General features: G+C 40.3%; 4 protein-coding genes across 16 annotated transcripts; 3 read left to right on the top strand and 1 right to left on the bottom strand.

Annotated features, from left to right (window-relative positions):
• Nucleotides 1-7,719: 7,719 nt before the first annotated feature.
• Nucleotides 7,720-18,139, top strand: OPN4 (opsin 4; the record flags this gene model as incomplete). Its single annotated transcript, XM_079136201.1, has 10 exons — nt 7,720-7,782; nt 8,812-8,957; nt 10,256-10,389; nt 10,732-10,935; nt 11,556-11,727; nt 12,275-12,430; nt 13,602-13,709; nt 14,595-14,775; nt 15,874-16,017; nt 17,907-18,139. The coding sequence occupies 10 exons, from the start codon at nt 7,720-7,722 to the stop codon at nt 17,943-17,945; spliced, it is 1,347 nt and encodes a 448-aa protein (XP_078992327.1). The 3' UTR covers nt 17,946-18,139.
• A 2,717-nt stretch (nt 18,140-20,856) lies between these two features.
• On the top strand, nt 20,857-83,292 carry LDB3 (LIM domain binding 3). Of its 11 annotated transcripts, XM_079138220.1 has the most exons (15): nt 20,857-21,015; nt 29,837-29,988; nt 30,482-30,557; nt 35,722-35,744; nt 36,863-37,066; nt 39,023-39,037; nt 41,525-41,694; nt 42,192-42,228; nt 55,479-55,661; nt 59,136-59,281; nt 65,344-65,788; nt 67,253-67,433; nt 68,029-68,149; nt 74,609-74,724; nt 80,143-83,292. In XM_079138220.1, the coding sequence occupies exons 1-15, from the start codon at nt 20,923-20,925 to the stop codon at nt 80,230-80,232; spliced, it is 2,052 nt and encodes a 683-aa protein (XP_078994346.1). In that variant the 5' UTR covers nt 20,857-20,922; the 3' UTR covers nt 80,233-83,292. The 11 variants fall into 11 exon arrangements, with proteins under 11 accessions (XP_078994346.1, XP_078994347.1, XP_078994349.1 ...); XM_079138221.1 differs by lacking the exon at nt 39,023-39,037; XM_079138223.1 differs by lacking the exon at nt 55,479-55,661.
• Nucleotides 83,293-83,535: 243 nt separating this feature from the next.
• Nucleotides 83,536-86,552, bottom strand: LOC306660112 (vasculin-like protein 1). The gene has a single exon (XM_079138255.1). It carries the CDS (start codon nt 85,497-85,499, stop codon nt 84,075-84,077), a length of 1,425 nt encoding a protein of 474 aa, XP_078994381.1. The 5' UTR covers nt 85,500-86,552; the 3' UTR covers nt 83,536-84,074.
• Nucleotides 86,553-154,133: 67,581 nt separating this feature from the next.
• On the top strand, nt 154,134-287,898 carry BMPR1A (bone morphogenetic protein receptor type 1A). 3 transcript variants are annotated; one of them, XM_079138244.1, is made up of 14 exons: nt 154,971-155,173; nt 158,178-158,242; nt 223,474-223,586; nt 247,476-247,693; nt 256,114-256,276; nt 257,979-258,081; nt 264,254-264,350; nt 264,517-264,616; nt 275,474-275,618; nt 278,465-278,657; nt 280,250-280,547; nt 282,373-282,548; nt 283,570-283,700; nt 283,787-287,898. In XM_079138244.1, the coding sequence occupies exons 4-14, from the start codon at nt 247,627-247,629 to the stop codon at nt 283,910-283,912; spliced, it is 1,599 nt and encodes a 532-aa protein (XP_078994370.1). In that variant the 5' UTR covers nt 154,971-155,173; nt 158,178-158,242; nt 223,474-223,586; nt 247,476-247,626; the 3' UTR covers nt 283,913-287,898. The 3 variants fall into 3 exon arrangements, with proteins under 3 accessions (XP_078994371.1, XP_078994370.1, XP_078994369.1); XM_079138245.1 differs by lacking the exons at nt 154,971-155,173; nt 158,178-158,242 and adding an exon at nt 154,134-154,263; XM_079138243.1 differs by lacking the exon at nt 158,178-158,242.
• Nucleotides 287,899-288,358: the final 460 nt, after the last annotated feature.

Raw genomic sequence — 288,358 nt, 5'->3', positions numbered from 1 at the left:
TATGTGAGAGGGCAGGGTGAGAATCAGCTGTGAGTGTAGGTGTGTGGGTGGCACAGCGGCACAGTGGCACAGAGATGCGATTCAGATGCAAATTACCTTGTGTTAAGCAGCATCTAAAAAAATTCCACTGCCTAGGTCATACCTAGGCCAACTAACTCAGTCTCCAAGAGTAGATTCCAGGTGCCACCATTTTAAAAACTGTGTTGTAATCACCTGGAGGTGCTGTACAAACAATGCAGCCCCAGGCGTTATGGTGGTTTGGAGCTGGAATGTTCCCCCAAAGCTCATGTGTTGAAAGCAATGTCCCCCAATGCAGAGAGTCAGTAATGGGCAATGATTGTATCATCAGGGCTCTGACCGCATCAGCGGGTTAATCTATTTGATGGACTGATCCATTGAAAACTGAACAGATTACTAGGAAGTGGGAACTAGTTAGAGGAAATAGTTCACTGGAGCATGCACTGGAAGGGTTTCTCTTCTCTCCTCTCTCTCTCTCTCTCTCTCTCTCTCTCTCTCTCTCTCTCTCTCTCTCTCTCTCTCTCTCTCTTCTGTTTCTTGGCTGCATGAGCTGCACAGCCTTCCCCCACCAGGATCTTCTCTCCTGATGTTTCTGCCTTGAAGCCAGTTGACCATGAATTTAATCCTCTGAAACCATGAGTCAAAATAAAATTTTTCCTCCTCTCAGTCGTTCTTGTCAGGTGTTTTGGTCACAGCTATGACTTATACCAGGGGAGACCAGGATGTTGCCTCCTGCTTCAGCAGCCCCTATAAGCTTGATGTTTGACTCTGAGTCAGACATCAGGAGAGTACTCACATACTTTCCCACAAAGGCACTTGGAAGCCCTGGGGGGCTTAGTGACAGGGATATGTTTTGAGAAGTGTGTCATTGAGCGATATCATCATTGTGCTAACACCACACTGTGTATTTACACCAATTAGGAAGGCTCCAATGTCATCAGATGATATAATTTTATGGAACACCATCTCCTATGCACTCCCCTGTTGACCAAAATGTCATGTTGCACTGTACGTGCAGTATTTTCATTCTGTGGCGGAGGAAACTGACTCTCAGAGATGTGAGTTTCCTCATTACTTCCCAAATCCTCGAAGCAGATAGGCAAAAGTGGAAAGCTGGCTGAGGTCAACCTGACCTGGCCAGGCACAATGGAAGATTGAGTTTATACTGTTTACAGCTTTGGGATTTTGCCTCAAACTGACATGCTACAGTCGCATCAAAAGATAAAACCACCCCAGCACCGCAAAAAAAATAAAAAATAAAGCCAAAACTGGGTTTGGTTAAGCAAGTCTGTATCCCAGTGACTCCAGAGGCTGAAGCAGGTGATCGCGAGTTGTTCTCTGCAATTTAATAATATCCTGTCTCAAAATAAAAAAAATAAAAAAGGCTGGGGATGTAGTTCAGTGATAAAGCACTCCTAAGTTCAATTGCCAGTACCACACACAAAAAAGATGATGATGATGATAATAATAATAATAATAATATTAATAATAATAATACAAAAAGATCTGGAGATGTAGTTCAGTGATAGAGGGCCTCCAGTTTCAATCACCAGTACAAGAGAAAGAAAGAAAGAAAGAAAGAGAGAGAGAGAGAGAGAGAGAGAGAGAGAAAGAAAGAAAGAAAGAAAGAAAGAAAGAAAGAAAGAAAGAAAGAAAGAAAGAAAGAAAGAAAGAAAGAAAGAAAGAAAGAAAGAAAGCCAACTCTACTGCAATTTCCACTCAAGTCTTCTGGTACTACTCACGCCAGGTTAAGATAAATGAGAACTTGTGGGGTGGCCATAGACCCTGGCACACATTTCAATGCCAGAATTGCTCTTCACCGAGAACATCTCTGGGGCTCTCTGTAGATTTCCATCCTGCTCCATTCATTTTGATACCCCTCTTAGCCATCAAAATTGCTGTGGGATGTCATAACTCAAAATGGGTGACTTCCTTCCTCTCTCCTCTCCTTGGACAAATGCCCCACTTTGTAGGAAATGATTTGGACCCTTGGTTATGATGACCTAAGGCATATTGAAAAAGAAAATTGCTTTTCCCAAAGTTCCAGTATGTTACTAACAGGTCAAAAAAGTAGATAAGCCCTGGTTGTAGAAGACTGTGCTAGGTATGCCAGAGTGCTCGGTGTATAAACAAGGAAATGTCAGAGGCCCTAAGGAATGAGTTTCATTCTTTAAATCCAGTAGCAAGCAGATTGCTTTCACTGGGTGCTGGGTGTGCCCAAGGTATGTGAAATACAGGACCACCCACGTGGTGGGTTTTTCCACATGCTTCTCTTGGGTGTGTGGTCAATTTTCAAGTTAAAAGTTTGTTCCCAGGGCCTTACTCATGTTTTCCCTTGACTTTTTGTGTTCTAATTCCTTTGCCTTGCCTCTCTTTCACCTGAACCCTCACAGAAGCCTCTGGCTAAGGGAAAAAATGGCTGCTTTCTGAAGCATGACCTCATCACCCCTCCTGATTATACATGGAGCTCGCCCAGGGCAGCCACTGTGTCTGACGCCAGCCCAGGGTGTGGCATCTGCTGTAGGTGTTTAATGGACGTGTGGTACTCACAGGGGATGACGTTGGAATCCCCCCAGAGTGGACTTGCTGAGACAACACACACGGACTGGTCAGGACCACCATTGGGGGACAGGCCTGAATGCTCAGGGACAGTGCCCCAGACCAGGAAGATGGGCACCCTCAGGAGGTGCTAAGGTGCTCTGTGGGAATAAGAAGCAGTCCCACAGGCTGTGAGGACTCTCACATTCTCCTCCCCTCCTGGAGGCTGCAGCTTTCCCGTACCTTCCCCGCTTGGTTATCACAGGTCACCCAGAAGGGGACTCAGTGGGAGCACCATGGAGTGGGGAGTAAGGAGAGGCAGAGATACAGAGGGGAGGAGAGGGAAGAGGAGGGCCATAGGGACCAAAGGGATTTCGGATGCCTTGAGGCATTAGCAGGACCCCTGGGTCACTTGACTGGTTCCCATGGGCAGGCTGACCCTGGGGTGGGGTTGGGGGAATGGTATCCCCAGGTCCAGGGCAGTGCAAAGGGCAGAGCCTCAGCCATTCTATGGCATAAGGCAGCACACAGCTAAGGATTTTCTGAGCCTCTGCATTTCTAGCCCCTCTCCCCAGGTCACTGGGGGGAGGGTTCCATTCTGATGGAATTTGCCAGATTTCAGGTAAGGTTGGGTCCCAGGTGAGTGGCTGGCCAGGTGCCTTCAGGACTATGCCTATTAAGACATTCAATATTCCCCTGGCAATAGCTCCTGGGAAACCCCAGGAGCCTCTGGGTAACTAGATAGCTTCTGCCAGCCCCAGGATGAGGAAGCCAACGCCCAGAAGAGGACAGGATGGCGTGGAATTGACATTAAAGCTAGGCTGGACCAGAAGACAGGGAGACTTGCCTCCTTGAATGCTGGGTGCTGTGGCCAGAAATCCACAGGGTCCAGTGACCTCCCAATCTCCTGGCTTTTCTATCAGCTTTTTTTGTGAGAGCTTTTGGGACTTTAATACAAAGAATAGGAATTCTGGGGCTCAGAAAGCCTACAAGTAAGGTCAGCAATAGGCCCTATAAATAGTGTTCATGATGACTGGCTGATTCCATTTCCCCAAAGTGCAGGTTGCATATCTGCTGAGGGCCCACTGTTGAGCTGTTTCTAATTTCTGTCTGGTCTAACATTAAATAATGCCCTCTCTGTCCCCACTGCCTGCCCCCTGCCCGGCCTCCAATAGCAGCTCTTAGGACTTCTGCTTCCTATACCCCCGAGGATGAGGGACCTGAAAAGCTTTTCCCACCTCCAGCGGCACCATCAAAGTGTGAAGAGCAGACATCAGTCATTGCAGAGCTGTGGCGAGGGACCTGGGTACCATAGTGCACATCCAGCCCCTGATCTCCCTGGCATAGTGGGTGGCGGTAGGAGTGAGAGGACAAGTGTGATTGCCCATAGACATCTAGGCCAGATGGAGCAGGAGGACAGGGACACCACAGAGTCTGGGGAGGCAGGGAACCAGTCCCACCATCCCTTCAGGGCTCAGGTTCCATTCCAAGAGGAGTCCCTGGACTACCGTGGGAAAGTCAAGGAGCAATAGCATCCACAGGTGAACTGCAGATCGTGGGAAGGAGGATCACACTTTCTACTGGCTACAGAGGCAGGTGTTTGCTGTTTGGAGGGAATGATATATGCCGGAGAGGGGAAGCAACTGCCCATTTGCTCCATCGCCCTTCTCCAGTTCTGCTCTCTGTCACAGGGAACCTCGTCTCTCAAGTCTCTAAGGCTTCCAGGTGGGTTTGGCACCTGCAAATATAGGAAACCAGAGAAAAGAACAGTGAGGAATCCATATTCCACTCACCGTGGCACCGCTTCAGCAGCTGAGTCCCAACTTGTGAGTGCCCTCTTTCTGTGGCGCTTTGCCAGGAGTCCCAGCCTCTGGAATCTGGGGAAACCCTTTCCTTCTGTAGTTCTCCTTGCCTGGGGCAAGGCAGTGCATCCTATTATCACTAGTCTCTAGGTGGTTTCAGTGTGCCCTCACATCAGCAATTCCACCACCTGTCATCACCCTAAAGTCCTCTCAAGAGTCTAGACCAGCATCTTCCCCCATGTAATGTGGGGATTAGATCACCTGAATCAGTAGATCTGGGGAGTCTGCTTTTCTAACAAGCTCCAGGTGACCCTGTAGTGAGTGGTCCTTGGATAAAACTTTGAGAAGCAAGGAACAAGGAGGTTTTGCTTTTCCTGATACAATGTGCCAGTCACTCTGCTAGGCTGAGGGTCACAAAAGTGAACACAATAGACCTGTCTGCAGTTCAAGAAGAGAGACTGACATAATCACATGACATTACTGTAAATGATCCGGTTGATGAGTGCTCTAACCTGCAGGGAGGAGGATGTGAATAGCCTGGGTCCTCAGGGGAGCTTCCTTGAGGACCTTGATGAAGCATGTTTGAGATGAGACCTAGAACCCAGGATGGGTGGTTTAGTCAGCTTTTTTGCGGCTGCAACTACAAGACCTGACAAGAGCAATTTCAGAGGAAGAAAAGTTTATTTGGGGCTCACAGTTTCATAGGTCTCAGTCTGCAGACAGCTGGCTCCACTGATTACTTTGGGTCCAAGATGAGGCAGAACATCATGGCAAGAGAGTGTGGCGGAGGAAAGCAACTGTGGACATCACACCAGAAAGCAGAGAGAGTTCCCCTCAACAAGGACAAAATAAGCCCCAAAGCAACCCACCTCCAGCCACACCCTACCTGCCTATGGCCATCACCCAGATAATCCATTCAAGCAGATGAATGCACTGATTATTTAAGGTTCTCCTAACCCAATCATTTCACCTCTAAATTTTCTTACGCTGTCAAACACATGAGCTTTTAGGGGACACCTCACATCTAAACCATAACAGTAAGATTTTGAGAGCAGCATGTGAGCAGAGGCTAGGTGACCAAAGGGACAGTTTGTTTTACTTGGCCAAGAGGAGGCCAGCCTGGTTTCCAGGCACCAAGCTATGCCGGTTCAATGGCTGCCCCTGACCTGCACTCCCCATGTGTTCAGGCCTCCCCTTCTCCCACAGCTTGCGTCCATCTTCCAGTAATGTCCCCAGGTACTGGCAGCTAGTGCTCTCAGAACACAGGTGGGTTCCTGGGAGAGTAGGAACTGCCCACTCCAAGGAGGGCTATAGAAGGCCAGTGGTCCCCCTACCCCAGGCTTTGGTTTATAGTCAGGACATCCTGGGCAATAGTGGCCATGGAGGACTACTAAAGGTCAAGACTGCTTTCCTGACTGAGTTAGACAGCAGGCTCTGGGTAGGGGTTCTGCTGGGAGGGCGTGGGATGCAGAGGGTCATGGTGGGGTACTTTCCCTAAGGGATAGGAGTGTGAGGGGACCTCAGTGTTGCCTGTGAGTGCTACTGTGCATCAGTTATGGAGAAAGGACACTGTCTAAGGAACTATGTGCTTCTGAAGGCCCAGGTGCGGGGCATTCAATTCCTTGGCCCTTTCTTGAAGTATCGCTTTGAGGCCTCTGTTGCCCTGGGTGTGTGGACTCCCTCCTCACCCATCCACCTGACAAACATATTTTCCCTGCTCCACCCTCAACCCCCTGTGCCAGCTATATCATCCACATTCTTTCTTAATTTGCAGTCTGTAAGCAGGAATTTGTGTCAACTCAGAATTGCTCCCAGCTGCAATGAGTTGATAAATCCACATTCAAAAGCATGGCATGTCCACTTGGAGCTTAAAGACAGAAAGCAAAGCCAGTCCTCCAGCCTCACCCACCACCCAGGATGAGCTTCTGTGAGCATGAAACGGAAGGGCCTGAGGAGCAAATTCATCTGAGCTGCTGGTTAGGGAGTTGAGTGAGGGTGTTCCACCCTCCAGCCCAAATTTTGGGCTCTAGAACAACATGGGGGCCTCCACAAATCTTCACAAACCCTCACTGTACCTCAGGACATAGTCCCCAAGTAGAACATACCTGGAAGCCCAGCAGACTATGCCCGGTCAGCCTCTCTGGAACAAGGACTGAGCAGCCTGCCCAGGAGACAGTGTACTCAGATTACAGGAGAGGAACCCATCACTCCCAGCCCACAGCTCTGAAGACCATCACTTCCAGCTCCTAACACCTCCTTTAAGGGGGCAAGGAGTAGGCTGGGTTACCCATCACCATCTCTGACAGGCAGAGGACCAGACTTGCAGGCCTGGGTGAGTTCTCTGGTTTCTTTTATCTAATTTTGTGATTTTTTTTTTTTTTTTACTTTTATACCTCAATTAAAACATTTATTATTAAAAAAAAAAAACTACAAACATGAAATATCAGGCTGGGTTGTGGTTCAGTGGTAGTGCGCTTGCCTAGCATGCGTGAGACCCTGGGTTTGATCCTCAGCACCACATAAAAATAAAGATTTATTTATTTTACAATTAAAAAATATCTATTTAAAAAACCATGAAGTGTCTCATGATTTGCTCTCACCCTGACCATGCTAATCTCATCTCATCTTCTGTTTCTTTGTCTGTGGACAGGGTAAGCAGTCTTGGCTCTGTGCATGGTGGTTGTGAAGATGCTGTGGGCTTATGTGGCCAGACTTGAGGATAGGGCCACATCCAGGTTCAACATCCCACAGACAACCAGATTCCTGGGATAGCAGAGGCTGTTCTTGTTGAGCCCAGGGAAGAAAGAGAGCAGGACATGTTCAGAGGGGAGGACAAAGCCTTCTGCCAGTGTCCTAGAGCCGAGCTTGGCAATGTCCCCTGGAGCATGTACACAATCACACATACACTCTCTCTCAGGCATACACACATTTATGTCTGCCATCATCAGACCCTAGTGGACAGACTCCCAGGGACCTGCATCTGAAAGAGCCAGAGGCAAGGAGCAACTGAGCATGTGCAGCCCCCAGCACAGCTACTTAAAAGTGAGGAGGAACCCTGTGGCTGTAAGAGGCTGTATCTGTGATACTCATTTCTTTGCACTTCACTGGACATTGAGCAGCCCCTAAGCAGCTCCGGCTGGGCTTGCACTGAATGCGGGAACAGCTAGCAGGTGGACCTAGCAGCGGTGCCAAGGATGGAGGAAAGCTGGGAGACTGGGCACCACTAAAGTTCTAAGCTTCCCAAGCCCTTGACTTCTCTGTGAGATCGAACAAGGACCTCAGGATGAACCCTGCTTCGGGGACAGTCTCACCAGGCCTAGCCCTGGAGTCCAGTTTTATGGTCACCCCTGCCCCACCCAGCATGTGGGACAGCGCCCAGAGCAGTGTCTCCACCCTGGGCCAGCTTCTACCTGCCAGCCCTACGGTAAGCCTGGAGGAGCTTGTGCATGCATAGAGCCTTCCCTCCCCACTTCCTACAGCTCCTCAAATGTTTTGACAAGGAGATAGGAAAGGTCTGAGTCCTGCTGTGGGACTTTGGTCATGTCGCTGGACCTCTCTGAGCCTGTCCTACACAATTTGGCTGAGACAGAGGGAACAATGTTTTCTCCTGCAGAGAGCAATAAAGAAACAAAGGGGGCTAGTATGTGTGAGTTACTATGTGAGGGTTGGATTCTCAGCACTGCCTATAAGTAAATAAAATAAAGGTCAACAACTGGAGAGAGAGAGAGAGAGAGAGAGAGAGGCCAGCCTGCCCTGCCCTTGGCTTGCATCCACTTCTTCCAGAAGTTGGTCACATGTCCTGAGGAACCTTCTGGAGAGGAAGGCATACCCCTGGGCCTCAGTATTTGTTCAGACTACAGTTGGACGTTGGGCAGGAGAGAAAGCAGACCAACTCCCTTCCCTGAAAGGGAATAATTAGGAGAGGTCTTTAAATTCTTTGTACTAACTTTTAGGGTAATGACCTCCCTGCTGTGCTTGGGAGACCCACACTATCTTTGCACAGGAAATTCCTCTTCCCTCTCTCTCTCTTGCCAGGCATCAAGGTCAGCCCTACCCAGTTATGCTATGAGGGAATGTGACTTCTCCTTTGAACCTTGATAGCAGGTGTCCCCACATCTGGGAGGGACAACCTAGGAGAGGGTTCTGCCTTCTCAAGATCACCCAGTCACAGTCCTGGTTTTCAGGCACCTGTCTGTCTGACCAGTCTCCAACAAGTCACCTAAGCCCACACACCGAAGCTTTATGCCTATGTGGGCAGGGACTTGGGTTCAACTTTAGGAAGAACCACACTTCCCTTCCAGTTTGGTCACTAGCTGGATGTACGGACAAGTGGCTTTACCATTCTGTGCCTCAATTTTTCCACCTACCCTCTGGGAACCCTAACTCTTCCCTTACAGAGATGTTTGAATGTGATGGGCAATAGCGTGGCCCTCGTTTCTCTGTCTCTTCACAGGCAACCGGGGCTCAGGCTGCTGCACGGATCCCCTTCCCCACGGTTGATGTTCCGGACCACGCTCACTATACCCTGGGCACGGTGATCTTGCTGGTGGGGCTCACAGGGATGATGGGAAATCTGACAGTCATCTATACGTTCTGCAGGTACCTGATTGGTGGAACTGAATCCAGGACAAGGAGGATGACCAGAACACAGGGACAGACGTGGCCCACCTCTGCCCAGGGTGTTGTTGAGGCTAGCTGTAGGGCCACAGCCAAGCCTTCAATGGTCTCAGGTTCCAGGCTTCACTCTTTAAGCTCAGAAAAGGGGGGGAAATGGTCCAAGTAAACTCGAATGGCATATGTCAATTGGACCCCACGAATGTTATCTCTTACCCCTAGAATATTGGGTCTCTGACCACTCTGTCCTGCCCTCAGATCACCTCTGCCATCACGTGCCCCAGAGAACATCCTCAAGAGCAGCCTTGGGCAGGGGATCCTGGATCCTCAAGCCACTCAGCAACCACCCTAAGCTTCTATCTCCATCTGCCCTGCTGGCAGGCTGGTGGAGAAGTAAGCACAAATAGCGTCACACAGTCCCCTGACTCTACCACCAACTTATAAAAGGACAGAGCAAGCCATTTATCCCCTTTGGCCTCACTTTTTTTTTTTTTTAATCTGCAAAAACAGAGTTGTGACTTCCTTCATGGAGTTCAATGAAGATTAAGTAGGTTCATATTTGTGCATTGCCCTGAAAAGTAGTCTTTGAATCCTGACTGTGCACTTCCTGAATATCACGATTGGAAGCAAGTCACTTCATGAGTTAGGGCCTCAGTGCTGTCCTCTGGAGAATGGGAATTATGATGCCTCCCTCAGGAGCAGACACAAAGATAGATGGTGACAAGAGACAAGGTTTGGGATCACAGTCCTCCGCCCTTTGACATCCCAAGAGTGAGAGCAACAGAGACAACTGTGCCCAGCAGGGCCTGGGCCAGATAGGACATTGGAAAACGAAGGACAAAGAGGAAGCCTGAGGAGGAGGGAGCATGAGTTCATGGAAGGCATGGGAGGAGGAGCCTGGGGAGAAGCCATGGGGGAGACTGTGGCCTGAAGAGGGTTGTCTAAGGAGAAACTGTGAGTCACGCAGAGGGAATCCAGAGGGTGAGAAGAGGAAATGGATGTGACCTGAGAACTGGCCTCCCTGGGCGGTACAGCAGTTTTTGGAGAGACATTCTGAGGGAGCTGCCTTGGGGGTCCCCCTCAGCTGGGTCAGCTGCTCCTCAGAAGGTACCTGCTGGACAGAGGGATAGGAGTGTGGCCCAGCAGCTCAGTCTGTCTGCATGTACGTGTGTGCGCACGCAGGCAGCATGTGCTTGTATGCATGTATAATTGAGAGGTAAAGGAAGCTCCTCACAACTCTGGAGATATTAGGAAGCACCCCTAACTGCTTCCCACCTTCACAGGAGCAGAAGCCTCCGGACACCTGCCAACATGTTTATTATCAACCTCGCGGTCAGTGACTTCCTCATGTCCTTCACTCAGGCCCCTGTCTTCTTCGCCAGCAGCCTCTATAAGCAGTGGCTCTTTGGGGAGGCAGGTAGACACCTGGGGCTCCCTTTGGCTGGAGGGAGGAGGAGGGGTTTGGCATGGAGTTGCCTACAGTGGAGGGTGACCCAGAGGAGGTGATTCCACTCCTCCTGGGTAAAGAGTGAGCAGCTGCCCTCAATTCCCTGAGTCAGTGAGAAGGGAAGATCAGGTCCTGGTCCTGAGTCCTCTGCCAGCCTCAGCCAGATGTAGACAGGGTGGAGAGGGCTCAGGCCTGCTTTCCTAAGAGGTCAGGGAAGAAGCCAAGTTCAGTCCATCCCTAGTCCCTCCCTCCACTTAGGCACCTGATTGAATCCCTCCCCCAAAGACTTAGGGAAGAGGGTTGTGCCCACAGGTTGTGAGTTCTATGCCTTCTGTGGGGCTCTATTTGGCATCTCCTCTATGATAACCCTGACCGCCATCGCCTTGGACCGCTACCTGGTGATCACACGCCCACTGGCTACCATTGGGGTGGCATCCAAGAAGAGGGCAGCATTTTTCCTGCTGGGTGTCTGGCTCTATGCCCTGGCCTGGAGTTTGCCACCCTTCTTTGGCTGGAGTAAGTGTTCTGGTAGAATTTGGGGAGGGGCAGATAGGCTGGGGGAAGAGTTATAGGGTGGTGGGTGAACTTGGGTCAATCAACTGACAAGGGGTTACCCAGGGACCTCCTGGGCCTCAAGTCAGATGGGCATTTGTGGCATCAATCACTAGCAGCAGGGGAAACTGAGGGTACTCCATCAGGGGCCAGAGGATTACCTTGGCAGCCTGTTCCCAAATACAGGGGTTCTTGGTTGGAGTAAAGTGACAGGTATGTGTAATGATGAGTTTACAGCAAATCAGACTAGGCAGGGACTGGGGTGCAAGCCTCAGCAGGTAGGAGGATAAATAGCAGGACTCTAGCCCTTGTGGGACAGAAGCTCGGGGAACATGACCCTAGGGCTGGAGTGAGGTCTCTGCTGCAGTCCAGCAAAAATGAACAGCTGTCTTTGCCAGCTGTCTCCTGAGCTGGTGCCCCTGCCAGAATCACCTTGGAAAGGTCCCTCCACATCCCCCAGTTATCACAGGCTTCCTCATTGCACTGGGCAGGGTACAGGCCCAAATGTCACATAAAAAGCCCTTGCTGGACAAGGAGCCTAGGCAGTGCCATTGAGAAGGCTGAGCACCTGTCCCGGCTCACAGGCGCCTATGTGCCTGAGGGGCTGCTGACATCCTGCTCCTGGGACTACATGACCTTCACGCCCTCTGTGCGTGCCTACACCATGCTACTCTTCTGCTTCGTGTTCTTCCTACCCCTGTTTGTCATCATCTACTGCTACGTCTTCATCTTCAGAGCCATCCGGGAGACAGGCCGGTAAGCAACCTGCATTGAGGAGGGGCTGATGGAGACCCTGCCCCACCCTACAGAGTAGTCCCAGCTCCAGGTATGCTAAGATGTGCTTATTGGGTGGGGGTACCTAGCAAAACCTCCAGAGACAAGGTTTATGAGGAGGGAACTTTGAGGCATGGCTGGGCGGCAGAGAAGGCACCCCAGGTAGAACCACAAAAAGGCAGGTGAGAATCAGTGTAATGAGAGCTTTCTGGCCAGGCGCGGTGGCGCACACCTGCAATCTCAGCAGCTCAGGAGGCTAAGGCAGGAGGATCGTGAGTTCAAAGCCAGCCTCAGCAAAATTGAGGCACTAAGCAACTCAGTGAGACCCTGCCTCTGAGAATGTGGCTCAGTGGTCAAGGGCCCCTGAGTTCAACCCCTGGTAGCCCCCCAAGAAAAAGAACTTTCTGGAAGGGACAACCCTCTTCCAAGTGCCCCAGGGATGGTCCAGGGAAGCTCCTGATAGTAGTTATGATTCTGGTACTTACCACAACTGGAATGGGGTCAGTGCAAGATTATACACCTTTCCCAGGGCCTGTGAGGGCTGTGGCGAGTCCCCTCGACGGCGGCGGCAGTGGCAGAGGATGCAGAGTGAGTGGAAGATGGCCAAGATCGCGTTGCTAGTCATCCTTCTCTTCGTACTCTCCTGGGCCCCCTACTCCACTGTGGCCCTGGTGGCCTTTGCTGGGTGAGCAGAAGCTGAGGGGCTGGAGCAGGGGTTGAAGGTGTTGGGAATGGGAAGGGACCCCCAGATGGCCTCTCCCTCCAAGCCCAGCCTGAGTCAGCCATCCTCACATTCTAAGTTCAGCCCCCAAGTCTTACTCTCTTCCCAACCAAGGGGCCCTACTCAGTTCCTGGAGGCTCCAGGGCATATGCTGGGTTCACCCCAAGGTTCAGCCAGAGGACTTGCCAATCACCTTGGGGACATGCAGCTGTTCTTGAACTGCCAGTCTCCTCTGCCTCGGCTGGGCGTAATCAGTCAGGGTTACTGCCTACCCAGGAATGGGTCCCTAAGAGCTGCCCTTTAGTCCTTTTTAGTCGGAGTCTAGGACTTTGGCATCTATAGCAGCCTAAGTATAGGCTAGACTTCAGAAGCACTTTTGCAACATGGTGAGCTATGAAACCTTGGAAGTGTTCAACTATGGACCTTCTTATATGCAGATGGCCTGGTCCCTTCTAGGAGCCTGCTGTGAGTTTTCTCTAAAAAGACAGGAGAACCAGGCTCAGGGGTGCAAGCCTGTAACCCAGTGGCTCAGGAGGCTGAGCCAGGAGAATTACAAGTTCAAAGTCAGCCTTCGCAACTTAGCAAGGCCCTAAACACAACTTAGTGAGACCTTGTCTCAAACTAAAAAATATTAAAAAAAAAAAAGGGTGGGGGGTGCTGGGGATGTGGCTTAGTGGTTAAGTGCCCTTAAGTTCAATCCTCAGAATAACAACAAAAAAGAAAAAAAGAAGAAGAAGAAGAAGAAAGAAGGGAGGAAAGATAGGAAAGCAGTGGGCTTCAGGGGGAGATTGGGGTACTAGAAGAGCTGTGCAGATGGTCTGGGGCCAGGGTCAATGGGGAACACTAGAAGATATTGTCAGCAGCACAGGCTCTAAGATAGTGGGAACTAGCGAATCATCCCCGGCACAAGCCTGGCACGTCTTTCTCCCAGAGACCCATCCTCAACCACCCCCACTAGTTTCCCTCCTGTCCAACTTAGTCCAAAATTCTCCCTGATACAGGGCTCACCCAGCTGTGTTGGTTTGGGGCGGACTGGGGTTGGGGCCTTGGCAGGGTCTGACTCAGAGAAAGAAGATTGATGGGAGAAAACCAACTGGGGAGAAGGATGGAGGGCCTCACACCTTCTCTGTCCTAGGTATGCACACATCCTGACTCCCTACATGAGTTCAGTGCCGGCCGTCATCGCCAAGGCCTCTGCCATCCACAACCCCATCATTTATGCCATCATCCACCCCAAGTACAGGTGTGGCCCTTCTCCAGGCCTCCAGGGCCCCACCTGTGGGCATGGAGGGCCTGGGCCTACAGATGCAGCAGAGGCCTGTCATCTGTTTGGTCTCTTGTATGTACATTGGGTTGGGGCAATGAGCTGCCAGGAACGGGCAGTGACACTGGGTGAGGCCTAGGGTTGGTATGACCCTCCCCTATCTCAGTTTCCCAGAGGGCTATTTGGAGGAATATCAAGGCTTCTTGTGCAGTATCCAATCCTAATTATGGGTACTTTGGAACTGGGTCATAAGTCATCTAGGGTGGCAGCTCAGCCTTGCTGCCCCTGTAAAGACAAGACCCCAGACTCCCTTACCTGGAGAAAACTCACCAGGAAGCACTTGGCTTTACCTCAAGGACCCTGGCAGGGTCCTGGGGTGGTGGTAGCCAGTGCATGCTCTGCTGTTGAGAATAATAGTGAGGCAGCTTTCCTATGGGGTTCTCAATGTTTCATTTAGCCTGGATGTTTCTATCACACAGCACCCTCTAAAAAGTGAGCTGCAGGACCCAGCTGGTCCATCCCAGAGTGCTCAGGAGTGTCCTTGATCCCCACTTTTAGAGATGTGACTTGAACCAGTCACACATGGGCTGGAACCAGTATCCACCTGGCTGCACCTGCTACCCTAAGGCTCTCTCTCCATACCCACCACCCCAGGGTCTGTCTATCCATCCCAGCAGTTCTGTGAGCCCATTGGTCTCCTTCCCCCAGCCTGTCTGTCCATCTTCATTGCCTTCCATGACTCCCAGTGTCTGTCTGTCTGTTCCAATTACCCAGCATCTGTTTATCCACCCATCTTAGCCTTGTTTCAGTCTGTCTATCCCTCCTTCACCTCTTGTGTTCCTAACCAGATGTGTGATCCTGCAGAGTGGCCATCTCCCAGCACCTGCCCTGCCTGAAGAAGGTGCTAGGTGTGTCTAGTCAGCATGGCCGCCCCTCCCTCAGCTACCGCTCTACTCACCGCTCCACATTGAGCAGCCATGCCTCTGAAGTCAGCTGGATCTCTGGACGGAGACGCCAGGAGTCCCTGGGCTCTGAGAGTGAGGTGGTAAGGATGCTGGACCCTACCTGGCTGGCACCTTGCCTTCCCTTCCTCTACCAGCCCCAGGGCTCTGGGAGGGTCACAGGCCCCGTCAGGGCTGCTGCTGAGATTGAGGGACCTCCTGTGCATCATCTTCACTGATAGGCAGGGTCACTGGGGCCAGAGAAGGAATGGGCTGACCTGAGGTGGCCCAGTAGCAAGTCTAGTCTGAATGCTGGTCTTCCAAATCCAGGTAGTCTTTTTCCATTCTGCCACAGATTGAAAAGATTAGTATGTGGGGCCATAGCTGGGAATCTAGAGATAAAAGGGCCAGTTCAGGGCCCTCATTCCTCAGCATTCAGTACCCTCCTCCTGGACACCTTGAAAAGCCACAGGAAAGCGAAGGAGGAGAATTGGCCCTGGAGTCAGAAGACCTGGCCTGGAGATTCAGCTTACCTCACCCTCACCGTGTGAGCCTGGCCAATCACCCACTCCTCTGAGCCTCTGCATCCTCCTTGGAAGGGGAGAATAGTGGCTAGAAGATTGTGGTTCGCCCATTACTGTGTGCTGACTCCACAGTTAAAGGTGGTCTTGGGAGCCTCCAGCCCATCAGCCCTCCCCAGGGCCTAGAGCTGTAGTGGCCCTAAATGTCACTAAGAGAGCTCCCAGGGCTCTAGCCAGGTTCTTCCATCCTTCTGCCTCCAGGACCTTCTGTGGTTCTCACCAAGAACCACCATGGACAGACTAGATAGATAGTGAGCTCCCTTCACTGCCCCATCTTTGGGGGTCTCTGTTGAGGAGCTGAGGGAGGAGTTGTCAGGGTCCCTTCCCTGCACCACTATAGTGAAGAATGAGTAAATCTAATCTATTAACAGAAGCCTAGACCCTCATGAAGACCACCCATCCATCCAAAAATCTGAACACCCACAAACTTAGGAAGGTATGTGTGTAAGTGCATGCTTGCACATACACACTCACCCTGGCCCAGGCACAGTTTGCTATGTATATGTGTGGATATGTTTGAATATGTGTGGGGAGGCTGGAGAAGGACCTGAGAGGGGCAGGGGTAGGGGAATGATGCAGAGTGTCCCTCTCGCCTCACAGTTGCTCTCTCACTTTCCCCAGGGCTGGGCAGACACAGAGGCAGCAGCTGCATGGGGGACTTCCCAGCAAATGAATGGATGGTCTCTCTGTGATCAGGGCCTGGAGGATGAGGAAGCCAAGGCCCCTCCCGGTTTCCAGGGACAGGAAGCTGAGACTTCCAGGAAGGTGATTGGGTACAGTACCTGCCAATCTGTGAAGAAGTGGGAAGCAGGGGCAAGTAGCCCTGGGAATAGCCTGGATGGGAAACTTGTTCATGTGGGCAGGCACAATTCCCTATGGGAATCACCCCCACCCCATACTCCCCAGCTTTCTCCTTGCCTGCTTGGGGGTCTCTGTGACTCCAGGACTTTCTGAGCAGGGTCTGTATGGTCTGCGATTGTTCTTGGGAGTGTCTGAGTGACTCTCTATGTACATGTGTAACAGGTGGTGCTGTTGACTATGTAGTGCCATGACAGACATATGCATACATAAATGTACATATCTATGAAGGATGTGGTCTGCAGCCAGCAGAGCACAACTTGTGCATATGTGTGACCATGTGCCCAGCATATGCTGTCACTGTGACACCCCAGGACACCTGACTGTATGTCCCCATGTGTCTGCTCTGTGCTTATGTGTGACTGAGCATGGATGGTATACACCTTTCTGTGTGATTTCAAGGCTGGACATACCTGTGGGGAGGGGCTACAAGCTGTGTACGTACTCACCACAAACGCCCTGAGATCAGGATATCACCCAGAATACTTGTGGCTATTAAAAGAAGGCCAGCTGTCAGCCCAAGTGCCTATGGAACGGAATGTCGATGGCGATTAGAGAAGGCCGTATTCTGGAACGTTGGAAATTCCGTTTGCACAGGCGCCCTGGGCAGCCCCTCCTCCCTCCTCCCTCAGCTCCCGCCCTGCCCTCCTCTCACCCGCACACAACACCCACCAGTTGACTCCTGGACACTCTTGGGCTTCCCTTGTCAGTCCAAGACCTCAGATGCATTCCTGCCTGCCTTTCTTCATGTGGCTTTTCTGTGTGACCATGAGAGGGGTAGCCCGGGCTGCTCCCTGAAGTTGGGGAGCTCCTGTCTTTCCCAGCACTGCCCCCCAGGAGCACCACACACCCTGTCTTGAAGCTCAAGCACAGTGTATAACCATGGAGACCAGAGCAAAAGCCTGGCAGTGACCCCCAGGCTGGCCGGGCAGTGATGAAAGACACAGTGCCCATCCTGGAGAGAGACTGGGCTGGGCTCGGGTGCTGGGCACGGATAGCTGGTCATCAGCAGTCACCAAACACGCGTGATAAGTGCTGCCATTGAGTTACGAGCACGCAGTGTGCTGAGAGCAGAGGCAAGTGCCTGAGGCTCCCAGGGAAGGGAAAGTGGGCATCTCCAGCTGGAGGGCGGGGAGGGAGCTCTGAGCCATCCTGGTCAAGGAGGATGCTGGGAGGGATTCAGTGTGTCCTGGGAAAGGACATCTCTCTGTGACCCTAGGTGCAGCCAAAAGGACCCTGGGGATGGCAGCAGGGGTATATGAGAAGGGAAAACTTGTAGGAACAGAGATCTGACAGCCAGCCGGGGTGCTCCCAAGCTTTGCCCCTACGTGACACGGAACCTGGGAAGGGGTTTGGTCAGCTTTGAGGGGTAGCCAGGACCCTCCACAGAGTCCTGAGAGGGTGGAATTGAATGGAGTAAGCCTGCAGGGTGAAGCTTCCAGAGGGAGCTGGTGCCACAGAGCAGGCAAGCAGCACCTCTGAGCAGCAGGGTTGACAGGAGCTGCCAGCGCCCACACATGTGCAGGAGAAGCACACAGAGGGGATAAATTGAAGGGCTAGAGTGAGGAGGACCTCAGTCCAGATCCCAGGAGTCTGAGAGCCTGCAGGACGTCCCCTGCCTTAGATTTTCCACTCTTTCTCTGAGATGTCCTTGAGAAGGCCCATCCCCAAACTGGAATGCAACCTGGCCCCTCCACACAGTCTCCTTCACCTCTCCGCAACGCAGAGGATCACTGGGAGACTGCTCCCCTTGGGAGGCTTCGAAGGCTAAACAGATGTTTGCTGTTTGTTTTCAGACCAAGGGGCAGCTCCCCAGCCTGGACTCCAGGATGTAGGACGCCCATTGGTTCTCCCTTTCTTCTGGGACATGTCCAGCCCTGTCACCCCCCCTCACACACACAGACCCAGGATTACCCCTGAGCCTGCAGGCTTTCAGAGTGGCCCTGTCGCCTGTGCTGAACTGGACTCACAACCCATGTCCTCTCCCCACACCACAAAACTACTGCCTTGTAATGTGGTCTACACCCGCTTCTCAGCTCAGCAGCCATCCCAGGCTCAGCCTGAAGAATGTATACACAGGCCTTCTTGCTTCCAGCAGCCATCCTCCTCTCCTCAAATGCTGTGTGCTGTGATTGTCCAGGCCGTGACAATGGTGATGGCTCCGGGGAACACACCAGCTATTTATGAGTCAAGCATCTTGGCCAATCTGTGCGCCCAGGCGGGGGTATTTCACTGGCCTGGGAAGCCAGTGCATCTCCCAATGCCAGTGGCTGAAGCTAAACACAGATCATTTGTGCGGTGAAAATGCGTCCTCACCTCCCGCTTCTCCCTCCCCCGACACCACACGGCTCCCTGCGGCTCACCCCCCGCCCCCCCGCCCCAGGCACTGGTGGGCACCTCTCCCATAGGCACCTATTTGCATGCGCACCAAGCACATTTGTCCACGCCCTGACCCTGTGGTTTGTTTCATGTCAGTGGTCTAATTTCAGCCCAGGGCAAGTGTGATTCTGACAGGGTAAAGGAAAATAAAAAAGCAGAGAAGGTCTTGTCTGACAAACACGGTGTCTACCTATTGGTGCTGTGAGGGGAGAGAGGGCTGGGACCTGACCTTGAAGTGCCCAGCAGCTTCTTTCCTCCCCTCTCCCATCCCCCACTTCCACTCCTGAAGGTTCATCTCAAACTGCAAGGGGGGGTGGGGCAGAGTAGAGGAGGGACAAAGACCAGACATGGCCCATCCTCACTCCCCAATGAGCTACTGAGCTCCGCCTAGCCTGTGGGTACCAGCTGCTCTCCAGCTGGCTTTGGGTCTCCCAGGGGAGGCAGATGGAGGGAGGTTGGCCTTCCCCTTTAAGAGCATCCTCCCACTACCCTCCCTTTCCTCAGAGGCAGAGGCCAGCATCCGAGTCCAGAGAAAGAGCCGCAGCTCCAGGTACAGCCTTGTCCAACCCTGCACAAGGTTAGCTCTTTCCTTCCCCTACAAAGGGTTGTGCCCTGCTGCTAGGTCCTCTCCAGTCTGGTAGGATGGATACCCCTAAGAGAGGGACAAGGCTGGAGTTAGGGATGGATGGCATGGGGCCTGGGGAGCAGGCAATGATATGGAAGAAGGATTGGGGGCTGATCTTCCAGGCCAGGACAGGTGAGACTGCATGGTACAGGATAGAGAAGGTGGTAAAGGGGGCAGGTGAAGAATACAGGTCTCTTCCTAGCTTCTTCCATTTGCTATTTTTGTGACCTTGGGCAAATTGTCCCATATCATGGGCACTCCTCCCATGCACCTTGTGTGTGCCAGGCCTGGGACGTGAGGCTGAGGTGCTGGCAGCTGGGAAATTGCTCACACCCTGGCTGCAGAGTCCTCAGAGCCAGCCCAAGTTAGAGCTCTGAGAGGGCCAGCAACCAGCCAAACTGGCTATCATCCCTGAACCTCAGTTTCCCCAGTTGGGGAGCCAGAGGGAGACTTGATCTATCTCCAGACCTCAAGGGGCCTGAATTCTCTCTTGGGGCAGGGATTCTAGGAGTATCTTGACCCAAAGATCATACTGGCAGGAGTCCTGAAGGGCCAAGGCCCCCATCCAGAACACAGTGTCTCTGGGGTATGGGCGAACATGCCATACATGCTTCCCCTCCCTGTCCCTTCTGGCTCTGTGTCCTAGCAGCTGAGCAAATGGCATCTCTTTCCCTCCTCCCTGCCCCCTGCCATTCCTGCGTAAAGGGCACGGGGCCTGGCGTGCGATGCTGGCAGCTGGACCTTTCCATGCTACTGTCAAGTTTTCCAGGGCACAAATGAGACAGAAGAGCCAGGAATAACCAACTGAGCCCCCAGAGGGTCTGGAGCGGGTGGGCCTAACCCAGATCTACCTTCAGATCCTGAGCCAACATGGGGTGACCAGGGGCCCAGGTTCCTGGGCCAGGACTTTGGGGAGGTGCCTGCAGCCACTGGGAATTCATTATCTGGCACAAGTCCCATTGGAATTAGCCCAGGCTCCACTGTGGCCTGGGTCCACTCCCTGTGTGACCTTGGAGAAGTCATTTAACTTCTCTGAGCCTTGGCTCCTAAGGCCAACTTGGCAACCTCTTAAGACCCCAGGGAAAATAGTGTAAAGAGCTCCATGCTGAGGCTGGCCATGCCCAGAGGTTCTGCTATTACAAGATCATTTTTATGGCAGGCCAATCCCACAGCCAGTCACTGGTTTCCTGAGCTGAAACCTTTTCCAAACCCGCTGGAGAATGAGCTCAATCCTAGGCACACAGTACCCATACTGGATAAGGCACTATGTCAGGGTCCTTACCAGGGAGCACAGAGCAGCTCAACTCTTGCCTGAGGGAGCTCAGCTCAAGTATCCTGGGCCAGGGGTGGGTCCAGTGAGCAGAGGAGGGATCTGGGCTCTTCATAAGGCAGAGGGTAAGGGAGGCAAGAACATTGTCATCAACCTGACCAGTCCTCCCTTCCTGATCCCGGAGGGGGGTTCTGGGTGCTGGACACCCCTCCCCAGAGGCTATATTAGCTGCGTGAGTCACAGTGGACCTGGCTGGGAGGCCACAGGCGGGCGGGCACAGTGTAGGGTTACAGTCCATTTATGGGCGCAGCAAGGGCAGATATCAGTGTCGATGGCATTCACTCCCCGCTATTCTTAGGAGCCTCCCAGGAGCTCCGCACAGCCTGGCTAGGAAGCTAGGGACAGAGCAGGCAAGGCCAGGGGTTGGGGGGTCGGGCAGGGCAGAGGCAGAGGTGTGGGCTAGGGAGGCGGGGTGCGTGAGTCTCTCCTCACCTAATGCTTTCTACCCTTTGCAGGGGCAGCCACTAGCAGCACCAGCATGTCTTACAGTGTGACTCTGACTGGGCCCGGGCCCTGGGGCTTCCGACTGCAGGGGGGCAAGGACTTCAACATGCCCCTCACTATCTCCCGGGTGAGTGCACACTGCTCATGGCCTGGCACCCAAAGGGGCAGGGCCCACTCAGAAGAGGGCATGTATGTACATCTGTCTGTCTGTCTGTTCTCCCCAGGCTCTTGGAAAGCAGAACATACCCCATCCCCTGTCTGAGGGTTCCAAATGAACTGGTCTCCTAGTCTTGGCCACAGCTGGTGTTTGCCCACCTGAGCCTGTGCCCTGGAGTTTGCCAACTACAGTGTGACATCATGGGTGTGTGTTGGATGTTTTTGAGCAGAGAAGAAAATGCTGAGTTTGCAGGGTGGGCGGGCAGGGGGACAGAGAGTACAGCACCTTCTCTGGCAGGGCAGGCTCTGGGTGCCCCCAAGTCTGAAGACCCTCCCTAGAAGCACACAGCAGCTTTAGGAAAGAGCATGTAATGGGTGGGCCGATGGATGGATGGAGAGACAGCTGCCCCTGCTTCCCTGCTGTTGTGATGTGGAGTCAGGTTTGTTACTGAGCCCCAGCACCTAGTCCATCCCAACTCCTCTTCCGCTGCTGCCATGGGACAGTCAGGGACCCTGCACCAGGTGGCTTATGGCTCTGGGCCTTCTTCCCTCACCTGGCCCAGGGTTTGCCTGGTCCTCCTGCCTGTCTAGCATCTTTTCCCCCCATGATTACTTGGAGAGATGGCCCCTTGGTCCTGCAGTGTCTGGTAGGGAACAACGCTGCCTAGTGGGTATAGTACCGAACATTGTGGGTTGGGAGATTCACCACTGCCCCACTGGAGACACCGAAGAGAGGCTAAAACTAGACATATTCGAGAAGAAGGGAGGAGGAAGGATGTTGTTTTAACTGCTGCTATAGTCCCACACCTAGACCACTGTCTGGGACAGAATAGGTGCCCAGTCAGTCTTTGTCAGATAAAGGCACTCCCCAGCAAGTCCTGGAAGAGCCAGGGTTGTAAGCCCCAAGCTCAGGAGTAACAGTGAGGCATGTAAGGGGAAAGGACAACCTCTGCCTGGCACAAAGAAGCAGGCTGAGGCTCCCAGGCTGTCATGGGAGCATGGTAAGTGGCCAGATGTATCTGGATTGCTACCCACCTAGGATAAAAGTACACAGTCTCTTCCCCCAGAGCAGCAGACTTGTCTTGGGCCTAGGAACAGCACTGTAGTAGGTAGCAGGAAAGACCTGGAGGGTGCTTGGCAGAGGGGCAGAGGTACAGAGGTCAGTGGCCCCTGGAGAAGTAGTCTTGGTTTGAAAACATGGCATGGGCACTTGGGGGAGCCTACAAAGGAGAAGCTCCACTCGGGGTGCCTTGAGAGTCTTGGAAATCCCATGGATCTGTGCCCTCATGTGGGTGCTGGCCTTGCCCTCTACCCTTCAACTGCAGATCTGGGGTCTCTGCCCCTTTGCCTACTATCTTGAAGACCAGAGGGTCCCAGACTGAAAGGACACTCAGAGCCTTGCACACCTAACTGGATAATGTGATGTCTGAGCTACCCGGTCTCAGGCTCTGTACAGTTCACAAACCCCATGGCTGCCCATCTCCTCCCTGTGTAAGGTGGGCCCTTCCTCTCACTCTCATGGGCCCTCCAACCTCCCATGCCTAGGACTGAGCCCAAGTTTCCCCCAGTGCCATTACCTTCAAGGCTTGCTGCTGGTGCTCCCTACCCCATCCTGTGGGTGCACATTAGCCCCCAGGCTCAGTGGACCCAGGATAGCCAATGACCTCACATAGGACCTATGCACCACCTGGCCCCGGATGGCCAGGGGCTTAGATGGCAGTACAGAGACCTTAAGCTAGATAGTAAGAGGAATGTCCTCACTCGAGGAGGGAGTATGTTGGGATGTGCTGGAGCCAATGACTGGGGGGACTTATAAAAATAGAACTCATACAGGACATTGGGGGATAGGCATGACAGTTCCCTTCTGAGACACACCCCAAATCTCCTGAGCCATGGAGCAGGGTGGGCAGGACACTGGAGCCCTCCCCATGACTGGAAGTCCCTTGGAAAATGCCACTGATCTGCCAAGGATACCTTGTCCTCAGGTACCCCAGGCTCAGTGCTCCTGGCCAGATAGATTCTGTGGAGACCGGGGCTGCAAGATTGCCTTCTGGGGTTCACAAGGCCCTTCTGCATCAGGAGCATCTCCCTCAAAGAGAGGCAGGGTCAGAACTCTGGTGAAACCCCACTTCCACCCAGCCATGACCTGCTTCTCACAACTTGCCACAGGAAACTGCTCATAGTCCTGGTCTGAGCTTTGTCAACAGGGCACCACGGGCAGACCTGGGGTGGGGAGGACTGGCCAAGGCAGAGAATACTCATTCTCAGTAGGGATTTGCACCCTCAGGGCACATTCACTGCAGTCCTGAGGGGGCGTTCAGGCAGCCAGGGCTGGGATTACCTCACCTCCCAGCCATCAACCTGAGGCTCCCATTTATGCACAGAGGTGGTGGTGGGTAGAATTCCTGCCTTGGTGGTCCTAACTCCCATCCCTGCTCCCTCACCTCTGACTAGCGACTGTAGAAGCCCAACCCTTCCCGATTGCAGAAAGGCTTTGCAGCTCCTCCTGCGTGGATACCTGCCACCTGCAAGTTGAGTGGTAGCTCCATATCCAGCCCTGCCCTGTCCATGGACCCCAAGGCAGTAGCAGCCATGCAAGGCCTCCCTTCTGTAGGTCTCAGCCTGAGGACCCACAGAGAAGGGGGTTCAGGAGGGGACTGGAAGGGTGGAGGGGAAATGCCTTTTTTATCCTGGACAGGTGCGGCAGGGCCTGCAACATGAGCTGCCCTCTCACCCCACCCTCCCCCACCCTGCCAGTTCTCCAGGAAGTAAGGGAGGGGTGGGAGCAGCTCCAAAGGCCCAGCCCTGCTTCTCCCTAGCAGCTGGCCAGGGGCTGGGGCCAGGGTTAGGGCCTTACCCCTTCATGCCTGATATGTCCCTATCTTTATGGAAGGTGCTGTGCTTTTGTTCAGCTCTGCTACTCTCAGCTCTGTCATCATCTGCCCAGTCTTAGTCCTCTTACCTGTAAAATGGACCCTGCTGTATCAGGACTGTCCTCCTCAAACAGATGCAAGGCTGGAACTCTCTGGAGGAAGGGACAGTGCTTTCCACTATGTGTGAGAGTACAAATGTAAGAAAACTTCCCCCTTGGCTGGTAGCAAGGCTGGCAGAGTGGCAGGGTGAGCCTGGGTCCAGGCAAGGCCCGCCTCTGCTGGAAGGCCTCCAGCCCCGGGCCTCACCAACCTCACCTGGCAGACACCAGCCCAGTGGCCTCTGTCCTTCTACTGGTTTCGGTTTCAGTATTTATTGGATTCTCCCAGCTAAAGTGGGGACACTGAGAACAGAGGATCCCTGGGGAGAGAGATAGGGACAAGCCAAAACTATTCTGGGGTAGTTGTGCAGGCAATTCCTGGAATTTTGAGGTCGCTGGAGCACGTCTCACTGTTACTCGGGCAGCGCCTAGCAGTGCTGACAGGCCGTGCTGTTTATAGCTTCACTGAAGGTCAGGCAAGCCTCTGAGACCTCCAGCCATCTATCTATCAAACAGGAAAAGATAAGCGAAGACGGCAGACTCACAGCTGGGGAATGAATTCATACAGCCCCCCACACACACCAGGCCCTCCGTGCTGTCTCTGACCCCTTGAGACTCTGAAGGAAGTGGACACGAAGCTGGCTAAGCCCCAGAGAGGGGAACTTCAGAGGCCTCTGGACCAGAGCAAGGGCAACTGCATGGGCATTCCAGGAAGTCCTGGGCTAAAGGCATTGTGGGACAGCAGTGTGAGGAGGACAGAGCCCCAAGTGGACATCCCTGCAGCCTGGGGACCGTTCCCTGAGTTTCCTTTCCTTTCTGAATTGCCCCGTCTCATCCAGGGGCTGCCCCTGATTGCAGCTCCCCCCAGGGCCCCACCTCCAGTCCTCCCATTACCAAACACAGTTTCTCCACCCTGGGAACCATTCTAAGAGGCATGAAATTGGCTTTACTGGGCAACACTGAGAGCCAAGTGCACAGGAGAGCATTTTACTGGCCATACCCAGGACATAGACAGAACTGTGGGCCTGGACAAGAGGAGAGGAGAAGGACAGTGGCTGGGCTTTGAGAGGCAAGGGAGGGCGTGGTCAGCTGGAGAGGCAGTGACAACCCCACCCACCCGAGGCTTTGAACATAGGTAGGTTGTTGTTAGGTGTGACTGGATGGGAGCCAAAGCTGAACGACTGAGTGTGAAGGGGGTTAAGTCCCTCCTCTGGAAGTCTGAAGGTGACAAAGGGAGAGAAAGGAGACAGGAGTCGATTAGAACAAACAAAGGCAGGGCATAGACGAAATCTGGACTTATTAATTGGCCGAGGTGAGACTGGGGAGTAGGGGGGTGTGGAGAGACAGAAGTTTCAGTGAGGGATGAGGGCTGGGGCAGAGCCCCAGGAGAGGCCAGATGGGAAGAGAGCAAGCAGGGCACACTGGTAATTTAATCGCGTTAAAATGCACTCGGGGCTTCAGGGGAAATCCCCGATGGGTTGGGAGGAGGAGCTATGGAAGTTGTACTCTTCTTAGGCATCACTACCTGCCTCCGACCCCACCCTGCCACACCTGGCAAATCCAGAAGAGGAGCAAGGCAGGAGCCTGCCTACTTCTGAGTACTAAGAGTGATAGCTGGAAACTTCGGCAGAGTCCAGCTGCCAGCAGGAGGCTGCCAGCTGTTGTCCCTGCTGCCAGGGTGCTGGGGGATTAGGAAGCCACAGCCTGGGTGCGCTGGAGTCCCCACTGGCACCTTGTTTCCTTGGGACCTTGGACAGAATTCCCCTGACCCAGGCCCCTGCAAAGACAGCAGTTGGCTCAGTACTGGTCACTTGGGGCTGACCTCTTGCCTCCCACCCTCTGCCAGCTCTGGATCTTGTTTCCTGTGGAGCCTGGGGATAAGGCCCGCCAACTTCAGCCCTTCTGGCGCCTCCCAGGGGAGGGGGACAGGGTCAGCACTCACACTTCTTTGGTTTGGAGCTTCTCTGGAACTTTCTCAGCTCTCACCATCTTACATAATTTCCTGTTTAATAATGTAGTCCTTACAGTCACGCTCTCTTGATAGGACAATTGAGGGCAGCTCATTCCGCCTCCCTCGTAGGTACATCCAGATGGCCCTGGTACCAGCTATCCCTGTGCTACCCTCTGGGGGGCCCTAAGACCACAGCCCAGCAAGGTAGAACAGCTTCTGTAAGCCAGGTTGTTGAACTTGGCCTCCAAATATCCAAATACCCAGAGCTTGTCCTCAGTGCCCACTCCCTGGGGTCTCTCTGGAATCTGCTCAGGATTGGGGGTCCCTGTTGAAAGGTATTTGTCGACTGAAGGAAGCTGAAAAGCAAAGTGGGAATGAAACACTCATTCCAAAGAGGAATTTAAATGCCCAAAATGGGATAGAAAGATTTTTTAAAGGAAAAGAAAAAAGAAAAAAAAAAAAAAAAAAACCAAGAAGAATCCCCTCCAAGAATTTGGGAACTTTGAGTCTTTTTTGAGATAAAGACAATCGAGAAAAAAGGTTAGAGAGCCAGATAAGAGGCCCTAGACACATCACTCCTGGACTATACTTTTCATGAGCCCAGGGCTCTGGCTCTGCACAAGGGTCCGAGGATGCCATTTCTCTTCCCTAGCCAGGGTAGTCTGCTCCTGTGATTAGGGTAAAGGATCTGATGGCCCCTGGCTGCCTTTGGGTTCCTGCCTCCATCTTGCCTTTTCTAAGGGCAGTTGGGCAGTACAGAAGAGCACCTCCCTATAAGAGGATATCTGCACCCCACCCAACCCTGAGGGACATTTGACTCTGAGCCAAAGCCTAGGCCAGCTGTGCCCTGATGAACAGACACAGGTGCAGGAAGAGAGGGGCAGACCGGAGCCAGCTCACAGCTCCCCGCCAGGGTGTTTGGCTACTGACCAGGCTCCAGGGAGACTGAGTTCTCCTCAGGAACAAGGATCACCCCAGCTCACACCTGAGGATGAGGAGAAGCCAGGTGGGACCAGGCAAAGGGAAGGATTGGCATGAGCTGGCCTATGCCTGAGGGAGAAAGATGTCACCAAGGCCACTCTGAATGAAGGGTATTCTGGCTAGCCCGCAGCTGACCCTAGCTGATAGGGCCCAGCCTCCTTTGGATGTCATTCTGGTGCCCTTGCTCACACTCTTATGATCTTCTGGATGCTCCCATTCTGCCTGGCAGTGTCCCCCCTGTGGTTACAGGTCCTGTCATTTTGTGTGGGATTTGCAGCTGCTATTCCCCTTCCCCCAGCTTTCTGCTTCTGGGGACAACTCCTGCTCTGTAGATGGTAAAAAGTGTCTGGGTATATCATCCTATAGAGTTGTCCTGCTGTGGAGGGGACATGCTGGGAATTACCTACTATGGGTAGGTAATAAGCATATTGCTTATTGAGGTAATAAGCAATAGGTAGCAAGGATGGGGACAAGCATGGCAGGTGTCTTCCTGCTCGGGAGTGACCTGCTATCAGGGAGCCTTGTGAGCAGTCCACAAGGACAGCACAGGCATTGCAAAACTCACCTTGAATGAAAGCACACTAGTCTTTGCAACTTCCTTGAAATGCCTCTGAAATAAGGATTGGAGGATGGATAACAGGATAGACATGTGGTAAAGTAAGATGAATGAAATATTATCCCAGAACCATGGTGGTGGGTATTTGGGTGCTCAGAATTTTTTCAACTTTTTCCATGTTGGAAAAGGTCTATAACAAACAGTTGGGTCTAGCAGAGCCCTGCACAGGAAGCCAGAGGGCAAGTGGATTTTCTGCAGGACAGCCTGGCAGGATGAAGCAGTTCTGCTTATTCTTATAAGTCTAGGAAAATATTTTGTTTTCATTCATTACTGCTGTTTTTACGGTTTGTTTAACTGCTACTTTCAAGGTAGCAACACACTCCTGTCATTAGAAGGGGCTCCCTATGGCAACAAATTTAGGGAGAAGAGTGTATTTGGAAAAAACCCAGTAGTTCTATAGGACATCTGTAGGGTTCTATAGTCTGGAGAGTGAGCTGGGCTTTGCAAACCAGACATGGCTTTCTGGCAATCTAGGGATTTGTTTCTCTATTGTCCTTTTTTCACTTGCAGATTCAAGGGTTGAAGGAGGAGTATTCTGCATATAATATGACCAGTATTTAAGAAGACACACAGGGCTGCAAGGGTGGGTCAACTGCGGTTGGCCAAGGAGTGTCTTACTATTTTTGCTGTCGTCACTTGCATCCTATAGGCAGTGTTTCTGGGATCAATGATGTGGTTACACAGAAGTCATTCTGTTTCTGTAGAGCCCTGTAGAGCCCATCTGGGAGTGGCCTAGAGATGGCTGACTGCAGGGCACTCTAATTTGAATGAGATTCCCTATGAAAGGCCTGGCAGGAGGCCTCCATCATGTCTGTAAGACCAAGACCTAGCTGGAGGCCCATCCAGGCTTGGCACATGGGACACAGAACTGTCCCCAGGTCCTCTCTAGGCTCCTTCTAGGATGATCCACAGTCCTTGGCCAGAATCTGATTTTGCCAGCATTAGGAGCTGGCCTTGTCCTTGAATTATAGCCAAGAAGGTGACTGGGATGTGCCCAAAGAAGCCAAGAGTACTAGCTGGTGGGTGTGTACAGGAGGCAAAGCCAAGGGACACCCTTTAGCCATCGCCAGAGTGGGGGTGGGCAGGGAGAGCCTCCTATTTCCTGTGATGTCACTGGAGATAGGGTCTACCTGGTATTCCACAGATGTCATAAGTAGGGGCCTCTAGCATGATGTCATGGGGTCAAGTGCTAAAATCATTCTATGTGATATCAGCAGGCTCTGGGCATTCCATGGGATATCTCAGTAGGTGGAGCTAAAGTCTCCATGACATCCCATAAATTATCTTTGGGATGGGGTTGTCACTATGGACAGTTCATCATGCCATTTTAAGTGATGTCACCAGGTATCACTGTGGGTGAGGCCATCATGGCATGCAAAATTTAGCATTGGGTATTATGTCTTTGAGAGCACAGTCTGAGCCACTCTGGCACACCAAGTAATGTCCCACAGGGCTTGGCCTTCCTGACTTCCCATGGGGTGTTCCTGGGGTAGGAACATAGCATTCTCTGTGGTTACACTGGAGATGAGACCTCTAGACTCTGCCCCATTTCCCAGGTGACCTTGCTCACCTAGGCAGGACAAATGGCTTCCTCAGCCATCTACACACCTGCCAAGGTAGCATAAAGCCCCTGGCATTAGGATACTTTTCAGTAGATACATTTATCCTGCCCACTGGCCTGGCAGCGTCTCTGGGATGGGGAGTGCTGAGTCTCAACTCCTGGTTCTCCCTTCCCACCTGGGACCTGGAAAGTGCTGGGCTTTCATGGTGTAAGGGTAATAGTAGGCTAACTAGTGTAACAAATGACCCCCAAATCTCAATAGCTACGCACAGTGAAAGTTTTTTCTGCATTCACACAGTGTGTGATGAGGTGCTCCTTAATCATCTCTCCTCCCGCCAGGGGCTCCAGGATCCAGGGCCCTTCCAGTTAACATGCTGTTTGTGCTCTTCTCCATCCTTTGCACTTAGCCAACTGTGTGCAGGATCACAAGAACTGCTGTAGGGCAGATCTGGAAGTGGCATGTATTACTTACACCCTCATTCCACTGACCGGAGTTAGTTCCACTGCTATAATTGGATAAAAAGCACTAGGAAATATGGTAGCCATGTGCCAGGAAGAGGAACTAGGCTTGGTGATCAGTTGGCATGAACATAGTGAATGAAAGACAACGTGATGGGTCTCTACTGGATGGTCCATATGACTCTTTCTTAAGGACTGGCCCATCCTTAGGACCAGCCTCCTTATGCTCATCCCTCTTCTGCTGTCCAATCAGATCACACCAGGTAGCAAAGCGGCCCAGTCCCAACTCAGCCAGGGTGACCTTGTGGTGGCCATTGACGGCGTCAACACAGACACTATGACCCACCTAGAGGCCCAGAACAAGATCAAGTCTGCCACTTACAATCTGAGCCTCACCCTGCAGAAGTAAGTGGAATCTCTTCAGAGCATGGGCAGACGTTTGGGTGTGGGAATGGGGTAAGGGCAAAAGAGGGGTTGTCCCTAACAATTGCATGGTCCCAGCCCTGTATCATGAAACTGTGCAGGAAGGACTAGGTCCAAGTCACTGTCAAGATGTTACTGCCTCACTTTAAACATGAGGCTCAGAGATTGTGGCAACAGTGCTGCCAATATGGAACCTAGAAGCCAGGATCTTCCCTGCTTCTTTGTCAAGGCAGCCTCCCAAGGACATAACAGAGGCCCATGGTGCTGATCAAAGTGCCCAAGGTCCACAACTTCTCTATTCTGATCAGGTCCAGAACCTTCCTGGGAAGACCCAGCCATGGGTGGACAGTGAACCTCAGGCCCTCTAATCTGGCTGTCTAGCTGTCTCTCGATGTTCCTTGCAGCCCTGCCCAGGCAGGAGCTTTTGACCCCAGGGGCAACTGTCCTCACTTGGTCCCATTTCTGTTTTCTCCAGGTCAAAACGTCCTGTTGCTGTCTCCACAACAGCACCACCCATCCAGTCCCCTCTGCCAGTTATCCCTCACCAGAAGGTAGGTGCTGGTCACAGTGAGGTCCACTTTCAACTGCGGTTCCTGCCTGCCCCTGCCCTGCTATTGCTGACTCTTAAGAGAAGCATTCAGGCCCCCCATGAAGAACTGAGATATGGAGTACCACCTGGGGACTAGCCACCACCCCAGGTCCCATGACTGTGCTGATAGGAATCTAGCTTGGGCAACAGTGTTCTAGAAGAGAGATGGTCCTCCTGGCCACGCAGGAACAAGACAGTCAAGAACACTAAGGCTGGGGTAACCATGTCAATCAGCCCAGGAGGCACTCCCAGGCACAAAGGAGCCTACTGGCTCTCAGGGCTTCTTCTGCACACAGCTCTCTTCCTCCAGTTCCTACTTGCCGACCTGCCTGTTGGAAAAATTGGTTGTGGCCTTAGAGGCAGGCATATCAGATGATGGGGGATGGAAGAACCCTGACCCCAGACCTTACTACTATGCTCAGGCCCTTTCCAAAACTCCCTCTAAGCAGTTCAGCCCCGTGGGTCCAAGGGGCCTGACCGAAAGCTAGGGAGACCCACCCCACAGTTCCTGCATCTTGTTCCACTGGAGCAGACTGGGCAGTGGTAGAAGTGGGCAGGAAAGACAGAGGAAAAGAGGCATACAGGGGTTAAGAAGGATCACAGACTGGGCAAGTGGGAAAGAGCTGTTTGGGAGAAGTTGCAGAGGTGGACTTAAAAGATCAAATAGCCCATTTACTTCCTTAGCTGCCCTTTTGGCACCCCCACCTGGCCTGCCCTGAGGATCCCTTCTTCCTAGTCATGAGGGGGACAGGGTAGTTCTCAGTGTGAGGTAAGTATACCAGGTGGCTGGGCTGTGCCCACAATACCCATCTCAGGAGAAGAGGGAACAGACATGGAATGGAGGGGATCCCTCCTCTGGGCCCCATACCACTTCCTTGGGCCCTAGGGACAGGCTTGGCTTTCTGCACAGGGCTTTGCATTCTGTCCAGGTGGGTGCCAGTCTAGGCCAGGAGTTGTGGGCCTCCCCTACTCCTCTAGACAAAACCCTTCTGTGCCAGTGCCCTATCTGGGTGCTCCAGGCAGCGAGCTGCAGGTGGCAGGTGGCAGGCAGCAGGGTGCTCGCACTAACCCATACATTTCAAGTCTATGCAGAAGCACTGCACATGCGTGGCCTCTAACCACTCTCTTCTCTCTCCCCTGCATGGTGCTGCCCTGTGTCAGGACCCTGCTCTGGACACGAACAGCAGCCTGGCAGTACCAAGCCCCAACCCTGAGGCGAGGGCCAACTTGGGCACCCCAGGCACCCTGGAGCTCAGGGGCACTTTTAGCTCCTCCTTCTCTCAGACCTCCATCTGCTCCTCTCACACGGAGGCCTCGGACCTCGGCCCTCCACGGGACAGCCCAGGGGCCAAGGCCATCCCCGAGGGGACCCAGGACCCACTCAGCCTGAAAGTCCTGCCAGGCCCGAGCCAGCCAAGGCAGTATAACAACCCCATTGGCCTGTACTCAGCAGAGACCCTGAGGGAGATGGCTCAGATGTATCAGATGAGCCTCCGAGGGAAGGCCTCAGGTGCTGGACTCCTAGGAGGGTAGGTAATGAACACACAGCTCTCCACTGGTGGTCTGGGGCCACCTGGGTCACCTGGGTCCTCGGTGCTCGGCAGAGGCCTGACCAGGTGGTTGGTTCAATCCAGCCACCCTAAGCCCATGAGGCAGCACAGGAGAGCAATGCAAGCAAAGACCCTATTGATGTCTGCCGTGAGCTGGGTACATACATTCTTTATACAGCTACCCTGGAGAGACAGATCAGCTTTTTTCAGAAGAAACTGAGGCTCAGAGAAGGTTAAGTTGAGGTTTAGTAGTCTTGCTACTAAGTGACCAAGTCAGGCCTGCATACATGAGACTTCAACTTCCCAAATTTTCACAGCAGAACACACCCCTCCGTCACGGGACTGGACAGCCTGCTGCCTTCAGGAGCCACACACACTCCAGGAACCCTGAGGCAGGAACAAGGAAGAGTTGGAGCGGGGAGGGCCAGTTCTCTAGGGCTGGGAGTCTTCTGGGAAAGCTGCCTGGGGGAGCGAGCACAGGAGCTGACTGTGGAGGGACTGAGCAATGGGTGTAAAGGGAGGGGGATTGCAGGGACCCCCAACAGAGCACGCAGCAAAGAAGCTCAATCCCAAGGAGAAAGGGGCTGGCCCCCATGGTCTAGCTGGTGAGACTTCTGAGCACCGGAGTTAGAGGCACATGGAGCTGGGTCTCTATGGAGGGGGCTGAAGGAAGGGAGCCCTCGCAGCATGTCCCAGCATCCAGGTCCCTTGCACTGTTGTTTCACTGTAGCTTCCACCTCCACCCTATGCAATCCCTATGGTTATCTGTGGATGCAACAGGCAGGGCAGGCTGTGAAGGCAAGGTAGTCTGTAGGGGTTCCATGGGAGGAATCACCATCCATGTCTTGGGGTTTTGGAGAAGGCAAAGGGGACAAGTGTAAAGCACTGAGTTCTGTCCTGTTACACACTTAGCACACGGTGCCCATTGCCTGGAGTTACATGGTTGCTACCCAGGAGAGTTAAAACAGGGACCTGGTCAGTCTAACTCCAGCATTGCCCTTCATGTTGCCCTTGCTGGGCGCCATCAGCTCAGTGTTCCCCTGGACCTCCCAGCTTCCCAGCTCTTTCTAGACCCTGAGTGAATCTGGCTTCTGGCATGCCATGGCTTCCCTGAGTCAAAGTGGCAGAGCCACGTGCATTGGGGCCTCTCCCCCACCCCCAGTGGCTTCCCTAGTAAGGGACTTTTGCCAGAAAACTCTGGAAATGGCAGAACGGAGATGGTCACCTTGTCCTGCCTTTGATGGACTGGTAGGTCTTCCCAATCCTTTCTGGGACTTGTCTCAGGTAGGAAGGTTGGACTCTGGTAGTCTGGAATGCCTGGGAAGTTCACCTGCTGTAGTGATAATGTCTCCCCCTGACAAAGCTCTGACTCTGGGCTGCAGGCTGGCTTAATCTCTCAGTAACTTCAGAGGTGGGCATTGTTTCCCCTCATCTTACAGCTATGAAAACAGAGGCTCAGAGAGAGTGAATAGTTTGCCCAAGATCACACAGCTAGTAAGAGGCACACAGACTGGCAACTGGATCTGCCTGACTCCACCCTGCTTTGAGATAGGTTATCTACTGCCCTGAAAGTTGGAGGCCAGATCCAACCCCTACTACTTTTGACTCCCCAGGTGCCATCCTGTTGGTACAAGGGCTGCCCAGAAACTGGCAAAAGTATAAATTATTACTTGACAACTAGAGAGGCAGGATTCAACATGTTTCTCCAAGGGAAGATGAGTCAGGGGAGAGAGGGAGGTTGGTGCTTCACTTAGAGTAAAAACAAATGCTGCTGTTTCAGGAACGAGAGCAGGAAGGGCTGGAGCCACTGCCAGGCCGAGGCCACCACCTTTGATGAGTGCCTAACTGCTCACAAGCAAAAGGGTTAGTTAATGCTCATCTCTGTGTCCCTCCATTGCACACTTCGCCTAGGCTAAGGGTTTTAGACAGGATCCTCTTCACTTGGAATAGCCCCTCTGTGCAGTGGGCACCAACATCTCCATCTTATGAATGAGAAAACAGAGGCCGAGAGGCGTGGGTAACTTGCCTGGAGTCACAGTGCTAAGAGGTAGGTCAGGATTCAATCTCTGATCTGTCTGGCTCCAAAAGGAAGCCCCTCACCTGACTCTCTCCTCTGGGCAGCTTGTATCTCTTTGGAGGGGTAAGAGGAATGGATGCAATGCAAGGATAGACAGACCTGAGCATCCTGCGACCTGCCTCTCATTTTGTCTGGGGCTGACACTGAGGGACAGTGTTCCTCAAGCCACTCAGTGCCACACACCTTAGGCAGGTGTTGCATCTTGGCTCATCCCTCCCGAGACCTGGGCACTGTCTCCTCACCATGTCTACTGTAGGCATCCCAGTCTGGGGCCCTCAGGAGGGGGAGGAATCAATGTCATAGTAGGTGCTGATTGACATCCCGCCAGGCCAACACTGCCCTCTGCAAGGGACACTGGGCTGGTTAGGGCAAGGGCTGACCCTGCAGCTGTCAGCACTGGCCAAACATGGAGAAGGAATGGAAGTTCCATGCTGGCCCTTTCCTAATATAGATCTACTTGTGGTTATTTTGAACCTGGGAGGACGGAGGGAATTTTATCAGCTCTGAGACAGGGTGGGCCTAGAGCTGAGCAGAGCCACCACGAAGTTCCCTGGGGCGGGGTCCTGGCTGTAAGGTGACCAGGGCCAGGCCAGCTGGAGCCAAATTATCTCCAGTCAGAGTTCAACAGTGGACAGATCAGGCAGGTGGTAGCATTTGGAGACAGAGCCCACTGCCCTCCACTCTTTATATCAGGTTTCAGACAGGACTACTGGCCACAGGACTGCCACTGCAGGAAATTTGTATGTAAAGATTCATGATATAGACAGTGCTCCTCCAAAAAGATCAGACTTTAGGAAGCTGGCTCTCTGATCAGAGTGAGAGCAGGGTCCCTCTGTGGTGTCCAAGCTGGGCTACCCCAGCTGGGGCCTTTTCTGCGGCAAGCTTTGGACTCACAACTCCTCCTGGGCCCCCTCTCCCCTGCTTCATTGCTGTGGCATGTCCCTCTTCTGGGAAGAAGAAAATGTTCCAAGGGCCATAGGTATCCCCCCCGACCCCACACAGAGCCTCCAATGCAATTCCTGCTCAGAGTGGAACCCGTGAGTTGCCCCCAGGAAACAGGGCGAAGTCCAGAGACACTGTCTAGCCAGGCGGTGGGTGGGGATTTGGATTTTCTTCATGCAACCATATTGGTCCTTCCTCCATCCCCAGCTTACTCTCAGGGACCTACAACCAGGCTGTATGTGGGGGATTCATGTACGTGCTATGCGTGCCCACCATATGGACAAGAAAACTCTTCTCCTGGCAAAGCTGAGGGCACTGGGAACCCACTGTGGAGGGAACACTGCCGTGTTGACATCTCCAATCCAAACCGAGGGTCCTGGAGGCCGTGGTCCCTGATTCTGAGTGCTCTTTCTCCTTTTCATTCCTTACTCTCTTCACACAGTGCGGTTTGGGCTATCCACCACGGACAATTCTCAGATGGTCCTAGTGTTCTAGCTCCCCCTGCAGGAGCCTTATTCTGATTGCGCTGTCTTCTTTGCCCTTTCTCTCCTCCCCAGGTGGTAGCCAACTCTCCAGCAAAGTTAGTACCAAGGAAAGCATGTGTGTGCACTTGTGTGCCATCTCAGCATGGGTCTGCGTGTCTGTCGGGTGTGGATAGCGTGTGCCTATCCGCATGCGTACGCGTGTGCATGTGTGAGTAGGGGTGCTTTTGTGCCCCAGGTAAGCCTGCATGGGTGTGAAGCTGGAGTATGGAGTGAAGGTGTTGCAAGGGGGAGGGGCTCTCCATCTGATGGTTCCAGTTCCATTCCCAATTTCCTGCTCCAACTGCTTAAGCCCTGCAAGCTGGCTCTGGTAGGTGGGTGGGTAGGATGTTGCACTGTCTCCAGGGTCTGTGTGAGCCTGAAGATCTCTGTTCTGTTGGGACTCCTGAAAAGGACTACATCTGATCTTGTCTTTGCCTGTGGATGGACTGGTGGAGGCGCCTATCTGCTGGAGGGAAGAACCCAGATAGGTAGAAGCTGATGAGCCACACGGAGACCGGGACTGGAGGGCCCTCAGCAGCCTGAGCCCTGCTCCAAGGCAGACACAAATGGATGGAAGCATCTAGAAGAACACAGTCTCAGGCCACAGAGGGTTGTCAACAGAAGGAATCCCTTCTTGGCGAAACTTTGCTCAGATTCCCTGTGGGGACCCAGTGTGACTGCTTTTTGCCTTTGGGACGCTCTGGACTCAGCTTGCTCTACTGCTGCCTCTCTCATGTGACCTAGCTCCTGCCCCCTCTTCTGAACCCAATTCCTCTAAACCTTTTTTTTTTTTTTTTTTTTTTTTATCTTTGCTTCTCTGGCTGTGTGTGGTGGGAGATCTCTCCATGCCTAGATCCCCCTGCTGACTCTGGGGGGTAGTTCAGACTGAGCCACAGCCTCCTGGAAATCTGGGGGAGCTGAGATGGACAAGAAAAACCTTCTGCACAAGGTTTTGGGAGGTGCTGAGGATTTTCCTGACCAGACTCTGCCAGCCCACAGTGGGGGGTCTTGGGTAGCCTGCTTGGGGTCAGGCCTGGGCCTTGGGAGATCTCTCTCAACACTCACCACCACCAGGCCTGGCCTTGACTTCCAGTGTAACCTCTACCTGTTGCCTTTTTCTCCTTCCCCTTCCTTCCTGCACTCCCACCCTGTTCCTCATGTGCCTCTCCCCCAGCGCCGACTACCAGGAACGCTTCAACCCCAGTGCTCTGAAGGACTCAGCCCTGTCCACTCACAAGCCCATTGAGGTGAAGGGGCTGGGCGGCAAGGCCACCATCATCCATGCACAGTACAACACGCCCATCAGCATGTACTCCCAGGATGCCATCATGGACGCCATTGCTGGGCAGGCTCAAGCCCAGGGCAGTGACTTCAGTGGGTAAGAGCCTTCCCCACTCTGTTTGCCTGCAGAAGCCATCAGGCACCATCAGGACCAGCTTTCACACATCACCTTGGTTCTTCTGGGGCACAGGGCCTTGAAGGGAAGCCAGCCTTTGCCAGATCCTTCCAGAACATGGTTATGGTCTCTTCAGAACCTCTCTCTCCTGGTCAACTTTAGGAGAAGGGTGGAGAAATGCAGGATGTGGTGATTCCTTTGCATTTTTCAGGCTCCATGAGGAGGTTGGTTTAGAAAAAAACTTCTACAAATTTCTCAAAGCAGCACTCAAGACCCCCAAGCCTCCCAGGACTAAACCATTCTTGGGGAAGAGGGTGAGGTTGCTTTATTCTTCCAGCCATGAGAGTCAATTCAAATACAGGATGGGCTTTTCTTATTGGGAAGTAGCTTCCAACAACCATTCAAGGTGCAGTTGATAGTAGATCCCACTGATGGTCACCTTTCTCCTCTTTGACTTGGGGCAGTAGAATTTAAGACATTCTTCCACTTAGCTGTGATTAGGGAACTTGAAGATGGACTAGGGAGAGAGCTGGCTGAAACCCTTTTGTGTATAAAACTGCTCACAGTGCAAACATTAATAAAGTCTCTCTCTTTCTCTCTCTCTCCCCCCCTCCCCCCCTTTCTCTCTCTTTCATTTTCTGTCCCTGAGTATCTGAGTATCTTTCTTCTTGTCCTCCTCTGCTATATCTTTTCATCTGCCAGTGTGTTTCTTTCTCTCTCTCTCTCTCTCTCTCTCTCTCTCTCTCTCTCTCTCTCTCTCTCTCTCTCTCGTTTGTTTCTTACACACAAACACACGCACTTCCTTATTGTTTTCTACTTGGGAATGCCAAAGTGTTGACTTAGAGCACTGGCTGATTATGTCTTTAGGTAACATCTTATCCCTAGATCAGGGGTCCTGAGCAATTAAAGGCAAAAAGTCTTGAGATGATTGTTAAACATTCTTCCAAAGAAAGGAACCCAGATGCTATAAGAGAGGTTAAAAATTTCCAGAGAGCTCCTACAGGGCTAAGCCTTTCCAGAGCCCAGTCCTTGTTGTGCATGTAGTTTATAAGGGGTAAATCAGGACACCAGGGGATGAATGATAAGGTGTGGGGAATTCTGAATAATAAAGTCTGGTTCTTGCTTCCTGGGGAGCCTGGTGCTCTCTTGCAAACGCAGTAGTTACTTTCCACCACAAGGGGGCGGATGTTGCCTGCTCTGCAGCCACAGATCTCAAACCCACTAGACTCAGGGCTGACTCTGCAGAACTGGTGTTGATTTATTTTAATCCATCATTCAAAGCAGAAAATATGAGCCTGCAAGTTTAAAAACACAACCATTAGCTCATGCATACCCAGAAAAAACAGGCTGCCTGAATAAGTCCAAGAGCCACCAGGGATTTCCTGTTAACATTTGTTTGCCACATGGTCCTTGGTGTGCTCTTTTAAAGTGGTTTCAGTCACCAAAGACAAGTTTGATGGAAAATAGTGAAAGAAATGCTCTTCACTAACTTTATATTTTCTGCACCTTGGGAAGAATGTCGTCTTTTGGTTTCACAATGAGGTTATCCGTGTTTTTTGGAATACGATGCACTGCTGATTAATCTAGGCTTCTCTAAGGATCTACCCCATCTCCTGTCCCCTTTGCTCCCCTCCCTCTCCTTTTCCTTGTGTGCTGGGAAAGGATCATCCTCTCCCCTTTCTTTTAACTCAGCCACACTGGGTTAAGGCTGTTGTGATACCAGTGGATAACCCCCTGGCCAGAGCATACTCCCATTTTTGCTGTTAATTTCCATGGTTCCTTCCTCACTGACCGTTTTATTTTTCTCTCTTTCTCCCTCCTTTACCCATCCACTCCCCTAACTCATTTCTGATCCTAACCCCGCTCTCTGTGTGCGCTGCCCCTCTGCCATCCCATGATGGACGCACACTCACGGCTGGGTTTCCCTCTGCTTGGCAGGGCGTCGCCGCTGGCGTAAGTAGATCCCGCAGTGTTTGTCCCATCGTCCTGTCTGTCTGGTTGCAGGATGGTGTGTGGGTTTGGAGGGATGCATCTGAGGACCAGTGGTCAGTCCATATGTTCTGTCCACATTCTTCCTCACACCCACCTCGCAGCCAAACAACATCCCCTGCAGCCTATACCAGCAAATATTTGTTTTGGGGGGTTTGCCCCAAATAACATCAACGGTTACTGAAGTGGTTACTGAAATCCGAAATAATGACACTCATGCTGTGCCCACCCCCCAGCCTGAGGCTGCATCCCTTTGTTTTCCTGGTCATGCTTTGAAGAAGCTTTCCCTAGCCTTTTCTATGTGCACTTGTGACCATGTGTTCCCAGAGGTCTGAATCCATACTGGACCATTATTCAGGGACAGAAAATGGCAAAGAAGCCTCTTGAAGACCACTCCCCAGAACCCTAGTGAGAGATAGATCTATAGTGACAGGGATGCCGGGAGAGAGGTGAAAACTGAGTCAGATTTGGAAGCAGTGCACAGTGGAGTAAATACCAAAGGTGACTTTGACCTTGTGGTGACTGAAATCTTTTCTGTGGCAAGAAGCACAAGTTGGGAGTGACTCAGGATCTCTGGACTGCAGGGCCTTGTTCCATCCTCCCTCTGTGTGTCTTTCCTGAGCCTCAGTGTTCTGAAAAGTACATTGGACTCCTAATCTCTGTTACAGTGGGGACAAGAAGAATCCTGAGTCTTTGCATAGTTTGGTGGGAAAGGAAGCCAGCAAGGTAGAGATCCAAGGGACTTGTTCCCAGCAGCATTCTTAAGACCCTGAAGCCAGGGAAGGCACAGGGGATTTCCTCCTGGACACATTACAGGGACACAACAGCAAATACCTTCTACTAAGGGACCTGGTTGTGCCTTCCTATTATTCATCTCACTCAAAGACCTCAGGAACTCTTGGGATCCCTACTATGCTGGGTGGAAATGGCTTCCCCCGGCATGGATGAGATCCTGCACACTCTTCTTCTTCTTAGGTAGCCACAGGCTCCTCCCTGGCTGGATCTTTGAGAAATTTCCTTCCCATCCAATCTCAACCTTAGGATGAGAGCACTCATAACTCCACAGGCCAGGGCAGAGTCTTCAGGGAATGAGTGACAGCTCTACCTACTCTTGATCACCTACTCTTTTTCATCTCTGCTAGCCCACACTGAGCAAGACTCAAGAGATCAGTCCTGAGAGAGTGGGCCAATTCTCCATCCAGCTCCTTGCAGGGAGGGTAGAAATCATAAGCACTAAGGAGATCCTCTCCTAGACAGCTGGCCCCTGTGGGGCAGGCAGAGGCAGGAGGAGGGAGCTGGATAGGGCGAGTCTGGTCTGAACTGTGTCCCTTTTGGTAAAAGCATTGGTCGTTGTAGGCCCTGCTGGACAGATGTGGTCTTCCTGAGCTTTGGTGACTATGGAGGGCCTGCTAGAAAGGACACTGGGCTGGGAGCTGGGAGGCTTAAGTTCTAGTTCAATGGGGCCCCTATCTGCTACAATCTGGAGCTAGTAGTCTGACCTCTCTGGACCTCAGTTTCGGCCTCTATAAGAAGAAAGGACTGTCGGGTGCTCCTTGACCTCTGAGAAGATGGACTGGGCAGCGTGAATCCTTTGGGCCCCTGACTGTGGGCAGTGGGCACTACAAAGCTTTGCATCATTACCTGCCCCACAGTGGGATACAGGCCAGGACATTCCAGACATGAGAGGCTCTGGGATCCTTTCTGAGTCTAATCTAGGATGTGTTTACTCACCTGAGTTTTGAGCACCTACTGTAGGCGAGATCCCGGGAGTGTAAGGGAGGGTCACCAGTTCCCTCTGGAAAGGCTGGGCTGCCCTGGGGAAGAGGGCCCATGAGCCTTCCTGTAGCTCTACTCCCCATCTTCCTGGGGTCCCCAGCCATAAACCCTGTTGTCCTTTAGGACTATGCAGGCCTTGCTGCTTGGTGTTTCTCTACCTTCCAACTAGGCCTCCTAGTCATCTTCCAGGGCAGCCCAGCACTTGGCAGATCCCCATTGTATCTAAAGGTGTGAAAAGGGTGGAGGATGGACCCTGAAGAAACTTCTAATGCCCCAAAAGGTCTGTCCTAGCCCTGCCCCAAACTCCGGGCCTCCTCAGGGAGGTCACAATTACTTTAAGAAGCTCTCTTCTGCTTTTCCTTCCTCAAAAAGGATCCCGTCATGGGGGTGGGGGGCATCTTCTGCCCCTGGGGAGGGGCAGACAGGTGGGGTATGAGCCTCCTGACATCCCCCGCCCATGGGCAAGAGAAGTTACTGCCTCACTGGGACCTGCATGAGCACCGAGGACCAGGCCACATCCATGTCTCAGGTTCTCAGACAGCAGTGGGTAAAGGTGTGGTGGTCTACCAGTGGGCACCAAGGAGGGAGGGAGAGGACACGGGGGGCGGGGGACACCAGGTCGTGGGGGCCCCAGTGCTCGCCCAGCCCCCACCCACACCTCTCTCTGCACTGTAGGAGTCTGCCTGTGAAAGACCTTGCTGTGGACAGTGCCTCTCCCGTGTACCAGGCTGTGATTAAGAACCAGAACAAGCCAGAAGATGAGGCTGACGAGTGGGCCCGCCGTTCCTCCAACCTACAGTCTCGCTCCTTCCGCATCCTGGCGCAGATGACAGGGACGGAATACAGTGAGTGAGGGATGGCAGGGGTGGGCAAAGAAGGATGATGCTGAGGGGCCACAAGGGTGCTGTGTCCTACTCCACAATCTCAAGGTCCACAGAAACCAAGGAGTCAGGCCACCTGCCCTTGAAGATACCTGACACTGATGGACCATTGGCAGCTGGTGGAACTCCTTCTGGGCCCCTCTGGTGGGCTGTCCAATGATGGCCACTTTCTGTTCCAATCCCTAACTCCAACCACGGGCAGCAAACTTGTCATTCAGCTTTCAGGAGACTTGATTGCCCAGGACTGGGATAAGAGAACCCTGGAGGCCAGACTCTATTGCTCCCTCCCAACTGCATCATGCCTCTCAACTCCCTGGCCTGCTACACACTCTCCTTTCCACCGCTGACAAGCTGGAGGCAGGAAGTGTTCAGGGTCTGGCTTAATTCTGGGGACTCAGAACTCCATTGGCTTTTCCTCCTGTTCCCTGTGAGTCCCCTGACCAGTTCCTTTCTACCCACAGTGCAAGACCCTGATGAAGAAGCTCTGCGAAGGTCAAGGTAGGTGCCTGGACTCAGGCTCTGTGGCCTTGTCCTCTAACCCCATCCCTCCCCAAGTAGTCCCCAGGCCACATGACTCATGGAAGGAACCTCTCAAGTTCATGTATTTGGAAAGCCCAGCCTGCAAAGGGCTGCAGCAGATGGCTTGGGCAGCCATCCCAGGTCAGTGAGGTGCATGCCTGGAGCTGAGTCTCTATACCCCCAGGCCCAGGCTGCAGGAGTGAGGACTCTAGGCTCACCTGGCTCTGTCCATGGGCAGGGGCAGGGCTGCTTTGGCCTTCTCTGGGCTGTTGAGAATGAGGGCATCTCTCCCTGTGAGGGCAGTGGGCCAATGCCCTGCCTGTCCCCCTGAGTCTGAAGGCTGGGCACTGGGAGCAGGCACACAGAGGGCCATGCTGGGCATGAACTCCTGATCCTTGGACTCACTTGTCCATACCTACATTGAGGCACCAGATCTGTAAATTTCTCAAAGCACAGCAGCTGCACCAGGAAGGACAATCCCCCAGCATGAGGAGGGGTTTGTGCAGTGCTAGAGGTCTCAGGGCTGGTCTCCTCATCAGTGGCAGGTCTGAGGCCACAGCCACTCACCTACTGTCTGCAGCCTGTCAGGTGTTATAGCCCTGGGCATGAGAGGGCATGCTGCCCTGGTACCCTCTGGAACCCATGAGGGACTTCAATGGTGAGACATGGGGCCCAGTGTGATTATATGATTGTATGTTCACTTCCAGCTGCAAATATGTGATCTGCATGCTCTTCCTGGGACAGTTTGTCTTGGACCAGCACATCCTGTTTGGTCTCTCCATGAGGGGCTGGGGCTTAGAGCCACGCTCCCACTATGAGCCAAATGTCTGTACTTGCTGACCAACACTCAGTGACCACAGGACTTGCAGGGAGTAGGACTCTGGGACCAACTCAGATTTGATATGGATATTATTGTTCCGCCTGTGTTTTTGCCAACTGCAGTGGCTCCCTCTTTTTGGCTGGGCCAGACATGCTAAGGATGGCATGCAGTCCCAGAAAGTCGTTAACCCTTTAGCGCCTGCAATGCGTCTAAACAGTGCAAAGTGAGATGATGTTTGATTTAGCTCAAAAATTGAGAGCTAGCTTGGCTGAGCTTCCAACTCTCCCCTTCTCCTTTGTTCCGCTATTCCTATGTGCTATTTCCCTATTCCTGTGTTTGTTCTACCCTCCTCCTTAAAGTCACCCACATAAATGCTTTGGGGAGCAATGCAGATTTTCTCCAAGATTTGATAGAGGGGTCCTTACATCACACACCCCAAGCAAACAGCTTCAATATCCCCAGGAAGTCAGCAGGTGGCCTTTATTTTCCCTTCCATAACATACAGAGCCCTGCCATCCTGGCTCCTGCCTCCTCGCTCTGGTCACTTTATGTTCCTCTTCCATTCAACATGCATGGTGGATCATGTCAAGCTTGTGCCTTATTCACAGTCATCTTTATAAAGGGGAAGGGTACTGGTGACGAGTGATTTCAGCAAGCTTTTGTCTTTTCAATTTTCTTCTGAAATATTTGCAGTCTATTGAAAATTATTGAGGCAGTATTAAGGGTGGATCTCGGGCCCAGTCTTGGGTTTTGCCTCCCCTTGTTTCAGAAGTATCTTCTACCTTGTCTATTCCTTTTTCCAGGGGCCTGGCCCCTAGCAGAAGGTGGCAGGTCTTAGAACTCTGCTATAGCCTTCAGGGGCTGCCCCACTCCCCACCAATCTCCCCCAACCCTAGGGTTTCCTCAGAGGCAAATCTGGAAAGAGGGACCTAGAAGAGGCTCCAACCCAATTCTTCCCTCAGCCTCAGGCAGCTTCTGCCAGCCAGCTCCTCGCCTGGGATCTCAGGCCTTGCAGTGGAGACTCTAGGGCACCAGCAAGCTTCTGCCCATGACTGGAGGGGCACAAGCTCCCACTCCTGTCCCTTTTCCTGACTTTAGCTTCTAAAGGATTGTCATGGGCAGAGCCTTCCATGTTACTGAATTGCAAGCAACCCATGGGCCTGGGCTGGTGTGGGGTGCAGTGGACACAGGAGCTCCATTCTGTTTGTGATTAAAACTCCAAGTTATGTCAATGCCCATGGGTCTTGGCTGGTGACCCAGCTCGCCGGAGTAATCATCTGAGCAGAAGAGAGCACTTGTCCCTTTCCTGGGTAAAGGTTGGTCAGGGATCTTGCTCCTCAAGGTGCCAGTCATACTTTTAGCCATTCCTACTCCTGAGTTGCAAGCTGCATCCCTAGGCCCTGCTGGCCCGTCTTGTTGGCTGACAGCAGCCATCACTTCTCCTTCTCCTCCCAAATTACTCCCAGAGCAGATGCTAAGGGTATCTCCTGAAGGCTGAGTTTCCCCAGGGAGGCTTCGCTGCAAGCTGCTGTGAAGTATTTATTCCAGAAGAAGCTGAGTTTGCCAACCCTGTGCATGGTGACATCCTGTGCAGTCTTATAACACGCCAAGGTGCCACTGGTAGGAACACTGGTGTAAAATTGCATGGCAGGCAAACCCTGCAAACTCTCTCCTCACTCCCATGGCTGCTCCTGCTCCACCTCCATGGCCCGCCCACCCTCAGAGTCCTGGAGCAGACCACAGTCCTGCCCCACCTCTCCTCTCCACCTGGGTCCTGGCTCCCAGTGGTATCTCTGGCATCTGGTGGAACATAGTTTCCCTTTGAGGCTCTAGTGTCCACCTGCTGGCCAGCTCAAGTTAGAGTCTAATCTCCAAGGACCTATCTTCTTTACAGGTAAGGGAGGAAGGGCCATGAACAAGCCAGGCAACAAAGACCCTATACTTTCAGAGAATATCCAGGCTGGCTTGAACCTTAGCCTTCTGCATGCTTCCCGGTGGAAGCTACTCCAGTAGGTGTAGGTGACCCTGTGGTTCCACAGCTTCCATCTGAGGTAGCTGAGCACAAACAGAACTTGCATCTCTAAAGTGGAGCCCCTAATCTCAGAGACCACCGCAATTTCTTTGTGACTTCAGGAAGACATCCTGACACCCTGTGACCCAGAAGGTCAGGTCCATGATGGGTAGTTGTGATGGGAGTTGGGGTGGTAGTAAGCCTGGCTCCGTCCTAGACAAAGCTTGAATCTGTGAGGCATCTGGATCCTGCTGCATGGTTGTGACCATTCTGGAGACCCTGTGTGTGACCCAGGCATCCTTGCCCACATCTTGTGGTTTAACTGCCTATGAGTGCAGTGTCGGTACTGGCTCGATGCTCATCAGGTACAGAATTCAAGAGTTCTCCAATATCCCAAGCAATATAGAACAACGATGAGTTTAGTGACAAGTTCCTAGAGAAGTTGAAGGTGAGGGTCGCATCACATGTTTCCCTAAAACAACATAAAAATCCCTCCAAGCCCCTTCTCCATCCCACAGTCACTGGGGTTCCTCCCATGCCACTCACCCCCTTCATGCAGAGTGTCAGCTTTCTGGCTCTTCTTCCTCCCTCCTGCACCCCCTTGGGCTCTTTGATGTCCTCTCTGCTTCCCTGTGCAGTCAGTCATTCATCTCTGTCCCAGCTCCAGTCACCGAGCTGCCGTGGCAGGCTCTCATAATGCTAGCACTGCATGGGGCCCTCCATCCAAGGGACCCTCATAAGGAAGCAGTAAAAACAAACGAACAAGTGAAAAAAATCTTTCCTGCATTTTGTGCATTTTTAGCTTCTAACACTCTGCCACCCACAAGTTTGAAAGTCACAACTGGAGAGATTAGGACACCCCCAAGTGTTACAATCTGAGCAGTCCTGGTGGCTCCTTCTTTCTCTTGTTCTCTCTTTTTCCCCTCTCTCAAGTACCTTTGTCTCCTTGCTCCTTTCTTCAGCTAGATGAGAATTTCTAAACAACACCAAGCAGGGCAGGCTTACTAGACTCATAGATGCTCCAGGACTGTCCCTCTCCCTGTCATTGAACCTCGTCACTGATGGCAAACTGTCACCCAGTCTCAGCAGACCCATCTAGAAGTGACAGTTTACAGGCAACTGGCTGCATCTGATTTTGTACCCCTATGTCCTTGGTAGTTTCGATAGCATGATCATTTTTTATAGCACAGTCAACAGAGCTATATTATCCCTGCCACAGGGCCTTTGCTCATGCTATATTCACCTTTTCACCTTGATCTCAGAGAGGCAAGTATGAGGCAAGGGAAGAAGACATCCAGCATTTCATGGTTTTATTTTTGACTTTCTAAATGATGTTAGAGCATTCAGGTGGACATCTCTGGGCCTCAGTTTCCTCTTGGTATAAGGAAAGATTGGACTAGACCAGTGGTTTTCAAATATGTTAGCTGTGATCCCCTTTTGTCAAGCAGTTTTACACAAAGACCCAATAAAAAGGACTGAAGGAGTCCAACAAAAATTTGTCACATCAAGCAGACATAGGAAAATGGACATCTGTAAAAAATGGGGATGCAGGGACACAGGAACCAGTAGCTGATGACTGTTCCTCTGCAGAAATATAAGACCAACACTGCCACATCTTCTGATCTTTAAGTGCCTGAAGTTGACATTCCTCATTCTTTATGTGATAGAAAAGCATTTTTTTTAAAATTAAGCTTCTTAGTTTGAGAGAATTGCTGATTCACATGTAGGTTTAACAAATAACACAGCCATCCCAGGTACCCTTTATCCTGTTTCCTCCAGCAATCACATCTTGCAAAACTATACCAAAACATCAAGATAACAGTGACATTGCCACAGTCAGTACACAAAACATTATGTCACCATAAGGCCACTTCTTCGCAGAGCCATGTCCACCCATGCCCATTTCCTCTTAACCTCTGACAACCACTAATCTGTTCTCCATTCTCCATTCCATCATTTTGTCATTGTCAGGAACGTCATATAAATGAAATCATACAGGATGTGATCATTTTAGGGTAATTTTTCAAGCAGTATAATTCTCTGGGAATTTTCCAGACTGTTGAGTGTAGTAATACTGGTTTGAGCATCCCTAATTCAAAAATCCAAAATCTGAAATGCTCCAAAATCTAAAAGTTTTGAGCAACCAACACGATTCCGCAAGTGGAAAATGGCCCATCTGACCTCAGGTCTTAGGCTGCAGTCAAAACACAGTTCCACGACTCTGGAGATTGAGGCAAGCTGGAGGCCTGTGTTGGCAACTTAGTGAGACCCTGTCTCAAAATAAAATTTTAAAAAGGGTTGGGGATGGAGCTCAGTGGTAGAGCACTCACCCAACCTTCAACCTTCAGACCATGTTAGAAGGAATATATGAAAGAACTGAATTTTTTTATTCAGACTTGGGTCCCCAGGATATCTCGTGTCTAGGCAAATATTCCAAAATCCAAAATATATCTGAAATCTGAAACAATTCTGATCCAAAGCCTTTTAGCTAATGGTTATTCAACCTGTAGTTCATTTGTTCCTGAGTAGCATCCCATGGTATGGATAGCAAATAATTTTTAATTTTCTTTATTGATGTATGTTTTGCAGTGCTGGGGATGGAATTCAGAACCTTGCACATGCTAAGCAGTGGTACCACTGAGTTATGCCCCCAGCCATAGTTTTGTTTTGTTTTGTTTCAGTTGAGTTTCTGTACAGGTTGAACACTGTTTATGACTAGATGTGGCCCCTTGACCACAAGTTTGCACTCAGGTCTGGAGGATGTCAGAGACCTCTCCAGGTCTAGGATTCTGACATCTGTCATGCTGGTGTTTCCCTGGATTATTCTGTCCTATACTTCTACATTTCTGGCTGCCACTTACCTGCTCCATACTGCACCCTCAGCTGAGCTGACTGTGGGTTGAGCCCCAGAGATCCACTGGTAGGAAGTAGCAGGAAGTCTGATCCTCTGTATCTGTGACAGTGGCCTTGTGAGTATGTGTGTGTGCGTGTGCACTCGCGTGCTGGGGTTGCTCTCAGGCCTGGGATGATGATCTCAGGCACCAGATGATGTGGGACAGCTGCTCTCTAGGGATTCTGAAGGTGAGGCAAGGCCCAGGCAACATAGGGAGATGGCAAGTCTGCTCACCAGTCCTCAGCACAGAGGATAGGTGCCCCCCTTTTTGTGCCCAGCTAGGGGAAAGAGACCAAGGCCCACCTGCCTGTTTGGTTCACTCCCAAGAGCTCACGGCCAAAGCAGCCCTGCCCAGCCCTAACCACATGAACCAGGGAAACCCCCTTCCCCAACTTTGCCCTGTAGCCAGGTCCCTTCTAAACACCTCCCCTCCCTAACTCAAAAGAGGGACTTCAGTCCCTCTATCCTGTTCCCAGGACTTTGGTATTTCCCCATTGGATCCAGGCCTGACCACCTAGAGAGTACCCCACAGATGGCAAAGCTTCTCTAAGCCAACTCCCTTCATCCCATCCCTCTACCCCAGCTTCAGACAGGGGAATGGTGGACACATTCCCTAACCCCTCTCTTTCTTCCTCTCTTCTCTGTCTTTTCCTGTCTTCCTCCCTGTCTCTGTCTCTCTGTCTCTCTCTCTCTTTCTCTGTGCCACAGGGAAAGGTTTGAAACGGAACGTAACAGCCCACGTTTTGCCAAATTGCGCAACTGGCACCATGGCCTCTCGGCCCAAATCCTTAACGTTAAAAGCTAAAAGGCTGCCTGGAATGTCCTGACCCCTGACAGGCTGGACCCCCCTCCTCCCCTGCACAGATCTGGCATGTGAGCCCCACGGTGATGCTTGACGATGTGTAACTGTGCTGGGGGCACCTCTGGTGGCCAACCACAGCACTTCTGCTCTCTACCCACCCCAGAGTTGATGACTGGGGCCCAGTTCCACTCAGCTCTGCACCCACTCTCCATACCCAGGGCAGCCCTCACCACCCCCACATAGCCAGAGCTCTGCTCCCCCACATAGGCCCTTAGCTATATACCAGAGAGGACATGATGGGGTTTGTTGGCATAATACCCCAGAACAAGGAAAATGGATGTGCCATTCCTCATTTTCCCACACTCTCAATTCCTGGCCTTGTGCTGTCTCAAAACAAGCTGCCCGTAGATCAGGGTCCTAGGAAGAGGCCAGCTCCCTGTCCCTGCTGGCTACTCTGCTGCCCGCTGGAGCCCAGGGCAACCTGGACCAGGGCTCTTGACAGAGGATGTAGAAGTCCAGAATAGATGAAACAGAGACCCTTCTGGCTGTGGTGAGATCGGGGCGGGCACCCTCCTCCTGTACCGTGTGTGCTGGCTCCATAGTTCTTTCTCCTGTACATATAAGCATGCTTGTTCTGAAATAAAGAGGATTTGAAATTAACCAAACCAAGCCCCAGTCATGCTGTGCCTGTGTGCGTCCCCCTGAGAGGGGCTATGAGGGCAGGGAGAGGACAAGAACTGCCAGCAGAGGGGCAGGGGCCGTGCCTTCCAGGTGGGGCCCAGAACAGCTCTGCTCACACTGGCTTCCCACCTCAAGGACCCCACACCCAGGTTAGGGAACCCTGGGAGGAGAACATCGTAGGAATCCAAGCTGTGGCCCCATGGTCAGCCTTAGCCTCCCATGGGGCAGTGTTGGATGAGGGGATACCTCAGTGCCCCCTGCACCCAGCTCTCCTCCTGCACCCAGATCCAAACGGAAGGCATCCTCCCTCCCCATCAGAAAGCATGCTGCAAGCCCCTCTCACAGGCAGGCATTACTCATGCTCAGGCCAAGGAAGCAAGAGAAGGGCTCCTGGACTAAGGGGGCAGTTCATGGTAAACTTGGAGGACCAGGAAAGGGGCTCAGGGGAGAAGAGATGGAAAGAAGACTTGGCAGAGTCTTGGTGGTGGGAAAACAGGGAGGGCAACCAGCTGGATCTTGCTCCTAGCCCCCACCAATGTTCTAATGCTACCCAGAACATTTAGCAAGGGCTAGCCAGAGCAGCAACAGCTGGAAAGGTTCCAGCAGGCTCATGTCATGCCATCCCACCCACCTGGTCCCTGACTGCTGGGGATGACAGGCTGAGAACAGGAGGACAACTGCCCTTGGCAAATAAAGGCTGATGCCGAGGCCCTACCTTCAGGGCTCCCTGCCGCCTCTCAGGTTGGATGTCCTGAGTCCTTGTCCCACTCCTACCATCTGGACATGTCTTTTCTCTCTGCCTCTGGAGACCTTAGCAATCTCACCTGTAAGTGCTGGCTAGGGATGCTGCTCTGTCCTGCAGACCTCCCCTGAGATGCTCCCCAAAGTTCCCTGAAAGCTTTTCTTCCTCAGCCTCCCAGCTCTTCTTGCCTCTAGCAGTCTGACACTATGGCCACAGCAGGATCAGGGCAGGGCCAGGCAAATATCACTCTGGCTGAGGAATCCACCTTAGGGAGAAAACAGGGGATTCCTTTCCCTCTTTCCTCCTGGAAAACACCTTTATTTGACTGACATTTTACTGAAGACTTGCAAGGCCCAAGGGTAGCTTGTGGAGCAGGGATTGCCAGACAAAAAGAGGCCCCAGACAGTGGAGATCCTGAGGCTGGCGGAGGATCTGAGTCAATCACTCAGAGTTAGTGGGCTCTAGGACCCTTGTCCCTGGCTTCCAGCTTGTTGGAGTTACTCAGTTGAAGACCTGGAAGGTTCTCATTTGCTTTCCTGCCTGCCTTGTGACTTCTCAGCTACCCCAGGCCCCTGTGCACAGTGTCTTGTGTAACCCCAGGCCAGGGGTCTTTGTGAAGCCCTACGTATAAGCAGCAGAGATATTCCATTCAGTTTCTGTATCTGAGGGCATCTGTCAAGGTACTTAGCTGTGGTGGGTGCTAAAGGAATTAGAAAGGGACAATGGTGTCTGTGACTATAACACAAGGTTGATTGTGTGGAGTGAGGTTCAGAGAAGGCTTCCTGGAAGAAGAGGTCAGTATGTGTGGTCTTCAGTAATGGTTAGGATTGGAGTGTGTGTAAATAGGAAAGCCTGGACATGCAGTCCAGGCAACTCTAAGAAGAGCTGCTGATGAGAGGGAATTAATCACTTGAGCCAGAAAGGAGGGAATGCAGAGGAAGTCATGGTCAGTGAGGTCCAGCTCTACAATCTCAGGCTATGGAATTTTTAATGTATTCTGAGGGCAAAATGGAATGAGCAAAGGTTTCAGGGTACCATTCCCACTACAGTTGATGGGGAACCAGTCACATAGACCATAATGTCAACCTGGGCCCTGGCCATGCTGCAAAGCAACAGGGTCAGGACTCCCCTGAGCAGTAATCATCAGACTACAAAGATGGAATGCAGACCAGCTGGGTGACGGTGTAAACAATTTCACAACCAGTCACCTGACTGACATTCTGTCAATCATCCAATCAACGGAGATTTTCATACACCACTATCTTAGTTCACACAGTAGCATCAATATCCAATAATGGCAATTGCCCCCTTTCACTCCACCAACACCAATCACACTCCTACCATCACCAACAGTTCCAAACTGAGCCCAGTGACCATGAACCTCAAGACCCAGAACCACCACTAACATCATCCTTTTGTAGTATCACCATCATCAATAACAACATTAACTGGACCCCCACCAAGGACCACCACAACAGAGCAAGGGCAAAGGGTGCTTACACTCCACTTCAATGCTGCCCAGGTAGAAGGAAGAGTCAAACTGTGGAAAGAGCTCTACTCCCATGCAGTTGTAAACATTTGAGTCTATTTTAATTTAGTTTGATTTCTGCTTAGATATTTAGAGTGAGTCACAGAGCTGGAGGTATAGCTCTTTGGTCGAACATGCGCTTAGCATACACGAGGTTCTGGGTTCTATCCCCAACACCAAAAACTAACTAACTACATAAAGTGACTTATGACCAAGATAGACAGGAGGCAGCTATAGAATACTAGATCAGGTCGGGGTGTTCTCACAGGCAGTCTTTAGGACTAAAGCATGTAAGTTCTTGGCATTGCTTGCTCTCTGATGGCCCCTTTTCCCCAAAAGGGGAACTTCATTCAGGAACTGACAAGGAACAAGAACCCAAGATCCTTGAAGATGCTCTTTGATGCCTCCTCTCCCTTCCCTAGGCCCTGGCTGCTTGGGGTCTGGAAACAATGGTCCTAGATAGGATGCAACTCAGGAAGGACCCGCAAGCAGCAGCTCATGTTCATGCTCAGGTATCCCTGGTAGTGACCTTTGCCCTTTGCTCTGCAAATGGGAATGGTATTAGTGGTCATGTTGGGACTTGAGGTTCATGGTCCCTGGGCTCAGTTTGGAACTGTTGGTAATAGGGGGTATTGCGGTTGATATTGGTAGTACAAAATGAGGTGATCTCCATTATTGCTACACATGTAAACTAAGATAGCGGTTTAAGAAAATCTCTGTTAATTGGATGATGACAGAAGTCAGGTGACTGGTTGTGAAATTGTTTTCACCATCACCCAGCTGATCTGCATTTCATCTTAGTAGTCTGATGACTACTGCTCAGGGGAGTCCTGACCATGTCACTTTGCAGCATGGCCAGAGCCCAGGTTGACAGTGTGGTCTATGTGAATGGTGCCCCATTGTCTGATCAATGGTGAATTTTCCTAAGGTCCACATATGGTTCCTCTTTATCCCCTACAATCAGGGTTCATTTAGAGCTATGCTGGGGAGAGTTGCAGGTAAAGTGGTCTAACAGCATATTGGAACAAAGGGAACAGGTAAAGCCAGCTTTTTATTTTCCCAGGCTGGACATTTTCATTGCTCTTATCCTATGCAGTGTCCTTGGTTCCCAGAAGTCCAAGTCCATTGGAAAATCAAGGAGACCCAGGTCCTATGTCAGCACTGACCTTCTCAACCTGTTCATCCTGTAAGGTGGGCCTGAGCAACCAGCTCAGCAGTGTGATTTCAGAGCCTGCAGCTTCTTCTCTGAGGCAGTCACATCACATGAATGCTTCTAGAAGCAGGATTTTTCACAGAGGGTGGGCAAGTGGCCTCACGAAAGGGTCAGGTCCAGGCACTGCTGCAGGCCTATAAACTGGATGCCCAAAGCCTCCTCTCTGACCCCTACATTGGGGAAGGCCCCAGGCAAAAGAACATGACCAATGCCCTTGCCCATCCTGGATACTTTCCATGAAGCAGTTGAGAAAAATGGTTCCTTCCTATGGGGCAGTCAACCCACAACTTTGCTTCTTCTCCATTTCTATGCTTCCCTGATCCTCACTCTGTTTCAGACTTTTTCTTCCACATATCTCACCAGATGGAGTAGAGCAATTGAGTGATGCTTTGGTAAAGAGAATGGGCCCTCTTGCATTCCTATCTAGGGCAAACTTCTCTAGCACTTTGCTACTCGAAGTGTGGTCCACGGGCCAGTAACATCAACATTACTGGGGAGCTTGTTAGACATGTGGACTCAGTCCCATTCCAGACCTGCTCAACCAGAAGCTGCATTTTAACAAAATCCCCCAGGTGACTCATGTGCATTTGAAGTTTGAGAAGTGTAGTAATTAGGGCTCAAGACCTTCTCTGCCACTTGGCAGCTGTGATGTTTTACCAGAGATACAGTCCCTCCAGATTTCAATCTTCTTATCTGTAAATGACACCATATCTATCATCCATGGTGACTGAAAGGATAAAACAATGAATAATGGGATAAAGCTTATATTTTGGGAAGAACTCGGTAGAGGAAAGTACTCTTATTCCAATTATTGCCAATAATAATGGTGCCTTTTATTGGAGAAAGATTCTACTTGGCTGATTACAAGAAGAGTTTTCTTTTCTTTCTCCATGAGGTTCTGTGTAAGTTTTCAAATCAAAATGACCCTCAATTGTTTTGTCCCTATGGGTAAGTTCCAGAGCCCTGAGCAATTAAATTCTGTGTTTTCATTTCCTCATCTACTAAATAGAGTTGATAATACCCCCATCAGAGAGGTGTTGTGAGGAATTAAAGACATAATGCTTGGCACATAGTAGGTCAATCAATGAGTTACATGGGGGGTGGAGTTATTCCCACTTATAAGAGTTGCATTTATTTTTGTCACTGTCGTTAAAAATACAAATGCCAAAGAACAAAAAATGAGCTGGGTATGTTTGCAAAACCTATAGTCCCTGCTATCTGTGAGGTGGAGGCAGGAGAATCATTTAAGCCCAACAGTCCTAGACAGGTCTGGGCAACACATTGAGACCCTGTCTCAAAAAAAAAAAAACACATTGAGACCCTGTCTCAAAAAAAAAAAAAAACACATATATATATATATGTTATATATATATATAAAATAGATGTTGGTAGACCTTTAGTTTACTCATTTATTTACATGTGGTGCTGAAAAACGAACACAGTGTCTCACACAAGCTAGGCAAGCACTCTACCACTGAGCCACAGCCCCAGCCCTTAATTTTTATTCTTGTCCTCATTTCATAGGTAGCAGAAATCTAATTCCATTAGCCCAGTCTCAAACTGCTTTTCTCTTCCTAGAGTGGTTATGGGGAAGAGTTGTTTGCAGGATGCCCAAGTATTCAGATTTGGGGCATCTGGGCATCTTGTCTACATGTACTGGCATCTGCTGGATATTCTCATCCTATGTGGCCACACTGGTCCATACTGGAAGGGTGGTTACCTCTCTTGTTCCAAGTTATAAAGCCTTTCAGATCTGCTTTATACCTCAGGTGCTCAGGTCCAGGCCCACGTCTTTCTTGGATGTGTGGGACATTCTCTTTGGTATCTAGAGCTCTCAGTAGCATGAAGATCTTTGAGCTTTCTGGTGTCTACCTGAACCCTTACCACAAGTCCTGTCACTCCCCAGGGTTTACCCTAAAGGGCACAGATACCTCCATGTTTGAATCCACCATATGTTACCCACTTCTGGGCAGATAACCTTGATCTGCACTCCATGATACCTTTTATCCATTTTGCAAATGTATTGTCAGTACCCTGAATCCTTCAGAGCCTGAAGCCCAGGTTCTCACAACTCCAGAGCCTACGGCCTTGACACCCATATATCTTACCTCTGCTTTTTTTTTTTTTTGGTGTATCATCCCTCTTCAAGGGTAATACATGCCCCTAACTGAATGATGGACTAAAGGGAAAGGAAAACAAGGAGGGAGAAGAAACTGGTTGATAATTAAATCTACTTTTCCATTGCACTATGTTTTGCTGAGAAAGAAAAGTTAGGAAGCACAAAAACCTGGGGGAAATTTTTCCCGCCAGGATTGAGAATGTTTTTGATGTTACCAGGCCCTACCATGGTCTGAGCTTCCCCTCCCAGGATCCCAGAGGAGCTCTTTTCCTGCACCTGGAGGATGCACCCCCTGGAAGATCCTGCTCTGTTCACAGTAACCCACCTGTTGCGACTGCACCCACCTGCCCCCATGCAGAGGGCCCCCACAGGGTCTGGGGCCCCCTTGACTTGTTATCTTTTTTGGTCCCGCCTCATCAGCACCCCTATTGAGCATGCTCCAGTGTGTACCAGCCAGGCCTCCACCCCGCTGCTGCCCGCTTCTGCCCAGCCGCCTGCTGCTGCCTCTCCCAGTGCAGCCTCGCCACCCCTGGCCACAGCTGCTGCCCATGCTGCCACCGCCTCTGCTGCAGCCCCTACCTCGATCCCTGCGGACAGTCCAAGGTAACCAGCCCACAGGTGCTTCCCTTGACCAAGGGAAAGAGCAGTAGGAAAGGCCCCACCCTGAATACATCTGTGGGCAGCGGGGTTCAAGGTGGTTAGGGCCCAGGGGTTTCCCAAGAAAGCCAAAGCCAGCACTGCATGGTACAGAGTATGAAGGGGAAGCTGGGATGCTTTTCAGGGAACTGCTCCATCTGTGACTAAGAACAGAGGCAGGAACATTGCCCTGTCAGCCAGGGATACATCTCCAGTCACAGATGTAAAAGTTTCACACACAAACAAAAGTGTGCACACATGCAGATGACAAAGTGAACTGTATAAATAGTCCTTGGCGCTGGGCACAGTGGCACATGCCTGTAATCACAGTGACTCAGGAGGCTGAGGTAGGAGGATCACAAGTTCAAAGCCAACCTCAGTGATTTAGTGAGGCCCTAAGCAACTTAGTGAGACCCTGTCTCAAAATAAAAACAGAAAGGACTGGGGATATGGCTCAGAGGTTCAATCCCCAGTACAAAATATGTGTGTGTGTGTGTACACACACACACACACACACACACACACACACACACATATATATGGTACTTATTCATGGAACTCAGCAGCTAGGGGAGAATGAAAGTTGTTCCAAAAGGTTGGGGAAATTAAGGAAGGCTCCCTGGAGGAGGGAACATTGAGCTGGGTACAGAAAGCAGGTCAGATTTGAACAAATAGTTAAGCCATGACTTGCCCTTGCCCACTGCCTTCCCTCTCTTCTCTTGATGGAGAAGCATGTTAACACCAGAGACACCTGATGTATGTAGTAGTCCTTAAATTTCTGCTCCACTACCTCCGGTCTGTAACCTTGAGAAAGTGACAGAACTTCCCTGAACTTCATTATCCTCATCTGTTAAGATTTTTAAAACAAGCCTAGCATAATTGCGCACACCTATAATCCAAGTGACTGGGGACACTGAGGCAGAAGGATCATAAGTTTGAGGCCAGCCTCAGCATCTTAGTGAGATGCTCAGAAACTCAGCAAGAACCTTGTCTTTAAAAATTAGGAAAAAAGGGCTAGGGATGTGGCTCAGTGGGAAAATGCCTTCAATCCCCAATACAAAAAAAAAAAAAAAAGTTCAAAACAACACGTATTATTTATGGGGTTGTGATGGAAAAAGTGTACATAAAACACCAAGCACAAAAAAAGGATATAAGTACTTCAAGTTCCTCCACCCCAACCTGCCCCCCTGGATACCCAGTGAGGCAGAAAACAAAGCAAGGGGTTGCAGGGAGGCAGAAGAGGTGGGATGGACAAGTTACTCTGGAGTGAACGGTGAGTGCAACAGCAGGGGTTAGCCCAGCTCTTTCTGGACTTCCTGGAGTAGTCCAGTGGTGTTTGCAGTGAAGACCCCAGCTCCCCTAGTTCCCCAAGTGCCCCTGCCCCAGGATTTTGCTGAGGAGTACATGCCTTCCTGAGTCAGGGTGCATAACTCAATGGTTCAGCCTGAGGAGGTAAAGTGACCCATAGGCCTGTCTGCTGTCCCTACCCGGGGCTTCACAATGCCAAGCCCAGTCTTTTCCCAACCCATCTCAAGCCTTAGGGGTGAGCCTGGGCCTGGGCTTCTGGGCAGGTTTTATCTCAGTTTGCTGGGGGAGGGTTAGTAATCTGCTTCCCGTCTCCATGCCAGAATCTCTTTGCATAAGGGTCTTGCTACCTGCACAAAAATTTTGAGGGTAAGAAATATCCCTATTGCTGAGTGGGAATAAGCCTCCCAATTTGGATGGGGAACTAGATGCTGGAGCTATCCAGTCTCATACCCTGCCCCTGCCAAAGGGCAAACTCCAGCACCAGTTCCAGGCCTCTGTGTCCTGGGCTTGCCTACCACAGAGCATCTGAAACCCTTGGGACACCTGCAGCAGGGTGAGTCCTTCCTTCCTTTTGTCCTGCCAGGAGAGCTAGGACCTGGGTAGAACTTGAAGAGAGAACAGAGGGCTGCCCAGCAGAGCACTGGTCTAGGGCAGAAGAGGTCATGGGGTTGTATTCTGAGCCCAATTAACTTCCTTCCCTGCATATGGACTAGAAGAAGCTACAACTAGAAGGAGCCCCATTAGAGGAAAATGTACATAACCTGCCTTTCATCAGAACTTGGCTTTGGAGTTCTCATTGGATGTCTTCAGCTTGTTTGCTCTCCCCACCCTAGTCCCTTACATAGGACCTGTAGCTCCTGCGATGCTGGCAAAGTGTCCACCACCGTGGGAGAGTCTGGTTCACAACCACTGTGCCTTGTCCGACCACAGCGGAAGCTGAGAACTCCTTTAAAACCATCTCTTCCTCTTTCACTGAGGCCCCTACTTCACTGGTCTTGGCACAGAGATCTATCCACAGCAGGGGTGGCAGGCCCAGGGAAAGGAGACAATGGCCTCAATCTATCAGAAACTTGGCATGGTGACAGAGAAAGTGTGCACAGCCCCCAAGTCTGGGATGCTGGCTCTCTGAGGATCCTTTTACCTTTGCCTTGTCTGGGGCAACCCCACAAGTCCCCCTGGATCTACTCAAGAGCTTAGTAGCAGGTTCTTATCCTAGGACTCCCCCCATCTTACAGTTCTGTCAAGCAAGAATGAATGACCCCTGGGCCCAAGGGGAACAGGTGGAAGGAACGCAGGAAGCTATAAGCTGGGGTAAGGGACACACATCCATGGGGCTTTCTTCTCCAACACCCTCACCAAAGACCCATTTGCCGTGAGTGCAGTCACCTGTCCACTTTAGGATCTGAAAGATGCGTGAAGAAATCAAAGTGTTCATTAATTTTAAATGAAGAAAAAGTCCTCACAAACAAATGAGACTGGGAAACACTGGATTGAAGTTCAACAAGCGCTAAACTCAGGCAATTCTCAGAGCCTTCAGCTCCCCAAGAGGACAGGCCAAGAACAGCTGCTTCTGGGGGCAGTGAACTAAAACACTTTTCCCCCCATCTCTTTTGGTTCCAAAGTCCCTGGGCCACATGTAGGAAGAGGCTGCTCTAAGCCTCTCAACAGCTAACCCAGTGGGAGGAGGCAACAGGAACTGCAGGTGGAAATGGAGTATGTTTGCTTCAGGGAGCTGCTGGAGGCCTCCTACAGCACTTGCTGGACATTCTTGTTCAGAAACCTGAGATTTCTGCTCCCTCCAGCAAAAACAGAAAAAAAAAAAAAAAAAAAGAATACAAAGAGGAGACCAGGTGGTCAGAGGCCCCAGGAAAGTGCAGGTTTTCCAGGTGTCCTCTTGTCTATGTGGTGACATTCTCCCTCTCTCCAAAGACAATAGCACTAGCTACAGGGAGAAGCTTTCTCCCCTCTAAGATCCCCCTGGCTTTTCTTTCACAGCCTCTGGCAAACATCTCTATCACTTCTCCTCCTTATAGAGAATCCTAAAGATCAAGGAACCAACCTGCTATGGATGCAGGCCCCAGGGCCCACATGGGACTGTCCTTCTTGCTATAACTCTTCCCCTCTTGGTTCCAGACCCCAGGCCTCTACCTACAACCCTGCAGCAGCCACCTCTCCAGCACCAACTGCCCATACCAGCTACAGTGAGGGTCCAGCTGCCCCTGCACCCAAGCCCCGAGTTGTCACCACTGCCAGCATCCGGCCTTCTGTCTACCAACCAGGTGAGAGGTAGAATGGGAAGGAGGTTATCTAGGTTGGGCAAGAACTCAGGAATCATAAGTGCAAGAGCCCTTGCTCTTTCCATATACCTCCTGCCCCCACACATGCACAATGTCCCCCTTTATGGGGGTGAGTCTCTCCTACCTGACACATATACCATTTTTGCATAGGGCAAACTGATGAAGGGAAGAAGCTAAGAACTTGTTTTGGAAAGAATGAGTTAGGTCATTCTAAGGGAGAGGGAAGGAAGACAGAGAAAGTTTTCTGTGTGTCATAAAACAGTGTGAAATGACAGAGTGAATTGACAAAGCCATGAGGTAAAGAAGAGTGCACACAGTCTAGACTCAGAAGTACATCCGTTAAGGCACAGGAAACCCAACTCCCTCCACCTCACCCCACCCCCACCCCAGAGAGTTTTTCTCTTGAGGCTAGAGCGCAGAGGTGGTAAGGCTGGGAGGTAAGCAAGGTCTTGCTTGAAGTTGCTTGAACTTTGTGCGTGGGGCAGAGGCAGCAGGCTCAGCCTTCTGTTAAAAACAGAGATTCCTCAGACGGCCGTGTTGGGTATGGGCGCAGAAGCGCGTTAGCGTCCGACTCCGGGGCTGCTACAGCAAGCAAACTATCTCATCTCTCAGGCCTGAACTTTCTCAGTTGATAATTGGTGATGACACTACGTACACCCCGTGTTCTAGGAATGAAATGACGCTCCTAGCACGGTGCCTGGCTTACAGAGGTAGGCATAGAAAACACCTAAGTTAAAACATCACCGGATGAGGTGGCATTTCAGATGGGGCTGCAAAGGTGAAAAATCTCGGATGGAGGGGGCGGAAGTGGAACAACGGAAGGACCTTGGAAAGGATGGGAAACGGCGGGTGGAGGTGAGGCCCAGTGCGGGCGCGAGGAGGGCATTTCCGCCCCGCCCTGGGCAGGCCCTCCTGGCACCTTCCGGGGCGGCTCCGCGCTGTGGCGCCCCGGTGCCGGCCGCCGGCTGTCCCCCGCGGGCCCGCCAGGGGGCGGCACGGCTCCGGGAGCGTGCAGTGGCGGGCCCGCCCTGCGTCCTTTTGCTGCTCCTTCCCGGGCTGGGGCTCAGGCGGGCCAGACGTGCCGGAGCCGCGGGCCTTCGCGCCGTTTCCAGGCGGTGCAGACATTAACTCATTCCTGCCTGGAGGGGAGGAGGTGGCCTGCTTCCACCTCCCTCTCCCAGGGAGGCCCGGCCGCCGACAGGGTTCCGGGGGCGGCTGGCAGGCGGCCCAAGGCGAAGCCGGGAGTGGGCCCGCGCGGCCAAGTCCCGGCCATAGCTCCCCGCAGAGCCTCCTCCCGGCCGAGGGCGGCGTTCGCAGCCCGGATCTTATCGCTGGCGCGGAGGCTCGGCGTCCGCTCCCCAGAACACCTGGGGCCGGGGAGGGGCGGCGGCGGCGCGGAGGCCGGGCCGGCCTCGCCGTGGGCGAATGGGACCGCGGGCCAGGGGACGGCCACATCGGCCCGCGGGCCGGGCGGCAACCGGTGGCTCGCGGAGAGCCAGGCCCGGCCCGGCGTGAGTCAGAAAACACCTTGTTTAATTACATAGTCCCGAGGCCGCCGAGTGCGATAGGGGCCTTTTGAACTTGCCAATTAGAGATGAAATATCACCTTCTAATTTGGACGGGCTTAATTCCCTCACGCAAAAATAGCAACAGCCCCGGGGTTCCGAGATGGGATTTGGAGTCCCTCCTGGCACGTCGGGGATGGCGAGGCGAGGCAAGCCACGAGGAGCCCCACTTCCCGGAGAACAGGGGACCCGATGGGGGAGGGGAGCTGCTGAGCTGGGCCACCGCGGAGAGGAAGGCCCTTCTCTGGTTGAGTACAGCCCTGGGCAAGGAAGCAGGTCCAGAGCCTAGCTTGCCTCTACGACACTTCTGTGTTGTAGGGCCTTAGAAAGGAGGTTGAGCGGTGGGAAGTTCGGGGGCTCTGGAAAGCTTTCCCGTGGGAGGAAGTGAATGTCTCCGCCAGGCACAGGGAATAGGGTTAGAATTGCTAAAGGAAGGGCCGGTCTTACTTGGAAAGGGTGTGCAAAAGCATGTTTTGCCTTCTAGGGGGTGGTTAAGCAGGGATCTACCGCGGGGTAGGGCTGCCTGAGCTCCAGTTTCAGCTGGGCAGCTGGCTAGTTGGATGACCTCTAGGTCGTTACTTAAGCTCTCCAAGCCTCAATTCCTCATCTGTAAAATGGCCATTCTAATATATATCTGCCTCGTTGCATTGCATGAGGTATTACATGAAATAACACACACAAAGGGCCTGGCATGTGGACGCCATCAGTATTTGGTAGCCAGTATTTTGATTAGGACAGCACCATATAAGAGGAAGAAATTTGGGGGTAAGCATATGTATTTTCTTTTAAGAAAAAGAAAGCAGGCCAGAGGATATAGCTCAATGGTGGAGCCCTTGCCTAGTATGCTTGAATTCTCGGTTCAAGCCCCAGTACCCTACCCCTACACACACAAACACAAATTCTAGACAGTATCCTTGGGAGCTAAGTGCTTTGAATGTTCAAATCACATTAGTCAATGTAAAACTAGTGCCCTTGAGTATGAAAGACAGTACTGCAATGAGTTATAAAAAGTAAAAGAAAGCAGGTGAAATTACTTTAAATATGTTTTATTTCTCAATACATTCAGAATATCTGAGTTGGGCACATTGGTGGTGCTTGCCTGTAGTCAAGCTATTCTGGAGGCTAAGGCAGGAGGATCATTTGAGCCCAGGAATTCTAGGCCACGCTGGGCTGTTGCCTATACCAAGACCCTGGCTAAAAAACAAAACAGAACAAAATTTCAGCACATATTAAATATAAAATGATTATTAATGGGATACTTTATAAAGTATCTCTTTATTCTCTTACCAAGTCTCAAAATTTTACACTTACTGGCACTTCTCAATTTGGAATAACACCATTTCAGAGGCTCAGAGTCCACAAAGGGCTATGGGTTGGACAGCACAGGATTAGGGCTTTTGTTCATAATCCTTTTTAGCAGAGAGCAGCACTTCATCCAAAAGAGAGAGAGAGAGAGAGAGAGAGAGATTTCACACAGAATCCCATTATATAAAACAGGGCCAGATCATCTCTCTCCACTATCCTTCCCTGGTTTTATTTTTCAAGTCACCCTCACCCCTAGCAAGGGAGACCCTCTGCTCCAGGCACTAGGGAGCTATGCAAGGTTATTGGGGAAGGGGCCAATACCTTGAATTTGGGCTTTACAAAATGCATGGGGTTGTAAGCTCAGTGGTAGAGCACTTACCTAGGATATGTGAGGCACTGGGTTCAATTCTCAGTATCACATATAAATAAATGAATAAAATAAAGGTCTATCAACATCTTAAAAATATTTTTTAAAAAAATGTACTATGTCACTATCATAGGTTACTACCACACCCTGTGAGGCAGGCAGGGGTAACATACATTCCACCACCAGTGAATAAGCTAATTTCCAGGTTATGTGACTTCAGAGTGCCACATCTCCCTCCCCTCCCCCATTCTATAGTCTACCTGGGCTGGACTTTGCAGGTGACCACCAGTCCATGAAATGAGATGAGCTGGCAATACCTCCCAACCCTAGCACCCAGGGACGTCCACCTTACCATCCTCATGTTTAGTAACATATACACATACTGCCAGGGACCTGACTGGGCACTTTATGTTTCTTATATTCTCTTAAACTTCATAATAACCCTGTGAAGTACTAAAATCTATTACCTTTTTTTTTTTTTTTTTTTTGGTGGAATGGGGATTGAACCAGGGGCACTCTACCACTGAGCTACATCTCCAATTATTATTTTAAGAAATGGTCTCACTAAGTTGCCCAGGTTGGCCTGAACTTGTGATCCTCCTTCTCAGCCTCTCAGGTAGCTGGGATTATAGTCATACACCACTGCATCCAGCTATTATTACTGGGGTTTTTGTGGGGGCGCGTACTGGGGATTGAGCTGAGGGCACTCAACTACTGAGCCCCAGCCCCAGCCCTATTTTGTATTTTATTTAGAGACAATATCTCACTGAGTTGCTTAGCACCTCTCTTTTGCTGAGGCTGGCTTTGAACTGAAGATCCCCCTGTCTCAGCCTCCAGAGCTGCTGAGATTACAGGTGTGGACCACTGCGCCTGGCAATTATTACTGTTTTAGATGAGGAAACTGAGAAGACCCAGGGAAGTTGAAGAATTTGCACAAAGATGCACTGTCAGGAAATAGTAGAGCTGGGACATGAAGCCAGGCCCTTTTTTTTTTTTTTTTTTTCTTTTCTTTTCCCTTTTGGTGGTGCTGGGGATCACTCATGACTGGCAAGAGCTCTACCACTGAGCGACACCACCACTCAAGCCAGGATTCTTCATACTGTGCTACATGCCAGACAATGGGGTCTTCTCTATATTGGGAATGATTCCACAATAACATGGCACACTAAGATTTTCTGGAAATTGGACTTGTGTTCTTTACAGAGGCAGCTTAAGGCATAGAAAGGAAGATTTTAAAGTCACATGCTGCCACTCACTCTGCCTGAGCCCTACTGACTTTAAGTGTAAAAGGGGATAATGTGAGGATTGACTCACATGATGTGCTATGTGCCTAATCCAGCCCTTTAGTAAGTGAAAGGAAGATTCTGTATGGAGAAGCTTCTACCATTGGAAGCCCACATCACTCCCAGGCAGGGCTGTAAAGAGTTTTTATTCCTTCATACTCCATATTCACAGGCATGGTCCTTACCCACCCCCAGCAAGGATAGTGTTTGCATGTTCCAGGTTTTCCTAACTCTGAAGGGCCAGTCATCTGGGAATAGAAGGTGCAGAGTTAAAGCAACAAACCACAGGTCACCCAAGATAGCCCCAGAGCACCAGCTGGAAAAGACAGACCAGAGGTAGGAACAGGGTCTCAAGCCCAACTGGGGCCCAGTGGGTGCTTCTATCCTAAGCACAGTCCATCCCAATTCAGGTTCAGCTTAGGGATGTAGAGGGAGGTTGCCCTGACGTGTTTCCTGGGGTTGGGGGCATGAAGCTGCTTTCCAGAGGAACAGACTGGGCAAAAGTGAGATTTTGGGAACCTCCCTTGCTGGAAGAAGTGGCCAGCTGGACCATATGCACAGGACACGGCTAGGTCTACCCTGGCTGGTCCCACAGCAAAAGGCAGTGGAAAGTTGGGGTTTGAGAGCCCAAGGTGAGAGAGCTTTGGGTAAGCAGCTGCAGTACCCTGCAGTGTTTTTGCTCTCAGTGAGTGTCAGGAGAGAGTTCTGGAAGTGGGACAGCCCATTCTCTTCTCCATTCTCAAATTTCCTTGGTAACCATTAGGGTGTCACTCCAACACTCTCAGTTTGCACCAAAGTGATATGGGGAAGCCAGGACCAAGTGAGCAGCTAGACCTCAGCTGCATCACACCAAAACATCTGCCCAGGTTGGCTCTCAGTGACTCCTCCAAGACCCCCATCAAACCAAGATGGAATTTCCCCCAATCCAAATCAAGCCAGGCTGTTTTTCAAAGAAAGTGATTTTGTAGCTAAACCTGAAACCCGAACTTGAAAACCCAGCTGCTGGGTCATCTGCTTTGCTGGGAAGGCTGGACTCAATCCAGGTACACCAAATGCATGCTGGTTGAAACACATGCTGGAGTCAAATCACTGGTTTCAACTTAAAGCATCCCCCAGTCCAAGCTGAACTGACCCACTCCCACCCTTTTCCTGGCCCAGGCACCCCCTACCCCGACTCCCTACCTTCAGCAGGGCTCAGACAGCCAAGCCCTGGTGAGCCCCACCCTGCACAGCTGCAAATATTTATAGTTATATCCTTTTCCCAGCCCTGTCCAAGCTCCCCAGGGCTTTGCTGCATTTGCTCACTCTTTATTTCCCTGGGCTCCTTTGCTGAGAATTAAAATCTGGGGCATCAAGAAGTTCAGGAATGTGTTTTCCATAAAAATCAGAATTGTATTGTTCTAACATTAAAGTCACCTTTTGCAGTTCTCTGGCTGGGGGTGTGGGGAGAAGCAGGGAAAGAAACACCTGACAGATTTTTCTTTGGTTGTTTTTTTTTTTTTTTTTTTTTTTTTTGGCTTGCAGTGCCTGCATCTACCTACAGCCCATCCCCAGGGGCCAATTACAGTCCAACGCCCTACACCCCTTCACCTGCGCCAACCTACACCCCCTCACCTGCCCCTGCCTACACCCCCTCACCTGCTCCCACTTATTCCCCCTCCCCTGCTCCAGCCTATACCCCCTCACCTGCCCCAAACTATAACCCCACACCCTCGGCGGCCTACAGTGGGGGCCCAGCAGAATCTGCCAGCCGTCCCCCCTGGGTGACAGATGACAGCTTCTCTCAGAAGTTTGCCCCTGGCAAGAGCACCACCTCCATCAGCAAGCAGACCCTGCCCCGGGGTGCCCCAGCCTACACTCCGACAGGTCCCCAGATGACCCCCCTTGCCAGGGGTACCGTGCAGAGAGCTGAGCGCTTCCCAGCCAGCAGCCGGACTCCACTCTGCGGCCACTGCAACAACGTCATCCGGTATGGTCCACTGGGGGGCTGGAAGGGTGGGCTCATAGGTGCTTTCCACAATCTGAGCCGCGCAGTGAGGGGGATGGGAGGACAGGGTTAGAACAGACTAAAGCTAGCCACACTGCAGGGCAGCCTTCCAACCCTCTGGCCCACCAACTGGTCTAACTCTCTGAGCTGCAGCTTCCATACTTGTGTGACACCCACAACCCCGGGGAGTTGGGAGGATTCCATGAGGTAAGTGGGTGAAGCTCCCAACTTGGTGCCTGGTGCCTGGTGCCAGGAGCTTCCCCTTGGGCTAAGGCCGGGTCCTGGGAATCGCCAGTCTTGTTGTCAGTAGGTTTATTGGGCATGTTGCAAGCTGGCTGACAGTGCTGGTTTTGACCTAGCTTTTCTTTGGGGTTGTTTCTGGGTCTTGCCACAGACAGGCCTGTGTTGCTCAGGGAATCAGTGGGCACTTGACTGAAATGAAAACAAGTCACTTCAGGCCTAGAAGCCTGAGGTCACAGGTGGTGTTTATTTGAACGGTATATTTGTATGTTTGTGATGTGAGCTTACATATATGAAAAATATGCTATTTTATGGGTTTGTGTATAGTGTGTGTGTGTGTATAGAGTGTGTGTATGTGTGTGTGTGCGTGTGCGTGTGTGTGGGTTTGTGCTGGGGATTGAACCCAGGGCCTCATGCATGCAGGCAAGGGTTCTACCGTTAAATCATAAACTCAGCCTTCTTATTTAAAAATAAAGTAACACATACTTCTTAGAGAATAATTAGAAAATATGGAAAAGTAAAAATTAGAACATAAAAAATTTCCTTATAGTCCCAGTGTTCTGACTACTAATGTGGAACTAGACTATCACGTTTGTGTCCTGGGTCTACTACTTCCTGGCCCTACCGTTTTTAATTACTTAAATCTCTCTGTGCCTCAGTTTCCTTCCCCAAAATAGGCATCATAATAGTTACTACTTCACAAGATTAAAGATTAAATAAGGGACTGGGATTGTGGCTCAGTGGTGGAGCACTCCCCTGGTACATATGAGGCACTGGGTCCGATCCTCAGCACCCCATTGAAATAAATAAAGGTATTATGTCCATCTACAACTAAAAACTTTAAAAAAAAAAAAAGATTAAATAAGTTAATAAATGCAAAATTATTCTTGTATAGTGTCTGGCACAGAGTATTTAATAGATCACATCTATCAGCAGTAGCATCACTATTCTTCTTATAACTATCTGTGTTCAGCTGAATTCTGTCATGTCCTTACCCAGTTCCCTATGGTAGGTTCTCTTTATTGTAAGTGATGGGACAATGGACACCTTTCTGCATGGAGCTTTCTCTGAATTTTATATTATTTCATTTAGAACAGCCACAAAAGTGGGAGTTACTGGGTAAATGTATGAAGATTGTTGGGATTCTTAAGATACTCGTTCCAAGTTTTGGGGGTTCCTATTAGGTGCTGTTCTCTGCCTCCCCAGGGGTCCTTTTCTGGTAGCCATGGGCCGTTCCTGGCACCCAGAAGAGTTCAACTGTGCCTACTGCAAGACCTCCTTGGCAGATGTGTGCTTTGTGGAGGAGCAGAACAATGTTTACTGTGAGCGGTGCTATGAGCAGTTCTTTGCCCCGCTCTGTGCCAAATGCAACAACAAAATCATGGGGGTAAGTGGACAATATCCTTCTCCTCTGACCCTTGTCTTTTCCTCAGCCCTGATCAACCTCCTCTCCCTCCCCTAATATTATGAGGTCCCATTAGGAAGCCAAGAAATTGCTGATAACAGAGAGAAAATAACTCCATTTCTGTCCTCTAAGGGAGTTGGTTTGCCACCAGTGAACCAGGGAGCAAATGAATTTGGAACAAGAGATGATTATATGTCTGTGCAACACAGCTTGAAGTGATGGTGGAACTTTTGCCAAGCAAGTTGTTGCTTCTCAGCCTGGCCTTGCCTACTCATCTGCATGTGGCCTTGACCCTCGATGCCCTTTGGTAAAGTGGCAGTAATAAGCAGGACCTCCCTCCCAGGTTTATGGGAAGATTAGGCATCACAGCTTATATAACAGTGCGTAGAACCAGCAAGCACTGGACGCTGGGAACTCCCTCCTCTACTCTTGGTGTATCCAAGGTTTGCTTCTTGGGCTAACCTGCCCTGTTCCCTAGTGACTGCTCAGTCAGTGGCTGGGACCTGGTGAGAAAATTAAGCCTGATTCCTTTCTCCCCCGGAACTTTCCATCCTGAGTTCATACTTTTCCCTCCTAGGAAGTGATGCATGCCCTGAGACAGACGTGGCACACCACCTGCTTTGTCTGTGCAGCCTGCAAGAAGCCTTTTGGGAACAGCCTCTTCCATATGGAAGATGGAGAGCCCTACTGTGAGAAAGGTAGGAAACTGGGATGTAAAGCAAATGCAGAAAAAAATAAAAAAATTTAAAATAAATAAAATAAATAAAATAAAAAATAAAGCAAATGCAGAGCAATGCAGGCAGGCAGGAGCTGAGCGGGGCACTAACTCCTGCCTGTATCCCTTCATATCTGGCCATCCAGATGCTTTTAGTTTTTTAGAAAGGTTTTTGGTATTTTTAGTTTTTGCTGCGCTGGGAATCAAACCCAGGGCCTAGACAAGTCATCTACCAGTGAGCTACATCCCCAGCTCTTGTTTTTGGTTTTGTTCTTAATGTCAAAATCGTGCTAATATTATACAAAGAAAGTTAATTGAACTATTTCCTCTGTTCGTTTGATTGCAGCCTTCAAGGAAAGGGAGGCAGAGTCTATAGCTTATTTTACACATTCAGCGTCTGCTCTCTTCCCTGCTTCAAATGTATGAGTCACAAGTTGGCCTCATAACCACTTGGGAAACCTTTCAGGTTGTTTTGACTTGGAGACCCAGGTCTAGCCTGAAAAAGCCTACGTCTGGACTTCATCTCAGGTCCTATTCCTGATTCTGTCTCAGACTGGCTTTGAACCCTGAGTGAGTTACTAAAGCAGTTTGAGCTTCACTGTCCTCATCTGTAAATCCCTGACTTACAGAGCTGTGATGAGGATGAAACCAGAGAGTGTAAAGTGTGGAATATGGGAGTGTCCCCTTCCTCTGTGCATACCGTGTTTATCAGACTTTGATATTCTGTCAGGTTCCTGTAAGTTCGTTGTCTGAATTAGAGAATTTTTTTGTACCCCGATAGGTTCCATATGGTGTCTTGAAATGTGTAGCGAATTATTTTAGGTTGAGGAGACACCGCACTCTTTAAGATACTTGAGAGTCCTAGCTAGCTGGCCATTCACTCCCTCATTCTTTCATTCCTGCTTCTTTAGGGAGGAGCTTGGGGTGGGGGAATGTGGACATGAAAGTTAAGACAATAGCACTAGATTATCAGAAAAGGAGAAGGCAAGCACACTGATTATGAAGAATAACAGAACTGCAGTGGCAAAAAGAGAAACATGGTAAATTAGTTTACTTTCAAATCAGAAATGGGAAGTCATTCCAGTTACTCCAGGGAAAAAGCAAAACAAAATAAAACTTTTCCCTGTGACAGTAAATTATAAAACAAACAAACAAAAACACTTCTTGGGTTATAATGCTGGTGAATTCTCTTTTCTGCTCTGAAGTTAATTGAATGACTTTAAACCAACTTACTAAGTCACTCTGTGTCTCAATTTCCATATCTGTTAAAGGGCGCCGGTAACACTAGTCATTACCCCTCTTATATGGTGTTGATTGGTAATTAATGAAAGTGCTGTTATGTCTATGCAAATTGATACTATTCATCAACTAACAGCAATGTACTTTGGATAATTTGTGATAAGCCACAATTTATGTCTGAGACAATGAAAGAATGATAGATTTCTACTATCCCTGCTGGCGCTCTCTACAGCAACCTCCCAAAAATAGATTTTCAAAAATGATGTTTTGAGTAAACAGTCCAGCAATGCGATGGTCTAGTATTAAGGAAAGACAGCTAGGAAGCAGATTCCCTTCAGGTCTAGGTGCCCTGAGAGATGCACGTGGGCTCTTCAGGCTTGGTGTGAACATGAACAAAGGGCTTACCTTTTCTGAGTGTTTCCTTATCCAGACTGCCTGCTTCAGAGGCTGCTATAGGGTTGACTGAGATGATGCCTGCAAAACTCTTAGCAAAGCACTGACCCACAGTAAGTGGGCAACATGAGTGGCCCTTGAAATGGCTCGGAGACCCATAGCTCTCTGTGGAACACAATTTAAAATCCACTTCCTAGGTTGGGGATGTAGCTCAGTGGTAGAGCTCTTAGAATGCTTGAGGCCTTAAGTTCAATCTCCACCACCAAAAAAAGAAAAGAAAAGAAAAGAAAAGAAAAGAAGATCTACTTAATTTAAGCAATAAGCAAATGTTGAAGGCAAGGCAATGAGACTAATTTTTATTTTAGAAAAAGCACAAGAAAATGAGTATGCTTTTTGAATACAATGAATGATTGATATTCTTAGGAACAAGGTAAAGAAAGGAGAACTAGGTGATCCAACAGTTAGATAAAGCCAAGCCTGGTTGGTTAAACTGCCTCAGAATTGGGCCTCTCACATACTAGACAAGTACTCTATATCACTACAACCCCAACCCTCTTGTCATCTTTTTTTTTTTTTTTTTGTCAACAACTTGTAAGAAAACACAGTACCAAACTGTCAAATTTGCTGATTGAGCCAGAATGTCAGGGTCTAGACTCAGAAAGACTTCTGCTGGACTGCAAAGATTAACTGAATTTTTTAAATCTAAAATATAAGTAAGACAAGTTTGAAAGTCAACCCTCTCACATATGAACCTGTACCTGAGCGGTTGCAAGTCTGGCAAAGCTTCATAATCATCTAGGGAGCTTTGAAAGCCAGAAAAAAGGGCTGGGGATATAGCTCAATTGGTAGAGTGCTTACCTTAAAAGCACAAAGCCCTGGGTTCAATCCCTAGCACCACAAAAAAAAAAAAAAAAAAAACCACAACACTAAAGAAAAGATAAATTCCAGACCTACATAAGCAAAATCTTGCCCATTATTATTATTCTAAAATTTAGTTAGGTTTGGAATCAGAGCTGTTTCTTAAAGTGTGGTCCTAAGACCAGTGGCTTCAATATTGCCTGAGAACTTGCTAGAAATGGAAATCTTTGACCCCTACTCCAGACCTGTGAATCAGAAACTCAGGATGTACAGCTTAGTGATCTGTGTTTTACCAAATCCTCTTTGTGATTCTAATGTTTGAGGACCATTGCTAGAGAAAAGCACTAAGCCATTTTTAAACACAGAGCATCTGTAGTGTAATGGATGGAAATCCTTTTATAATAGAAATAAGATCCATTAAGGGCTGGGGAGATGGCTCAGTCGGTAGAGTGCTTGCCTTGCAAGCACAAGGCCCTGGGTTTGATCCCCAGCACCGCAAAAAAAAAAAAAAAAAAAAAAAAAAGATCCATTAAATGCAAAGGTAATAATTCAACTTGGGACATAAAATAATTAGTCAAAGAAAATTATGAAGTCTTAGAAGAGTAAATGAGGACCTAGATTATCTCCTGGGTAGAAAGACCCATGCATGTACAAATTTAATTCAGAACCAATGACAACCTCATTTTATAGAATAAATGAGGAAAAATATCAATAAAAATGTATTAGTATCAGATATGTGCTACCAAATTTTCAAACAAAGTGGCCATTCTCCACATCATTACAAAATCAAGTTTAAAATTTAAAAAAAAAAAATCAGTCAGTGGGTAATTCTAGGTATTTTGAAAATAGGTTCAAACTGTTTTAAAAGCTTAATCTGTGAAAAACCTGTAGGAGAGGGAGTCACTATTTAGTACATTTGCTTGAACCATGTTTTTGTTTTCTGTTCATCATTTATCGTCAAATGTGTATTAAACTTGTACTTTGAGCCAGTCCCCATTAAAGCTACTGTGCATAGTCAAGCGTGGCAGTTCCCTGCCCTCAAAAACCTCAAGCAAATGGAACATTATGGGATATGCTGCCATGTACATGGACATTCAAGAAAGATAGGTAGTTCTCTGGATGGATGAATGGATGGAGAGAAGGAAGGAGGGAAGGAAGGAAGGAAGGAAGGAAGGAAGGAAGGAAGGAAGGAAGGAAGGAAGGAAGGAAGGAAGGAAGGAAGGAAGGAAGGAAGGAAGGAAGGAAGGAAGGAAGGAAGGAAGGAAGGAAGGAAGGAAGGAAGGAAGGAAGGAAGGAAGGATCAATGATTGAAGGGTAGATGGATGAAAGGATAAAGAAGGGAAGTCCTCAGGAATGTCATCTAATCTCTCTTGATGGAGATGGGACATGAGAACTTCCCAGTATGAAGACTTAACCCAAAAGATTACAGAGATTCAGTAGTGAACATGGGGAGGGTTTCCAAACCTGGGTTGTGTTTAATGCAGAGACACAGTAGTGTAACAGACAGACCAGAGTACCTGAAGACTGACTGGGAGTAATGAGAAAGATGTCAGAAGGCAGGTACAGGACTTGGCTCAAGTGGAGATGGATTAGCCAACACCCCACACTAATAAGCTCCTATTGGGCATAGAGTAAAGCCTAAACCTGCGGCAACTTTCTAAAGGGAGTAGAACCATGTTTGCTTAGCTCTGGTGAGGTGATAAATTTCTGACTATTGAAGAGATTAAGTATTCTGTCAGAGACAAGACTGATGAATTGGGTTATACAAGAGCATTTGCATGATAAAGTGTAATTAAGCACAAAAGGAGAAGTCAGAGGTTGGAAAAATATGCAAGAGATAAGTAAAATGTATCAAAGCTCAATGGTAATTAGATAAGGAGTTGGAGACAGAATAAAGTCATGGAAGGAGGTTGAACTTTGGAGTCCACCAGGCCTGGTGCTGCTTGTTACAACTGGTATGATGGAATCCTTCCACTTGTTTCCTCATCCTTAAAACAGGAACATTACCTCTTCACAAAATGGCCATGAGAAGTAAATAAGAAATACAGTGGACACTCAAATAACTATGGTTCTCTTCCCTCCTTTCACTGTTTTTGAAGATTTCCAAGATAAAAGCCAGCATTTTTAATGTTTATGCCAAATACCTCACATACATTATTTTATTTAATCCATTCAAAAACCCTATGAGTTTGGTACTGTAATTATTTTCATATATAGATGAGAAAGTTGAGGTCTTGAGTAGGTGACTCGTCCCAATCTTAAATAATTCCTTAATAGAGCTGGGATTTGCTCTCTTCAAACTCCAGGTTTGTAACCCCTGTGACGCAGTGCCTCTCAGCTCATGGTCTAAGATAATGGACAGACATACTGTCCACAAGGAGATGAACAGAAAAATCACTGCAAGAAAAAGCCATCTGTGGCAGGGCTGTTCAGAGACAAGTAATACTTCTGGGTGGTAGAGGAGTTGAAGTCTCCAGAAAGGGAACTGAGCTTTTCTAGAAGAATGATAAAGAATTCTACAACTGGTGTGGTAGGACTGCTGCCCTTGTGGTCCAGGGAGGACAACTGCTGTGGGGGAGACACACAGGGCCTGATTGTGCCTTAGTCATGGGACTCCAGATGGACCCTTCATCTCTCTGAGGGGCTTTCACCTCATCCACAAAACAAAACTAACACAGTAACAGTTCAATCTCTGCCTCACTTTTTTTTGTACTGGGGATTGAACCCAGGGATGCTTTACCACTGGGTGACATCCCGTCTTTTTTTTTTTTTTTTTTTTTTTGAGACAAGGGCTTTCTAGGTTGCTGAGGGTCTTGCTAAATCACTGAAACTGGCCTCCAACTTGAGATCCTCCTGCCTTAGCCTTTCAAGTCACTGAGATTACAGGCATGTACCACTGTGCCTGGCCCAGAGACTCACTTCTATAAGAAACCCACCCCTGCCATAATGAACCTACTCCTTCGATAATGACATTAATCCATTCATGAAAGCAGAACCCTTATGACCTAAACACCTCCTACGTGGCCCCACCTCCCAAAGCTATTGCATTGGGGATTAAGTTTCCAACACATGAACTTTGGGGAATGCATTAAATCACATAACATCTATGTGAAAATGTCAAATAAGGTACAAAGCATTATGCAAATAATATTTAGTAGTATTATCTCATTTATTGAGGGGTGTGCAAAGGAGAGCATGTTTCCCTTCAATAATATAGCTCATTTTTTTTTTTTCTGTACTGGGGATTGAACCCAGGAGTACTCTACCACTCTACCACTGAGCTGCATCCCCAGCCCTTTTTGCTTCTTTTTTTTTTTTTTTTTTTTTTTTTTTTTTTTGAGACAGGATCTCACTAAGTTGCTTGGAGCCTTGCTACCAAGCTGCTGAGTCTGGCCTTGAATTTGCAATCCTCCTGTCTCGGCATCCCAAGCCACTTGAATTATAGGCATGCGCCACTGCACCTGGGTCAAATATTTTTGTAGTAGTAAAGATATGTTGTGAACACAATGCCCAATGATGGAAGGATGGTCAAGTAAAGAACATTCTATAACTCTTAAAAATCTTAACTTCATTCTTCCAAAATAAATAGCTGTTGGGAAATGTGGATTCGTTCTTCCCAGTATGGGGATTGATCTGTTTTGGCTATTAAGGGTGATAGAGGCAGAAGAGACACTCACCCAGCAAAAAGTTAATGATAACTCCCAAAAGTGTTTGCAGATCAAATCAGCACAAAATAGTGACTAAGCCTAAAGCTACACAACATCAGTACAAATTGTTGGAAAAAGAAATCCATCATGTAACTATTTTATGTAAGATGACAAGTTATCACTTAGGTTTCACCCACTCCCCACAGCCCACTGATGTGGGAGTTTTTCTCTCCTTTAGGAGATGTGTCCAGATTGCTCCTTCCTGCCTGCCTGGTGCCTGGTCCTCACTCTGCCTTTCATTTTAGACTATATCAACCTGTTCAGCACCAAGTGTCATGGCTGTGATTTCCCTGTGGAAGCTGGTGACAAGTTTATCGAAGCCCTGGGGCATACCTGGCATGACACCTGCTTCATTTGTGCGGTACGTATTTAGCCTGGGTTTCCAACACTCTGGGGTCCCAACTATTGGAAAGGAGTACATGAAGGCTAGATGACCGACCCTCAGAATCCCTTGCAACTCCAGCATTCTGATGTTTTGATTGTTTTTGAAAGTTGGCAAATACCGTGATGCTTTGATACACCACTGTTGAACAAAGTTTTATTACCATTGATTATTTACAAACCAATATGGCTTTGTTACTTTCCATTTCACGAAGGGCGACAGAGTGCCCTAGGATTTGGAAACCAGCAGCTTGTCCCACCAGCAATGCTCTTTCCATCAGTGAGTGGGGGTGGGGAGTAAGCAAATGAGGCTTGAACTTAAGGGGACAGATGGCTTCTTAAGCTTATATGTTGTTTCAGTTAGGATGAAGTGATTTGAGGGTTCCCCCTCAAATTTTCACCATGAACACCAGATTGGAACTTATTGACTAGTCCTATGAAAAACTGAGATAAGGTTTCTCTTGATAGAACCTTTGGAAAGCAGGACTGAGAATCATTTTATTTTCCTAAGTGGTCCTGTTCTTGATATACAGCTGCCAGTAGATAAGCCTTAGATTAACTATTAACTCTGCGATTTATTTCTGCTGAACAGAGCTGGGTCATTTTACTATGAAACTGACATTTTCCTTTAAAGGGCCTTGGGTTGAGGTAGGGACATGATGCTGAGCCTTACCAACATTTAGACTCTGAAGTTGGAGGTAGGAAATAATCACCCCTTAGAAAGCCCTGTAATGTCAATTTGTAATTGAACTAACTTTATTTGGGAAAAGAATGAGCTACTACAATAAAAAAAAAAAAAAAAAAAAAAAAGTTGTTTAAGGTAGATCTTGGCACTGTATGAAGGATCCTTGCAGTTTAGTCTCTTAGAACCTGTGATGCAGGACAATCCTAGTCATGAATTTTACTACCTTATCCTTCTATTCTTTACTTCGGGCCTCCGAGGCCTCCGCTATTTATAGGATGCATTGTATTCACCCTGTGTGTTAATTTGCTACAACTGCTATAATAAACTGATGACTTAAACAACAGAAATGTATTCTCTCAACAGTCCAGAAAGCCAGAAGTTCAAAATGAAAGTGCAGACAGGTGGCCATGCCTTCTCTCCTAGCTTCTGGTTGTTGCCACAATTATTGCATTTCTTGGTTTGCAGCTACCCTCTGCCCCCATGGCTATGTCTGAGTCTTTACATGTATATGTATCTGTCTCTGTGGGCTCTCCTCTTCTTATGAGAACACGGATCATGTTGGGTGATAGGCCCACCTACTCCAATATGACCTCAGTTTACATCTGAATTGCATCTGCAAAGGCTATTTCCAAATAAGGTTGCTGCTACATCCATGTGCTGAGAAGGCACATGTTTTGTTTTGTTCAAGACAATGTCTCCCTCTGTTACCCAGGCTGGCTTCCAGCTCATGGGTTTAGGAGATCCTCCTGCCTCAGCTTCCCAAGTAACTGACACTACAGGCATGTGCTACTCTGCCGAGCTTCAACATACAAATTCTGAGGGACACAATTCAACCCCTTAACACTCTGATTTTCCAGCTCTTTGAACAGATTTTTTAGTTGTCTTTTAGGATTCTTTAAGTACCTCAGGGCTTCCCTTTCAAAAAGGAACAATGGATTGTCTCCTGCAGAGCTGTGGTTCAGCCCAGACACAACATAGGACTCTCTGACCCTTACTTTCAAGCCATGACTTGTCTGATCCTGAGACACTGCTTGCAAGTCTGGTTACCCAACTTCTAGAAGGATCCAAAAGACTTGGAGAGAGTCCAGGAAGACAGTGGCACAGAAGGTCTCTTATCCAAAGACAGAATGATGAGAGAGAGGGTTGTGTTGCATGGAAAGGGAACTGTGGTAAAGGTGAGCAAGGGTCAGCTCCCTCAAGCCCACTTTGTTTGCCTGAGAACCACAATAGCACAGGTCCTAGACAGAAACCAGAAGAAGATACAAGACTCGAGGTGGTTCAGGCTAATATTATAAATGAGTTGTAGAGAATTAAGCCTAGTCAGATGTGGGAGATCTGTAATACTGACCAGTGGATTTGCCCAAAGAAATTGGGTAGATGCTGTCATTGGGAGAATAAGCATGGAGATTGTTAGGCCTTCCTCTAAGCCAGCCCTGTGTCTCACATACTGCCCCCTTGAGATACTGCGAAGTGGAACATGGTTTTGATCTTTGGAAAGAAATCTTTTGATTGGAAAACTTTCTGTTTTGTTCATTTGTTTGTTTGTTTTTCTGTGCTGGGGATCAAACAGAGGGCCTTGTACATGCTAGATAGGTGCTCTACCACTGAGCCAATCCTCAAACTGGATTAGGGTGGTGATCTTTCTATCACATTACATTCTCAAATGACTTAATGAGCATGTATTTTCCAATAGCATAAAAACAAACTAGTAAGAAAAAAGATCCAGACTAGTTCTGTCATTGATGTGCCGTTTTCTTAGATCTCAGGATGCCACATTCAGACAAATTCAGTTTACCAAATGTTCCTCAAGTTTGGAGAATACAAGAATATCCCAGAGCAAGTCTCTACCTTTTTAAAATCTAAAATCTTGAAAGGATGAATGAAGCTAACAGATGCAAACAATTAAAATACAGAATAAGACAATTATCTTTAAAGTCCAAAGCATAGGAAATGAAGTCTAGGAGCTAAAAAGGTGGATCAGGGTGTACAGATTCCAGTTCTTCACTCCAGCCTTAGCTTTGGCCCTTGAGTTCCAATGGAAGGGATTTAGTCCTACCTTAGTGAGGGAAAATTCTTACTGATTCCTCTTTTCCTCTAAGTCTAGCTGGTTTCTAGCCCTTCCCCACTGGTATGGATGTCAGGAGGATGTGGGAAGTGGTGCAACTTTTATAGGTAATCTTTGGGCTGCCACAGATGGTCTATTTTCATTGTCTTCACTCTGCTAGACTATGGTCAGTACAGTCCATGGCCACTGCTCCTCCACAGTGAGATCTGATGCCATATGGCTCTGAGCCTGGGGGTTGGACCCTCCTGCTGTCTCCCTGCTCTGGGCAGTCTGAAGACCTCCTCCACCATGATGGCACGAAGACACTGAGCACAACTCCCTCTTGGTGATCTTGCCCTCAGACCCATTTTATTCATGAGCCACCTATGAGGCTCTGTTTCTCTTTGTTCCTCAGTCTTCAGCCCCCAGCATACTCCTACCTGATTCATTCTCACAAACAACCAGCATGGAACCAGAATTGGGAGTTGCCAACTCACTTTAGAGCTGCCTTTCTGTCTTCCCTGAAACCAATTCTCCTGAGTTAGATCTTGTATGTTCACCTTCTTGAACTTGTCTTCAGGTTGTCATCAGCAACCTGAGGCATCCACAAGAACCCTGGTTTATTAGCCAGCTTTGCATTACTGTAACAAAATATCCAAGTCAGACCAACTTTATAAAGGATGGAGGTTTCTTTAACTAACAACTTTTGAGATTCAAGGGCAGAGGGTTGGCATTGGTTCAACTCTAGTGAGGGCTCTCTTGCAAAAACTAAGGTCCTAAGAGGAATACTTTACACCCTTTCAAGGGCAAGCTCCAAATCGACTTAAAAACCTTCTACGAGATTCTACCTCTTAAGGATCTTAAGAGGTAGGAGTAACATCTTCACACTGAAGGCCAGGCTTCCAACATATGAATATTTAGGGGAAAAACCACATCCAAACCATAGTACCTGGTTACACTCTTCAGTGCTGCAGCAACTAGTGATGTTTTCAGATTTTTTTTTAACTTATTGGTTTCCATAGCCCACTGGCAGCCATATGCAATCCCAAGTATTATCTCCAAAGTAGGGCTATCATTGTGCCCCTTTCCTCTCTAATTCTTCTGGAATGAAGAGATTTCACCAAGTCAAGCTCAGCTTAGGAAGACAACTTCTCTATCCTTACCTATGGGGTTTGTATGATTTCTCTATCCCTACCTGTATGCAGAGACTCCTGCAGTTCTGATGACAGAGTCCTAAATGTGGCCCTCAACTGTTCTCCCAAGTAGGGATGCTCAGTGTCTTCTCTAAGGCTGGAGCCCATCCTGGTCAATGTGACCTTCCAGTCAATGTGACATATTGCCCACCTGGGGGCCAGCCTACATATTGATAATCCAATAGACTCAGAGGGTTACCTCTGTGAAAATCTGCAAGCTCAAAACAATTTCAAGTAAACACAGCCTTTCTCTGCTGTTGAGGATGAGGAAAATTAGCAAGAAACCGAGTCCTTACAGTCTTGGGCATGATTCCCAGTTCTCCAGTTAACTAGGTCTCTGGCTTAAGCAAGATGTTTAGGCTCTCTGAGCCTATTTTTCAATTGTGAAATGGGGGAAAGGTATACCTACCCCATGAAGTTTTGGTGAAAATTAAATGAGATCATATATAGAGTGTCTAGCATCCTGCTTCACCCATGACAGCTTCAACAAAGATAAATTAATTCCCTTCCTTCTAGAATGTCTCCAGTCTCAAACTGGATTCATATATGGGAATACAATTTTGTCTGCTTTTTTCCTGATATTTTTCTCTGCATACAGCCTTTCATATTTGATTTATCTTTTTTCATCGTGGCATTCCATTGGAAATATGCACCATAAACATTTATTTAATCATCACCCTATTAAGAAAAAAATTTAGTAGTTTCAGGTTTCTAGTCAAGCATACACTGTTTTCTTATTCTGTGAAGTTATTTCTGCAATATTAAATTCTCTAGGGTGGCATAACTGGGTTATAGGGTAGGCACATCTTTATGGCTCTTGTTCAGTGTTGCTACACCCCTTGTAGAACATCAAGCTGATTCATGTGTCCCTGAGCAATCTTTAAGGAGGCCTAATTCCCTTTTGGTATTGCTGATTTTTCATTGATTACTCCTCCCATTCCACCCTACCCCCAACTTTTGGCTAATGTCATATAAGTTTAAAGATGAGAAGTCATGGAAGTTTTTTGTTTTACTTATTTTTCTACATTACTAGGTGTCCAGTGGTATCTCAGGGAGGTTATGATTTTTACTGAGGGTAATCTTTTCAGTTGGGTTTGTTAGTTTACTAATAGTATTTGCTTAGATGTTGATCCTCTCTGTGGTATCAACTTACGAACTTGTATTGGTTCTTTATACCCTTTGGATAGCATGAATTGGACATCTTTAATGTGTATGTTCTCTATTCCATTAAGTTTAATTTATCTAGTTTGAGTTTTATTCCATGTTCTTCTTTGGAAGTCTTCAATTTTATAAAGTTCACCCTGTCTACTCTGCTTCAGTAGTTAAGAATTCACAGTGGGGAGAAACAAGCAACAGCCTGTTCCCCCAGCTGCATATGACATTGTTTTTTCTTAAAGGGGTGACTGAAATCTCCTCCTGGCCCCTACCATGTGGGCTGCAAGGTCCCATCTCACACTGGTCTGTTCTCTGTCCCAGGTCTGCCATGTGAATCTGGAGGGGCAGCCGTTCTACTCCAAGAAGGACAAGCCCCTGTGCAAGAAGCACGCACATGCCATCAATGTGTAGGAAGCCACAGGCATCTGGTGCAGACGAGGCTCCAGGCTGCTCCTGCTGCTGGCAATGAAGGATTCGAGGAGGCTGATATTTCTTTTGGGGGGAGAAAGGGGAAGAGAGGAAGGGATTGAGCCCTTTTGAAGTATAATTTTAGTCTTTTCTTCTATACACATATTGTGTATTTGCATAGTTCAGACTAGAAGCCAAATGAAGATTCTAAACCAAGCTAGTAATTAATCCAAGACTGGAATTGCACTTCAAACGTTTAAGACAGGATTCCAAGAACTCAAAAGTGAAAAACGAAAAGCAGCTTTCCCAAAGTGATACACTTCCCTGCTGTCAACAGGGTAGGGACAGAGCTCAGAGCGGTCATGGAGAATCCGAAGCATTCTGTGTTCTGTAGAGCTCCTCTGGCAAACAAAATGAAGTGCCAAACAGTGCTTGTTGCAGGGTATTTTTAGAGCCATAACTGAGAGCTTGTTAGCTAAGACCGATCGGGCTTTCCTCGCCAAAAAAGGAAGTGTTATTCCATTACTAGCGTCATGGAGCTACCTCTGCACATCAGACTTCAGGCCGTGAACAAACTTGAAATGTCTAAAGGGAGCCCAGATGTCGGAAGAGGTGTCTTCTGGGAGCCACTGGGCAGTTGACAAGGCTCCAGGAAGGGCTCTGGTTCATGCTGCTAACAGCCAAGGAAGGACGGGCCCTTGAGCTTCCCTCTTTCAGTTTGAAACATCCCATGCCCCTGGAAGGCTTAGCTCCTTTTTAAGTTGTGATGGGAAAGTGGAATTGGGTTTTTCCAATTTAGCTTTGTAGTATATGAGAGGAGATTTAAAAAGATTCTGGGTTGCGTTTGGCCTTTGTTTTGCTTTAAGAGATTCCTGAGCATGAGTGTCTTCTGCATGTATTTCCCTCCCTACCTGCAACTGCTCACTTAAGATGTCTTCCTCAGCATCCCTGCCCCCAAAACAGGCTTGATGGTCTGTGGAAAGAAAAGACAGTGTCTGACACAGGACGGCAGAATAGGCTAACACACCCAAACTGTGGGTGGGGAAGAGGAACCTTACTTTCTGCCAACCTCAGTAAGAACACCTGAGCTGGCAGGATCTTCAGGTCTGCACCATCCTTTTCATACATACATACATATATACATCCTTTTCATTTCACACATAATATGCCTTTAAATGGAGCACACTGATTATGTGCAGTCATCTTGACAGCTGGAAGGAAAAGGTGGATGATTTGCCATTTTGGCCAATACTTTGAGAATGTATAAGCTATTCGGCAGTTATTTAAGTATTTGTTGGAATAGACTTGAGCCTTTAAACTTCTTTGCAACATAGGTGATAGTTGGAGTTAGGTAATAATGGTAAAGCTGTTTGGCAATAAAATGAGAAGGTTTGTTTCTGAGGTTAGAGACTGAATGCTCTCTTTCCTCTTTAGGAAGCACCGTTAAGGTGCTGATTGAATATGGCATTGAAGCAGGCAGTTTGCATGGATGTTTTGCACTGGAGCACAATATTTAGGCACTTTTCCTATTTTCTGCTGCTGTCTCCTCACTCTTGTGTTGAATTTTCTCTTTGCACGTTTGAATTGTTTTACAGGAATGCATTAGAACTCTTTTTCTGCTGAGAACTTACAGGGGACTGCCATTCTACCAGAGTGTGTCTCTTCTCCCTGAGGGACAATGAAGCAGCTGGTCATGCCCCTAGTGGAAGCCCATATTTTGTCCAAGTGTGAAGCTACCAGCCTCTCCTGGTAGCATCAGGGAGGAACATAAATGTGCTCCTACCAGAGGGCCCTTCTTTTCTTTTGATGCAGTGAAGAAAGTAAACACAAAGCACCAAGCAGAGAAAATTCTGCTGAAACAGCCTGGACATTTTTCAGGAGATACAAACAAGTACCTTGAAGCATTCTACTATTCTTGGAAAGTTCAAATATACAGGTACAAGGAGCTTGCTGACTATTGAAAGGCTCTAAGCAGAGTTTTTTCAAAAAATAGTCTATTAAATGATCAGCAACTTTTCTAGAGGGAAAAATTTTTTTTCTTAAAATTTCTCATAAAATCTCTTTTTAAAGGTTTTATGCATGTGTGCACACATGTGATCATTAAAAAAATGTGTGACCAGGTGTGGTGGTACACGCCTGTAATCCCAGCTACTTGGGAAGCTAAGGCAGGAGAATCATAAGTTCAAGGCCAGTCTGGGCAACTTAGTGAGACCCTGTCTTAAAATAAAAAATACAAAGGACTGGGGATATAGCTCAGTGGTAGAGTGCCCCTGGGTTCAATCCCCAGTACTGGGGGGAAAAAAAGGAAAAAGGGAAATGTGGAAATATCTTAAAAGGACAGTTTCATCTTAATCCTGTATTGAATTTTCCCCCCACATTTTAGAGCTCATGTAGATCCTGAGACTCTTATTTACCAAACAAATAAACAAACAACAAAACATTTTAGGGACTGGGAGATGTAGCCCAGTAGTAGATACTTTGTTACCATGTGCCAGGCCCTGGGTTTGATCCTCTGCACTGCAAAACAAAACCATAAACCAAACACAACCACTACCAAAAACAAACAAAAACAAAAAAACGATCTTTAAAGATATCAGGGAAGGAGGTAGTGTTGAGTGTGATTCACCTGGTGACTGTGAGTCTGGTGTAGTGTCAGGATTAAGGCCTTGTGTAGTAAGTTAATATTATGGGTGTCCTACAACACCAAACACAACTTTTAATAGCTCATGGTAAGGAGTCCACTGAATCTATAGCTTTTGTCTGCTTTATGTGGACATTAATTTAACATTGATAAACATTAGCTTTTTGTAAAGGAGTGACTTGTTCTGCAGTGTTTGTGTTAGGAATCTAGCTTTTATAATATTAACTTTTCAACCCATTGTACTCTTCCTTTGTTTTGTTTTGTTTTCCTGGGTGTGGGGGTGGGTAAGATTTCAGAAGTGGAATGTAGCATGTTAGAGGTGTGCACAAAACTATTTTGCATGCATTTGGTTGGGGGTTTTTTGGCCTGTGTGAATTCTACTTTTTAGTACAATAAAACTCAAAAAAGGATGTGCAAATACATATTTTTCTGTGTGAAGTTGTTTTTTTTTTTTTTTAAACTGATGCAAAATATTTATTCCAAGTTAGTTATTTTATGCAGTAGTTTTTCCCCTCAACAGACTTGTGATAACCACATCTTTTAAATCTGTAAATAATGTTATCAAAATAATCTTAATCTTTGAAATCTCACAAAAATTTATATTTTACAATCCACCCTGAATATCAAGGCTGCAAGAATAACACAACATTTCCTATATCCAAATATTTTACAGCTGTACCCGAAAAGGAAAAAGAAAACAAAAACAAACAAACAAAAACCACATATGCTTTGTTAAGGGCTAAAGTTACCCGAGCAGCCAAAAATAAAATAAAATATCCAAATTATTAGCATTAATTTAATACAATTATAACTTCAATAGTCACTTTGTCATTGACAATGATTGCTTGAGCACGGGGGTGAGTGCCCCAAGGGCTGGTAGTAGAAGCTGTTGCTGCAGACCAGTGTCTCCTCTCTGCATCTCTGCACTGCCAGCTCCCACCTGTGCATCGCCCCATATGTACTGTGTGTATGTATTTAAAAAAATTCCCACCACACAAACTTCTATTAAGCAGGTAACAGGGAAGAACAACAACAAAAGCTAAACAAGCCAACTGCTCTTTCTTTGGGATATGATTATTTCCCTTGTGCATGAAGTATTCAACATTAAGAAAAGGAAAAGGAAAAAAGAACGATTTCTTCTGTATATTCCCTAAACACACAAGCTGAGTTTACTGGGTCAGATTAACTGTGAGCATTTATATGCCTACTTCCAGGCATCATCATCTGATGTTTCACTGCTACTCGTTTCTGTGTCTGAGTCCTCGAACTCTGCTTTGCAAGTGCTTCTCCAAGGGGAGAACAGGCTGGAACTGCGGCTCTGCAAGAAGCCATTCTTTCCAAAGCCATTTCTTCTCAGCTGCTCTGTCTTCATGTGGAACTCTTTTAGCTCTTCCTCTGTGAGAGGAAGGCAATTCTCATCATTTTCAGGATATTCCTGCCATCCCATTGCTTTCAATAACCTGTGCTCTGCTTCCAGAGAGTGTGACAAGACCCCCCCTTCTTCTACCACAGGGAGAGAAAGACCATTCTGAAGACAGCCTTCCTCTCCATTTTCCTTTGGTTCAGGTGTGGTGTTGTCCTCCAAATCCTCCAGCTTGTCGCAGTCTCTGTTCTCTGTAAAGTCTCCATTCCGGTCATCCTTCAGAGTCTTCAGGAACTCACTTTTTCTGTCAGTGGTTCGGCGGTTCAACTTGGTCAGCCGAGAGGAGCTGATCTCAATTGGAGGGGTAATGCTGGAGGGACTCTCTTTGGGAGAGCTGAGAACTGCGCCACCAGCCAGTACCACTGGTTTGGTAACAGAGATTGGATTGGTAAATGCAGACTCCCGGCTAGAGGAAAGGGATCCTGATTTGTGTTCCATTCTGCTAGATTTCCATGCATTGGGCTTGGAAGGAGGTGGTGCAGGCTTAGGAACCAAGTTCTTATAAACACTTGGAACCATGGTTGACAATTTGTTCCCATTTGCATGGTGAGATCCTGGTGAGGTGAATGCAGCAGAGAAGGCAGCAGCAGGATCCTCTTTGGAAACTTTTTTGATAACTAGCATCTTGGAGGGTTGCTTGGCACTAGGTGGATTTTCCCACACTCCAGAAGGGGTCCCAATAGGTCTGCATGGCTGATTCTGTTTGCCAGCTTCTGGATTCAAAGAAGGAAAGTCTTCCTCTTCAAACTGCAACTTATCCACCTTGTCTTCTTTCTTTTCTTCCCTAATCTCTGTAGGTGGCTTTTCCTGAAAGGCACAGCCTTTCCGGGAGTGAAAGCTGCCATTCCAGTGTCGATGGTTCCCTGTGCCACCTCCACTACGCTGGCTCATGCCATCATGACCTCGGGAAGAGCTGTGCCAACCAGATAGGTTCCCTGTGATTCCAGCATATGCTCCCTTAGAGACACCAGAGTCCACAGAATCATGGCGGAACAGGGAGGGCTGGTGCCAGGAATCTCCTGTAGTTCGTAGGGGCCCATTGTTAAAAAAGCCATCAGAGGAATTGTGTCGGCGACGGCTCACTCCAAATCTACCTTCTCCTCGGGATAGGTGCTCTCCGTGCTTTTCAAAGGTGGATGTAGGTGACTTAGCTGACTGTGGTGTTGAGAAATTTAGCCAAGCAGGAACAAAGTCATGCTGCGCCATTTAGGTCCAGTGTCTTTTCAGCAAGGTGAGGCATCCAACCTCATGGCCAGGATCCCAGAGTGAAACTCTGTGGTCCTGTTTTCCGAATTCCTTGACGCTACCAGTTGGCTCTCTCACGAGGTCTTCTTGTTAAAAAGGTGCTTAAGCAGTCTGGTCAGCAGCACAACTTGTGATGAAGCACAAAGAAGCCTGGCTCTATGTGGCTCACTTTCTGAGTCCCTCTAATTGCTCATCCTGAACTACCTAGTTCCTGACTCGCTTCCAAAAAGGGGAAGGGGGGAGGGGAAGGGGGAAGGGGAACATAAAAAGTATTTGTTACATTTAAAAAGGGGGGTAAGGGGAAAGAGCTATGTCTATGTCCACCTCATTCAACTTCCTTGAGTAATGGCACTATGATGATGCTTAAATAGGTAATACATGGACATTTGCACAGTGAGTGCGAACTGTTCATAACAAGGTCATAGCTACACAGGTCGCCTCATGTGTGGGCAAGTAATGTCATCAAGGTGACAGATCAAAAATATAATATTAAAGCACTATAAAAGATCTGAGTAATCAACTCCAGTGGCAAATAAACACATAACAAAGCCCTTAAAACATAAATGTCATTATTCTTACACAACTGCTAAAAATAGTGTGCAGATATGTATTTATATTTGTCTTAAAGTTTAAAATCTATACATATATGAAATCTTGTTAAAAAAAAAAAAATCAGACAGGAACTTGATATACTTTTCCCTCCAAGAATAGCAGCTTTCAAGGCAAATTTCTTGGTATAAAGCTCCTAAATGTATATTCTATTTCTTTGGTCTTCAATATTTATAAATTCAGAACAAAATTTTAAAAAGTAGAAAGACAGGGGGTAAGGAATAGTCAAGAAGTTCCAAAATGAGGTTTTCTTCTTTTTCAGTTTTCTGTATTTCACTTGTTTTGCTTCTTCCCCAAAACTGAATTCAGCTACTGGAAGGTGATATGAAGAATCTTCTACTGCTTTGGTAGAGAAGTCACTTTTTATTTTGGATCCATTTCCATCATTACTCAATCATTAAAAAGGCCACATGAGTTTTTTTTCAAGATGGCGGCCTAGAGGGTGGCTGCATTACGTGTTGCTCCAGAACTCAGGATTCAAGAGAGGAGATATTGAGACGCTTGGGACCAACTCAAAGTAGCCGGGTGACTCTCACCCCCTGGGGGGGCATCCCGGATGGGACGGGGGTCCCGGAACGCAGGAAACTTTGTGAAGTAGAACTGCCGGCAAGACGCCCCTCCCCCCCGCTGGAGCGCCATAGAGGAGGCCGGTCGGCACAGCGCTGGGACTCGGAGCAGCCACTGGGGCTCCGGCGGCTGCCCGGGGGAGGAGTGGCGGGGAGAACTGTGTGGACTCAGGACACCGGGGCCTGCCCTGAGGAGGAGGAGAGGAGCGTGGCCACTTGGATTCGGAGAGACTGCACCAGAGCTGCAGGCGGTTGCCAGAGGAGAAGCCGCGCGGCGAGCTGTTTGGAATCAGAACGACGCTTCTGAACACCGGGGCCTGCCCTGAGGACAAGGAGGAAGAGGAGCAGCCGCTTGGATTCGGGCGACTATACGGGAACTACAGGCGGTTGCCAGAGAAGGGGCTGCGTGGCGAGCTGTTTGGACCCTGACCACTTCTGAACCCCGGGGCCTGCCCGGAGGAGTAGGAGAAGGAGGAGAAGGAGCGCGGCAGGTCCTTTGGACTCGCAGTGACTGCATTAGCGCTCCAGGCGGCTGCTCAGAGGAGAAGGCGAGTGGTGAGTTGTTTGGTCTTAAAGTGACAGCTCCTGAACACAGGGGGGCTGCCTGGAGGAGAAGCGTGGTGGGACGCTTGGTCTTGAGGGATCACACCAGAGCTCCGGGCGGTTGCCCAGAGGACCCGTGCAGCGGGTCACGTGGATTCAGAGCCACTCAGAGGGACTGCTCCTGAACACCCGGGGGGTTATCTGGAGAAGGAGGAGGAACGGGCAGGGTCACTTCGACTCGGAGTGATTGATTGCCCCGGGCTACGGGTGGTTGGTGGGAGGAGGAGGCACGAAGTGAGTTTCTTGGACTCCTAGTGACCGCACCGGCATACTGGGCGGCTGTCTGGAGGAAGAGGCCTGTGGCGGGTCTCTGGGACTCAGAGCGATTGTTCGGGGCCACAGGTGGCTGCTCAGAGGAGGGGCCACGCAGCCAGGCGATTAGGTGCAGAACAGGGTCCCAGGATCTAGGAGGCTTCTGGGTGGAAGAGCCGCACAGAGACAGGCTTAGGGCGGAGCGAAGGTTCCAGGCCTATGGGCAAATTCTCTGAGGAGGGGCAGCCTAAGGAGATTCATCTGCGAAGGGTGAGGCTCCCAGGCCCAGGAGGTAGGGCCGGGCCCCTGGAAACTTTGCAGAGGAAGGCAGCCCAGCCCAGGCAGTAGCTGTAAATTGAGGGGAACCTCTAGGAGGAAACTGACCAGCGAGACCTCCCCACCGGGTGAGTCTTCCCTGCTGGGTGAGGTTTCCCACAAGGACGGTAAAACCAGAGACTCAGGCCCAAACAGGCCTTGCCTCAGCCCACAGCCTAGGTCCCCTTTGGATGACCATTGGTCAACAAGTGGAGGCACCTCTGCCCACTAGCAGGGAATATACCCCACCTGAAGGCCACCACTCCTAGAGAGGCAGCTTCCTTGTGGAGCACCGCATTATCAACCTCCTCCAAGACTTCAGCCTACTGAAGGCTAAGAGGGGATATATATAGAAATCTTCAGGGTCATTGTAAATCAACAGAGGAAATCTGCAATATCTCAGCGGTCCACTGATATCTGAACAACATGAGAAAACAAGGAAAGAAAATGCTGCAAACAAATCTAGATGTTACATCAATAAAACCCAATGACAGCATGGCAGAAGAAATGACAGAAAAGGAGTTCAGAATGTACATAATTAAAATGATCAGAGAAGCAAACGAGGAGATGAAAGAGCAAATGCAAGCATTGAATGATGAGATGAAAGAGCAAATGCAAGCATTGATTGATCGCACCAATCGACAGTTAAAAGAGCAAATACAGGAAGCAAAAGATCATTTCAATAAAGAGTTAGAGATATTGAAAAAAAACCAAACAGAAATCCTTGACATGAAGGAAACAATAAACCAAATTAAGAACTCCATAGAAAGCATATCCAATAGGATAGAACACCTGGAAGACAGAACCTCAAACATTGAAGACAAAATATTTAACCTTGAAAACAAAGCTGAACAAACAGAGAAGATGGTAAGAAATCATGAACAGAATCTACAAGAACTATGGGACATCATGAAAAGACCAAATTTAAGAATTATTGGGATTGAGGAAGGCCTAGAGAAACAAGCCAAAGGAATGAACAATTTATTCAATGAAATAATATCAGAAAATTTCCCAAATCTGAAGAATGAAATGGAAAATCAAGTTCAAGAGGCTTATAGGACTCCAAATACACAAAATTACAACAGACCCACATCAAGGCATATTATAATGAAAATACCTAACATACAAAATAAAGACAGAATTTTAAAGGCTGTGAGAGAAAAGAATCAAATTACATTCAAGGGGAAACCAATACGGATATCAGCAGATTTTTCAATCCAGACCCTAAAAGCTAGAAGGGCCTGGAACAACATTTTTCAAGCCCTGAAAGAAAATGGATGCCAACCAAGAATCTTATACCCAGCAAAACTTACCTTCAAATTTGACGATGAAATAAAATCCTTCCATGATAAACAAAAGCTAAAAGAATTTACAAAAAGAAAGCCAGCATTACAGAACATTCTCAGCAAAATATTCCATGAGGAAGAGATGAAAAACAAAGAAGCAAATCAGCAAAGGGAGGAATTATCCTAAAGGAATTGTCAAATAAAGGAGGAAACAAGTTGTGTCAAACAAATAAATAAATAAAACTTAAAAAATGAACCAAATGACCGGGAAACCAAATCATATCTCTATAATAACCCTGAATGTTAATGGCCTGAATTCATCAATCAAAAGACATAGACTGGCAGACTGGATTAAAAAGAAAGATCCAACAATATGTTGCCTGCAAGAGACTCACCTCATAGAAAAAGATACCCATAGATTAAAGGTGAAAGGATGGGGAAAAACATACCATGCACATGGACTCAGCAAAAAAGCTGGAGTATCCATCCTCATTTCCGATAATGTGGACTTCAAGCCAAAGTTAGTCAGAAGGGATAAAGAAGGTCATTTCATACTGCTTAAGGGAAGCATAAATCAGCAAGATATAACAATCATAAACATCTATGCCCCAAACAGTGGCTCATCTATGTATGTCAAACAAATCCTTCTCAATTTCAGAAACCAAATAGACCACAACACAATAATACTAGGTGATTTTAACACGCCGCTCTCACCACTGGACAGATCTTCCAGACAAAAATTGAGCAAAGAAACCATAGATCTCAACAACACAATCAATAATTTAGACTTAACGGACATTTATAGAATATTCCATCCAACCAAGAGTGAATACACTTTCTTCTCAGCAGCACATGGATCCTTCTCTAAAATAGACCATATATTATGCCACAAAGCTAATGTTAGCAAATACAAGAAGATAGAGACACTAGCATGTATTCTATCAGATCATAATGGATTGAAGTTAGAAATAAATGAAAGAGTAAAACACAGAAACTATTCCAACATCTGGAGATTAAACAATATGCTATTATATGATGAATGGATAACAGAAGATATTAGGAAGGAAATTAAAAAATTCTTAGAGGTAAATGAGAACAAAGAAACATCATATCAAAACCTCTGGGACACTATGAAAGCAGTACTTAGAGGGAAATTTATTTCATGGAGCGCATTTAATAAAAGAAGTAAAACTCAACAAATAAACAACCTAACACTACAGCTCAAAGCCTTAGAAAAAGAAGAACAGAACAGCACCAAAAGTAGTAGAAGACAGGAAATTGTTAAACTCAGAGCTGAAATCAATGAAATTGAAACAAAAGAAACAATACAAAAAATTGACAAAATAAATAGTTGGTTCTTCGAAAAAATAAACAAAATTGATAAACCTTTAGCCACACTAACAAAGAGAAGACGAGAGAAAACCCAAATCACTAAAATTCGGAATGAACAAGGAAATATCACTACAGACAGGATGGAAATACAAAACATAATTAGAAGCTATTTTGAAAATCTATACTCCAACAAAATAGAAAATTTCGAAGACATCAACAGGTTTCTAGAGACATATGAATTGCCTAAACTGAATGAGGAGGACATAAACAATTTAAATAGACCAATTTCAAGTACTGAAATAGAAGAAGTCATCAAAAGCCTACCAACAAAGAAAAGTCCGGGACCAGATGGGTTCTCAGCCGAGTTCTACAAAACCTTTAAGGAAGAGCTCATTCCAATGCTTCTCAAAGTATTCCATAAAATAGAAGAGGAGGGAACCCTCCCAAACTCATTCTATGAAGCCAATATCACACTGATACCTAAACCAGACAGAGACTCATCAAGGAAAGAAAATTTCAGACCAATATCCTTAATGAACATCGACGCAAAAATTCTCAACAAAATTTTAGCAAATCGCATACAAAAACATATTAAAAAGATAGTGCACCATGATCAAGTGGGTTTCATCCCAGGGATGCAAGGTTGGTTCAACATCAGGAAATCAATAAACGTAATTCACCATATTAATAGACTTAAAGTCAAGAATCACATGATTATTTCAATAGATGCAGAAAAAGCATTTGATAAAATACATCACCCCTTCATGCTCAAAACACTAGAAAAAATAGGGATAGTGGGAACATTCCTTAATATTGTAAAGGCCATTTATGCTAAGCCCATGGCTAATATCATTCTAAATGGTGAAAAACTGAAAGCATTCCCCCTAAAAACTGGAACAAGGCAGGGATGCCCTCTTTCACCACTTCTATTCAACATCGTTCTTGAGACTCTGGCCAGAGCAATTAGACAAACCAAAGAAATTAAAGGGATACGAATTGGAAAAGAAGAACTCAAACTATCCCTGTTCGCTGATGACATGATTATATATTTAGAGGAACCTGGAAATTCCACCAGAAAACTCTTAGAACTCATAAGTGATTTCAGTAAAGTAGCAGGTTACAAGATCAATGCCCATAAATCCAACGCATTTTTATACATAAGTGATGAATCTTCAGAAAGAGAAATTAGGAAAACTACCCCATTCACAATAGCCTCGAAAAAAATAAAATACTTGGGAATCAATCTCACTAAAGAGGTGAAAGAGCTCTACAATTAGAACTACAGAACACTAAAGAAAGAAATTAAAGAACACCTTAGAAGATGGAAAGATCTTCCATGTTCTTGGATAGGAAGAATTAATATTGTCAAAATGGCCATACTACCTAAAGTGCTATACAAATTCAATGCAATTCCAATTAAAATCCCAATGACGTACCTTACAGAAATAGAACAGGCAATTATGAAATTCATCTGGAAGAATAAGAAACCCAGAATAGCTAAAGCAATCCTTAGCAGGAAGAGTGAAACAGGGGGTATTGCAATACCAGATCTTCAACTCTACTACAAAGCAATAGTAACAAAAACGGCATGGTATTGGTACCAAAATAGAAAGGTAGATCAATGGTACAGAATAGAGGACACGGACACAAACCCAAATAAATACAATTTTCTCATACTAGACAAAAGGGCCAAAAATATGCAATGGAGAAAAGATAGCCTCTTCAACAAATGGTGCTGGGAGAATTGGAAATCCATATGCAACAGAATGAAACTAAACCCATATCTCTCACCATGCACGAAACTAAACTCAAAATGGATTAAGGACCTCGGAATCAGACCAGAGACCCTGCAGATTATAGAAGAAAAAGTAGGTCCAAATCTTCATCTTGTTGGTCTAGGACCAGACTTCCTTAACAGGACTCCCATAGCACAAGAAATAAAAGCTAGAATCAACCACTGGGATAGATTCAAACTAAAAAGCTTTCTCTCAGCAAAGGAAACTATCAGGAATGCGAAGAAAGAGCCTACAGAGTGGGAGAATATCTTTGCCAATCATACTTCAGATAGAGCACTAATCTCCAGAATCTATAAAGAACTCAAAAAACTCTACTCCAAGAATTCAAACAGTCCAGTCAACAAATGGGCTAAGGAAATGAATAGACACTTCACAGAAGAAGATCTACAAGCAATCAACAAACATATGGAAAAATGTTCAACATCTCTAGTAATAAGAGAAATGCAAATCAAAACCACCCTAAGGTTCCATCTCACCCCAATTAGAATGGCGATTATCAAGAATACGAGCAACAACAGGTGTTGGCGAGGATGTGGGGAGAAAGGTACACTCATACACTGCTGGTGGGGCTGCAAATTAGTGCAGCCACTATGGAAAGCAGTGTGGAGATTCCTTAGAAAACTTGGAATGGAACCACCATTTGACCCAGCTATCCCACTCCTTGGCCTATACCCAAAGGACTTAAAATCTGCATACTACAGAAATACAGCCACATCAATGTTCATAGCTGCTCAATTCACAATAGGCAGACTGTGGAACCAACCTAGATGCCCTTCAATTGATGAGTGGATAAAGAAACTGTGGTATATATATACTATGGAATATTACTCAGCCATAAAGAATGATAAAATTATGACATTTGCAGGCAAATGGATGAAATTGGAGAATATCATGCTAAGTGAGATAAGCCAATCTCAAAAAGCCAAAGGACGAATGATATCGCTAATAAGTGGAGGTTGACACATAATGGGGGGGAGGGAAGGGTTAGAGTTAGGGTTAGGGAGGGGGGCAAGTATGAAGGAAGGAACTACTGTATAGAGGGTAAAGAGGGGTGGGAGGGGTGGGGGGAAGGGAAAAAAATAACAGAATGAATCAAACAACATTGCTCTATGTAAATTTATGATTACACAAATGGTATGCCTTTACGCCATGTACAAACAGAGAAACAACATGTATCCCATTTGTTTACAATAAAAAAAAAAAAAAAAAAAAAAAAAAAAAAGGCCACATGAATCTACCAATCGAGCAGCGGCGGAGCTACAGCCAAGGACGAGACGCGGCGTCTAAGGACGCGTCCCTGGTTTCTTGGCCCTGCAAAGGTGACCAGCCCACAACCATAACAAAGCTCTTCCCAAAATCGTGAAGTTTTTTTTTCATGTGACACCAAAAGTAGCTTACTTCTAAATGGCCATAAATAACAGTTTGAGACAGAACTAAGCTTCCTAGGAACAAGAAATATAGTTCACTTGCTCTGTTGACCAACAGAGGTTTAACCATCTTAACAGAAAGATTTGTACATAATACAAACATCTTGCATAAAAAAGGAATTTACCAGCCTTGCTTTGTCCAATAATCTTTCTCAGTATTCCATTCACATTTAAACTTCTCAGACTACCTGGGTAGTATGGATGCTTCTTGACTTACCGGGGTTATGTTCCATTAAACTTATGGTAATTTGAAAATATTATAAGCAAAAAATGCATTGGATTTCCCTAACCTACTCAACATCACAGCTTAGCAACACAGAACACTGCAGAGTGTCACTTGTTTTTCAGGGCTGACTAGGACCTGTGGCTCACTGTCATGTCATTGCCTTGCATAGAGAGAGGATTGCCCGGACTATTTTAGTTCATGAAAAGATCCAAATTCAAAATCCAAAGTACCATCTAAATCAGGAGCCGTCAGTATAATTTTTCATGCCACAAACATTCTGAGTGGCTAGCTCTGATGTAGGTATGGAGGATGACAACAGAGGGGAAGTCCCTGCTTTGGTAAAGTTTACACTTTAAAGGGAAGAGAAAGGCAATAAACAAGTAATAGAATCTGAGCTAGTGAGTGCTACAGGACAATAAAATAGAGCCCTGTGTTGGTTCTGTTGCTTTTGATTGGGTGGTCAGAGAAGACCATTCTGAGAGGTGACATTTGAACTGAATTCTCAATGAACACTTGAACACTCGAGCCAGTGGGAAAAAGGAAATGTTAAAGGCTTTAAGGGAATAATCTCAGCATGGTGAAGGCACAGGCTTTGAAAGCCAGGTAAGGTGACAGAAGGAGAAGACAAAGAATACCTATTTGTATATTATTTTGCTGGTTTACTCATTTGACTTTTTGTGAATGGGCAGGGTGCGAGAATTGAAAAGTGTAGCAGGAGTGAGGGCCGTGGCTACACTGCAGAACATCTTCAAAATGCCTACCAATTGCAAAGAGAGGAAATAAATGGCTGACTATAAGTAAAGATAAAGAACCTGACTTTTGATACAAGAATGAATTGTATTTTTCCTAGAAGATTTTGCACTTGAAAAAATATTCAGACTACTCATCAAGCACTTCCAGAGGAATATGAAAAAACCATCAAGGTTGAAGTGCAGTTATCTAGAGTCTGGGAAACAGCAGTTTTGTATGCATATGAAGACTGTGAAACTCGAATCTATGCTCATACACACACACACACACACACACACACACAAATTGCACAAGTTATGTTTCACATAATTGGAATCATACTATACACACTGTTCTGAGATTTGCTTTCTTTAAAAAAAATTTTATTTTGTTTTTATGTTGTTATTTTGTTTTTGCAATGCTGGGGTTTGAACCTAGGTCCTCACACATACTATATAAGTGCTCTACCATTGAGCCACACTTCCAGCCCCCAAACCATTTATTTTTTAACTCTGAATTTCACTGTTCAATCCCAGTTAAATTTCTATATAAAATACAGCTGAAAGGTTATCTGAGAATAATGATCATGAGTTCATCTGTTTACTGAACCTATGGGATACAACCTGCTATTAATTTTATCAAGGCAATCAGTTACTTTTCTGAGCCATTAAATATCTATGTTTTCAATTCTGTACTCTCCTCAGTTGCCCTACTGCCTTACCTGGATGTCCTATAACGATCCAAATCCACCTGTTTCACAGGTTGGAGGAATAGCTTTGTGTGCTCCACCTAGTCTTTCTTCTAGTACAGATCCTACCCCTTGAGGCACAGTGATTGGTTCAAGAACTGGGTCTGTGAACTAAGCCAGAACAATCAGAATGCTTCCCCAAGAGAATGTTAAAACTGCAGTTTCAGGAGAGATCTTTGTTTTCTCACTAGTAGCTGAGTTGGAAAAATAAGTCTAAGAAAGTCTTTCTGTACTAAGAGAGAACAAAGCCAGCAGGCACCAGGAAACAAAGACTAAAAATGGGAGGGACAGAGAGTTCAACTGACAGGAGGGTTCTTGGATCTAAACATTTTCAAGGCCCCATGCCTATCTTTTCCTTGGTTTGATAAATGTCCCATTTATCCCAGAGCTTGTTTAAATTGTGAGTTGGCTGGACTGGGGGTGTAGCTCAGAGATAGAACACTTGCCTAGCATGCATGAGGTCCTGGGTTTAATCCCCAACACAGTAAAGATGCATACATACATACATTGGGGGTTTCTGTTACTTGCAACCAGAAGACTCTCAACTAATATAATGTTCCATGCTACAATCAGGATGGTAGGGGGAACTTGAAGCCCCATAAATCTGCTACATAGCTTACCCATACCATTGTATGTATTTAAACATTCAGTATAGTAAAAACAGGTTGTTTATGTTGTAAACATAGTTTGAGACAAATTACATGGTCCTGCCGGTCTGGCTGCCCTACGTTACTTTTTTGTCTTTTTTCTTTTGGTAGGGTACTGGGGAATGAACCCAGGGACACTCTACCACAGAGTTATATCGCTAGTCCTTTTTTTGGGGGGGTGCCAGGGATTGAACTCAGGGGCACTCGACCACTGAGCCACATCCCCTGCCCTATTTTGTATTTTATTTAGAGACAGGGTCTCGCTTATTTTATTTAGAGACAGGGTCTCACAGCTTAGTGCCTCGCTGTTCCTGAGGCTGGCTTCGAACTCACAATTCTCCTGCCTCAGCCTTCAGAGCTGATGGGATTATAGGCATGTGCCACTGTACCTGGCTCCTACATTCCTTCCGAATGGGATTCTGGAGCTGCTCCTGGTCAAAGACTTCTCCCTACCACCCAACCTGCTTCTTCCCTTATATTCTTTGAGGTACTACCAGTCATTGAAATTAGAAATCTAGGCATCATCCTAATGTCTGCCTTCTCTCTCAGTGGGTCTTTCTGACAACCAGCTCACCAAATGTACTTCCTAAATCTGTCTTGAATCTGTTTTCTCCTTTCTGTCCCCAGAATCTTTCCTTCAAAAAGTTCTCATCTGGGTTATCTCACCAACTTCCTAACTGATCTCCTGTCTCCATTTTGCTCCCTATTCCCACTCCCAGGCCTAATCCATTTCCTGCTTAGGATCTCTCTGGAAATGAGTCTGACTATCAAGGGATAGCTTCCTGTTATCCCTTGATAGAACCCACATTAAAGTTCACTGAAGACCTCCATGTGCTAGGCCCCAGAACCCTCTCTGGCATCACCTCCTGGCTCCTTGTGCACCTACTTCTCATAACATGTCATTATCTTGGCTATTCCTTGGTAATGATTGTCGGCTTATTTGTCTGTCTCTCTCACTTTTACATAAGGAGCAACTATGAGAAATGCTATTTGGAGTGTGTTTGTGTCTTAGCCAGGCTATGAAAAACTCTTCTTTCCTAGAACAGTGTATTCACTGTATTATGCCTTTAAATTTTTATTTTATTTTTTCACTGGAGCATGCTTTTGGTTTTTCCATCTACAGGCAGGCTTTAGACTAGAGAGACTTGGAATAAAAATGACAAAAGAACACCATTGTTATCACTTAGCTAAGAACCGAGTTCTTTTTTTTTTTTTTTTTTTTCCACAAACAAATTCTATTCAAAAACAAAGACATTTTATTAAGTAAATTCAGACTACCCTTTCATTTGCAAATTGGTTATTCCTTTATTTAACTCTAGTTCAAAGTCTATTTGATGCATAAAAGGAGATATAAAGAAACTATTTCAAAAATTGTTTTTAGACTCAGGAGAGGAGTCAGCATAAAGGTTTTATTTTTTTTCTTCTAATGAAGCACTCGGGGATGCTGCATTCCCTATAACAGAAGGTGCACCAAAAAGAAACTATCAAACATTTGTTTCTTTTTTTCTAAAGTCACATTGTGACTACAAGCTATGAGATGATTCTTACCATTTTAATCATTTCAAGCAACTCAGAAAGGAGCTGGTATCTATGGCTCAGGTCTGAAACATGCCTGGGGCTTCCACAACACCCTTATCCTTCCTCCTAAACCTCCAGCCTACTATTACCATGCCACTCAACAGCTTGCTTACCAGCAGGGGCACCCTCACATTAAACCTGGGCTTGTAAGATAGGGATAAAGCAACTAGAAGGTGGAGAAAGGTACCACTTGTTAGGAGCAGGGATCTGCAGAGCCATTCCAACTTCAAAAGAACTGGTTTCAGGCATCCAATGTATGCCTCAGTCAAAGAAGGAGTGCAAGTAGCAACAGCGATTCTATCTTGCATGTGGCCACCTCTACGGAGACCCCTGTATAGTACCCACCCACTTGGAACTTTCTGGTGAGCCCCGAGAACAAGACATTGGAGAAAATTAGGCACAGACTGAAGGACCTGGCCAGCTTGGGATCCAGGTTATGTGGCACTATCTTTAAGAAAACAAAATTTTTAGTGGGATGTGGTGGTACACACCTTTAATCCCAGCTACTCAGAAGGCTGAGGCAAGAGGATCCCAAGTTCAAAGGTAGACAAGGCAATTTAGCAAGACTCAGTCTCAAAATAAAAATCAAAAATAATAAAAGGGATGGGGATGTAACTCAATAGTAGAGTGCTTGCCTAGCATGCTTGAGGCCCTGGTTCAGTCCTTAGTACTGAAAATATTGCAAATACCATCGTGAATATTCCTTTAGAAGGAGAAAAAAAAAAATCACAACAAATGACTCTAGTCCTAACTCTCTAAGTCTCTTTCTTCAGAAATCTCCTTATGCAAATTATCAGAAAAGCTTACATAGGAGTGGTCCCTAATTGCAATCTAGCTTCCCTCTCAACAGGGAATATTCCAGCAACTCTTAGCATTTTCAGGAGCTTTTAAAATAAAGACCTTGAAGTTGGGGCTTCATTAGTTTCCTGCTAGAGCTACTCTGGGCCCAGCACACTAGAATAGAGGACATAGACATTTAGGGGATCATAATTGCCTAGTTCATGCTCTATGTTAGGAATTGGCAACTTTTATTCAGGGCTGTCCCTGGAACCAGGACCAAGACATACCCTGAGTTGGGAGGGTGTAAAACAGATTATTGAGTGAGGCACGGTTGGAATGAACCATGGATACCAGCTCCTTTTTGACTTGCTTAAAATTATTAAAATGGCCAGAATCATCTCATAGCTTGTAGATTCATAACCACAATGTGACTTTTGAGGAAAGGAAACATGTTTTATTTGTTTGTTTATTTATTTATTATTAATGTTTGAGGTGGAATCTCACTATGTTGCCCAGACTGACCTCCAAATCCTAGGCTCAGTGGGCACTGTGCTGCAGTCATTATAATTCCAGTGACTAGGGAGGCTAAGGCAGGAGGATCACAAGTCTGGGGCCAGTCTGGGCAACTTAGCAAGACCCTTTCTCAAAATAAAAAATAAAAAGGGCTGGGAATGTAGTTCAGTGGTAAAGTACCCTCCTCCCTGATCAATCCCCAATACTACTACTGCTACTACTACTACTAGTTGTTCTTCTGCCTCGTCCTCCTCTTCCTCCTCCTCCTCCTCCTCCTCATCGTCATCATCCTGGGCTCAAACAATCCTTCTGCTTCAGCCTCCCAACTAACTAGGACTATAATTATGTGCCTCTGTGCCTAGCTATATGTTTCATTTTTATCTTTCTGTGTACCTTCTATGCTTATGGCGTAGGGCTGGCATTTTGATTATCTTTTCTCACTGAATTTTCACAACCCTACCAGTTAGGGAAGTCAAGTTTCAGATAGGTTCAATACCTCTCTTCAAAATACCTCTCTCCATTAGGGACTAGATCTGAAGTCCCATCAGTCAAATAGTTCCTCTCCTTGGCAGAAGTGTTATATTCACCAGAAATACTGGAAGGAAGACAGAGTTGAGTTCAATTCCACAAACATCCATGGAGCCTTTATTGTAAGCCAAGCCTCAAGATAAGCAGTTAAGTATTACAAATTCAAAGATGAATGAGACACAATCCCTGCTGCACAAAACTCATAGTCTGGTGGAAGAAATAGATAACTTATTCCCTAATTTCATCATCATATGATAATAAATGTTTCACCAACTTTTTTACAAGGAAGACCTAAAAGCAAGGACATTAACACATGATCTCTTGGGGATCCTCTACAATTGTGAAATTTCTTTTACAATCTAATATTTTAGCTGAAAGAAAAATCATGCCTTTTAAGCTATTTATTAAAAACAAAACAAAATAAAACTGGGTACTGGAGAAGGCGTTCTGTAACATTGTGTGCTCCACGTTCAGTGTTAGGTGTCCTGGCTTACAAAGCAGAAGGTGGTAACTAGTACTCAGGAGGGCCACTAGCCCAGCCTGGATGTGGGCAGCCAAGAATTTCCAGAGAGGGTGATTCTGGAGCTAAGGCTGGAGTGAAGAACTGGAATCTGTACACCCTGAAACAGAAGTCATATACTAATTATTACACTGTGCTGGGCTCTATTTGAAGTAAGGCTTATTAAGAGTTTTACAGTTGTTTTCTCTACGCCTTAACATAAACACTAATGAAAAAATCACTTTCCGTAAGGCGAAGGAAAGGTAACTTAAATTGAGCACTGACTCTATACCAACCATTTTGCATGTACTATCTTAGCTAATTCTCACAACTGTTTCATTAGGTTGATATTATTTGTCTCTCTCTCTCTCTCTCTCTCTTTTTTAATAAATGTAGAAACTGGATTTGTGAGAAGTTGACAAACTTTGGCCAATGTTAAAAAATAGGAAGTACAGCCAGAATTCTGACTCTACAAAGTCTGTGTTCTCACTGTTATGTTGCCAATCCTGTTTCTGGAGTCTCTTTGGTGGATAGAAGCAGAAGTAGTCAAGAAAGCAGTGCACTTGCCTTCAAATTTCAATGAAGAAAAAGCAAAGAGACTTTCCATGAACTTTTTTGCCATCTCTTTTGGTCATGGAAAGTTCTGGAAAGGGATTTATGGAATGCTTTTCTGGCTGGCATTGCAGTACCCTACTTCACCAAGCCAGATCTGCTGAATCTGGACTACAGGAAGGAAGGGTTCATGGGACATCCATTGGGAGTGTCCACTGAGGTCTGCTTTATACAGTTTATAATTTGCTGTAAACAGCTTGCTGTTCCTAATTAAACCTGTATGATCATGTCTGAACTTTTAGGAAACAAGAATTTATTTTTATGATTCTCTTCTCAGTGGTAAAACCAGAGTACTCTTCAATCGACGAGTCTCCTTTACCTGTTGGGCCTTGACTGAGACTATGACCTGTAGTCTACAAATACATGGATCTTGGCAAAACACCCAGCAAAGACCTGAGTGAGGGAATTGCTAGCAATCACGCCTTCCTGAAGGATGTTTTTAATTCTGTTTAGCAGGGCTCTAAGAAACCTGAAACACAGGACTCTGATGCTTTTCATGTTAAGATGGAAGAAAAGACAGCTCTCTCAACTAAAAGGTGCTGCCTGAGAGTAATTTCTGAAGAAATAGTAGCTCAGAATGACTACTTCCTCTCTTAGAGACAGGGGCCAGATGAGATCACTTTGGTCTGAAGTTGGCAATAAAAGAATGAATGAGTTTAGGTATCTTTAATTTTACTAAAGAAAGGAAAATGTGCTTATTAAATAAAATCTGAAAAGCACATACAAGTAAAAAAAAGAAAAAAATGATCTGGTTCTACTACCAGAGACAACCAGTATTTAGTATGTTGGTCAATTTTCTATTAAAAAAGAATACATGTTTTTCCATTATGGTAAGAATATTTTATTGGCATGGTGGTGCACACCTGTAATCCTAGTGACTCAGGAGGCTGAGGCAGGAGGATCATAAGTTCAAAGCCAGCCTCAGCAACTAAGGGAGGTCCTAAGCACCTTAGTGAGAGCCCATCTCAAAATAAAAAATATAAAGGAACAAGGATGCGGCTCAGTGGTTAAGTGCCCCTGGGTTCAACCCTGGGTTCAAAAAAAAAAAAAAACCACAAAAACTACTTCATTTAAGTTTAAAGTTTTTATCTGTTGAATAGCAACACCCACTGAATAGTGAGAACAGGCACATTAATTCAATCCATGGTTTTGTGTACTATTCAGGAGGCCTGAGTTGAGTTATCCAGCAGAAGAAGTTTCAGTGAAAAGGGAAATGTCCTGTCTGGCCTGTTCCAACCCAGTAGCCACTAACCTCATGTGGCTATCCAGCCTTTCATGTGGCTAGACTAAAAAGGTGAGAATATGAATACATGTGGCTAGACTGAGAAACTGAATTCTAATTTTTATTTACTTTTAACTAGTTTAGAATTTACATAGTCAAAGATGTATGGCAAGTGGTTATTACACTGGTCACTGCAGGTCTATACAGAGGATTTATGAGTCATTTGCTGGTCTCAAAGTATACACTGGGCAGGGATTGAAAGTTGGCATTGAAAATGCAGCATCTGTCATTTCGAATAATGAAAGAACCCAGAAATTAGCAATGAGAAATGCCACCCCAAGAAAAAGTGGAGATGGGTTCACAACTAGTCTCTGAAAAGGAAGTCCATCATTAGCCACCTTCTGACATCCTAGCAATTAGCTAGTCTTGGGAGAAGAGCAGGTATCTCCAGAGAGGTGCCAATAAATAGGAGATAAGAGACTATAAAAATGAAAAGCCTTTTGGTCTTTCATCACAGGATAATCCAATGCATGTGAATTAATGGCAAAAAGCTCAGTAATAGCCTTTGTGAGGAAATAGGAGCTGTGTAGCAGGATATCCTTTTTCCGCACTAAAGCACCCAATTCTTTCAATTTTATATACAGCGGAAGCAATCAATTGTACTAGAAAGAAATCCCAGCTGGCTTTTCCTGATGGCCCCATAAGCAACAAGCACTATTGTTCAGCTTCCGGGATAGATGTAAAGTCATTCTACTGCAAGACTGAGATTTTTCTGATTGCTTAGTTTGACTTTTCCAAAGATAAAAACATGCATTAACATCTAATATTTAATTCTTCTTGTCATCACACATTTTAAGTATAAGCAACTGTCAAAAAGTTAATTTTTTATTTTGTAATATAATCCAAACACGTGACTTGACTGTAGTATTTCTTCTAAACTTTATGTGACTGAATCACTTTTGTTTGTTCTATGTGTTTATATGCAGTTCAACTGTACAGTCTCTGCTTTTGTGGTTAACATTCACAATGTGGCTTTTCAGGGATTGGGCTGAACAAATAAGATCATAGGTTAAAAACCTAGAAACTCAACACTTATAAATATTGACCTGTATGGCACTGTTTTGTCTTCTAGATGCATTAAAACACAATATATTGCATCAATTTGTACATGCACATTTTTTGACATTTTAACTTCTCTGAAATTGGGATATCTTTTAATTGATGATGTGTCACAGTTTAATTGGCAATGGTTTTTCTTTCTTAGCTGTACCTAAAATAATGGGACATATTATAATCATCAATATCTTGTTTTTTTTAATATCTTGGTTTTGATAGAATATAATATATTTAATTAAAATTTGATTAGCATAATGCACTACTGCAAGGATAGAGTGACTTTTGTTATAAAGAAACATTCACATCCATCAAATAAATGATTTTTAATTATAGACCTTATATTGGATTCTCATTGACTTTAGACAAATATGTGTAAGTGAATAAAGGTACAAAATCTTTTTTTGGGAGAAAGACATAGGAACAGGAAAGTTATGCAAAGAAGTCAAGGATATAGACTACAGAGACAAAAGCCTAAGGAGTTTAGGATGGAGCAGTCATAGATGACTTCCTGGTAGAGGTGGTACTTGGGTATTAAAGGTATTGAAAGGGGAATGAATGTGGCCCATTCTTTGGAAGCAAGAAGACAGACTGTTGCCATAGAGCAGTGATTTCCAGACTAGATGGGAGTGTTGTTTCATTAAGGGAAGCCTGGAAAAACCGGGCAAGATTAGTTGAAGAGGGAATGACCAGTTGGAGAGAAGAGCTAGTATAATTTAGGTATATGGCAAGGACGTCAGACTTAAAGGTAGGTAGCAAACTAAATGGAAAATAACATATTTTAAAAGAAACACTGACAGGTATATGATTGGTTAAAAATATGACTACATTTCTCTGTGAAAAAATTGAGGAATTTGTTTTAAAGAGCAAATGGAACCTCACATATTATTTGTTGGAAAAAAGCTGTTAAAATTAGTCTATAACTTGTTATTAGTAGACTCACAAGATAAGTGAGACTGATGTTTCACTCAAGGATATGTGCTTTGTCATTAATCCTCAAAAATAAAAACAAAGTAAAACAATAACCCTAAACTTGCAGTGGTTGAGAGAAATTAAAATGAATGAATGAGGGCAAACTCTCAGCCTACCACTGAGCTATATCCCCAGCCCTCAGCTGTCTTAAGATCAATAAATCCTAACTCAGAAACAAAAATCTAATGCAGGAATTTTGTACATGTCTTATTTTTACTAGTAGATTTTAAGCTGGTAAAGGACAGGAGTTTACTATAATATCAAGTACATATAGTTACTCATTCAATAAATATTTACTGATTACCTACTAGCATGCCAAGTAGCATGTTAGATACTAGGGGATATAGAGGCTTGGGGTGTAGCTCTGTGGTAGAGTGTGTGCTTAGCATGATTGAGGCCCCCAGGTCTCTATCCCAGGAAATAATACTAGGGAATAAATATAGTGGAACAAGAATAAACTGTTCCTGTGAATAATGTAGTTCTTGTACTCTGGGACTTTGAATGTAGAACAGGGACAGATATCCCCAATATATCTGGTGAATAAATTAGTATGCTTGATCACACTGGTGACACACCACAGCACCATAGTTGATAACCATGTAGGCCGTGTTCATTGGCAGTGTGGCTGTTAATGACTGCAGTATTGGTCCAGGACTTTTTTCCCCCATGCTACTGAAGATTGAACACAGGGGTACTCTACCATTAAGCTATATCCCCAACCCTTTTTATTATTTTATTTTGAGTCAGGGTCTTACTAAACTGCTGAGGCTGACCTCAAACATGCAGTCCTCCTGCCTCAGTCTCCCAAGTAACTGGGATGACAGTCACTCCACCTGGCTGGTCCAGGATTTAATTTTTCCAATTATCTTGGCTTGAATCCCCAATATGGCATCTTCCTCTGACTAGCCACTCACCAGGTTATCACTCTCAGCCCCAGATACTGGGATTTCTTGACTAGCAGTCCAAAAGGAATTTTTGAGCAGAATCAGTGTTTAGAAGAAGTAGAATCAGACATGGGTCTTTGTGTGTGTGCATGTGTGTGTGTGCATGTGTGTGTGTGTGTGTGCGTGTCTTTCTCTCTCTCTCTCTCACACACACACACACACATACACACACACACATATAGATATAATTTTTTAAAGAAGCCAGGTGCAGTGGTGCACACCTGTCATCCCAGCAACTTGGAAGGCTGAGGCAAGAGGATCACAAGTTCCAGTCAGCCTCAGAAATTTAGAGAGACCCTGTCTCAAAGCAAAAAATTTAAAAGACTGGGAACGTAGATCAGTGGCAAAGTGTCCCTAGGTTCATTCTCTAGTACAAAAAAGAAAAGAAAAAAACAAACAAATGATAAATACTAGGGATTTTTTCAAATATATCTATTATAATTGGATTATTATTTATGTATTTTTGATTTTGGTACTGGGGATAGAACCCAGGGTCTTGTGCATGCAAACCACATTTCTACCACTGGGCAACACCTCTTGTCCAGTTTTATTTTTTTATCCAGATGAAAATTATATAAAATATATATTCAGTATATATACATTCATATTTTATATGTATATAATTTTACAAATAAATAAAATTTTACATTTTATTTAAAACCATATATTATATATAACATATATGTACTATTATGTTTACACTGTTATATAATTATGTATTTATATATATTATATACATGTACATATTATATATAAAATATAAAATTTTATTATATATAAAATACTTTATTAAATATTATATATGAAATATACTTTTATATTATATATAAATATAAATTATTGTTTTTATTTGGTTAAAAAGTAATCTCAGGACTGGGTTGTAACTTTGTAGTAGAGCACTTTTCTAGTGGGATTGAGGCTCTGGGGGGTCTCCACTATAATTGATCATAAACCCCCTGCTCTAGGGGCAGGGAAAGGTGGGGCAGTGAACTGCACCAGGATGGAGAACAAGATTTGCCCTGGGCTGAGTGGGAGCTGGAGTGGGAGGAACTGCTGATCTCTAGGCAGTACCTGATAGCCACAGAGTAGTGAGCAAACAACAGGTGGTAGTCCAGGAGAACAGCAGGCATCAGGATGTCCAACCTGGGGTAATGGAGGAAAGGAGGCCCCGTAGACGCACAGAATACACAGGTGCAGAGAATCTGGAGTGTGGCCAGTCTGTGTTGTAGAGAGGACTGAGTTCAGAGGATAGGCAGAGAAAATTGAGTTCAGGAGGCCAAAATCCAAATATAAAAGGGTGATGGGTCTGTTCTTACAAAAAAGGCAAGGTTAGGATTCCCTAAAGTCTGTCTTGCTCTTGGGACTGCAGCTCTGGGAATTCTTTCTGCCTCAAGGTCTAGGAAAGGACTGGGTTCTATGATAAGGGGTGTAGGGAAAGAAGGAATAGAGATCATGAATGGGGTGGGATCAAGTGATGGCTACCTTGCAGGAGTATCCTCAGTAAATGATCTTTCAATTAAGTAAATAGTGCTTTGAAAGCAAAGCAAGATTAAAAAGGAGTAAGGGAGAAGGAACAAGTTGTTTAGAAGTAAAAATAGAGGTGCTTCAAAGTAAATATTTTGCCATTACAAAGAAAACATTCAGGTTTTTAAGTTTTTTTTTTTTTGTTTTGTGCACTGAATTATCCTTAGATACAAATTTTTTTCATACACAATCTGTTTTGTCTCAGTACTTCTAAACCACGGGAGTATCATTAACAAATAAAATGATGAAGGGTCCTTGCTGAAAAATAAAGCTGTTTCCTCTACTCTCTACAGCAATTTTATCCATTTAATATTGGGTTTGAAACCAACCTAAAGTGTCGACAACCAAGGGCATCCCTTCACTAGTCCTTACTGGGTGCTAGCTTATCTCCATACTCACAAAGATTTAGCATTGCCTTTTGCCTCATAAAAATCTTTACAACAGGAAAATGACTTCGGATGGATTAACTTGGATTAATCTATTGAACTTGGATCCCTGAAGGCAGAAGTCCCATTTTACTGAAGATGATGTAATTCATAGCTTTCCTGGCAAACCCTCACTCGCCCTTTCCCACGTAGCCATGCCACCTCCTAACACTGAAAGGGTCTTGGTGACAAGGTTCAGACATGCTCAGAGGAAATCCTATGCTTATCTATCTCATTCAGTTAACAAATGTTGATCACTTATGCTCAGGGCACCAAGCTCTGATGAGACAGTTGAAAACAGGCTGAAAAAGTCTGCTTTCCAGGAGTTTACATTCTAATGGGGCAGAGGGGTTCAGACCACAATCAAACTAAATAAACAAGGAAATTCAGATAACAAAAAGCAGCATAAAGAAAGTGAAATTGGTGCTGGGGTTGTGGTCAATTTTTGGACATAGGGATCAGTCTATAAAATAGCCAAGAATCTCAGGTTGGAACTTTAGTGCATCAAGTTTCTGAAACAGAAACAGTGATAGAGCGCTTGCTTAGCACGAATGAGGCACTGGACTCCATCCTCAGCACCACATAAAAAAACTAAATAAACAAAATAAAGGTATTGTGTTTATCTACAAAAATATTAAAAAAAAAAAAAGTGAAATTAACTGTGATGGGGTGTTAATTAAAATAGATTGGGAAGGTGTCCTTGAGGAGAGGAGAACCATATGAGAAGGGTCCTTTCCATTCCAAACTAATGCTTCCTGATTTGGGCAAGAGATGCCACTTTTGAGACCTGTACTAACTGCACAGAGCAAAAGGCCCATTTCCAGTCTCTTCCATTAATCTAAAGGAACACTACCGCATTACTGAATGTTAAGTTGGAACTTGAGTTGTTGCCTCTGACTTTGGGGGCCAGACCATGCGTGTCCAGATGTCTCCTTAGGCTTCCTGGTTGCTCTGTTCATTTAGTGGGCAGGCAAACCGGAGAAACGGGTTGGCATGCATACACATGCCAGGAACCAGAGAACACCATGCCCCTGCTCAGTTCTCAGTGGGTAGGTTGCCTGATGTGATATGCTAAGCCTTGGCTCTAGGTGGGTTTTTTCTAAGGAGAGCAAAAGGATATCAAGTAACATTCCCAAGAATTTGAAAATGAGATCCTTTTGTAAAGGAGAACTAACAGCATGACAAAATTTGATGTCTCAATTTTGCTCCCATTTCAGTGGCATACAACACAAGCCAGGCAATTTCAATTTGTATGTTTCAGAAACTCGATGTGCTAAAGTTCCAACCTGAGATTTCTTGGTTATTTTATAGACTGATTCCTATGTCCGAAAATTGAATTAGGCTGCAGAGGGCATAATAACCCTCTTGCCACGGTTTTCTCTGCCATGACACATTGCTCAGCATATCATCTTTGGCCAATCAGTCTGAATCTCTTTGAGAAAATAGTCCACTCTTTCCCTTAAAATTAAAGCAGGGTAATATGTAAAAAACTGGAGAAAAGTGACAAATTTTAGTTGATGCCAAGAATCTCATATTATATTCTTATCGAGATACAATGATGCATGACTCTCAAACCTGAGACAGCTAAAGAGCTCAGGGAAAAAAAAACAGTGATGAAAAGAGAACTGAAAAATAATTTGTAACTACGGAGGGCATCTCAGGCAAGAAGGGTAAAGGTGGATAAAAGAGAAAAGTGAAAAAGAATAAAAGACACCCAGCCACACACATAAAACTTTAAGAACATAAGGGAATTTCAACACTCCTATCAGAATATAAGGAAATACCGTGGAATCTAAACATTTCTTTAGGCGAGATTGTAGGTAAATATAAGTAGTAATACCAGGCACATTCTTTTCCTGAAAGTGATTTTTAAAGAAAACTTAAGGTATCTATGTATAGCAAACTAATTGAACATGATATTTTTGTTGAAATACTTATCAAAGAGGTTGTTAAAGTCACATTTGGTTAAAAAGGGGCCAATCTTTTCTTTCTTCACGTACAGATCATTGAATACATTTAACAGAATTTTGCACAAAGAATCTGGGAAAATGGAAGAAAAGAGGTAGTGTAGTGATAATTATCTGCATTTTCCACAAGGAGGGAATGAGACGCTGGAGGGTATACGAGGTCACTCAAGTGAGCCAAAGGTAGAAATGAAAGCAATATTTATAGTGTGCTGACTTCAGTTCGGCTGGACTCCCACCGCTTCTTATCTTATGCCTTTGGAATTCACCGGCTCGCAGATCACAGCAACCCGAGCGGGCCGGGCCTCGGGGCTGAAGGATAGATAGACCAGGAAACGCTGCTTTCCCTACTCCCTCGAAGCGCGTGCACCTCCATCTCCTTAACTGCGCCTCGGCACGTTGGCCAACAGCCCAGAGCAAGAACCGGGGAGCGGTGGGTGGGTGAATAATGAATGCAGTGTAACTACATTTTTCTTTTCTTTGTCGCAACGACTACTACCAAGACCCGGCAATCCTCGCCCAGCTTGGTGACTTGGTGCCTTCTAAGCGATCAGGCTCATTTCTCAAACCTGATGACTGGAGCTCAAAGGGAGTGTGAGTCGGAAGCACAGGGGGTCGGTATGAAGGAACCCGCGGGGACAGTAGGTCTTGGAAGCCCCGGGAGACCCTCCATCGTGTGTACCCCGAGTTGTCTGCCTGATACGGCTTCCAAAGAGTGGCCCCGCCATGGCGGCTATGGGGCTGGCTCGACGCGAGGGGCCGAGAGGCCCGAGCAGAGGACCGGCCCCCCTCCCCACAGCAGCCCGGCGCCCCCTTGCCGGCGGCTGGTCCTCCTCCCCGGCAGCGGGGCGCCGGGCTCCGCGGGCCTTTCGGGTTCTTCCGCCGCGCGCTCGGCTCGTTTCGTGTCCGGGGCGGGGCGGGGCGGGACCGGCTCCCGCGTTCGGGTGCGCGCGGCGCTGGCGGGCGCCTTCCAAGTGCGCGCGCGCGCCGAGCCGACTCTCGTGGAGGCCCGCCCCTCCCCCAGGCCCCCGTACCCGCGCCGCCCCTCCCCCGCGTGCGAGTGTCGGCTGCGACGGCTGCGGAGATTGGAATCCGCCTGCCGGGCTGGGCGAAGGAGGAGGGAGAAGGGAGGAGGGAGGAGGGAGGAAAGAGGAGGGCGGGCAGGAACGCTCGGGCTCTGGCGCGTCGGTCCGCGCGAGACAAGGATCGCACGGCCGCGCGAGGGGCGACCGGGCCGGGGCCGCTGCACGCCGAGGGCGGAGGCCGAGCCGGGCCCCCGCCGCGCCCCGGCGGCTCGCTGCCCTCACACCCGCTACGCTCGGAGGGCTGGAGGATGAGTTCCCCGGAGTCCGGGTGAGTTGGCTCGTCTGGAAGTGCGTGTGCGCGCCAGGAGAGGCCGGCTGCGGCGGGGAGGCCGGCGCGGGCGCGGGCGAAGTTTGGAGTGAGGGGCGGCCCGGCAGGGCTGGCGAGGCCGCGGCGCGCCCTGAGCCCTGAGGTCCCCTCCGCTGACCCCCAGCCCCGCGCTGTGTCGGGTCCTGCTGTCCGGGCCCTCTTTTGTTTCCCTTCCTACCCCTGGGTCACAGGCCGTGTTTGGGAAGGCGGTGTGGGCTAAAGCCGCTCCGAGGACGCTTCTGGAATCCTTAAATGGGAAAGGCGCTCAGCTCCCCGCCCCGGAGCTGCGAGGTTGATATTCGGGGTTCGTCTCGGTACGCTTGGGTGAGAAAGGAAGGAGAACAAAGTGTGGTAGTCGAGCCCGGGGGAGCTGCCAGCCCGCCCTCCCAACTTGGAAGGTGCCGGTTTTCTTCGAGGTCGCTGCGTGTCGGTTCACCTGTTGTCCTGCGCGGCCTCCGCTGCCATGTCTGTTGTGATTCTGCCCTTCAATTTCGGAAAACTTTCTGCTGGATTGCTTGTAACCTTTTTACTCTTTCCAGACTCCCAGTGGAAAGGTTTGGCAAGAAAAAAAAAAAAAAAAGAAAAAAAAAGGGCTTGCGTCAGGGCAAAAAAAATCATATGCCGTGTATTAGGGTCGGGTGTTTTGTACTCCTTCGTGCGCTTGGATGTTTTAATTTGCTGAAAGCACTGCAGGTTTTTCTTTTAAACGGCTAGCAAACTGTTCTGAGTACATAGTAGAAACTTGGCACCTGTGATGCGTCACTTACTTTTTAACCGTGGTTATTGTATTCCTCGTTGTTTTAGAGAAGGAAACTGAGTCGCAAAGAGATTAATTTAGATGAACGAGCTGGGATTTGAACTTAGGAACAACATCGAGACCCAGGAGTTTTTCTTTTTTTTTTTTTTAAACAAACGCTGCAAATACTTTTATGTATAGTAGCGTTTTTCTCTTATTCGTACTTGAAAACGTGTTACTTTGTTGCTAGAGTTCAAAACAATTCCTTGATTGTATCTGCTTGTGAGAGGAGTTAAACTTCGAATTAAATTAGAAGGTAGCAATGCTTATTTTCAGTTGTTGAGATAGATCGTGAACCAGAATTATTTCGCTTTTTAAATTTAAAGTAATATATGGGCAATTCTCTGATCTAGGAATGGGCTGTTTACGAAAGGCCAATTAAAATTTGGAATATATTTATAATAGAACCAGTACTCGGTTATCTTTTTTCTCTTCACATCATCCGTGGAGCCCATTTCAAACCTTCTTAGTTTTCTTCACTTCTACCCACCCGTTACTAAAAAGATTGAGGTGTCTTGTGGGAGCTCCTCTACTGGTTCCTTCTCATCAGCTTCTTTCCTTGGAGAGGAAGAGTATTGTTTTGGTTCTTCTTGCTAGTTAACTTGTTTCATCTTTCCCTGATTTTCCTACTAAATGGAGCATGAGTTATCTGTCCTTCCTGCTGTCTTTGGTTTTTAAAAGTACAGATGTATTTAAGAGTCAAATTTACAAAACCCATTGCTTAAGTTTGCTATTCCCTTAAGCTGTCTTGTTGCTGCTTTCCTTTGCAGAGCACATTAACATTTTGAAAATTTTGTTTCTTATAAAAGTAATACATGGCCATTAAAGAGAAATTGCAAAATAGAGCAAAATTGAAATAAAATTAAAACTCAGTCATTCATAATCTCATCTGTAGAGATTGCCAAGAGTACTGTCTACTTTTCCTGCCTGGACAGGGTGGCCAACCATTCACTTCTTAACCCTTTGTTGACTAGGAACTAATCGACACATTTAAATACCTTTTTTTCAGTCCTCTCCCTGAAGTTCCTCTACATTTAACATCCACTTCACATTCTTTTTTATTTGATAGTGCTGGTCCTGAGTTACATTGCCTGCCCAACTTCTCCTTCTTGAACTCTTTCTCCTTGGCTTTCATTCATCTGTACATTTCATTCCAGAAAAACTTGCTGTATTCTAAAATACTGTGCAAGGCAAAAGGGTGCAACCACAGATACGACCCATGCTCTCATGGAGCTTAATGTCTAGTGGGGGAGACACATGTTGACATACATGGAAGGATGAGTTCTATAATTAAGTAAAATTGTGGTTATAATGGAAGTGCAGAGTATTATAAGAGGTTAAAAAGAGGTTAAAATTGGGATCTGACCTGGTGCTGGGAGATTATATGAACACCTCCCTAAAAATGTTATCTCTGAACCTGGTACAGTGTGAGGGAAGAGTGAGAATTAACTAGATGAAAAGTGGGCTTCTGCAGATTTTTTCTTTTCTTCCCCTTTTCTATCACCTTCTCTTCCTCCTTCCTTTTTTTTTTTTTTTTTTTTTTTTTTCTTTTTGGTACTGGGGATTAAACCCAGGAGCACTTTACCACTGAGCTACATCCCCAGCCCTTTAAAAAGAAATTTTTTTTTTTTTTTTTTGAACAGGATATCATTGAGTTGTTGAAACTGGCCTCAAACTTAAGATTTTCCTATCTCAGCCTCCCTAATCACTGGGGTTATAGGCATGCATTACTGCACTTAATATAATTGCTGCTGCTTAATATATTTATTTATTTTTATATATAAGTGCTCCAAGTTTCACTCTTCAGGTCACTTTTCTGTGTCTCCAGTCCCTTGACATTATTATTCAGACCTTGTTATCTGAATATTTCTCAAATCTCTGTTCTTAATCTCTCTTGTGCATGAATCCTATTTTTTCATTTGCTTTATGCATAATTCAGCCTGGTTCTAGTTCAAACTGAACTCTTCCTTTTGACTTTTTTAGTGTTCCTTATTTCTGTTGATGTCATACCATACCCAAACCTTTTTCCCCATTCCATCACATCTTGTTAAATCTACCAACATCTGTTGATTCTGCTTTCATGATATTTTGTCCTACTCTGACAAAATTCTTAATTCATGTTGGTATTAGAGTTATAATAAAGTCATAAAATAAATTGTGTTATTTTCCTTATTTTTTTCTTTTTAGGAGTTTTGGGCTGGGATTATCTGTTCCTGCAAAGTCTGGCAGACATAACCTATAAGACCATTCAGGTCTGTATCTTTTTTCCTGGAGAGGATTTTGAATACCATTTCAGTTTATTTAATAGCTAATGGTTTATGTAGGTTTTTTTATTTCTTGTGTGAATTTAGTGTTACATTTTTTTTTTTTCCAGAAATTTGTTGAGTTTTCAAATCCGAGGTTATTTCGTTTTCAGATTTTTTCTTTTCTCTGTAATTTCTACTATATGTGCTCTTCCCCCCCCCCCCCCACCTTGTTTAAACCAGGTTTTTATCCTGCTTGGATAATAATATGCTCTTGTCTTCATTTTCTCTGTTGTCTAGTTTGTTTTTGCTTCTTTCATCTGTTCTTTTTTCATCCTCCTCCTGTACTCTTTGTTATAGTGTTCCTTCTATATGGACTGCGTAGGTGGCCAGTTATCATATGTCCAAGTCTTACCCAATCTTCAAACTTCATTTTTGAATTTCAACTCTGAGTCTTAATAATTTTTTCTTCTGAATGGAATCACTTCTGGAGTAACACACAGTTTTATTTTTTATATTTAACATAGTTTTCTCCCCCTAGTATTTTCTTACTGCACTTGTTTTTTTAAGAAGTTTTAATTTTTTTGAAGTATAATGAATACAAAATGATGTATTTAAGTTAAGTGTGCACTCTGTGAGACATTTGATATTTTATGGCAGTTTTTATGCAGTTAATAGTTCTACTAGAATGCAGACTGGGTCTATAACCAAATTTGTTGCATTTTAAAGTGAATAAGTGGGGAAAGGCCCATATCTATCCTAGCAGTGGCTATTGAACTGTACTGATTTGACTTACGGATTTTGGGAGCAGAGAAGCCATGAAGAAAAATGAATATGGGTTTCCTCTCATGCTAAATTTTGAAATAGGAATCCTTTTCTTTCCTTTTCCTTCTACCAACTTTTACTAGTTTTGTTTTTAGAATGCCTTTTTAGTGCCATTCTGTATTTAGCTGGTCAGTCCAACTCTTTTAACACTTATAAGATTAAAATCAAATGTTGCGTTACATTGAATTATGTCAAATATAAGATGCTTATAAGACACTTACAAAGAAAATATGCTTCTAGCCATTGGTTGTAAAGTGCACTCCCAATGTCAGAGTTGCTTAAATATGTGCATCTTAGAATTGATGAATAAAGCTTCTCTCCTGTTCCTTTAGTGTAGGTGTTGGAAAGAAAGAATTTAAACTCGTGGAAGTCATTTATACTCCTGCTGTTACTATGAAAAGTTATTTTTAAAAGATGTTTGCTAAATCTCTTTAACAAGTGAGAAATTTCAGGCAGTACAGAGAAATTTTTATTTTTGAATGGGGTCTCTGAGCAGACCTGCATGACTGGGAGGTACTTTGACCCCGAGCTCTTCGTACACCCCCCCACATTTCATTTGTTTGTGTGTGCGGGGTGGGTATTAGGGATTGAACTCAAAGAGCCTTGTGCATGCTAGGCAAGCACTCTACCACTGAGCTAAATCACCAGCCTCTAATTTCTTTTGCTTATTATCTGAACTCACAAGTCCTCTAAGAGTTGGTTATTTTCACAAAATGGCACAGACTTTGTAGGGTGGGAATTGTGGGAGATTGTGATGACCAAGTGGATGGATTATTTTCAGGACTGTTCAGTATTTATGTATCATCATTAACAATCATTATATACAGTTGTTCCTCCTATGGGATTGGTTCTAGGAGCGTGGTGGTTATCAAAATCTTTCAGATACGCATGTCCCCTTATACAAAGTGGCCTACTATTTGCATATAACCCACATACATCCTTTTGTATACTTTGTCATCTTTAGATTTCTTGTGTTATTTACTATTTGTGACTCTGGGGATCAAACCCAGGGCATTGCCCATGCTCGGCAAGAGCTCCATTGCTGAGTTATATCCCTAACCCTTCTCTAGGTTATTTATAATACCTAATACTTAATAATTATTTGTATAGTAAGTAATTATTATATGCTGTACGAGTAGTTGTATTGTAATTGTTTAGGGAATAGTGACCAAAAGTTCTTTGTGTTCAGTACAGCTTTTTTTTTCCCCCTGAGTAGTTTTTATTTGTAATTTGTGGGTGGTTGAATCCCAAGATATGAAGGATCTACTGTATTTATTTTTTATTTATTTTTATATTTTTGAACAGAGTCTCACTATTACCAGGCTGGCCCCAAAACTCCTGGGCTTAAGTGACCCTTTTACCTTAGCCTCCCAAGTACCTGAGACTATATAGGCTTGCACCATTAAGCCCAGCTTGTACTTACTTAAAAAAAAAAAAAAAAAAAAAGTACAAAAATAAATGTGTTTGGATGTTCATATTTATAATGTGTATCAATTTTTTTAGCCAGCATGTTTAAGACCCTCAGATTTTTTTTTTGTTGTTGTTTTTTGGTACTGGGGTTTGAACCTAGGGGCACTTAACTATTAAGCCACATTTCCAGACCTTTTTATTTTTTATTTTGAGACAGAGTCTCACTAAGTTGCAGATGCTGGCCTTGAACTTGTGATCCTCCTGCCTCAGCCTCCTGAGTCACTAGGATTACAGGCGAGTGCAACCATGCTCTGCAAGACCCTCATTTTTAAAAAAGATAAAAACAAAATGATGTGCCTGGAGATCTCTAGAAATGGTTTTAAAAAAGAGCCCTAGTTAGGGACTTAAGGAAATAGATGATCAGTATAATTCATCTCAGGGTGGGCTTAGTAAGTCCCTAAGCAGCTAAATATAGGACTAATGAGTAGACATTGGATAGATAAGGAAATTGTTTTTTAAGTATCTTTTTATTTTCTCTGTTATGGACTTTAGTGCTTTTCCTTTTAAAATTTTATGCTGCTGCTACTTTTTTTTTTTTTTTTTTTTTTTTTTTTTTTTTTTTTTTTTTTTAATGGTACTTGGGATTGAATACAGGAACTTTCTGCTTCTGTGCTATATCCCCCAGTCCTTATTTTTTGAGACAGGGTCTCCCTAAGTTGCATACGTATGACTTGAACTTGATCCTCCTGTCTCATCCTCCTGAATAACTGCAATTGTAGGTGTGTACTCCTGCATCTGGCAAACTTTTATGCTTCTATTGATTATTTTTTTAGGATACAGATCTGTTATATGTATTACTAAAGTCTGAAAGAGTGGAACTTAACTTGCTCTAGCTGTGTATAATTGACTGTTGATTTATGGAGGAGGATTGGGGTATGCTATGTGTAGGGAAAGGAATATGCCAGGTATAGGGATAAAATAATCAGATTTACAGTTTGGGGGATTAAACATTATAGAGTCCGTTTGAAGAATGGCAGAAATAGTATAGTTTTGGAAATAAAATTTTGAAGTGTACAACCAAATAGAGGTTTCTAGGGCTAGGTGTATAACTCAGTGGTAGAATGTGTTTGTGAAGCCCTGGGTTTAATCCTCAGTTCCAGAAGAAAGAATAAGTAAATAAAATTTAAAAGAAGCAGCAGAGGAAGAAAGAAAAGAAAACCCAAAGTAGAGATTTCTACTTGGCAGTTGTATGTATGGTCCTGGAATTTGACAGAAGTTTGTGCTGGACATAGATACTTGGGGGTGATTACTGACCGTATAGGCTGTATATATCAGTAATCAGAATTAGGTGGTACTCAAGTGTCTTTTGTTTGCATGTGAAAGCCCCACTTGCTTTGGCTTAAAGGGAAAATGTTTTCTCCCATCTTTTTGAAAAGACTAGAAATAGGCATGTTTGAATCTTATGATGTAATTGGGATTCAGTATCCTCCACTTTTTTGGCCTCATTTTCAGGCCAGTGTTCACCTCGCAGAGGAGGATCATTAGCATCTCCAGACTAATACAGGTTTGTTTGGTACGAATTTAGGAGGGGAAAAGGGTGCTTCTTTTCCAGATACATATATTCTGTCCCCTGAAGAAATTCTTCTTGGTTTGCAGGGAGGTAGGGTGCCATCCTTACCAGAAATGGCTACATCCCCACTGGAGCAGCTAGGGAGCCCATTAAACACTGTAATTGGTAGTCTTTCTGAAACTAAGTGAGATGGGCAAGCAGTGTTTCCCCAAAGAAAAAAGATGACTCTGGTCAGGTAAATAATAATAAAAATCTTCTATCCTTTGGTTCTTAGCCTTTTTAAGGTCATTCCTTTAGAACCTGAAGGAAATACACAAATAAAACTCTTTGGTGCAATGTCATATATATGCCATGAACTTCTTATCAGGAATTCCTGGTATAGGCAGCAAAGAGCTTAGAACCAAGTTCTGGGAAGCACCAACTAACTTAAGGCCTGGTTAGAAAAAAATTGATGTTAAACAGTTTTCTAATTGTACTTAGGTTAAGGTCTGTGTGGGGGAAGTGTACAAAACTTTACAAGATCAAGTCATAAGGAAAGGGGACTGGGCTTGTCTAGAATGTAGGTGCTTTAGAAGGCTTTACTAAATAAGAGAGTGGCCTGCAGAATAAGACCTTAGGCAAGGAAGCAGAGGGAAAATGTTTCTGGAAGTATTCAGTAGTGTTTAAAGCAAACATTGTTTCTTTTAAAAATTGTAAAAGCACTGTGTCTGTTTTGGATAATTTGGGAACTATGAAAAGTTATAAAGCAGCAGCAAAAAGATTAAGTTTTGGCTTTTTTAAAAATAAAATCTAGTACTGGTTCTACCAGAAAGTAGCAGTGTAATCTTGGATACCACACAAAACCTGTTCAGATCTCTGTTGTTTCTTTGTCTTAAAAAGTGAAAGGGACTTAGTGAACTTCAAGATCATTTTTCTGCTAAAGAAAGAGAATCCCATGACTTCAGTGCAAAGCAGTTGGTTGCTGAAATTGCAGGTCATATAATGCTTTTGGTCCTGATGACATCATTGGATTTCTGATTTTTGGCTGAAAAAAGTCACTCTTCAGCTTTGGCAGTCCTCGCAAATAACAAAGGAATGGCTTATGACCAGTGGTGTTCTTCCACTGTCCCCTTGTGTCTCCTTTTCTGAGCATTCTTCTTCTTTAGCATTAGGTAAAGTATCTGAAGTGTTATGAATAGAGACTTTCAGTTTTGAAGTTAAGAATCTGTAGAAGATGTATGTACTTGTGATAACTATTTTATGTAATAATATTAACATTTGTAGGTAGTCCCCCCCCCCCCTTTTTTTTTTTTTTTTTTTTTTTTGGCAGTACTGGAGATTGAACCTAGGAGCACTCTACCACTGAGCTAGATCCCCAGCCCCTGTTTTTGTGTGCCAGGGATTGAACTCTAGGACGTTTAACCACTGAGCTACATCTCCAGCCCTTTTTATTTTTTAAATTTTGAGACAGGATCTCAGCTAGGTTTGCTTACAGCTTCACTAAGTTGCCGAGGCTGACTTCAAACCTGTGATCCTCCTGCCTCACTCAGCCTCCAAGCAGCTGGGATTACAGGCATGAGCCACCATGCCTGCCTGGTTCCCCAGCGTTTTTTGAGACAGGGTTTCCCTAAGTTGCTGATGCTGATTTTGAACTTGAGATGTTCTTGCCTCAGTCTCCCAAGTAGCTGGGATTAAGCTTTTGATAGGAAATGTTAAAGACTTAAATTTTGGTGAATATATATGTGTAACTTACAATTAGAGTTTGAAGATAGTTGAAACTGTGAAGTATCTCACTATGCTTTTAAAATGTTGATTGCATATTGAAATTATATTGTTTTGGATACATTGGACTGAAGAAATATTAAAATTAATTTCACTTGATTCTTTTAAAAATTTATGTATTTTAATTAGTGCATTCATTGTTATACATTTGTATATGCACACAGTATAACAATATAATTTCAATTTCATTCCTAATATCTGTCTTTAATGAGACTATAGAATTACATTATGTTGATCACTGCTATCTTTAACCTTGCTTCTTGTTCTTTTTTTATGGAAAAGCTTTAAAAATCTAGGGTACCTCCTATCTCTTCTCTTCCTCAGTGATCCAAGCCTAAAAGTTAGCTTTTCTGGATCATTATTTGAAGGTAGTATTTTGATTTTTCTTGTACCATCTTTCTCTATTTTTTTTTTTTTCTTCAGTGCTGGGAATCAAACTCAAGGGCTCATGCACGCTAGGCAAGAACTCTACCACTGAGCTATACCCCCACCCCATCTAATTAATATATTAATATATTTCTTTACCACTGACTTTCCAAAGCATGTAATATGCTAATAAGCTTGGTGAAACTTCAATATAGTTTATCTAACTGACATAGTGGACTGGGGATATAACTCAGTAAAAGTGCTTGCCAAGCAGACTCAAGACCCTGGGTGTCAATCCCCAGTACCACAAAATGAAAAACAAAAACCATAGAACTCTCTTTTCTGTTAACAGAAGTTACACATATTTGTGGTTGAAACTTCAAACAATACAGAAATGAAGTAGTATGAAGTAGAGTATTTTGTAATCCTGTCTTAACCCTCACTTCTCTACCACAGTTAGAAGTACAGAGATTAGTGTAATCTTTCATTCATTCTCTTTTCATTCCACTCTTCAAAAATGGGGTCACATTATGCATCTTTTTAACTTTCTCTTTTTACTGAACATGTAGGGGAATTTTTATTATATTTCTATTTTGTTATTGTTTTTAGTAGCTGAGAGGTATTCCATTTTCTGGATATACTTGAATTTATTTACCAGTCCCCTATTAATAAATAATTAAAGTGTTTGTATTTTTTTCTCTTGTATTACAAACAGTGCTGTGGTGTTTGTCCATACCTTGTGAGACTTTTTATTTTATAGGATGAATTTTTAGAAATGCATTTACTGTCAGAGAAGCCATACAGATTTGATAGAAAGTGTCAGCCTACCCTGCAAAATCTTTGAACAGTTTATAGTCTAACCAACAGTGTTTGAGTGTGTGAGTCCACATCCCACCCCAATATATATCTATTTATAGATAATCTATGTATATAGATATATATTTATAGATATATATTTTTATAGATATATATGAAAATCTTCATAATATTCTCTTGTAAAAATTTCTTAAAATTTAAGTGTCTGTTGTTTTATACTTTTAATTTATTATCAGCTCCTTGGTGACTAAATTTTATCCTAGATTTTTTTTTCCCAAATTACTGGGTATTTACCCCAGGATTGCTTTACCACTGAGCTATAATCCCCAGCCTTTTTTATTTTTATTTTGAGACATTGTCTCTCTTAAGTTGCCCAGGCTGGCCTTAAACTTGAGATCCTTCTTATTTAACCTCCTGAATTGCTGGGATTAATCGTGTGTCATCACGACCAATCCTAGGATGTTTTATATTGCCAAGTGCTTTGTACCAGTTAAGTGTTCAGATATTTGTATCTGTTGATGGCAAAGGGTCGAGAAGATGGCACTATGCAGAAAAATTATTTTGAGCCAAAGGCATTTGCGACTAGGCTCTTTTCTGAATTCCCTTATCCGCCTAAAAGCAGAGCTTTCTACAAGAACCCAGTTGTCATGAATCTCCACAGGGCATGAATTGTCATAAACCTCAGTTGTCAAAAATCTCTTCCCTGTGAGTTTTGTGGCTAGTGGAGATTGAGTCTTATCACTGGAATTGTCCCACCTGTACAGATGTTATCACAAAACTCATTATTTCCGTCTATTCTCCTCAAGGTGCATTTATCTTTCCTAAAAGTGACTTATTTCTTGTATGCATTCTTTCTTGCCCTCAGGTTTTCCTGTTAAGATAGTATATAGCCTTAAAATCTAGTGACTTTGTTTTTTTGTCAGTTTAATTTTCAGGCTCCACTTATCTTCCAAGGAGGGTAGAGGAAAAAATTTTTCCTCCAACAATGGAGAGAAAAAATTTTGCCCCATTATGGCAAAAATAAGCAGAGTGAAATAAAACTTTCTCTGTCTAAAAATAAAGTATCTTAAATAGTGCTGGGTTTGGGTGTGGTGACACACAACTATAGTCAGTGATTTGGTAGACTGAGGCAGGAGGGTCACAAGTTTGAGTCCTATTTCAGACTTTTTATTAAGGTTACCTAAATATCACTTTAAATTCTTACTAAATCCCCTTGAACACTAAATCCTTTTCTCTTTTCTTTACATGAATCTATAATAATACTATATGTAAGCATTTGACCTCCTCACTGGTTCCATTTCAAAGGGCGTTCTTATTCTGCTGAATATAATTTTAACATCAATATCTTATTTAACTTTCAGATTTATAAACTATATTATATGATAACTTCTAATTGAAATATTAACTCAAATGTCTTATTCCTTTGTTCTTATGGAGTTGGTGGAGTTTATCAAACCTTGGAAATATTAAATAAAACAAAGCATTTACAGTGGTATAGGTCAGTAATCCCAGTGGGAGGCCAAGACAGGAGGATCACAAGTTCAAGGACAGCCTGGGCAAACTTATGAGATCCTGTTTCAAAATAAAAAATGAAAAGGCTTTGGGATGCAGCTCAGTGGTAGAGTGCCCCTGCTTCAATCCCTAGTACAGCATACATACAAAAAAGCACTCAATGTCAAGCAATCAACAGATATTTGAAAAAATGTTCAACATCTCTAGTAATAAGAGAAATGCAAATCAAAACTACCCTAAGATTCCATCTCACCCAAATTAGAATGGTGATTATCAAGAACACAAGGAACAATAGGTGTTGGCGAGGATGTGAGGAAAAAGGTACACTCACACATTGCTGGTGGGGTTGCAAATTAGTGCAGCCACTCTGGAAAGCAGTATGGAGATTCCTCAGAAAGCTTGGAATGGAACCACCATTTGACCCAGCTATCCCACTCCTTGGCCTATACCCAAAGGACTTAAAATCAGCATACTACAGAGATACAGCCACATCAATGTTCATAGCTGCTCAATTCACCATAGCCAGATTGTGGAATCATCCTAGATGTCCTTCAATTGACAAATGGATAAAGAAACTGTGGCATATATATACAATGGAATATTACTGCGCCATAAAGATTGATAAATCAGGCAAATGGATGAAATTGGAGAATTTCATGCTAAGTGAGATAAGCCAATCTCAAAAAACTAAAGGATGAATGATCTCGCTGATAAGCAGATGAGGACATATAATGGGGGGCGGGAGGGGTTAGTGTTAGGGTTAGGTTTAGGGTTAGGGTTAAAGAGGGTGGCAAGAATGGAAGAAGGAAGGACTGTATAGAGGGGAAAAAAGGGGTGGGAGGGATGGGGGGGAAGGAAAAAAAATAATGAATCAAACAACATTACCCTATGTAAATTTATGATTACACAAATGGTATGCTTTGACTCCATGTACAAACAGAGAAACAACATGTATCCCATGTGTTTACAAAAAAAAATCCACTAATTTATTACTATGTTTTTACTTAGTATAGGATATTTTGGGTTTTAAAAATGTTAAATTAATTTTTATCCATTATGCACATATAAAAGGTAAGTTTTGGTTTAAAGAATGTAAAGCAATAAAATATAAGATTGAGCTAGATTAAATAATATCTAATATATCTTCTTACTATGTGCCAGGCCCTGTTTTGAATCCACCATATATAATCCTTACAAGTAATCTGTGATAATAGGTATTGTTATCAGTTCCTTTTCACACGTGAGGAAAATGAGGAAGCAGAGACTAAGCAAATTGTCAAGGGTCGCACAGCTAGTGAGTGGCAGAACTGGGATTCAGATCCAAGCAGACTGACTTTAGAGTCCATGCTCTTAATCACACAATTATATTCTCAAATGAAGTTAAAATGAAGATGCATCTACATACATGCTTGCATTTTTTCTTTACTTTTACCTGTTTTTATTGCTGTTCTTCATGTAGATTAATTTGCTTGTGTTTGCTGTTTTATCTGAGGTACCAGGTAAACATCATGGCCACCCAAAAATATAAATATATATAATGCATGGTACATTAAAATAGGTTTATTTAAAAAAAATTTTTTTTTAATTTTGGTGCCAGGGATTGAACCCTGTGGTGTTTGGCCACTGAGCCACATTCCTAGCTCTTCTAAAAAATTTTTGTTTTGAGACAGGATCTCACTAAGTTGCTTAAGGCCTCATTAGGTTGGTGATGCTGGCCTTGAACTTGTGATCCTCCTGCCTCAGCCTCCCTAGCTGCTGGCATTATAGGCATGCACCACTGTGCTTGGCATAGATTTACTTTTAATAATCAATTAAGTTTTACATTTTTAGTATTTAAATGCATTAGAAAACTTTCATAGGTAAATTTTTGATTGATACTCTTTGACTTGTCTGATTCTTTTTTTCTTTGCATCATAAACAATATTATTACAAGGTCAGTGGAATACAGTTGCATTTTAGACATTTCCCCAAACGCTTTATATATTTTTTAAAAAATTAGTGCTTCATATCTTCTCTCATTCCTGAGATATGTACATGTTTGTTAATGACAGTTACACAGGAAAACCTTTTTTTTAAAAAACATCTTTATCATGAGTATCACTCTTAAAATAGTATTGGGTAGATGTGTGTATTACATAATTAAATTATTTGTAATGGTTCTTTGAATGTGTTTAAAATCTACTTTGTGAGTGAATAAGAAGAAAAAAGCAATGAAATATACTGCCATAAAAATTGAAAGTGATCTGGGTACTGGGTACTGTTTCACACATCTGTATTCCCAGTGACTTGGGAGGCTGAGGCAGGAAGGTTGTAAGTTCAAAGCCAGCGTCAACAACTTAGTGAGGCCCTAATCAACTTATCAAGACCCTGCCTCAAAATAAAAAATAAAAAGACGTGGGAATGTAACCCAGTGGTTAAGCACCCTTGGTTCAATCACTGGTACCAACAACAACAACAAAATAAATAAATAAAAACCTCACTACTTACTGTGTCTATCATAACTTGAGAATTCAAGGAAATAAGGTAAGGCAGAAGTGTCATTCATGCTTTTTACCTGAATGTCTGAACCCAAAATATAATAAATCTGAAATTAAGCAGTGTTGTCTGAACAGAAAGTTTTGAAAATGTGACTGTCTTGTTTTAGTTGTCCAGTGTGTGTGTGGGTGTGTGTGTTCTGTATATGCTCTTCTGTCTTTTTAGCTTCGTAACTTTTAAGCTTTAAAAAGAGTTAAGATAGCTGGGTGCTGTGTCACAAGGCTTCCTGTAATCCAGTGGCTCAGGAGGCTGAGGCAGGAAGATTGCAAGTTCAAAGCCAGCCTCAGCAACTTAGTGAGAGCCTGTCTCAAAATAAACAAAGCATGGCCAAGTGTCTCTGGTAATCCCCTCCACCTCCCTGTGCCCCCACCCCAAATAGTTAAGGTGTCTCATATTTTTCTGTAATAACGGACTAAAATAGAATAAGATGTGGGGAGGTAGAACCTAAACTGAGGGAAGTCAGAAACCAGATGGAAATGAAAATCTAAAACCTCTAGACGAATGAAGCTAGAATGAATAGAATCTAAACACTGAAATTATACATCTGCTGGGCAGCTGCATATTCTTTATTTATAAGTTCTCTTGTAGCAAAAGAAACTTAGAACATTTCCTAAATAAACTGAGCAAATATTCTTATCAGTAATTATGATATGTGCTTTTTTTTTTTTTTTTTTTTGCGGTGCCGGGGATTGAACCCAGGGCCTTGTGCTTGTGAGGCAGGCACTCTACCAACTGAGCTATATTCCCAGCCTGATACGTGCATTTTTAATTGTATATTTCCTAGAAGTTACACAGATTCTTTTCTAAAAATAACATTTTTTGGGGAGTTGAATTTATATTTTCTGTTTATAACTTCAGCACTGAATCAATATCTTATTAAATTATATACCGAGAGCTCTTCAGTAGTACCAAAAAAGAGTGATGCTGTTATAAACTTGTCCTTGCTTTCCTTTGTCAGTATTTTAGGATGATCTTGAATCATTGTCCACTGGATTTTCAGAAAGAATGAAAAAGCTTTATAACCCAGTAGCTAGTGAAAAAGTAGAAAAACACTTTTAGAGATACACCCTTTAAAAGACCAGATGTTTTTATGGGACTTTAAAAATAATTAGTGATTCTTATCTTACACAGATTTTCAGAGAAAAAAAAATGCACAAGAAATGTTCTTTGAAGCTAGTTATAACCCTGCTAGTAAAATCAGATAAGGATAGAACCCCCCCAAAATAAATAAATAAATGATAGGCTATACTCAGTTGTTACCTAATTATGAAATCTATAAGTTGATTTAAAGAGTATATTAAAATCTACAGGATAACATTAACTGAAGGATTTAAGGGATGATTTGACCTTCAAATCTGTAGTGTCATTTACGCTATATTAATAAAGAGGAAAACACTATGACTATCTTTTTTGATGATCAAAAAAATACTCGGTGAGCCAGCTGTGGTGGCCCACGCCTGGGAGGCTGAGGTAGGAAGATTGCCTAGTTCAAAGCTAGTCTCAGCAGCTTAGTGAGGTCTTAAGCAACTCAGTGAGACCCTGTCTCTAAATAAAATATAAAAAAGGACTGGGTGTGTGTCTCAGTGGTTAAGCACCTCTGGGTTCTATTCCTGGTACCCGAAAAAAAAAAAAAATGGTGAAATTGAGTAACTATTTCTTGCAGACTAGATTTAGGGAAACGAAACAAGGAAAATTTTCATAACTTGATAAAGAGTAAAACTATTTAACTGATAAATCCAACTGGAAAAATATTTTCCTTGAAAGAGGAAACAATACTAAGAGGTCATGAAAGGCTATTGTTAGTGATGGAGGCTTTAGCCATTGGACTAAAAGAATCTAAAGAATCTATCCCAGTGGTTGATTCTAGCTTTTATTTCTTGTGCTATGGGAGTCCTGTTAAGGAAGTCTGGTCCTAGACCAACAAGATGAAGATTTGGACCTACTTTTTCTTCTATAATCTGCAGGGTCTCTGGTCTGATTTCGAGGTCCTTAATCCATTTTGAGTTTAGTTTCGTGCATGGTGAGAGATATGGGTTTAGTTTCATTCTGTTGCATATGGAGTTCCAATTCTCCCAGCACCATTTGTTGAAGAGGCTATCTTTTCTCCATTGCATATTTTTGGCCCCTTTGTCTAGTATGAGAAAATTGTATTTATTTGGGTTTGTGTCCGTGTCCTCTATTCTGTACCATTGATCTACCTTTCTATTTTGGTACCAATACCATGCCGTTTTTGTTACTATTGCTTTGTAGTAGAGTTGAAGATCTCTAGGATAGATTCAAACTAAAAAGCTTTCTCTCAGCAAAGGAAACTATCAGCAATGCGAAGAAAGAGCCTACAGAGTGGGAGAATATCTTTGCCAATCATACTTCAGATAGAGCACTAATCTCCAGAATCTATAAAGAACTCAAAAAACTCTACTCCAAGAATTCAAACAGTCCAGTCAACAAGTGGGCTAAGGAAATGAATAGACACTTCACAGAAGAAGATCTACAAGCAATCAACAAACATATGGAAAAATGTTCAACATCTCTAGTAATAAGAGAAATGCAAATCAAAACCACCCTAAGGTTCCATCTCACCCCAATTAGAATGGCGATTATCAAGAATACGAGCAACAACAGGTGTTGGCGAGGATGTGGGGAGAAAGGTACACTCATACACTGCTGGTGGGGCTGCAAATTAGTGCAGCCGCTATGGAAAGCAGTGTGGAGATTCCTTAGAAAACTTGGAATGGAACCACCATTTGACCCAGCTATCCCACTCCTTGGCCTATACCCAAAGGACTTAAAATCTGCATACTACAGAAATACAGCCACATCAATGTTCATAGCTGCTCAATTCACAATAGCCAGACTGTGGAACCAACCTAGATGCCCCTCAATTGATGAGTGGATAAAGAAACTGTGGTATATATATACTATGGAATATTACTCAGTCATAAAGAATGATAAAATTATGACATTTGCAGGCAAATGGATGAAATTGGAGAATATCATGCTAAGTGAGATAAGCCAATCTCAAAAAGCCAAAGGACGAATGATATCGCTAATAAGTGGAGGTTGACACATAATGGGGGGGAGGGAAGGGTTAGAGTTAGGGTTAGGGAGGGGGGCAAGTATGGAGGAAGGAACTACTGTATAGAGGGTAAAGAGGGGTGGGAGGGGTGGGGGAAAGGGAAAAAAATAACAGAATGAATCAAACAACATTGCTCTATGTAAATTTATGATTACACAAATGGTATGCCTTTACGCCATGTACAAACAGAGAAACAACATGTATCCCATTTGTTTACAATAAAAAAAAGAAATATAAAAAAGCAAAAAAAATATATATATATTTTTTGGCAGTAAAAAAAAAATAAATACAAACCCAGCTTCAAAAAAAAAAAAAAAAAAATCTAAAGAATATAAAGGTATAAATATTTAAAGGGGAAATCAAAATGTATACTGTTTGCCTTTGCTGTCTTCCAAGAACACAATTTATCTAGAAAAAAGACTTAACTGACAGATTTAGAAAACTAATAAATGAGGTCAGTAAGGTGCCTACATACAAGTAGCAGTAGTTAGTCAATTTGAGAAGTACTGTCGGCGTTTACTACATTTGGTGAAGTCCTGTGTTTTGAAGGGCTGACACAAGGCTGGGTGTGTTCTGAGTATCCCTAGGGAGTTAAACTGCCCTTGCATGTTCTCACTTTGCTATACAAAACTTCATTTTTTGGAAAATATATGTATTTATTTTTTAAGTACTGGGAAGTGAACCTAGGTGCATTCTGCCTCTGAGCTATATCTTCATCCTTTTTTGTTTTTATTTTGAGACGGCGTCTCCCTAAATTGCCCAGGTGGACCTTGAACTTGTGATTCTCCTGCCTCAGTTTCCTAAAGTAGCTGGGATTACTGGCATGTATTACCTTTGGATAATGTTTGGAGAGAAATGTATTACTGAGCTTCTGTTCATCATCTGGAGGCTTACCCCTTAGTTTCCTGCAAGAGTAGTACAGAATATACTTAGGGAAATAGGAAATGGATTTCCCTAAAAGTAATTAGATTTTTGCTTTTTTTTTATGAAAACATGCTTACTGTAAACACAGAATTCAAACAGTACATAATAAGTGAACTTTTCCTTCTCTATTCTTGTTGCTTGCTCTGAGTTTATTCCCTTCCTCAATTGTTAACCACTCTTGCTACTTATCCTCCTGAAATTTTCTCTCCAAATATATAAATGCCTGGTTTTTGGGTGTTTCATACAGATGTTTTCATTGCATTTTATATTTTTCTTAATGTTTTCATTTTTCTTGGTTTTTTATATTCTCACATTTAACTTATTCCCCTATTCCCCTACAGCTCCATATATTCCCTTTGAACAGATTCTTTTCTTTTTTTTTTAATTTATTTTTATTGTAAACAAATGGGATACATGTTGTTTCTGTTTGTACGTGGAGTAGTAACGCATACCATTTGCGTAATCATACATTTACATAGGGTAATGGTGTTTGATTCCTTCTAGTACTTTTTTCCTCCCCCCATCCCTCCCACCCCTCATTTCCCTCTATGCAGTCCCTCCTTCCTCCATTTTTGCCCCCCTTCCAGCCCCCATTGTGTGTCATTCATCCGCTTATCAGCGAGATCATTCATCCTTCAGTTTTTTGAGATTGGCTTATCTCACTTAGCATGATATTCTCCAATTTCATCCATTTGCCTGCAAATGCCATAATTTTATTATTTTTTATGGCTGAGTAATATTCCATTGTGTGTGTGTGTGTGTGTGTGTGTGTTGTGTATATATATATCACAGTTTCTTTATCCTTGTCAATTGAAGGACGTCTAGGTTGGTTCCACAATCTGGCTATTGTGAATTGAGCAGCTATGAACATTGATGTGGCTGTATCTCTGTAGTATGCTGATTTTAAGTCCTTTGGGTATAGGCCAAGGAGTGGGATAGCTGGGTCAAATGGTGGTTCCATTCCAAGCTTCTAAGGAATCTCCACACTGCTTTCCAGAGTGGATTGCACTAATTTGCAGCCCCACCAGCAATGTATGAGTGTACCTATTTCCTCACATCCTCTCCAACACTGATTGTTGCTTGTATTCTTGATAATTTGGGTGAGATGGAATCTTAGGGTAGTTTTGATTTGCATTTCTCTTATTACTAAAGATGTTGAACATTTTTCATGTTTGTTGATTGCTTGTAGATCTTCTGTGAGTGTCGAACAGACCCTTTTCTTCCACTGCTCTCCAGTTCCTGAAACCTTTTTAAGAGTTCCTCTTTCAGAACATTTTGGTCACCTTGCACTGAGGCACCTTTGCCCCTCTTCTCAGATTAATAATATAAAAGATAAAATATGTAGGATTATAAGGGAAGTCATTTATATTGAAACACAGCTCTTAAACATTTTTAGATATACTAATATGTTCTTTTATTAACTCATTAAACAATCTAGTGGCAGGTTTTTACAACTGCCTTAATTTTTAAATAGTGATGAGCATAAAAAATATTTTCAGTTATCTGCAACAATGTGATTTATTAGGAATATATCTGATTTCTTTTGGTTATAAAGCTGTAAAATATTATTACTACTGTGGATCTTGCCTACTCTCATAATTAAAGAAAAATTTAAAGTTCAGTTAGTAGTTAGTAAAAGTAAAGGTGTAATTTTTTTTCCATCTATGTTCAGAAGGTTTCTTATCAATGAGCTTTACAACTGAAACTTGATCCCACTTCAGATTACATTAGTTGTGCTGAGCCAATTTCAGGAGGTGGAGTTTTCTCTTCTAGTCTCTCTTTCCTTTAGTCTTAGAAGTAGGTTATTCTCTTTTGCCCCTCTTTGCTGCTTCCAGAACACTCTACCTCTTAGTTTCTTGATCTTTAGTGTCTTATAACCTTATGGTCATACCTCAGGTCTGTCATACAGTAATAATATTGTAATAATAGTAACAGTGATCCCCTCTGTAATTTCATTTTCAAACGTTGTGCTGCTTATCACTTCCCATCCTTCCAGTTCACAACCTGTAGTACCACCAATCCTTTTGCCTCACTGAGATCCTCACTACATTCCCCACTCATGTCCCCACACTTCTTACTCAGTTTTAATTTCTGTTGTCAGTCATGTGCAGTTGGAAATATTCTCAACTCATTTGCCCTTGCTTAATTGAGAGACTACAATGCTGGTTAAATCCAACTTTGCTCACTTTATACTTTTAAAAACGTGGTAGAATGAATAACAGATTTATCCTGTTAGTTTTTAAGTGCACAGCCCAGCATTGTACAGCAGATCTTTTTCATCTTACTTGAGTGAAATTGTTTTCTTTGAACAACTTTCTATTTCCCTCTCTTCGCCAACCCTCCAAAATTATCATTCTGTTTTCTGTCTCTATGGGTTTGATTAGATACTTGACCTAAGCAGAATCATACAGTATTTTGCATTTTTAAGTGATGAACTTATTTCACTTAGCATAATGCCCTTCATGGTTTATCCATGTTATAGCATATGACAAGATTCTCTCTTTTAAAGACTGGATAATATTTCATTGTATGTAATCACATTTTGTTTATTCATTTGTTGATGGTCCCTTAGACTGATTCCATATCTTGGCTATTTGTAAGTAGTACTGCAGTGAACAGGGAAATACAATTATCTCTTTGAGTCTTGTTTACATTTATTGTAGATATATACTTAAGTGGAGTGCTGAATCATATGGCAGTTCCATTTTTAAGTTTGTGAGAAATATTCTTTTATCTTTGGCATCGTTTGTGTCTTTTTTTTTTTTTTTTTTTTTTTTTTTGCATACCAGGAATTGAATTCACAGGCACTCGTGACCACTGAGCTGTTTGGTGCCTCACTTTTGCTGAGACTGGCTTTGAACTTCGTGATTCTCCTGCCTCAGCCTCCCGAGCTGCTGGGATTACAGGCACGCACAACCTTGTCTGGCTCTTCTTTCATTTCTGATTCTAGTTATATGAGTTCTCTTTTTTTCTCGCCCTACACTAGTTAAGGGTTTGTTAATTTTATTGATCTTTTCCAGAAACCTGTTCTTAGTTTTGTTGATTCTTTTCTGTTGTTTTTCTGTTCCGTATTTTGTTTATTTCTGCTGTAGTCATTTCTCTCCTGTGTGTTAAGTTTAGGTTTAGTTTGTTTTTTTTTCTAGTTTGTTGAAGTGTAGTGTTAGCTTATTGATTTAAGATCTCATCTTCCTTCTTACTGGGGATTAAACCTATTCTACCAAAAAGCTACATCCTCAGCTCTTTTTGGTTTTAATTTTGAAACAGGGTCTTGCTAATTTGCTCAGGCTGGTCTCAAATTTGTAATCCTTCTGCCTCTTAAATTGCTAGGATTACAGGCATCTACTACCATGCCTGGCTAATATCTTTTTTTAGTGTAGGCCATTTATTGCTGTAAACTTTCTTGTATTGTTCAGTCTTCACATAGTTGTGAATTTTCTACTTTTCCTACTGCTATTTTTAAAATTTTTTTTAAATACTGGGGATTTAACCCAGAGGCACTTTACTACTGAACTGCATCCCTTACCCCTTTTTATATTTTTATTTTGATACAGGGTCTCTTAAGTTGCTTAGGGCCTCTTGCTAAATTGCTGAGGCTTATCTCAAACTTCCAGTTCTCCTGCCTCAGCCTCCCTATTTGCTGGGTTTACAGGGGAATGCCACTGTGCTGACTCTGCTATTCATTTTTAATTTCATTCCATTGTAGTCAGAAAAGATACTTGATATTTCAGTCTTCTTAAAGGTGTTAAGACTTATTTTGTGATCTAACATGATCTGTCCTGGAGAATGTTCCATGTATACTTTAGAAGAATGTATATTCTGCTGTGTATGTCTTTTCCAATTGGTCTAAATTCTGTTTCCTTCTTGATCTTCTGTCATTGTATCCATTATTGAAAGTGGGAGTATTGAAAGCTACTATTGTATTTCTCCTGTTCATTTTTTCAGTGTTTTCCTCATGTATTTGGGTGCTCTGAATCTGCACTTGTACTTTTTGTAGCTAGAAGGGGCTAAGGAATTAACTTTGCTGCTTGGTCTTATTTCCATTTAACTACCACAAAGGTCAGGTGAGCCTTTCCTTAGTGCTACTCAGCAATAGTTCCTAATCCATTATTCTCCCAGTCTGATCTAGAGGATCATTTATACCTCCGCTCCAAATCTCCAGCATCACCTCCCTCATCTTCACTTCAGTATACGACTTTGCTTTTCATCTCATGAGAAAATAGATGCCCTTAGGGAAGATTGTAAAGTTCCTGCACTGCATCTGTCTACCTGTCTGCATTTGTGCATCATGTATTCTAATTTCCCTCTGTTATGTGGAGTGAACTTGCTTCTAGCAAGGGTCCAAACCTGTACTGTGCTCTAACCCCATCCCCTCTTTCCTATATGCTACAGGACGATTCTTATTAGATCACCAACACACTGTGATTCCTATCAGCTTAAAAACCCTTCTTTTGACTCCACTTTCCCAACTGTTGCCCTGTTCTCCATCTCCCAAAAGAAGTATCTTGGTTTCCAGTTTTTCTCCTAATATCTCATGAGCCCTACCTGAATCAGACTTTCACTTCTAGCACCCTGCAAAATTGCCCTTGGAAGGTCACCTTTCTCATCCTTGAATTATTTGACTAGTTAACAGGATTTGATACAGGTAATTCCTGGTTCTATCCTTCTTGAACAAACACTCTCTTCACTTGGTTTCCTGGACAGCATATTGAGAAAGTCTTCATCTCAGTCTTTGTCATGGAGTGCCTCCAAAGTCATTTTTATATCTTTTTCTCCCCCCAACTCATTTACAAGTTGATCTTCTCTGACTTCATGGGTTGAAAAACCATTCATGTTTCAAATTGTGATGATGCCAAATTTTAATCTCTAGCCTGAACTCTTTTTTGGAAATATACACTAATGTTTCACTTGGATGTCTTAAGAGGAAATAGAAGTGCATCTATCTCTTAAAAAAAAAGCTTTCTTCCCTCAGTAAATTAATACACTGTGCTTATAATGATCTCCCCTTATCCAAGAATATTAAAAACTAAAGCTGTTTTCTTCCACTTTGATTAAAAATGTACAAATTATTTTTGGTAAAACGTATGAGATAGGACTTTTGAAAAAAAAAATCAAATGGCTAGCTAATTTCACAACTCTGTTGTATAATCCATTTTTAAAAAATAAATTCTTTTTAACTGTAGATGAACACACTACCTTTATTTTTTTATTTTTATGTGGTGCTGAGATTGATCCCAGTGCCTCAGACATGTGGGGCAAGGGCTCTACTACTGAGCTACAACCCCAGCCCCTGAATAATCCATTTTTAATGGACTGAATTGTGAATGAAATCAGAGTTTAAATAAATAAAATTACCATGTAATGTTTGCATTATAGATTTCATACCCTTTATAGTATATGTTATTTTAATTTAGAATACAACTATGAGAAGAATAGTTGATACTGAATTAAAAATGGATTAAATAAATTGAATAAGTATGGAAACGAAAATCAGTTAGATTTTTACAGACTAGATATGACACAACAGTAGAGAAAGAGGTCACTCTTTCAGTGTTTGCATATTTGGATTGCACTTTGAAGATGATTAACTTTTACATAGTAAAACACAATGAAATAAACTTAACAGAAGATGATGACAGTTAAGTATGAAATGTGACCAAACAGCAGGCTTTCATCTAACGTAAAAGGTTTGTAGGGTCGGTACTTAAATTAGGAATGAAATGTAGAAGTGTTAAAAGCATTGCATATAAAAATGTCCTCCGTATTTTATCCCAGTTATAGACATAGGAAATAACCTAACTTAAGGTTATACAGCATACCTGTTGAACTGTCAGTGGTATGTGACATGAGGAAAAAGCATATCTGTTTTGCCATTGTTGTGAATTAGCTCAATCTTAAGGGAAAAGAATTTGACTAAAACATATTTTAGAAGAAAAGGGGATGAAGTAGTGTGGGGCCAAGGGATTAGATCTTGAAATTTCTATCCATGATGGCATATTGTATCCCTAATCTGGACAGGGTTTTGAGGGAGTTTAGGCATAATAAATTAAGTAGCCAAGTGGACACAATGTAAAATTTCTTAGTTACTTTTTTAAAGTTAGGATTACTCTTGCATTAATGAAATTGAAAAAAAATTCTCTGTTAAAGAATACATTGAACTAAATATGCTGTAAGAGGTGAAAATGAATTATGTGACTATGTAATATATGCTGGCATTTGCAGTCTTCTCAGCACACTCATCCTAACCCCTGCCTCATTTTATTATCCACACAATTGACATAGAAGAAAATTGTTCATAAATAATGTTTTTGTTTCTAGAATTTAGGAAGCAGTGGTATAGAGCAGTATTCAATATTGGTCTTGGGACTGTAGTGGAAAACAAATTCCTGGAGATGCACAAACACATGGATAGCTTTAAGTGGATTAATTCCCAGATCTTAAACCTCTGTGAGCTCTTTCTGAAGTTGATCTTCTGTGAACCAGTCTTTCAAGCAGTTTCTTCTTTCCCACATGCCTTTCAACCATGGCCTTTTCCATTAGACAGACAAGTGGCACCACTCTTCCCTGTCCCCACTCTTAACTTAGATTCATTTGCCCTGCAATGAGAAAACCTCAAGATGAAAAGGATCTCAAAACAGTTCCAGGACACCAAAAGAACAGTGCTGGATGTTCAATTACAACAGAATGAGTTGGTCCTCTATTACACAGCATATATAAAAGTTAACTCAAAATGGATCAAATAAATAAATATAAGAGCTAAACCATAAAAATCTAATGAGAAAAACAGGTGTAAATCTTTGTGATCTTAGATTAGGCAGTGTCATATCCCTTTTTTAGAAATGACATCAAAAACATGAGCTATCAAAGAAAAAAGTATACAAAAATTGAATTTTATCAAAATTCAAAACCCGTGTACATCAAGGGACACTATGAGAATGAAGAGACATTGTAGAATGGGAGAAAATATTTGTAAGTCATACATCTTATGTGTGGGATTTATGTCCAGAATATATTTTTTAAAAAAACCACTGAATTAACTGAAAAAAAACCAAATAACCTCTAATTTATTATTATTATTATTATTATTATTATTATTATTATTATTATTATTATTGGTACCAGGGGTTGAACCCAGGAATGTTTAACCACTGGGCAACATCCCTAGCCCTTTTTATTTTATGAGACAGGGTTTTCCTAAGTTACCTAGGACCTTGCTAAGTTGCTGAAGCTGACTTTGAACTTATGATGCTCCTTCCTCAGCCTCCAAGCCTATGGGATTACAGTCATGGGCCACTGGTACTGGCATTAACCTCTGATTTTTAAAATGATCAAAAGACCTCAAGATGTGTAAGTTACCAGTAAACTCAAGAAAATGTATTCAGTATCTTTAGTCATTAGAGAAATGCAAATCAAAACCACAGTGAGATAACCACTTGACACCCACTAGGATGTCTGTGATCAAAAAGATAATAACAAGTATTAGGAGGGTTTGGAGAAATGGGAAAATTCATGGGAATATATATTCCATTTACACATGGGGAAATTCTGGAGCACAGAATAACAGTTGCATAATTTAGCAAGGTCACATAGCTAAGATGGGGCAGAATAAAAATTCAAGCCCAGATATTTGGGCTTCAGAGTTGGTTCACTTCACCAATAAACTATGCTCTTCTCTAAGATAAGCCTGTTGTTTATTCCCTTTATGAAAGTAAGAATAATAATTCCTACCTCAAGATCTGAAAAGATTAAAGCAAAAACATGTGTAAAGCACTTAAAAAATCACCTAAGTAGTAATTGCTCAATAAATATAACTGGCACTAAATGTCGGGTGCTATAGTAAATAATTTTCTTACTTAATATTATTTAATTCTCAACAGCCCAGTGAGCTGGATTTTAATTATAGAGATGGAAAACCTGCTTTCAAGGGTTAGTGTTACACAATCACTAAGCAAGAGACAGAATTTCAACTCAGAACTTAACATATAAAGCATTTGACTATTGTTGGCCTTTAATTTCTTTTTTGAACGATTCAACAGTCATTACAATTATTAGTGGTATACAACAGATTTATGTGACAAAAGGATTACAAATCTGATAAGTAACAACACTAAAAGTAAAACTTAAAATATACCTCTGTGAAATGGGTGGAGCTTTTAAAATTAGTTCATGTACCTTTAAGAATAGTTATTAAAATGAGGCAAGATTCAGCTTGTTTATTTCTACTTTTCTGTGTATACTTTGTAAGAAAGCACTGAAAAATCTTGTTCATATAAACAGGTAAATAAGAATGGAAGAAATTTTGTCAGTCATATCACACATCTTGTCCAGGGCCTTGAACAAGTTAAATAAGCACACGTTCTACCACTGACCCCCTCCATCCCCAAATAATAATTGAGCAGCTAACCAATTGATCATTTTTCAACACTGGAATTGTGAACTCCTTCAGTTTTCAAGGGCTAATGCTTTCATTATTGTTCTGTTTAGCTTAGTTCCTTGGCACGTATTCTTTGAAATACAGTCCATTTTTGACATTCTGTTCACTAGCTCACTGCCTATGCCCCTTCCAGTCTGTCTTCTTTGTATCTACTTACTGATCCCATTATTATTTATTTATTTTTTTGGTCTTCATTGCAATCTTGTTTTGAGCCACCCTGTGTGCTTTGGTCATTCTTGTGTGCGCGCGCACACACACGCTAACAACCCCACACATAAACTTAAAAAAGCATAGCGTTGGACCAGAATATTGTTAAAAAAAAATCTGTATAGTGAAGGGTACCTATATTTTTATTTTATTTATGCCAGGGGCAGAATTTCTGATTTTTCTTATTATACATTTGCTCATTGACATCATTTTTAAATATTGTTAGGACAGTAATTAATTTAAATACTAAACAGTTATGTAGTATAGTTGGTGTGTTAGTTTTCTATTGCTGCTATAACAAATTACCACAGACTTAATATTTTAAAGAGCACAAATGTATTTTCTTACAGTTCTGGAGATCAGAAGTCCAATATACATTTCACTAGGCTAGGATCAGGGTGTCCTCAGACTATGCTCCTTTCTGGAAACTTAGGGGGACTATGTGGGTTTCTCCTTTTCCAACTTTTAGAGGCTGACTATGTTCTTTGGCTTGTGATTCCCTTCCTGCTCAGATCTTTAAGTAAGTTAATAAGGTCTCACTACTCTGACTTTTTGTTCTCTTTTTCTTTAACCATAGTGGGGAAAGGATCTCTGCTTTTAGGGATTTATGCCATTAGATTGGGCACAACAGGACAATCCAGGATAATCTTTCCATCTCAAATTTTGTACTTTTATTTTTCCAGTACTAGGAATTGAACCCAGGGCACTCTGCCACTGTGCTACATCCCCAGCTCTTTTTATAAGCTAGAGTCTCACTGATTTGCCCAGACCAGCTTGGAATTCGGAATTCTCTTGCCTCAACCTCCCAAGTCACTGGAATTATAGGCACGCGCCAATGTTCCTGGCTCACATTTTGAAACTCTTGGACGTGTCTGTGTGGTCTCTTTAGCCATTTAAAATAACATTCACAGCTTTTGGGGATTAGGATGTGAACATTTTTGCAGGGGCCATTATTTTGCCATCGTTGTTTTTTAGTCAGCCACATAACTATTAATTTTATCTATTTATTTTGATAAGGATAAGGACTGCATTGTGGTTAAATGGTAAGACCTGAATTGGACCGGCTGTGTATCAGCACTGTGAATTTAGGCAAGTTACTTCTCTGAATTTGTTTTTTGGGTAAAGCAGGGATGATGCTTGTCAGTTTGTACTGAAGTAAAAAAATAATAGTTTAGGATATAGACTGGCGTGGAGAGATTCCCACCAACCTTTTTGTGTTGTCTTAGATAGGCAGATATGTGATCCACCTCGCTCATTAAGTTGTTGAATCAGGTTAAGACATGCAAATAGAAGTGCTTTGAAACTTATAAAATGATATAAAAAAAGTTTATTTGTATTAATTTTAGAAGGCCTTTTAAAGTTTTAGTTAGTAATGAGGAAGTTCAGTACATCCTTTGGTATCTGACTGGCAAAAATTTTTTTTTTTAGGTTTCTGTTCTTTAAAGATTTTCAGGGCTGAGGAGATAACTCAGTGGGTAGAGTGTTTGCCTCGCAAGCACAAGGCCCTGGGTTCAATCCCCAGCACCGCAAAGAAAAAAAAAACAAAAAAGATTTTCAGATTGACTTATTTCCTTTATTAAATTAGGGCAAATGAAAAAAACACATGAAAATTTAAGGTATAGGACTTGGCATGATTCTTTTAGCCACTAGGATTTAAAATTCAAATTTTATCTATATTATTTTTATTCTTAATTATTTCCTCCTGTGAAAATTGACTTCTTTCCTTTTTCCTTTTCCTTCTTCATTTCCATTTTCATTTCCATATGGGGATTGAATCCTGGTGTGATCTACCACTGAGCTATAGCCTCAGCCCTTTTTATTTTTTATTTTGAAACAGGGTCTCACTAAATTGCCCAGGCTGGCCTGGAATTTGCAATCCTCCTGCCTCAGATTCTGGAGTTCCTGGGATTACCACCGACATGAGTCACAGTCACTGTCACTGTGCCTGCCTCCTCTGATTTCTTAGGAACTAATTATTTGTTGTAGAAGCAAAACCAAACAAAAACAAGAAACCACCACCAACAAAAAAAAACTAAATCCACCTTGGATTAGTACAACAAATGGTTCTTAAAACCTGAGGTGCTATTGGAGGCTGAGGCAGGAGGATAGATTGACTCCCAAATCACAAAACAAAAAGAACAAAACAGAGTCCTGAGGACCCCGCCCCTCCTCCCCCTTAGGCTCTGGGGATTCAACCCAGGGCCTTATGAGTGCTAGGCAAGTGGCTCTACCACTGATTTGCATCCTTCACCCCTTTTTAATTTTATTATCAGACAGAGTTTTACTAAATTGCCCAGACTATCCTTGAACTTGTGGTCCTTCTTCCTCAGCCTACTATCAGTTGAGATTATAGGTGTACCCCACCATGTACTGCTCCTGAACTGCATTTTAAATCTTGCATAGTAGAATCTTAGTAGCAAATCTTTATAATTGCCTTGTCTGTGTACCCAGTGTTTGACCCCCAAAATATTGCCAGAGTAAGCAAAAATCATTTTTTAAGAATTTGATTTCGTGTTTTTTCTCCCCTTACACTGTAATAGTGAATAAATCTTTTCCCTTTTAGCGTCACAAAGATGCCATTTTGAGGGGTTAAATTACTTTCAGAATGTTGATGTAAAAAAGGAGAAGAGATCAGGTTACACATTCTTTGTTCCAGACTTTCCCTCTGCACTTCAAGTTTGGAGCAGCACTGGTGAAGCTAAAGTGTGCATTTGTCACAGTATCTTCCACCTTGCTCCCACTTGAGGAGCAAGAGAATTAGGCAGTTTCCCTGACATGGCCTACCCTAAAAAGAGCGATTTTAACTTTAGTATTTGTAGAACTTGCTACTCATGTTTTTTTTAACATCTTTAAATTTATGTTATTTATCATTTCAAGTAAGCCAGAAGATTATTTCTTTGTATATTATGAGATATTTAAAAATATGTTATTTTGTGAATCCTCTTATATTTTAATAATGCAGTTAAACAAATTTACTTCTAATTTTTATTGATTAAACTTTAGAGTATTTAAAATTATCTTTTGACTAGAACGTTATGGTCTTGGCATAAAAGGGAATTACTTATGTGTTTCAGAACTGGTAGTAAAAAATTCCCAAAGCAGATACAGTATTTCTTTTGGTCCTTAGATAAATGAAGACTTTTAAAAGGGGTTTCACAAAAACTGTCATAAAAAAATCCTGCGCCATATTCTGAATGTTAATTTGACTGTGATGTAATTTTTCTCAGTTCAGTTTTAATTAGAATACAGACTTCTTAATCATTAAGGAATCATTTAAACAATTTTAGTTATTGAAATTTGGGTATTATTCTTGAAACTGTGTTTACATGCAGTTGGTCCATTTCTGAGAGTTTAAGAAACTTACATGTAATTCATGAAGTGATTATATCTGTATTAAACATTTTCAGTCCATTAAGAAATACTCAATTTTTAAATTTTAAATACTACTTATCTTTATCAGTTTGCTTAATACTTTTCTGAAGAAAGTCATTATAATTAATAGCAAAAAGAATTCTACCATTCTTGGGGCTGGGGAGATAGCTCAGTCAGTAGAGTGCTTGCCTTACAAGCACAAGGCCATGGGTTCAATCCCCAGCACCAAAAAAAAAAAAAAGAATTATACCATTCTTTGTGTCAGTCTCTTTAATATTTTGAGAGTAGGCATTGCATTTTCTTAATAGAATATTATACCAGTATACTTCCAAAAGAGAAAAGCTACAGTTGGTGGGCTTTGAGACTTGATGTTTTGTTTTGTCCTGCTACACAGGTTTTATTCTCTCTAGCTCATGATTTAGTTATAATTTATTTACACATTTTTGCCCAATGGTGTGCTGTCATACTTGGTTTTCTGTGTTGTGGTTCCAATTCTCTAACTTTGTCTTTGCTTCTCTTATGCTTTATCCCTTCACTCTCCCTGCATATCTGATGAGTCACTGCTTTACCTCCTCCATGAAACCTTATTTTTAAATCTGGTAATTTCTTCCTTTTCTGTGCTTTGGTAGAGTTTGCAGTGTTCTGTCATTTTTCTTCTTGCTTATTTGTTTCATGTCTCTAATTTAATTTTAAATAATGATACTAGCTGCTATTTGTATACCTACTATATGCCAACTACTGTGTTGCCATTATTATTATTTTTTGGTACCAGGAATTGAACCCATGGGTGCTAAACCACTGAGTCACATCCCCATCCCTTTTTAATATTTTATTTAGAGACAGGGTCTCCGTTAGTTGCTTAGGGCCTCGCTAAATTGCTAAACCTAACTTTGAACTTGTGATCCTCCTGCTTCAGCGTCCTAAACTTCTGGGATTATAGGCATGTGCTATTTCGTCTGACTACTGTGTCATTATTATGAATTTTTAAAATAACCTGGTAGGGTAGGTTTTGGCATAAATCTGAGGAAAGTCAGAGCCAGCTACACTGTGCCAGAGTTTAGTCACACATTTTTCTCTATCTGGCTTCCTTCACACATATTTGGTACCTTAAAACATTAGATGTTTAATAAATCTGTGATTAGATGACTCATTTTGGTTTACTTTTTTTTTTTAAAAGATGGTTTTTGAAGGGGTGAGAGAAATTGTCTGTTAGAATTTGTGAATTTTTCGTTCTTCAAGTTGCATAATTTTGTCAAGCAACACCATGGACTTTTCTTCTAAACTTCCTTGTGCCTAAATGTAAACCTTGTTCCAAAAAGATTGACATGTGGTTCCCTATTATGTCAAGAAATCTGTGCCCTGAATGATGCAGGAAAGGTGTTTGAAAGTGAATAGTGAGGATAAGTTTGTGCTATAGAATAAACTGTTGTGTAAATTATTGAGAATATAATTTATGTTTAAAATTAGATGTAGGTAAAAACTTGATAAATGGGAAAATGGAGGTAATCTCAGAAAAGATTTTTAAAATTTTTGAATCAATTCAGTGTGTTCAAAACTTTGTACATTTGCTGTTATTTTTAAAAATCAATAATTGCTAATGAAATTTGAGATATATTTTTGACATCTTTTCATTGAATATAATGCTTTATATCATTCTTATAGAATCTTTTTTTTTTTTTTTTTTTGGGTGCTGGGGATCAAACCCAAGGCCTTGTGCTTACAAGGCAAGCACTCTACCGACTGAGCTATCTCCCCAGCCCCTAGAATCATTTTTAAAACTTGAAGATTATTCCTTTTTTTGTGTCAGTTTTTTACTAGGTTATGATCTACTTTAGGGTTTATTTTTGTAGCTTCCTAACTTGACATTTTTATATCTTTGCAAAAACCAAGTAATTGGGCCATTCATCATAATCTCCCTACTTAAAGAAAACAATTATTAAGGTTTTTTACATGTAATCCATAAAAGGAGCATTTTAAATATTTACTCTGTCCACATTTGATGTGTTATTGATTTATTGATTTTTAAAAATAATTCTATAAGTATATAATGTGCTTTAATTTTTTAACTGTTTATTGGGCTTTGGACTTAAATCATGATAAGGTTTTTTTTTTTTTTAAATACAGAGGTTTATTATTTGTATGTCTTAACAGAAAAATGAATGACATCAGAAACATTGAAAAAATTGAACTGAGTGTGGTCATGCATGCCTATAATCTCAGCTACTAAGGTGGTTGATGCAGGAGGATTGCACATTTGAGGCCAGAGGGGGGCAACTTTTGAGATCCTAGCTCAAAATAAAATAAAAAGGACCAGGGATGCAGTTCAGTGGTAGAGAATTTGCCTGGCACATGAAGGACCCTGCCCATAAAAGAAAAAAGTCAAAATTGAAGACTTACACATAGAATCATACTTTAGGACATATATGAATAAAATTATGTATTTTTCAGATATTAATGTAAACTTCAGATTCTGTAATATTTTAAGGAAACCACTTCATTATAACAGAGCACTTTGTCTTTGTGTATGTATACATTGGTACTAGGGCATGTGCTTTACTACTGAGCTAACAACTCCTCCAGCCTCAGTCTTTTTACCTTTCCGTTGCATTGAGATTTTGCCCAGTAATGTCTTTTTGAACCTATACACATTTGTCAAAGCTGTCTTGCATCCTGTTTTAAGTCTGCTTTTCGGCATTTACCTTAAGTGTAATTTAATTAGAACTTGCATGCACATTTCTGTTAGATATGCTTCCATTCTTGGGAACTGTAAACTCCATGTGAGTGGGGAATCTTACTTGGGTTGTTGTGTTAGGGACCTGGCACCCTGCCTTGCCTAGCACATATGCTTTGCGGCAGCATGCAGTACTTTAGTCTTTTTCTTTAGTCTTTAATTATATTAATAAAAATTTTGGTTTTTCACGTTTTTTTAGAGGCCCTGGAGAGAAACATAATTAATCATAAGAAGATCTGACTTTGGTATTACTTGTTTTAAAAATACCTGACTACTTTAATGATCTAATGATCAGAGAATATCTACGAAATAAGAATTTAAGGAGCTGAAGTTAAGTTTTTTTGTTTTGTTTTGATAGAGAAGCTTGAACTAAAGGTGCTTAACCACTGAGCTACACCCTCAGCTCTTTTTATTTTTGAGACAGGACCTTTCTAAATTGCTGAGGGTCTCACTAAAGTGCCCAGGTTAACCTTGAATTTACAATCGTCCTGCTTTAGCCTTTGAGTCACTAGGTTTATAGGTGTGCACCACTATGCCCCGCTGAAGTTAAGATTTTAAAATCTTTACTTTGCCAGGTATAGTGGCACATGCTGTAAACCCATTGTCTCTGGAGGTTGAAGCAGGAGTAGTGGCACATGCTGTAAACCTATTGTCTCTGGAGGTTGAAGCAGGAGGAGTGCAAGTTCAAGGCCAGCCTGGGTAAGTTAGGGAGACTTTGCCCCAAAATAAAAACATTAAAAAAGGGGGGCAGGTTTGGAGATGTATCTTGGTGGTGTAGAGTGCCCCTGTTCGGTCTCTGGTACCACAAAAATCAAAAAACATAACAGAACCCACATACTCAAGAAACCAAAACCACACACACAAAACAACAACAAAACCCCCAAAACCTTTACTTTGCATTTATATTATTGTGATTTAAGATGATTATCATTATTCTTTATTGATGATACCTGTCAAAAGGCGAGCTTAAAACAACCATTTCTGCTGGATTCTGAATGCTGAGAAACAAAAACTGAACTTTGTGAATTATTATAAGTCATCTGTGAAGTGAGATAATAAAATTGACTTCTTAATGTATAATTTAGGCTTTCATGAAATACCAGAGTGTGAAAAACGCTCAGCCATGTGCCTGTCACACTGTAGGTGCCCTGTAAATGTTAATTATCATAACTTCTCTAGGTATAAGAAAACTAACTTCCTCAAAAGCAGTTGTAACTGCGTGCGTGGCCGATGCCTGTAATCTTGGCAGCTCAGGAGGCTTGAGACAGTAAGATGGAGAGTTCAGAGCCAGCCTTAGCAAAGTGAGGTGCTCATAAGCAACTCGGAGAGACCCTGTCTATAAATAAAATACAGAATAGGGCTGGGGATGTGGTCCAGTGGTCAAGTGCCCCTGAGTTCAATCCTTGGTACCTGCTCCCCTGCCAAAAAAAAAAAAAAAAAGCAATTGTAAATTTAAAAGTGAATTTGCTGCCCATCTCAAACCAATATCAAAATAAATATATATATATATGTATGTATATATATTTTATTTTAAAATTATATATTTTTTAAAATATTTATTTTAAAAGTCTAATGGCAGTTGCTGTTGGTAGGTCTTTTAGCTCCATTTTGAGTCTTTGTATTGTATATAATATGGAAAGATTTGAAATAAATCTATGGCCAGGGCAGCTTACACAAAAATGCTAAATAATTTTCAGTGGGACTGACAAAAACTTACAAATAAGTGACACTGCTTGGTGTGGTGGCACATGGCTATAATCCCAGCAACTGCAAGAAAAGAAAAAAATAGTATCATCTAGTTTGTTCATGGAATCTATGAGAATTCTGACTGTCTCCCTTGTTTGGTCTATTCATTGATTCATTCCTATCAGCAGTCTCTAATGGAGCCTTGTATGTAGTAGAGAATTGTAAGGAAAATAAGCCTTAACAAGCAGACACCCTTTAGCTCCTTTCTTAGTACCCAGATGTTTAAACGACTGATTCACCCACAATACTTAACTCTTTTTAGCACTCCCCCTCCATTTTTTTTTTTCTTTTTGGTACTGGGGATTGAACCCAGGGCACTTTACCACGGAGCTACATCCCTAGCCTACCTCCCCCTTTAATTGTTGTAGATGGATGTAACACCTCCATTATTTGTGTATTTATTTATTTTTTTTATGTGGTGCTGAACATTGAACCCAGTGCCTCACACTTGCCCGACAAGTGCTCCACTGAGCCACAACCCTAGACTAGCCCATTTTTATTTTTTATTTTGAGAACAGGGTCTCACTAAGTTGCTGTGACTGGCTTTGAACTTGTGATCCTTCTGTGTCAGCCTCCAGAATCACTGGGATTATAGATGTGCTGCACCATGCCCAGCTCCCATCCTGTTCGTTATGCTTCCTGTCTACCATCCTTGTCTGTGTTGTTCATGGCCTCCATGGTGCCAGATTTTCTGTCCTTAGGTCTTTCAGCCTCTCAGTAGCATTTGACACAACTGGCACCTCTGCATCAAACTCTTAGCCTCTGTGGCATGACTCTACTGCCTGCCCTATATTTTAGTATGGTCCAGGTAGTGGTGAGGGACAATTTAAATCAGGGCTGAGGATGATCTCTTGCTGGTTTCAGCCCTTACTCTGAAGCCTTGAAGCCTGAATATAGTTAGTAACATAATTTAGGCATTATTCCCATACACCCTGAATTTTGAACTAATTTACGAAATGACAAAAAGGATTTGGAAAGTAAAAATAGCTGTATTAAAGAATTAAACTACATTTTAACAATTCTGCCTCTGTGTTGCAGATACAAATGTTTAAATGACTACGATGTAAAGGAAGTTTGACATGAGAAATCATGTTTAAATAAACAACATTTTTTTTTTTTTATCTTTCCCTAGAGGAAAAACATTGACTTATAACATGTGATTGAACCTGTCTAGTTTAAGTAGCATTAAGAGTCAATGGTCTTAAGCTTGAGAGAGAAAAGGGGGAAAAATATTCTTGCAGATGCTTCTCATTCTTTAACCTAGAATATTAGTTTTTTTTTTTTAAATATTGTTTTAAGTGTTGATAGACCTTTAACTTATTCATTTACTTATATGTGGTGCTGAGAATTGAACCCAGTGCCTCACTCATACTAGGCAAGTGCTCTACCACTGAGCTACAACCCCAGACCCTAGAATATTAGTTTTAATCAGTTTTAAAATAGACATTTTAATATTTGAATATCCTCTTGTCTGAAGGTACCTGGATTTTAGATCAGTTTTTTCATTTCAGTTAAAGATAGCAGTCATAGAATTGTGAGGGGAAAAAAGAAAAAGTTAAGTACTCTTTATTACTCAGTAATTTCCCAATCATTGTTAAGGACTCAGTTGTCAAAAATTATTCTTTTAAAAATGAAGTCAGATCAGTAGAATAAAATATCTGACAGTAACTACCCCTAATCTCAATGCTAAAGCAGTACATAATTGACATGTCACCAGCTTATTAAGATTGCTACATTAAAACAGAAGAAAATTATATGCATTAACTTTAATAACAATTTACATCAGCCCTTTTCTTTTTTGTTTCTGCATCTGATCTCAAACTTAGGAATTCCTTCCCCATTGCAACAGTGTTTTCAAGAGCTTATATAATCTTACATTTTACATTCAAACCGTCTATCTGGAATTAATTTTATGGCATGAGTAGATCCATTTTTTCCCAAGCAGTTAGCAGATTCTCTTAGTACCTCGTATTGATCTAAAATGTTGCTTTTATTTTATTCTTTCATACATTTAGATTTACTTGTGGTCTCTTAACAGTGGAATCACTATATTAATAATCTTTCAGTACTTTTTTTATTTTTAACTCTCTAATTTGTTTGTTTTGACAGAGAACAGCAGAAATTTATTACCCACTCTTGGGGAGAGTAGCCATCCAAAATCAAGGTGGCTGTAGAGCTGTTCAAAGATCTATTCCTGGCTTCTTTCCTAACTTCTGGTCACCTCAGGCATTTCTTTGAGCTTTAGAATCTCTTCTCATAAGTCTGTTTAAATGTCTTCTTTTTTTTTTGGATACCAGTCTCTGGACCAGGGCCTACTCTTAATAACCTCATTTAAACTTGATTACCTCTTTTCAAATAAGGTCTGAGAAGGTTAGAACTTCAACATATGATTCTAATTATTTGGGTTTTTTTCTGCTTTGCATTTTGAAATAATTTTATACCTAGGAAAGATATTCCTAGAATAGCATTGTGAACTCCCATGTTCTCCATGCAGATTCACACTTTTTAACATTTTTCCACATTTCTTAACGTCTGTCAAAGTTTGTGTATGAGAAAATTGGTTGCTAGTACTGGCAAACTCACCTAACTTTCTGAAGTTAAGCTGTATGCTCAGGAATGTAGTTCATCAATCCTAAAATGCATTTATCTATGTAATGCACAAGTAAAGATGCTGTGTTCCCCAAAAGTGATGCCAGTTAAACAGTGATATGCTGCTTTTAAGAGTCAAACTGATTTTACAGTAGGGTTGATGAATTATATGGTGTCACTAAAATATAAAAATGTATCATTGAATATATTTAGTAAATGTATTATATATATATGCATATGTGTGTATATATATGTGTGTATGTATATATATTTTTTTTTTATAAATTTAAATTTTAGAGCAGTTTTAGGTTCAAAAGCAAAATCAAACAGTAGTTTACACATACCTGTACTCACACATGCATAAGTCACCACTGCCCTATTATTAGTATCTCACACCAGAATGGCGAATTTGTTATAATCGATGAGCCTACATTGACACATCATTACTATGCAACATCTATAGTTTAAATTATAGTTCATTCGTGAGAGGATAATTTCTGTGTCTTGACAATGTATAATGACATATGTCTTCCATTGTAGTACTATACAGCCTGATTTCAACTGCCCTAAAAATTCTCTCTATGCTTATTCATCCCTTTTTCCCTCCAGCTCTGGCATCCACTGACCCTTTTTACCTTCTCCATAGTTTACTATTTCCAGAATGTCACAGTTGCAATCACAACTTCATTAACGTAGAGATAAGTTTCCTCCAATGTTCTTTTGTGGCATTTCTTTTCAGTGTTGAGTAATATTCCATTGTCTGGATATATCGCAGTTTATCCATTCACCTAATGAAGGACTTCATGGTTACATCAAACATTGGAAAATTATGAGTAAGGCAACGATAAATTTCTGTGTACACGTTTTTCACATGGATGTGAGTTTTCAACTTCATTATGTTAAATACCAAGGAATGTAGTTGCTGGATCAGATGGCAGGGGTATGCTTAGCATTTTCAGAAACTGTCAAAACTATTCCAAAGAGGATGTAACATTTTGCATTCCTACCAACAGTGAGTGAGAGCTCCTTTTGCTCCATATCCTTGCTAGCTTTTGGTGATGTCAGTGTTCTGGATTTTGGTTGTTCTAATGTGTATGTAGTGTTAACTAGTTTTGATTGACATTTCCCTAGAGATATATGATATATGGAGCTTATTTTCATATGCTTATTTGCCAACTGTATGTCTTCTTTGGTGAGGTGTCTAACAGACTTTGGTGCCAATTTTTTTTATTATTGTTATTTTAAAAAATATTTTTAAAATAACGAATTGAACCAATTATTTGTTATTTAAAAAATTTTTTTTGGAGATTGAACCAAGCACTTAACCTCTAAGCTACATTCCCAGCCCTTTTTATTTTTTATTTAATTTTGAGATGGGGTCTCACTAAGTTGCTCAGGGCCTTGCTAAGTTGCTGTGGCTGGTTTTGAACTCAACAGTCCTCCTATCTCAGCCTCCCAAGTTGCTGGGATTATAGGCATGTGCCATCTTGCCCAGCTCCAGTTTTTTATTATGGTATTTGTTTTCTTATGAGGTTTTTTTTTTTTTTTTTTTGGGGGGGGGGTGGTACCAAGGATTGAACTCAGGGACACATGACCACTCAGCCACATCCCTATTTTGTATTTTATTTATAGACAGGATCTCACTGAGTTGCTTAGTACCTCGCTTTTGCTGAGGCTGACTTTGAACTGGAGATCCTCCTGCCTCAGCCTCCAGAGCTGCTGAGATCACACCACTGCACCTGGCTATTTCTTTATGAGTTTTAAGAATTCTCTTAATATTTTGGGTAATAGCCCTTTAGCTGTGTGTCTTATTGCAGATAGTTTTTCCTAATCTATGACTTGTCTTCTCATTCTTTTGACAGTGTCTTTTATAGAAGTTTTATAATTTTATTGAAGTCTAACAATAAATATTTCATGAACTGTACCTCTTTAATCTGTATAATTTTTATTTCCTTTTCTTGACTTTTTGCATTAACTAGAACTTGGAGTGTGATGTTGAAAAGGAATGGTTAACGGTGACATCTTTGCCTTGTTCCTGATCTCATTGTAAATCTTAAAATTTCTCACCACTAAGTATGTTAGATACAGGGTTTTGTAGCTGTTCTTTGTTCATTTGAGGAAGTTTCCCTTGTTGCTGGTTTTCTGAGAGTTTTTTCGTTCGTTTTGTACTGGGGATTGAATCTAGGGGCACTCTATCACTGAGCTACATTTCCAACCCTTTTGAGTCTTTGTTTTGAGACAGAGTCTTCCTAAATTGTTCTGGCTGGCCTAGAACTTGTAATCTTCCTGCCTCAGCTTCCCTAGTTGGGATTATAGTCGTATGCCACCATACCCAGTGTTTTCTGAGAGTTTCGTGAATGGGTGTTGGTTTTTGTCAAATGCTTTTTCTTTTTTCCTTCAGTTTCTCTTTGGCAGGGTACTGTGTTTAAGTTTATGTCTTTGTGTGTTCCTAGACTGTGAACTTAACCAGTACTACTTAATTTTTTCCCCTTCTCTTACACAGGTTCGAGTTAGGTACTTCTCTGCTCTTTTGTCTATAGTGAGCTGGGAGGTGGCTATTTCTCCTCCTCTTCCAGAAGGATGGAGCTGACTGGAATTAGGCAGATCAGTTAAGATTCAATAAGAACCCTGGTGGATTAACTTCTGGTTAAATAGTCCCTCTGAAGGCAGGCTTATTATAAGAAGAACAGAATGCTTTGGGATATTTTAAAGTGATTCCTTTTCTCTTCCCTTTGCTGGAAGAATTGCAATTCAAGTTTCTACTTTGCTGAGTTGTGGTCCTTGGTCTGTAGGCTGCCTGTTTGTCTCCAATGTTGGAGGCAGTGGTTCACTGTACAACATGTTATTCAATTTGGTTAGCTTTTACTACACTCACCAGGTTTCACCTCAGCCCCAGATACTGGGATTTCTTGACTAGCAGTCCAAAAGGAATTTTTGAGCAGAATCAGTGTTAGAAGAAGTAGAATCAGACATGGGTCTTTGTGTGTGTGCATGGTGTTGTGGCATGTGTGGGTGTGTGTGTGTCGTCTTCTCTCTCTCTCTCTCACACACACACACACACTACACACCACACATAGATATAATTTTTTAAAGAAGCCAGGTGCAGTGGGCACACCTGTCATCCCAGCAACTTGGAAGGCTGAGGCAAGAGGATCACAAGTTCCAGTCAGCCTCAGAAATTAGAGAGACCCTGTCTCAAAGCAAAAAAATTTAAAAGACTGGGAACGTAGATCAGTGGCAAAGTGTCCCTAGGTTCATTCTCTAGTACAAAAAAGAAAAGAAAAAAACAAACAAATGATAAATACTAGGGATTTTTTCAAATATCTATTATAATTGGATTATTATTTAGTATTTTTGATTTTGGTACTGGGGGATAGAACCCAGGGTCTTGTGCATGCAAACCACATTTCTACCACTGGGCAACACCTCTTGTCCAGTTTTATTTTTTATCCAGATGAAAATTATATAAAATATAATTCAGTATATACATTCATATTTTATATGTATAATTTACAAATAAATAAATTTACATTTTATTTAAAACCATATATTATATATAACATATATGTACTATTATGTTTACACTGTTATATAATTATGTATTTATATATATTATTGTACATATTATATAAAATATAAAATTTTATTATATAAAATACTTTATTAAATATTATATATGAAATATACTTTATATTATATATAAATATAAATTATTGTTTTTATTTGGTTAAAAAGTAATCTCAGGACTGGGTTGTAACTTTGTAGTAGAGCACTTTTCTAGTGGGATTGAGGCTCTGGGGGGTCTCCACTATAATTGATCATAAACCCCCTGCTCTAGGGGCAGGGAAAGGTGGGGCAGTGAACTGCACCAGGATGGAGAACAAGATTTGCCCTGGGCTGAGTGGGAGCTGGAGTGGGAGGAACTGCTGATCTCTAGGCAGTACCTGATAGCCACAGAGTAGTGAGCAAACAACAGGTGGTAGTCCAGGAGAACAGCAGGCATCAGGATGTCCAACCTGGGGTAATGGAGGAAAGGAGGCCCCGTAGACGCACAGAATACACAGGTGCAGAGAATCTGGAGTGTGGCCAGTCTGTGTTGTAGAGAGGACTGAGTTCAGAGGATAGGCAGAGAAAATTGAGTTCAGGAGGCCAAAATCCAAATATAAAAGGGTGATGGGTCTGTTCTTACAAAAAAGGCAAGGTTAGGATTCCCTAAAGTCTGTCTTGCTCTTGGGACTGCAGCTCTGGAATTCTTTCTGCCTCAAGGTCTAGGAAAGGACTGGGTTCTATGATAAGGGGTGTAGGGAAAGAAGGAATAGAGATCATGAATGGGGGGGATCAAGTGATGGCTACCTTGCAGGAGTATCCTCAGTAAATGATCTTTCAATTAAGTAAATAGTGCTTTGAAAGCAAAGCAAGATTAAAAAGGAGTAAGGGAGAAGGAACAAGTTGTTTAGAAGTAAAAATAGAGGTGCTTCAAAGTAAATATTTTGCCATTACAAAGAAAACATTCAGGTTTTTAAGTTTTTTTTTTTTTTTTGTTTGTGCACTGAATTATCCTTAGATACAAATTTTTTTCATACACAATCTGTTTTGTCTCAGTACTTCTAAACCACGGGAGTATCATTAACAAATAAAATGATGAAGGGTCCTTGCTGAAAAATAAAGCTGTTTCCTCTACTCTCTACAGCAATTTTATCCATTTAATATTGGGTTTGAAACCAACCTAAAGTGTCGACAACCAAGGGCATCCCTTCACTAGTCCTTACTGGGTGCTAGCTTATCTCCATACTCACAAAGATTTAGCATTGCCTTTTGCCTCATAAAAATCTTTACAACAGGAAAATGACTTCGGATGGATTAACTTGGATTAATCTATTGAACTTGGATCCCTGAAGGCAGAAGTCCCATTTTACTGAAGATGATGTAATTCATAGCTTTCCTGGCAAACCCTCACTCGCCCTTTCCCACGTAGCCATGCCACCTCCTAACACTGAAAGGGTCTTGGTGACAAGGTTCAGACATGCTCAGAGGAAATCCTATGCTTATCTATCTCATTCAGTTAACAAATGTTGATCACTTATGCTCAGGGCACCAAGCTCTGATGAGACAGTTGAAAACAGGCTGAAAAAGTCTGCTTTCCAGGAGTTTACATTCTAATGGGGCAGAGGGGTTCAGACCACAATCAAACTAAATAAACAAGGAAATTCAGATAACAAAAAGCAGCATAAAGAAAGTGAAATTGGTGCTGGGGTTGTGGTCAATTTTTGGACATAGGGATCAGTCTATAAAATAGCCAAGAATCTCAGGTTGGAACTTTAGTGCATCAAGTTTCTGAAACAGAAACAGTGATAGAGCGCTTGCTTAGCACGAATGAGGCACTGGACTCCATCCTCAGCACCACATAAAAAAACTAAATAAACAAAATAAAGGTATTGTGTTTATCTACAAAAATATTAAAAAAAAAAAAGTGAAATTAACTGTGATGGGGTGTTAATTAAAATAGATTGGGAAGGTGTCCTTGAGGAGAGGAGAACCATATGAGAAGGGTCCTTTCCATTCCAAACTAATGCTTCCTGATTTGGGCAAGAGATGCCACTTTTGAGACCTGTACTAACTGCACAGAGCAAAAGGCCCATTTCCAGTCTCTTCCATTAATCTAAAGGAACACTACCGCATTACTGAATGTTAAGTTGGAACTTGAGTTGTTGCCTCTGACTTTGGGGGCCAGACCATGCGTGTCCAGATGTCTCCTTAGGCTTCCTGGTTGCTCTGTTCATTTAGTGGGCAGGCAAACCGGAGAAACGGGTTGGCATGCATACACATGCCAGGAACCAGAGAACACCATGCCCCGCTCAGTTCTCAGTGGGTAGGTTGCCTGATGTGATATGCTAAGCCTTGGCTCTAGGTGGGTTTTTTTCTAAGGAGAGCAAAAGGATATCAAGTAACATTCCCAAGATTTGAAAATGAGATCCTTTTGTAAAGGAGAACTAACAGCATGACAAAATTGATGTTCAATTTTGCTCCCATTTCAGTGGCATACAACACAAGCCAGGCAATTTCAATTTGTATGTTTCAGAAACTCGATGTGCTAAAGTTCCAACCTGAGATTTCTTGGTTATTTTATAGACTGATTCCTATGTCCGAAAATTGAATTAGGCTGCAGAGGGCATAATAACCCTCTTGCCACGGTTTTCTCTGCCATGACACATTGCTCAGCATATCATCTTTGGCCAATCAGTCTGAATCTCTTTGAGAAAATAGTCCACTCTTTCCCTTAAAATTAAAGCAGGGTAATATGTAAAAAACTGGAGAAAAGTGACAAATTTTAGTTGATGCCAAGAATCTCATATTATATTCTTATCGAGATACAATGATGCATGACTCTCAAACCTGAGACAGCTAAAGAGCTCAGGGAAAAAAAAACAGTGATGAAAAGAGAACTGAAAAATAATTTGTAACTACGGAGGGCATCTCAGGCAAGAAGGGTAAAGGTGGATAAAAGAGAAAGTGAAAAAGAATAAAAGACACCCAGCCACACACATAAACTTTAAGAACATAAGGGAATTTCAACACTCCTATCAGAATATAAGGAAATACCGTGGAATCTAAACATTTCTTTAGGCGAGATTGTAGGTAAATATAAGTAGTAATACCAGGCACATTCTTTTCCTGAAAGTGATTTTTAAAGAAAACTTAAGGTATCTATGTATAGCAAACTAATTGAACATGATATTTGTTGAAATACTTATCAAAGAGGTTGTTAAAGTCACATTTGGTTAAAAGGGGCCAATCTTTTCTTTCTTCACGTACAGATCATTGAATACATTTAACAGAATTTTGCACAAAGAATCTGGGAAAATGGAAGAAAAGAGTAGTGTAGTGATAATTATCTGCATTTTCCACAAGGAGGGAATGAGACGCTGGAGGGTATACGAGGTCACTCAAGTGAGCCAAAGGTAGAAATGAAAGCAATATTTATAGTGTGCTGACTTCAGTTCGGCTGGACTCCCACCGCTTCTTATCTTATGCCTTTGGAATTCACCGGCTCGCAGATCACAGCAACCCGAGCGGGCCGGGCCTCGGGGCTGAAGGATAGATAGACCAGGAAACGCTGCTTTCCCTACTCCCTCGAAGCGCGTGCACCTCCATCTCCTTAACTGCGCCTCGGCACGTTGGCCAACAGCCCAGAGCAAGAACCGGGGAGCGGTGGGTGGGTGAATAATGAATGCAGTGTAACTACATTTTTCTTTTCTTTGTCGCAACGACTACCAAGACCCGGCAATCCTCGCCCAGCTTGGTGACTTGGTGCCTTCTAAGCGATCAGGCTCATTTCTCAAACCTGATGACTGGAGCTCAAAGGGAGTGTGAGTCGGAAGCACAGGGGGTCGGTATGAAGAACCCGCGGGGACAGTAGGTCTTGGAAGCCCCGGGAGACCCTCCATCGTGTGTACCCCGAGTTGTCTGCCTGATACGGCTTCCAAAGAGTGGCCCCGCCATGGCGGCTATGGGGCTGGCTCGACGCGAGGGGCCGAGAGGCCCGAGCAGAGGACCGGCCCCCCTCCCCACAGCAGCCCGGCGCCCCCTTGCCGGCGGCTGGTCCTCCTCCCCGGCAGCGGGGCGCCGGGCTCCGCGGGCCTTTCGGGTTCTTCCGCCGCGCGCTCGGCTCGTTTCGTGTCCGGGGCGGGGCGGGGCGGGACCGGCTCCCGCGTTCGGGTGCGCGCGGCGCTGGCGGGCGCCTTCCAAGTGCGCGCGCGCGCCGAGCCGACTCTCGTGGAGGCCCGCCCCTCCCCAGGCCCCCGTACCCGCGCCGCCCCTCCCCGCGTGCGAGTGTCGGCTGCGACGGCTGCGGAGATTGGAATCCGCCTGCCGGGCTGGGCGAAGGAGGAGGGAGAAGGGAGGAGGGAGGAGGGAGGAAAGAGGAGGGCGGGCAGGAACGCTCGGGCTCTGGCGCGTCGGTCCGCGCGAGACAAGGATCGCACGGCCGCGCGAGGGGCGACCGGGCCGGGGCCGCTGCACGCCGAGGGCGGAGGCCGAGCCGGGCCCCCGCCGCGCCCCGGCGGCTCGCTGCCCTCACACCCGCTACGCTCGGAGGGCTGGAGGATGAGTTCCCCGGAGTCCGGGTGAGTTGGCTCGTCTGGAAGTGCGTGTGCGCGCCAGGAGAGGCCGGCTGCGGCGGGGGGCCGGCGCGGGCGCGGGCGAAGTTTGGAGTGAGGGGCGGCCCGGCAGGGCTGGCGAGGCCGCGGCGCGCCCTGAGCCCTGAGGTCCCCTCCGCTGACCCCCAGCCCCGCGCTGTGTCGGGTCCTGCTGTCCGGGCCCTCTTTTGTTTCCCTTCCTACCCCTGGGTCACAGGCCGTGTTTGGGAAGGCGGTGTGGGCTAAAGCCGCTCCGAGGACGCTTCTGGAATCCTTAAATGGGAAAGGCGCTCAGCTCCCCGCCCCGGAGCTGCGAGGTTGATATCGGGGTTCGTCTCGGTACGCTTGGGTGAGAAAGGAAGGAGAACAAAGTGTGGTAGTCGAGCCCGGGGGAGCTGCCAGCCCGCCCTCCCAACTTGGAAGGTGCCGGTTTTCTTCGAGGTCGCTGCGTGTCGGTTCACCTGTTGTCCTGCGCGGCCTCCGCTGCCATGTCTGTTGTGATTCTGCCCTTCAATTTCGGAAAACTTTCTGCTGGATTGCTTGTAACCTTTTTACTCTTTCCAGACTCCCAGTGGAAAGGTTTGGCAAGAAAAAAAAAAAAAAAAAAAAAAAGGGCTTGCGTCAGGGCAAAAAAAAATCATATGCCGTGTATTAGGGTCTGGTGTTTTGTACTCCTTCGTGCGCTTGGATTTTTAATTTGCTGAAAGCACTGCAGGTTTTTCTTTTAAACGGCTAGCAAACTGTTCTGAGTACATAGTAGAAACTTGGCACCTGTGATGCGTCACTTACTTTTTAACCGTGGTTATTGTATTCCTCGTTGTTTTAGAGAAGGAAACTGAGTCGCAAAGAGATTAATTTAGATGAACGAGCTGGGATTTGAACTTAGGAACAACATCGAGACCCAGGAGTTTTTCTTTTTTTTTTTTTAAACAAACGCTGCAATACTTTTATGTATAGTAGCGTTTTTCTCTTATTCGTACTTGAAAACGTGTTACTTTGTTGCTAGAGTTCAAAACAATTCCTTGATTGTATCTGCTTGTGAGAGGAGTTAAACTTCGAATTAAATTAGAAGGTAGCAATGCTTATTTTCAGTTGTTGAGATAGATCGTGAACCAGAATTATTTCGCTTTTTAAATTTAAAGTAATATATGGGCAATTCTCTGATCTAGGAATGGGCTGTTTACGAAAGGCCAATTAAAATTTGGAATATATTTATAATAGAACCAGTACTCGGTTATCTTTTTTCTCTTCACATCATCCGTGGAGCCCATTTCAAACCTTCTTAGTTTTCTTCACTTCTACCCACCCGTTACTAAAAAGATTGAGGTGTCTTGTGGGAGCTCCTCTACTGGTTCCTTCTCATCAGCTTCTTTCCTTGGAGAGGAAGAGTATTGTTTTGGTTCTTCTTGCTAGTTAACTTGTTTCATCTTTCCCTGATTTTCCTACTAAATGGAGCATGAGTTATCTGTCCTTCCTGCTGTCTTTGGTTTTTAAAAGTACAGATGTATTTAAGAGTCAAATTTACAAAACCCATTGCTTAAGTTTGCTATTCCCTTAAGCTGTCTTGTTGCTGCTTTCCTTTGCAGAGCACATTAACATTTTGAAAATTTTGTTTCTTATAAAAGTAATACATGGCCATTAAAGAGAAATTGCAAAATAGAGCAAAATTGAAATAAATTAAAACTCAGTCATTCATAATCTCATCTGTAGAGATTGCCAAGAGTACTGTCTACTTTTCCTGCCTGGACAGGGTGGCCAACCATTCACTTCTTAACCCTTTGTTGACTAGGAACTAATCGACACATTTAAATACCTTTTTTTCAGTCCTCTCCCTGAAGTTCCTCTACATTTAACATCCACTTCACATTCTTTTTTTTGATAGTGCTGGTCCTGAGTTACATTGCCTGCCCAACTTCTCCTTCTTGAACTCTTTCTCCTTGGCTTTCATTCATCTGTACATTTCATTCCAGAAAAACTTGCTGTATTCTAAAATACTGTGCAAGGCAAAAGGGTGCAACCACAGATACGACCCATGCTCTCATGGAGCTTAATGTCTAGTGGGGGAGACACATGTTGACATACATGGAAGGATGAGTTCTATAATTAAGTAAAATTGTGGTTATAATGGAAGTGCAGAGTATTATAAGAGGTTAAAAAGAGGTTAAAATTGGGATCTGACCTGGTGCTGGGAGATTATATGAACACCTCCCTAAAAATGTTATCTCTGAACCTGGTACAGTGTGAGGGAAGAGTGAGAATTAACTAGATGAAAAGTGGGCTTCTGCAGATTTTTTCTTTTCTTCCCCTTTTCTATCACCTTCTCTTCCTCCTTCCTTTTTTTTTTTTTTTTTTTTTTTTTTTTTGGTACTGGGGATTAAACCCAGGAGCACTTTACCACTGAGCTACATCCCCAGCCCTTTAAAAAGAAATTTTTTTTTTTTTTTTTGAACAGGATATCATTGAGTTGTTGAAACTGGCCTCAAACTTAAGATTTTCCTATCTCAGCCTCCCTAATCACTGGGGTTATAGGCATGCATTACTGCACTTAATATAATTGCTGCTGCTTAATATTTATTTATTTATATATAAGTGCTCCAAGTTTCACTCTTCAGGTCACTTTTCTGTGTCTCCAGTCCCTTGACATTATTATTCAGACCTTGTTATCTGAATATTTCTCAAATCTCTGTTCTTAATCTCTCTTGTGCATGAATCCTATTTTTTCATTTGCTTTATGCATAATTCAGCCTGGTTCTAGTTCAAACTGAACTCTTCCTTTTGACTTTTTTAGTGTTCCTTATTTCTGTTGATGTCATACCATACCCAAACCTTTTTCCCCATTCCATCACATCTTGTTAAATCTACCAACATCTGTTGATTCTGCTTTCATGATATTTTGTCCTACTCTGACAAAATTCTTAATTCATGTTGGTATTAGAGTTATAATAAAGTCATAAAATAAATTGTGTTATTTTCCTTATTTTTTTCTTTTTAGGAGTTTTGGGCTGGGATTATCTGTTCCTGCAAAGTCTGGCAGACATAACCTATAAGACCATTCAGGTCTGTATCTTTTTTCCTGGAGAGGATTTTGAATACCATTTCAGTTTATTTAATAGCTAATGGTTTATGTAGGTTTTTTTATTTCTTGTGTGAATTTAGTGTTACATTTTTTTTTTTCCAGAAATTTGTTGAGTTTTCAAATCCGAGGTTATTTCGTTTTCAGATTTTTTTTTTCTCTGTAATTTCTACTATATGTGCTCTTCCCCCCCCCCCCACCTTGTTTAAACCAGGTTTTTATATCCTGCTTGGATATAATATGCTCTTGTCTTCATTTTCTCTGTTGTCTAGTTTGTTTTTTGCTTCTTTCATCTGTTCTTTTTTCATCCTCCTCCTGTACTCTTGTGTTAGTGTTCCTTCTATATGGACTGCGTAGGTGGGCCAGTTATCAATATGTCCAAGTCTTACCCAATCTTCAACTTCATTTTTGAATTTCAACTCTGAGTCTTAATAATTTTTTCTTCTGAATGGAATCACTTCTGGAGTAAACCACAGTTTTATTTTTTATATTTAACATAGTTTTCTCCCCCTAGTATTTTCTTACTGCACTTGTTTTTTAAGAAGTTTTAATTTTTTGAAGTATAATGAATACAAAATGATGTATTTAAGTTAAGTGTGCACTCTGTGAGACATTTGATATTTATGGCAGTTTTTATGCAGTAATAGTTCTACTAGAATGCAGACTGGGTCTATAACCAATTTGTTGCATTTTAAAGTGAATAAGTGGGGAAAGGCCCATATCTATCCTAGCAGTGGCTATTGAACTGTACTGATTTGACTTACGGATTTGGGAGCAGAGAAGCCATGAAGAAAAATGAATATGGGTTTCCTCTCATGCTAAATTTTGAAATAGGAATCCTTTTCTTTCCTTTCCTTCTACCAACTTTTACTAGTTTTGTTTTAGAATGCCTTTTTAGTGCCATTCTGTATTTAGCTGGTCAGTCCAACTCTTTTAACACTTATAAGATTAAAATCAAATGTTGCGTTACATTGAATTATGTCAAATATAAGATGCTTATAAGACACTTACAAAGAAAATATGCTTCTAGCCATTGTTGTAAAGTGCACATCCCAATGTCAGAGTTGCTTAAATATGTGCATCTTAGAATTGATGAATAAAGCTTCTCTCCTGTTCCTTTAGTGTAGGTGTTGGAAAGAAAGAATTTAAACTCGTGGAAGTCATTTATACTCCTGCTGTTACTATGAAAGTTATTTTTAAAAGATGTTTGCTAAATCTCTTTAACAAGTGAGAAATTTCAGGCAGTACAGAGAAATTTTTATTTTTGAATGGGGTCTCTGAGCAGACCTGCATGACTGGGAGGTACTTTGACCCCGAGCTCTTCGTACACCCCCCCACATTTCATTTGTTTGTGTGTGCGGGTGGGTATTAGGGATTGAACTCAAAGAGCCTTGTGCATGCTAGGCAAGCACTCTACCACTGAGCTAAATCACCAGCCTCTAATTTCTTTTGCTTATTATCTGAACTCACAAGTCCTCTAAGAGTTGGTTATTTTCACAAAATGGCACAGACTTGTAGGGTGGGAATTGTGGGAGATTGTGATGACCAAGTGGATGGATTATTTTCAGGACTGTTCAGTATTTATGTATCATCATTAACAATCATTATATACAGTTGTTCCTCCTATGGGATTGGTTCTAGGAGCGTGGTGGTTATCAAAATCTTTCAGATACGCCTGTCCCCTTATACAAAGTGGCCTACTATTTGCATATAACCCACATACATCCTTTTGTATACTTTGTCATCTTTAGATTTCTTGTGTTATTTACTATTTGTGACTCTGGGGATCAAACCCAGGGCATTGCCCATGCTCGGCAAGAGCTCCATTGCTGAGTTATATCCCTAACCCTTCTCTAGGTTATTTATAATACCTAATACTTAATAATTATTTGTATAGTAAGTAATTATTATATGCTGTACGAGTAGTTGTATTGTAATTGTTTAGGGAATAGTGACCAAAAGTTTCTTTGTGTTCAGTACAGCTTTTTTTTTCCCCCTGAGTAGTTTTTATTTGTAATTTGTGGGTGGTTGAATCCCAAGATATGAAGGATCTACTGTATTTATTTTTTATTTATTTTTATATTTTTGAACAGAGTCTCACTATTACCAGGCTGGCCCCAAAACTCCTGGGCTTAAGTGACCCTTTTACCTTAGCCTCCCAAGTACCTGAGACTATATAGGCTTGCACCATTAAGCCCAGCTTGTACTTACTTAAAAAAAAAAAAAAAAAAAAAAGTACAAAAATAAATGTGTTTGGATGTTCATATTTATAATGTGTATCAATTTTTTTAGCCAGCATGTTTAAGACCCTCAGATTTTTTTTTTGTTGTTGTTTTTTGGTACTGGGGTTTGAACCTAGGGGCACTTAACTATTAAGCCACATTTCCAGACCTTTTTATTTTTATTTTGAGACAGAGTCTCACTAAGTTGCAGATGCTGGCCTTGAACTTGTGATCCTCCTGCCTCAGCCTCCTGAGTCACTAGGATTACAGGCGAGTGCAACCATGCTCTGCAAGACCCTCATTTTTAAAAAAGATAAAAACAAAATGATGTGCCTGGAGATCTCTAGAAATGGTTTTAAAAAGAGCCCTAGTTAGGGACTTAAGGAAATAGATGATCAGTATAATTCATCTCAGGGTGGGCTTAGTAAGTCCCTAAGCAGCTAAATATAGGACTAATGAGTAGACATTGGATAGATAAGGAAATTGTTTTTAAGTATCTTTTTATTTTCTCTGTTATGGACTTTAGTGCTTTTCCTTTTAAAATTTTATGCTGCTGCTACTTTTTTTTTTTTTTTTTTTTTTTTTTTTTTTTTTTTTTAATGGTACTTGGGATTGAATACAGGAACTTTCTGCTTCTGTGCTATATCCCCCAGTCCTTATTTTTTGAGACAGGGTCTCCCTAAGTTGCATACGTATGACTTGAACTTGATCCTCCTGTCTCATCCTCCTGAATAACTGCAATTGTAGGTGTGTACTCCTGCATCTGGCAAACTTTATGCTTCTATTGATTATTTTTTAGGATACAGATCTGTTATATGTATTACTAAGTCTGAAAGAGTGGAACTTAACTTGCTCTAGCTGTGTATAATTGACTGTTGATTTATGGAGGAGGATTGGGGTATGCTATGTGTAGGGAAAGGAATATGCCAGGTATAGGGATAAAATAATCAGATTTACAGTTTGGGGGATTAAACATTATAGAGTCCGTTTGAAGAATGGCAGAAATAGTATAGTTTTGGAAATAAAATTTTGAAGTGTACAACCAAATAGAGGTTTCTAGGGCTAGGTGTATAACTCAGTGGTAGAATGTGTTTGTGAAGCCCTGGGTTTAATCCTCAGTTCCAGAAGAAAGAATAAGTAAAATAAAATTTAAAAGAAGCAGCAGAGGAAGAAAGAAAAGAAAACCCAAAGTAGAGATTTCTACTTGGCAGTTGTATGTATGGTCCTGGAATTTGACAGAAGTTTGTGCTGGACATAGATACTTGGGTGGTGATTACTGACCGTATAGGCTGTATATATCAGTAATCAGAATTAGGTGGTACTCAAGTGTCTTTTGTTTGCATGTGAAAGCCCCACTTGCTTTGGCTTAAAGGGAAAATGTTTTCTCCCATCTTTTGAAAAGACTAGAAATAGGCATGTTTGAATCTTATGATGTAATTGGGATTCAGTATCCTCCACTTTTTGGCCTCATTTTCAGGCCAGTGTTCACCTCGCAGAGGAGGATCATTAGCATCTCCAGACTAATACAGGTTTGGTTTGGTACGAATTTAGGAGGGGAAAAGGGTGCTTCTTTTCCAGATACATATATTCTGTCCCCTGAAGAAATTCTTCTTGGTTTGCAGGGAGTAGGGTGCCATCCTTACCAGAAATGGCTACATCCCCACTGGAGCAGCTAGGGAGCCCATTAAACACTGTAATTGGTAGTCTTTCTGAAACTAAGTGAGATGGGCAAGCAGTGTTTCCCCAAAGAAAAAAGATGACTCTGGTCAGGTAAATAATAATAAAAATCTTCTATCCTTTGGTTCTAGCCTTGTTAAGGTCATTCCTTTAGAACCTGAAGGAAATACACAAATAAAACTCTTTGGTGCAATGTCATATATATGCCATGAACTTCTTATCAGGATTCCTGGTATAGGCAGCAAAGAGCTTAGAACCAAGTTCTGGGAAGCACCAACTAACTTAAGGCCTGGTTAGAAAAAAATTGATGTTAACAGTTTCTAATTGTACTTAGGTTAAGGTCTGTGTGGGGGAAGTGTACAAAACTTTACAAGAATCAAGTCATAAGGAAAGGGGACTGGGCTTGTCTAGAATGTAGGTGCTTAGAAGGCTTTACTAAATAAGAGAGTGGCCTGCAGAATAAGACCTTAGGCAAGGAAGCAGAGGGAAAATGTTTCTGGAAGTATTCAGTAGTGTTTAAAGCAAACATTGTTTCTTTAAAATTGTAAAAGCACTGTGTCTGTTTTGGATAATTTGGGAACTATGAAAAGTTATAAAGCAGCAGCAAAAAGATAAGTTTTGGCTTTTTTAAAAATAAAATCTAGTACTGGTTCTACCAGAAAGTAGCAGTGTAATCTTGGATACCACACAAAACCTGTTCAGATCTCTGTTGTTTTCTTGTCTTAAAAGTGAAAGGGACTTAGTGAACTTCAAGATCATTTTTCTGCTAAAGAAAGAGAATCCCATGACTTCAGTGCAAAGCAGTTGGTTGCTGAAATTGCAGGTCATATAATGCTTTGGTCCTGATGACATCATTGGATTTCTGATTTTTGGCTGAAAAAAGTCACTCTTCAGCTTTGGCAGTCCTCGCAAATAACAAAGGAATGGCTTATGACAGTGGTGTTCTTCCACTGTCCCCTTGTGTCTCCTTTTCTGAGCATTCTTCTTCTTTAGCATTAGGTAAAGTATCTGAAGTGTTATGAATAGAGACTTTCAGTTTTGAAGTTAAGAATCTGTAGAAGATGTATGTACTTGTGATAACTATTTTATGTAATAATATTAACATTTGTAGGTAGTCCCCCCCACCCTTTTTTTTTTTTTTTTTTTTTTGGCAGTACTGGAGATTGAACCTAGGAGCACTCTACCACTGAGCTAGATCCCCAGCCCCTGTTTTTGTGTGCCAGGGATTGAACTCTAGGACGTTTAACCACTGAGCTACATCTCCAGCCCTTTTTATTTTTTAAATTTTGAGACAGGATCTCAGCTAGGTTTGCTTACAGCTTCACTAAGTTGCCGAGGCTGACTTCAAACCTGTGATCCTCCTGCCTCACTCAGCCTCCAAGCAGCTGGGATTACAGGCATGAGCCACCATGCCTGCCTGGTTCCCCAGCGTTTTTTGAGACAGGGTTTCCCTAAGTTGCTGATGCTGATTTTGAACTTGAGATGTTCTTGCCTCAGTCTCCCAAGTAGCTGGGATTAAGCTTTTGATAGGAAATGTTAAAGACTTAAATTTTGGTGAATATATATGTGTAACTTACAATTAGAGTTTGAAGATAGTTGAAACTGTGAAGTATCTCACTATGCTTTTAAAATGTTGATTGCATATTGAAATTATATTGTTTTGGATACATTGGACTGAAGAAATATTAAAATTAATTTCACTTGATTCTTTTAAAAATTTATGTATTTTAATTAGTGCATTCATTGTTATACATTGTATATGCACACAGTATAACAATATAATTTCAATTTCATTCCTAATATCTGTCTTTAATGAGACTATAGAATTACATTATGTTGATCACTGCTATCTTTAACCTTGCTTCTTGTTCTTTTTTTATGGAAAAGCTTTAAAAATCTAGGGTACCTCCTATCTCTTCTCTTCCTCAGTGATCCAAGCCTAAAAGTTAGCTTTTCTGGATCATATTTGAAGGTAGTATTTTGATTTTTCTTGTACCATCTTTCTCTATTTTTTTTTTTTCTTCAGTGCTGGGAATCAAACTCAAGGGCTCATGCACGCTAGGCAAGAACTCTACCACTGAGCTATACCCCCACCCCATCTAATTAATATATTAATATATTTCTTTACCACTGACTTTCCAAAGCATGTAATATGCTAATAAGCTTGGTGAAACTTCAATATAGTTTATCTAACTGACATAGTGGACTGGGGATATAACTCAGTAAAAGTGCTTGCAAGCAGACTCAAGACCCTGGGTGTCAATCCCCAGTACCACAAAATGAAAAACAAAAACCATAGAACTCTCTTTTCTGTTAACAGAAGTTACACATATTTGTGGTTGAAACTTCAAACAATACAGAAATGAAGTAGTATGAAGTAGAGTATTTTGTAATCCTGTCTTAACCCTCACTTCTCTACCACAGTTAGAAGTACAGAGATTAGTGTAATCTTTCATTCATTCTCTTTTCATTCCACTCTTCAAAAATGGGGTCACATTATGCATCTTTTAACTTTCTCTTTTACTGAACATGTAGGGGAATTTTTATTATATTTCTATTTTGTTATTGTTTTAGTAGCTGAGAGGTATTCCATTTTCTGGATATACTTGAATTTATTTACCAGTCCCCTATTAATAAATAATTAAAGTGTTTGTATTTTTTTCTCTTGTATTACAAACAGTGCTGTGGTGTTTGTCCATACCTTGTGAGACTTTTATTTTATAGGATGAATTTTAGAAATGCATTTACTGTCAGAGAAGCCATACAGATTTGATAGAAAGTGTCAGCCTACCCTGCAAAATCTTTGAACAGTTTATAGTCTAACCAACAGTGTTTGAGTGTGTGAGTCCACATCCCACCCCAATATATCTATTTATAGATAATCTATGTATATAGATATATATTTATAGATATATATTTTTATAGATATATATGAAAATCTTCATAATATTCTCTTGTAAAAATTTCTTAAAATTTAAGTGTCTGTTGTTTTATACTTTTAATTTATTATCAGCTCCTTGGTGACTAAATTTTATCCTAGATTTTTTTTTCCCAAATTACTGGGTATTTACCCCAGGATTGCTTTACCACTGAGCTATAATCCCCAGCCTTTTTTATTTTATTTTGAGACATTGTCTCTCTTAAGTTGCCCAGGCTGGCCTTAAACTTGAGATCCTTCTTATTTAACCTCCTGAATTGCTGGGATTAATCGTGTGTCATCACGACCAATCCTAGGATGTTTTATATTGCCAAGTGCTTTGTACCAGTTAAGTGTTCAGATATTTGTATCTGTTGATGGCAAAGGGTCGAGAAGATGGCACTATGCAGAAAAATTATTTTGAGCCAAAGGCATTTGCGACTAGGCTCTTTTCTGAATTCCCTTATCCGCCTAAAAGCAGAGCTTTCTACAAGAACCCAGTTGTCATGAATCTCCACAGGGCATGAATTGTCATAAACCTCAGTTGTCAAAAATCTCTTCCCTGTGAGTTTTGTGGCTAGTGGAGATTGAGTCTTATCACTGGAATTGTTCCCACCTGTACAGATGTTATCCACAAACTCATTATTTCCGTCTATTCTCCTCAAGGTGCATTTATCTTTCCTAAAAGTGACTTATTTCTGTATGCATTCTTTCTTGCCCTCAGGTTTTCCTGTTAAGATAGTATATAGCCTTAAAATCTAGTGACTTTGTTTTTTTGTCAGTTTAATTTTCAGGCTCCACTTATCTTCCAAGGAGGGTAGAGGAAAAAATTTTTCCTCCAACAATGGAGAGAAAAATTTTGCCCCCATTATGGCAAAAATAAGCAGAGTGAAATAAAACTTTCTCTGTCTAAAAATAAAGTATCTTAAATAGTGCTGGGTTTGGGTGTGGTGACACACAACTATAGTCAGTGATTGGTAGACTGAGGCAGGAGGGTCACAAGTTTGAGTCCTATTTCAGACTTTTTATTAAGGTTACCTAAATATCACTTTAATTCTTACTAAATCCCCTTGAACACTAATCCTTTTCTCTTTTCTTTACATGAATCTATAATAATACTATATGTAAGCATTTGACCTCCTCACTGGTCCATTTCAAGGGCGTTCTTATTCTGCTGAATATAATTTTAACATCAATATCTATTTAACTTCAGATTTATAAACTATATTATATGATAACTTCTAATTGAAATATTAACTCAAATGTCTTATTCCTTTGTTCTTATGGAGTTGGTGGAGTTTATCAAACCTGGAATATTAAATAAACAAAGCATTTACAGTGGTATAGGTCAGTAATCCCAGTGGGAGGCCAAGACAGGAGGATCACAAGTTCAAGGACAGCCTGGGCAAACTTATGAGATCCTGTTTCAAATAAAAAATGAAAAGGCTTTGGGATGCAGCTCAGTGGTAGAGTGCCCCTGCTTCAATCCCTAGTACAGCATACATACAAAAAGCACTCAATGTCAAGCAATCAACAGATATTTGAAAAATGTTCAACATCTCTAGTAATAAGAGAAATGCAAATCAAACTACCCTAAGATTCCATCTCACCCAAATTAGAATGGTGATTATCAAGAACACAAGGAACAATAGGTTTTGGCGAGGATGTGAGGAAAAAGGGTACACTCACACATTGCTGGTGGGGTTGCAAATTAGTGCAGCCACTCTGGAAAGCAGTATGGAGATTCCTCAGAAAGCTTGGAATGGAACCACCATTTGACCCAGCTATCCCACTCCTTGGCCTATACCAAAGGACTTAAAATCAGCATACTACAGAGATACAGCCACATCAATGTTCATAGCTGCTCAATTCACCATAGCCAGATTGTGGAATCATCCTAGATGTCCTTCAATTGACAAATGGATAAAGAAACTGTGGCATATATATACAATGGAATATTACTGCGCCATAAAGATTGATATAAATCAGGCAAATGGATGAAATTGGAGAATTTCATGCTAAGTGAGATAAGCCAATCTCAAAAAACTAAAGATGAATGATCTCGCTGATAAGCAGATGAGGACATATAATGGGGGGCGGGAGGGGGTTAGTGTTAGGGTTAGGTTTAGGGTTAGGGTTAAAGAGGGTGGCAAGAATGGAAGAAGGAAGGACTGTATAGAGGGGAAAAAAGGGGTGGGAGGGATGGGGGGGAAGGAAAAAAATAATGAATCAACAACATTACCCTATGTAAATTTATGATTACACAAATGGTATGCTTTGACTCCATGTACAAACAGAGAAACAACATGTATCCCATGTGTTTACAAAAAAAAAATCCACTAATTTATTACTATGTTTTTACTTAGTATAGGATATTTTGGGTTTTAAAAATGTTAAATTAATTTTTATCCATTATGCACTATAAAAAGGTAAGTTTTGGTTTTAAAGAATGTAAAGCAATAAAATATAAGATTGAGCTAGATTAAATAATATCTAATATATCTTCTTACTATGTGCCAGGCCCTGTTTTGAATCCACCATATATAATCCTTACAAGTAATCTGTGATAATAGGTATTGTTATCAGTTCCTTTCACACGTGAGGAAAATGAGGAAGCAGAGACTAAGCAAATTGTCAAGGGTCGCACAGCTAGTGAGTGGCAGAACTGGGATTCAGATCCAAGCAGACTGACTTAGAGTCCATGCTCTTAATCACACAATTATATTCTCAAATGAAGTTAAAATGAAGATGCATCTACATACATGCTTGCATTTTTTTCTTTACTTTTACCTGTTTTATTGCTGTTCTTCATGTAGATTAATTTGCTTGTGTTTGCTGTTTTATCTGAGGTACCAGGTAAACATCATGGCCACCCAAAATATAAATATATATAATGCATGGTACATTAAAATAGGTTTATTTAAAAAAATTTTTTTTTAATTTTGGTGCCAGGGATTGAACCCTGTGGTGTTTTGGCCACTGAGCCACATTCCTAGCTCTTCTAAAAAATTTTTGTTTTGAGACAGGATCTCACTAAGTTGCTTAAGGCCTCATTAGGTTGGTGATGCTGCCTTGAACTTGTGATCCTCCTGCCTCAGCCTCCCTAGCTGCTGGCATTATAGGCATGCACCACTGTGCTTGGCATAGATTACTTTTAATAATCAATTAAGTTTTACATTTTTAGTATTTAAATGCATTAGAAAACTTTCATAGGTAAATTTTTGATTGATACTCTTTGACTTGTCTGATTCTTTTTTTCTTTGCATCATAAACAATATTATTACAAGGTCAGTGGAATACAGTTGCATTTTAGACATTTCCCCAAACGCTTTATATATTTTTTAAAAAATTAGTGCTTCATATCTTCTCTCATTCCTGAGATATGTACATGTTTGTTAATGACAGTTACACAGGAAAACCTTTTTTTTAAAAAACATCTTTATCATGAGTATCACTCTTAAAATAGTATTGGGTAGATGTGTGTATTACATAATTAAATTATTGTAATGGTTCTTTGAATGTGTTTAAAATCTACTTTGTGAGTGAATAAGAAGAAAAAAGCAATGAAATATACTGCCATAAAAATTGAAAGTGATCTGGGTACTGGGTACTGTTTCACACATCTGTATTCCCAGTGACTTGGGAGGCTGAGCAGGAAGGTTGTAAGTTCAAAGCCAGCGTCAACAACTTAGTGAGGCCCTAATCAACTTATCAAGACCCTGCCTCAAAATAAAAATAAAAGACGTGGGAATGTAACCCAGTGGTAAGCACCCTTGGTTCAATCACTGGTACCAACAACAACAACAAAATAAATAAATAAAAACCTCACTACTTACTGTGTCTATCATAACTTGAGAATTCAAGGAAATAAGGTAAGGCAGAAGTGTCATTCATGCTTTTTACCTGAATGTCTGAACCCAAAATATAATAAATCTGAAATTAAGCAGTGTTGTCTGAACAGAAAGTTTTGAAAATGTGACTGTCTTGTTTTAGTTGTCCAGTGTGTGTGTGGGTGTGTGTGTTCTGTATATGCTCTTCTGTCTTTTTAGCTTCGTAACTTTTAAGCTTTAAAAAGAGTTAAGATAGCTGGGTGCTGTGTCACAAGGCTTCCTGTAATCCAGTGGCTCAGGGAGGCTGAGGCAGGAAGATTGCAAGTTCAAAGCCAGCCTCAGCAACTTAGTGAGAGCCTGTCTCAAAATAAACAAAGCATGGCCAAGTGTCTCTGGTAATCCCTCCACCTCCCTGTGCCCACACCCCAAATAGTTAAGGTGTCTCATATTTTCTGTAATAACGGACTAAAATAGAATAAGATGTGGGGAGGTAGAACCTAAACTGAGGAAGTCAGAAACCAGATGGAAATGAAAAATCTAAAACCTCTAGACGAATGAAGCTAGAATGAATAGAATCTAAACACTGAAATTATACATCTGCTGGGCAGCTGCATATTCTTTATTTATAAGTCTCTTGTAGCAAAAGAAACTTAGAACATTTCCTAAATAAACTGAGCAAATATTCTTATCAGTAATTATGATATGTGCTTTTTTTTTTTTTTTTTGCGGTGCCGGGGATTGAACCAGGGCCTTGTGCTTGTGAGGCAGGCACTCTACCAACTGAGCTATATTTCCCAGCCTGATACGTGCATTTTTAATTGTATATTTCCTAGAAGTTACACAGATTCTTTTCTAAAAAATAACATTTTTTGGGGAGTTGAATTTATATTTTCTGTTTATAACTTCAGCACTGAATCAATATCTTATTAAATTATATACCGAGAGCTCTTCGTAGTACCAAAAAAAGAGTGATGCTGTTATAAACTTGTCCTTGCTTTCCTTTGTCAGTATTTTAGGATGATCTTGAATCATTGTCCACTGGATTTTCAGAAAGAATGAAAAGCTTTATAACCCAGTTAGCTAGTGAAAAAGTAGAAAAACACTTTTAGAGATACACCCTTTAAAAGACCAGATGTTTTTATGGGACTTTAAAAATAATTAGTGATTCTTATCTTACACAGATTTTCAGAGAAAAAAAAATGCACAAGAAATGTCTTTGAAGCTAGTTATAACCCTGCTAGTAAAATCAGATAAGGATAGAACCCCCCCCAAAATAAATAAATAATGATAGGCTATACTCAGTTGTTACCTAATTATGAAATCTATAAGTTGATTTAAAGAGTATATTAAAATCTACAGGATAACATTAACTGAAGGATTTAAGGGATGATTTGACCTTCAAATCTGTAGTGTCATTTACGCTATATTAATAAAGAGGAAAACACTATGACTATCTTTTTTGATGATCAAAAAAATACTCGGTGAGCCAGCTGTGGTGGCCCACGCCTGGGAGGCTGAGGTAGGAAGATTGCCTAGTTCAAAGCTAGTCTCAGCAGCTTAGTGAGGTCTTAAGCAACTCAGTGAGACCCTGTCTCTAAATAAAATATAAAAAAGGACTGGGTGTGTGTCTCAGTGGTTAAGCACCTCTGGGTTCTATTCCTGGTACCCGAAAAAAAAAAAAAAATGGTGAAATTGAGTAACTATTTCTTGCAGACTAGATTTAGGGAAACGAAACAAGGAAAATTTTCATAACTTGATAAGAGTAAAACTATTTAACTGATAAATCCAACTGGAAAAATATTTTTCCTTGAAGAGGAAACAATACTAAGAGGTCATTGAAAGGCTATTGTTAGTGATGGAGGCTTAGCCATTGGACTAAAAGAATCTAAAGAATCTATCCCAGTGGTTGATTCTAGCTTTTATTTCTTGTGCTATGGGAGTCCTGTTAAGGAAGTCTGGTCCTAGACCAACAAGATGAAGATTTGGACCTACTTTTTCTTCTATAATCTGCAGGTCTCTGGTCTGATTTCGAGGTCCTTAATCCATTTTGAGTTTAGTTTCGTGCATGGTGAGAGATATGGGTTTAGTTTCATTCTGTTGCATATGGAGTTCCAATTCTCCCAGCACCATTTGTTGAAGAGGCTATCTTTTCTCCATTGCATATTTTTGGCCCCTTTGTCTAGTATGAGAAAATTGTATTTATTTGGGTTTGTGTCCGTGTCCTCTATTCTGTACCATTGATCTACCTTTCTATTTTGGTACCAATACCATGCCGTTTTTGTTACTATTGCTTTGTAGTAGAGTTGAAGATCTCTAGGATAGATTCAAACTAAAAAGCTTCTCTCAGCAAAGGAACTATCAGCAATGCGAAGAAAGAGCCTACAGAGTGGGAGAATATCTTTGCCAATCATACTTCAGATAGAGCACTAATCTCCAGAATCTATAAAGAACTCAAAAAACTCTACTCCAAGAATTCAAACAGTCCAGTCAACAAGTGGGCTAAGGAAATGAATAGACACTTCACAGAAGAAGATCTACAAGCAATCAACAACATATGGAAAAATGTTCAACATCTCTAGTAATAAGAGAAATGCAAATCAAAACCACCCTAAGGTTCCATCTCACCCCAATTAGAATGGCGATTATCAAGAATACGAGCAACAACAGGTGTTGGCGAGGATGTGGGGAGAAAGGTACACTCATACACACGCTGGTGGGGCTGCAAATTAGTGCAGCCGCTATGGAAAGCAGTGTGGAGATGCCTTAGAAAACTTGGAATGGAACCACCATTTGACCCAGCTATCCCACTCCTTGGCCTATACCCAAAGGACTTAAAATCTGCATACTACAGAAATACAGCCACATCAATGTTCATAGCTGCTCAATTCACAATAGCCAGACTGTGGAACCAACCTAGATGCCCCTCAATTGATGAGTGGATAAAGAAACTGTGGTATATATATACTATGGAATATTACTCAGCCATAAAGAATGATAAAATTATGACATTTGCAGGCAAATGGATGAAATTGGAGAATATCATGCTAAGTGAGATAAGCCAATCTCAAAAAGCCAAAGACGAATGATATTGCTAATAATTGGAGGATGACACATAATGTGGGGGAGGGAAGGGTTAGAGTTAGGGTTAGGGAGGGGGGCAAGTATGGAGGAAGGAACTACTGTATAGAGGGTAAAGAGGGGTGGGAGGGGTGGGGGAAAGGGAAAAAAATAACAGAATGAATCAAACAACATTGCTCTATGTAAATTTATGATTACACAAATGGTATGCCTTTACGCCATGTACAAACAGAGAAACAACATGTATCCCATTTGTTTACAATAAAAAAAGAAATATAAAAAAGCAAAAAAAATATATATATATTTTTTGGCAGTAAAAAAAAATAAATACAAACCCAGCTTCAAAAAAAAAAAAAAAAAATCTAAAGAATATAAAGGTATAAATATTTAAAGGGGAAATCAAAATGTATACTGTTTGCCTTTGCTGTCTTCCAAGAACACAATTTATCTAGAAAAAGACTTAACTGACAGATTTAGAAAACTAATAAATGAGGTCAGTAAGGTGCCTACATACAAGTAGCAGTAGTAGTCAATTTGAGAAGTACTGTCGGCGTTTACTACATTTGGTGAAGTCCTGTGTTTGAAGGGCTGACACAAGGCTGGGTGTGTTCTGAGTATCCCTAGGGAGTTAAACTGCCCTTGCATGTTCTCACTTTGCTATACAAAACTTCATTTTTTGGAAAATATATGTATTTATTTTTTAAGTACTGGGAAGTGAACCTAGGTGCATTCTGCCTCTGAGCTATATCTTCATCCTTTTTTGTTTTTATTTTGAGACGGCGTCTCCCTAAATTGCCCAGGTGGACCTTGAACTTGTGATTCTCCTGCCTCAGTTTCCTAAAGTAGCTGGGATTACTGGCATGTATTACCTTTGGATAATGTTTGGAGAGAATGTATTACTGAGCTTCCTGTTCATCATCTGGAGGCTTACCCCTTAGTTTCCTGCAAGAGTAGTACAGAATATACTTAGGGAAATAGGAAATGGATTTCCCTAAAAGTAATTAGATTTTTGCTTTTTTTATGAAATACATGCTTACTGTAAACACAGAATTCAAACAGTACATAAAAGTGAACTTTCCTCTATTCTTGTTGCTTGCTCTGAGTTTATTCCTTCCTCATTGTTAACCACTCTTGCTACTTTATCCTCCTGAAATTTTCTCTCCAAATATATAAATGCCTGTTTTTTGGTGTTTCATACAGATGTTTTCATGCATTTTATATTTTTCTTAATGTTTTCATTTTTCTTGGTTTTTTAATCTCACATTTAACTTTATTCCCCTATTCCCCTACAGCTCCATATATTCCCTTTGAACAGATTCTTTTCTTTTTTTTTAATTTATTTTTATTGTAAACAAATGGGATACATGTTGTTTCTGTTTGTACGTGGAGTAACGGCATACCATTTGCGTAATCATACATTTACATAGGGTAATGGTGTTTGATTCATTCTAGTACTTTTTCCTCCCCCCATCCCTCCCACCCCTCATTTCCCTCTATGCAGTCCCTCCTTCCTCCATTTTTGCCCCCCTTCCAGCCCCCATTGTGTGTCATCATCCGCTTATCAGCGAGATCATTCATCCTTCAGTTTTTTGAGATTGGCTTATCTCACTTAGCATGATATTCTCCAATTTCATCCATTTGCCTGCAAATGCCATAATTTTATTATTTTTTATGGCTGAGTAATATTCCATTGTGTGTGTGTGTGTGTGTGTGTGTGTGTGTATATATATATCACAGTTTCTTTATCCATTTGTCAATTGAAGGACGTCTAGGTTGGTTCCACAATCTGGCTATTGTGAATTGAGCAGCTATGAACATTGATGTGGCTGTATCTCTGTAGTATGCTGATTTTAAGTCCTTTGGGTATAGGCCAAGGAGTGGGATAGCTGGGTCAAATGGTGGTTCCATTCCAAGCTTTCTAAGGAATCTCCACACTGCTTTCCAGAGTGATTGCACTAATTTGCAGCCCCACCAGCAATGTATGAGTGTACCTATTTCCTCACATCCTCTCCAACACTGATTGTTGCTTGTATTCTTGATAATTTGGGTGAGATGGAATCTTAGGGTAGTTTTGATTTGCATTTCTCTTATTACTAAAGATGTTGAACATTTTTTCATGTTTGTTGATTGCTTGTAGATCTTCTGTGAAGTGTCGAACAGACCCTTTTCTTCCACTGCTCTCCAGTTCCTGAAACCTTTTTAAGAGTTCCTCTTTCAGAACATTTTGGTCACCTTGCACTGAGGCACCTTTGCCCCTCTTCTCAGATTAATAATATAAAAGATAAAATATGTAGGATTATAAGGGAAGTCATTTATATTGAAACACAGCTCTTAAACATTTTTAGATATACTAATATGTTCTTTTATTAACTCATTAAACAATCTAGTGGCAGGTTTTTTACAACTGCCTAATTTTTAAATAGTGATGAGCATAAAAAATATTTTCAGTTATCTGCAACAATGTGATTTATTAGGAATATATCTGATTTCTTTTGGTTATAAAGCTGTAAAATATTATTACTACTGTGGATCTTGCCTACTCTCATAATTAAAGAAAAATTTAAAGTTCAGTTAGTAGTTAGTAAAAGTAAAGGTGTAATTTTTTTTCCATCTATGTTCAGAAGGTTTCTTATCAATGAGCTTTACAACTGAAACTTGATCCCACTTCAGATTACATTAGTTGTGCTGAGCCAATTCAGGAGGTGGAGTTTTCTCTTCTAGTCTCTCTTTCCTTTAGTCTTAGAAGTAGGTTATTCTCTTTTGCCCCTCTTTGCTGCTTCCAGAACACTCTACCTCTTAGTTTCTTGATCTTTAGTGTCTTATAACCTTATGGTCATACCTCAGGTCTGTCATACAGTAATAATATTGTAATAATAGTAACAGTGATCCCCTCTGTAATTTCATTTTCAAACGTTGTGCTGCTTATCACTTCCCATCCTTCCAGTTCACAACCTGTAGTACCACCAATCCTTTTGCCTCACTGAGATCCTCACTACATTCCCCACTCATGTCCCCACACTTCTTACTCAGTTTTAATTTCTGTTGTCAGTCATGTGCAGTTGGAAATATTCTCAACTCATTTGCCCTTGCTTAATTGAGAGACTACAATGCTGGTTAAATCCAACTTTGCTCACTTTATACTTTTAAAAACGTGGTAGAATGAATAACAGATTTATCCTGTTAGTTTTTAAGTGCACAGCCCAGCATTGTACAGCAGATCTTTTTCATCTTACTTGAGTGAAATTGTTTTCTTTGAACAACTTTCTATTTCCCTCTCTTCGCCAACCCTCCAAAATTATCATTCTGTTTTCTGTCTCTATGGGTTTGATTAGATACTTGACCTAAGCAGAATCATACAGTATTTTGCATTTTTAAGTGATGAACTTATTTCACTTAGCATAATGCCCTTCATGGTTTATCCATGTTATAGCATATGACAAGATTCTCTCTTTTAAAGACTGGATAATATTTCATTGTATGTAATCACATTTTGTTTATTCATTTGTTGATGGTCCCTTAGACTGATTCCATATCTTGGCTATTTGTAAGTAGTACTGCAGTGAACAGGGAAATACAATTATCTCTTTGAGTCTTGTTTACATTTATTGTAGATATATACTTAAGTGGAGTGCTGAATCATATGGCAGTTCCATTTTTAAGTTTGTGAGAAATATTCTTTTATCTTTGGCATCGTTTGTGTCTTTTTTTTTTTTTTTTTTTTTTTTTGCATACCAGGAATTGAATTCACAGGCACTCGTGACCACTGAGCTGTTTGGTGCCTCACTTTTGCTGAGACTGGCTTTGAACTTCGTGATTCTCCTGCCTCAGCCTCCCGAGCTGCTGGGATTACAGGCACGCACAACCTTGTCTGGCTCTTCTTTCATTTCTGATTCTAGTTATATGAGTTCTCTTTTTTCTCGCCCTACACTAGTTAAGGGTTTGTTAATTTTATTGATCTTTTCCAGAAACCTGTTCTTAGTTTTGTTGATTCTTTTCTGTTGTTTTTCTGTTCCGTATTTGTTTATTTCTGCTGTAGTCATTTCTCTCCTGTGTGTTAAGTTTAGGTTTAGTTTGTTTTTTTTTCTAGTTTGTTGAAGTGTAGTGTTAGCTTATTGATTTAAGATCTCATCTTCCTTCTTACTGGGGATTAAACCTATTCTACCAAAAAGCTACATCCTCAGCTCTTTTTGGTTTTAATTTGAAACAGGGTCTTGCTAATTTGCTCAGGCTGGTCTCAAATTTGTAATCCTTCTGCCTCTTAAATTGCTAGGATTACAGGCATCTACTACCATGCCTGGCTAATATCTTTTTTTAGTGTAGGCCATTTATTGCTGTAAACTTTCTTGTATTGTTCAGTCTTCACATAGTTGTGAATTTTCTACTTTTCCTACTGCTATTTTTAAAATTTTTTTTAAATACTGGGGATTTAACCCAGAGGCACTTTACTACTGAACTGCATCCCTTACCCCTTTTTATATTTTTATTTTGATACAGGGTCTCTTAAGTTGCTTAGGGCCTCTTGCTAAATTGCTGAGGCTTATCTCAAACTTCCAGTTCTCCTGCCTCAGCCTCCCTATTTGCTGGGTTTACAGGGGAATGCCACTGTGCTGACTCTGCTATTCATTTTTAATTTCATTCCATTGTAGTCAGAAAAGATACTTGATATTTCAGTCTTCTTAAAGGTGTTAAGACTTATTTTGTGATCTAACATGATCTGTCCTGGAGAATGTTCCATGTATACTTTAGAAGAATGTATATTCTGCTGTGTATGTCTTTTCCAATTGGTCTAAATTCTGTTTCCTTCTTGATCTTCTGTCATTGTATCCATTATTGAAAGTGGGAGTATTGAAAGCTACTATTGTATTTCTCCTGTTCATTTTTCAGTGTTTTCCTCATGTATTTGGGTGCTCTGAATCTGCACTTGTACTTTTTGTAGCTAGAAGGGGCTAAGGAATTAACTTTGCTGCTTGGTCTTATTTCCATTTAACTACCACAAAGGTCAGGTGAGCCTTTCCTTAGTGCTACTCAGCAATAGTTCCTAATCCATTATTCTCCCAGTCTGATCTAGAGGATCATTTATACCTCCGCTCCAAATCTCCAGCATCACCTCCCTCATCTTCACTTCAGTATACGACTTTGCTTTTCATCTCATGAGAAAATAGATGCCCTTAGGGAAGATTGTAAAGTTCCTGCACTGCATCTGTCTACCTGTCTGCATTTGTGCATCATGTATTCTAATTTCCCTCTGTTATGTGGAGTGAACTTGCTTCTAGCAAGGGTCCAAACCTGTACTGTGCTCTAACCCCATCCCCTCTTTCCTATATGCTACAGGACGATTCTTATTAGATCACCAACACACTGTGATTCCTATCAGCTTAAAAACCCTTCTTTTGACTCCACTTTCCCAACTGTTGCCCTGTTCTCCATCTCCCAAAAGAAGTATCTTGGTTTCCAGTTTTTCTCCTAATATCTCATGAGCCCTACCTGAATCAGACTTTCACTTCTAGCACCCTGCAAAATTGCCCTTGGAAGGTCACCTTTCTCATCCTTGAATTATTTGACTAGTTAACAGGATTTGATACAGGTAATTCCTGGTTCTATCCTTCTTGAACAAACACTCTCTTCACTTGGTTTCCTGGACAGCATATTGAGAAAGTCTTCATCTCAGTCTTTGTCATGGAGTGCCTCCAAAGTCATTTTTATATCTTTTTCTCCCCCCAACTCATTTACAAGTTGATCTTCTCTGACTTCATGGGTTGAAAAACCATTCATGTTTCAAATTGTGATGATGCCAAATTTTAATCTCTAGCCTGAACTCTTTTTTGGAAATATACACTAATGTTTCACTTGGATGTCTTAAGAGGAAATAGAAGTGCATCTATCTCTTAAAAAAAAAGCTTTCTTCCCTCAGTAAATTAATACACTGTGCTTATAATGATCTCCCCTTATCCAAGAATATTAAAAACTAAAGCTGTTTTCTTCCACTTTGATTAAAAATGTACAAATTATTTTTGGTAAAACGTATGAGATAGGACTTTTGAAAAAAAAATCAAATGGCTAGCTAATTTCACAACTCTGTTGTATAATCCATTTTTAAAAAATAAATTCTTTTTAACTGTAGATGAACACACTACCTTTATTTTTTTATTTTTATGTGGTGCTGAGATTGATCCCAGTGCCTCAGACATGTGGGGCAAGGGCTCTACTACTGAGCTACAACCCCAGCCCCTGAATAATCCATTTTTAATGGACTGAATTGTGAATGAAATCAGAGTTTAAATAAATAAAATTACCATGTAATGTTTGCATTATAGATTTCATACCCTTTATAGTATATGTTATTTTAATTTAGAATACAACTATGAGAAGAATAGTTGATACTGAATTAAAAATGGATTAAATAAATTGAATAAGTATGGAAACGAAAATCAGTTAGATTTTTACAGACTAGATATGACACAACAGTAGAGAAAGAGGTCACTCTTTCAGTGTTTGCATATTTGGATTGCACTTTGAAGATGATTAACTTTTACATAGTAAAACACAATGAAATAAACTTAACAGAAGATGATGACAGTTAAGTATGAAATGTGACCAAACAGCAGGCTTTCATCTAACGTAAAAGGTTTGTAGGGTCGGTACTTAAATTAGGAATGAAATGTAGAAGTGTTAAAAGCATTGCATATAAAAATGTCCTCCGTATTTTATCCCAGTTATAGACATAGGAAATAACCTAACTTAAGGTTATACAGCATACCTGTTGAACTGTCAGTGGTATGTGACATGAGGAAAAAGCATATCTGTTTTGCCATTGTTGTGAATTAGCTCAATCTTAAGGGAAAAGAATTTGACTAAAACATATTTTAGAAGAAAAGGGGATGAAGTAGTGTGGGGCCAAGGGATTAGATCTTGAAATTTCTATCCATGATGGCATATTGTATCCCTAATCTGGACAGGGTTTTGAGGGAGTTTAGGCATAATAAATTAAGTAGCCAAGTGGACACAATGTAAAATTTCTTAGTTACTTTTTTAAAGTTAGGATTACTCTTGCATTAATGAAATTGAAAAAAAATTCTCTGTTAAAGAATACATTGAACTAAATATGCTGTAAGAGGTGAAAATGAATTATGTGACTATGTAATATATGCTGGCATTTGCAGTCTTCTCAGCACACTCATCCTAACCCCTGCCTCATTTTATTATCCACACAATTGACATAGAAGAAAATTGTTCATAAATAATGTTTTTGTTTCTAGAATTTAGGAAGCAGTGGTATAGAGCAGTATTCAATATTGGTCTTGGGACTGTAGTGGAAAACAAATTCCTGGAGATGCACAAACACATGGATAGCTTTAAGTGGATTAATTCCCAGATCTTAAACCTCTGTGAGCTCTTTCTGAAGTTGATCTTCTGTGAACCAGTCTTTCAAGCAGTTTCTTCTTTCCCACATGCCTTTCAACCATGGCCTTTTCCATTAGACAGACAAGTGGCACCACTCTTCCCTGTCCCCACTCTTAACTTAGATTCATTTGCCCTGCAATGAGAAAACCTCAAGATGAAAAGGATCTCAAAACAGTTCCAGGACACCAAAAGAACAGTGCTGGATGTTCAATTACAACAGAATGAGTTGGTCCTCTATTACACAGCATATATAAAAGTTAACTCAAAATGGATCAAATAAATAAATATAAGAGCTAAACCATAAAAATCTAATGAGAAAAACAGGTGTAAATCTTTGTGATCTTAGATTAGGCAGTGTCATATCCCTTTTTTAGAAATGACATCAAAAACATGAGCTATCAAAGAAAAAAGTATACAAAAATTGAATTTTATCAAAATTCAAAACCCGTGTACATCAAGGGACACTATGAGAATGAAGAGACATTGTAGAATGGGAGAAAATATTTGTAAGTCATACATCTTATGTGTGGGATTTATGTCCAGAATATATTTTTTAAAAAAACCACTGAATTAACTGAAAAAAAACCCAAATAACCTCTAATTTATTATTATTATTATTATTATTATTATTATTATTATTATTATTATTGGTACCAGGGGTTGAACCCAGGAATGTTTAACCACTGGGCAACATCCCTAGCCCTTTTTATTTTATGAGACAGGGTTTTCCTAAGTTACCTAGGACCTTGCTAAGTTGCTGAAGCTGACTTTGAACTTATGATGCTCCTTCCTCAGCCTCCAAGCCTATGGGATTACAGTCATGGGCCACTGGTACTGGCATTAACCTCTGATTTTTAAAATGATCAAAAGACCTCAAGATGTGTAAGTTACCAGTAAACTCAAGAAAATGTATTCAGTATCTTTAGTCATTAGAGAAATGCAAATCAAAACCACAGTGAGATAACCACTTGACACCCACTAGGATGTCTGTGATCAAAAAGATAATAACAAGTATTAGGAGGGTTTGGAGAAATGGGAAAATTCATGGGAATATATATTCCATTTACACATGGGGAAATTCTGGAGCACAGAATAACAGTTGCATAATTTAGCAAGGTCACATAGCTAAGATGGGGCAGAATAAAAATTCAAGCCCAGATATTTGGGCTTCAGAGTTGGTTCACTTCACCAATAAACTATGCTCTTCTCTAAGATAAGCCTGTTGTTTATTCCCTTTATGAAAGTAAGAATAATAATTCCTACCTCAAGATCTGAAAAGATTAAAGCAAAAACATGTGTAAAGCACTTAAAAAATCACCTAAGTAGTAATTGCTCAATAAATATAACTGGCACTAAATGTCGGGTGCTATAGTAAATAATTTTCTTACTTAATATTATTTAATTCTCAACAGCCCAGTGAGCTGGATTTTAATTATAGAGATGGAAAACCTGCTTTCAAGGGTTAGTGTTACACAATCACTAAGCAAGAGACAGAATTTCAACTCAGAACTTAACATATAAAGCATTTGACTATTGTTGGCCTTTAATTTCTTTTTTGAACGATTCAACAGTCATTACAATTATTAGTGGTATACAACAGATTTATGTGACAAAAGGATTACAAATCTGATAAGTAACAACACTAAAAGTAAAACTTAAAATATACCTCTGTGAAATGGGTGGAGCTTTTAAAATTAGTTCATGTACCTTTAAGAATAGTTATTAAAATGAGGCAAGATTCAGCTTGTTTATTTCTACTTTTCTGTGTATACTTTGTAAGAAAGCACTGAAAAATCTTGTTCATATAAACAGGTAAATAAGAATGGAAGAAATTTTGTCAGTCATATCACACATCTTGTCCAGGGCCTTGAACAAGTTAAATAAGCACACGTTCTACCACTGACCCCCTCCATCCCCAAATAATAATTGAGCAGCTAACCAATTGATCATTTTTCAACACTGGAATTGTGAACTCCTTCAGTTTTCAAGGGCTAATGCTTTCATTATTGTTCTGTTTAGCTTAGTTCCTTGGCACGTATTCTTTGAAATACAGTCCATTTTTGACATTCTGTTCACTAGCTCACTGCCTATGCCCCTTCCAGTCTGTCTTCTTTGTATCTACTTACTGATCCCATTATTATTTATTTATTTTTTTGGTCTTCATTGCAATCTTGTTTTGAGCCACCCTGTGTGCTTTGGTCATTCTTGTGTGCGCGCGCACACACACGCTAACAACCCCACACATAAACTTAAAAAAAGCATAGCGTTGGACCAGAATATTGTTAAAAAAAAATCTGTATAGTGAAGGGTACCTATATTTTTATTTTATTTATGCCAGGGGCAGAATTTCTGATTTTTCTTATTATACATTTGCTCATTGACATCATTTTTAAATATTGTTAGGACAGTAATTAATTTAAATACTAAACAGTTATGTAGTATAGTTGGTGTGTTAGTTTTCTATTGCTGCTATAACAAATTACCACAGACTTAATATTTTAAAGAGCACAAATGTATTTTCTTACAGTTCTGGAGATCAGAAGTCCAATATACATTTCACTAGGCTAGGATCAGGGTGTCCTCAGACTATGCTCCTTTCTGGAAACTTAGGGGGACTATGTGGGTTTCTCCTTTTCCAACTTTTAGAGGCTGACTATGTTCTTTGGCTTGTGATTCCCTTCCTGCTCAGATCTTTAAGTAAGTTAATAAGGTCTCACTACTCTGACTTTTTGTTCTCTTTTTCTTTAACCATAGTGGGGAAAGGATCTCTGCTTTTAGGGATTTATGCCATTAGATTGGGCACAACAGGACAATCCAGGATAATCTTTCCATCTCAAATTTTGTACTTTTATTTTTCCAGTACTAGGAATTGAACCCAGGGCACTCTGCCACTGTGCTACATCCCCAGCTCTTTTTATAAGCTAGAGTCTCACTGATTTGCCCAGACCAGCTTGGAATTCGGAATTCTCTTGCCTCAACCTCCCAAGTCACTGGAATTATAGGCACGCGCCAATGTTCCTGGCTCACATTTTGAAACTCTTGGACGTGTCTGTGTGGTCTCTTTAGCCATTTAAAATAACATTCACAGCTTTTGGGGATTAGGATGTGAACATTTTTGCAGGGGCCATTATTTTGCCATCGTTGTTTTTTAGTCAGCCACATAACTATTAATTTTATCTATTTATTTTGATAAGGATAAGGACTGCATTGTGGTTAAATGGTAAGACCTGAATTGGACCGGCTGTGTATCAGCACTGTGAATTTAGGCAAGTTACTTCTCTGAATTTGTTTTTTGGGTAAAGCAGGGATGATGCTTGTCAGTTTGTACTGAAGTAAAAAAATAATAGTTTAGGATATAGACTGGCGTGGAGAGATTCCCACCAACCTTTTTGTGTTGTCTTAGATAGGCAGATATGTGATCCACCTCGCTCATTAAGTTGTTGAATCAGGTTAAGACATGCAAATAGAAGTGCTTTGAAACTTATAAAATGATATAAAAAAAGTTTATTTGTATTAATTTTAGAAGGCCTTTTAAAGTTTTAGTTAGTAATGAGGAAGTTCAGTACATCCTTTGGTATCTGACTGGCAAAAATTTTTTTTTTTAGGTTTCTGTTCTTTAAAGATTTTCAGGGCTGAGGAGATAACTCAGTGGGTAGAGTGTTTGCCTCGCAAGCACAAGGCCCTGGGTTCAATCCCCAGCACCGCAAAGAAAAAAAAAACAAAAAAGATTTTCAGATTGACTTATTTCCTTTATTAAATTAGGGCAAATGAAAAAAACACATGAAAATTTAAGGTATAGGACTTGGCATGATTCTTTTAGCCACTAGGATTTAAAATTCAAATTTTATCTATATTATTTTTATTCTTAATTATTTCCTCCTGTGAAAATTGACTTCTTTCCTTTTTCCTTTTCCTTCTTCATTTCCATTTTCATTTCCATATGGGGATTGAATCCTGGTGTGATCTACCACTGAGCTATAGCCTCAGCCCTTTTTATTTTTTATTTTGAAACAGGGTCTCACTAAATTGCCCAGGCTGGCCTGGAATTTGCAATCCTCCTGCCTCAGATTCTGGAGTTCCTGGGATTACCACCGACATGAGTCACAGTCACTGTCACTGTGCCTGCCTCCTCTGATTTCTTAGGAACTAATTATTTGTTGTAGAAGCAAAACCAAACAAAAACAAGAAACCACCACCAACAAAAAAAAACTAAATCCACCTTGGATTAGTACAACAAATGGTTCTTAAAACCTGAGGTGCTATTGGAGGCTGAGGCAGGAGGATAGATTGACTCCCAAATCACAAAACAAAAAGAACAAAACAGAGTCCTGAGGACCCCGCCCCTCCTCCCCCTTAGGCTCTGGGGATTCAACCCAGGGCCTTATGAGTGCTAGGCAAGTGGCTCTACCACTGATTTGCATCCTTCACCCCTTTTTAATTTTATTATCAGACAGAGTTTTACTAAATTGCCCAGACTATCCTTGAACTTGTGGTCCTTCTTCCTCAGCCTACTATCAGTTGAGATTATAGGTGTACCCCACCATGTACTGCTCCTGAACTGCATTTTAAATCTTGCATAGTAGAATCTTAGTAGCAAATCTTTATAATTGCCTTGTCTGTGTACCCAGTGTTTGACCCCCAAAATATTGCCAGAGTAAGCAAAAATCATTTTTTAAGAATTTGATTTCGTGTTTTTTCTCCCCTTACACTGTAATAGTGAATAAATCTTTTCCCTTTTAGCGTCACAAAGATGCCATTTTGAGGGGTTAAATTACTTTCAGAATGTTGATGTAAAAAAGGAGAAGAGATCAGGTTACACATTCTTTGTTCCAGACTTTCCCTCTGCACTTCAAGTTTGGAGCAGCACTGGTGAAGCTAAAGTGTGCATTTGTCACAGTATCTTCCACCTTGCTCCCACTTGAGGAGCAAGAGAATTAGGCAGTTTCCCTGACATGGCCTACCCTAAAAAGAGCGATTTTAACTTTAGTATTTGTAGAACTTGCTACTCATGTTTTTTTTAACATCTTTAAATTTATGTTATTTATCATTTCAAGTAAGCCAGAAGATTATTTCTTTGTATATTATGAGATATTTAAAAATATGTTATTTTGTGAATCCTCTTATATTTTAATAATGCAGTTAAACAAATTTACTTCTAATTTTTATTGATTAAACTTTAGAGTATTTAAAATTATCTTTTGACTAGAACGTTATGGTCTTGGCATAAAAGGGAATTACTTATGTGTTTCAGAACTGGTAGTAAAAAATTCCCAAAGCAGATACAGTATTTCTTTTGGTCCTTAGATAAATGAAGACTTTTAAAAGGGGTTTCACAAAAACTGTCATAAAAAAATCCTGCGCCATATTCTGAATGTTAATTTGACTGTGATGTAATTTTTCTCAGTTCAGTTTTAATTAGAATACAGACTTCTTAATCATTAAGGAATCATTTAAACAATTTTAGTTATTGAAATTTGGGTATTATTCTTGAAACTGTGTTTACATGCAGTTGGTCCATTTCTGAGAGTTTAAGAAACTTACATGTAATTCATGAAGTGATTATATCTGTATTAAACATTTTCAGTCCATTAAGAAATACTCAATTTTTAAATTTTAAATACTACTTATCTTTATCAGTTTGCTTAATACTTTTCTGAAGAAAGTCATTATAATTAATAGCAAAAAGAATTCTACCATTCTTGGGGCTGGGGAGATAGCTCAGTCAGTAGAGTGCTTGCCTTACAAGCACAAGGCCATGGGTTCAATCCCCAGCACCAAAAAAAAAAAAAGAATTATACCATTCTTTGTGTCAGTCTCTTTAATATTTTGAGAGTAGGCATTGCATTTTCTTAATAGAATATTATACCAGTATACTTCCAAAAGAGAAAAGCTACAGTTGGTGGGCTTTGAGACTTGATGTTTTGTTTTGTCCTGCTACACAGGTTTTATTCTCTCTAGCTCATGATTTAGTTATAATTTATTTACACATTTTTGCCCAATGGTGTGCTGTCATACTTGGTTTTCTGTGTTGTGGTTCCAATTCTCTAACTTTGTCTTTGCTTCTCTTATGCTTTATCCCTTCACTCTCCCTGCATATCTGATGAGTCACTGCTTTACCTCCTCCATGAAACCTTATTTTTAAATCTGGTAATTTCTTCCTTTTCTGTGCTTTGGTAGAGTTTGCAGTGTTCTGTCATTTTTCTTCTTGCTTATTTGTTTCATGTCTCTAATTTAATTTTAAATAATGATACTAGCTGCTATTTGTATACCTACTATATGCCAACTACTGTGTTGCCATTATTATTATTTTTTGGTACCAGGAATTGAACCCATGGGTGCTAAACCACTGAGTCACATCCCCATCCCTTTTTAATATTTTATTTAGAGACAGGGTCTCCGTTAGTTGCTTAGGGCCTCGCTAAATTGCTAAACCTAACTTTGAACTTGTGATCCTCCTGCTTCAGCGTCCTAAACTTCTGGGATTATAGGCATGTGCTATTTCGTCTGACTACTGTGTCATTATTATGAATTTTTAAAATAACCTGGTAGGGTAGGTTTTGGCATAAATCTGAGGAAAGTCAGAGCCAGCTACACTGTGCCAGAGTTTAGTCACACATTTTTCTCTATCTGGCTTCCTTCACACATATTTGGTACCTTAAAACATTAGATGTTTAATAAATCTGTGATTAGATGACTCATTTTGGTTTACTTTTTTTTTTTAAAAGATGGTTTTTGAAGGGGTGAGAGAAATTGTCTGTTAGAATTTGTGAATTTTTCGTTCTTCAAGTTGCATAATTTTGTCAAGCAACACCATGGACTTTTCTTCTAAACTTCCTTGTGCCTAAATGTAAACCTTGTTCCAAAAAGATTGACATGTGGTTCCCTATTATGTCAAGAAATCTGTGCCCTGAATGATGCAGGAAAGGTGTTTGAAAGTGAATAGTGAGGATAAGTTTGTGCTATAGAATAAACTGTTGTGTAAATTATTGAGAATATAATTTATGTTTAAAATTAGATGTAGGTAAAAACTTGATAAATGGGAAAATGGAGGTAATCTCAGAAAAGATTTTTAAAATTTTTGAATCAATTCAGTGTGTTCAAAACTTTGTACATTTGCTGTTATTTTTAAAAATCAATAATTGCTAATGAAATTTGAGATATATTTTTGACATCTTTTCATTGAATATAATGCTTTATATCATTCTTATAGAATCTTTTTTTTTTTTTTTTTTTTGGGTGCTGGGGATCAAACCCAAGGCCTTGTGCTTACAAGGCAAGCACTCTACCGACTGAGCTATCTCCCCAGCCCCTAGAATCATTTTTAAAACTTGAAGATTATTCCTTTTTTTGTGTCAGTTTTTTACTAGGTTATGATCTACTTTAGGGTTTATTTTTGTAGCTTCCTAACTTGACATTTTTATATCTTTGCAAAAACCAAGTAATTGGGCCATTCATCATAATCTCCCTACTTAAAGAAAACAATTATTAAGGTTTTTTACATGTAATCCATAAAAGGAGCATTTTAAATATTTACTCTGTCCACATTTGATGTGTTATTGATTTATTGATTTTTAAAAATAATTCTATAAGTATATAATGTGCTTTAATTTTTTAACTGTTTATTGGGCTTTGGACTTAAATCATGATAAGGTTTTTTTTTTTTTAAATACAGAGGTTTATTATTTGTATGTCTTAACAGAAAAATGAATGACATCAGAAACATTGAAAAAATTGAACTGAGTGTGGTCATGCATGCCTATAATCTCAGCTACTAAGGTGGTTGATGCAGGAGGATTGCACATTTGAGGCCAGAGGGGGGCAACTTTTGAGATCCTAGCTCAAAATAAAATAAAAAGGACCAGGGATGCAGTTCAGTGGTAGAGAATTTGCCTGGCACATGAAGGACCCTGCCCATAAAAGAAAAAAGTCAAAATTGAAGACTTACACATAGAATCATACTTTAGGACATATATGAATAAAATTATGTATTTTTCAGATATTAATGTAAACTTCAGATTCTGTAATATTTTAAGGAAACCACTTCATTATAACAGAGCACTTTGTCTTTGTGTATGTATACATTGGTACTAGGGCATGTGCTTTACTACTGAGCTAACAACTCCTCCAGCCTCAGTCTTTTTACCTTTCCGTTGCATTGAGATTTTGCCCAGTAATGTCTTTTTGAACCTATACACATTTGTCAAAGCTGTCTTGCATCCTGTTTTAAGTCTGCTTTTCGGCATTTACCTTAAGTGTAATTTAATTAGAACTTGCATGCACATTTCTGTTAGATATGCTTCCATTCTTGGGAACTGTAAACTCCATGTGAGTGGGGAATCTTACTTGGGTTGTTGTGTTAGGGACCTGGCACCCTGCCTTGCCTAGCACATATGCTTTGCGGCAGCATGCAGTACTTTAGTCTTTTTCTTTAGTCTTTAATTATATTAATAAAAAATTTTGGTTTTTCACGTTTTTTAGAGGCCCTGGAGAGAAACATAATTAATCATAAGAAGATCTGACTTTGGTATTACTTGTTTTAAAAATACCTGACTACTTTAATGATCTAATGATCAGAGAATATCTACGAAATAAGAATTTAAGGAGCTGAAGTTAAGTTTTTTTGTTTTGTTTTGATAGAGAAGCTTGAACTAAAGGTGCTTAACCACTGAGCTACACCCTCAGCTCTTTTTATTTTTGAGACAGGACCTTTCTAAATTGCTGAGGGTCTCACTAAAGTGCCCAGGTTAACCTTGAATTTACAATCGTCCTGCTTTAGCCTTTGAGTCACTAGGTTTATAGGTGTGCACCACTATGCCCCGCTGAAGTTAAGATTTTAAAATCTTTACTTTGCCAGGTATAGTGGCACATGCTGTAAACCCATTGTCTCTGGAGGTTGAAGCAGGAGTAGTGGCACATGCTGTAAACCTATTGTCTCTGGAGGTTGAAGCAGGAGGAGTGCAAGTTCAAGGCCAGCCTGGGTAAGTTAGGGAGACTTTGCCCCAAAATAAAAACATTAAAAAAGGGGGGCAGGTTTGGAGATGTATCTTGGTGGTGTAGAGTGCCCCTGTTCGGTCTCTGGTACCACAAAAATCAAAAAACATAACAGAACCCACATACTCAAGAAACCAAAACCACACACACAAAACAACAACAAAACCCCCAAAACCTTTACTTTGCATTTATATTATTGTGATTTAAGATGATTATCATTATTCTTTATTGATGATACCTGTCAAAAGGCGAGCTTAAAACAACCATTTCTGCTGGATTCTGAATGCTGAGAAACAAAAACTGAACTTTGTGAATTATTATAAGTCATCTGTGAAGTGAGATAATAAAATTGACTTCTTAATGTATAATTTAGGCTTTCATGAAATACCAGAGTGTGAAAACGCTCAGCCATGTGCCTGTCACACTGTAGGTGCCCTGTAAATGTTAATTATCATAACTTCTCTAGGTATAAGAAAACTAACTTCCTCAAAAGCAGTTGTAACTGCGTGCGTGGCCGATGCCTGTAATCTTGGCAGCTCAGGAGGCTTGAGACAGTAAGATGGAGAGTTCAGAGCCAGCCTTAGCAAAAGTGAGGTGCTCATAAGCAACTCGGAGAGACCCTGTCTATAAATAAAATACAGAATAGGGCTGGGGATGTGGTCCAGTGGTCAAGTGCCCCTGAGTTCAATCCTTGGTACCTGCTCCCCTGCCAAAAAAAAAAAAAAAAAAGCAATTGTAAATTTAAAAGTGAATTTGCTGCCCATCTCAAACCAATATCAAAATAAATATATATATATATGTATGTATATATATTTTATTTTAAAATTATATATTTTTTAAAATATTTATTTTAAAAGTCTAATGGCAGTTGCTGTTGGTAGGTCTTTTAGCTCCATTTTGAGTCTTTGTATTGTATATAATATGGAAAGATTTGAAATAAATCTATGGGCCAGGGCAGCTTACACAAAAATGCTAAATAATTTTCAGTGGGACTGACAAAAACTTACAAATAAGTGACACTGCTTGGTGTGGTGGCACATGGCTATAATCCCAGCAACTGCAAGAAAAGAAAAAAATAGTATCATCTAGTTTGTTCATGGAATCTATGAGAATTCTGACTGTCTCCCTTGTTTGGTCTATTCATTGATTCATTCCTATCAGCAGTCTCTAATGGAGCCTTGTATGTAGTAGAGAATTGTAAGGAAAATAAGCCTTAACAAGCAGACACCCTTTAGCTCCTTTCTTAGTACCCAGATGTTTAAACGACTGATTCACCCACAATACTTAACTCTTTTTAGCACTCCCCCTCCATTTTTTTTTTCTTTTTGGTACTGGGGATTGAACCCAGGGCACTTTACCACGGAGCTACATCCCTAGCCTACCTCCCCCTTTAATTGTTGTAGATGGATGTAACACCTCCATTTATTTGTGTATTTATTTATTTTTTTATGTGGTGCTGAACATTGAACCCAGTGCCTCACACTTGCCCGACAAGTGCTCCACTGAGCCACAACCCTAGACTAGCCCATTTTTATTTTTTATTTTGAGACAGGGTCTCACTAAGTTGCTGTGACTGGCTTTGAACTTGTGATCCTTCTGTGTCAGCCTCCAGAATCACTGGGATTATAGATGTGCTGCACCATGCCCAGCTCCCATCCTGTTCGTTATGCTTCCTGTCTACCATCCTTGTCTGTGTTGTTCATGGCCTCCATGGTGCCAGATTTTCTGTCCTTATGTCTTTCAGCCTCTCAGTAGCATTTGACACAACTGGCACCTCTGCATCAAACTCTTAGCCTCTGTGGCATGACTCTACTGCCTGCCCTATATTTTAGTATGGTCCAGGTAGTGGTGAGGGACAATTTAAATCAGGGCTGAGGATGATCTCTTGCTGGTTTCAGCCCTTACTCTGAAGCCTTGAAGCCTGAATATAGTTAGTAACATAATTTAGGCATTATTCCATACACCCTGAATTTTGAACTAATTTACGAAATGACAAAAAGGATTTGGAAAGTAAAAATAGCTGTATTAAAGAATTAAACTACATTTTAACAATTCTTGCCTCTGTGTTGCAGATACAAATGTTTAAATGACTACGATGTAAAGGAAGTTTGACATGAGAAATCATGTTTAAATAAACAACATTTTTTTTTTTTTATCTTTCCCTAGAGGAAAAACATTGACTTATAACATGTGATTGAACCTGTCTAGTTTAAGTAGCATTAAGAGTCAATGGTCTTAAGCTTGAGAGAGAAAAGGGGGAAAAATATTCTTGCAGATGCTTCTCATTCTTTAACCTAGAATATTAGTTTTTTTTTTTTTAAATATTGTTTTAAGTGTTGATAGACCTTTAACTTATTCATTTACTTATATGTGGTGCTGAGAATTGAACCCAGTGCCTCACTCATACTAGGCAAGTGCTCTACCACTGAGCTACAACCCCAGACCCTAGAATATTAGTTTTAATCAGTTTTAAAATAGACATTTTAATATTTGAATATCCTCTTGTCTGAAGGTACCTGGATTTTAGATCAGTTTTTTCATTTCAGTTAAAGATAGCAGTCATAGAATTGTGAGGGGAAAAAAGAAAAAGTTAAGTACTCTTTATTACTCAGTAATTTCCCAATCATTGTTAAGGACTCAGTTGTCAAAAATTATTCTTTTAAAAATGAAGTCAGATCAGTAGAATAAAATATTCTGACAGTAACTACCCCTAATCTCAATGCTAAAGCAGTACATAATTGACATGTCACCAGCTTATTAAGATTGCTACATTAAAACAGAAGAAAATTATATGCATTAACTTTAATAACAATTTACATCAGCCCTTTTCTTTTTTGTTTCTGCATCTGATCTCAAACTTAGGAATTCCTTCCCCATTGCAACAGTGTTTTCAAGAGCTTATATAATCTTACATTTTACATTCAAACCGTCTATCTGGAATTAATTTTATGGCATGAGTAGATCCATTTTTTCCCAAGCAGTTAGCAGATTCTCTTAGTACCTCGTATTGATCTAAAATGTTGCTTTTATTTTATTCTTTCATACATTTAGATTTACTTGTGGTCTCTTAACAGTGGAATCACTATATTAATAATCTTTCAGTACTTTTTTTTATTTTTAACTCTCTAATTTGTTTGTTTTGACAGAGAACAGCAGAAATTTATTACCCACTCTTGGGGAGAGTAGCCATCCAAAATCAAGGTGGCTGTAGAGCTGTTCAAAGATCTATTCCTGGCTTCTTTCCTAACTTCTGGTCACCTCAGGCATTTCTTTGAGCTTTAGAATCTCTTCTCATAAGTCTGTTTAAATGTCTTCTTTTTATTTTTAGGATACCAGTCTCTGGACCAGGGCCTACTCTTAATAACCTCATTTAAACTTGATTACCTCTTTTCAAATAAGGTCTGAGAAGGTTAGAACTTCAACATATGATTCTAATTATTTGGGTTTTTTTCTGCTTTGCATTTTGAAATAATTTTATACCTAGGAAAGATATTCCTAGAATAGCATTGTGAACTCCCATGTTCTCCATGCAGATTCACACTTTTTAACATTTTTCCACATTTCTTAACGTCTGTCAAAGTTTGTGTATGAGAAAATTGGTTGCTAGTACTGGCAAACTCACCTAACTTTCTGAAGTTAAGCTGTATGCTCAGGAATGTAGTTCATCAATCCTAAAATGCATTTATCTATGTAATGCACAAGTAAAGATGCTGTGTTCCCCAAAAGTGATGCCAGTTAAACAGTGATATGCTGCTTTTAAGAGTCAAACTGATTTTACAGTAGGGTTGATGAATTATATGGTGTCACTAAAATATAAAAATGTATCATTGAAATATATTTAGTAAAATGTATATTATATATATATGCATATGTGTGTATATATATGTGTGTATGTATATATATATTTTTTTTTATAAATTTAAATTTTAGAGCAGTTTTAGGTTCAAAAGCAAAATCAAACAGTAGTTTACACATACCTGTACTCACACATGCATAAGTCACCACTGCCCTATTATTAGTATCTCACACCAGAATGGCGAATTTGTTATAATCGATGAGCCTACATTGACACATCATTACTATGCAACATCTATAGTTTAAATTATAGTTCATTCGTGAGAGGATAATTTCTGTGTCTTGACAATGTATAATGACATATGTCTTCCATTGTAGTACTATACAGCCTGATTTCAACTGCCCTAAAAATTCTCTCTATGCTTATTCATCCCTTTTTCCCTCCAGCTCTGGCATCCACTGACCCTTTTTACCTTCTCCATAGTTTTACTATTTCCAGAATGTCACAGTTGCAATCACAACTTCATTAACGTAGAGATAAGTTTCCTCCAATGTTCTTTTGTGGCATTTCTTTTCAGTGTTGAGTAATATTCCATTGTCTGGATATATCGCAGTTTATCCATTCACCTAATGAAGGACTTCATGGTTACATCAAACATTGGAAAATTATGAGTAAGGCAACGATAAATTTCTGTGTACACGTTTTTCACATGGATGTGAGTTTTCAACTTCATTATGTTAAATACCAAGGAATGTAGTTGCTGGATCAGATGGCAGGGGTATGCTTAGCATTTTCAGAAACTGTCAAAACTATTCCAAAGAGGATGTAACATTTTGCATTCCTACCAACAGTGAGTGAGAGCTCCTTTTGCTCCATATCCTTGCTAGCTTTTGGTGATGTCAGTGTTCTGGATTTTGGTTGTTCTAATGTGTATGTAGTGTTAACTAGTTTTGATTGACATTTCCCTAGAGATATATGATATATGGAGCTTATTTTCATATGCTTATTTGCCAACTGTATGTCTTCTTTGGTGAGGTGTGTCTAACAGACTTTGGTGCCAATTTTTTTATTATTTGTTATTTTAAAAAATATTTTTAAAATAACGAATTGAACCAATTATTTGTTATTTAAAAAATTTTTTTTTGGAGATTGAACCAAGCACTTAACCTCTAAGCTACATTCCCAGCCCTTTTTATTTTTTATTTAATTTTGAGATGGGGTCTCACTAAGTTGCTCAGGGCCTTGCTAAGTTGCTGTGGCTGGTTTTGAACTCAACAGTCCTCCTATCTCAGCCTCCCAAGTTGCTGGGATTATAGGCATGTGCCATCTTGCCCAGCTCCAGTTTTTTATTATGGTATTTGTTTTCTTATTGAGGTTTTTTTTTTTTTTTTTTTTGGGGGGGGGGGTGGTACCAAGGATTGAACTCAGGGACACATGACCACTCAGCCACATCCCTATTTTGTATTTTATTTATAGACAGGATCTCACTGAGTTGCTTAGTACCTCGCTTTTGCTGAGGCTGACTTTGAACTGGAGATCCTCCTGCCTCAGCCTCCAGAGCTGCTGAGATCACACCACTGCACCTGGCTATTTCTTTATGAGTTTTAAGAATTCTCTTAATATTTTGGGTAATAGCCCTTTAGCTGTGGTGTCTTATTGCAGATAGTTTTTCCTAATCTATGACTTGTCTTCTCATTCTTTTGACAGTGTCTTTTATAGAAGTTTTATAATTTTATTGAAGTCTAACAATAAATATTTCATGAACTGTACCTCTTTAATCTGTATAATTTTTATTTCCTTTTCTTGACTTTTTGCATTAACTAGAACTTGGAGTGTGATGTTGAAAAGGAATGGTTAACGGTGACATCTTTGCCTTGTTCCTGATCTCATTGTAAATCTTAAAATTTCTCACCACTAAGTATGTTAGATACAGGGTTTTGTAGCTGTTCTTTGTTCATTTGAGGAAGTTTCCCTTTGTTGCTGGTTTTCTGAGAGGTTTTTCGTTCGTTTTGTACTGGGGATTGAATCTAGGGGCACTCTATCACTGAGCTACATTTCCAACCCTTTTGAGTCTTTGTTTTGAGACAGAGTCTTCCTAAATTGTTCTGGCTGGCCTAGAACTTGTAATCTTCCTGCCTCAGCTTCCCTAGTTGGGATTATAGTCGTATGCCACCATACCCAGTGTTTTCTGAGAGTTTCGTGAATGGGTGTTGGTTTTTGTCAAATGCTTTTTCTTTTTTCCTTCAGTTTCTCTTTGGCAGGGTACTGTGTTTAAGTTTATGTCTTTGTGTGTTCCTAGACTGTGAACTTAACCAGTACTACTTAATTTTTTCCCCTTCTCTTACACAGGTTCGAGTTAGGTACTTCTCTGCTCTTTTGTCTATAGTGAGCTGGGAGGTGGCTATTTCTCCTCCTCTTCCAGAAGGATGGAGCTGACTGGAATTAGGCAGATCAGTTAAGATTCAATAAGAACCCTGGTGGATTAACTTCTGGTTAAATAGTCCCTCTGAAGGCAGGCTTATTATAAGAAGAACAGAATGCTTTGGGATATTTTAAAGTGATTCCTTTTCTCTTCCCTTTGCTGGAAGAATTGCAATTCAAGTTTCTACTTTGCTGAGTTGTGGTCCTTGGTCTGTAGGCTGCCTGTTTGTCTCCAATGTTGGAGGCAGTGGTTCACTGTACAACATGTTATTCAATTTGGTTAGCTTTTTACTTAAGTCTGGTGATTTCCAAATAAATCACATGCTGGAGTAATCCCAAGTTGATATTTTCCTTTCAGATTGTTAATTTGAGAATTTTAGGTGTTTTTATAATAAGCTATTTTTTCCTATAATTTGTAGTATTCAGAGAATTTATAATAGAATTTTAAGGCTTTTTCCTTCAACATCTCTTTTATTAAGATTCTGTATTTGGGACTGAATTATTTGTTTAAGAGGGAGGGATCACTTTCAAAAGTTTTTTTGAATCTGCAACAGAATTTGTCTTGCTTTGAGCAGTACCTGTGGCTGCCTATTACCTTATAAAAATATACTGTGCTTCTCTCCCAGTGTTGATGAAAAATACAAAACACAAATAGAAATTAAAATAGTTTTATCATGACCACCTGTATATATCTCTCACATGCCTGTTCATCTGTCATCCCTTTGGATTCATTAGCTAACTGTGTGTGTGTGTGTGTGTGTGTGTGTGTGTGTTTATGAGACTGAGTCTTACTGGGCGGCCCTTAGGCTCAAGTTTCTCCTACTTCAGCCTCCCATGTGGCTGGGACTACAGGTTCAATACACCACATCAGGCTTCAGTTTGCTTTTTTATGTGTTGCAAAGTAAGTTGCCAATATGGTGCACTTCCCACTGAACACTTAGCATTTACATCATTAATTGTGTTTATTATTTGTTTACATCTTCAGGGAAGATGGAGACCCAATTCATTATTTAAAAGCTGATAAGTGAAATGAAAGAAACATTTATTCCTGACATTCTTATTTCCTGGAAAACCAAATAATGGTTGAAATACTCAAACAATGTATATACCTATATAAAATATAACTTCATTCTGATTTCTAGATATTTACCCTAGTGCAATGAAACTTACGTTTGCACAGAAAGCTTTGTATGAATATACATAGTACTTCTATTCATAGTTGCCTCAATCTGGGAACAAGCTATAAATTTTTTGTTAGAAGAATGGTTAAACAGCTGGTTCTGTTAAAATGGTTAAGAATGGTTGAAAAACTGGGTGCCATGGAGCATGCCTATGATCTGAGCTACTTTAGAAGCTGAGGCAGGAAGATTGCAAAGTACCAGGCCAACCCAGGCAGCTTTGCAAGACCCTTTTTCAAAATAAAGAATCAAAAGGCCTAGGAATGCAACTCAGTTTAATATTTAGTATAATCCTAAGGCAAAAAACTGGTTCATCTATATCATGGAACATTACTCAGCATTAAAAGGGAATAAACCATTGATACATGCAGTAATGTGTATGAACCAAAGGCCTTAGTTCAGTATAACTGAAAGAGTTTAGGAATTTGAAGCTATGACCTGCATTCGAATCCTAATTCTGCTGTTCACTGACAAACCCCACTTGTGCTCTCTGAACCTGTGTATCTGAAAATGGAAGGAGATTATTTTTTTCTTTTTCCTTTTAAAAATTTCTGTTTGAAACATTGTTTCATTTCTTCTTATACACTAAAACTCTGCAGCAAAAGTAAGGCAGGTTCTAGGGATAGAAATCTCACTCACCTGTCTTCTGTTAATGCTAGAAGACAGTGGAACATTCTTCAAAGTCAGAAGGGAACTGACCAGGGATTCTCAGGCAGGAGGGCATCCACCATGTTCAAAACAACAGAAAACTACAAGATGTGTAATTCAAGTTGAGAAAAGACCTACTAGTACTTACTGTATCTAATTATAGTAGTGTGTATTGAAATATAATTATATATAGTTTATATATAAGCTATTATTGTTTTCCATATTCTTTATTGGTACATTATAATTGTACATAATGGTGTGATTTATTGTTATATATTCATACATGGCACACAATATAACAATATAATTTGGCCAATATTATTCCCCAATACCCCCCACTTCCCGTCTCTTTCTTGTACTCTACTGATCTCTCTTCCATTTTCATGAGAATCCTCCCACTGTCCTCTTTTCCTTTTTCTCTCTAGTCTCCACATAGGAAAGGAAACATAGCTACCCTTAACCACCTTACTTTGGCTTATTTTGTTTAACACAGTGTTCTCAAGTTCCCATCCATTTTCCTACAAATGACATTATTTCATTTTTCTTTATGACTGAGTAAAACTCCATTCTGTACATATACTGCATTTTCTTTATCCCTTCATCTGTTGATAGACACCTAGGCTGGCTCCATAGCTTGTCTGTTGTGAACTTTGCTTCTATAAACACATTTATGCATGTATGGCTATAGTTATGCTGACGAGTTCTTCAGGATAAATACTGAGGAATGATATATAGCTGGGTCATATGGTGGTTACATTCTTAGTCTTTTCAGGACCCTCCATACTGATTCTCACAGTGACTGTACTAATCTATAGTACCACCAACAGTATAAAAACATTCTCTTTTCTCTATAACCTCTCCAGCATTTATTAGTGTTTGTACTTGTCATAGCTGCCATTTTTCACCTTTCTTTTTTTTTTTTTTTTGGATACCAGGGATTGAACTCAGGGGCACTTGACCACTGAGCCACATCCCCACCCCTATTTTGTATTTTATTTAGAGATAGGGTCTCACTGAGTTGCCTAGAGCCTTCCTGAATTGCTGAGGCTGACGTTGAACTCTCGATCTTCCTGCCTCAGCCTCCAGAGCTGCTGGGATTATGGGCTTGCACTACCACACCTGGGTATAGCTGCCATTTTTTTTTTTTTTTTTTTTTTTTAATTTTTAGATGTTGATAGACCTTTATATGTGGTGCTGACATGTGCTAGGCAAATGCCATACCTCACACAGTGCCTCACATGGGCTAGGCAAATGCTGTCCCACTGAGCCACAACCCTACTGCCATTTAAAAAAAATATTTTTAGTTGTCTATGGATTATTTATTTATTTATTTATTTATTTATTTATTTATTTATTTATTTGCAGTGCTGAGAATCAAACCCAGTGCCTCACACTTGCTAGGGTCTACCACTGAGCTACAACCCCAGCCCTCATAGCTGCTATTCTGACTGGGAAGAGATGAAATTTCAGTGTATTGACTGACTTTTCCTAATTGTTAATGATTACTATTACTCATTGAACATTTTTTCATATATTTGTTGGCCATTTGTATTTATTCTTTTGAGAAGGGTCTATTTAGTTCATTTGCCCATTTAATTGGGTTATTTGTTGTTTTTTTGAGTTCTGTATATATTCTAGAGTACTAATCTGTCAGAAGAGTAGCTAGCAAAAAAAAAAAAAAAGGTAGCTAGCAAAGATCTCCCAATCTGTAGGTTCTTACTTCACATTCTTAATTGTGTGTGTGTGGTTTTTTTTTTTTTTTTTTTTTTTTTTTTTTTGTTGTGCAGAAGCATTTTGAGTGCTCATCCTCTTTTTCCACTTACCGACTCTTAGAATTACTTCCTAAGTTTTAGGGGTCTTGTGCCTGTGTTGGAGTGTTGACCCTATGTTTTCTTCTAGGAGTTGCATAGTCTCTGGTCTAATTCCTAAGCCTTTGATCCATTTTGAGTTGATTTTTGTGCAGGGTGAGAGGTAAGAGTCTAGTCTCTTTTTTCTACATGTTGATAACCAGTTTTCCCAGTACCATTTGTTTACAAGGCTATGTTTTCTCCAATGTGTGTTTTTGATAAGGATCAGATGATTGTAGATGTGTGGGTTTATCTCTGGGTCTTTTTTTCTATACCATTGGTCTATGTATCTCTTTTTATGTCAGTATTAGTCAGGTGTTATTAGAGCTCTGTAGTATAATTTAAATTCAGGTATTGTAAATGCCTTCAGCATTGCTTTTTTGACTTAGAATTGCTTTGGTTATTCTGGATCTTTTATTCTTCCAAGTGAATTTTAGGACCATTTTTTTCTAGTTTTGAGAAGAGTGTAGTATTTTGATATTGGGATTGCATTGAATCAGTATATGCTTTTTGTAGTATGGTCATTTTAATGATACTAATTCTGCCTAATCATGAACTTGGGAGGTCTTCCCATCTTCTTGTGTCTTCTTCATTTTCTTTCTTCAGTGTTCTGTAATTTTCATTGTAGAGGTCTTTCATCTTCTTGGTTAGATTTATTCCTAGGTGTTATTTTTATTTTTTATTTCTTTAATGCTATTATGAATAGGATTGTTTTCCTGGTTTCTTTCTCAGCAGATTTATTATTGGTATTTAGGAAGCTGCTGCTTTCCAAATTTATTAGCCCTAGCTATCTTTGGTGGACATTTTTGGGTCTTTTAACTATAGGATCATATCACCTGCAAAGAGTGATAACATCCCCAGTCTCTTTTTTGTTTTTTTGTTTTTTTTTTTTGAGGGGGGGGGAGGGGACAGGGTCTTATCAAGTTGCTTAGGGCCTCACTATATTGCTGAGGCTGGACTGGAACTTGTGATCTAAAGAGACTATTTCTTAATACATGTGATTATTATGAAGTTCTTTTAGAATATGGGCAAAAACTTGTTTTTAAATTATGAAGTGATACAATTATAATACCATATTATCACTTTCCTTAACTGTGCAAAATTACTCCTTTATAGTCATCTTTGGAGTTTTACCTTAATTCATGGTCAGTATTTCTGGTTTTCAGTTTCCAAAAAAACCCCTCTGCCTCCTCCCCATCTCTTCCCACCAATCCAATCAGGACTTTTCTCTCATTTCTTTAATTTATCACATGTTACAAGAGTTCTAGCTATCTGCCCCAAAGGTTTTCTCAACACTTGCGTTATAAAATTGTAATTCTGTCTTGGAACAACAAACAAAAACCTTGAATTCATACAGGGTAAGGTGATGCTCTTCTATCATTTTACTTCATTTCTTTTATTGATTGATTAGTGTAGGAGACCAAACCCAGGACCTCAAGCATGCCCAGGCAAATGTTCTACCAACTAAGCTACATCCCCAGTCCTTACTTCTCTTTAATTATAAATAGTTCATTCATTATGAAAATCTTTTTTCAGTGACAGGTGAAGCAAAAAAATCACTCTTCTGCCTTTCTCTGTTTATTAAAAATGGGAAAATATAATAATAAAATTTATCATTTTATTCATGTTTAAGTGCCACAATTCAGTGTCATTAAGTACATTTATACTGTTGTGCAACCATGGCCATTAGACATTTCCACAACTAAATCATCCTGAATAGAAACTTTGCCTAATAAACAGTTAATCCCTGTTCCCTTTGCCTCCAGTCCCTGGTAACAACTATTCTATGAATTTGTCTGTATTAGGTACTTCATATGGATGGAATCATATTTTTGCCTGACATTTCCTTTAGCTTATTGTTTATAAGGTTCATTGATGATGTAACATCAATATTTTATTTTTTCTTGCTGAATATTATTCCATTGTAGAGATTAATTCATCTATCAGTTGATGGACATTTGGGTTATTTTTTATCTTTTGTACATAATGCTGCTGTGAACATTCTTACAAAAATTTTTATGTGGAGATGTTTTCATTTCTCTTGGGTATATAGGAGTGTAATTGGAAGATCATATGGTAACCATTTTAGGAACTACTAGACTTCTATAGTGGCTATACCTTCACATTTCTAATAGCAGTGTATAAGGGTTCCAGGTTTTCCACATCCTTGCCAAAACTTGTTTTTTGTTATAGCCATCTGGTGGGTATAAAGTAGATTTCATTTGCATTTCCCTAATTAATGTTTAGTTTCCCTAATTAATGTTTAATGTTTATCAGGATGTTTTCATGTGCTTCTTGTTCATTGCATATATTGTTTGGAGACCTGTTCAGCTCTTTTTCACATTTTTAATTGGGTTATTTTTCTTTTTGCTCTTGTAGTTTTACAAGTCTTTTATTTATTCTAGATACAGTCCTTATCAGATACATGATTTTTAAATTTTTTTTTTCACATTTTGTAGGTTGTCTTTTTACTTTCTTTTAAAAAAATTTTTAGTTGTAGGTGGACATAACACCTTTATTTTATTTATTTATTTTTTATTTTATGTGGCGCTGAGTATCATCCCTGGTACCTCACACATGCTAGGTGAACACTTTACCAACCACTGAGCGATAACCCTAACCCTTTGAAGCATAAGTTTTTAATTTCATGATGTGCATTTTGATTCTTATTTGTGTGTGTGTGTGTGTCTTAATGTGTCTTGATTTGACAGTTCAACTTGACCATTTTCATACTTTACTGAAAGTTGGCAGCTAGATCAAGAGATTTGATCAGATTCTCGAATGTCTTTGTCAATCCTATAGGAAGTCAGAGGGCAGCAATTTGTGATTGAGTATATCAGCTGATTAATTCTTCATTAGAGTTTGCTGACATGTCATATTGTGTGATAACTGATGAGCTTTTGTTACATATTTAAAGTCGATACATTTTTGTTAAAATTGACCTGTTTGTAGTACATAGTTCTATGAATTTTAACACATCTGTTGAATAATTTAACCATCATGGTTATTATACAGAGCAGTTCTGTCACCTGAAAAAACACTCCTTTTTGCTACCTGTTTGTAGTCACAATTTGGCTTCCATCCCTAATGCCTGGAAGCCCCTGTTCTCTGTCACTCTAGTTTTGTCTTTTACTTAGTATTATGCCTTGAGATTCATTAGAGTCTTATATTATCAATAGTTCTGTTCCTTTCTGTTGCCAGTTAGTATTCCACTGAATGGATGTGCTGCAGTTTAACCATTTACTTCTCAAAGGACATTTGTATTGTTTCCAGTTTTTGATAATCATGAATAGAGCTACCCATATACATTCATGTATAGATTTTCGCTTGAACATATGTTCTTTTCACTTAGGTAAGTACCTAGGAATGGGATTGCTAGAGTGGAATTTACAAAGAGGTGTTTCTGTATTATTTGGACATTTCATTTGTTAATTGGTTTTTCAAGGAACAGGAAAGGCAAAATAAATGCTTCAGTCAGTCTTTTTAACTTAACAGTTCGGTGCTGGGAATCAAAGCCAGAGCCTTATGATAGGCAGACACTGTACCACAGAGCTACACCCCTAGCTCCAGTCTATTTTGTAATACACTAATTTTTAGAGGAGTGTTACGTACACAACAAAATTAAAGGGAAGAGTGATATCTTTGTTACAACTAATGAAGCTACCTATGTAGACAAGTCATTAAAGTCTATAGTTTATGCTAAGGTTCCCTCTCCATGTTGTACATTTTGACAAATGTTTAATGACACTTTATTGATGTATCCACCATTATAGTATTATACAGAGTGATTTCTCTTCCCTAAAGTTCCTTTGCTTTGCCTATTCATTGCCCCACCCCCAGCTCATGACAATCACAGGTCTTTATACTGTCTCCATAGTCTGCTGTTTTCAGAATGTCACATAGTTGTAATTATAATGATTTTTGTATGTTCGTGTGTGTTACTGGGGATTGAACCCAGGGTGCTCTACCACTGAACTACATCCCCAGCCCTTTTGTTTTTTATTTTGGGATAAGGTCTCATTGAGTTGCTCAGGCTGACTTGGAATTTGAGGTCCTCTTGCCTCATGTCTTCAGAGTATCAGGGATTACAGGCATGTGTCACCATGCCTGGCTATGGTTATGATTTTTAAAATAATGAATTGGGGGTTGGGGATATAGCTCAGTGACTAGAGCACTTGCCTCACAAGCCCAAAGCCCTGGGTTCAATCCCCAGCACTGAAAAGAAAAAGAAAGAAAGAAAGAAAATAATGAATTGACTCCCTGTCTTCTCTGATTAACCGCCCCCATTCCCCTACCCCCTTATTGCTATGAACTCAGATTTAAACATATTTGTTGGAGTTCAATCCATTGCAATTCTGACACTTGTTGTTGATTATTGGGAGGCTCTTTAGATTTGCTCCTTAATCTTTTCTTTAAAAAAAATTCTTTTTAGTTGTCGATGGACATTTATTTATTTATTTATATGTGGTGCTGAGAATTGAACCCAGTGCCTCACACATGCTGGGCAAGTACTCTACCACTGAGCTACAACCCCAGCCCTGAAATATCTAGTTTCTAATATTTTTTATTTTATTTTATTTATTTATTTATTTAATTTTTGTGGTGCTGGGGATTGAACCCAGGGCCTTGTGCTTGTAAGGCGAGCACTCTACCAACTGAGCTGTATCCCCAGCCCTATATTTTTTATTTTAATAAAATTTTCATGAATTATAGCTTTTAGTATTTGGCATTTTCTTGCTTTGGTTTTTCCTCAGAGATTTCTTTTACATAAAATTTTGACAAAAAAATTTTGCCACTTTCACTAAAATTATTTTATTCATTTAAAAAATTTTTGGGGGGATTATTCTCTTCACTTTCCATTTTTCTTAAGATATTGTCTCTTGTGTTTGTTCACTGTCGTGTTTGTTTTTATTTTTCTTTTCTAGCCTAATCTTTGTTATTTCTAGTTACTGATTGATTTATGCTCTCATATTTTGCGTTTCTCTATTTCTTATGTTTTCATATTTTATATAATCTTAATGTCTTTTGTTTTGGGGGGATAGTAGGTTATAGTTCCTGTTTTGCATATCTGCCCTTCTGGCATGCTTCAGTTGTTTGTAGAGATGTCATTTTCCCCTAGTCTGCCTACCCCCAGCCCCATTCTAATAATAATTTGTATGAATGTGGATATGAAAACTTTCATGGATCATTTTTATTGAAAATAAATTTTCCTGAAATTTTTGGAAAAGATACAGTGATGCAAGACAGTATTTCTGATTTCACAGAATTATTGGGGTGATTGTTAAAAAGGTGATGGATTGCCTTGCCAGATCTCCTAGTCTTGTTAATTACCCATCACTTTTATGTGGGCCTCCTCTTTCCTTTGTTTCTCTTGCACCTTTCCTGCTCACATTTGTTTTCCTTCAGTTCAAGACTTTGTCCTATAAAGGAGGTCTTGGTCATTTTTGAGTTCAAAAGGGCTTGACCACTGCATCCACTTCAGACCTTAGGCCTGGTAGGTCTTTTACCATCATCTTCAACTAAATTGATAACTCTCCTGTTTTTCCCAGTTTCATCTGCATTTTCAGATTTACTCATTGAATACTCCAGTGAATATTTCTTTGCTCTTTTGCTTGTATAAGAACATGAAAGAGGCAAAGTAGTTTTTATCTCATCAAAGCCCCAAAATTGCAGGTATCACTTTCTTCTATAATTGGACAGTTCAGCCTAAAAACTGATTTAAAAAATCTGTATAGGAAACAGTGATACCTTGGATATCAGACTTATTAGCATCTTTACTGAATGCTCTCCACACAGCCAAGTGCCTCTCTGAGTTAATGGCTTCCTACTTATTCACATTGTTTTCCTTTATACTAAGCCTGAAGGAACATTTAATTCCTTTACCCCTCAGAGTTAGATAGGCTCATGTGACTGATTCTTGCCTCTGGATTTTGAGGGGAAATTGTGTTACTTCTGGGTTGGCATAGTAAAAAGCTTATGAAGAGTGTCTGGTCTTTTTCTTTGTTAGGAGGTACCTAGCCAGGTGATTCACTTGATACAGGGCAATATGGACCTTTAATGACTGGAATTAGACCTGTCTGATGTCACTGTACATATTACATGAGTAAGTGTTTTCTTATGTTGAGCCACTGAAATTGTTGTAAACACAGCTATCTTATATGGTAGCTTTCAGCCACGTGTGTCTGTTGAGCCTTTGATTGAGATATGCTGCAAGTTTAAAGTACATAACAGATTTAGATGTCTTATGTATGAAAAAAGACTATAAAATATCTTCCTAATAATTTTTATATTGCTTATGTATTGAAATGAAAACATCTTAGATCCACTGGGCTAAATAAAAACATTTAAATTAATTTCAGCTCTTTCTCTAATTTTTTTCCTGAGGCTGCACTGGTAGAAAACATAAAATTATACATGTGATCACATTTGTGATATTACATTTCTTTTGAATAGCACTGACCCTACCTGGAGTGATTCAGTAACCCCTTTTCATCTTGGCAGAAGATGGTAGCTATTTATCTAAGAGAAACCAAACCAGTGGGGTCCATATTTGGAAAGAATACAGAAAATCAATATGCTATAAACAGACTACGCAAAAGTCTACCTCTGATTCAGGAAATGTACCCCCTTCTTTTAATTTCTGTCCCATATCCCTTTTGTATTTGTTTGCAGGGCACTGGTGGTATATGCTCCATCTAGAAGCCTGGAGGACTATTATAAGAGATTGAATGACTCCAGGGAAGAGATCAACAGAGCCTGATATTTCAGGGTCTGCATATCAAGTACATACAGGTGACTGTCCACCTACCTTAAAAGCCCATCAACTTACAAGCCCCAACTACAACTAGAGAATATCTGGTTAGGGTTCATGAACTTCATGAAACTGGTTAAGGGAAAGAGAATAATAATTGTAGTAATGAGTTCATTTATGTATTAAGATAAAGCAAATAACAGTACAAATAGGGGAAAATTAGTGCATCATCTTTGTGACTAAGCTCTCCTACGACAGCCATATTCCATCTTTTTTTTTCCCCAGTTTTTTCACTGTGGTAAAATACACACATACATAAAATTTACCTTCTTAACCATGTTTAATTGTACAGTTCAGTTGTATTGAATTACCCAGTGTTCTATAACCATCACCACCATCCATCCCCAGAATTCTTTTCATTTCATAAAGTGGAAATTAAACTCATTAAACAATCATTACCCCTTTCCCCAATCCTGGCAACCAACCTATGTCTCTCAGTACCTTATGTTAGTAGAATAATAAAGTGTTTTTCTTTTAGTGGCTGGCTTATTTCACTTAGCATAATGTCCTGAAGTTTTGCCATGTGGTAGCATATGTTAGAAAATCCTTCTTTTAAAGGCTGACTGGTATTCTATTTTATGTCCAGGCATGCAGATGAGAATGACATTCTGAGAAATTTGTTGTCAGGTGATTTTGTCCACGTGTAAACACCATAGGGTATACTTCCACAAACCTCGATGGCACAAGTCAGTCACTTGATTTAACCTCTTGATGCAGTTGAGATGCAATAAACCCAAAATGTATGAAGCTGCTACTGATGTAACACAGCATACCACTTTAATTTTTTATAAGTACAATCTGAAATAATAAGTAAAAGTATAGTTAATGCATAATCCAGTAATATAGTGGTTTATTATCATTATCAGGTATTATTACTGTATATAACTGTATGTGTTATACTTTTATATGACTGGCAGTGTAGTAGGTTTGTTTATAACAGCTCATCACAAACACACATGTTATGGTTTGGATTTGAGGTGTCCTTGGAGAAGTTGATGTTAGACAATGCAGGAGTGTTCACTGGTGAAGTGATTATGAGACCTGTGAATCCATTTGATGAATTAATTTGAGTAGATTACTGAGTGGTTAACTGTAGGTAGCTATAGGCAGCTGTAGGCAGGGGTGGCATGGCTGGAAGAAGTAGGTCACTGGGAATTATATCTTGTGCCCTTGGTGATTATATACCATAACCTTTGCTCCTTGATATCCCACCCACCCCCACCGTTATCTACTTTCAGGCTGCCAAGAATTGAGCAGCTTTTCTCCATCATACTCTTGCTATGTTTTGCCTCATTTTGGGTCCAGAGCTATTGAGTTGGCCAGGCATGGACTGAACCTCTGAAACCTCAAAATAAACTTTTCCTTCTCTTAAATTGTTCTGGTCAGATATTTCGGTCACAGTGAGGAAACCTTGACTAACACAACATGAATAATGTATTGCACAGTTGCCATTATGAAGGCTACAACATCATTAAGCAATAGGAATTTTTCGGATCCATTATAATCTTAAGGGATCACTGTTGAATGTGTGGCCAGTTTTGACCAAAATATCGTTGGACAGTACATGACTGTATATAACACATTTTAATTATCGATTCATCCATCCATGAGTGCTTGTGTTGCATCCATATTTTAGCAATTGTGAATAATGCTACTATGAACCCAGGTGTACAGATAAGGGTTTTAGGAACAATTGTACTCTATCTAGTAAATTGGATTACTAGGTGAAATGGATAGAAAAACTACCAAGACTAAAATGTGAAGAAATGAAAAAATCTGAATAGATCTGTATGTATTAAAGGAGACTGAATGAGTGATCAAAAATCTTTCAGGAGTCTGGTGAAGTGGTGCACACCTGTAATCCCAGAAATTTGAGAGGCTGATGATGCAGGAGAATCTCAAGTTCAAGACCAGCCTCAGCCACTTAGCAAGGCACTAAGCAACTTAGTAAGAGTCTGTTTCAAAATAAAAAATAAAAAGGCCTGGGGAGGCTGGAGTTGTAGCTCATTGGTAGAGTGCTTGCTTAGCACGTGTGAGGTACTGGATTCAGTTCTCATTACCACATACAAATAAATGAATAAAATAAAGGTCTATCAACATCTTAAAAAAAGGGTGGGAGGACCGGGATGTGGCTCAGTGGTTAAGTGCCCCTGGGGTCAGTCCCTGGTACCAAAACAAAAAACAAGAAAACAAAACCTCCCAAAAAAGAGAAACCTTGGACCTAATGACCTCACTGTGAATTCTATTAAACATTTAAAGAACTGGCACACAGATCTTCCTCAAACTTTGCAAAGAAGAGGAAGGAACACTTGTATTCTTTAAAGATCTTTTATTAAGAATACCGTGTTTTGTGACAGTTTGCTTATATTGAGAAACTTCAATTTTTTTAAAAAAGTACAAGGTCTTTGCAGTTTGAGTTTTCCTAGAAAACTGCCTTCTTATCAACAAGTTAGAAATATATGCTTGAACTGTGCAGCTTCCTTTGACCACTCATCTCACCTCCTAAAAATAATGGCATTAGACACTGCCTTCTTAGATTATTATAGTAATTGTCCTTGAGATTATCATTAGGGTAACAGCCTGCAGGCATACCATGGATTCTCTGGGTTTCTGAGTAGTACGGCCTGTGTACATGCTAACTGTGGAGAAGAAATGCTTTCCCCAGCTTCCTCCAGTACTTCATGTTTGTATATGAATTGTTCAGAGGAGAGTTTATTATCATGTGATTATAGGCAGATGATTTCTTCGGTTGCTTTTCCAGCACTATTCCTACTCCTCCCTTCTTCTCACCCTGCACCTCATTTCACCCTTTTGGTTTTGGAAGACGACTTCACTTTCTACTTCTTTTAAAGTAAGATGTTCAATTCCTTCTCGTCTATCTACCTCAAAGAATTCTCTTTTTCTTTTAATGGTGCTGGAAATCAAACCTCCAGCGCTTTGTGCATGCTAGGCAAGCACTCTGCCACTGAACCACACTCCTAGCCCCAAATATCTTTTTGAGCCTCTTTCTTCTTTTTCACAAATTTTCCTTTTTTCTAAGGCTAGATACTTACCTCCTGAGACTTTCCTTTCATTGTCCTTCTCTCCTTCCTTGGCTATTTTTAGTTTGTTGGCAAACCCGGTCAAACGTCCTTTAAATTCAGTAAATCTCTAACAATTAGAGAAATGCAAATCAAAACTACATTGAGATTCCGTCTCACTCCAGTCAGAATGACAATGATCAAGAATAGAAGCAACAATAAATGTTGGTGAGGATGTGAGGAAATAGGTACACTCATACATTGCTGGTGGGATTGCAAATTGGTGCAACCACTCTGGAAAGCAGTATGGAGATGCCTAAGAAAACTTGGAATGGAACCACCGTTTGACCCAGTCATCCCACTCCTAGGTTTATACCCAGAGGATTTAAAATCAGTATACTACAGTGCTGTAGCCACATCAATGTTTACAGCAGCTCAATCCATAATAGCTAAACTATGGAACCAACCTAGATGCCTTTCAACAGATGAATAGATAAGGAAACTATAGTATACATACACAATGGTGTATTACTTAGCCTTAAAAAAAGAATGAAATTATGGCATTTGCAGGTAAATGAATGAAACTGAAGAATATCACGCTTAGTGAAGTAAGCCAATCCCAAAGAACCAAAGGCCGAATGTTTTTTCTGATACACAGATGCTAATTCACAATAAAGTGGGGGGGGGGGGGGAGAATAGTGGTATTTTTGGATTAAACAGGGGGGAGTGAAGGCAGGGGGAGGGGGCATGGGGATAGGAATGATAGTAGAGTGGATCAGACATTATTACCCTGTGTGTATTATGACTTAATGACCTGTATAACTCTACATCATGTACAACTAGAAGAATGAGAAGTTATACTCCATTTATGTTTGATGTATCAAAATGCATTCTGCTGGCATGTATAACTAATTAGAACAAATAAAAAAATCAGTATAAATTAGCAAAACCTTTCCTTCTCTGTTACTGCCTTGAGGTGATATACCACTCTCCGTTTCACCTCCAGACTTCTCAAAATGGTTATGTATACCTTTATAGCTCCAGTCATTTGTTGTATCCTTCTTCCTTGTCCTTGCCATTTTTGCATCACTTGTTTATAAATTGTTGGGACCCGTAGTTTTTATTACTTATCGTTTTTGCATTATCATCTTTTTACTTAATTTTTTTAAAACCTCATTTTAAAAATTTACCTTGTAATAGGAAATTTGAAAAATACAATGAAGTATAAAAAAGAAAATATTACCTGTAATGCCCAAAATATTCATTAGTAAACTTAGGAGTATATCCCTTCCATCTCTCTCTTTAATGCATTAAATTTAAAAAAAAATCATACTTTGCTTATTTTTTCCTTGTTATCTGATCTTTTTCTGTTTTTTAATACATTATGAGTATATTTCCAATCACTTGTTCTTCTGCAGCATAACAGTAGCCATGTAAATTGGCAGTGTTGAGATTGTCCAGTTTAAAATTCTGGCTTCAGTTACTCCCTAGCTGTGTGACCTAGGGCAAGTTACTACTCTGGATTTCAGTGTCTTGGTCTTGAAAACAAAGAGAACATTATTATCTAATTCCTAGGATTCCTTTAGGTGTCAAATAAGATAATACATTAAAAATGATTCTTTTAAAATTTTTTTTCTAATTAGTTACACATGACAGTAGAATACATTTATGTATTTTGGTAAATCATACATAAATGGAGTATACTTTCTCATTTTTTCTGATTGTACATATTGTAGAATCACATTGGTCATGCAGTCATATATGTATTTGAGGTAATAATACTACCTCCATACCCCTTCCCCTCCCTTCACTCCCCTCCACCTAATCTAGAGTAAGTATTCTTCCCTAGTGCCTCCCCCCCCATTGTAAATTAGCATCTGCATATGCCTTTGGTTTTTTGGGTTTGGCTTTGGCTTATTTCACTTAGCATGATATTCTCTAACTCCATTCATTTACCAGCAAATGCCATAATTTCATTCTTCTTTAAAGCAGAGTAATATTCCATCATATAAATGTTCCACATTTTCTTTATCCATTCATCTGTTGAAGGACACCTAGATTGGTCTCATAGTTTGGCTATTGTAAGTTGAGCTGCTATAAATATTGTAAAAAGTGATTCTTGACAATAAATACTACCTGTTACAGTATTACATGTCTGTACTATAATTTATTTAAATTACTTTGTTTTGCTTATTTCATTATCATTAAGAAGGTTTTGAGACCATTCATGTAGTGGATGCACATAGTTATTTTTTTAAGTGTAGGTTTTTATTAGTAAAATTACTGGGCTAGTGAATGTGTGATACATATTGCTAAATTACCCTCTAGAGAGGTTATGCTCATTTAATCTCATGGGACTGTATAAGAGACCATTAGCTTCATTACATTTTTCAAGAAACCTTCATGCTACTGCCTTTTGTGCTGCTTCCCTTGCTTAAAGTAAGCAACAGTATGATGAATGTTCAATTTTCCTTCTGTTAAAATATTGTACTTGATTATAAAGGGATCAGTGGGATTATGATTAGCCACAAATATTTCTTGGTCTACATTTCATTTAGGTTCAACTTCAGAAAAGTAGAGAATGAGAGCCTATTTAGATGTGCACAAAGATAAGTAGAAATAGGTTCTAAGTCTTTGTTTTGAAAATACTAATTTTATCCTAAATAAATTTGAATCTCATACTTTATTTTGGTGCCAGGTTGTATGTGGATAAAATTCTTAATTACCCTGTAGTTTGATTTACTATTTTGTTTTTGTTTTTTTGAGGGTAGGATTTTTAAAGACAACTTTATTGAGATAATTTGCATAATATGATTGACCCATTTAAAGGACACCCTTCAGTGGGTTTTGGTGTATTCATAGATAGGTACAACCATCAAAACAGTCAAAGTTGGAACATTTAATCACCTCAAAATGAAACCTTATACCCTTTTACTATCACTCCTCTATAACTTTTTTCTTTTTAAACGATACTTTCTATTTTCAGTACTTTATTAGTAGGTAGTTGGTACAGGATTGGGGAAGGAAAAGTATGACATTTGGATTAAAAGTACAGTGTCTGGAGTCTGACTGATAGGTTTGAATCCCAGGTCTACCACAGTATCTGTGTGATTTGGGGTGAGTTACTTAACCATTCTGAGCCTGTTTTCTTATCTGTAGCATGGAATTAGTAGTGGTGCTTGCCCCACAGACTTATTTTGAGGGTTAAACAAGATAATAAGTGTATAGAAAAATGTATCACATAATTGACACATAGTATTCAATAAACAGAGCTCAATAGAGTATTATTGGCGCAATACTTTTGTTCTTAAATCATCTAGCAAGTGTTTGATGCCATTGTTCATTGTTATTAAACACTGAGTGGTGTTTCTGTCAGTGTTTCTGAATGTTTTCTGATAACAGTATTAGTAGTTTACTCTAAAAAGTGATTACTGTTTGCCTGGCACTATTCTAAATGCTATATACCTTTATTAACTCCTTTGATCCTCACATTTCAGATATGTTCAGTTATTATTCCCATTTTACAGATTGGATACAGAGGGATGTTAAACAACTTGATCAAAGGATTACAACAGTTAAGTAGTAGAGCCGGGATTCTAACTTCGGCTCTCAGTCTGGGTACAGAGCCTGTGCTCTTATCCCTGTGCTTTTATCATTACTGTCTCTTTCCTAAAAGAACAGTTCATGGATTTTTAGGCATCTTCATGTTTTGGCTGCTGGAGATTCTATATCAGAAAGGACTGTGAGGGCTTTAGTGCTTGCTTGGAAGAACTAAAGTGAGTGGTGATGTCTACTTTGGGCATGGACTTCAGGGTGGTTTTGTTTTCCATCTGGAACAGATTATACATCAATGATTGTGCTCTATCAGCCTAAAATGAGAACTCTGGGTGGGGCCAGGGCTAGTAGTAGTCACAGGGCATACTTCTTGGGCCTCTTGGAATGTTGATTTAAACCTGAACTATTCCTTCCTTGAATGCTATCAATCCTGCCAGTCCTTGGAAGGCTACCTTACATTACTTCTCTGGACTCAGCCCCAGTGATCTTTCTACCTGTGGAGTCACATAATTGTCATGTGTAGTAGCGTGACAGCATTTGTGTTATCATTTGGTACTATTTCAGTTTTAGTGTATTTTCCACTTGACATATTAATTAAATGCTGCATGAGATAGGAAACTGTGTCTTAAATGTTTTAAAATTCACTACAGTACCCCTGGAAGTATTAGCAAATGAGGTGTGTATGTGTATATAACCGTTTTTCTTTCAATCTTTCCTGTTGATAGTAGTTGTTCTCTGAAATTCAAACATACGCAGTCTCCCAAACTTAGTCCCAGAGGTTTGTGGTATATGTTTGTAAGAAGGTGGGTAGTCTTTAGGCTATTGGGTTATGTGCATTTTCTTGGGAACATTGCTTCTAATTGTCTGAAACTCTTCAGACCCATTGCTTCCTTTTGAAATTTTCCTAGATTGTCCTAGTTGATGCTCATCCTGTGTACAGGCCCCTCCCTTAGGCATGTGACTCACCGATTTGAAACCAGCACAGGACGGTAATTAACTACCTCCCTCTCATCACATAGAGATGAGAAGGTAAATGAAGGCTTCCTAACTAACACTTTCTTCCCCAAGTGTTTACCCACCTATGGACATGTAGCAACACTGTCCCTCATCTGATCTTTGGAGGAAGTATCTCTAGAATGTTGGCCTCCTATTAGAAATGATTAGTTTGCATATTCTTGTACAAGTGATAGATTTTTCACCTGATTTCGTTTCTGTAATTTTTAGAATGTCCTTAGTTTGGTCATATTTATGTATGTACATTAGAAAGGGTGGCAATTGGATTTTTAATGAAGGTAATTTAAAGTTTTTAGTAAATAATAATTAAGTCAAATATTATGACAGATTAGTTGAATTGCAGTCTGACATAACCAGTACATCCTTAAGATAATCTGATCGATGTTTATCCATTTTTCATGAATGTAATTAGATTTTTAGGAAAATATATCCATGTAAAGGAATTTATTCTACCTTTATTATTGCAGCTTGGCAATCAATTTTTTTTTTTTTTTTTGGTGGTATTGGGAATTGAACCCAGGGCCTCACACATGCTAAGGCAAGTATTGTACCATTGAGCTATGCCCCGAGTCCTTTTTATTTTATTTTTGAGACAGGGTCTGGTTAAGTTGCCCAGGCTGGCTTTAGACTTAAAATCCTCCTGAGTAGCTGGGATTACATGCATGGACCACCATGCCCAGCTCTGAACAAATATTGAAAACATAATCTCAAGGTATGTGTCTTTAGAAAGTAAATATATTCTTTATAAGTTATATGTAGTATAATTGCATTGCCAAGAAGTCCTTGCTCTTAGATTGCTTATGATGCTCTGTTGCTAAAACAGTCTTGGACTTTTTAAATGCAATTTAATTTTTCATATAACTTATAATTCAAAATTTCCAGAAAAGAAATTAAAATTTACTGTTCAAGGAAAACTGTTTGGGACTTCCTTATTGGTCCATCATGTTTTGATTTTAATAACTTCTGTCACACCAGCATTGTTTATTAATTCCTCTGTAGCCAGACAAGGTGGTGCACACATGTAATCCCAGCAGTTTGGGAGGCTAAGCCAGAAGGATTGCAAGTTCAAGGCCACCCTTAGCAACGTAGAGGCCCTGTCTCAAATTAAAAAAAAAAAAAAAGAATAAAAGGGGGTGGGGTGGGGCTGGTATATAACTCCGTGGCAGAGTACCTCTGGGTTTAATCCCTAATACCACACACACAAAAAACCCTGTATAAAATTATAATTTGATTATAATTAGAAAATAATAAACTACTTATTTTTACAAATTTTTACTTATAAATTGATAGAAACATTGATGGTATCCATTCCTGTATCTTTCACCATATTCGGCAGTTTATTTCCTAACATGAATAAAATGTCGAAATTGTAATGTTGAGTGAAAAAAAGTGAAAGAAGAATAAACATATATAGCGTAACTATTCATATAAAGCTCCAAAGTAGAATTTTAAAATATATATTAAAAGGAAAATAAAAATATAAACATAATTAAAAATGTAAATATAATTAAAAGGAAAATAAAAATGTAAAGAAAAGTAGGGGAATAATGCCAAATTTAGAATGGTAGTTACCTTTGGAAAGGAAGAAGTAACTGGCATGAGACATGGAGGGGGTCAAAACTACAAATACATTTCTTACTTAGAAGATTGGGACAGAATTATTCATTTTTAGTACTGTTACTTAAAATGTACATCTGTATTTTATATATTCATATATAGAATGGATTTTAGGCTAAAAGTTCTATTTTAATCTGAAGCACATATAGTTGAATGGTAACATTTAAAAAATCTGGGTATGAGATAGATGTCTGTTATACCACTTTTTATATTTTCAGAACATAGTGTAATTTAAAAAAAATTAAAAGTACCACAGAATTCTATGTTGAAATTTAAGGACACTGTATCCCAAATTAACAGCAATACCTCATATCTCAAAACAGATATTAAGCTATTACGAAATGAAGAAAAAATGAAAAGAATTATATTTACATTTTCATTTCCCATTGTAATGTAACAGAAAATATACATCATCTACATAAAATTTATTTAAAAATTTTTAATTTAAAATAAGAGTAATCATGAAATACAGTTAGCAAATTGTGGGATACAACCTTGTTTTAGGATACACCGGCTGAAATGTTCAGGGTTTAACCATTTATAGCTTACCTTCATATGTCTCAGAACAGAAAAGTGTATATGTTTTAATGATAGCAAGAAAACAAGAAAGAAAGCAAGCCAATGAGGCAGAATGTTAGCAGATGAACTACTGAATATTTGGAGTCGAGTACAAGCTCAACCTTTGAAACATTTGGTAAATTTTGTTGAAGGAAGACTTTATTCAGTACCATTGCAGTAAGTAGATATAGCGACCACTGCAGCAGTTGTGCAGTATGAGAGAAAGAGGTTGCACTCAACTCTAAATATAGTATAGGCAATTGGAAACTTAGAACCAGTGAGCATGTTGGGGCTTAGTAGATGGAAAACTGTTAAGAGGAAACATCAGGTGTTGAAGAATTTGTGAGTGTCTAAAAGTGCAATTGGTGGGTTACATGTTAATGTGTGTGTATGTGTGTGTATATATATATATATATATTTTTTTTTAAAGAAACCGCCAAACTGTTTTCTAAAGTGACTGTCACTTTATATACTTAACTTATCATGTATGAGAAATCCATTTCCTTCCCTTTCTTGCCAGTAGTTGGTATTGTCACTGTTTTTTATTTTACCTATCTCAGTAGGTATGTAGTTATGATCTCAGCATAGGCCTAATTTGCATTTTCGAATGAGCAGTGACCTTGGCCATCTCTTCCCTGTGCTTTTTGCCATTCCTATATCCTCTTTGGTGAAATGTCTCTTCATATTTTTTGCCCATTTTCTAGTTGAAGTTTTCTTCTTACTGCTAAGTTATGAGGTATATATGTTCTCTAAGTCTGTACCTTCTTAACAGGATCAATTGCAGAGCAAGTTTTTAATTTTGATTAATTTATCATTTTTCTTTTGTGAATCATGCTTTTAGTGTCATTCTCCATTTCTACTCCCAACCTTTAACTCCAGATGACCATTGATCTACTTTTTGTTTTCTGGGATTGCCTTTTTTTTGATATTTCATTTAAGTGGAATTCTGCAGTATGTGGCCCTGTGCATCTGTTTTTTCATTCAGCATATTTTTAATGACCTTTTTTTCTCTTTCTTCATTATTAATTGATGCATTGTGGTTTTATGTAATGATGGGATTTGTTGTTACATATTCACATATGCATACAATATAACAGTATAATTTGGCCAAATGACTCTCCAGCACTTCCTGGTTCCCGCTTTGCTCTGATTTCCCTTTGATTTTCCTGATATCCCCACCCCACACCACTTTCTTTTCCTTTTTTCTTTCTAGCTTCCATATATGAGAGAAAACACATGACCCTTGACCTTCTGAGTTTGGCTTATTTCACTTAACATAGTGATCTCTAGTTCTGTCCATTTGCCTGCAAATGACATAATTTCATTTTTCTTTGTGACTGTCATTCAGCATATTTTCAAGGTTCATGTTGTATCATGAGTCAGTTCTTTTATGACTTCATTTATTCTTATGACTGAACAATATTCCATTCCATGGGTAGATCATGTTATTTACCCATTTATCAGTTAATGGACAGATGGCTTGCACTTTTTGTCTATACCAGAAGAGCTGCATTTATATCAGCCTTAACTTCCTCATGTGTGATGTATACATGCACAGACATACTCCAATACATATATAGTCTTGTTTCCTTTTTTTAAACAATGAAGGTTGACTTAATGATTTTCTAAAAAAATTTAAGGCATTGGGAATATCTTTCCATATCCATAAAATGTATACAATATATCATTCTTTTATTAAATGTTTAGTGTTCATTGTGGCTATTTAATTGATCCCATACTGATAAACATTAAGGTGACATTGGGTGACTTCCTGTTTTTCTCATGTGACAATAAGGATTCTTAAGCAGGGTCTTTTTGGTGCAGAGTTCATTTTACATACTTTTGCACTTGTCAGTGTCATTTATTATTGACTTATGCTATTGCTGTTGTATTGGGATTTTCTTTGTAAAGAAGATCCATATAAATGATTGCACTTCTAATGTAAGCACAATTTATTACTTACTAGAATTCTATGGAATAAATAACTACATAAGGGAGTAGAGAAAATTTAACAGGAGATATTTGAGATGGGTCTTTGTGAGGAAAAATGGAAGTTCATTTGGCAGAAGATAAATATAAGTACCTTTTGATTTTTGAATTTCAATTCCAAGCGTGAAGAAAAGGAAAAGCATTATATAGCCTGGCCTCTTAGGAAATAGCAAATAGTTTAATATGGCCAGCAGGAGACTTTTGGGCAAGAATTATAGAAGACAAGGTAGGATAAGTATACTGAAAGCAGATTATAGCAATCTGATTATAGTAGTCCATAAATGTCCTCCTAAAGAATTTGTACTTCAGGCTAGGGGTGTAGCTCAGTGGTAAAGTGCTTGCTTAGCACGCATGAGGCCCTAGGGTTTGATCACCAGCCCTGGGGGTGGGGAGGGGTGATTTTCAATTCGTACCTACTGGAAATCACTGGGAAAAAAAATTAAGTACACTTGTATTTTTTTCAATTTTTATTAAATGGTTAGAATTGTGAATATTTCTGTTTACTTCCATTGCCTCTCCCAGTTACCTGATTCTATCTGTTGGCTGTATGCAACCATTGCTTTGATTCTTGTGTCTAAATTTGCCCTTTCTAAAGATTTCATGTATGTTGACTTGCACAAAAGTGACTTTTGCATCTGACTTTTTTCACTTAGGTATTGAACCCAGAGGCACTTACCTCCTGAGCCACATCCCCAACCCTTCTTATTTTTAGACTAAGTTTTGCTGAGGCTGGCTTTGAACTTGGAATCCTCTTGCTGCTTGGATTATAGGCATGCGACACCACCCGACTAAAGTTACTGTTTTTGAAGTTCATTCGTTTTGTTATATGTGTCAGAATTTCATTCCTTTTTATTCCCTTGTGGTGCTCTGTTCTGTGGTTATGCCACACTGTTTATCTGTTCAATAGGTGATGAATATTTGGCTTGTTGCCAGTTTGGGGTATTTATGAATAATGGCTACTTATGAACATTTGTAACTAAGTCTTAATGTGGACACATTTTCACTTTTCTTGGGTAGGTTCCCACAGAAAAAATTTTGGATCATATGGTAAGTTTCTGTTTTATTTAACTTCAGGAAATTGGCAAACTATTCCTCAAAGTCACTGTATTATTTTATGTTACTTTCAGCAGTGTATGAGGGTTTCAGTTTCTCTGTGTCCTAACACTTGGTTTTAACTCTTTTTTTTTTTTTTTTTTTTTTTTTGATTATACAGACATTATGTTGACTGGTAGTATCTCCTTGTGCTTTTACTTTGTGTTTTCATAATGAATTATGACCATTATTTTTCAATGAAGCACAGTTGTATTTGAAAACAACAGGTACAATGAATAGAGGTAAGAATGAAGGTGGGCTCCAAGAAAAACATGAGCCTACACACTAGAGGACGTATTTAGAGTTGGGGAAGATGAGACTAAAGATCTCTTAGTATTAGAATGGGCAGCATTTAGCAGTTTTCTAAATATAATCAGTGTGGCAGCGGGAGGTGAAACTTAGTGATCCTAAGATTTCAAACTTTGACAGTTGGGTAGGTAGTACTGCCATTAGCCAAAAGAGTGAATATGGGTGTGTGAATAGTTTTTGTATTGATAGATTTTGGCTTTTATATTGATCCTGTTTTCTTGATGTGCCACTGGAACAGATATTTGAATTTTTTAGTAGTTTGGAAATACATTCAAAAGATGAATCTGAGCTGAAATCGGAATTTAGGGGAGTTATTGTATTGTAATAATTGAATTCATAGTAAAAAATGATGTGTCTATTCTTTTTTTTTTTTTTTTTTTTTTTGCAGTACTGGGGATTGAACCCAGGGCCTTAGTGCATGCGAGGCAAGCACTCTACCACCTGAGCTATTTCCCCAGCCCAATGTGTCTATTCTTAAATCACTTTATCTTTTTGCAACTGAAATTGGCTTAATCAATAAAAGGGTTTAATATAATACAAAGATCCAAGTTAAGATGGCTCTAGGTATTCAGGCAAGACATAATATTGCCAGTGATCCAGATTTTTTTCATCTTGTGGAAAGAATGCTGCTGCCATTCTCATTCTGTTGGAGTATGTCCTCTTAGTCTCTTCTCATGATCATACAGTGAATGCCACAATTTGGCTGACACATTTCTACCCAGAATTGCGAAAAAAGAATGTGTGTGTGTGTGTTTTCATCTGGTTTGGCAGGGTGGAGGTCAGTACTGGGGATCAGACCCTGGAGCATTCTACTCTAAGCTTCATCCCAAATCTTTTTGTTTGGTTTTGAGAAAGGGTCTTCTTGCTCAGTTGCTCAGGCTGGTCTCAAATTTGTGATCCTTCTTCCAACTCACTGGAGTTATTGGCATGAACCACCACACTCAGCTCATGGGGCTCTTTGCTTCATCCAGGAAAACCTTTCCCATAAGCTCCTTAGGAAACAAATGAACTCTCTTCCTCTTGCTGGCCAGAATTAGGCTAGAGCATCGTAACCCAAGAATCTTTCTCTGGGGTTTGGGAATATAACTCAGTTGGTAGAATGCTTGCCTGGCTTGCACAAGGCCCTGGGTTCAATCCCCAGCACCACCAAAAAAAAAAAAAAAGAATCTCTTCTGGAAGATGCTTTTCCCTCTTGTGTTTTGTCTCTTCTGTATTTCTGATAGATTAGGTTTTCTATATAATTCAGTTTCTTATTGAGTGACTACTATTAGGTACTTCAAATCAGCTAATGTTTGCTGAAATCCTATTCTATGTCATTAACTGTGCTAGATTTTAGGATACAGAAATGAATCTATAAGAAAAGAAACATTGTTTGATATGAAAATAGCTTAAACAGAAGAATTACGCCGTAAAGTTTGTATTTTATATCCATATATGTATGTATATATGTATATAAGTACACATATATATGTATTATGTGTATATGTGGGCATGTTTAATGCCATTATATGTATCTTTGGATTTATGAGAAAAGGCATCTTTAGTTTCAAAATCAAGCTTGTATTCAGTTGATAAATTAACTTTTGGAACATGTAGAATACAACTTGTTCATGAGTTGATTCTCCCTATCTGTGTTATTTGGTTACAAGTGAATGAACGGTGAACCTAAGTTGCTGTTGTTCATTTGAGATACTTAAAGCAAAAACCATGTTACATCTTTCGACAGCACAATGATTGAGTGTTCTAGTTAACATACTGAAGACTTTAACATTACTATCTTTTGCTTAAGATCCCAACTGAAATGTTTGTAAAATAAAGATGATTTTGTAATTTGGTTCTAAATTTTTTAAAAAAGTTAATTGAATGTAGTTATAGTGTTTATACAGAAAGCCATGTTTACACAGTAGATGGGGTACTTTTTATGGGTATTGAGAAGAGAGAAGAAATGAAGTTAGGAATGAGGGATTTGGGAGTGTTCGAAAAAAGGTGCAATCTAATATCCCTGATTATTCTGAATGCTAAAAATTCTGTATTTTGATAACTAGTACAAACTCAAAAAGTAATCCTAAGCTTCAGTTTTGACTGAGTATATTTATCCAAAGCATACTTATGCTGTATTCTTTTCTATTAAGTAATGGGTGACATTCTGACACCTTGGAGTCAAAGATAATAACTATTATACCCATGTTTGTTCTTGGTGGGTTCTGGGTTCTGTACGTGTGTGTGTCTGTGTGTGTGTGTGTGTGTGTGTGTGTGTGTGGTTGGGAACTGAACCCCAGAGCCTCACAGTAGGCAAATGTTCTGCCACTGAGCTAGTTATACCTGCACCCCCTAGTGATCTTAAAGTACCTTGGTGGCTTAAGATTTAACCATTTTAATAATTTTGAAAACCAAGAGAAAAAAGTGTGGCATGGTGGCACACACCTGTAATCCCACAACTTCGGAGGCTGAGGCAAGAGGATCACAAGTTCGAGGCCAGCACTAGCAATTTAGTAAGCCCTAAGCAACTTAGTGAGACCCTCTCTCAGAATAAAAATAAGAAGGGCTGAGGATGTAACTCAGTGGTAAAGTGCCTCAGTTCAGTCCCGAGTACCAAAACAAAACAAAAAAACCCCCGAAAAAACAACCAAGAGAAATGTGTACATCTTGATGGCAAGAAAGTGTATTTTGTAAAGGAAAATGTGGGAATACAATGAACTGCCCGCATTTGTTTGCAAATATAAACGAATAAATTTTAATGTTAGCTCTGAATTGTAAAACATGAGTATGCTTAGGTTTGATTTTCATTTATCCAAAGTCATTAAGAGGGCTGGAGAGAGAGCTCAGTTGCTGGAGTGCTTGCCTTGCAAGTACAAGGCCCTGGGTTCGATCCCCAGCACCACAAAAACAAAGTCATTAAGAAACTGATATATTTTTAAAAGAATTACCTTCTCTTTAATGTGCTTTCTACAGTTAATATGCTTGAAAATTTTAAACAAAATCTCTGGCATAAAAATACTTACTTGGTGTTTGGTTTTGACTGGCATCCCTGTGGTTGTTGGATACAAGTTTATAGTGCTCAGACTGTTGTAAATTGCCTTGTAAGTCAAGTGGTTGACGTTGTCTGAACATTTTGCCTACGTAAATCTTGTTCCTGCTTATATGTGTGCATATTTATAGATTTGTGCTTACCAAACTATAGTACTATATTGCAAAGGTCCTAATCTTCACTTTATTCATACAATTTCTAATATGTAAGAAATTATTTTCAGAACTGTACTGTGAAGCACATTTTTTCCTTTGTTTTGTTTAGCTCTGAATAATGAAGTCAAACCTTACTTGATTTTCCTTAGTGAGTCTTAGGGTTGGTTTTCTTTTGGTTCTTTATTTTTCCTTTACAAAAAAAAAAAAAAAAAAAAAAATCAACTTTAGATTTTTCTAAAGCTATTGCATTGTTTTTTAAGCCAAGGAAACAATATTATAATGATTAGTGTTATAATCATGGTTGGTAAGTAGTTTACATGATTTTTATCATTTGATCCATTGGAAATATCTGATAAAATTAGAATAAGGCCATCTTGGTGAACTGTCTTTGGTTTTATGCAAATTGATTAACCTGAGCTTTGTTTAATACAGTGATTACTTTCTCTCTTTTGATGTACACACCCTTAGGGAGGAATGGTGTAGTTGGCAAAGAATGGCTTTGGAGGAAAATTTTAATGCCATTTCTAAAGTGGAAACATAATGTAATTATTTTTTCACTAGTGTAAGGGAAATTCTTAAAAGATTATGAATGTCTCAGAAAATAAAACAAAACCATGAAGTCTCCAGTCCTGCCATCCTGCATTTTTCTTAGTGATTGTCATGAAAGATTTAGCATAGTTCTATGGCAGCCTGTCTGCTGAGTAGAGAGTCTTTTTTAACAAAGACTGCTATCCGATATGCCAGACCGTTTCAGGTTGCTTTGGTTTACATGAATTTAGTCGTTATTGCCTAGACTACTAAACCTCAGTGTGACACAAGTGATACTTCTAAATGGTCTTGAAGACAAAGGCCTTTAAAGTAAATTAAGATTTCTGACATCTTCTTTTAGAATGACTATTCCTTGAAACTGTAGGATCCTAATGACAGTATTAACAAAGTTTAAATCCAGCCCATGAGATTGGACCTATCAGTGTAATTAATTCTTCACTCCCATAAATCCTAATATTCTAGGTAGAAATTAAAACTAGTTAATGAAACTTGATAAAAAGGGGCAAAAGAAGTACTAGGTGGTCAAATATGTTTTTGCCTATGCAAGAATATGAATTTTTAAAATTGTAATAGTTACTTAATTGATATTTATTTTACTGTGATGATACTTTAATGCCATTTAGCTAGCAGTTGTTGTTATTTTTGTTGTTGTTGTTTTTATTATTATTATTATTGGTACCAGGGATGGAACTCTGGAGCACTCAACCACTGAGCCACATCCCCAGCCCTTTTTTGTATTTTTATTTAGAGACAGGTCTCACTGAGTTGCTTAGGAGCTCTCTTAAGTTGCTGAGACTGGCTTTGAACTCCCAATCCTTCTGTCTCAGCCTCCTGAGCTGCTGGGATTACAGGCGAGAACCACTATGCCCCACTAGCTTACCCTTATATTAAGTAAGACTCCATTGGTAGGTTTGACTGTTTATTGCAACCAAGTGCATTTTTAAAAATTTGTTCTTTTTAGTTATACGTGACAGTAGAAAGTAGTTTGGCAAATTATACATGCATAAAGTATAACTTATTCTATTTAGGATACTATTCTTGTGGTTGTTCATGATGCAGAGTTACCCTGGTCGTGTATTCAAATACAAGGCTAGGAAAGTTATGTCCAAGTAATTCACTGTTCTTCCTATTCCCCTCCCTCCTTCTTTCCCTTTGTTCCCCTTCATCTAATCCAATGGATTTCTAAGAATATGAATATTGTCAAATTGTTAGTTTCAGTGCTATTTCCAGCAGTTCTTGTTCTTTCAAATTGATGAGATTTTTGTTTCTCAAAACTTTAACATGGAAATTTTATAGGTGATATACTTTTTCCCTACAGAACTAACTTTATATGCTTCTTTGGTTTGAGTTTGGGAAAATGATAAAGTGATGAGTTTCTAAATACTGGGAACTTTTCATTATCTTTACTTTGAAAATGTGTTATTTTACACATGAAATATTTTTAGTATTGCTTTTACATGTATTATTCTGACAAATAAAAGTTCTATCTTCAATTTCTTTTTTCCCTCCCAGATTTATGAAAATATGCATCAGCTTAATGCTGTTTTGGAATTCATGAGATGGAAGCATAGGTCAAAGCTATTTGAAGAGAATTGGAAGTACAATTTTATAGTCACATCTTCAAGGTAAGGAAAAGATTTTTAAGAAAATAATAGAGTAATATGAAAATTCTCCTTTCTTAACATGTCTCCTTTCTCCTGTCACCACTGCAATTTTATTTGAGCTTCTTTAGTTTCTTTGTAACACCACAACTTTGTGTTAGCTTCTTTAGTTTCTTGAATCACCTTCTTTATGAGTTCATAAGTAATTCTTATTCATTTTCCATCTCTTACAAACTTTCTCAGGAGTGAAAAATACTTACCAATACCACTTTCTTAACTCTAATTATAGAAAGTAAGCATTATTTCTTCCTCTAGGATTTTACATTTTCCCTCTGGAAAGCACAGTTCAAATGGAAGATTGTATTAAAAATGAATGTTTATATTATTTTGAAATTTTAACACATTTGACAGTTAAGATTTTTATCTTAGAATGATGGACCTTTGGAAATAGAATTTAGTTTAAAGAAGTAGGAAATGTAGTAATGCCAGAAATAGGAAAGAAATCATCCTAAAATATTTGAAGGGAAACCAGCTCATTGTTTTGAAGATTCTTTTAAGAGCTGGATGTGATGGAGCACACCTGTAATTCCAGCTACTTTAGAGGCGGAGGCAGGAGGATCTCAGTTTCAAGGACAGCCTGGTCTCAAATGTTTCCCCTACTGTTAGTGGATGTCTTTGTCACTCAAGAAAAGTCTCAGTGCTATATCTGATTCCTCATCTTTTGCATCCTACCCCTATTCAGAGATCAACTCCTGTTAGTTTATCTCTATAGCATATCATGAATATTTTTATCACCTCCTTTCAAATTCCTGATCACCATCCAGGTTTAGGGTCTTACATGATGTTACACTGGAAATATTGCAGGGCTTTCCTATCTGTATTAACCTATCAGTCAGTCAACCCAATCTAGCACTCTTATCTTTGTAGTCTTAATAGTGTTTCCCAAAGCATTGAATGTACTGCTGGTAGCATTCAAAATGATTCTAGTTTTATACAGATGAATTTTTACTTATTTATTTATTTATTTTGCTGTAGTGGGGATCGAACCCAGGGTCTTGTGCTTGCAAGGCAAGTACTCTACCAACTGAGCTATCTCCCCAGCCCCAGATGAAATTTTTAAAGATTTTGAGTTGGGTATGGTGGTGCATGCCTGAAATCCCAGTGACTTGAGAGACTGAGGCAGGATGATTGCAAGTTCAAAACCAGCCTCAGCAACTTAGTGAGGTCCTAAGCAACTCGGCAAGACCCTTTCTCATATTAAAAAAGGTAAAAAGAGCTGGGATGTATCTCAGTGGTTAGGCGCCCCTGGGTTCAATCCCCAGTACCAGGGGGAAGAAAAAGATTTCAATAGACACGTTTCTGTTTTGATAACCTACTATTCACTTTTTCACTTATGATATAGTGACAGTGCTTTGCCCTTTCTCTGTTTTGATGTATGGTTCAGAAACTTGAGTCAGTCATACCTTCAGTTCATTCAGGCAGCTTACTTTATTCTCTATATAGCTCCTCAGATGATTTATTTTAATTTCCTTTTTTTTTGTACAGGGAATCGTACTCAACCACTGAGCCACATCCCCAGCCCTTTTAACTTCTTATTTTGAGACAGGGCCTCACTAAGTTGCTGAGGCCGGCTTTGAACTTGTGACCCTCAGCCTTCCAAACCACCAGTTCAGGCTTCTCCTTTATTCTTGTCCGTTGCTTCAGTTTCTGTCTCTCTCTCTTTTTGGTGGTGCTGGGGATTAGAACCTAGGGCCTTGTGCATGCAAGGTAAGCACTCTACCAATTGAGCTATATCCTTCTGCCATAGGACAGCACTCTAATTTGTTTGCTGGGTTTTGTTTTGTTTTGTTTTTGTTGATTGTTTTATTTCAGTACTGTAGATTAAACTCAGGACTTTGCACGTGCTAGGCAAATGCTCTACCACTGTTCTACAGTTCCAGTGATTCTCACTAACTTGTGGAGTCTGACCTCAAACTTATAGTCCTTTTGCTTTAGCCTCCCAAGTAGCTGGATTACAGGTGTGCGCTACCATGAACGTATTCTTATAAAACATATCATGTAGATGATGAGTCATCTATCTGTGGTTGTAATATAGTTAACTGCTCTTCTGTAACTGGCTTTGTGGTGGTGGCATCTTGAGCTGACACCTGCAGGGCCATTCAACATGGATTTTCTCTAAGATCTTGTCTCTTATTTTTGTATTTGAACTTACATTCCCCCTAATAAGCCAAACCATTCTCCACTACCCAGGAACCTATGTATTTCTTCTCCCTTTACAGTTCTCATTCCCTCCTCATTGTCTTTCAGAGCCTTATGAGTAGGTTGTTGAATAGTAGCAATCCATATTTTGGCTTGTATCTGTCCCAGGTTTTTCTTTTTCATTATTGCTTACTGGAACTTACTATTAAGTTACTAGTATAAGCATAACTTAAGTCTGGTAGAAATAGGTAATATGAAGTTCTGGCCTCCTCTTGGAGTTTACTAGTGCCCTGTGGATCTGCCTAGGCCTTATTCCAAATATATTGTGTCTACCATACAGTGATTGCTGCTGAACCTGGCCTTGTAACTTGGTGGCTCATGATGTTTTTTATTTGTGTTCTTTATGAGGCCCATCACCATGTCAAGAGCTACTTTTATAAGGGCTTTTTTTTCCTTCAGAAAATCTAGAGGTTGTACTGCAACTCTTCTATAGGGATTGGCCAGAAAACCCATATAACAACCCCTACTGAGCCTCTAGTGCCTTTGAATCTGTTTGGCCTGAACATTGGGGCAGTTTGCTCAGGAGTTTGATTTGCTGAGTGCCTTTTCTCCTCTCCTAATCAAAACAAACAACCTTTGAGTCACCTGATGTCTTCTGTTACTTCTGCTTAGGTAGTTCTAGTCTTAAGCTGACTCTTCTTGCTGGTTACTGAGTTCCCTTTAAAGGAGTTATATGAATTTTATGCTCATTCATAGGGTTTTGGAGCTCCTTTTGCACTTATTTAGTTCTAGCTATATATACCTTTTTTCCAGTACACATTGGAAGTCAGGGTTCTTTGTCCTGTGAACTAACAACAAAGGAGCCAACAAACTTACCCATTTCTAGAAGCTCTAGGACAAGTACTCAGTGTTTCCAGGCACTCCCACATGCAGGATTCTTCAGCAGTGTAGTCTCTGAGGGTTGCCTCTAGGTCTTCTGTTAGATGTAGTCGCCTGAATGCAGCAAAGCAGTGTAACCCCAGGTTTGTAGAAAGACGAGTATGTCTTTACTATTGATTTCTCCTTAGGCCCATGAAAATTTACCTGCACACTTACTCCTGTGGAGAAAGGTGGAACTCTCACTCTCAGAAACATCATCTTGACTCTTTAGTTATTGTGCTTTCTCCAGAAAGGGAAATAGAGAAAAGTTTATTCCCACTCTCTTCCATTCAGACTGCCTCCTTATAACTTTAAAGTTTTTAAGATACCATTTTAGTTTTTCTTAAGTTTGGTGAATGTGCTCCTGATGTACTTCTGATATACTGATATACTTATTTGATTCCTCTCCAGTTTGGTTGCTTTTAGACTCAAGTTGTTTGTGAATTTATATCTGCATAAGATACAGCAGGAAGAGCAGCATGTCCCAAGACTTCCAGCAGCATATGTGTTAGCCATCTTCCCATTATTATCTCAAAATACAGGAGATAGTTAACTTAAAAAGAGAAAAGATTTATTTTGGTTCACAGTTCTGGAGGTCCAGTTCAAAATCAGTCTGCCCCATTGTTTTGGATCTCTAAGAAGTAGCACATCATAGTAGGAATATTTGGCAGGACTAACTGCTCACCTCATGAACCAGGAAGCAAAGAGGAAGAAACTTAAGTCCCACAGTCTCTTTCTAGGACATGCCCCTATAGAACTGAGAATCTCTCCAAAGGGCCTACTTAAAGTTTTACCACCTCTCAGTAGTGCCACCCTCATCCAAACTACAGCATCTTTTCATATTCCATAGTGACGTTTCAACTTATAACTTTATACTCTTGCCACATAATTTCTTTCTGTGCTACCATTTTATAGTTTAAACTATGTGTAAGGTAATCTACAATTTAGGTATCTCAGAAAAAGTTTTTAATTTTTAGAAGATTATATAAGTGAAAATGGATAAATTAGCATATAAAAATTTAAACAATATATACCAAATTATAAATATCTTTCACTATCTTCTGCCCTGTTTCTTTACTCACTACCCTCTCTTCTATCCCATTTCCATCTTATTGACTGCAGGTTTATAATCAGGTTATTGATCTTTTTATGTATTCTGCATCTTTTTAATTTTGATATTTAATACATTTCTAGAAAATCATGCAGTGGATTCTTGATTTTCAGATTTTAAAATTATGCATAATGGCGCTGGGGATATATCTCAGTTGGTAGTGTGCTTGCCTTGTAAGCACAAGGCCCTGGGTTCAATCCCCAGAACCGCAAAAAAGAATAAATAAATAAATAAAATTATGCATAATGAGCTGGGTGCAGAGGTGCACTCCTGTAATCCCAGCAGCTCAGGAGACTGAGGCAGGAGAATCGCAAGTTCCATGCCAGTCCCAGCAATTGAGTGAGGGCCTAAGCAACTTAGTGAAATTCTGTCTCAAAATAAAAAGGGATGGGGATGTAGCTCAGTGGTAAAGTGTCCCTGGGTTAGATCCCCCAGTCCAAAAGTAAAATAAAATTATGCATGATGAGACTGGGTGTGTTGGCACACACTTGTAAACCTGGCAATTTAGGAGACTGAGGCAAGAAGATCACAAGTTCTAGGTCAATCTGGGCAATTTAGACCAAAAAATATAAAGTACTGGGGATGTAGCTCCATGGTAGAGTGCCTCTAGGTTCAATCCCCAGTACCACAGGGGAGAAAAATCATGTGTAATGAGAATATCTGCCTCTTAAGTTGAGTGTGAAGATTAAATGAATTAGCATTTCTAAAGATATGCTATAGAATAGTTCCTAGTACATAGAGCTTTTAAGTATTATCTATTACTTCTTATTATTGAATATTAATAATTATTAGTATTGATAGGCCTTCTTAATAACTGTTTGTTATCTTTATTTTCATATGATAAAACTTTTCTAGAGATATGTAGTACCAGCATTTATTTGGTTTTATAAATTAGCTCTTTTTGTTACATATTTAATAATTTTTGAAATTAACATGTTAATTTTTCTTCTTCCTTTGCTATCCATTCTTGTTCTCCAGCTCTGTAACACATACGTCCCTTTATTATTATTATTATTATTACTTTAAGATACAATAGAACATCCCTTTATTTTAACATTGTTCTAGTATATCTAAAGATTTAGAACAGCAGAACCACATTTGATCATTGTTTCACCCTGATTTAGAGTTGTTCGTGTGTTTTCGAAAGCTTTTTTCACCTGATCCTCCTAATGGTCTGTAATCTCTCCAACAACCTAAGATCTAAATCTGACAACTACTCGTGACATGTCCATCTCTTTTCAGCTCTAGAAGTTGCTAAATCCTGTTAGTTGTACCTCTATAATAGTTTTCTCTGTTCCCATTGCCTTTCAGGCAGGCTGGATTACTTCTTTCTTGAACTATTCTAATTATATTTCAGATTCTCTGCTTCACCCCCTCACTTGTGTAGTGCTTCAACAGTGATCTTCCTAAACCATAGTGAGCTTGCTTTTTTGCTTAAAAATTGCAATGATTTTTCATTGTCTATTGAATAAATTTGGGGCTACTTTACTCTAGCACTTGAGGATCATCAGGACTTAATTCCTATCTATTCTCAATAATTTTTTTTTTTACCCCTGTGTTCTTTTAAGGAAATCATGATTGATAAGATAAACATAAAACTATTTATTATGATGTTTTTCAGTCTTAATGATCCCACTCTGTTCTTTATCTTGGCCATGCTTTTCCATCTGTATGCTTTTTCTTCTGATTTCCCAATCTGGAATGCTTCGCTCACATTCTCATACATTGGAATCTGCCCATTATCAAGTGTGAACTTAGATATCAGCACCCTCATGAAGGCTTTCCTGATCACAATCTAGAGTTCATCTTATTTTTCCATAGCTTTGGGGTTGAATTCCAGCTTTTTTACTAGTCATAGAGCTTTTGCATATACCAGTAAATTCTATACCTTAAGTTAATTTTAACATCTTATTTGTCAAGATAGCCAATGAATCAAGTAGTAAACCACCTGGGGAATTTATACAAAACAAGTTCAGATTCAGTGTATAATCTGAGGATCTGCATTTCTGGCAAGCTCACACTAATTCTTTTTAGTGAACCAAGCTTTTACCAGCAACATGGAATCCACCAAATTGTATGCTTATACCCATTTTAACCTTTACTGGTTTTTAGCACTACTCCATTAATTTAGCTTATGATTTTCTTTTTTAAGGCCATAATTGTTAAAATATATAGCCCTTATATTAAATGTACAGGGAACAGAAGCCTACTTTTTAAAACTAAAGTAGTGGGTGTGAGAGAGATATAATTGTGAATATGACTTTATATTCTTCCTTCACAGTATCAAAAACAGTATTAAAAGAAAAGCTAGTAAACTTATAGCTTAATTATTCATGATAGTGGAAAGTACTAAGATAATGAAATAATGAAAAATGAAAGGTGATAAAAATAAGAAGGCAGAAATATTTTAGGATTAGGACTTTTAAGTATACTGATGCTCCCCATTTTATGTTTTATGATGTAGATCAAAGTTCTTTTCTCTGACATCTAGAAATTACAGAAGGATGGTGATTATGAGCAAAGTTCTTCAGCTAGCACTTGGATAGAGATTGTTGGGTCAGTGGCTGGCTATAACTTTCAGATTTGGAGATGTACTTTTAGATATCAGTATACTTATAAAGAATTATAAATGATTATGTGATTTTATAGTTGATTTAGTTCCCCAATTACATTTTCCTTAATAAGGCATTTTAAAAATTCCTTTCATTTGCTTAACGTTTATTGTTTTCCTTGGTAATATCCTAGATGGTGGAGAATACAGTGCTGTTAAAATAAGTAGAAAAATTGCCTGCCTAAGCTTTATAAGAGGAGGAACTGTGTCTGTCACTAGAATAATTTGTGCGTGGCACATAACCAAGCAATCAGTAAATTGCCTTTTTTGTTTTGTAGTGTATTTTTGCCATGTTGGGAATCAAATATGCTAGGTAAGCTCTTTAACTCTGAGCTATATTCCTAGTTCCAGTAAAGTTTCTGGGTAAATATTGGCCCCAAATCTGTGAAACTGCTGTAGTGCATTTCTGGGTACACTAGAAGTGTAAATGAAATGCTTCACTCATCCCAATGAGTAGACATCAAGGATTGCTTGCAAAAGATTATTCACAGATCATTTCCTGAAGAATGAGTTGTTGTTAACATGATGGGGAACAAAGGGAGAGCATAAAGAATATGCTAAGGAATGAAAGCCCAAAAGAGAATGCTGATCAAGAGGATTTAACCTAGCATTACTGGAGTACTATTAGGCTGTGGAGGAGTTGGTGGATAGTGTTGAAAGGTTTGGTAGAGGTCAAGTCACAAAAATTCTTCTTGGTTTGCTATAACTCCATCCTGTGAAATGAGGTTTTTGGCTGAGAGAATGACAGGCCATTGGGTTTTAAAAGTTAGTTCAAAATATACCTCCTAACTCTTTGAAGATGTATTCTTTTCAAGCACACAGGGAGTATTTTATAAAAGTAACTGTGTATTGGGTTGTACAGCATAGTTCTAGTCCATTTCACATAATTATCAATCATGTTTTCTGACAAAAGCACACTTAAGTTAGAAATGATTATACAAATCTACATACAAACACACATTTGTAAATCCCAAAGGTCAAAATTAAAACAATAATGCAGGTCACAAAACACCTAGAACTAAACAGTAAAGAAAATTATAACACATTAAATAAAACCTTTGTGATACTCTAAATCTTTACATCTTTGTATTTAAAAGAATTAAATATTATTACACTAATCTAATTTAGAGAAAGAACAGTAGAACAAATTCAAGCAAAGTAAAACAAGAGGCGATGAAGATAAAAATGAGAACTTACAGAGCTCTTGCTGTGTACCAGGCAAGCACAGTTCCATGTTCTTAATAAGGATTATCTCATTTACTCTTAACAATAGTCATTTGAGGTAGATTGTTACTATACCCATTTTACAGAGGATAGAAACTGATCCAAGCTTCCAGCTAATAAGTGATAAATTTGGGTTTGAAATTAATGAAATTTTAAACAGTGTACAGTGGAAGGGATTAACAAGTCAAAGCTGTTTTTTTTTTTTTTTTTTTAATTTGAAAAAGCTAATAAATTTCTTTGAAAGATTGGTCAGGAAAAAAAGTGTAGATAATGGGAATGTAAAATGGCTATAACTTAAGATATAGAAAAGATTTTTTAAAAATAAGAAAATACTTGGAATAACTTTAGGCTAACCAATTTTACAGCTTTAATAAAATGAAAAAACTCTAATTTAGCAAACTTAAGAACAGAAGGGAACTTCCTTAGATGTTAAAAGGTATTATTGAATTTATAATTAACTTAGGAGCAACTGATACCTGAAATCAAGACATTCTATACATAATATAGTACATCTTTCCATTTGTTAAAGTTTATCTCATGTTCATCAGGAGTATGTTAAAATTTTGCTTACATCAGTGTTTTGTATTTGAAAAGTACAAAAAGGTATAATAAAAAAAATGAAATAATGGCCTGGAGTGCCAAAAAAAGAAGAAAAAGTAGTAGTAGTTATCAAAATACCCACCAAAACTATCATTAGACCCAGAATTCCACTTCTGGGAATCTCTTCTACAGATTTATCTGTGCCAAACCCACCGATTACAAATTGCTTATAATGCCAACATGTTAGAAATAAGCTAATATGTCTATCAACAGGAGAATGGACAAGTACAGTTGTGAAATGGTATGATGGAACACTATATAACATTGGAAATAAATTACAAAGAACTACTCATATCTACTGTAGAAATACCTCACGTTGTATGAAAAATAGCATTTTACATATGGAACAGTATTTTCATACATCTTTAGAAAGTTTAAAAATATGTTAAGCATTGTTCTTACATACTATTTATAGTCCTTTCTTTAAAATGAAAAGACAAGTTCATGAATGTTTAATTACCTCAGAAAAAAAAAAATCAAAAAGGTACCTGAGCTTAAATATACTAAAAGATAAACAGGACAAGTAAAGGCCAGGGGCTGGGGTTGTGGCTCAGTGGTAGAGTGATTGCCTTTAATAGGTGAGGCACTGGGCTCTATCCCCAGCACCACATAAAAAACTAAATAACAAAGTAGAGGTATTGTGTCCATCTACAAATAAAAATATTTTTAAAAATTTACAAAATGTGTACATAATCTTGAAATTTTCTTAGGTATAAACCAACTTTAATAAACTCCTTTTGGTATTTTATGTTGATTGGCTTAATAAGATGGTCAAAATAAGGGTAGTAGTTTTGAAATTTCAAATGGGTTCTAGGTGTTTTTGGTTTTAACTGTTTAATAATTTCATTTGCTTCTACTCCAATAAAAAAAAAAAAAAAAAAAAAATTTACAAAATGTGAAGCCCATTCCATGCCACAGAACTTCTAAGTAAAAATACCCTAAACTAGCACATTTTAACCTGACCAGTTACGCTAAAACACAGTAAAGAAGATAAAATATAGATGTTTCATCCACAAGGAGAAAAACTCATGGGCTTCATTCACATTTATACAGCAGGAATTTGTGATCTCGATGGTGTTCTTTTTTAGCTGCATGTTTGTAAGCTTTTAGTTTCCTATAGTTTTGTGGATCATGTCTGTCAGGAAAGAATTGTTAAAGATATAATTTTAACACCCTGCGCTCTTGTTCAGGGCTGTTGGAAATTTACAGTTTACATATACGTACTACCTTTGAACCTTTCCTTATATCTGCTTCCTGGAAGGTTGCAGTTGAATTTAAATAGTGCTTTGACATTCCCTTTGTCAACCACACGGTTTGTACCAAAGAACAGTCTGTATTTTCTTTTTGCCCTTGATTATTACCACAATTATATAACTTGGTATAACTGTGTTGTACTGTAAAAACAGAACTCAAGCCATTGTTTGCCTTAAGCAGTATTGTAGATTTGAGGAAATTATGTTTATATGTACAAGCCTTTCTTAAGACTTTAATTTATATTTCAAATCTGAGACTATGCATGAAAACAGTGCAAGATTTTCCTCACTGGATTTTAGCATAAGTTAGGGCTGGAAGTGAGCAAAAGGAAGTGGTATGGTTTTTGTATCATTCTGGTTGTGTTAAGATAAGAAAATGAAAAAAAAAAAAAGAAGAAGAAGAAGAAGAAAAGAAAATGAGATAGTTTATCCTCTGCCTGCTCTTTTGGTAAAGTCTAGATTGCATATAAAATAAAAGGAATTAGCATAGCATTTTAATTCCTTCTGCCCTATTCAGTCATTCCCTGAGCGAATATTTACTTTGAACCAATTGTATGCCCAGCACTGTTCTAGGTATTACAGATCCAGAGTGAATAAAACAGACAACCTTGCCCTTCTGGAGCCTCCATTCTGGAGCAGGTGGCAGGCAGTAAACAAAGAGTAAATGATACATTAAATTACAGATTACAGCCAAATGCTAAAGAAAAAGAAAAAATTACAAGGAGTGAGGACAGGAGTGCCAGGGAAGAGGATACCCTTATAGTTTAAACAGGGTGGGTGGGAACAATGTAAATCATAAAGAGATTCTGAGTAAACTCAGAAAAGGGAAGGTAGCAGATTATTTCAGATGTCCTGGAAAGAGGATTAATGATAGAGGACCCTGCAAATATACTAGTCCTACAGTGGGGTTGTGTAGACCTTTTTAAAGAAATTAGTGGGCAACTACAGTTGGAATGGAGCAAGTGGAGCCCTGTGGACCTTTGTAGACTTTATTTTTTACTCAATGAGTCAGGCACTTTTGTAGGGTTTCGAACAGAGGTGTTGGCGTGGTTTTATTATGCTTTTTATTAGAATTGCTTTGTATGTTGAGAATGTTTGGTATAGGACAAGGGTAGACACAGGGAAGCCAGTTAGGAGGCTGTTTGAATAACCCAAGCAAAGACTCTTAGTGGCTTGGACCACTGATAGCAGTGGAGGTAGTGAGAAGATTTAGGGTTCTGGATGTCTTTTGAAGGTAGACCCAGTGGATTTGATGACAGATAGGATATGGGTATAAAGAAATGGGAAGAAGTGATCAAGAATGACTGAGAGTTTAGGCCTAGAGAACTAGAAGCTATTAGCTGAGGTGGGAAAGACAAGTCTAGCAAATTAGGGGACTGAGATGAGAAATATCAAAAGTAACATATATATAGCTGCTGATAACATTGTTAAGTCACTTTTTTGTTTTATTTTTTTGGGTGTTTTTTGTTTTGTTTTGTTTTGTTTTGGTACTAGGTATTAAACCCAGGGTTACTCTGTAACTGTGACATAACCAGCCCTTTCTATTTTTTATTTTGAGACAGGGTCTCACCAGGCTGGTCTCGAACTTGGAATCCTCATGCCTTGGCCTCCTGTATCACTTGGATTACAGGCGTGCGCTAGTTTAAGTCGCTTTTTATGCTGTTTGAGTCATCTTTAAAATAATTTGCTCTTTCTTATACATATGTGTTATCAGTTTTTTTACTTTAGTCAGTATTGTTAGTTTTAGGCTAATCTAAGCTAGAATACTGAGATGTGCCTTTTCCTTTGATCCTTATATCAGCTGTATGTTTTTGGTTGTCACAGAAAAACTGACTTATAAGACCTAAAAAAAAAATGGCTCTTAGCTACAGAGCCCCTAAGTAATTCAGACTTTACCAGAAGACTGCTTGAGCAGCTCATCCATGTCTCCAAGGATCTAGCTTCTTTCAGTTTCCTGGCACTGCCTTCTGGTTTCCCTTCTGGTCCCAACCTAGCTGCCAGCAGCTTCTGAGACTGCTGTTTCCTTATTCATATTCAATATGAAAGAGTGACTTTGTCCCTTCAGGCACAGCAAAAGTTCTGAGGCTGTATTAGACTAGCTCAACCCTGAACTTTTTTCCTTGTGGCATGGAAGGCAGAATATGTATATTGGCTTAGCCTAGGACAGAGCCTTTATTCTTAGAGCTTAGGGGAAGGATGTACTCTGAATTTTTAAAAAGTTGTAGAAAAAAGTGGAAAGAAATGATTGATTTTTTAAAAAAATCACATTTTCATTGTACAAGCAAGCACTGTTTAACACAAAAAGAATGATTCCTTTTTAAAGTGGTTAGGTGAGAACAAAAGAAAAATAAAATTGTATGTAGACATTAGTTTGATAAAAATAACTTTTCTTCTTAATGGCTGAAACTCTTGCCACTTGAACAGTTGAAACTGCAAAAGAAACTTTAGGGAATAGTGAAATAATGATAGTCACTTCATACCAGTCAAGAATTAGTATATCTCAACAAGGAGGGCACTTTTGATGTTAGGTTGGGGCAGTTGTTTCAAGTAGTTGTCCCTGCCCATTGCCTTGGTCAGTGTATGTCCTGTCATATCCCAGACATTATCCCAACAAGAACCGCTTGTATATTTCTAGATCCTCTTAGGGGGAGGTGGTACCAACTTGTTCCTTCAAGTTGAGGGCATAAATACCCTTATACTTTGATTTGGTTTCCTAAGTGAAATATGGGTTTGTTTTTTGTTATTTTGAATGTTCTACGTTGATTTTTATTCCTACAGAAGTTAGATATATTCCCCTTAAAAATTGATTTAGCATTTAAGTTTTCTTTTTTTTTTACACTTCAGAGACATATAAGCCTTTGATTAAATGTAGTGTTACTTAAGAGAAAGAGAAATCTGTTTTAATAGCCAAATTTTGGTATTCTTTCCACTTTGACCTGGTTCACATAGTTTAGACAGTCCAACCAATCTTGAACAAGTTTCTTACACTTTAACTTGAATAGGTTAAACTTATTTGAGGTAAAAATAAGTGAAATGTACTGAATCTGGAGGAATTCCTAAAGTCAAAATACCTTTGATATACTTTGAATGTACATTAAAACTCACTTTGTAAGGATAGTAGACATACTTATTGGTTCCTCTTTGATGAAGCAAGTCGATATGAAAGTCTGTTCATGGTGTGTGTGTGTGTGTGTGTGTGTGTGTGTGTTCAGTCTTATTCTACCAGATCTATAAGGTCATCCTCCCCCCCTTAGGTGCCAACATGGCGCTGGCCGAGCTTCTCTTCCTGATTTTACTCCTCATAACTTCTTCCTGCCAGCGGAAACCCGCACCCAATCGGTGCTTGACACCCCGCCCAGTCCCCCAGCAACAGGGCTCACCCAATCAACCATCGCCCTGCCCCTGGCAAAAAGGCTCTCCCAATCAACTCCCCGCTTCATGCCCCAACCAATCAGCCTCTTCCCGCCCTATATAAGTGTGTGCATTTTAAAAATAAATCCGGACTTCTCTGGTGATTTGTTTGGACTGTGTCTCTGTGTGCTTCTTCAAGATCTATTACCTGAAACTATTTGTGCTTGTCAAGGTCCAGTCAGGAAAGCTGAAGCCACAGTGGTCAAACAAGAGAATTTGATACAGAGAGTTGATTACATGGGTTTTAGGCAATTAGAAAAGCTAAGGGAACACTGGGATTAAACAGAAATAGTAATGGTAGGAAGTAACTACCACCTACCTCAAGAGGTTTAGGTTTCAGATCCCAGAAACTTGGAAAGAGTGTGTCCTCATTCACCTGGGACCCAGCCCTCTATGGAGGGAGCTCTAGGTCCAGCTACTGCTGGCACTAAGACTCAGAGCAGGGGGTTGTGGAGCTGGAACTCAGACCCTGAGAAATGGGAATGACTGGGTCTGAAGGGCTGCTATGTGCCTGGATTTGGGAGTGTGGAAGGAAGCTGGGAACTCAGCTAACCACTGCTGTCAGTTGGGAAGGGTGTTGGTCAGGTGACTGATGGGAACAGCAGCCTAAATCAGAAGGAAAGAAGCCCTTCTCACCTTCTTCAGCTTTCTCTAGTTCTTCAGTTGGCATAACCTGTCAGGGAGCAGGTCACCGAGACACGTTTTTAGCGTTATCTCAGCTCCAACATCACAAAGCCAGGTATACAAATACAGAGGAGGTGAGTTTTGTTGTTGTTGTTTTTAACTGAAAAGCAATAGTATATAATCATAGTCCTTTCTGTTTTTTATCTCACTACTTTCTTACCAATTTTTTAGTGTGCAGTAGTGAGTAAAATTTGGGCTTTGTCAACAACAGACCTGCCACTTACTGGTTGTGTGAACTTGGGCAGGTTTCTTAATTTTGCAGAGCTTCATAGCTTCATTTTTTCCTTAGTAATAAAGATGAAATAAAAATTTGCATGACTCAATAAAAAGTAAGTGATTTTATTAACTTATGTGAGGGTCATTTAGATGGAATAATGCATGCAAAATTAATTTGGTGTTGGTCATATAGATGGAATAATGCATGCAAAATTAATATGCACATTATAAGTGACAAAGATGATGATACCATTAAATATTCAACATGAGTTTCTCTCATTTAAGCCACACAAAGACCTAGGTTTGCCCTATACCAGACCCTGAACTCTTCACTGCCATATTAAACTGATTTTATTTCCATTCAGATATTGTACAGAAACCATTACCCATAATACACCCAGAGAGGTGACCAAACCTTTCCATCCAGAACTTTGTGCAATTACTGATATACTTCACCTGTTTTTTTGGTTATTGGTCCTTACTCCAGAAGAGAGAGAATAACACCAGACCTTTTACATTAACTGTTGGCATGCTTAAGAACTCCTGAGCACAGATGGGCCAGATTTGTATATAGCATAGTCTGGTTCTAATTGTGAGGTTTGTTTGTTTGTTTGTTTTAATGTTTAATACAGTTAAACAAACAGGCTTTGAAGAAAATAGGAACTTTGCAATACAAAGTTGAATGGTGTTTTGGAAATACATTCTTTCCTATTTTTGAAAATATTTAATAATCAAGAATCATTCCTTATACATCTAATATTGAAGCCCCTGTGAGGATTATAAGACATAAATGTGTCAGCTAATGTCCCACTAGTTTGTCTTGCCTCTCTGATCCTGAAAGGGTTTAATATTTGTATTAGGGAATGATGTCTTGACACAGAAAAAGAAAAAAAAAAAAAAAGAATTTTGAGTGAGGAGGGGACAATTAAGCAGAAACACAGATATTATATGGGTTGTTCATTTTGCATGAGTAACTGAGCATCAGGAAAGGTGAAATCCAGTGAGAAGGTAATTTCAGGTGGTAATGAAATTGGCATCTTAAGGTAAGGGAGACATGGCAAGTAAAAGTGACTTTCTAAAGTAGACCTTTCCCATCTCTATTTTTGGTCAGAATTTAGTTATGTGGTTGATTCTCCTTGCTGTTATTGTCAGGCTTTCTGAAAGATCTGTTTATGAAAGCCTCACCCCCAGCCATAGGTCACATGGTGGTTGCTGCTCAGACAGGCTTGTTTGTAAGATTCCTGCAGTTTTGCCACAGATACATTCCTACAACTCTTTGGGCAAGCAAGGTATTTTCTTTAGGGTTTATGTTCAGAATTGGGTGAGATTGCTTTTTTCATTGATATAGAAATAACCAGAGTTGCTCGAGGGTACATGTGTATACAAGGGTAAGGATTGATGGGAAGGAGGTTAGAAAGTGGAGAAGGAATGGCTGAGTTGTTTGTGAAGGGAAAAGAGATATTCTTATGCTAATCCAGGCTCTGGATAAGGAGCTCAGCAGCCATGCAAACAATGGCTGTGGAGCCAGAAAGTCTGCAGTGAGCCTATTCCTTCTCAGAAAGCTTGTCAGACCCGGCGCCTGGAGCTGCTTGGGGGAGGGACCCCTGGAAAGGGGAGTTTTCTCCTTGCTACTTTATGGAATTGGCAGCTGGCCAGCTTGTTGGAAATTCCCAAACCTTTCTACCAGAAAGTAAAAATTAAGGGTGGGGGGCTTAACGGGAAGAGGAAAGAATGATTTTAGTCTGTTTTTTCAGCTGACATCAGCCTTTTCCTGTTTTGTTTTGAGTTTTCTTTTCTCTCTAGTTCTGATCAAACTATTCAGTCTTCATTTTGTGTTTGTTAAGCTTTTAAAAAGAGCATCTTTTTCCTTTCTTTTTTATATTTTTTAGGGATTGATCCCAGGACCTAAACCACTCTAAGCAAGCACTGTACCACTGAACTATATCCTCAGCCCTAACTTTTTATTTACAAAGAAATTATTTATATTTTATTGTAATTTTGTCTTCATGTTATTTTCCTAAAGGAGAAATTGCACCAGTCTCTGGTTACATCGAAGGAAATTTATGTAGATGCATATTTGGTTTAACCATTTAATAGCTTTTAAATGCTAACATCGTTTACAATTTTAATCATGCAGTGTTTTAAGCGTCTATGTCCTTGTTCTTGACATTTCAAGATTAGATATTTTAAATTTGGTATAAAATTCCGACGAGTTATTCTAGGAATTTTAAAACATTGTCATATGTTAGACTTATCAAATATTCGATGTAAAGAATGGTTGAAATATTAGGTTAATATTTTTGCTGCATTATGACAAAAATAATAAGATGGGACAAATAAAGGGGTAGTCTTCAGTAATCACAATAATAACTGGCATCTATTATTTATTGAATGTTTAGTACTGAGATATAATGCACTAACTCATCTAGGTTAGTAATATTATTTCCATTTTGTGGTTAAAGATACTCAAACCTACATAGTAGCTTAAGTAACTTTCCAAAGTCACACACTAAGTATATACTAGAGCTGATATTTGAAACCAAGCAGACTGACATCATATTTGATCTCTTTAAAATTATTCCCCAGGATATTGTATTTAAAAAGTACCTTTACCTAGATCATAAAACTGATGTCATTTTAATGGAATCCATACTTTAAAGGTGCAAATGTAGCACTGTATATATAGTATAGAACTAAGGGCAGAATTTTTCTCCCCAAAATAGGTCTTGTTGAGATAATTTTAAAGATCCTGCTTTCAAGCCAGGCACAGTGATGCATGGCTGTAATCCCAACAGCTCAGGAGGCTGAGGCAGGAGGAGCACTAAAGCTCAAAGCCATTCAAAGCCAGCCTCAGCAGTTTAGCAAGGCTATATATAAGCAAGTTAGTGAGACAATAAAAACTAAAAAGGACTGGGGATGAGGCTTAGTGGTAAGCACCCCTGGTTCAAAACACACACACACACACACACACACACACACACACACACACACACACCCCAGAACAACAACAACAAAAACCCCACATGCTCTTAGCTATGTTCTTGAAAGAAATCAGTTGCATTATCCAGTTAGTTCTCTGGATATTTTGACTTGCTTAATACTTGTATTATTATTATTCTCCTTTTCAGACTTCTGTCTTAGTTGACTCTGCAATAACATAGTGATTGGGCTTGTATTAATTTAGCAAATTTCTCATAAGCTTGTATTATCTTTTGATGTCAAACAAATAACCCCTGAACAGCAGCTTAAAACAACTAACATATATTTTTGAGTATCCAGATGCACCTGGGGCTGGGCATGGTGGCAGATGCCAGTAATCCCAGAGGCTCTGGAGGCTGAGGCAGGAGGATCTTGAGTTCAAAGTTAGCCTCAGCAATTTAATGAGACCCTAAGCAATTTGGCAAGACCCTGTCTCTAAATAAAATACAACGGACTGGGGATGTGGCTTAGTGGTTGTGAGCCCCTGGGTTCAATCTGTGGGACCAAAAAAAATACCAATTAAAAAAAAAAGTGGGTGGCAAATAAAGAACCTACCACGGCAAGGGTAGTAACTTAGTGTCCTCATGAAATTGTGGGTTAGGTATCTCTAAAACTGCAGTCACCTATAAACTCCCCGGGTGCTGGAGGATCCAAGTCCCACATGGCTCACCCCAATGGCTGTTGATGGGAGACGTTGTTTGCCACATGGACTTACCTTGCCATTTGAACCTCCCTGTATGTCTTGCATGAGTGCCCTTATGATGGCTGGCTTCCCTCAAGTGAGTGAAGAGAGCAAGACAGAAGCTGAAGTGCCCTTTATGACTGAATCGCAGATATTATGCAGTGTTGTTTGCATCTTATTTTGTTAGAAGTGAGTTACTAAGTCTAATCTACATTCAAGGGAGAAAATTAGACTCTACCTTTTGAAGGGTGAGTCAAAGCATTTATGGAAATCTTGTGGATCACCACCACAATTTCCTTTCTTCCTCCCTTCCTTCATTGCTTCCTTCCTTATTGAACCCAGGGGTGCTTTACCACTGAGCTACATCCCTAGTCCTTTTTATATTTTATTTTGAATTAGGGTCTTGCTAAATTGCTGAGGCTGGCCTCAAACTTGCAGTCCTCTTGCTTCAGCCTCCTGAGTGCTGGGATTGCGGGTATGTGCTAGCCACACCAAGCTCATACTATGCTTTTGATTCTTTTTTTAAAAGAATCATTCAAATGGTATTTTATATTGTAGCTGTCGTAGTATATACTACTACATTACTTTTGTACACAGTGGTTCACGACCACAAACTTTAAATCAGTGAATGTCGTCACATAAACCTGTCATGTTAAAGTTGTTTTTAATGGAATTTTAAAATGAATGATGTTCTGGGCCTTCTCTTAGAAAGCCATCTCATCCAGAGCCTTAAATTCGAATATCTATGTTATAAGATAATGGGTTCATATCTTCAATCTAAAGATGTTTCTTTTAAACTTCATAACTGAATGCCCATTAGACATTGCCTTTGGGTAATGGCCATGTCTACATCTGAGCCCTTGATTTCTTTGCTTCACTCCTTTCAGAATCCATTTATTTTTTATTTCACTAATTACTCATGCTAAAAATGTGGGAATATTCTTTTACCCCTTCACTCTTCCTGACCCCAACATCTAATCCATTACCAAGCACTATCGAGTCTATTTTTGAGGTTTTTGTGAGCCCATCCACTATACTTCCACCACCATAATCCTAACCACTACTGTTACTGTCTTAAATTTTCTACAGTATTCTTTCACCCATCTTTTTGCTTTTACTCATGCCCTTTCTAGTTCATTACGTAGAAGTCAGATGATTGTCTTCTGTCCCACTTAAGTTCAAATCTCAAATCTTTCATAGGTTCTTGACCTGGTTCTTGTCTTTTCTGTTTCTTCTACTTCATCTCTTACCACACTATACCTTATTCTCAACCTTTTGGAAACTGTTTTCTCTTTGCTTTTCTCTTCCTCAAAATCTTTCCACAGGCTATTCTCTGTGCCTACAATCCTCTTACCTCCAATTCTTTACTTGGCTAAATATCTTTTTTGTTCTTCAGATTGTAACTTCAGTGTTATTTCTTAGCATTGCTTTCACTGGTCCTTCCATCAAGAGTAAATCAGGACCCTCTAGGACTTGGCACTTTGTCTTTTTTGTACTTACCTCAAATTATGAGTATATTTCGTTTCTATTTTCTTGTTCTGCCAGAATGTCTTTATAAACTTGCTTAATGGCTATGAAATTTATGAAGCCTGCTCCACTTTGCTGTCATCCCTGTATTCTTGCTATCTATAATATAGAATCATGCATAAAACAGGGACTTCATAAATAGAAAATAAATTAATATTCATTGGCAATATGGAATGGAAGAAAATCTATGAATCTCAGATAGAGCATTAATCTCCAGGACATATAAAGAACTCAAAAAACTTAAAGCCAAAAAAAAAGTGACCCAATCAATAAATGGGCTAAGGAACTGAGCAGACACTTCACAGAAGAAAAAATACAATTGATCAACAAATACATGGAAAAATGCTGAACACCTCCAGCAATTAGAGAAATGCAGATCAAAACTACACTGAGCTTTCATCTCATTCCAGTCAAATGGCAATGATCAAGAATACAAGCAATAATAAATGATGTTGGAGAGGATGTGGGGAAAAAGGTACACTCATACATTGCTGGTGGTGCAACCACTACATAGGGAAAGCAGTATGGAGATTCCTTAGAGAACCTGGAATGGAACCACCATTTGACCCAGTCATCCCACTCTTTGATTTATACCCAAAAGACTTAAAATCAGCATACACAGTGATTCAGTGACATCAGTGTTTATAGCAGCTCAGTTCACAATAGCTAATGGAATCAACCTAGTGCCCTTCAACAGATGAATGGATAAAGAAACCGTGATTGATTGTGTGTGTGTGTGTGTGTATATGTGTGTGTGTGTATCTGTGTCTAGTTGAATATTACTCAGCCTTAAAAAAAAATGAAATTATTGCATTTGCCAGTAAATGAATGGAGCTGGAGAATAGCTTGCTAAGTGAAATGGACCAATACTAAAGAATCAAAGGTTGAATGTTTTCTTTTGACATACAGGTGCTAATTCACAATAAAAGGGGATGGTTAGGGAAGAATAGAGGTACATTGAATTAGAGGGGAGTGAAAATAGGGGAAGGGGGCATGGGGGCAGGAATGATAATAGAATGAGTTGGACACTATTACCCTATGTGCATATATGATTACATGACCTGTGTAACTCTACATCAAGTTCAACTGGATGAGAAGTTATACTCCATTTATGTATGATGTATCAAAATGCATTCTACTGCATCATGTATAACTGATTAAATAAAAAATATTCAATGGTAAGAACTCTATTTACAAAGGACATTAGCATTGGAAGGGATCTAATCAATGATTTAATTAGTGTCATTTTCTTTTCTGTTATGTCCTTTGTGGCCTTGACAATAGTGTGTGCAAACTTTTTTCCTTTTATACTCTAAGAATTCCTGATTCTTTCAGTTGTATCTCAAATGAGTAGTTTCTATGTCCTTTGTTCTTCTTTTCTGTAGAGACCTGATCAAATAGAATAAAATAAGGTGGTTACTCTCATGATTTTAATAGTATATTTCTGCAGATGCTTGGTAGGATTGCATTCATATCTTAGCAATTGTTAAGTGCAGATGTGTGTTGAACTCGTAGTTATTTTAGATTTAGTGACTGTTCTCCATACAAGTTATCACAGGTGTTTCAGTCTATTAAAATTTCTCAGAGATGGGATTGACATGGATAGCACAGGTGTGTCCTTATAGTGGATCGGGAAGTATGTCACTAACACATTTCAGAGGAGGGAACTTTTATTGAGTACCTGCTTTGTACCACGTAACCTTAAATAGTTTATAATATACATTTTATATTGTATACATTAAATATCCAGTAGAGAAGTGCCAATACAGAGTAGCATTTAATATGTAGAGTGTGTAATCAGATCTCTTTTGAATTTTAATCCTGTCTGTGCAATCTTTATAAATTTCTCAAAATCTACTTGCCTGTTTCCTTATCTGTAAAGTTAAAAAAATAATTTTACCTTTCTTACAAGGTAGTTGTGATGATTCCATAAGTTAACATTAGCAAAACATTTATAATGGTGCTGACACATAGTGGTGAATACGTATAAGCTATTCTTTCCTTCATTCCTTAAAATAACTGTGTCCTAGTAAATAGCATTTTGGTTATAAAGATGAAGAAACCCATCAGAGAGGTTAGGTTAGTTATTTAAGGCATATCCAAGATTTGAACTAGTGTCAGGGCAACAGGTTCAGAGACATTTATGTGGAATGAATTGCGCACAGACCCTTTTATCTGAAAGGGACTGTGTGGCAAGTACTTAAGAGTCTCAGAGACAGCTCTGTAGGAGCTAGCTCTAGTGAACCAAGCCACATATTGACTTTAAATAAACTGGTGAAGACACAGTGACACTTAAAGATGTAACAAGTCGTAGCAATCACTCTCCTGCCCATGACTAGGATCTCCTTGAAGCAGACACTGACATGCTCATATTTGTATTTCTGGTACCTTACATTGATTGGTCTGTACTATGTATGTAGCAGATGTTAGTGAATAAGTGAATGGATGAATAAGTAAGTAAAAGTGTGGAAGAGTGGGAACTAGCAAAGGAAGCGGAAAAGAGGCCAGGATTTTTCTCATGGTGACAGAAGAGAAGGAGGGAAGGTGCCTCTTTTAACTATGATACCAAATAGAGCTGGAGGAACAAGAAGGAAAGGTAATGAGTTTGATTCAGATAGGTGGAGTGCTCTTGGTGGAAGTATGTAGGAGAAAGATTAGGGTTGGAAACATACTGGAAACTTTTTTGAAACCTGGAACAAACATCACATTTGAAATATCAAGAGGTAAGTTTTCCATAAACATGCTGTTAGTCACATTACAAACATTATTCTGTAGTTATTTTAGACTTTACATCTTAATCTCTCAGCATTATGTGATGGGAAACAATTTACTTTTAGAGTAGAGAAGTAAGAAATTACCAAGATTTTAGAACTAAGCCACGTATAAATTTCACTTGTAAATGATACCTCTCTGTGAACCTTATTTGCCTCAATACTGTAAATACCTTTTTTTTTTTTTTTTTTTTGCAGTGCTGGGGCTTGAACCCAGGGCCTTATGCATGCGAGGCAAGCACTCTACCAACTGAGCTATATCCCCAGCCCTGTGAATACCTTTGGAGAACTAATTACAGTGATAAATTTTTAAGTAGATAACAGCATGCTCAAGTTGTTTTTGGTAGAAATCACACCTGGAGTAATTGTGTCATACATCAGCAAAACTTTTTCACTAAGAAATAGTTCAGGCTCAGGTCATAAAGCCAAACTACCTGAACCAATAGAATGGGCAAAAAATAGAATTATATTTATCATTATCATGGTGCAGACAAGCCATTTTTCCTTTTACCTACTTTTTCATAAGAATTTTTAACAATATCTTTGTTTATTTTTATGTGGTAAAGATTGAACCCAGTGCCTCACACATACAAGGCAAGTGCTCTACCACTGAGCTACAGCCCCAGCCCCCTGTTACTTATTTAAATATTTTAAGGTCTTTAAGAGTTCACTGTGTATATTAATAATAGCCAGACCTTAACTGGAAAGGTTCTGTCTCATATTTTCCCTATTAAAAGCTTTAGTTTTATCCTAATCAAGTCAGATTTGCAGTGTTTTAGGAAAATGATTTTATTTAAGATACATTTGATAATGAAGCATGTTGCTTATTTAAATGTGTAATTTTCTAGGCAGGCTTTGTTTTTTTTTTTATTATTATTATTTTGATTCATTGTACACAAATGGGGTACAACTTTCATTTCTCTGGTTGTATGCGAAGTAGAGTCACACCTTTGTGCAATCATATGTGTACATAGGGTAATGATATTTGTCTCATTCTACTATCTTTCCTTACCCCCTGCCCCTCCCTACTCCTCATTTTCCTCTACATAATCTATCCGCCCTCCCTTCTTGCCTTATCACCCCCTGCCCCCATCCCATATGTATCATCATCCACTTATCAGAGAAACGCTTTCTTTTCTATCTATGGAATAAATTACTAAAAAAATTCAAAGTGGTTTTATTCTGTCCACAGGATTTGAATGAATATTAATGAATATCTTATACTTTTAATTTGATGTTTTCTAGTTTATTCTTATATATGTTTAGAAATTTTCTTGGTAGTAATAAAATAACTTAATTACTTTGGAGTTACCAGAATAGACTATTGAGAGTTTTTTCTTTCTCTTTAGAACTGGAGTCTTGCTATATTTTCCAGGTACGCCTCAAATTCCTGAACTCAAGCAGTTCTCCTGCTTTAGCATTCCAAATGGCTGGGACTACAGGTGCATGACACTGCCACAGTTTGTTGAAATCATTTCTCTTGTTTTACATATGACTGATCTGTGGCCAGGAGAAATTGTAAACTGTTGCTAAATTATTTAAGCTTGGAATTATAGTGTTTGTTTTTTATGTGTGCCTGTATTTTTTTAAACAAGGATCACTTTAATCTTTTAAAATGTATTTTACCATTTAAAGCTACGGTTTAGATATTTGTTTTCCTCTCTTAGTTTGGAAAACTTTTCAAATTCAATTATATTAATTGCCTTGTAAATATTTTTGTTTTTCAGGAGTCAGGAAAAAGCAGTAGGAGGTGGAGTCATTGTCAAGTGGTTGTGGCGTTCTACAAGAAATCTCATTGAGTAAAGGCATTTGCATTAGCAAAATAACAGGATCAATTATTCAAGGTGACAGTGTAACAGAAAGCATTAAAACTGAACAATGACTCGGCTATATATTTACATCAGATTATTGGGAACCTATCTGTTCATCATTTCTCATGTTCAAGGTAAATTGATCTTTATTTCTGATTTAAAAAGTAAATCATTTCTGACTTAAAAAACACTTAATTCTTTCATCTGTTCTTTTAGCTCATGTCCCTTTCTGATTAGCTAAGCCCATCATGCCAGCATAGCTTTTAAGAGGCAAAGAACAAACCCACCCAAATAATTTTTTGAACTTGATTATGATAGAAGCCTTTCCAAATATTTTAAAAATCTCACCCTATTTTCTTATCCATAACACAGGCATTATGACGTACATCAAGTCTTATGAATTTCAAATGAGATAAAGTATATGAAGCATATAACTTAGAATCTAAAACACAGGGTGATAGATAATCAAGACTGTTAAAAATCCCATCTTCCTTAAAATGCAATAAGGTATAAACGTAAATAATTTTAAAAACCATTGTCACTAAAATCCTTCAGAAATAAAAATGGCATTTGCCTATGCTAAATACTAAAATTTCTTTATAGAGTCCTGAAAGTTTATTTATGAGCATGTTGTGATTTTACTTCTGTGTGTTCGCAGCTTAGAACTCCCAAACAGGAAGTTATTAAAATGATTTAGGATTAAATGGACTGTATTTGCACAAAAGCTTTTTCCTGAATGCTTTAATTAGGGTTATATTTTAAACTGTAGAGATGGTAATGCTTTACAAAAGGATTTTAGATAGAACCTACTGACATCTTCATTTTCTTAAGGTTTTGACTTCACAGATTGCGCTTTCATGTTTTGTTCATAAGGACATGGGTTAATATCTGCCTGCAAGAACATTGCTAACAAGATACGGTTTTTTCTACTTTTGTTTTAAAGTACAGAATGAAACCTGTAACTTCTTTGTATTTTGCCTTAGGTATAACAATAGCCTCATTATTTCCATGCTCAGAATACAGAGCCCTCTTGCAAAAGCCACTTTGATACACCACCTTTATTTTAACATCTATTATATATGCCTTGTTGATTGGTATCAACCAAAGCTATCATGGTTATAAAGATGAGTTAATAGTATCATTAATGTTTACTGCCTCATTTCTAAGGTAAATTCCATTTTGATACAAAGAGTTTTAAATCTGCTTAGCTCATGTATGTGCAAAAAGGTATAAAATTCTTATTCCTCACCACAATTCAAGTTATTCTGTAGTAAACTTTTATTGGATGGAATGACTTGGTAATTAGTTATCAGGTATAAGCAAGAATCATGTTTCTAGATGGACACCATGGTACATACCTGTAATCCCAGCTACTTGTGAAGCTAGCCAGGGCAACTTAGCAAGACCCTGTCTCAAAATAAAAAATGAGGGCTAGGAGTGTAGCTCAGTTTTAGAACACTCCTGGGTTCAATCCTTACAACCAAGAGAAAGAGGTTAGGATGGACGGTGTAGGGGGGTAAGATTTCTCTGATAAAAGAATAACATTTTTAACCATTTTCTTTCTGAATTACCTTGATAGTTGCTTCACATGATAACTCAAAAAAAAATTTTGCTCGATTTCTTAGAGAAAACTAAGAAGAATTACAGGATTCATTGAAGAACTTTTTACTTTAACTCTGGCTTTATCTTTGAGTTGTGTCTCAGAAAAATAAATTTCTCTGGACCTTCATTTCCGTGTGATAAAATAAAAAATAATAACACTTATCCTAGATAGAAACAGGATGTTTTGAGTATCAGATGATACGATATATATATATTTAAGTGTTTTACATTCATAGTTATTTGTGTTTGAATAGAAAAATGAATCAGCTGATAAATACTTGAGTCTTTTTAGGGGGGCAGAGAACTTGGTTAGAAATTTTAGAAATGAATTTTAGTGTTCAGTAACTGATTACCCAACTAACAATAATGTTAACAAGTAGGATTTATACTTAAGATAAGTGATAAGTATTTGCTCAGTAACTGAGTAGTGTTGAGGTTGACATCTCTAATTTTCTTGGCATTTCCCTCATGACTAAGAAATGGCTGCTCTTATCTACATTTGAGGCAAAAAAAAACTGGGAAAAGGGTCAGCTCCTACCTTAGATTGGGACCTCATAATATCAGGAAAGTCAAAATACCCCTTGCCAGTAGATTTTATCTCAAACTAAGATGGTTGATCTTTCCTAGTTCCAAGAAATACTAGAAAACAAGGTTAACAGGATTGTCATAGTTAGCTTAGATTAATCTATATTCATTGCCTTAGGCTGGACATATTGTCCCCTGTCCCCTACTGAGCAAAATCAGTTTGGTTAGTTAGGAAAAAGGGAGAAGGGGAAAATAGATGTAGTTTGGACAACTAAAAGGGTCTGGGACAGATTTAATCCCATCTGTCAGTTAGGTTGTTTTTAGCTATGAGTAATAAGTAAATAAATAAATGTGCTTAAACAATAAAGAAAATGTATCTGCATGTATCAAAAAGTCTGAAGATAGGTAAATTGTAGTTAGCTAATTCTGTGGCTCATCAAGACCCATGTTTAATCTCCAATACACTTGTGCTGTCTACCACATCTCAGTTTAGCCACAGGTTAACTCTTTTGACAGCCCCAGTGTGGCATCTTGAGGAACAGGTATCACATGCAGATGTGGCAAGGAAGAGTTCACTGGTGTTCAGTGAAGAAGAGGGATGGGTATTCCTTCCTGTTTCTTAAAGTGGTAAAGCAGTCTTTTCCCAGGAACTTTTCTCCTTTCCCACAATAGACATTTTTCTAATCTAAGTGACCAGAATTAATTATATGCTGTGGTATAAACAAGACACTGGCAAGGGGAATAGAACTGAAATTGTTAGATTAAAGCAACAGTTAGATTCATGCTGAGAGTAGAGCTATGATTCCTTGAATCACATGGAGGAAGGAGCAGACATTTCAACCAAAAAATGGATGTGTGAACGTACACATCTTGCCAGCAAGTTAAAAAGGAGAATAGTTGTATATGCTAAACTTGAGGCCAACATCATTTTAAGTGAAGAAAAATTGAAAGCATTACCTCTAAGAAACTGGAACAAGGATGCCCTCTTTTACCACTTTTATTCAGCATTGTCCTTGAAAACTCCAGCCAGAAGAAAGAAATTGAAGGGATACGAATAGGAAAAGAACTCAAACTATCACTGTTTGCAGATGACATGATTCTATATTTAGAAGATCCAAAAATTCCACCAGAAAACTTCTAGAACTAATAAATGAATTCGGCTAAGTAGCAGGATATAAAACTAACATCCATAAATCAAATGCCTTCCTATACATCAGTGGTGAATCCACTGAAAGAGAAATTAGGAAAACCACCTATTCACAATTCTCTCAAAAAATAAAATATTTGGGAATCAATCTAACAAGAGGTGAAAGATCTCTACAATGAAAACTACAGAACACTAAAGAAAGAAATGGAAGAAGACGGAAAGATCTCCCATGCTTTTGGAGTCCAGGCAGAATTAACATTGTCACCACAATGGCCATACTACTAAAAGCGTTATACGAATTTAATGCAGATTTAATCCCAGTGACATTCTTCATAGAAATAGAAAAAGTAATCATGAAATTCATTTGGAAAAATAAGAGACCCAGAATAACCAAAGCAGTCCTTAGCAAGAAAAGTGAAGGAGGCCTCACAATATCAGACCTTAACTTATACAGAGCCATAGTAATAAAAATGGCATGTGTAAACCAGTGGCGCAGAATAGAAGACACAGAGACAAACCCACATAAATACAGTTATCCGACACCAGACAAAGGTGCCAAAAATATACATTGGAGAAAAGATAGCCTCTTCAACAAATGGTGCTAGGAAAACTGAAAATCCATATGTAGCAAAATGAAATTAAACCCCTATCTTTCACCATACACAAAACTTAACTCAAAGTTGATCAAGAACTTAGGCACTAGAACAGAACCCCTGTGCCTGATAGAAGAGGCCCAGATTTTCAGCATGTCAGCTTAGAAACTGATTTCCTTAACAAGACTCCCAAAGTACAAAAAGTAAAATAAAGAATCAATAAATGGATGGATTCAAACTAAAAAACTTTCTTCACAGCAGAGGAAATAATATTATGAAGAGAGAGTCTACAAAATGGGAGAAATCTCTACCACACGCACCTCAGACAGAGCATTAATCTCCAGGATATATAAACTCAAAAAACTCAGCGCCAAAAAAAATAAGTGACCCAATCAATAAATGGGCTAAGGAACTGAGCAGACACTTCACAGAAGAAAAAATACAATTAATCAACAAATACATGGAAAAATGTTGAACACCTCCAGCAGTTAGAGAAATGCACATCAAAACTACACTGAGATTTCATCTCATTCCAGTCAAATGGCAATGATCAAAAACACAAGCAATAATAAATGTTAGAGAGGATGTGGGGAAAAAGGTACACTCATACATTGCTGGTGGTGCAACCACTATATAGGGAAAGCAGTATGGAGATTCCTTAGAGAACCTGGAATGGAACCACCATTTGACCCAGTCATCCCACTCTTTGGTTTATACCCAAAAGACTTAAAATCAGCATACACAGTGATTCAGTGACATCAGTGTTTATAGCAGCTCAGTTCACAATAGCTAAGCTGTGAAATCAACCTAGTGCCCTTCAACAGATGAATGGATAAAGAAATTTCGAGGGCTGGGGAGATAGCTCATTTGGTAGAGTGCTTGCCTTGCAAGCACAAGGCCCTGGGTTCAATCCCCAGCACCGCCAAAAAATAAGAAAAAGAAAAAGAAAAGAAACGAAATTTCGATGTGTGTGTGTGTGTATAATATATACTATGAATATTATTCAGCCTTAAAGAATGAAATTATGGCATTTGTTAGTAAACAGATGGAGCTGGGGAATGTCATGCTAAGTGAAATAGACTAATCCCACAGAACCAAAGGTCGAATGTTTTCTCTGATATGCAGATACAAATTCACAATAAGGGGTGGTTAGGGAAGAATTGAGGTACTTTGGATTAGACATAGGAGGTTGAAAATAGGGGAGGAGATATGGGGGTATGAATGATAGTAGAATGAATTGGACATTATTACCCTATGTGCATATATAATTATATGACCTGTGTAACTCTACATCATGTACAACCAGAAGAATGAGTTTTACTCCGTTTATGTATGATGTATCAAAATGTGTTCTGTCATGTGTAACTAATTAGAATAACTTTTTTTAAAAGGGAGAAGAATAACTGATAGTTTTGTTTCAGGACACCAGATTTGTATATCTATCAGCATATAGCTAATTTAGACTGGGAGTTTTCAATCTATCATACATAGCTTTATAGCATATACTAAAAAATACTTACGTTGGTATGAAATATTCAGTTCCTCCTCAACAGGATATATGCTAGAGTATTGCCCACCTAGTGCACTCAGCCACTAACACAGGACTTCTGGGCCATGGTTCTTCAGATCCAGATGTGTTCTTCATGGTCCAGCAATGTGAGACTGAAAGAAAAATTATTGATGCCCAGTGTACCTAGTGTGCAGTGATGAAGATAAAATAGGTATAAATACTAGATGAACTTCCAGAGGAAGGAAAATTTGGACACAACTTCAATAATCATTGCTCCGTAACACATAGATTAAGGATTGTTAGGCCATCTGACAACCTCTAGTTTTGTTTTCTGGGAAAATTCCTCTTGTCTCTGGTCTTTCTTCACCAGTATTCCTGGCTGGCTTCATGGCCATATCTAAGATGTACTTAGTGGAGGATGGTCTTCATGAAGACTGAATAGCTTTGGCAGCCTGTTTCTTGTTAGTGTGGAGATCTGGTTGCTAGAAAATGCCTTTGGGATTGAAAACTCCCAGTCTAAGTCAGCTGACCATTGTGATATCTTTGACAGTGTACCTCCACCATTTGTATCTGGTGTCTTTGCATTAAACACAGTTAAATATCTTGCCTAGATGTGGTATTCTGAGACTTCCTGACTTCTTACCACTGACCTTTGCCTTGCTTCTTCTCCTGGTCCCTCATTTAATGACCTTATTCTGAATCACTCATTTCTTTTCTCATGCTATAAAATGACTCTACTCTATTTGATATCATAGCACTTTCTATGAATAAATATTAAAATAGTACCAAATATTATCTTGCTTTTTTTAATTGAATCCTCAATTTGTCTTTTTTAAAATTTTTTAGATGTTGATGGACCTTTATATTTTATTCATCCATTTATATGTGGTGCTGAGAATTGAACCCAGTGCCTCACACATGCTAAGCAAGCGCTCTACCACTGAGCCACAACCCCAGCCCATCCTTGTAAGACTATAAGCTCTAACAGAAAAGAGACTTTGGTTTGTTTACCATTGTAATCACCAGGGCTTAAAATTGTAGTTACTTCATTTTTCACCTAACGAATGAATGCAGTTAGTGGGCAGTGGCAAGGGGGTGTAGAATTCATTTTTAGAGCAATTGACAACCTAGTAGAAACAAGCACCTGTAACAAGATTATGGCCTCTGATTATCTTTTTCCGGTGGAAGAATCTAGGGGTCCTTAGAGAAATTGTTGATATTAAGTCTGTCAGGAAAATGTGAGATGATTTTAGAGGTTCTTGGCCAACAGAAACCCCAAAGGATATGGGGACCAGTTGGAATTGGCTAGAGATGGAACAATGAGCATTAGTAAGGATAGTAATTGCAGTGGTTTAAATCCATGGGTTTATAATGACATTTAAAAAACAAAACAAAACAAAGCTGTTTACTGTTGAAGGATACTAATGAACTCATTAACTTTGAAAACTGGTAGAGGGGAAAATTAAGCACTTATCATGCCTTTCTTACACGAACTGTATCACTACTACCCTAATTAGTAAATGAGGGAAAGCTTCTCATTATATAGGTATTATAGGCCATAAATAGGAAGAAATGGTAGAATACTCCTTTTTTTTTTTTTAACTACCCCCGTTGAATTAATCAATCTAGATCTCGAAAATAGAGATAAGCAGACATTTGTGTCCCTCCTTTCCACAGTTTACAAAGTGGCCACATTTCAGGTGCTCAGAAGCATGTGTGGTTAGTGGCTATCATACTGGATAGCACAACTTTTGATCTAATTACCACTTACAGAAACCTATTTTGTGGGCAAGAAGGATACAGGTAGAAAATCTAGACTCTGGTATATACTGTAGGACAAATGATCCAGTTTATTCAAGGAAAGAAAAAGGGAATTTGAAGATTAAAAGAGACATGGAGCTGGGGGATAGGGGTGTAACTTAGTGGTGGATAATCTGCTTTGCATGCATAAGATCAAGGGCTTCATCCAAGGCACAGAGAGAGACACACACACAGACACAGACAGACTTGGAGACAGTCTCTTATGATGTGTGAACTGTGAACCTTATTTGGATCCTGATTTAAGGAAACTTTAAACATTTTATAACATTCAATACAATTGAGAACTTGAACACTGCCTGGTTGGTTGGGGACTGAACAAGAATCAAATTACTGTCAATTTTTTTTAGATGTGATAATGGCATCATGATTGGTTTGTTTTGTTTTGTTTTGTAGTGGGGATTGAACCCAGGGGTGCTTAGTCACAGAGCCACATCCCCAGCCCTTTCTGTATTTTTTAAAAGACAGGATCTCACTGAGTTGCTTAGGACTTCGATAAGTTGCTGAGGCTGACTTTGAACTCAAAATCCTCCTGTCTCAGCTTCCTGAGCTGCTGGGATTATAGGCACCACCATGCCTGACTTCATGATTGTTTTTTAAAAAGTCTTCATCTTCCAGAGATAAATGTTGAAATACAAACAAAATTACATATCTGGCATTAGCTTCATAATTTATATGAAAGTGAAATAGGATTAACAGAAACATTGCCATTATATTACAGTGTTTCTGAAAGGAAAATGGTGGTGTGTATGTATGCAGACCTCTACCTCCTTTTTTGTTTTAAGTATTTTCTCTCTGGGTATTTGTTTCTATTAATACTCATTCAGTAATGCATTCTCACTTAAGCAAATAGAGTCCTCAGCAAGATGCTTAGTAACTCCTTTTTCACAAAGAGGCACAAATAACAGACCATTTTTTTTTTTTTTTAAGTTAATCACAAGTTGGGGGAAGGGGAGAAGAACCATACTTTGTCTATTTTTTAGTGATTGAAAATGACCTTAGCCTTCCCTGAAGTTTCTCCCCATTTGGTACCTTTTTTTTTTTTTTTTTACAAGTTTAAACTAAATTCTGTTGTGTCATTCAATTCATGTTGAATTTGTACTGTGGTGTTCTTGTTTGTCTTTGATTAGTGCAACACTTGTAACATAGTCATCTTCATATAGCCCACAGTACACGGAACATTCTGTACATAAGTTTATTAACAAATGTCTGTTAATTGTATGAGTGAAATTTATTTTTTAATCAAAAAAGTATATTTGTTCCAGTTGTCATAGAAAAACTTAGAAACTTTCCTTATTGAAAACTAATAAAACAGCTTTTCAGAAATGACTTATTTAAGAAGTGCATATTTGAATGCAGGGCAGAATCTAGACAGTATGCTCCATGGCACTGGGATGAAATCAGACTCTGACCAGAAGAAGTCAGAAAATGGAGTGACCTTAGCACCGGAGGATACCTTGCCTTTTTTAAAGTGCTATTGCTCAGGACACTGCCCAGATGACGCCATTAATAACACATGCATGTAAGTATTTGGTGCTGTTCTTAAGAGTTTGGAGAAGTGCATCTAGTGCTATTTTAAGAATAGTTAAAATTGAGTTTTTTCCTTTATATATGATACCTTTCCAAAGAGCCAAAAGTCTTATTATTATGAATATAGGAACATTGTTCCTATTAAGTGATTAATAATTATTTTATTAGAAAGTTAATGATACTCATTGTAGAAAACTGTTTTGTTTTTAATAGAGTACCAAAAAGAAACCAAATAATTTTACCCACAACCTCCTGCTTCTTAATTGGTTGAAATATTTTACAGATATATAAGAATGATATTGGACTAATTAACTATTATTTTCTTACTGTGAACTTCCAATCCATATCATTTTCTTACTTAATTTTATGTTAATTATTCAACATGTTTATATATAATCATATAATTCTGTTCCATATTTTTGGGGGGACTTTGAAGAATTGACCTATTAGACAAAAAAAAATTTTCCTGAACAAATGTATTTCATTAGTCTATTAATGATCTCCCTATTCCATAGTAATAAGGTAGGTCATATTTTGTACTTCCCTAATAATTATATGCTCTTTAAATGGACTAGATATAATACACAAAACTTAACTCATGACATCCTGAAATGATATGATAGTTCATTTTAGATTTGCTGTCGCTTCTATAGTGGTAGTTGACTTAATCACCATAATCCACATGTAGACCACTTCTTCTTGGGAATTTTGTTTGTAAGGGAATGCTCTATTCTATGTTCACAAATAGATTTTTGCCGAACTTTATGTCCATAGTATGTCCCTGATAGAATGGGCTATAATTTGTTAGTGGCTTAGTAACCCAGAATAAAACTGGATCATCTATTTTAGCAGAATTTTACACCACACTTAACATTTTCTCCTAATAGAAAATGAAGATTTCTGCAAAATTCTTTTACATAGAAGCAATACCTTTGGATTTTGAGCAATAAATAGGAGCATATAAAAAAAAACTTCTAGAAGTTTCTTCTATAGCTATTAGAATCTAATTGACTATATTAGAGGAAAACCCAAGGATACTAATACTAAAATGAAAACATTTCATTAACTAGAAATACATTCCTGAATATTTCTTGAAAATTTTTTGAAAAATTCTTGGGGCTGGGGATTTAGGTCAGTTGGTAGAGTGCTTGCCTTGCAAGCACAAGGCCCTGGGTTCAATCCCCAGCACCGCAAAAAAATAAAATAAAAAATTCTTCTTGTTGTCCTATCACATTTAGTTTAAAAAAAAAAAAAAAAAAAAAAAAGCCTTTCAGAATCTTTATCCATCTGTTCTTCCTAAATACACTTTTCTTTGTCATTGAGAAGAGATGTTTTCAGTATATATTTGAAAGGTTAAGACTTGAATAGAATTTTATTAATCAGGTTTCTGTGATCACTTGACTGATGAGCAAAAAGAAGTTACATAATGGTGCACATTTGTAGTACTTGTTTAATAGAAATCCTTTTCTGCTTGACATAGTGTTCTCATTTACCCTTTAAATTATAGTTCAGACATAACTTTCTTTTGTCTTAAAGTCTATTTAGTTTTGCTAATAAATCACATGTGAATATAATCCCAATTCAGATATAGAATACTGAAGGCTATGAGTACCTCTTCACATTCAAACTCAGATTTCATTAGGATTTTCTGATGTGGAGTTCAATTTTTTTTTTTTTTTTCTTCTCTCTTTTAGAACTAATGGTCATTGCTTTGCCATCATAGAAGAAGATGATCAGGGGGAAACCACATTAGCTTCAGGATGTATGAAATATGAAGGATCTGATTTTCAATGCAAGGTAAGATCTAATTTGAGACCCAGGAAATAAAGGACAGGGCTGTGTGAACAGCATTAGATTCCTTAGAAGTATACCTGTGCTACACATTGCTGTGTGTTCACATTATCAAATATATTGGAGGAAACTTATCTCTTACTTTAACATAATTGTGCCAATAGAAGTTCCAGATTATTTTAATTTTAAAAGGTTTAAATAATCTTAGTTTGTCATGACTGCAAAATATTATATCATTATGCTTATTTGTATATTCTAAAGTTTATTGAAAAGACCTTACAATGTTGGGCACGATGGCATACACCTATAATCCCAGCTACTCAGGAAGCTGAGGCAGGAAGAGTGCAAATTCAAGGCCAGACTTGGCGACTTAGCGAGACCCTGTCTCAAAATTAAAAATAAGAAGGATTGGGAATATAGCTGAGTGATAGTGTGCCTCTGCATTCAATTTGTACTACCTCAAAAGAAAACAAAGCAGAAACAAAATCTTAGAAGGATGGGCAATAACCTTTGTTATTTATTTTGTTATTATTTAGAAATGTTAAATCCTTGGGGTTGGGTATGTAGCTTGGTCGTAGAGCCCTTGACTCACATTTGTGAGGCAGGGTTTGATCCTCAGCACCACATAAAAAGATAAATACAGATATTTTGTCCATCTACAACCAAAAAATATTTTTAAAAAAAATATTAAATCTTTGTGAGGAGGTGTCAGGATACTTTAAAAGCAGTGGCCAAGGAATCAGAGGATCAGTAATCAAGTTATAAACATCCTGACAGCTCTGGATATGAACCTAATCTCTTCAAAATTTTGTATGGTAATTTCCCAAGAGATCCTGCCAGTGTTGTTGAAAAACAGCTCCATAATGAACTTTTAGTACACAATTTTAAGTCTCAGCTATGCCAGAAAATTATTTGTTATACAGAAATTTGCAGAATTGATAGAAACTTCAGTGTTACATATTTCTACCTGTTATTTAATGCTTAGAATTACCCACTTGGTAAATGACTGCAAATCTGTCATCTTTTGATTCTTTGGATCACAGAGAATAGCTCTAATCCATCCTTAAGATCTCAGCCCTTAACCATGTAAAGAAAGTTTCTTCATACTACTTTCCTCCCTGTGTCTTTGCCCAGTGAAAATAATAGTTCACTATGACTTCAACTGCTCATATGATTAGCTTTAGAGGGTTCACTAGTTTCTGAGTGTCATATGCAGAATTGTAGTCTGACCAGGAAAAAAGAAAAGCAGATAATAAATAATCTCATTCCCTTTTTCTAAATACAGTCAGATCTCATGCTAGATGTTTGGCCATTATACCATATTCTTGAGACATTAACCTTCTGTCAGCTAAAATCACCGTGTCGTGCTGCTAAGCCATACCTCTTCCACTCTTTACTGTCGGTATTGGTTTCTTGAACACAAATAAATAGATGGGAATAGGATGGGGTTTGTCATATATTTGTTACATATTTCACCATATAGGAATTAATCCTATTCTCTGATTTGTCAGGATTTGAGACATGCTAATTTAGTTATTATAGTTTTATGATATTAGCATATTACCAACCATTCATACTACATATTTTTAATTGCTTAAAAGATTAATGAAGGAATTATAGTTAAAGCACCAAGTCCAATGGTAGTATTGTGTCCTGCAGTCTCCTAAATTAGATTTCTTCCAAACTGAATTCACCAATAGAAATTAGTTATTAAACTTGATGGTATGCATCCAAAGTCATGATAGTTCTTAGTAGCTGTGACAGTTTTGTCAAGGAGCTTATTTTCTCATCCACAGAAGAATTATTAAAAGGATCAAATGAAATAGCACAATTTGTGCGTAGTAAGGGCCTAATAATGTAAGCCATTGCCACACTGATTATCTAAGCAGTCTTCAGACTGTGTTACCCATATCCCTAGGTACACACAGACTGTGTTGTAAACTTGGGCACATGGATAGTTGTAAGGGAATTGGGTTACAAATCCTAAACATTCTTAGGTCCTGAAACTTAAAACTGCTGTGCCTGAAAACAAGAGCTTCTCAAGCCATTTTTCTTTTTCTTTTCCCTTTTCCACAGCCACCCTTCTCCCAGTTACCAAATCTAGGATATAAAACCTCAAGATTCTAAACAGTGCTGTGATTAGAAATGGAAGTATCCATATAGGGAACACAAGATAATCAAGTACATTTACATGTCAGGTGGTTTTTAATTTTTTTTTCCTCTCAGACAAATTGCTAGATCATTGAAGAGAATTTTTTGATAGGATCATTAGTATATACTTTGGAAGGACTTGAAAGAATTATGGGATAGTGGTATAATAAACTGCTTCCCTTTTCATCTTTTGGTTAATGTGAACTAAATGTCTTAGAGCTAATTAAAAAGGAAAATAGGAATAAAATTAATGCTGAATCTTCTCATTGTAGTAATAAGTAATTTTATTCATGAATTCATAAACTAGTATTTTGAAAGCCCTAACCATCTCATTAAGAAATGCCTATTTAAATTAAATTTTCTCACATTAATATTTTAATAAAGAGTGTAGTATATCCGTCCCCCCCCATGATGCCAAGATTGAACTCAAGGTCCCACTTGTTAGGCAAACCATCTACCACTGAACTATATACCCTAAGCCCTAGATTGTAGTGTACCTCATTTTGATCAGTTAAATACTAATAATTACAGTGATGAACTAGAAGGTTTTAAGACTGAAAAATACACAGTAACAGAAATAGAACAATTTATATGTACTTACTTTGATGTGAATGATTGTAGACTAAAATATACTCATTAAGGCATAATTATTGTAAAAACTATTTCAAGGAAATGGGAGTTCCAGTATAAAATTTCCAGTTTAAAGGAGCATTTTCCGGGTGTAGTGGTACATGCCTGAAATCCTAGCATCTTGGGAGTCTGAGGCAGGAGGATTACAAGTTCAAAGGCAGCCTCAGCAAAAGTGAGGCACTAAGCAACTCAGTGAGATCCCTGTCTCTAAATAAAATACAGAATAGGACTGGAGATGTGGCTCAGTGGTTAATTGCCCCTGAGTTCAATTCCCAATACCACCCTCTCCCCGCAAAAAAAGCATTTGTTGCCAAGAGTTAATAAGTGGATGGCATCAAATCAAAACTTCTGCACAGCAAGGGAAACAATTGAGATTGTAAAGAGACAACCTACAGAATGGGAGAAAATCTTTACTAGCTACTTTTTTTCTGACAGAAGATTGATATCTAGAATATATAGAGAACTTAAAGACTTGTTACACACACACACACATACACACAATAACCCAATTTGGGCAAATGAACTAAACAGATACTTCTCAAAAGAAGAAACACAAATGAACATATGAAAAAAATGTTCAACACATCCTTAGCAATTAGGGAAATGTTAGTCAAAACTACACTGAGATTTCATTTCACTCCAGTCTGAATGACAGTCATCAAGAATTCAAACAATAATAAATGCTGGAGAGGATGTAAAGTAAAGGGAGGGAAGGAGGAGAGGAGAGGGAAAAGGGAAATACGAGTGAATGATATTGACCAGGCAAATTATATTGTTATATTGTGTGCATGTATGAATATGTAATAACCAGTCTGACCAATATGTACAGCTGTAATGCACCAATAAAAAATAAGAAAAAAGTATTTGTTCATTTTCTTTAACTTTTCTTTTTACTTCATCTGTTATTTTTGTTTATTTTTATGTGGTGCCTTACATGTACTAGGCAAGCGCTCTACTACCACAACCCCCATTTGTTCATTTTTTTTAAGGATGACAATGGATATCAAATTGCTATATGTTATTTAGATAGTACTGAATAAAGAATGAAGTAACATTTCTATTTTAAAGTATTATTTTCAGTAAGCCAGAAATTATTAATATATTCTTTGTAGCCGTTTAAATTCTGTTTAAATTTATGGTGAAAAATTCTAGATGTCAGTCTAAAAATATGAGGAATACATTGTTTTTAAAAATGTTTAGCAGGATTGAGGATGTAATTCAGTGGTAGAAAGCTTGTCTAACGTATATGAGGTCATAGGTTCAAATCCAGTACTACAGAAAAATAAAAAATAAAAATTTTTGTAGGAGCCACACATGCAAAAATATTTGACCAGCACTTATCTAATTTTCCATATATCTTGGTAAATGACATTTCCATTAACCTAGCAACTAGCCCCCCCAAAAAACAGCTTTTGGTCTCAGCCTAAACGTCTCTCCCAGTGTTTGCACTACCACGGTCTGGATCAAAACAAATACAAGTGATTTTCACGATGCTTCAGATTCCTGCCAAACTTCAGTCTCCTTTGGTTTATCTAGCTTGTTTTGTGTCTTCCTATACAATCAATTCTTTCTCATGAACCTTGACTGTTTCTTGTAACTTGACTTCAGTTCTTTCCTTATGTACTGTGTCTGACCCATGCACATGAAATAAGGTTACTTAAGTTAGAACATTCCACTTCATAAATGCCAAGTAACTTTTTCCCCTTAAGGATTTTTATTCTTCAGTATGCAGGTTGGGGTGAAGGGAGCGTGAAGGCAGTGCAGGAAAGGCAGAAAGTTCTGTCATTCCAGCCTCACGATAGACAACCATGACCAAGGATGTAGCTCATGCTAGAGTGCTTGCCTAGCATGTGAGGTCCTGGTACATCCCAGCATCACAAAAGGAAAAGTAGTAATCTAGGCAACCCTGACTTTTGCCAACCCAGGTTGTTAACCTGTGTAAGAAAGATGAGAAGTGAGTCTGATGTTGCTTATTTCTGGTGAAGCCCATCTGGTATTCCAGGGCCGCCCAAGATGTTTGGCTTATTCCAAAGTTTCATCTGAGATTTGTGTCAAACTTACCTTAGGAAGAAGAATTAATTCATCAAATATTTACTGTTTGCGTTCGTTTGCATTTAGTATGCTAGGTACTTGGTATAGTCTGTCTTGTTGCCTCCCAGTTACTCTGGAAAGCAAATATTTCTTACTTAGAGAAAATGAAAGCCTAGCTAGAAGTTAAATGTTCAAGGTCACAACATGATCAACTGGCAAGGCTTGAATTTAAACAGTCCAGAGCCCTTGTTTTTTCTATGATATCATGCTGCCTTCACTCTTTTGGCAAAGCCTTCCTTTTCCTTTTAAAGAAAGTAATATGACATTTAGCTATCTTGTTTCTAGTACTCCTTGTTTCCAAAATCTTTAGGTAATACTTGTCTTTCAGCCATCTCACAACTGTTTTCATCTTCCTGAAGTATAACTCACTAGATTAGAAGATGTGAACTCAGGTAGACTAGAAAAACATCATAAGATCTCTTTATTCCTCTGGGATATGATTTCCTACTACTTGTTATTTGGTCTGTCTGCTTCATTCCTGTAGTCAGCCTTAATAGAGAAGACAGAAATAGCAGTTGAGGAATCATATATCTTTGTCCTCCATTTTCCAATCTGAGCAGCACACTCATTGCTTGATGGTCTTTCCCCCTGTACTACCAAAGAAGCCCTGTGTTCCCATGACTAGAGTCTTTTTCTCTCTGGTTTTTGACTTAATTAGGGATACCTCTCTGTTTTGGATGGGGGGCTCTAATAAACTCTCAGAAATATTATGTCTGTATTTTGCCTTTCCCTCATCTGCATACTTTAGCTTGTTTCCATATCTATCTAGTTCCTTAGTTGTTAGATGCAGAATATATAGTATCTTTTACTACTTCACCACCTCTCTTAACCAGTCTTTTCTTTGGACTAAGACACCCTCCACATTTTAGTCTGATCTTAAGTCTTATCAAAGTCTCAGTACTACCGAGATCATATTTTCTATACTAGTTTATGATTATATTAAAATTTATTACATGTTTTCTAGGAAAAGATATCATGAATTTAATTACTTTTTACCAAAAACAACTGAATGGTAATTCATTAAAATATGCCATTGTTTGGTAGGAAAGCACTAAAACTTTTTGTTCATCTATAAATAAGTTATAGTCTAATGTTCTAATATACCATCCATACATATGTTCTCCTTAAGAAAAATCATTTTATAATCTTTGTAACACTTTCATATTTTAATTTTTCAATATTTATTTTTACACATAAAATTTGCAGATCCTTCTCACTCACTAAATGAGAAATTGTATTTTATCAGTATTAAAAACCAGTTTAATATATCAAATCATTTCTAATTTTACCATTATTTTTCCTCTAGGATTCACCAAAAGCCCAGCTTCGCCGTACGATAGAATGTTGTCGGACCAATTTATGTAACCAGTATTTGCAACCTACACTGCCCCCTGTTGTTATAGGTAGGTTAGCCCAGAAAAGTCGGAGCATGAGTCTTTCTAACATATTTTTTCTGGTTTTAACAATAACCAGGATACCTAGAATTTAACACTGTAAATTATGTTTTCCTTTTAATAAGATGTGATTGAAAGATACTCTGTTCACTTAATGTTTATTTTTCATTGTCAGGTCCATTTTTTGATGGCAGCATTCGATGGCTGGTTGTACTCATTTCCATGGCTGTTTGCATAATTGCTATGATCATCTTCTCCAGCTGCTTTTGTTACAAGTAAGGAAGTACCTGTTTTGATATAAAATATTCTGTTAAAGATTAGATATCAACAGTTGTTTTTAAAACCAGTAAGCAGAAACTGCTGACTGCTGTATGCAGTTCAGAAACTATTAATTTGTATTCTCTGGTTATATCATTATAATTTTAACTAGATTATAATTTCCTTAAGAGGTAAGAGGGCCTTAATACCAATTAATTAATTGAACACAATTTTATACTTCTGTATTCATGAATACTCTGTGATTTTCTTGTTTGAGGAATAGTGGGATTTGTCTGAATTTTTACAGTTCATTCCTAGAACTTAACTGCCTTATAGTTTTTTAGTGACTTGGGGCTTCAGAAGTGTTTGCAATTGGTCGTGATTTCAGAAGACAGTTACCAAAAATGTAGAGTAGTAAGAGAAGACAGTTGCTATTGCATATCAACTTTAATAATAAAGAGTAGTCGTACTGGGATAATACAGAGATATAAGTGAAACAAGTTATTAAACCCATAAATAAACCCAAGCACATGAAGAAATGTAGTACATTGTAAAGTAACATTTCAGATCACTGAGTAAAAAATACTATTTAATAAATGGATTTTTGACTAGGTAGCTAGGTGGAAAAAAAATGAAGTTGGAACAGTTCCTACAGTGAAATAAATGTGAGCAAGATCAGAACTATCTATATATATATTCTCTCTCTCTCTCTCTCTCTCTCTCTCTCTCTGGATCTCAGAATATCTTTCTGAGTCTGACACAAAACTTAGAAGCAAAGAAGTAAGTAGGTAGGTAGATAAAATAGTATGTTACACAAAAATAAAACTTAACTGTGTGGCAAAAAATCATCTCAAGCAGTCAGAAGACAGGCTGCAATTGAAAAATATTGGCAGCTTATATTTGAAAGTACTGATTTCACAAATAAAGAGCTTCAGTAAATCAAGAAAGAAAATTCTAAGCAATCCAGTACTAAAATAGGCCAACAAAAGATTAATACAGGGGTGTGGCTCAGTGGTGGAGCACTTGCCAGGCATGTGTGGAGTTCTGGTTTCAGATCTCAGCCCCACATTAAAAAAATAAACAAAAAATAAAGATATTGTGTCCATATACAGCTAAAAATATTTTTTAAAAGATTAACACATAATTTATATATAAAAGGAAATGTTGAAGGTTCATTTAAAGGCAGACATTCAAGAGTATTCATTATTATATGAAAACTACAAAATCATGCAGATATTTTTACCTGTCCTAATAACACAGATTCACATGCTAAACAAGTTTTAGATGAAGATAGTAGATTGAGCCTACTTTTACATTCACTACCCCATTAAGACAGCAATAAAGAGTTTTTAAATTCTTTGTATAAAGAGAACAGGAGGTAAAACAGCAATAAAAAGTTTTAGAACCCATGAAGCAGGTGGATGAGTAGTTGATGATTGTCTAGACCCCAAAATTCTGAATGCTAGCCTAGAAATTGAGAAAACCAAGAAGCCATTAGTTTATATTCTAGAATTCCAGGAGATCAAGAGTGAAGCTGAAATGCTATTTATGCTCTAGACTCAGAAGTCACACCATCACTTCTGCCACCTTCGTTTGGTCACACAGGTCAGCCCTGCTATGTTACAGGAGGGTACTAAGCAAGGGTCTAAACACCAGAAGGTGAGGATCATTGTGGGCCATTTAGGATACTGACTAGCACAGATGCTGAACACTTCACCCCTCTTCTACTCTGAATAATCATGTGACTTCCCCACCAACTCCCTGAGAAGGCTAGAAGGGTAATCTCTAGAAAGAACACAGTAAATTTCTCAGCTATGGTATCTCATTGTTTAGGGTAAGGCATTATAATGAAAATAAGGAGGTATGTTGAACACTAACATACTCCCAGAACTTTGTCAGCCAAGCCTATATCCTCTATAGAACAGATAGGATGATTCTTTTTTTTGTTTTTGTTTTCTTTTTAATATTTTTTTAGTTGTTGATGGATCTTTATTTTATTCATTTCTTTATATGCCATACTGAGAATCGAATCCAGTGCCTCACACATGCAAGGCAAGTGCTCTACCACTGAGCCACAAAGATGATGCTTGATGGAAATCTCACCCCTCAATAAATAAAAAGATAAATAAAAATAAAACAAAAAACCATTAGGGTCCAGTGGCCCAGACAGATTATCTTACAGTGAAGCCTAAAATCAGAAAGCCCTACAAGCCCCACTCAGGTACTAACAGCTGTCAATCAGGACATCAGTCAATGAAAAACACTGACGTATGAGAAATAGAAAACAAAAATTAGTGGACTGGGGTTGTAGCTCACTGGTAGAGTGCTTGCTTGGTACATGTGAGGCACTGGGTTTGATCTCAGCACCACATAAAAATAAATAAATAAATAAATAAATGAATGAATGAATGAATGAATGAATGAATGAATGAATGAATAAATAAATAAATGTATGTATTGTGTCCATCTACAACTAAAAAAAAATTTTTTTTTTTTTTTTCGGTGCTGGGGAATTGAACCCAGGGCCTTGTGCTTGCAAGGCAAGCACTCTACCAACTGAGCTATATCCCCAGCCCAAAAAATATTTTTTTTAAAAAAAGGAAGAAAACAGAAGCAGTGAGCCATATGATTGCCCACATTACTGCCTAAAGAGAATTTCTGGCTGCAGGATACAGGAAACCTAAGTACAGTGCTATAGACTCTTAAGTTAAAATGTAGCTGAGTGCCTTTGGGAATTAACAACTGCTATAGTAGTTCATAGGACAGAGTATTAGAAAGGAGAAAGTCTCATAGGAAAAGACTTGTGTTCCACCCACTATTTAGCAGAATAGTCAGCACATTCCTGTGAGGAAACGGATAGACTGGGGACAGAACACTTGAAATGATTGAAGGAACCAGTATGTGGTGCTCACAAAAGATAGGGAATAGTGTCTATTCCCACCAGCTATCACACTTGAAAGCCTCATAATTTATAAGTATAAGCTTTGGCTAGAGTGTTCAGAAAGTGTCTTTAAGATTATTTGAGCCGTGTGCGGTGGCTTACTCCTGTAATCCCAGCAGCTCGGGAGACTAAGACAGGAGGTTTACGAGTTCAAAAGCCATCCTCAGCAGAAGCGGGGCACTAAGCAACTCAGTGATACCTGTCTCTAAATAAAATACAAAATAGGACTGGGAATGTGGTTCAGTGGTTGAGTGCCCCTGAGTTGAATCCATGGTACCCACCCCCAAATAAAAAGGATTAATTGAAAAGAACATTGCTCTCAGAAACAAGCTATGGACACAAGTGAGTAACCTAGAAAAAAATATTTCAAGAAATGTACAAATACCAGAAACTGATCATTTAGGCTTCTTTCACAATTTAAAACAAAATACCACAGAGAACCCCATAACTGCTTTGTTTATTTAGCTTTTGAACTTCATGTGTTCCTTTTATCTACTTGAAGATACATTACTTATCATATGTATAAGATTAGTAATTTCAGGTATTCATTCATGTTTAGCTGGACTCGAACAAGTCAGTTTGCTGTTCATAGCAAGCCATACAAGGATAAAATTAAAAAGAGGACCTCTAGCATATTAAGGTTCATCTTTTTACATGTCTCATGAATCTTTTGTTTTACTGTTTTCTGGTGACTTGTTTCCATTAGTCTAGATAAATCTGCAAATTTAGACTTCTTGAATTTATATTCATAACAAGACCCTCAGAATCAATTCTCTAAAACCTCTCTATCACCATTCTCCATTCTGGATGAATTATCATTTTGTGCTGTCCTGCCAATTCCTTATACTTTCCTCTGGCATAGAATTTCTCATTCTCTCTTTCTCTCTCTCTTTTTTTTTTTTTTTTTTTTTGCTGTGCTGGAGATTGAACCCAGGGCCTTGTGCTTGCAAGGCAGGCACTCTACCAACTGAGCCATATCCCCAGCCTTTCTCATTCTTTTTTGTAACTCCTTAAACCCTTAACACTGGTTAGATCCATGATTCTACCCCTTACACTTAAACTTAGTACTTTTACCTTAAGCTTTTTTACATCCAAAAATATTTACTTACTTATTCATAATTATTTGCCTAAAGTTTGCCTTTTCTATTGAATAGGAATCTCAAGGCCAGCAGATATTACCTGTCCATTAATACTGATAGCCAACTAAGCTGTTTAAATTGTTGCTTCTCTGTTGAATCATTGAGGATGAAAATGGTGAATCAGCATATTCCCCCATTTTTGGCATACAGTACTCAGTAACTTTTGTTGGTATTTACCAGCCATTCTTTGGCCCAGAATGCTGCTTGGGAAACAGTATCAGATTAATTTGTGAGACATAAAGCCCACTTTAGCTTGATAATGGGCCAGTCATCCTCACTTTCATTAGAGGACTCCTGGTCCCATGGTAATTCAGTGATAAAAATGAGCAAGTTCGAAACTATAGTAATAGGAGCAAAAAAATATTGCAAAGTAATGTTTCATTTAAGAAAATAAACACTTATAGTATGCCTAACAATGATGCTGTCAGTCAGCTTTTAAATTGGTTAAAAATTAAAAATGTCATCCATGTTTATTTTTTATTATTTGCAGCACTTTTCACTTATTAATTCTAAATTTTAAGTTCAAGTTTTTGTGATACCCTATTACTTTTTTGTTTAAATTCATTTAATGAAATTCATAGTGTGATCAGAATGTTTTAAAATAAACATTATACCAACCACATAATATAAAATAGCAAATTATAAAACAAGAAAACCAGTGAAATGAAAACATATTCAATCAAGTTTCAACAGTGTTAAGGAACAGTGGTAAAACAGTAATTCTGCCAACAGCAAAAGAGACATAGGGTTTTTACAACATATAGTATGGAAAGATTTGTAGAACATGAGTATTTAAAATAAATTTCACAACTGAGAATGGCTTTATTTTCTTGGTGATGGCAGGCCTACAGAAATCAACTGACGGGGCTGGGGAGATAGCTCAAGTCGGTAGAGTGCTTGCCTTGTAAGCACAAGGCCCTGGGTTTAATCCCCAGCACCCCCCCCCCCCAAAAAAATCAACTGACAAAAACATTATTCCATAATAACATGAAAATCAATTTCAGATGAATCTTTTTTAAAAAGCTATAAAAGACCAGCAAGGTCTACTATCAGTTTAAAAAAAAAAAAAAAAAAAATACTACTACTACTACTACCACCACCAGTGTATTAATAGAGTCTAGGTACTGTGCTAAGCATTTTACTTACACCATCTCCAATAATTCTCACAGTCTACCCTGAAACCTCCTGATAGGTTCATCCTCACATTTTATATGAAAATATGAAGCTTTGGAGATGCTAAATAACCTACTTGATGCTACTGAATAATTAGCAGAGCAGGGATTCAAACTGCATGATCTCCCCCGACCCCTTTTATTTTTTATTTTAATACAGGGTCTTGCTAAGTTGCCCAGGTTGGTTTGACCTAGCAATCCTCCTGCCTCATTCTCCCAAGTTGCTAGGATTGTAGATGTATGTTGCTGTGCCTGGTTCAAACTGCATGATCTTTATCATTTTGCTATAATTAACCCTGTCTTAGAATTAAGAGACCAAGAACCACAAGGTTGCACAAGGAAGTGTACAAGAGTGGTTATCAGAGACTGGTGAGAAGGGTAAGAGGTTTGGGGAGAGGAGCAGTGCAGGGGGTACAATGTTTCAATAGGAGGAATAAATTCTAGTGTTCTTTAGCACAGTAGGGTGAATATAGTTGATACTAATGCATTGTAATATATCAAAATAGCTAGAAGAGGATTTTGAATATACCCACCACATAGAAATGAGAGGTTAATAAGGTGGTGATTTGATCATTACCTAATTTATTCATCAATCAAGACATCACATGGTACTTTATAAATGTGCAAATTTCACATATCAAACAAAAAATTAATAAAAATTTTTAAAAAGAAAAAGGAACCATTTCAAGTCCATGATGAAGCCTGGAAAGAGAAATCAGATATCTGTCTTCCAGATGTGTAGACATTTGATCACACACTGTTAGTAGAGCAACACTAAGAAAACAGGCAGATAGGTTATGGGAGGAACTAATGGAGCTGAAATTGAACTCCATTACCAAAAAGAAATCTGGTGGGGTTTTGAGTTGAAATATGAAAAATAGTAGGACAGGTATCTAGATCTAGATCTCAGACCACACCTGAGAGAGGGCGGTAATGAGATAGAAATGCCACTCTTTTCTTGCTCTGTTTCTTTCCATCTCTTCACAGTCCTCTTCAAAGCCCATTTCAAATAAACACTTAACAGTTCCTCTGACAGGAAAGAGTTAGTAGGTAAAACTTTGTTTCCAATCCAGGTAGATCTACATTTTTCATCATTAGGGTTTCTGAGGATATTGTTGGTTTAGATGAGCACAGCTTGGAAGCAGTGTCACCTGAGTGTTCTAGAGGAGCTGCCCAGTGGCACCTCTGCTGTGCCTGAGCCTTGTGGTTGTCACCTGATACCCATTTATTCTTGCCTGGAGAGCTTCCTTTAACTTAACTTCTTGGAGTACAGGTGTGCTGGTCACAAGTTCTCTCACCTTTTTGTTGGATGGAGAATTTTGGGTTGGCTTTTGTTTTCTCTCAAAGCTGTCACTTCATTGTCTTCTGGCTTGTGTAATTTCTGACAAAATTCTTACCTTTGATCTATTGTATGTAAATTTTTTTCATGGCCTCCTTTAAGATTTGCCTTTTGTCTTTGGTTTTATACAATTTGAACAGAATATGTTTAGGTGTGTGTGATAATTTTGAGAAGTTATTTAATCTACTTTGAGTGTCCCCAAACTTATTGCATGTATGGTTTGGTGTGTGTCTCTTCTTTAGAAATGAATTATACATGTTTTATTCGATGCTGTCTCACAGCTCTTGCTTTTTCAATTATTATTTTTTTTTCTCTTTGTATTTTAGTTCAGGTAATTTTATTTACCCATTTTCAAGTTTGCTGATTTTTTTCACCCTCAACTGTGTACAGTCTACCAATGAGCCCATCAAATTAATTCTTCATCTCTGTTACAGTGCTTTCTTTGTTTTTAAATTTTTTATTGGGCACATTATAATTATACATAATAGTGAGATTGTTGCATATTATACTCTGACACTATTATGTTTTTATTTGAATCCATTTCTCGGCTGACATTCTTTTTATTCATGTTGCTCACCTTAAACAGATGGTTCATCATTTTAATCGCAGTTATTTCATCATGTGGATCATTTAGTTGTATTGATTGCCTTCCCACTCGATTGAGATATTTTTCCTTGCTTTTTAAGTGTGTCTCATAACTTTAAATGAAAGTTGGTACATCACATTTAGAACAGACTGAAATAAAACTATATACATACCAGGTACGGTGGCACACCTCTGTAAGTTTCAGCTACTCAGGCAGGGCGTGGTGGCACATGCCTGTAATTACAGCAGCTCAGGAGTCTGAGACAGGAGGATTGTGAGTTCAAAGCCAGCCTCAGCAATGGTGCAGCGCTAAGCAACTCAGTGAGACCCTGTCTCTAAATAAAATAGAAAATAATACTGGGGATGTGTCTCAGTGGTTAGGTACCCCTGAGTTCAATCCCTGCTTAAAAAAAAAAAAAAATTCAGCTACTCTAGAGAATGAAGCAGGAGGATTGCTGAGCCTGTGAGCTTGAGACCAGCTTGGGCAGTATAGTGAAATCGTGTCTTTAAGAAAAAAAAAAAGAAGAAGAAAAAAAAAAAGAAAAAGATAACGCAGGTACACATACACACACTTGAGAATAGGCATACCTCTTCTCTTAGATTGTTAGTAGGCAGGGTGGGGTTTTGTATTTTCTTCAGTGCTTGGGTGAGTTCCTGCAATGCATCACAGGTTTCACATTTCCTTAGTAATGCAGTGTTGTTTCATTGTGCTTAATGTGGGAGTTTTGGTGTACCAAAAGACCTGTGTATGACTAGTATGTAACTTAGTCTTCATAATGTAAACTGGGATGTTGATCTTAATAAATAATGTTACCACTGATAATGTTACCACTGTTGGGGGAGTGTGAGGATGGCAGTGTTTCTGCTCTGGGAAGGCCAATGGAGATGTTAAATGATGAGTTTAATGTTCATGATGAGTTAAATATTCACCCCCCCCCCCCATGTGAGGGCAATAGTTAATACTTACAATGAGAACGAAAAATACCAATACTGGCATGTCATATAGAAATGATAAGGCAAATATTAGACAAATAAGCTTCAAGAAATTAACATCCGTGGTTCTGAAATAGGTAGGAGGAGGAAAGGAAATAAGGAAGTGCCATTTTGTTTCTAAGCCACCAAGAAACTATGATGTCTAGTAGGGCATGGTGGCACACGCCTGTATGTAATCCCATGGTTCGGTAGGCTGTCAGGAGGATTGTAAGTTTGAGGCCATCCTGGGCAACTTAGCAAGACCCTGTCTCAAAATTAAAAAAATAAAAAGGGCGGTGGGATGTAGCTCAGTGGCAGAGTACCCGTGGGTTCAGTCCCCAGTACCAGCAGAAGAAAGAAAAGGACTATAAGACATTATAAAATCAGTGAACATAGGACTTTGATAAAATTAAGTATTAATTTCTAGAAATACAAAATTTGATAAAATTTAAAATTAACATCAAAAGTGTTATGACAAAAGGGTATAGACAAAGAAATAGGGAAAAAAGACTTTCATATGATGATAGAGGAGTTATAACTGGGACAGACTGTCTTTAAGGAGGTTGGTAGAACTTTCCATTATAATTCCAAATTCAGTCTATAAAGTGTACTGCACATATAGATATACTAGAAAATTGTTTCACTTCACACTTGTATGTAATGAGACTAGAAACAATCTATGTGTTTCCAGTAGGGAAGTGGTTAATAGCCATACAGTGAAATACTATCTAGCCACTCAAGAAACCAGGAGGCTATTTATGTACCAATGTGAAATGATACCCTAGATACATTGTTAAGTGAAAAGGCAAGATACAGTATGGTATACTTCCACTTCTGGAGGTAAAAGAAAAGCAGAGGAAATGAGCATAAAAATATAAATTTTGGTTTGAACATGCTTAAATGGTCTTTAGGTTACACATGAAACTAGAAATAGTTTGCTTCCAGGAAAGTTAACTTGATGATTTAGGGATAGGAGTGGGAGGGAAGATTTTTTTCACTATACATCTTTGAATGCCTTTTGAATTTCAATCAATTGACCATATAGTATTTAAAATGAAAATAAAATAATAATTGTTGGGCTGTTCATATAGAATATAAATCTAACTTTGTTTCTAATTTCCATTATATATTATAATTTCCAAAGAGTTAAAGAACTTAATGAGAAAATCAGAATTTTAAAACCTTAGGGGGTGATTTATGACATTAGGATTGGAAAGATTATTTTAAGACACAAAGTCATATCTCAAAAAAGAGAAGAAGGTTGATTAATTTGACTACATTAAAATTTAAGGGGCTGGGGATATAACTCAATTGGTAGAATGCTTGCCTCGAAAACTCAAGGCCCTGGGTTCAATCCCCAGCACCGCCCCCGCAAAAAAAACAAAAGCTGACATAAAACACCATAAATGGAATGCCATGGCAGTCACAGACTAAGAGAAAAAATTGTACATATAAGTACCAAGATATTTAAACTGGGTGTGGTTGTCCATGCCAATAATCTCAGCAATTTATCAAGACCCTATCTCAAAATAAAAAGGACTAGGGATGTAGTTCAGTGGTAAAGAACTCCCATTTAGTAGGAGAAAAAGATGCAACACCTTAATTGAATAACATGCAAAAGAGACAAACAGGCAGTTGACAGGGGGAAAAAAATCTGTGAACCATGAGAAGGAAAAAACATTGACTTTACTAATTAGGGGAAAGCAAATTAAATAGTTCCCATCCAAATTGACAAACGTAAAAATATGGCAGTTGTAAGTTTGGGTTTGAATGTGGAAATGATATTGTGATGTTAAACTCTTGGTGGGAATATAAATAACTTCACTTTGAAGAGGAGTTTTGTGGTATCTATAAAAATTCATTTTGTGGCTGGGCACAGTAGTGCATGCCGGTAATCCCAGTGGCTCAGGAGGCGGAGACAGGAGAATCGAGAGTTCAAAGCCAGCCTCAGCAAAAGTAGGGCGCTAAGTGACTCAGTGAGACCCTGTCTCTAAATAAAATATAAAATGGGAATGGAGATGTGGCTCAGCGGTCGAGTGCCCCGAGTTCAATCCATGGTACACCCCCACCACCACCAAATCAGTTTGTGTATACCTTCAGGAAATTCTCCTATGGATGCCTAGAGGCAGGCACAAAAATGTTTAAGATCAGGCTAAGTGAAATAAACCAATCCCAAAAAACCAAAGGCCAAGTGTTTTCTCTTATAAGCGAATGCTGATCCATAGTTGGGGGTGGGTAGGGAACAATGAAGGAATTTTGGATTATGCAGAGGGGAGTGAGGGGAAGGGTGGGTTGGTGGGATGGGAAGGATGGTAAAATGAGACAGACGTTATTACCCTATATACACGTATGGAAAAAAATAAATTAAAAATAAATAAAAATGTTTATTAAGTAGAAAATCAGTATTCCTATGCTACACATGCTTTTTGATATTTTTAGACACTAAAAATTTTTTTACAGGTGGGATGGGCACATCTGCTGGTTTTGATCTGTTTGTGGTTTTTTTTCCCCACTTGTCAATATACTGTGAACATCTATAACATATACACATCAAAAACCCCTTCTTTAGGTATATTGTAACAGGATTTATTTTTCTGTGATAATATTGATTGAATATGATTCTGTCTGAAGGAAGGATGGCAGTGTGGAAAATCTTTGAGATTTTTCTTAGCTCAGAATTATATAGTTGAAGAATTTTAATATATAGTTTTCTTCTCTGTTAAAAGACATTATTGCAAGAGTATCTCAAGCAGGCGTCGTTACAATCGTGATTTGGAACAGGATGAAGCATTTATTCCAGTGGGAGAATCATTAAAAGACCTTATTGACCAGTCACAAAGTTCTGGTAGTGGATCTGGATTACCATTATTGGTAAGTTGAAGTTTCATATAAGCAGCAGTGGTGTGTGCTTATAATCCCAGTGACTCAGGAGGCTGAGGCAGGAGGATCACAAGTTTGAAGCCAAAAAAAGGGCTGGGCATGGGGCTGGGGACATAGCTCAGTTGGTAGAGTGCTTGCCTTGCAAGCACAAGGCCCTGGGTTCAATCCCCAGCACCCCAAAAAAAGGGGGGGTGGGCAGGGGCTGGGCAAAGTAAAGGGATGGGTAAGGGGAGGCAATGCAGAATGAATTCTTTAAAAATCATGTTATGTGCATGTATAAATATACAACAGGGAACTTCACCTTTTGTTTATCTGTTTACCAACTGATGAACTTCTAATTTATATCTGTTATGAATATAGCTGCTATGAACATTAACAGGTCTTTGTGGATATGTTTTTATATAAAGAACCAATCAAATATAAATTAATGGATGAGCAAAAGGAAGTCTAGTAGAGTACAGGAAAGAGAATGGGAGAGCACCCTTATAATAACACTAAATACCCAGATTGGTTTTTAATTTGTTTTTGCATTTGTTGAAAGTAAATACATTAATATCCTGTTTAAAATTTTGTCTAATGAAATCTGTAATTGGGAAGATGAAAATTAAACTATCTTCATATGCAGTCTGATGATTTATTTTGAAAATCCAAAAAAATGATAAAGCTGCTATAACCAGCAAGTGAGTTTCTCAGGTTGCTGAATACAATCATTATACAAATATTATGAATTTATATACACTAGCAATGAACAATTAGAAACTGAAATTTAAAATTAATATTTAAAATAGTATTAAAAGTACTGGAGATGTAGCTCATGGGCAGTCTGCCATAGAGCTACATCCTCAGCCCTTTTGATCTTGTATTTTGAGATAGGGTCTGACTAAGTTGCCCCAACTGACCCCAAACTTAGAATCCTCTTCCCTCAGCCTCCTTAGGCTGGGATTACCACAGCACCACCTTGCCCAGCTCAATTTTTTTTAAATGAACAAAAGATTTGAACTCGTACTGCTTCAAAGAAGATAGAAGAATGGCAGATAAGCACATGAAAAGGTGCTCTGTATCATCAGGGATGTGCAGATTAAACAGTGAGATACTGCTACATATCTACCGTAATGACCAAGACTGACAGTATTAAATACCAACAAGAACATATAGATCAGCTGCAAATTTCATACAAATTGGAATGCAGAATGGTGTAGTCACTTTGAAAAATGGTTTGCCAGTTGACTGGAAAGTTTACACATTTAACAGTTGACTGGAAAGTTAAGCATATAATTTCTTGACAGTAAGGCAATTTCTTCTACTGTTTTATCTAAGAAATAAATATAAAAACATATCCACAAAGACCCTAATGTTAATGTTCATAGCAGCTGTATTCATAACAGACATAAATTAGAAACAGCCTAGAAGCTTATTGGCTGGTAAATGGATAAACAAATTGTGGCACATTCATATAACAAAATATTACTCTTCAAGCCCTAGTACACACAGCAATATGGATCAGTTTCAGAAGCATTATATGCTAAATGAAAGAAGCCAGACACAAAAGTCTACATATTGTATGTTTCTGTTTATATGATATTCTAGAAAAAGTAAAACTGTAGGAACAGAAAACAAATCAGTGGTGTCAAAGACTAGGGGAGGGGATTTAATTTCATAAATGGGAAATTTTGTAGGTGATGGAAATGTTCTTCATCTTAAATGTGATGTTGGTGATTGCATAACTGCATGCGTTTGTCAAAACTTACTGTTCTCAAAAGGGATGAATTTTGTATATAAATTAAACCTCAGTAATACTGACTTGAAAAAAAATTACAAAATGATTCTGTAATCAATGGTGTATAAAGTGAGCCAGATTAGGTTTATACAGACTTTAGTCTTAGCTCGTTTTAGGTGCACTTCCAATCTGGACATAGTGTTTTTTTTTTTTTTTTTCATTTAAAATAATCATTAATTCTTCTGAAAATGACAGGTAAAGTACTTATTGTACTTCAGATGTCATCCCAAATAAATACCTATGTTCTGTGAGCAGTGAGTATAATTCAAAGAAAGTATATGTGAATAAGATTGTAATTGTGGTAAGTGCAACAACTGAGAGGTATGCTTGTGCTATAAAGTTATTAAAGCTAACAAACAGCACTCTAAGGGAACTGAATGTGCAGCAAGAGCTTGAGGCAGGAATAAATGAGTGAATTCTAAAAGTTGAAATACAGCAAAAAAGTATAAGTGAGTGTTCATGGTGAATGCTGGGGCTGGGACAGACTGTATAGCAGCACCTCAGAGACCAAGCTGCAGAGATTGCTACATAATAAACTACCCCAAAAGGTAGTGACTTAAAGCCACAAACATTTAATATTTCTCAAGATTCTGTGGGTCTGCAGGGCAGTTTGTTTTCTAGACTTAATCAGCTAGAGCTGGGTGGTACAGCTTATGCATAGGACTGGCAATTCACATGGTATTATCTGTTGTAAACAGGGCTTCCAAAAACAGCTAGAAAGGACACGCCCCTATATGTAAACATTTATCAAGTCTTTGCTTAGAGCACATTTGCTGTTCTGTTGCCCAGAGCTAGTCATGTAGCCAAAGCCCGAGTCCTTAAGGAAGGTGAGTACCCAAGGGTGACCACTTCTGGAAATAGCTGTCTCATTGACTAACCTGTTAATGATTTCAGAGTACATTGTACACTGTTTCTTCTTTTGTATACAATATAAATTTTAACATTGGAATTGGTTGGTTGGATATACCAAGCTTTTTGATAGAATAGACTGTCTTATTCCGTTGTCAGTCTTAATAGGTTATTTTCAAGAACTCAAAACCTTTTACTTTTTTCTGTGAAGGTTCAGCGAACTATTGCCAAGCAGATTCAGATGGTCCGGCAAGTTGGTAAAGGCCGGTATGGAGAAGTGTGGATGGGTAAATGGCGTGGTGAAAAAGTGGCAGTCAAAGTGTTTTTTACCACTGAAGAAGCTAGCTGGTTTCGAGAAACGGAAATTTACCAAACTGTACTAATGCGCCATGAAAATATACTTGGTGGGTACCATTTGATTTTAGTCTGTTTCACATTCTGACAAGGTTAGTGGGGTACAGGTAGAAACCTGCCATGTGGCATGTGCATTTGGCTAAAGGATGTGCAGTAGAATACACCATTTAAATCCAAAACAGTCCCAACCATGCACTTTATTTCCTTCTAACTGAATAAACAGCTCTGAGTTTCAGGTAGACAGTAAAGCTAGTTTATTGGATCTATTCGTATGAAAACCAAATCTTTTATAAGATAACTTAAGCAGTTATCTAGGGTCACTTTTAACTGTTTCTTCCTTTTACTTTTTTTAAGCTCAACAACCTAATGTGCAGCTTCATTTTATGTTCTATGCTTAATATTGTTCCTCTCCCTACCTCATATATACAGTAGCAAAATAATTTAGGTATGATCTAATCAGTAGAGTGCTTAGATATATCTAATTTTCCTGAGTTTTCTTTTTTCTTTACCCCTCAAGAGGGAATAGCACATTGTCAGGCACATAACAAGCACTTAGTTCTTTTCCTATTGTTTCTGTAACAAATTGCTGTGAGTTGGGTGGCGTAAACAATAGAATTTTATTTTCTCAGAGCTTCAGAGGCTAGAAGTTTAAAATCAGTTGTTGCCAGGGCCATTCTCCCTCTGAAGGCTCTATGCTCTCTTGCTCCTTCCTGGCTATAGGTAGTTAACAGCAATCTGTGCTATTTCTTGCCTTATAGACAATGCTCCAATCTCTCTTTTTGTCATAATGTGGTCTTCTTTCCTGTATGCTTGGGTCGCGATGCATATCCATCTTATAGGTTATCAATCAGTGAATTAGAGCCCACCCTAATCTTGTATGGCCCCATCTTAACTTGATTTATCTACAAAGATGCTATTTCCAAATAGGTCACATTTATAGATTGTAGATGGACAAGAATTTAGGGACAACACTATTCAACTCAGTACAGCACTCACCAACCTTAAGGGAGAGAGGAAGAGAAAGGATAGGGAAAAGTAGATAGTGCTGTGGATCAGTAGTCAGTGAGCCAGACTGAGAAAACAGATAAGGAAGAGGCATTGATGGGCAAGTTGAGTGAGTTGACTTAGTTAGGAACCAACTTTTGGTTAAACATATGCTTTTTTTTTTTTTTTTTTTTTTTCGTGGTGCTGGGGATTGAACCCAGGGCCTTGTGCTTGCAAGGCAAGCACTCTACCGACTGAGCTATCTCCCCAGCCCTGCATTTTATTGAAGTGTCTACTTTTCCTTGAAATTGAGAGCCTTTTCCAATAGAAAATCATATAGACTGATAATATCCTGCAGGTTATTAAATAATACATGATTTTATTAAATAATACTGATTTTTTTTCCCTAGTTATATGACTATTACTTTCATGATCGTTGTTAGGATTATTGTAAATTTATTGCAAAAATGTAGTTTTATGTATAAATAATAGAAGTAAAATTTTTGGTAATACATTCAAGAATTTTTACCAGGCAAATCAAATTATTACTATCTATACATGATAATGTAAGTTATTCTTGGTGTCCTGAATGAGTATTCTTGACTCCTTCCAGCCTTCTCTGATGATAACTACATTTTTAAACTCACTAATTGAACAGGTTTTATAGCAGCAGACATTAAAGGCACAGGTTCCTGGACTCAACTTTATTTGATTACTGATTACCATGAAAATGGATCTCTCTATGACTTCCTGAAATGTGCTACACTAGACACCAGAGCCCTGCTCAAGTTGGCTTACTCAGCTGCCTGTGGTCTGTGCCACCTCCACACAGAAATTTATGGCACCCAAGGAAAGCCTGCAATAGCTCATCGAGACCTAAAGAGCAAAAACATCCTCATCAAGAAAAATGGAAGTTGCTGCATTGCTGACCTGGGCCTTGCTGTTAAATTCAACAGGTAGGTAGACTCCACTGTTTTGAAATTATTTTAATTTCCAAAAGATACCTGCTTATTTGCATTCGGTACATTGGAATTCTAAAAATGTGTAAGTGTTCAATAAATAGTTCTGTAAATATATAGTTAAAATTTTGAGGTAATCTATTTGTAAAAATTACATCATGCTATACATAATTCTTGATTTTCTGCTTCTTATTGTAATAAACATCTTTCTATTTCAGTTTATTTATATCCACCTCATTCTTTTTGATAAATTCATAGCATTTGATATTATGGATGTACTATATACATTTTTCTGTGATCCAGCTAAGGGACGTTAAGATTGCCTCCTGTTTACTTCTTTTTTAAAGTTTTAATGAACATTGTTGTATTTTATTCATATAGATATTATATTCTTGAGTACTTGTGCAGGTATTTCTTCATGATGGAATCCTAGAGAAGGGACTGTTGACACAGAGTTTGAACAAATGAATTTTTAAAAAAGAGACAGTTTATATATATTAAATCATGACATATTGCATATTACCCCTTCAGAAATCATGTATCAGTTTACACTCCTATAAGTAGGGAAGGATTAGTATGCTGGTTCTCAATTACCACTTGATATTCTCAGTTTTTTAAAATAATATAGAATTATACAATTTTTAGAAAATCATTGAAGTCATTTTAATGTTATAGCTCGAGAAATACAGAAGTTGTTTCACATTTCAGAATTCATTTCAGGCCATAGGGCTGGGGAGACAGCTCAGATGGTAGAGTGCTTGCCTTGCAAAAAGAAGGCCCTGGGTTCAAGCCCCAGCACTGCAAGAAACCAAAAAACAGAATATTGGACATTTCAGGCCATAAATGAAAGTACTAGTTTATGAAACAACTATATGAACCATCTAAATCTTCTTCCATGGGTGTTGTAGTGTTCTTAATTGATATAGTGGTGTTGGCTTAAATATTTGTCCAATTCTATATAAGAAAATACAACGTGTTATATTTATCTCTGCTTCAGAATAATTTCTAGAACCTGCTAGACCGAAGGGCATAAACAATAAAGCATTCATGTCTTCAACTTTGAAATTTAATCTTAAAATTTAAAACTAACAAATCATTTATTACTGATTGTCAGTATGTTTATGTAGACATTACAACAAAACTAATTTCATCAGCTCAGTATAGAATAAAATGTAATCCTGTATTTTTAATGCTTAAGCTTATCAAGTGAGAGTGGTAAAAGCATATTTTCATATTCACTTCTTTGTAAATATAATTATCTGCCACTTTTTCTTTTATTCAGTATTGTTCTTTCTTAGAGAGACACTAAACTGATTTGGTGACAAAATCTGACCTGAACTTGATGTAAAGTTATTTATGACCTTCATTCAGTTTAGTGAGAATAGTCAGACTTAGTGTTTCACTGAAGACACAATAATGAGGTTAAGGAGCTCTGCACACTCTGCTATAATATGTGACAAATTTACAGGGCATATTACTTTTCCAAAATCTAAAGATGCTAAATTTCATTATATATCTAGCCCCAAGGATTTCTGATAAGGAAATAAATACATGTGTGTGTATATGTACATATATTTATTTTATTTATTTATTTTTTAGTTGTACATGGACATAATACCTTTATTTTATTTATTTATTTTTATGTGGTGCTAAGGATCCATCCCAGTGCCTCACACTTGCGAGGCAAGTACTCTACAACTGAGCCACAACTCCAGCCCCCTTATTTATTTTAGACAGAGAAGCTCTTATAACAAAAACATAAGATGTTTAAACAATTTTGTTCTTTGCTCTCAACCTGAATGTTGTCTTTCTCCTGTTACAGTGATACAAATGAAGTTGATGTACCCTTGAACACCAGGGTGGGAACCAAACGGTATATGGCTCCAGAAGTGCTTGATGAAAGCCTGAATAAAAACCATTTCCAGCCCTACATAATGGCTGACATCTATAGTTTTGGCCTAATCATTTGGGAAATGGCTCGTCGTTGTATCACAGGAGGTAGGAGTTTGAGTAGTGTGTTTCTGATTGTTTATTTAAAAAAATAAATAAATAAATAACAGCTCTCGTTATGTAATTGACATAGATATGTCAGGAATTCCCAGGACTACTCGAGGTTCCTGTGGAAAGAGCCATAGGACTAAGCATGTAGTTGTCCTCATTGCTGGAATTTATTACACTGGAAGGATGCAAATTAAAATTCGCAAAGGGAGAACATGCCTCAGGCAAAATTCTGAGAAAAACAAGCAAGACTTCCAAAAGTCCTCTCCTCAATAATGGAGAGCAAATTGTGATGTGTTTGAAGCATTATCATCCAGAGAAGTTTGGTAGACACTCTGCACCCATAAATTTTATTGGATTCTGTTCACAAGAGAATGTTTTGTCTGGCAGGTTCCAAAATTCCATACTCCCAAAAGTCTGAATGCAGGTGTTGACCACATACCATATTGTTCATACAAACCATATGGAAACAGGGAGACATGTCATTTTAGGGACATTTCCATCTTTGTAGGCAATTGTTTATCATTCAGGTTCCCAGACACTAGCCAAGGGCCAACCTTGTAATTGGGCCTTTCTAAGGACAGCAGTCTCAGACTTGCAGCATTTACTCTTTGTATATCATGGTGAGTCTTTCTCCTGTAAAATAAAATAAGAAAAACTGAATTCACTAGTAGGAGGAACAGTTGGGTAAGTAGAGATACTTATACTTAGATTGGAATTAAAAATTTTCAGGGTATAAGTGAACAATTTTGCCCTCCCCCCAAGGAATATTAGTATACCCTTTGTTAATAGACCGTGACAGTTGTGATGGGGTTACTGGTTGAGGTAGAGGAAATAATGGGACATGAATAAGAGAAAAATATGCATTTGCTACTTAAAGTGAACTATCCAGTTTGTACTTCTTTTCTTCTTTATGTAGGAATCAGCTTTAGTTCTACAGCTCAGTGAGAAAGGCTGCATAAATTGATATATTTTGTTCACCACCATTTTTATGGCCTCTGTGTTTTCTCTCTCCCAACAGGGATAGTAGAAGAGTACCAATTGCCATATTACAACATGGTACCCAGTGACCCATCCTATGAAGATATGCGTGAGGTTGTGTGTGTCAAACGTTTGCGGCCAATTGTGTCTAACAGATGGAACAGTGATGAAGTAAGTGGAGCTCACCCCCTGAAGAAGTTGTCCATGAATGTTCCCATAAATGATTTCTGTTCACTACCATGCTCTTTATCTTTCAGTGTCTGCGAGCAGTTTTGAAGCTAATGTCAGAGTGCTGGGCCCATAATCCAGCCTCCAGACTTACAGCATTGAGAATCAAGAAGACACTTGCCAAGATGGTGGAATCCCAAGATGTAAAGATTTGACAATTAAACCATCCTGAGTAGAAATTCTAGACTGCAAGGACTATGTTCCCCCAAGGAACAGGTGGAATTAGCATGGAATAAGGATGTTGACTTGGTTCTCAGACTCTTTCCTCACTACACCTTCACAGGCTGCTAACATTAAACCTTTTGGTACTCTTATAGACTACAAGCTGGAAACTTCTAAACACTTCATTCTTTACATATGGACAGCTTTATTTTAAATGTGGTTTTTGATGCTTTTTTTTTAAATTGGGTTTTTATGAACTGCATCAAAACTTCAATCCTGATGAGTAAGTCTCCAGTCAAACTCTATGTACTGAATTGCCTGTTCATAAAATGGTGCTTTCTGTGAAAGCCTTAAGAAGCTAAATGAGTTCAACAGAGATGGAGAAATACACACTTTTGCCTTCTACCTGAGAAAATTCATTTTGTATCCTACCTTTGTAAAACAGCCTATAGATTACAATCTCTTTGGGATTCTGCTTAATTCATGATAGTGCATCATGCTTTCCTGGATGATGGTGTGTGTGTGTGTGTGTGTGTGTGTGTGTGTGTGTGTGTCTGTGCGCGCACGTGCATGTGCACACATACACCAGTGTTCCTCTGCTGCCGTTTGAATTAGAAGAAAATAATTTGTGAATGCACAGGAAGATGTTGGTGGCTGGTGGTTTTGTGCTTTAAAAATGCAATATTTGACCAAGATTCGCCAATCTCATAAAAGCCATTTACCTTGCAATTAAGGTAGCTTCCCGCCAACTTTATCTTTTAACATAATAGTTGCTATAAAAGCCAAAAAATGTTTAAAGCGTTCATAAATTTGGACTATTTCCTTCTACCACCATCTTTTTTTTTTTTTTGTGATTATTTTGTCATGAGAAGCATTCTATCCGAAGTTGTAGCTTCTAATGCCATGAACCATGCTTATAAACACTTCTTATTGAAGTGAGTTACTGCATTTGATAGCAATGTAAGTGCCTATAATCATATTCTGTATTCTTTATTCTCAGTAACTTTTAAAAGGGAAGTTATTTATATTTTGTGTGTAATGTGCTTTATTTGCAAAACACCTGCTCTTTTACAACCATATTTTATATATGTACATACATTCACACTGTAGAAACCAGCTCACATGTACCTCACATCCTATCCTTAAAGGAAAAAATGTTTTAAAGTACAACTTCATTTGAGTTTTTTCAGAATTAATGCATCCAAAGTAATGTATCAGATCCAGGTCTTCATTAACTTCAAGCAAAACTTCATTAAGACAATACCATCTGAGTTTTCCTTTACAAAAGAATGCTGTAATTAGGAATTTATATGTCAGAGCTGACATAAATTTATCAATGACTCTTAAATATGTTTTTGACATAGATTTAATCATTTGATAATATTTGGTTTTACAATTTCTGGTTCCAAATTTGTGAAGACAATGAAGAGTAAGGCAAAAACTTTGAATATTTAGTACCCGCATCTACACTATATAGCTGTTACTCAGTAAAATGATAGATATTTTATAGAGGCTTTGTTATCTCAAGGAATACTGATTTACTTAAACTTGCTGTTTTTATAATACCTTCTAAATATTAATCTCCTGAAAAAACAACTAATGAGAGCATTAAGTAAAACAAATTTCTTTGAATATAATGTGATTGTGTCACAATATAGTGAAAAGGTTCAAACCTTTTAAGAATTTTTAGAAAGAAGAAAAAAAGTTTAAATGGGGGAAACCAGAATATATGCCCACCCATCACCAAAAACTTGACTGTCATTTAAAGCTTAAATTAACATATTGTCTACACACATTAGATAAGTTTCATCTAACAAAAAGTTTGAAGGTTCATTAAGAAATAAATTTGCATATTGCTATTACCCCCAAATTTGCTTTTTCAGTGTTTCTCATCTGTATACTGAGAAACAAGGATATTTTAATCAGAATTACCATGTGATTGGAGAACACAAGAGAAACCCAATTTGCATAGTCTATTTATTTTTGCTTTAAAAATATTTAGCATCTTAATAATGAAGAAAATACGTAAAGAAAGGCGAACTTCATTCTTGTGTGTGTAAAATGGTGTGTGTAGCTGGGCACGGTGGTACATGCCTATAATCCTAGCGACTTGGGAGGCTGAAACAGGAGGATTGCAAGTTAAAAGTCACCCTCAGCAATTTATCAAGGTCCTAAGCAACTTAGTGAGGCCCTGTCTCAAAATAAAATGGGCTGGGGATGTGGCCCATTTTAAGTTAAGTATCCCTGCGTTCAATCACAGTACCAAAAAAAAAAAAAAAAGTGTATGTAGCCTAAAAGTAACAGATAGTGTATGAGACCACTGTAAAGATTTTTTTAAAACTAACTTGATCTAGTAAAAGTGATATTAAGAATTAACCTTAGATACATGGTCAGTGAAACATTTTGTAGTGTTTTAAAAAGCAAATGCTTGCCATATTTGTAATCCTAAAATCTAAAAACATTGCATGAAACTTATTTTCTCCCTTTTGCTTTTAAATTTGAAGATCATGTAGTAAATGAAAAAAAGACCAGTAAGAAGAAGTATTATATTGTACCACAGTTAATAATTTGTAAAATGCTGGAAACCATTATTTGACTGCACTTATAATTTAGTGTTTAAAAAAATATGTGACTTCAAACAGTCATCCCTATAAATAATTAAAACATAAAAACTTCAAAAATCGGAACTACCAGAATATAAACAGCAAAGGTTAACCCTCAAGGAAAATTCTTCTTATGAATTCTCTTTATGCTGGTGAACATCTTTAGGATTAAAGTCATATTAAGATTGCTTCAGGACTGGGGTATGGCTTAGTGGTAGAGCACTTGCTTAGCATGTGTGAGGCCCTGGGTTCAATCCCCAATAAGCCCAACCCCCCGAAATGGCTTTAGTTTGTTCATTCTAAACTTTTACCATGCTTTCTTTTTTTTTCTTTTTTGGCAGCGCTAGAGATCAAACCCAAGGCCTTATATGTGCTAGTAGACAAGTGCTGTACCACAGCTACATCCCCGACCTACTGTCCTTTCTCACTGAATAAGTTTCTAAAGTATAAAATTTAAATCTAATTTCTCTGGAATTATTTTCACAAAAGAAACTTTACTTGGAACATTATGTTGCCTTTTCAGTGTCCAGAAGTGCTTCTAAACTTAGAAAGTGACCTTTCTTTTCTGTAAAATGTTTTCCTAGAATGTGCCATGTTTTTATTTATTCACTCTAACAAATATTCAATGCTTTTTTTTTTTTTCAGGTTCTTTTTTCTCTTTAGAACAAAAATACAGTATAGGTCCCAAGGTCACATTTGATATTGACTAATCAAAACACATTTCTTTTCATATATATTGTTTGAAATGTTAAACATCTAAAATAATTTCAAGAACAGAAATATTGATTTATTAAAGAAATTGTTGTTCATGTACTGTTTAGTAATATTATTGACTGGTCAGTGTAGTAATTCATCTTCTTGCCTCAGTATTGTTAGGAGAGTCACAATGGAAACTGCAGAGAGAAAACATGTTCATAAGAACCAAATTAAATCTAGAGCAGTAGCATATGAATCCATGTGGAAGGATTGTCCCGTAAAGAAAATACGTGAATATGGCTTTTGCAAAGGATTTAAGCATATTGTAATTTAAGCTTGTGCTCTGTACTCTGCTTTCAGTGGAATTATTTAAGCTCTTTTAGTGACCTTTGTCCTGTCCCGCTTAAAAACTAAAATGTAGTATATGTTGTATAAAATGAAAATATCATTATAGCTTACTTAGGGAAACTGTATATAGGCATTGAAAAAAGGGTTTAAAAAAGCAGTTTTATGCAATTGTAAAACACCAAAAATAGATTCATCTTTGATATGTAACACACTAAATGTATTTTGTACAGCATCTGGTTTAAAAGGTGCCTTAAGTTTACCATTAATTGCTTTGTTCTATATTCAGATTATGTCCAATGTATCATTTTTAAGTAAATAACCTTATTTTAGTATACTTTAGTGATGTGTTTTGTCATATTGCTTTTGGATCGTATTGTGTGTCAGTCATCTGATGAGTTTATGTAACAAATAAGGTAGTGTACATACAGGCTCCTGGGGTGCCAATTTCACCTTCCACAAACCCAACATGGAATATGGGTAGATAAGTGACTGCACACTCCTGCCTTTGTATAGAGAAGTTATAAGCATATTCTAGTGACAGATTTTTCCCTTTTATAAAAAAGCAAAACATTGTCTTTTAATTATAAAAATATGTATGCATAGCAGAAGTTTTGGGAAACAGGAAAGAATAAAGAAGCAAATAAAAATTACTCAAGGGCTGGGGAGATAGCTCAGTTGGTAGAGTGCTTGCCTTGCAAGCACAAGGCCCTGAATTTAATCCCCAGCACTGCAAAAAAAAAAAAAAAAAAAAAATTAAAATTTGATCGCCAGACATTACCACTAACTTATATT

The sequence above is a fragment of the Sciurus vulgaris genome, assembly GCF_902686455.1.
Source record: "Sciurus vulgaris genome assembly, chromosome: 4".
In the NCBI taxonomy this organism is placed as follows: Eukaryota; Metazoa; Chordata; class Mammalia; order Rodentia; family Sciuridae; genus Sciurus; species Sciurus vulgaris.
This window is presented reverse-complemented; position numbering and strand designations above follow the sequence as displayed.

Coding starts and splice junctions, on each gene's coding strand:
- BMPR1A (XM_079138245.1), top strand. CDS start 247,627: ATGACTCGGCTATATATTTACATCAGATTATTGGGAACCTATCTGTTC. Junction 247,694..256,113: donor CATCATTTCTCATGTTCAAG/GTAAATTGATCT, acceptor ATTTGAATGCAG/GGCAGAATCTAGACAGTATG. Junction 282,549..283,569: donor TCGTCGTTGTATCACAGGAG/GTAGGAGTTTGA, acceptor CTCTCCCAACAG/GGATAGTAGAAGAGTACCAA.
- LDB3 (XM_079138218.1), top strand. CDS start 20,923: ATGTCTTACAGTGTGACTCTGACTGGGCCCGGGCCCTGGGGCTTCCGA. Junction 37,067..41,524: donor CAGGGCAGTGACTTCAGTGG/GTAAGAGCCTTC, acceptor TCTGCACTGTAG/GAGTCTGCCTGTGAAAGACC. Junction 65,789..67,252: donor CACTGCAACAACGTCATCCG/GTATGGTCCACT, acceptor CTGCCTCCCCAG/GGGTCCTTTTCTGGTAGCCA.
- LOC306660112 (XM_079138255.1), bottom strand. CDS start 85,499: ATGGCGCAGCATGACTTTGTTCCTGCTTGGCTAAATTTCTCAACACCA.